The sequence below is a fragment of the Lissotriton helveticus genome, chromosome 11, assembly GCF_964261635.1.
Source record: "Lissotriton helveticus chromosome 11, aLisHel1.1, whole genome shotgun sequence".
In the NCBI taxonomy this organism is placed as follows: Eukaryota; Metazoa; Chordata; class Amphibia; order Caudata; family Salamandridae; genus Lissotriton; species Lissotriton helveticus.
The window spans coordinates 204,410,360-204,698,717 of NC_136072.1; positions in this window are offsets into that span (position 1 = coordinate 204,410,360).

Below are 288,358 nucleotides of genomic sequence, written 5' to 3' on the forward strand. Positions count from 1 at the left end.
ACTCACTCTGGGGTCTCAGAAAGTGTTTCTTCACCCCGGGAAGTGAATTAAGTACCATTTGGAGGCATTTAATGTTCAAACAAAAACGGCTGATTTTTGACAAAAGAGATAACACCCCCCCATTACGTCATGCTTCAGAAAGGTGAAAAATGGTCCGTTTTCAAATGTTTTATTTTTGAACGTCAGTTCACATTTGTAGGTGGATTATCAGTTTTAGAGCTAAAATTAGCATGTTTAAAGTGATTTTCATGCTTCCAGGGGCCCTAAACACAACATTTTTGGAATGGTTAAAAGTGCATGAAAATGGCCAATTTACTCACTCTGAGGTCTCAAAAAGCATTTCTTCACCCCGGGAAGTGAATTAAATACCATTTGGAGGCATTTAATGTTCAAGCAATGACGGCTGATTTTTGACAATAGAGATAACACCCCCCCATTACGTCATGCTTCAGAAAGGTGAAAAATGGTCCGTTTTCAAATGTTTTATTTTTGAACGTCAGTTCACATTTGTAGGTAGATCATCAGTTTTAGAGCTAAAATTAGCATGTTTAAAGTGATTTTCATGCTTCCAGGGGCCCTAAACACAACATTTTTGGAATGGTTAAAAGTGCATGAAAAGGCCAATTTACTCACTCTGAGGTCTCAAAAAGCATTTCTTCACCCCGGGAAGTGAATTAAATACCATTTGGAGGCATTTAATGTTCAAGCAATGACGGCTGATTTTTGACAATAGAGATAACACCCCCCCATTATGTCATGCTTCAGAAAGGTGAAAAATGGTCCGTTTTCAAATGTTTTATTTTTGAACGTCAGTTCACATTTGTAGGTAGATCATCAGTTTTAGAGCTAAAATTAGCATGTTTAAAGTGATTTTCATGCTTCCAGGGGCCCGGGAAGTGAATTAAAAACCATTTGGAGGCATTTAATGTTCATGCAAAAACAGCTGATTTTTTACAAAAGAGATAACACCCCCCCATTATGTCATGCTTCAGAAAGGTGAAAAATGGTCCGTTTTCAAATGTTTTATTTTTGAACGTCAGTTCACATTTGTAGGTAGATCATCAGTTTAAGAGCTAAAATGAGCATGTTTAAAGTGATTTTCATGCTTCCAGGCGCCCGGGAAGTGAATTAAGAACCATTTGGAGGCATTAAAGGTTCATGCAAAAACAGCTGATTTTTGACAAAAGAGATAACACCCCCCCATTACGTCATGCTTCAGAAAGGTGAAAAATGGTCCGTTTTCAAATGTTTTATTTTTGAACATCAGTTCACATTTGTAGGTAGATCATCAGTTTTAGAGCTAAAATTAGCATGTTTAAAGTGATTTTCATGCTTCCAGGGGCCCGGGAAGTGAATTAAAAACCATTTGGAGGCATTTAATGTTCATGCAAAAACAGCTGATTTTTGACAAAAGAGATAACACCCCCTCATTATGTCATGCTTCAGAAAGGTGAAAAATGGTCAGTTTTCAAATGTTTTATTTTTGAACGTCAGTTCACATTTGTAGGTGGATCATCAGTTTTAGAGCTAAAATTAGCATGTTTAAAGTGATTTTCATGCTTCCAGGGGCCCTAAAGACAACATTTGTGGAATGGTTAATAGTGCATGAAATGGCCAATTTACTCACTCTATGGTCTCAAAAAGTGTTTCTTCACCCAGGGAAGTGAATTAAATACCATTTGGAGGCATTTAATGTTCATGCAAAAACAGCTGATTTTTTACAAAAGAGATAACACCCCCCATTACGTCATGCTTCAGAAAGGTGAAAAATGGTCCGTTTTCAAATGTTTTATTTTTGAACGTCAGTTCACATTTGTAGGTGGATCATCAGTTTTAGAGCTAAAATTAGCATGTTTAATGTGATTTTAATGCTTCCAGTGGCCCGGGAAGTGAATTAAAAACCATTTGGAGGCATTTAATGTTCATGCAAAAACAGCTGATTTTTTTACAAAAGAGATAACACCCCCATTACGTCATGCTTCAGAAAGTTGAAAAATGGTCCGTTTTCAAATGTTTTATTTTTGAACGTCAGTTCACATTTGTAGGTGGATCATCAGTTTTAGAGCTAAAATTAGCATGTTTAAAGTGATTTTCATGCTTCCAGGGGCCCGGGAAGTGAATTAAAAACCATTTGGAGGCATTTAATGTTCATGCAAAAACAGCTGATTTTTGACAAAAGAGATAACACCCCCCCATTACGTCATGCTTCAGAAAGGTGAAAAATGGTCCGTTTTCAAATGTTTTATTTTTGAACGTCAGTTCACATTTGTAGGTAGATCATCAGTTTTAGAGCTAAAATTAGCATGTTTAAAGTGATTTTCATGCTTCCAGGGGGCCCTAAACACAACATTTGTGGAATGGTTAAAAGTGCATGAAAATGGCCAATTTACTCACTCTGGGGTCTCAGAAAGTGTTTCTTCACCCCGGGAAGTGAATTAAGTACCATTTGGAGGCATTTAATGTTCAAACAAAAACGGCTGATTTTTGACAAAAGAGATAACACCCCCCCCCATTACGTCATGCTTCAGAAAGGTGAAAAATGGTCCGTTTTCAAATGTTTTATTGTTGAACGTCAGTTCACATTTGTAGGTGGATCATCAGTTTTAGAGCTAAAATTAGCATGTTTAATTTGATTTTCATGCTTCCAGGGGCCCGGGTAGTGAATTAAAAACCATTTGGAGGCATTTAATGTTCATGCAAAAACAGCTGATTTTTGACAAAAGAGATAACACCCCCCATTACGTCATGCTTCAGAAAGGTGAAAAATGGTCCGTTTTCAAATGTTTTATTTTTGAACTTCAATTCACATTTGTAGGTGGATCATCAGCTTTAGAGCTAAAATTAGCATGTTTAAAGTGATTTTCATGCTTCCAGGGGCCCGGGAAGTGAATTAAAAACCATTTGGAGGCATTTAATGTTCATGCAAAAACAGCTGATTTTTGACAAAAGAGATAACACCCCCCATTACGTCATGCTTCAGAAAGGTGAAAAATGGTCCGTTTTCAAATGTTTTATTTTTGAACGTCAGTTCACATTTGTAGGTAGATCATCAGTTTTAGAGCTAAAATTAGCATGTTTAAAGTGATTTTCATGCTTCCAGGGGCCCGGGAAGTGAATTAAAAACCATTTGGAGGCATTTAATGTTCATGCAAAAACAGCTGATTTTTGACAAAAGAGATAACACCCCCCCATTACGTCATGCTTCAGAAAGGTGAAAAATGGTCCGTTTTCAAATGTTTTATTTTTGAACGTCAGTTCACATTTGTAGGTGGATCATCAGTTTTAGAGCTAAAATTAGCATGTTTAAAGTGATTTTCATGCTTCCAAGGGCCCGGGAAGTGAATTAAAAACCATTTGGAGGCATTTAATGTTCATGCAAAAACAGCTGATTTTTGACAAAAGAGATAACACCCCCCATTACGTCATGCTTCAGAAAGGTGAAAAATGGTCCGTTTTCAAATGTTTTATTTTTGAACTTCAGTTCACATTTGTAGGTGGATCATCAGTTTTAGAGCTAAAATTAGCATGTTTAAAGTGATTTTCATGCTTCCAGGGGCCCTAAACACAACATTTTCGGAATGGTTAAAAGTGCATGAAAATGGCCAATTTACTCACTCTGAGGTCTCAAAAAGCATTTCTTCACCCCGGGAAGTGAATTAAATACCATTTGGAGGCATTTAATGTTCAAGCAAAGACGGCTGATTTTTGACAAAAGAGATAACACCCCCCCATTATGTCATGCTTCAGAAAGGTGAAAAATGGTCCGTTTTCAAATGTTTTATTTTTGAACGTCAGTTCACATTTGTAGGTAGATCATCAGTTTAAGAGCTAAAATGAGCATGTTTAAAGTGATTTTCATGCTTCCAGGGGCCCGGGAAGTGAATTAAGAACCATTTGGAGGCATTTAATGTTCATGCAAAAACAGCTGATTTTTGACAAAAGAGATAACACCCCCTCATTATGTCATGCTTCAGAAAGGTGAAAAATGGTCCGTTTTCAAATGTTTTATTTTTGAACGTCAGTTCACATTTGTAGGTGGATCATCAGTTTTAGAGCTAAAATTAGCATGTTTAAAGTGATTTTCATGCTTCCAGGGGCCCTAAAGACAACATTTGTGGAATGGTTAATAGTGCATGAAAATGGCCAATTTACTCACTCTATGGTCTCAAAAAGTGTTTCTTCACCCAGGGAAGTGAATTAAATACCATTTGGAGGCATTTAATGTTCATGCAAAAACAGCTGATTTTTTACAAAAGAGATAACACCCCCCATTACGTCATGCTTCAGAAAGGTGAAAAATGGTCCGTTTTCAAATGTTTTATTTTTGAACGTCAGTTCACATTTGTAGGTGGATCATCAGTTTTAGAGCTAAAATTAGCATGTTTAATGTGATTTTAATGCTTCCAGTGGCCCGGGAAGTGAATTAAAAACCATTTGGAGGCATTTAATGTTCATGCAAAAACAGCTGATTTTTTTACAAAAGAGATAACACCCCCATTACGTCATGCTTCAGAAAGTTGAAAAATGGTCCGTTTTCAAATGTTTTATTTTTGAACGTCAGTTCACATTTGTAGGTGGATCATCAGTTTTAGAGCTAAAATTAGCATGTTTAAAGTGATTTTCATGCTTCCAGGGGCCCGGGAAGTGAATTAAAAACCATTTGGAGGCATTTAATGTTCATGCAAAAACAGCTGATTTTTGACAAAAGAGATAACACCCCCCCATTACGTCATGCTTCAGAAAGGTGAAAAATGGTCCGTTTTCAAATGTTTTATTTTTGAACGTCAGTTCACATTTGTAGGTAGATCATCAGTTTTAGAGCTAAAATTAGCATGTTTAAAGTGATTTTCATGCTTCCAGGGGCCCGGGAAGTGAATTAAAAACCATTTGGAGGCATTTAATGTTCATGCAAAAACAGCTGATTTTTGACAAAAGAGATAACACCCCCTCATTACGTCATGCTTCAGAAAGGTGAAAAATGGTCCGTTTTCAAATGTGTTATTTTTGAACGTCAGTTCACATTTGTAGGTGGATCATCAGTTTTAGAGCTAAAATTAGCATGTTTAAAGTGATTTTCATGCTTCCAGGGGGCCCTAAACACAACATTTGTGGAATGGTTAAAAGTGCATGAAAATGGCCAATTTACTCACTCTGGGGTCTCAGAAAGTGTTTCTTCACCCCGGGAAGTGAATTAAGTACCATTTGGAGGCATTTAATGTTCAAACAAAAACGGCTGATTTTTGACAAAAGAGATAACACCCCCCCCCATTACGTCATGCTTCAGAAAGGTGAAAAATGGTCCGTTTTCAAATGTTTTATTTTTGAACGTCAGTTCACATTTGTAGGTGGATCATCAGTTTTAGAGCTAAAATTAGCATGTTTAATTTGATTTTCATGCTTCCAGGGGCCCGGGTAGTGAATTAAAAACCATTTGGAGGCATTTAATGTTCATGCAAAAACAGCTGATTTTTGACAAAAGAGATAACACCCCCCATTACGTCATGCTTCAGAAAGGTGAAAAATGGTCCGTTTTCAAATGTTTTATTTTTGAACTTCAATTCACATTTGTAGGTGGATCATCAGCTTTAGAGCTAAAATTAGCATGTTTAAAGTGATTTTCATGCTTCCAGGGGCCCGGGAAGTGAATTAAAAACCATTTGGAGGCATTTAATGTTCATGCAAAAACAGCTGATTTTTGACAAAAGAGATAACACCCCCCCATTACGTCATGCTTCAGAAAGGTGAAAAATGGTCCGTTTTCAAATGTTTTATTTTTGAACGTCAGTTCACATTTGTAGGTAGATCATCAGTTTTAGAGCTAAAATTAGCATGTTTAAAGTGATTTTCATGCTTCCAGGGGCCCGGGAAGTGAATTAAAAACCATTTGGAGGCATTTAATGTTCATGCAAAAACAGCTGATTTTTGACAAAAGAGATAACACCCCCCCATTACGTCATGCTTCAGAAAGGTGAAAAATGGTCCGTTTTCAAATGTTTTATTTTTGAACGTCAGTTCACATTTGTAGGTGGATCATCAGTTTTAGAGCTAAAATTAGGATGTTTAAAGTGATTTTCATGCTTCCAAGGGCCCGGGAAGTGAATTAAAAACCATTTGGAGGCATTTAATGTTCATGCAAAAACAGCTGATTTTTGACAAAAGAGATAACACCCCCCATTACGTCATGCTTCAGAAAGGTGAAAAATGGTCCGTTTTCAAATGTTTTATTTTTGAACTTCAGTTCACATTTGTAGGTGGATCATCAGTTTTAGAGCTAAAATTAGCATGTTTAAAGTGATTTTCATGCTTCCAGGGGCCCTAAACACAACATTTTCGGAATGGTTAAAAGTGCATGAAAATGGCCAATTTACTCACTCTGAGGTCTCAAAAAGCATTTCTTCACCCCGGGAAGTGAATTAAATACCATTTGGAGGCATTTAATGTTCAAGCAAAGACGGCTGATTTTTGACAAAAGAGATAACACCCCCCCATTATGTCATGCTTCAGAAAGGTGAAAAATGGTCCGTTTTCAAATGTTTTATTTTTGAACGTCAGTTCACATTTGTAGGTAGATCATCAGTTTAAGAGCTAAAATGAGCATGTTTAAAGTGATTTTCATGCTTCCAGGGGCCCGGGAAGTGAATTAAGAACCATTCGGAGGCATTTAATGTTCATGCAAAAACAGCTGATTTTTGACAAAAGAGATAACACCCCCTCATTATGTCATGCTTCTGAAAGGTGAAAAATGGTCCGTTTTCAAATGTTTTATTTTTGAACGTCAGTTCACATTTGTAGGTGGATCATCAGTTTTAGAGCTAAAATTAGCATGTTTAAAGTGATTTTCATGCTTCCAGGGGCCCTAAAGACAACATTTGTGGAATGGTTAATAGTGCATGAAAATGGCCAATGTACTCACTCTATGGTCTCAAAAAGTGTTTCTTCACCCAGGGAAGTGAATTAAATACCATTTGGAGGCATTTAATGTTCATGCAAAAACAGCTGATTTTTTACAAAAGAGATAACACCCCCCCCCATTACGTCATGCTTCAGAAAGGTGAAAAATGGTCCGTTTTCAAATGTTTTATTTTTGAACGTCAGTTCACATTTGTAGGTGGATCATCAGTTTTAGAGCTAAAATTAGCATGTTTAATGTGATTTTAATGCTTCCAGTGGCCCGGGAAGTGAATTAAAAACCATTTGGAGGCATTTAATGTTCATGCAAAAACAGCTGATTTTTTTACAAAAGAGATAACACCCCCCATTACGTCATGCTTCAGAAAGTTGAAAAATGGTCCGTTTTCAAATGTTTTATTTTTGAACGTCAGTTCACATTTGTAGGTAGATCATCAGTTTTAGAGCTAAAATTAGCATGTTTAAAGTGATTTTCATGCTTCCAGGGGCCCGGGAAGTGAATTAAAAACCATTTGGAGGCATTTAATGTTCATGCAAAAACAGCTGATTTTTGACAAAAGAGATAACACCCCCCCATTACGTCATGCTTCAGAAAGGTGAAAAATGGTCCATTTTCAAATGTTTTATTTTTGAACGTCAGTTCACATTTGTAGGTGGATCATCAGTTTTAGAGCTAAAATTAGCATGTTTAAAGTGATTTTCATGCTTCCAAGGGCCCAGGAAGTGAATTAAAAACCATTTGGAGGCATTTAATGTTCATGCAAAAACAGCTGATTTTTGACAAAAGAGATAACACCCCCCCATTACGTCATGCTTCAGAAAGGTGAAAAATGGTCCGTTTTCAAATGTTTTATTTTTGAACTTCAGTTCACATTTGTAGGTGGATCATCAGTTTTAGAGCTAAAATTAGCATGTTTAAAGTGATTTTCATGCTTCCAGGGGCCCTAAACACAACATTTTCGGAATGGTTAAAAGTGCATGAAAATGGCCAATTTACTCACTCTGAGGTCTCAAAAAGCATTTATTCACCCCGGGAAGTGAATTAAATACCATTTGGAGGCATTTAATGTTCAAGCAAAGACGGCTGATTTTTGACAAAAGAGATTACACCCCCCCATTATGTCATGCTTCAGAAAGGTGAAAAATGGTCCGTTTTCAAATGTTTTATTTTTGAACGTCAGTTCACATTTGTAGGTAGATCATCAGTTTAAGAGCTAAAATGAGCATGTTTAAAGTGATTTTCATGCTTCCAGGCGCCCGGGAAGTGAATTAAGAACCATTTGGAGGCATTAAAGGTTCATGCAAAAACAGCTGATTTTTGACAAAAGAGATAACACCCCCCCATTACGTCATGCTTCAGAAAGGTGAAAAATGGTCCGTTTTCAAATGTTTTATTTTTGAACATCAGTTCACATTTGTAGGTAGATCATCAGTTTTAGAGCTAAAATTAGCATGTTTAAAGTGATTTTCATGCTTCCAGGGGCCCGGGAAGTGAATTAAAAACCATTTGGAGGCATTTAATGTTCATGCAAAAACAGCTGATTTTTGACAAAAGAGATAACACCCCCTCATTATGTCATGCTTCAGAAAGGTGAAAAATGGTCAGTTTTCAAATGTTTTATTTTTGAACGTCAGTTCACATTTGTAGGTGGATCATCAGTTTTAGAGCTAAAATTAGCATGTTTAAAGTGATTTTCATGCTTCCAGGGGCCCTAAAGACAACATTTGTGGAATGGTTAATAGTGCATGAAAATGGCCAATTTACTCACTCTATGGTCTCAAAAAGTGTTTCTTCACCCAGGGAAGTGAATTAAATACCATTTGGAGGCATTTAATGTTCATGCAAAAACAGCTGATTTTTTACAAAAGAGATAACACCCCCCATTACGTCATGCTTCAGAAAGGTGAAAAATGGTCCGTTTTCAAATGTTTTATTTTTGAACGTCAGTTCACATTTGTAGGTGGATCATCAGTTTTAGAGCTAAAATTAGCATGTTTAATGTGATTTTAATGCTTCCAGTGGCCCGGGAAGTGAATTAAAAACCATTTGGAGGCATTTAATGTTCATGCAAAAACAGCTGATTTTTTTACAAAAGAGATAACACCCCCATTACGTCATGCTTCAGAAAGTTGAAAAATGGTCCGTTTTCAAATGTTTTATTTTTGAACGTCAGTTCACATTTGTAGGTGGATCATCAGTTTTAGAGCTAAAATTAGCATGTTTAAAGTGATTTTCATGCTTCCAGGGGCCCGGGAAGTGAATTAAAAACCATTTGGAGGCATTTAATGTTCATGCAAAAACAGCTGATTTTTGACAAAAGAGATAACACCCCCCCATTACGTCATGCTTCAGAAAGGTGAAAAATGGTCCGTTTTCAAATGTTTTATTTTTGAACGTCAGTTCACATTTGTAGGTGGATCATCAGTTTTAGAGCTAAAATTAGCATGTTTAAAGTGATTTTCATGCTTCCAGGGGCCCTAAACACAACATTTTCGGAATGGTTAAAAGTGCATGAAAATGGCCAATTTACTCACTCTGAGGTCTCAAAAAGCATTTATTCACCCCGGGAAGTGAATTAAATACCATTTGGAGGCATTTAATGTTCAAGCAAAGACGGCTGATTTTTGACAAAAGAGATTACACCCCCCCATTATGTCATGCTTCAGAAAGGTGAAAAATGGTCCGTTTTCAAATGTTTTATTTTTGAACGTCAGTTCACATTTGTAGGTAGATCATCAGTTTAAGAGCTAAAATGAGCATGTTTAAAGTGATTTTCATGCTTCCAGGGGCCCGGGAAGTGAATTAAGAACCATTTGGAGGCATTAAAGGTTCATGCAAAAACAGCTGATTTTTGACAAAAGAGATAACACCCCCCCATTACGTCATGCTTCAGAAAGGTGAAAAATGGTCCGTTTTCAAATGTTTTATTTTTGAACATCAGTTCACATTTGTAGGTAGATCATCAGTTTTAGAGCTAAAATTAGCATGTTTAAAGTGATTTTCATGCTTCCAGGGGCCCGGGAAGTGAATTAAAAACCATTTGGAGGCATTTAATGTTCATGCAAAAACAGCTGATTTTTGACAAAAGAGATAACACCCCCTCATTATGTCATGCTTCAGAAAGGTGAAAAATGGTCCGTTTTCAAATGTTTTATTTTTGAACGTCAGTTCACATTTGTAGGTGGATCATCAGTTTTAGAGCTAAAATTAGCATGTTTAAAGTGATTTTCATGCTTCCAGGGGCCCTAAACACAACATTTGTGGAATGGTTAAAAGTGCATGAAAATGGCCAATTTACTCACTCTGGGGTCTCAGAAAGTGTTTCTTCACCCCGGGAAGTGAATTAAGTACCATTTGGAGGCATTTAATGTTCAAACAAAAACGGCTGATTTTTGAGAAAAGAGATAACACCCCCCATTACGTCATGCTTCAGAAAGGTGAAAAATGGTCCGTTTTCAAATGTTTTATTTTTGAACGTCAGTTCACATTTGTAGGTGGATCATCAGTTTTAGAGCTAAAATTAGCATGTTTAATTTGATTTTCATGCTTCCAGGGGCCCGGGTAGTGAATTAAAAACCATTTGGAGGCATTTAATGTTCATGCAAAAACAGCTGATTTTTGACAAAAGAGATAACACCCCCCATTACGTCATGCTTCAGAAAGGTGAAAAATGGTCCGTTTTCAAATGTTTTATTTTTGAACTTCAATTCACATTTGTAGGTGGATCATCAGCTTTAGAGCTAAAATTAGCATGTTTAAAGTGATTTTCATGCTTCCAGGGGCCCGGGAAGTGAATTAAAAACCATTTGGAGGCATTTAATGTTCATGCAAAAACAGCTGATTTTTGACAAAAGAGATAACACCCCCCCATTACGTCATGCTTCAGAAAGGAGAAAAATGGTCCGTTTTCAAATGTTTTATTTTTGAACGTCAGTTCACATTTGTAGGTAGATCATCCGTTTTAGAGCTAAAATTAGCATGTTTAAAGTGATTTTCATGCTTCCAGGGGCCCGGGAAGTGAATTAAAAACAGTTCATGCAAAAACAGCTGATTTTTGACAAAAGAGATAACACCCCCCCATTACGTCATGCTTCAGAAAGGTGAAAAATGGTCCGTTTTCAAATGTTTTATTTTTGAACGTCAGTTCACATTTGTAGGTGGATCATCAGTTTTAGAGCTAAAATTAGCATGTTTAAAGTGATTTTCATGCTTCCAAGGGCCCGGGAAGTGAATTAAAAACCATTTGGAGGCATTTAATGTTCATGCAAAAACAGCTGATTTTTGACAAAAGAGATAACACCCCCCATTACGTCATGCTTCAGAAAGGTGAAAAATGGTCCGTTTTCAAATGTTTTATTTTTGAACTTCAGTTCACATTTGTAGGTGGATCATCAGTTTTAGAGCTAAAATTAGCATGTTTAAAGTGATTTTCATGCTTCCAGGGGCCCTAAACACAACATTTTCGGAATGGTTAAAAGTGCATGAAAATGGCCAATTTACTCACTCTGAGGTCTCAAAAAGCATTTCTTCACCCCGGGAAGTGAATTAAATACCATTTGGAGGCATTTAATGTTCAAGCAAAGACGGCTGATTTTTGACAAAAGAGATAACACCCCCCCATTATGTCATGCTTCAGAAAGGTGAAAAATGGTCCGTTTTCAAATGTTTTATTTTTGAACGTCAGTTCACATTTGTAGGTAGATCATCAGTTTAAGAGCTAAAATGAGCATGTTTAAAGTGATTTTCATGCTTCCAGGGGCCCGGGAAGTGAATTAAGAACCATTCGGAGGCATTTAATGTTCATGCAAAAACAGCTGATTTTTGACAAAAGAGATAACACCCCCTCATTATGTCATGCTTCAGAAAGGTGAAAAATGGTCCGTTTTCAAATGTTTTATTTTTGAACGTCAGTTCACATTTGTAGGTGGATCATCAGTTTTAGAGCTAAAATTAGCATGTTTAAAGTGATTTTCATGCTTCCAGGGGCCCTAAAGACAACATTTGTGGAATGGTTAATAGTGCATGAAAATGGCCAATGTACTCACTCTATGGTCTCAAAAAGTGTTTCTTCACCCAGGGAAGTGAATTAAATACCATTTGGAGGCATTTAATGTTCATGCAAAAACAGCTGATTTTTTACAAAAGAGATAACACCCCCCCATTACGTCATGCTTCAGAAAGGTGAAAAATGGTCCGTTTTCAAATGTTTTATTTTTGAACGTCAGTTCACATTTGTAGGTGGATCATCAGTTTTAGAGCTAAAATTAGCATGTTTAATGTGATTTTAATGCTTCCAGTGGCCCGGGAAGTGAATTAAAAACCATTTGGAGGCATTTAATGTTCATGCAAAAACAGCTGATTTTTTTACAAAAGAGATAACACCCCCCATTACGTCATGCTTCAGAAAGTTGAAAAATGGTCCGTTTTCAAATGTTTTATTTTTGAACGTCAGTTCACATTTGTAGGTAGATCATCAGTTTTAGAGCTAAAATTAGCATGTTTAAAGTGATTTTCATGCTTCCAGGGGCCCGGGAAGTGAATTAAAAACCATTTGGAGGCATTTAATGTTCATGCAAAAACAGCTGATTTTTGACAAAAGAGATAACACCCCCCCATTACGTCATGCTTCAGAAAGGTGAAAAATGGTCCGTTTTCAAATGTTTTATTTTTGAACGTCAGTTCACATTTGTAGGTGGATCATCAGTTTTAGAGCTAAAATTAGCATGTTTAAAGTGATTTTCATGCTTCCAAGGGCCCGGGAAGTGAATTAAAAACCATTTGGAGGCATTTAATGTTCATGCAAAAACAGCTGATTTTTGACAAAAGAGATAACACCCCCCCATTACGTCATGCTTCAGAAAGGTGAAAAATGGTCCGTTTTCAAATGTTTTATTTTTGAACTTCAGTTCACATTTGTAGGTGGATCATCAGTTTTAGAGCTAAAATTAGCATGTTTAAAGTGATTTTCATGCTTCCAGGGGCCCTAAACACAACATTTTCGGAATGGTTAAAAGTGCATGAAAATGGCCAATTTACTCACTCTGAGGTCTCAAAAAGCATTTATTCACCCCGGGAAGTGAATTAAATACCATTTGGAGGCATTTAATGTTCAAGCAAAGACGGCTGATTTTTGACAAAAGAGATTACACCCCCCCATTATGTCATGCTTCAGAAAGGTGAAAAATGGTCCGTTTTCAAATGTTTTATTTTTGAACGTCAGTTCACATTTGTAGGTAGATCATCAGTTTAAGAGCTAAAATGAGCATGTTTAAAGTGATTTTCATGCTTCCAGGGGCCCGGGAAGTGAATTAAGAACCATTTGGAGGCATTAAAGGTTCATGCAAAAACAGCTGATTTTTGACAAAAGAGATAACACCCCCCCATTACGTCATGCTTCAGAAAGGTGAAAAATGGTCCGTTTTCAAATGTTTTATTTTTGAACATCAGTTCACATTTGTAGGTAGATCATCAGTTTTAGAGCTAAAATTAGCATGTTTAAAGTGATTTTCATGCTTCCAGGGGCCCTAAAGACAACATTTGTGGAATGGTTAATAGTGCATGAAAATGGCCAATTTACTCACTCTATGGTCTCAAAAAGTGTTTCTTCACCCAGGGAAGTGAATTAAATACCATTTGGAGGCATTTAATGTTCATGCAAAAACAGCTGATTTTTTACAAAAGAGATAACACCCCCCATTACGTCATGCTTCAGAAAGGTGAAAAATGGTCTGTTTTCAAATGTTTTATTTTTGAACGTCAGTTCACATTTGTAGGTGGATCATCAGTTTTAGAGCTAAAATTAGCATGTTTAATGTGATTTTCATGCTTCCAGTGGCCCGGGAAGTGAATTAAAAACCATTTGGAGGCATTTAATGTTCATGCAAAAACAGCTGATTTTTTACAAAAGAGATAACACCCCCATTACGTCATGCTTCAGAAAGTTGAAAAATGGTCCGTTTTCAAATGTTTTATTTTTGAACGTCAGTTCACATTTGTAGGTGGATCATCAATTTTAGAGCTAAAATTAGCATGTTTAAAGTGATTTTCATGCTTCCAGGGGCCCGGGAAGTGAATTAAAAACCATTTGGAGGCATTTAATGTTCATGCAAAAACAGCTGATTTTTGACAAAAGAGATAACACCCCCCCATTACGTCATGCTTCAGAAAGGTGAAAAATGGTCCGTTTTCAAATGTTTTATTTTTGAACGTCAGTTCACATTTGTAGGTAGATCATCAGTTTTAGAGCTAAAATTAGCATGTTTAAAGTGATTTTCATGCTTCCAGGGGCCCGGGAAGTGAATTAAAAACCATTTGGAGGCATTTAATGTTCATGCAAAAACAGCTGATTTTTGACAAAAGAGATAACACCCCCTCATTACGTCATGCTTCAGAAAGGTGAAAAATGGTCCGTTTTCAAATGTGTTATTTTTGAACGTCAGTTCACATTTGTAGGTGGATCATCAGTTTTAGAGCTAAAATTAGCATGTTTAAAGTGATTTTCATGCTTCCAGGGGGCCCTAAACACAACATTTGTGGAATGGTTAAAAGTGCATGAAAATGGCCAATTTACTCACTCTGGGGTCTCAGAAAGTGTTTCTTCACCCCGGGAAGTGAATTAAGTACCATTTGGAGGCATTTAATGTTCAAACAAAAACGGCTGATTTTTGACAAAAGAGATAACACCCCCCCCATTACGTCATGCTTCAGAAAGGTGAAAAATGGTCCGTTTTCAAATGTTTTATTTTTGAACGTCAGTTCACATTTGTAGGTAGATCATCAGTTTTAGAGCTAAAATTAGCATGTTTAAAGTGATTTTCATGCTTCCAAGGGCCCGGGAAGTGAATTAAAAACCATTTGGAGGCATTTAATGTTCATGCAAAAACAGCAGATTTTTGACAAAAGAGATAACACTCCCCCATTACGTCATGCTTCAGAAAGGTGAAAAATGGTCCGTTTTCAAATGTTTTATTTTTGAACTTCAGTTCACTTTTGTAGGTGGATCATCAGTTTTAGAGCTAAAATTAGCATGTTTAAAGAGATTTTCATGCTTCCAGGGGCCCTAAACACAACATTTTTGGAATGGTTAAAAGTGCATGAAAATGGCCAATTTACTCACTCTGAGGTCTCAAAAAGCATTTCTTCACCCCGGGAAGTGAATTAAATACCATTTGGAGGCATTTAATGTTCAAGCAAAGACGGCTGATTTTTGACAAAAGAGATAACACCTCCCCATTATGTCATGCTTCAGAAAGGTGAAAAATGGTCAGTTTTCAAATGTTTTATTTTTGAACGTCAGTTCACATTTGTAGGTAGATCATCAGTTTTAGAGCTAAAATTAGCATGTTTAAAGTGATTTTCATGCTTCCAGGGGCCCGGGAAGTGAATTAAAAACCATTTAGAGGCATTTAATGTTCATGCAAAAACAGCTGATTTTTGACGAAAGAGATAACACCCCCCCATTACGTCATGCTTCAGAAAGTTGAAAAATGGTCCGTTTTCAAATGTTTTATTTTTGAACGTCAGTTCACATTTGTAGGTGGATCATCAGTTTTAGAGCTAAAATTAGCATGTTTAAAGTGATTTTCATGCTTCCAGGGGGCCCTAAACACAACATTTGTGGAATGGTTAAAAGTGCATGAAAATGGCCAATTTACTCACTCTGGGGTCTCAGAAAGTGTTTCTTCACCCCGGGAAGTGAATTAAGTACCATTTGGAGGCATTTAATGTTCAAACAAAAACGGCTGATTTTTGACAAAAGAGATAACACCCCCCATTACGTCATGCTTCAGAAAGGTGAAAAATGGTCCGTTTTCAAATGTTTTATTTTTGAATGTCAGTTCACATTTGTAGGTGGATCATCAGTTTTAGAGCTAAAATTAGCATGTTTAAAGTGATTTTCATGCTTTCAGGGGCCCGGGAAGTGAATTAAAAACCATTTGGAGGCATTTAATGTTCATGCAAAAACAGCTGATTTTTTACAAAAGAGATAACACCCCCCCCATTACGTCATGCTTCAGAAAGGTGAAAAATGGTCTGTTTTCAAATGTTTTATTTTTGAACGTCAGTTCACATTTGTAGGTAGATCATCAGTTTTAGAGCTAAAATTAGCATGTTTAAAGTGATTTTCATGCTTCCAGGGACCCGGGAAGTGAATTGAAAACCATTTGGGGGCATTTAATGTTCATGCAAAAACAGCTGATTTTTGACAAAAGAGATAACACCCCCATTACGTCATGCTTCAGAAAGGTGAAAAATGGTCCGTTTTCAAATGTTTTATTTTTGAACGTCAGTTCACATTTGTAGGTAGATCATCAGTTTTAGAGCTAAAATTAGCATGTTTAAAGTGATTTTCATGCTTCCAGGGGCCCGACAAGTGAATTAAAAACCATTTGGAGGCATTTAATGTTCATGCAAAAACGGCTGATTTTTGACAAAAGAGATAACACCCCCTCATTACGTCATGCTTCAGAAAGGTGAAAAATGGTCCGTTTTCAAATGTGTTATTTTTGAACGTCAGTTCACATTTGTAGGTGGATCATCAGTTTTAGAGCTAAAATTAGCATGTTTAAAGTGATTTTCATGCTTCCAGGGGGCCCTAAACACAACATTTGTGGAATGGTTAAAAGTGCATGAAAATGGCCAATTTACTCACTCTGGGGTCTCAGAAAGTGTTTCTTCACCCCGGGAAGTGAATTAAGTACCATTTGGAGGCATTTAATGTTCAAACAAAAACGGCTGATTTTTGACAAAAGAGATAACACCCCCCCATTACGTCATGCTTCAGAAAGGTGAAAAATGGTCCGTTTTCAAATGTTTTATTTTTGAACGTCAGTTCACATTTGTAGGTGGATTATCAGTTTTAGAGCTAAAATTAGCATGTTTAAAGTGATTTTCATGCTTCCAGGGGCCCTAAACACAACATTTTTGGAATGGTTAAAAGTGCATGAAAATGGCCAATTTACTCACTCTGAGGTCTCAAAAAGCATTTCTTCACCCCGGGAAGTGAATTAAATACCATTTGGAGGCATTTAATGTTCAAGCAATGACGGCTGATTTTTGACAATAGAGATAACACCCCCCCATTACGTCATGCTTCAGAAAGGTGAAAAATGGTCCGTTTTCAAATGTTTTATTTTTGAACGTCAGTTCACATTTGTAGGTAGATCATCAGTTTTAGAGCTAAAATTAGCATGTTTAAAGTGATTTTCATGCTTCCAGGGGCCCTAAACACAACATTTTTGGAATGGTTAAAAGTGCATGAAAAGGCCAATTTACTCACTCTGAGGTCTCAAAAAGCATTTCTTCACCCCGGGAAGTGAATTAAATACCATTTGGAGGCATTTAATGTTCAAGCAATGACGGCTGATTTTTGACAATAGAGATAACACCCCCCCATTATGTCATGCTTCAGAAAGGTGAAAAATGGTCCGTTTTCAAATGTTTTATTTTTGAACGTCAGTTCACATTTGTAGGTAGATCATCAGTTTTAGAGCTAAAATTAGCATGTTTAAAGTGATTTTCATGCTTCCAGGGGCCCGGGAAGTGAATTAAAAACCATTTGGAGGCATTTAATGTTCATGCAAAAACAGCTGATTTTTTACAAAAGAGATAACACCCCCCCATTATGTCATGCTTCAGAAAGGTGAAAAATGGTCCGTTTTCAAATGTTTTATTTTTGAACGTCAGTTCACATTTGTAGGTAGATCATCAGTTTAAGAGCTAAAATGAGCATGTTTAAAGTGATTTTCATGCTTCCAGGCGCCCGGGAAGTGAATTAAGAACCATTTGGAGGCATTAAAGGTTCATGCAAAAACAGCTGATTTTTGACAAAAGAGATAACACCCCCCCATTACGTCATGCTTCAGAAAGGTGAAAAATGGTCCGTTTTCAAATGTTTTATTTTTGAACATCAGTTCACATTTGTAGGTAGATCATCAGTTTTAGAGCTAAAATTAGCATGTTTAAAGTGATTTTCATGCTTCCAGGGGCCCGGGAAGTGAATTAAAAACCATTTGGAGGCATTTAATGTTCATGCAAAAACAGCTGATTTTTGACAAAAGAGATAACACCCCCTCATTATGTCATGCTTCAGAAAGGTGAAAAATGGTCAGTTTTCAAATGTTTTATTTTTGAACGTCAGTTCACATTTGTAGGTGGATCATCAGTTTTAGAGCTAAAATTAGCATGTTTAAAGTGATTTTCATGCTTCCAGGGGCCCTAAAGACAACATTTGTGGAATGGTTAATAGTGCATGAAAATGGCCAATTTACTCACTCTATGGTCTCAAAAAGTGTTTCTTCACCCAGGGAAGTGAATTAAATACCATTTGGAGGCATTTAATGTTCATGCAAAAACAGCTGATTTTTTACAAAAGAGATAACACCCCCCATTACGTCATGCTTCAGAAAGGTGAAAAATGGTCCGTTTTCAAATGTTTTATTTTTGAACGTCAGTTCACATTTGTAGGTGGATCATCAGTTTTAGAGCTAAAATTAGCATGTTTAATGTGATTTTAATGCTTCCAGTGGCCCGGGAAGTGAATTAAAAACCATTTGGAGGCATTTAATGTTCATGCAAAAACAGCTGATTTTTTTACAAAAGAGATAACACCCCCATTACGTCATGCTTCAGAAAGTTGAAAAATGGTCCGTTTTCAAATGTTTTATTTTTGAACGTCAGTTCACATTTGTAGGTGGATCATCAGTTTTAGAGCTAAAATTAGCATGTTTAAAGTGATTTTCATGCTTCCAGGGGCCCGGGAAGTGAATTAAAAACCATTTGGAGGCATTTAATGTTCATGCAAAAACAGCTGATTTTTGACAAAAGAGATAACACCCCCCCATTACGTCATGCTTCAGAAAGGTGAAAAATGGTCCGTTTTCAAATGTTTTATTTTTGAACGTCAGTTCACATTTGTAGGTAGATCATCAGTTTTAGAGCTAAAATTAGCATGTTTAAAGTGATTTTCATGCTTCCAGGGGCCCGGGAAGTGAATTAAAAACCATTTGGAGGCATTTAATGTTCATGCAAAAACAGCTGATTTTTGACAAAAGAGATAACACCCCCTCATTACGTCATGCTTCAGAAAGGTGAAAAATGGTCCGTTTTCAAATGTGTTATTTTTGAACGTCAGTTCACATTTGTAGGTGGATCATCAGTTTTAGAGCTAAAATTAGCATGTTTAAAGTGATTTTCATGCTTCCAGGGGGCCCTAAACACAACATTTGTGGAATGGTTAAAAGTGCATGAAAATGGCCAATTTACTCACTCTGGGGTCTCAGAAAGTGTTTCTTCACCCCGGGAAGTGAATTAAGTACCATTTGGAGGTATTTAATGTTCAAACAAAAACGGCTGATTTTTGACAAAAGAGATAACACCCCCCCCCATTACGTCATGCTTCAGAAAGGTGAAAAATGGTCCGTTTTCAAATGTTTTATTTTTGAACGTCAGTTCACATTTGTAGGTGGATCATCAGTTTTAGAGCTAAAATTAGCATGTTTAATTTGATTTTCATGCTTCCAGGGGCCCGGGTAGTGAATTAAAAACCATTTGGAGGCATTTAATGTTCATGCAAAAACAGCTGATTTTTGACAAAAGAGATAACACCCCCCATTACGTCATGCTTCAGAAAGGTGAAAAATGGTCCGTTTTCAAATGTTTTATTTTTGAACTTCAATTCACATTTGTAGGTGGATCATCAGCTTTAGAGCTAAAATTAGCATGTTTAAAGTGATTTTCATGCTTCCAGGGGCCCGGGAAGTGAATTAAAAACCATTTGGAGGCATTTAATGTTCATGCAAAAACAGCTGATTTTTGACAAAAGAGATAACACCCCCCCATTACGTCATGCTTCAGAAAGGTGAAAAATGGTCCGTTTTCAAATGTTTTATTTTTGAACGTCAGTTCACATTTGTAGGTAGATCATCAGTTTTAGAGCTAAAATTAGCATGTTTAAAGTGATTTTCATGCTTCCAGGGGCCCGGGAAGTGAATTAAAAACCATTTGGAGGCATTTAATGTTCATGCAAAAACAGCTGATTTTTGACAAAAGAGATAACACCCCCCCATTACGTCATGCTTCAGAAAGGTGAAAAATGGTCCGTTTTCAAATGTTTTATTTTTGAACGTCAGTTCACATTTGTAGGTGGATCATCAGTTTTAGAGCTAAAATTAGCATGTTTAAAGTGATTTTCCTGCTTCCAAGGGCCCGGGAAGTGAATTAAAAACCATTTGGAGGCATTTAATGTTCATGCAAAAACAGCTGATTTTTGACAAAAGAGATAACACCCCCCATTACGTCATGCTTCAGAAAGGTGAAAAATGGTCCGTTTTCAAATGTTTTATTTTTGAACTTCAGTTCACATTTGTAGGTGGATCATCAGTTTTAGAGCTAAAATTAGCATGTTTAAAGTGATTTTCATGCTTCCAGGGGCCCTAAACACAACATTTTCGGAATGGTTAAAAGTGCATGAAAATGGCCAATTTACTCACTCTGAGGTCTCAAAAAGCATTTCTTCACCCCGGGAAGTGAATTAAATACCATTTGGAGGCAATTAATGTTCAAGCAAAGACGGCTGATTTTTGACAAAAGAGATAACACCCCCCCATTATGTCATGCTTCAGAAAGGTGAAAAATGGTCCGTTTTCAAATGTTTTATTTTTGAACGTCAGTTCACATTTGTAGGTAGATCATCAGTTTAAGAGCTAAAATGAGCATGTTTAAAGTGATTTTCATGCTTCCAGGGGCCCGGGAAGTGAATTAAGAACCATTTGGAGGCATTTAATGTTCATGCAAAAACAGCTGATTTTTGACAAAAGAGATAACACCCCCTCATTATGTCATGCTTCAGAAAGGTGAAAAATGGTCCGTTTTCAAATGTTTTATTTTTGAACGTCAGTTCACATTTGTAGGTGGATCATCAGTTTTAGAGCTAAAATTAGCATGTTTAAAGTGATTTTCATGCTTCCAGGGGCCCTAAAGACAACATTTGTGGAATGGTTAATAGTGCATGAAAATGGCCAATTTACTCACTCTATGGTCTCAAAAAGTGTTTCTTCACCCAGGGAAGTGAATTAAATACCATTTGGAGGCATTTAATGTTCATGCAAAAACAGCTGATTTTTTACAAAAGAGATAACACCCCCCATTACGTCATGCTTCAGAAAGGTGAAAAATGGTCCGTTTTCAAATGTTTTATTTTTGAACGTCAGTTCACATTTGTAGGTGGATCATCAGTTTTAGAGCTAAAATTAGCATGTTTAATGTGATTTTAATGCTTCCAGTGGCCCGGGAAGTGAATTAAAAACCATTTGGAGGCATTTAATGTTCATGCAAAAACAGCTGATTTTTTTACAAAAGAGATAACACCCCCATTACGTCATGCTTCAGAAAGTTGAAAAATGGTCCGTTTTCAAATGTTTTATTTTTGAACGTCAGTTCACATTTGTAGGTGGATCATCAGTTTTAGAGCTAAAATTAGCATGTTTAAAGTGATTTTCATGCTTCCAGGGGCCCGGGAAGTGAATTAAAAACCATTTGGAGGCATTTAATGTTCATGCAAAAACAGCTGATTTTTGACAAAAGAGATAACACCCCCCCATTACGTCATGCTTCAGAAAGGTGAAAAATGGTCCGTTTTCAAATGTTTTATTTTTGAACGTCAGTTCACATTTGTAGGTAGATCATCAGTTTTAGAGCTAAAATTAGCATGTTTAAAGTGATTTTCATGCTTCCAGGGGCCCGGGAAGTGAATTAAAAACCATTTGGAGGCATTTAATGTTCATGCAAAAACAGCTGATTTTTGACAAAAGAGATAACACCCCCTCATTACGTCATGCTTCAGAAAGGTGAAAAATGGTCCGTTTTCAAATGTGTTATTTTTGAACGTCAGTTCACATTTGTAGGTGGATCATCAGTTTTAGAGCTAAAATTAGCATGTTTAAAGTGATTTTCATGCTTCCAGGGGGCCCTAAACACAACATTTGTGGAATGGTTAAAAGTGCATGAAAATGGCCAATGTACTCACTCTGGGGTCTCAGAAAGTGTTTCTTCACCCCGGGAAGTGAATTAAGTACCATTTGGAGGCATTTAATGTTCAAACAAAAATGGCTGATTTTTGACAAAAGAGATAACACCCCCCCCCCCATTACGTCATGCTTCAGAAAGGTGAAAAATGGTCCGTTTTCAAATGTTTTATTTTTGAACGTCAGTTCACATTTGTAGGTGGATCATCAGTTTTAGAGCTAAAATTAGCATGTTTAATTTGATTTTCATGCTTCCAGGGGCCCGGGTAGTGAATTAAAAACCATTTGGAGGCATTTAATGTTCATGCAAAAACAGCTGATTTTTGACAAAAGAGATAACACCCCCCATTACGTCATGCTTCAGAAAGGTGAAAAATGGTCCGTTTTCAAATGTTTTATTTTTGAACTTCAATTCACATTTGAAGGTGGATCATCAGCTTTAGAGCTAAAATTAGCATGTTTAAAGTGATTTTCATGCTTCCAGGGGCCCGGGAAGTGAATTAAAAACCATTTGGAGGCATTTAATGTTCATGCAAAAACAGCTGATTTTTGACAAAAGAGATAACACCCCCCCATTACGTCATGCTTCAGAAAGGTGAAAAATGGTCCGTTTTCAAATGTTTTATTTTTGAACGTCAGTTCACATTTGTAGGTAGATCATCAGTTTTAGAGCTAAAATTAGCATGTTTAAAGTGATTTTCATGCTTCCAGGGGCCCGGGAAGTGAATTAAAAACCATTTGGAGGCATTTAATGTTCATGCAAAAACAGCTGATTTTTGACAAAAGAGATAACACCCCCCCATTACGTCATGCTTCAGAAAGGTGAAAAATGGTCCGTTTTCAAATGTTTTATTTTTGAACGTCAGTTCACATTTGTAGGTGGATCATCAGTTTTAGAGCTAAAATTAGCATGTTTAAAGTGATTTTCATGCTTCCAAGGGCCCGGGAAGTGAATTAAAAACCATTTGGAGGCATTTAATGTTCATGCAAAAACAGCTGATTTTTGACAAAAGAGATAACACCCCCCATTACGTCATGCTTCAGAAAGGTGAAAAATGGTCCGTTTTCAAATGTTTTATTTTTGAACTTCAGTTCACATTTGTAGGTGGATCATCAGTTTTAGAGCTAAAATTAGCATGTTTAAAGTGATTTTCATGCTTCCAGGGGCCCTAAACACAACATTTTCGGAATGGTTAAAAGTGCATGAAAATGGCCAATTTACTCACTCTGAGGTCTCAAAAAGCATTTCTTCACCCCGGGAAGTGAATTAAATACCATTTGGAGGCATTTAATGTTCAAGCAAAGACGGCTGATTTTTGACAAAAGAGATAACACCCCCCCATTATGTCATGCTTCAGAAAGGTGAAAAATGGTCCGTTTTCAAATGTTTTATTTTTGAACGTCAGTTCACATTTGTAGGTAGATCATCAGTTTAAGAGCTAAAATGAGCATGTTTAAAGTGATTTTCATGCTTCCAGGGGCCCGGGAAGTGAATTAAGAACCATTTGGAGGCATTTAATGTTCATGCAAAAACAGCTGATTTTTGACAAAAGAGATAACACCCCCTCATTATGTCATGCTTCAGAAAGGTGAAAAATGGTCCATTTTCAAATGTTTTATTTTTGAACGTCAGTTCACATTTGTAGGTGGATCATCAGTTTTAGAGCTAAAATTAGCATGTTTAAAGTGATTTTCATGCTTCCAGGGGCCCTAAAGACAACATTTGTGGAATGGTTAATAGTGCATGAAAATGGCCAATGTACTCACTCTATGGTCTCAAAAAGTGTTTCTTCACCCAGGGAAGTGAATTAAATACCATTTGGAGGCATTTAATGTTCATGCAAAAACAGCTGATTTTTTACAAAAGAGATAACACCCCCCCCATTACGTCATGCTTCAGAAAGGTGAAAAATGGTCCGTTTTCAAATGTTTTATTTTTGAACGTCAGTTCACATTTGTAGGTGGATCATCAGTTTTAGAGCTAAAATTAGCATGTTTAATGTGATTTTAATGCTTCCAGTGGCCCGGGAAGTGAATTAAAAACCATTTGGAGGCATTTAATGTTCATGCAAAAACAGCTGATTTTTTTACAAAAGAGATAACACCCCCCATTACGTCATGCTTCAGAAAGTTGAAAAATGGTCCGTTTTCAAATGTTTTATTTTTGAACGTCAGTTCACATTTGTAGGTAGATCATCAGTTTTAGAGCTAAAATTAGCATGTTTAAAGTGATTTTCATGCTTCCAGGGGCCCGGGAAGTGAATTAAAAACCATTTGGAGGCATTTAATGTTCATGCAAAAACAGCTGATTTTTGACAAAAGAGATAACACCCCCCCATTACGTCATGCTTCAGAAAGGTGAAAAATGGTCCATTTTCAAATGTTTTATTTTTGAACGTCAGTTCACATTTGTAGGTGGATCATCAGTTTTAGAGCTAAAATTAGCATGTTTAAAGTGATTTTCATGCTTCCAAGGGCCCAGGAAGTGAATTAAAAACCATTTGGAGGCATTTAATGTTCATGCAAAAACAGCTGATTTTTGACAAAAGAGATAACACCCCCCCATTACGTCATGCTTCAGAAAGGTGAAAAATGGTCCGTTTTCAAATGTTTTATTTTTGAACTTCAGTTCACATTTGTAGGTGGATCATCAGTTTTAGAGCTAAAATTAGCATGTTTAAAGTGATTTTCATGCTTCCAGGGGCCCGGGAAATCAATTAAAAACCATTTGGAGGCATTTAATGTTCATGCAAAAACGGCTGATTTTTGACAAAAGAGATAACACCCCCCCATTACGTCATGCTTCAGAAAGGTGAAAAATGGTCCGTTTTCAAATGTTTTATTTTTGAACGTCAGTTTACATTTGTAGGTAGATCATCAGTTTTAGAGCTAAAATTAGCATGTTTAAAGTGGTTTTCATGCTTCCGGGGGCCTGGGATGTGAATTAAAAACCATTTGGAGGTATTTAATGTTCATGCAAAAACAGCTGATTTTTGACAAAAGAGATAACACCCCCCCCATTACGTCATGCTTCAGAAAGATGAAAAATGGTCAGTTTTCAAATGTTTTATTTTTGAACGTCAGTTCACATTTGTAGGTGGATCATCAGTTTTAGAGCTAAAATTAGCATGTTTAAAGTAATTTTCATGCTTCCAGGGGCCCTAAACACAACATTTGTGGAATAGTTAAAAGTGCATGAAAATGGCCAATTTACTCACTCTGGGGTCTCAGAAAGTGTTTCTTCACCCCGGGAAGTGAATTAAGTACCATTTGGAGGCATTTAATGTTCAAACAAAAACGGCTGATTTTTGACAAAAGAGATAACACCCCCCCATTACGTCATGCTTCAGAAAGGGGAAAAATGGTCCGTTTTCAAATGTTTTATTTTTGAACGTCAGTTCACATTTGTAGGTGGATCATCAGTTTTAGAGCTAAAATTAGCATGTTTAATTTGATTTTCATGCTTCCAGGGGCCCGGGTAGTGAATTAAAAACCATTTGGAGGCATTTAATGTTCATGCAAAAACAGCTGATTTTTGACAAAAGAGATAACACCCCCCCATTACGTCATGCTTCAGAAAGGTGAAAAATGGTCCGTTTTCAAATGTTTTATTTTTGAACGTCAGTTCACATTTGTAGGTGTATCATCAGTTTTAGAGCTAAAATTATCATGTTTAATTTGATTTTCATGCTTCCAGGGGCCCGGGTAGTGAATTAAAAACCATTTGGAGGCATTTAATGTTCATGCAAAAACAGCTGATTTTTGACAAAAGAGATAACACCCCCATTACGTCATGCTTCAGAAAGGTAAAAAATGGTCCGTTTTCAAATGTTTTCTTTTTGAACTTCAATTCACATTTGTAGGTGGATCATCAGTTTTAGAGCTAAAATTAGCATGTTTAAAGTGATTTTCATGCTTCCAGGGGCCCGGGAAGTGAATTAAAAACCATTTGGAGGCATTTAATGTTCATGCAAAAACGGCTGATATTTGACAAAAGAGATAACACCCCCCCATTAAGTCATGCTTCAGAAAGGTGAAAAATGGTCCGTTTTCAAATGTTTTATTTTTGAACGTCAGTTCACATTTGTATGTAGATCATCAGTTTTAGAGCTAAAATTAGCATGTTTAAAGTGATTTTCATGCTTCCAGGGACCCGGGAAGTGAATTAAAAACCATTTGGGGGCATTTAATGTTCATGCAAAAACAGCTGATTTTTGACAAAAGAGATAACACCCCCCCCCCCATTACGTCATGCTTCAGAAAGGTGAAAAATGGTCCGTTTTCAAATGTTTTATTTTTGAACGTCAGTTTACATTTGTAGGTAGATCATCAGTGTTAGAGCTAAAATTAGCATGTTTAAAGTGATTTTCATGCTTCCAGGGGCCCGGGAAATCAATTAAAAACCATTTGGAGGCATTTAATGTTCATGCAAAAACGGCTGATTTTTGACAAAAGAGATAACACCCCCCCATTACGTCATGCTTCAGAAAGGTGAAAAATGGTCCGTTTTCAAATGTTTTATTTTTGAACGTCAGTTTACATTTGTAGGTAGATCATCAGTTTTAGAGCTAAAATTAGCATGTTTAAAGTGGTTTTCATGCTTCCGGGGGCCTGGGATGTGAATTAAAAACCATTTGGAGGTATTTAATGTTCATGCAAAAACAGCTGATTTTTGACAAAAGAGATAACACCCCCCCCATTACGTCATGCTTCAGAAAGATGAAAAATGGTCAGTTTTCAAATGTTTTATTTTTGAACGTCAGTTCACATTTGTAGGTGGATCATCAGTTTTAGAGCTAAAATTAGCATGTTTAAAGTAATTTTCATGCTTCCAGGGGCCCTAAACACAACATTTGTGGAATAGTTAAAAGTGCATGAAAATGGCCAATTTACTCACTCTGGGGTCTCAGAAAGTGTTTCTTCACCCCGGGAAGTGAATTAAGTACCATTTGGAGGCATTTAATGTTCAAACAAAAACGGCTGATTTTTGACAAAAGAGATAACACCCCCCCATTACGTCATGCTTCAGAACGGTGAAAAATGGTCCGTTTTCAAATGTTTTATTTTTGAACGTCAGTTCACATTTGTAGGTGGATCATCAGTTTTAGAGCTAAAATTAGCATGTTTAATTTGATTTTCATGCTTCCAGGGGCCCGGGTAGTGAATTAAAAACCATTTGGAGGCATTTAATGTTCATGCAAAAACAGCTGATTTTTGACAAAAGAGATAACACCCCCCCATTACGTCATGCTTCAGAAAGGTGAAAAATGGTCCGTTTTCAAATGTTTTATTTTTGAACGTCAGTTCACATTTGTAGGTGTATCATCAGTTTTAGAGCTAAAATTATCATGTTTAATTTGATTTTCATGCTTCCAGGGGCCCGGAAAGTGAATTAAAAACCATTTGGAGGCATTTAATGTTCATGCAAAAACAGCTGATTTTTGACAAAAGAGATAACACCCCCCCATTACGTCATGCTTCACAAAGGTGAAAAATGGTCCGTTTTCAAATGTTTTATATTTGAACGTCAGTTCACATTTGTAGGTGGATCATCAGTTTTAGAGCTAAAATTAGCATGTTTAAAGTGATTTTCATGCTTCCAGGGGCCCTAAACACAACATTTGTGGAATGGTTAAAAGTGCATAAAAATGGCCAATTTACTCACTCTGGGGACTCAAAAAGTGTTTCTTCACCCCGGGAAGTGATTTAAAAACCATTTGGAGGCATTTAATGTTCATGCAAAAACAGCTGATTTTTGACAAAAGAGATAACACCCCCCCCATTACGTCATGCTTCAGAAAGGTGAAAAATGGTCCGTTTTCAAATGTTTTATTTTTGAACTTCAGTTCACATTTGTAGGTGGATCATCAGTTTTAGAGCTAAAATTAGCATGTTTAAAGTGATTTTCATGCTTCCAGGGGCCCTAAACACAACATTTTTGGAATGGTTAAAAGTGCATGAAAATGGCCAATTTACTCACTCTGAGGTCTCAAAAAGCATTTCTTCACCCCGGGAAGTGAATCAAATACCATTTGGAGGCATTTAATGTTCAAGCAAAGACGGCTGATTTTTGACAATAGAGATAACCCCCCCATTATGTCATGCTTCAGAAGGGTAAAAAATGGTCCGTTTTCAAATGTTTTATTTTTGAACGTCAGTTCACATTTGTAGGTAGATCATCAGTTTTAGAGCTAAAATTAGCACGTTTAAAGTGATTTTCATGCTTCCAGGGGCCCGGGAAGTGAATTAAAAACCATTTGGAGGCATTTAATGTTCATGCAAAAACAGCAGATTTTTGACAAAAGAGATAACACCCCCTCATTACGTCATGCTTCAGAAAGGTGAAAAATGGTCAGTTTTCAAATGTTTTATTTTTGAACGTCAGTTCACATTTGTAGGTAGATCATCAGTTTTAGAGCTAAAATTAGCATGTTTAAAGTAATTTTCATGCTTCCAGGGGCCCTAAACACAACATTTGTGGAATAGTTAAAAGTGCATGAAAATGGCCAATTTACTCACTCTGGGGTCTCAGAAAGTGTTTCTTCACCCCGGGAAGTGAATTAAGTACCATTTGGAGGCATTTAATGTTCAAACAAAAACGGCTGATTTTTGACAAAAGAGATAACACCCCCCCATTACGTCATGCTTCAGAAAGGTGAAAAATGGTCCGTTTTCAAATGTTTTATTTTTGAACGTCAGTTCACATTTGTAGGTGGATCATCAGTTTTAGAGCTAAAATTAGCATGTTTAATTTGATTTTCATGCTTCAAGGGGCCCGGGTAGTGAATTAAAAACCATTTGGAGGCATTTAATGTTCATGCAAAAACAGCTGATTTTTGACAAAAGAGATAACACCCCCCCATTACGTCATGCTTCAGAAAGGTGAAAAATGGTCCGTTTTCAAATGTTTTATTTTTGAACGTCAGTTCACATTTGTAGGTGTATCATCAGTTTTAGAGCTAAAATTATCATGTTTAATTTGATTTTCATGCTTCCAGGGGCCCGGGTAGTGAATTAAAAACCATTTGGAGGCATTTAATGTTCATGCAAAAACAGCTGATTTTTGACAAAAGAGATAACACCCCCATTACGTCATGCTTCAGAAAGGTAAAAAATGGTCCGTTTTCAAATGTTTTATTTTTGAACTTCAATTCACATTTGTAGGTGGATCATCAGTTTTAGAGCTAAAATTAGCATGTTTAAAGTGATTTTCATGCTTCCAGGGGCCCGGGAAGTGAATTAAAAACCATTTGGAGGCATTTAATGTTCATGCAAAAACGGCTGATATTTGACAAAAGAGATAACACCCCCCCATTAAGTCATGCTTCAGAAAGGTGAAAAATGGTCCGTTTTCAAATGTTTTATTTTTGAACGTCAGTTCACATTTGTATGTAGATCATCAGTTTTAGAGCTAAAATTAGCATGTTTAAAGTGATTTTCATGCTTCCAGGGACCCGGGAAGTGAATTAAAAACCATTTGGGGGCATTTAATGTTCATGCAAAAACAGCTGATTTTTGACAAAAGAGATAACACCCCCCCCCCATTACGTCATGCTTCAGAAAGGTGAAAAATGGTCCGTTTTCAAATGTTTTATTTTTGAACGTCAGTTTACATTTGTAGGTAGATCATCAGTGTTAGAGCTAAAATTAGCATGTTTAAAGTGATTTTCATGCTTCCAGGGGCCCGGGAAATCAATTAAAAACCATTTGGAGGCATTTAATGTTCATGCAAAAACGGCTGATTTTTGACAAAAGAGATAACACCCCCCCATTACGTCATGCTTCAGAAAGGTGAAAAATGGTCCGTTTTCAAATGTTTTATTTTTGAACGTCAGTTTACATTTGTAGGTAGATCATCAGTTTTAGAGCTAAAATTAGCATGTTTAAAGTGGTTTTCATGCTTCCGGGGGCCTGGGATGTGAATTAAAAACCATTTGGAGGTATTTAATGTTCATGCAAAAACAGCTGATTTTTGACAAAAGAGATAACACCCCCCCCATTACGTCATGCTTCAGAAAGATGAAAAATGGTCAGTTTTCAAATGTTTTATTTTTGAACGTCAGTTCACATTTGTAGGTGGATCATCAGTTTTAGAGCTAAAATTAGCATGTTTAAAGTAATTTTCATGCTTCCAGGGGCCCTAAACACAACATTTGTGGAATAGTTAAAAGTGCATGAAAATGGCCAATTTACTCACTCTGGGGTCTCAGAAAGTGTTTCTTCACCCCGGGAAGTGAATTAAGTACCATTTGGAGGCATTTAATGTTCAAACAAAAACGGCTGATTTTTGACAAAAGAGATAACACCCCCCCATTACGTCATGCTTCAGAATGGTGAAAAATGGTCCGTTTTCAAATGTTTTATTTTTGAACGTCAGTTCACATTTGTAGGTGGATCATCAGTTTTAGAGCTAAAATTAGCATGTTTAATTTGATTTTCATGCTTCCAGGGGCCCGGGTAGTGAATTAAAAACCATTTAGAGGCATTTAATGTTCATGCAAAAACAGCTGATTTTTGACAAAAGAGATAACACCCCCCCATTACGTCATGCTTCAGAAAGGTGAAAAATGGTCCGTTTTCAAATGTTTTATTTTTGAACGTCAGTTCACATTTGTAGGTGTATCATCAGTTTTAGAGCTAAAATTATCATGTTTAATTTGATTTTCATGCTTCCAGGGGCCCGGGTAGTGAATTAAAAACCATTTGGAGGCATTTAATGTTCATGCAAAAACAGCTGATTTTTGACAAAAGAGATAACACCCCCATTACGTCATGCTTCAGAAAGGTAAAAAATGGTCCGTTTTCAAATGTTTTATTTTTGAACTTCAATTCACATTTGTAGGTGGATCATCAGTTTTAGAGCTAAAATTAGCATGTTTAAAGTGATTTTCATGCTTCCAGGGGCCCGGGAAGTGAATTAAAAACCATTTGGAGGCATTTAATGTTCATGCAAAAACAGCTGATATTTGACAAAAGAGATAACACCCCCCCATTAAGTCATGCTTCAGAAAGGTGAAAAATGGTCCGTTTTCAAATGTTTTATTTTTGAACGTCAGTTCACATTTGTATCTAGATCATCAGTTTTAGAGCTAAAATTAGCATGTTTAAAGTGATTTTCATGCTTCCAGGGACCCGGGAAGTGAATTAAAAACCATTTGGGGGCATTTAATGTTCATGCAAAAACAGCAGATTTTTGACAAAAGAGATAACACCCCCCCCCCATTACGTCATGCTTCAGAAAGGTGAAAAATGGTCCGTTTTCAAATGTTTTATTTTTGAACGTCAGTTCACATTTGTAGGTAGATCATCAGTGTTAGAGCTAAAATTAGCATGTTTAAAGTGATTTTCATGCTTCCAGGGGCCCGGGAAATCAATTAAAAACCATTTGGAGGCATTTAATGTTCATGCAAAAACGGCTGATTTTTGACAAAAGAGATAACACCCCCCCATTACGTCATGCTTCAGAAAGGTGAAAAATGGTCAGTTTTCAAATGTTTTATTTTTGAACGTCAGTTCACATTTGTAGGTGGATCATCAGTTTTAGAGCTAAAATTAGCATGTTTAAAGTGATTTTCATGCTTCCAGGGGCCCTAAACACAACATTTGTGGAATGGTTAAAAGTGCATGAAAATGGCCAATTTACTCACTCTGAGGTCTCAAAAAGTGTTTCTTCACCCCGGGAAGTGAATTAAATACCATTTGGAGGCATTTAATGTTCAAGCAAAAACAGCTGATTTTTGACAAAAGAGATAACACCCCCCCCATTATGTCATGCTTCAGAAAGGTGAAAAATGGTCCGTTTTCAAATATTTTATTTTTGAACGTCAGTTCACATTTGTAGGTAGATCATCAGTTTTAGAGCTAAAATTAGCATGTTTAAAGTGATTTTCATGCTTCCAGGGGCCCGGGAAGTGAATTAAAAACCATTTGGAGGCATTTAATGTTCATGCAAAAACAGCTGATTTTTGACAAAAGAGATAACACCCCCCATTACGTCATGCTTCAGAAAGGTGAAAAATGGTCAGTTTTCAAATGTTTTATTTTTGAACGTCAGTTCACATTTGTAGGTGGATCATCAGTTTTAGAGCTAAAATTAGCATGTTTAAAGTGATTTTCTTGCTTTCAGGGGCCCTAAACACAACATTTGTTGAATGGTTAAAAGTGCATGAAAATGGCCAATTTACTCACTCTGGGGTCTCAAAAAGTGTTTCTTCACCCCGGGTAGTGAATTAAATACCATTTGGAAGCATTTAATGTTCATGCAAAAACAGCTGATTTTTGACAAAAGAGATAACACCCCCCATTACGTCATGCTTCACAAAGGTGAAAAATGGTCTGTTTTCAAATGTTTTATATTTGAACGTCAGTTCACATTTGTAGGTGGATCATCAGTTTTAGAGCTAAAATTAGCATGTTTAAAGTGATTTTCATGCTTCCAGGGGCCCTAAACACAACATTTGTGGAATGGTTAAAAGTGCATAAAATGGGCCAATTTACTCACTCTGGGGACTCAAAAAGGGTTTCTTCACCCCGGGAAGTGATTTAAAAACCATTTGGAGGCATTTAATGTTCATGCAAAAACAGCTGATTTTTGACAAAAGAGATAACACCCCCCCCCATTACGTCATGCTTCAGAAAGGTGAAAAATGGTCCGTTTTCAAATGTTTTATTTTTGAACGTCAGTTCACATTTGTAGGTGGATCATCAGTTTTAGAGCTAAAATTAGCATGTTTAATGTGATTTTCATGCTTCAAGGGGCCCGGGAAGTGAATTAAAAACCATTTGGAGGCATTTAATGTTCATGCAAAAACAGCGGATTTTTTACAAGAGATAACAACCCCCATTACGTCATGCTTCAGAAAGGTGAAAAATGGTCCGTTTTCAAATGTTTTATTTTTGAACGTCAGTTCACATTTGTAGGTAGATCATCAGTTTTAGAGCTAAAATTAGCATGTTTAAAGTGATTTTCATGCTTCCAAGGGCCCGGGAAGTGAATTAAAAACCATTTGGAGGCATTTAATGTTCATGCAAAAACAGCTGATTTTTGACAAAAGAGATAACACCCCCCCATTACGTCATGCTTCAGAAAGGTGAAAAATTGTCCGTTTTCAAATGTTTTATTTTTGAACTTCAGTTCACATTTGTAGGTGGATCATCAGTTTTAGAGCTAAAATTAGCATGTTTAAAGTGATTTTCATGCTTCCAGGGGCCCTAAACACAACATTTTTGGAATGGTTAAAAGTGCATGAAAATGGCCAATTTACTCACTCTGAGGTCTCAAAAAGCATTTCTTCACCCCGGGAAGTGAATTAAATACCATTTGGAGGCATTTAATGTTCAAGCAAAGACGGCTGATTTTTGACAATAGAGATAACACCCCCCCATTATGTCATGCTTCAGAAAGGTGAAAAATGGTCCGTTTTCAAATGTTTTATTTTTGAACGTCAGTTCACATTTGTAGGTAGATCATCAGTTTTAGGGCTAAAGTTAGCATGTTTAAAGTGATATTCATGCTTCCAGGGGCCCGGGAAGTGAATTAAAAACCATTTGGAGGCATTTAATGTTCATGCAAAAACAGCTGATTTTTGACAAAAGAGATAACACCCCCATTACGTCATGCTTCACAAAGGAGAAAAATGGTCCGTTTTCAAATGTTTTATTTTTGAACGTCAGTTCACATTTGTAGGTGGATCATCAGTTTTAGAGCTAAAATTAGCATGTTTAAAGTGATTTTCATGCTTCCAGGGGCCCTAAACACAACATTTTTGGAATGGTTAAAAGTGCATGAAAATGGCCAATTTACTCACTCTGAGGTCTCAAAAAGCATTTCTTCACCCCGGGAAGTGAATTAAATACCATTTGGAGGCATTTAATGTTCAAGCAATGACGGCTGATTTTTGACAATAGAGATAACACCCCCCCATTATGTCATGCTTCAGAAAGGTGAAAAATGGTCCGTTTTCAAATGTTTTATTTTTGAACGTCAGTTCACATTTGTAGGTAGATCATCAGTTTTAGAGCTAAAATTAGCATGTTTAAAGTGATTTTCATGCTTCCAGGGGCCCGGGAAGTGAATTAAAAACCATTTGGAGGCATTTAATGTTCATGCAAAAACAGCTGATTTTTTACAAAAGAGATAACACCCCCCCATTACGTCATGCTTCAAAAAGGTGAAAAATGGTCCGTTTTCAAATGTTTTATTTTTGAACGTCAGTTCACATTTGTAGGTAGATCATCAGTTTTAGAGCTAAAATTAGCATGTTTAAAGTGATTTTCATGCTTCCAGGGGCCCAGGAAGTGAATTAAAAACCATTTGGAGGCATTTAATGTTCATGCAAAAACAGCTGATTTTTGACAAAAGAGATAACACCCCCTCATTACGTCATGCTTCAGAAAGGTGAAAAATGGTCCGTTTTCAAATGTTTTATTTTTGAACGTCAGTTCACATTTGTAGGTGGATCATCAGTTTTAGAGCTAAAATTAGCATGTTTAAAGTGATTTTCATGCTTCCAGGGGCCCTAAACACAACATTTGTGGAATGGTTAAAAGTGCATGAAAATGGCCAATTTACTCACTCTGGGGTCTCAGAAAGTGTTTCTTCACCCCGGGAAGTGAATTAAGTACCATTTGGAGGCATTTAATGTTCAAACAAAAACGGCTGATTTTTGAGAAAAGAGATAACACCCCCCCATTACGTCATGCTTCAGAAAGGTGAAAAATGGTCCATTTTCAAATGTTTTATTTTTGAACGTCAGTTCACATTTGTAGGTGGATCATCAGTTTTAGAGCTAAAATTAGCATGTTTAATTTGATTTTCATGCTTCCAGGGGCCCGGGTAGTGAATTAAAAACCATTTGGAGGCATTTAATGTTCATGCAAAAACAGCTGATTTTTGACAAAAGAGATAACACCCCCCATTACGTCATGCTTCAGAAAGGTGAAAAATGGTCCGTTTTCAAATGTTTTATTTTTGAACTTCAATTCACATTTGTAGGTGGATCATCAGCTTTAGAGCTAAAATTAGCATGTTTAAAGTGATTTTCATGCTTCCAGGGGCCCGGGAAGTGAATTAAAAACCATTTGGAGGCATTTAATGTTCATGCAAAAACAGCTGATTTTTGACAAAAGAGATAACACCCCCCCATTACGTCATGCTTCAGAAAGGTGAAAAATGGTCCGTTTTCAAATGTTTTATTTTTGAACGTCAGTTCACATTTGTAGGTAGATCATCCGTTTTAGAGCTAAAATTAGCATGTTTAAAGTGATTTTCATGCTTCCAGGGGCCCGGGAAGTGAATTAAAAACCATTTGGAGGCATTTAATGTTCATGCAAAAACAGCTGATTTTTGACAAAAGAGATAACACCCCCCCATTACGTCATGCTTCAGAAAGGTGAAAAATGGTCCGTTTTCAAATGTTTTATTTTTGAACGTCAGTTCACATTTGTAGGTGGATCATCAGTTTTAGAGCTAAAATTAGCATGTTTAAAGTGATTTTCATGCTTCCAAGGGCCCGGGAAGTGAATTAAAAAACATTTGGAGGCATTTAATGTTCATGCAAAAACAGCTGATTTTTGACAAAAGAGATAACACCCCCCATTACGTCATGCTTCAGAAAGGTGAAAAATGGTCCGTTTTCAAATGTTTTATTTTTGAACTTCAGTTCACATTTGTAGGTGGATCATCAGTTTTAGAGCTAAAATTAGCATGTTTAAAGTGATTTTCATGCTTCCAGGGGCCCTAAACACAACATTTTCGGAATGGTTAAAAGTGCATGAAAATGGCCAATTTACTCACTCTGAGGTCTCAAAAAGCATTTCTTCACCCCGGGAAGTGAATTAAATACCATTTGGAGGCATTTAATGTTCAAGCAAAGACGGCTGATTTTTGACAAAAGAGATAACACCCCCCCATTATGTCATGCTTCAGAAAGGTGAAAAATGGTCCGTTTTCAAATGTTTTATTTTTGAACGTCAGTTCACATTTGTAGGTAGATCATCAGTTTAAGAGCTAAAATGAGCATGTTTAAAGTGATTTTCATGCTTCCAGGGGCCCGGGAAGTGAATTAAGAACCATTCGGAGGCATTTAATGTTCATGCAAAAACAGCTGATTTTTGACAAAAGAGATAACACCCCCTCATTATGTCATGCTTCAGAAAGGTGAAAAATGGTCCGTTTTCAAATGTTTTATTTTTGAACGTCAGTTCACATTTGTAGGTGGATCATCAGTTTTAGAGCTAAAATTAGCATGTTTAAAGTGATTTTCATGCTTCCAGGGGCCCTAAAGACAACATTTGTGGAATGGTTAATAGTGCATGAAAATGGCCAATGTACTCACTCTATGGTCTCAAAAAGTGTTTCTTCACCCAGGGAAGTGAATTAAATACCATTTGGAGGCATTTAATGTTCATGCAAAAACAGCTGATTTTTTACAAAAGAGATAACACCCCCCCATTACGTCATGCTTCAGAAAGGTGAAAAATGGTCCGTTTTCAAATGTTTTATTTTTGAACGTCAGTTCACATTTGTATGTAGATCATCAGTTTTAGAGCTAAAATTAGCATGTTTAAAGTGATTTTCATGCTTCCAGGGACCCGGGAAGTGAATTAAAAACCATTTGGGGGCATTTAATGTTCATGCAAAAACAGCTGATTTTTGACAAAAGAGATAACACCCCCCCCCCATTACGTCATGCTTCAGAAAGGTGAAAAATGGTCCGTTTTCAAATGTTTTATTTTTGAACGTCAGTTTACATTTGTAGGTAGATCATCAGTGTTAGAGCTAAAATTAGCATGTTTAAAGTGATTTTCATGCTTCCAGGGGCCCGGGAAATCAATTAAAAACCATTTGGAGGCATTTAATGTTCATGCAAAAACGGCTGATTTTTGACAAAAGAGATAACACCCCCCCATTACGTCATGCTTCAGAAAGGTGAAAAATGGTCCGTTTTCAAATGTTTTATTTTTGAACGTCAGTTTACATTTGTAGGTAGATCATCAGTTTTAGAGCTAAAATTAGCATGTTTAAAGTGGTTTTCATGCTTCCGGGGGCCTGGGATGTGAATTAAAAACCATTTGGAGGTATTTAATGTTCATGCAAAAACAGCTGATTTTTGACAAAAGAGATAACACCCCCCCCATTACGTCATGCTTCAGAAAGATGAAAAATGGTCAGTTTTCAAATGTTTTATTTTTGAACGTCAGTTCACATTTGTAGGTGGATCATCAGTTTTAGAGCTAAAATTAGCATGTTTAAAGTAATTTTCATGCTTCCAGGGGCCCTAAACACAACATTTGTGGAATAGTTAAAAGTGCATGAAAATGGCCAATTTACTCACTCTGGGGTCTCAGAAAGTGTTTCTTCACCCCGGGAAGTGAATTAAGTACCATTTGGAGGCATTTAATGTTCAAACAAAAACGGCTGATTTTTGACAAAAGAGATAACACCCCCCCATTACGTCATGCTTCAGAATGGTGAAAAATGGTCCGTTTTCAAATGTTTTATTTTTGAACGTCAGTTCACATTTGTAGGTGGATCATCAGTTTTAGAGCTAAAATTAGCATGTTTAATTTGATTTTCATGCTTCCAGGGGCCCGGGTAGTGAATTAAAAACCATTTAGAGGCATTTAATGTTCATGCAAAAACAGCTGATTTTTGACAAAAGAGATAACACCCCCCCATTACGTCATGCTTCAGAAAGGTGAAAAATGGTCCGTTTTCAAATGTTTTATTTTTGAACGTCAGTTCACATTTGTAGGTGTATCATCAGTTTTAGAGCTAAAATTATCATGTTTAATTTGATTTTCATGCTTCCAGGGGCCCGGGTAGTGAATTAAAAACCATTTGGAGGCATTTAATGTTCATGCAAAAACAGCTGATTTTTGACAAAAGAGATAACACCCCCATTACGTCATGCTTCAGAAAGGTAAAAAATGGTCCGTTTTCAAATGTTTTATTTTTGAACTTCAATTCACATTTGTAGGTGGATCATCAGTTTTAGAGCTAAAATTAGCATGTTTAAAGTGATTTTCATGCTTCCAGGGGCCCGGGAAGTGAATTAAAAACCATTTGGAGGCATTTAATGTTCATGCAAAAACAGCTGATATTTGACAAAAGAGATAACACCCCCCCATTAAGTCATGCTTCAGAAAGGTGAAAAATGGTCCGTTTTCAAATGTTTTATTTTTGAACGTCAGTTCACATTTGTATCTAGATCATCAGTTTTAGAGCTAAAATTAGCATGTTTAAAGTGATTTTCATGCTTCCAGGGACCCGGGAAGTGAATTAAAAACCATTTGGGGGCATTTAATGTTCATGCAAAAACAGCAGATTTTTGACAAAAGAGATAACACCCCCCCCCCATTACGTCATGCTTCAGAAAGGTGAAAAATGGTCCGTTTTCAAATGTTTTATTTTTGAACGTCAGTTCACATTTGTAGGTAGATCATCAGTGTTAGAGCTAAAATTAGCATGTTTAAAGTGATTTTCATGCTTCCAGGGGCCCGGGAAATCAATTAAAAACCATTTGGAGGCATTTAATGTTCATGCAAAAACGGCTGATTTTTGACAAAAGAGATAACACCCCCCCATTACGTCATGCTTCAGAAAGGTGAAAAATGGTCAGTTTTCAAATGTTTTATTTTTGAACGTCAGTTCACATTTGTAGGTGGATCATCAGTTTTAGAGCTAAAATTAGCATGTTTAAAGTGATTTTCATGCTTCCAGGGGCCCTAAACACAACATTTGTGGAATGGTTAAAAGTGCATGAAAATGGCCAATTTACTCACTCTGAGGTCTCAAAAAGTGTTTCTTCACCCCGGGAAGTGAATTAAATACCATTTGGAGGCATTTAATGTTCAAGCAAAAACAGCTGATTTTTGACAAAAGAGATAACACCCCCCCCATTATGTCATGCTTCAGAAAGGTGAAAAATGGTCCGTTTTCAAATATTTTATTTTTGAACGTCAGTTCACATTTGTAGGTAGATCATCAGTTTTAGAGCTAAAATTAGCATGTTTAAAGTGATTTTCATGCTTCCAGGGGCCCGGGAAGTGAATTAAAAACCATTTGGAGGCATTTAATGTTCATGCAAAAACAGCTGATTTTTGACAAAAGAGATAACACCCCCCATTACGTCATGCTTCAGAAAGGTGAAAAATGGTCAGTTTTCAAATGTTTTATTTTTGAACGTCAGTTCACATTTGTAGGTGGATCATCAGTTTTAGAGCTAAAATTAGCATGTTTAAAGTGATTTTCTTGCTTTCAGGGGCCCTAAACACAACATTTGTTGAATGGTTAAAAGTGCATGAAAATGGCCAATTTACTCACTCTGGGGTCTCAAAAAGTGTTTCTTCACCCCGGGTAGTGAATTAAATACCATTTGGAAGCATTTAATGTTCATGCAAAAACAGCTGATTTTTGACAAAAGAGATAACACCCCCCATTACGTCATGCTTCACAAAGGTGAAAAATGGTCTGTTTTCAAATGTTTTATATTTGAACGTCAGTTCACATTTGTAGGTGGATCATCAGTTTTAGAGCTAAAATTAGCATGTTTAAAGTGATTTTCATGCTTCCAGGGGCCCTAAACACAACATTTGTGGAATGGTTAAAAGTGCATAAAATGGGCCAATTTACTCACTCTGGGGACTCAAAAAGTGTTTCTTCACCCCGGGAAGTGATTTAAAAACCATTTGGAGGCATTTAATGTTCATGCAAAAACAGCTGATTTTTGACAAAAGAGATAACACCCCCCCCCATTACGTCATGCTTCAGAAAGGTGAAAAATGGTCCGTTTTCAAATGTTTTATTTTTGAACATCAGTTCACATTTGTAGGTGGATCATCAGTTTTAGAGCTAAAATTAGCATGTTTAATGTGATTTTCATGCTTCAAGGGGCCCGGGAAGTGAATTAAAAACCATTTGGAGGCATTTAATGTTCATGCAAAAACAGCGGATTTTTTACAAGAGATAACAACCCCCATTACGTCATGCTTCAGAAAGGTGAAAAATGGTCCGTTTTCAAATGTTTTATTTTTGAACGTCAGTTCACATTTGTAGGTAGATCATCAGTTTTAGAGCTAAAATTAGCATGTTTAAAGTGATTTTCATGCTTCCAAGGGCCCGGGAAGTGAATTAAAAACCATTTGGAGGCATTTAATGTTCATGCAAAAACAGCTGATTTTTGACAAAAGAGATAACACCCCCCCATTACGTCATGCTTCAGAAAGGTGAAAAATTGTCCATTTTCAAATGTTTTATTTTTGAACTTCAGTTCACATTTGTAGGTGGATCATCAGTTTTAGAGCTAAAATTAGCATGTTTAAAGTGATTTTCATGCTTCCAGGGGCCCTAAACACAACATTTTTGGAATGGTTAAAAGTGCATGAAAATGGCCAATTTACTCACTCTGAGGTCTCAAAAAGCATTTCTTCACCCCGGGAAGTGAATTAAATACCATTTGGAGGCATTTAATGTTCAAGCAAAGACGGCTGATTTTTGACAATAGAGATAACACCCCCCCATTATGTCATGCTTCAGAAAGGTGAAAAATGGTCCGTTTTCAAATGTTTTATTTTTGAACGTCAGTTCACATTTGTAGGTAGATCATCAGTTTTAGGGCTAAAGTTAGCATGTTTAAAGTGATATTCATGCTTCCAGGGGCCCGGGAAGTGAATTAAAAACCATTTGGAGGCATTTAATGTTCATGCAAAAACAGCTGATTTTTGACAAAAGAGATAACACCCCCATTACGTCATGCTTCACAAAGGTGAAAAATGGTCCGTTTTCAAATGTTTTATTTTTGAACGTCAGTTCACATTTGTAGGTGGATCATCAGTTTTAGAGCTAAAATTAGCATGTTTAAAGTGATTTTCATGCTTCCAGGGGCCCTAAACACAACATTTTTGGAATGGTTAAAAGTGCATGAATATGGCCAATTTACTCACTCTGAGGTCTCAAAAAGCATTTCTTCACCCCGGGAAGTGAATTAAATACCATTTGGAGGCATTTAATGTTCAAGCAATGACGGCTGATTTTTGACAATAGAGATAACACCCCCCCATTATGTCATGCTTCAGAAAGGTGAAAAATGGTCCGTTTTCAAATGTTTTATTTTTGAACGTCAGTTCACATTTGTAGGTAGATCATCAGTTTTAGAGCTAAAATTAGCATGTTTAAAGTGATTTTCATGCTTCCAGGGGCCCGGGAAGTGAATTAAAAACCATTTGGAGGCATTTAATGTTCATGCAAAAACAGCTGATTTTTTACAAAAGAGATAACACCCCCCCATTACGTCATGCTTCAAAAAGGTGAAAAATGGTCCGTTTTCAAATGTTTTATTTTTGAACGTCAGTTCACATTTGTAGGTAGATCATCAGTTTTAGAGCTAAAATTAGCATGTTTAAAGTGATTTTCATGCTTCCAGGGGCCCAGGAAGTGAATTAAAAACCATTTGGAGGCATTTAATGTTCATGCAAAAACAGCTGATTTTTGACAAAAGAGATAACACCCCCTCATTACGTCATGCTTCAGAAAGGTGAAAAATGGTCCGTTTTCAAATGTTTTATTTTTGAACGTCAGTTCACATTTGTAGGTGGATCATCAGTTTTAGAGCTAAAATTAGCATGTTTAAAGTGATTTTCATGCTTCCAGGGGCCCTAAACACAACATTTGTGGAATGGTTAAAAGTGCATGAAAATGGCCAATTTACTCACTCTGGGGTCTCAGAAAGTGTTTCTTCACCCCGGGAAGTGAATTAAGTACCATTTGGAGGCATTTAATGTTCAAACAAAAACGGCTGATTTTTGAGAAAAGAGATAACACCCCCCCATTACGTCATGCTTCAGAAAGGTGAAAAATGGTCCGTTTTCAAATGTTTTATTTTTGAACGTCAGTTCACATTTGTAGGTGGATCATCAGTTTTAGAGCTAAAATTAGCATGTTTAATTTGATTTTCATGCTTCCAGGGGCCCGGGTAGTGAATTAAAAACCATTTGGAGGCATTTAATGTTCATGCAAAAACAGCTGATTTTTGACAAAAGAGATAACACCCCCCATTACGTCATGCTTCAGAAAGGTGAAAAATGGTCCGTTTTCAAATGTTTTATTTTTGAACTTCAATTCACATTTGTAGGTGGATCATCAGCTTTAGAGCTAAAATTAGCATGTTTAAAGTGATTTTCATGCTTCCAGGGGCCCGGGAAGTGAATTAAAAACCATTTGGAGGCATTTAATGTTCATGCAAAAACAGCTGATTTTTGACAAAAGAGATAACACCCCCCCATTACGTCATGCTTCAGAAAGGTGAAAAATGGTCCGTTTTCAAATGTTTTATTTTTGAACGTCAGTTCACATTTGTAGGTAGATCATCCGTTTTAGAGCTAAAATTAGCATGTTTAAAGTGATTTTCATGCTTCCAGGGGCCCGGGAAGTGAATTAAAAACCATTTGGAGGCATTTAATGTTCATGCAAAAACAGCTGATTTTTGACAAAAGAGATAACACCCCCCCATTACGTCATGCTTCAGAAAGGTGAAAAATGGTCCGTTTTCAAATGTTTTATTTTTGAACGTCAGTTCACATTTGTAGGTGGATCATCAGTTTTAGAGCTAAAATTAGCATGTTTAAAGTGATTTTCATGCTTCCAAGGGCCCGGGAAGTGAATTAAAAAACATTTGGAGGCATTTAATGTTCATGCAAAAACAGCTGATTTTTGACAAAAGAGATAACACCCCCCATTACGTCATGCTTCAGAAAGGTGAAAAATGGTCCGTTTTCAAATGTTTTATTTTTGAACTTCAGTTCACATTTGTAGGTGGATCATCAGTTTTAGAGCTAAAATTAGCATGTTTAAAGTGATTTTCATGCTTCCAGGGGCCCTAAACACAACATTTTCGGAATGGTTAAAAGTGCATGAAAATGGCCAATTTACTCACTCTGAGGTCTCAAAAAGCATTTCTTCACCCCGGGAAGTGAATTAAATACCATTTGGAGGCATTTAATGTTCAAGCAAAGACGGCTGATTTTTGACAAAAGAGATAACACCCCCCCATTATGTCATGCTTCAGAAAGGTGAAAAATGGTCCGTTTTCAAATGTTTTATTTTTGAACGTCAGTTCACATTTGTAGGTAGATCATCAGTTTAAGAGCTAAAATGAGCATGTTTAAAGTGATTTTCATGCTTCCAGGGGCCCGGGAAGTGAATTAAGAACCATTCGGAGGCATTTAATGTTCATGCAAAAACAGCTGATTTTTGACAAAAGAGATAACACCCCCTCATTATGTCATGCTTCAGAAAGGTGAAAAATGGTCCGTTTTCAAATGTTTTATTTTTGAACGTCAGTTCACATTTGTAGGTGGATCATCAGTTTTAGAGCTAAAATTAGCATGTTTAAAGTGATTTTCATGCTTCCAGGGGCCCTAAAGACAACATTTGTGGAATGGTTAATAGTGCATGAAAATGGCCAATGTACTCACTCTATGGTCTCAAAAAGTGTTTCTTCACCCAGGGAAGTGAATTAAATACCATTTGGAGGCATTTAATGTTCATGCAAAAACAGCTGATTTTTTACAAAAGAGATAACACCCCCCCATTACGTCATGCTTCAGAAAGGTGAAAAATGGTCCGTTTTCAAATGTTTTATTTTTGAACGTCAGTTCACATTTGTAGGTGGATCATCAGTTTTAGAGCTAAAATTAGCATGTTTAATGTGATTTTAATGCTTCCAGTGGCCCGGGAAGTGAATTAAAAACCATTTGGAGGCATTTAATGTTCATGCAAAAACAGCTGATTTTTTTACAAAAGAGATAACACCCCCCATTACGTCATGCTTCAGAAAGTTGAAAAATGGTCCGTTTTCAAATGTTTTATTTTTGAACGTCAGTTCACATTTGTAGGTAGATCATCAGTTTTAGAGCTAAAATTAGCATGTTTAAAGTGATTTTCATGCTTCCAGGGGCCAGGGAAGTGAATTAAAAACCATTTGGAGGCATTTAATGTTCATGCAAAAACAGCTGATTTTTGACAAAAGAGATAACACCCCCCCATTACGTCATGCTTCAGAAAGGTGAAAAATGGTCCGTTTTCAAATGTTTTATTTTTGAACGTCAGTTCACATTTGTAGGTGGATCATCAGTTTTAGAGCTAAAATTAGCATGTTTAAAGTGATTTTCATGCTTCCAAGGGCCCGGGAAGTGAATTAAAAACCATTTGGAGGCATTTAATGTTCATGCAAAAACAGCTGATTTTTGACAAAAGAGATAACACCCCCCCCATTACGTCATGCTTCAGAAAGGTGAAAAATGGTCCGTTTTCAAATGTTTTATTTTTGAACTTCAGTTCACATTTGTAGGTGGATCATCAGTTTTAGAGCTAAAATTAGCATGTTTAAAGTGATTTTCATGCTTCCAGGGGCCCTAAACACAACATTTTCGGAATGGTTAAAAGTGCATGAAAATGGCCAATTTACTCACTCTGAGGTCTCAAAAAGCATTTATTCACCCCGGTAAGTGAATTAAATACCATTTGGAGGCATTTAATGTTCAAGCAAAGACGGCTGATTTTTGACAAAAGAGATTACACCCCCCCATTATGTCATGCTTCAGAAAGGTGAAAAATGGTCCGTTTTCAAATGTTTTATTTTTGAACGTCAGTTCACATTTGTAGGTAGATCATCAGTTTAAGAGCTAAAATGAGCATGTTTAAAGTGATTTTCATGCTTCCAGGGGCCCGGGAAGTGAATTAAGAACCATTTGGAGGCATTAAAGGTTCATGCAAAAACAGCTGATTTTTGACAAAAGAGATAACACCCCCCCATTACGTCATGCTTCAGAAAGGTGAAAAATGGTCCGTTTTCAAATGTTTTATTTTTGAACATCAGTTCACATTTGTAGGTAGATCATCAGTTTTAGAGCTAAAATTAGCATGTTTAAAGTGATTTTCATGCTTCCAGGGGCCCGGGAAGTGAATTAAAAACGATTTGGAGGCATTTAATGTTCATGCAAAAACAGCTGATTTTTGACAAAAGAGATAACACCCCCTCATTATGTCATGCTTCAGAAAGGTGAAAAATGGTCCGTTTTCAAATGTTTTATTTTTGAACGTCAGTTCACATTTGTAGGTGGATCATCAGTTTTAGAGCTAAAATTAGCATGTTTAAAGTGATTTTCATGCTTCCAGGGGCCCTAAACACAACATTTGTGGAATGGTTAAAAGTGCATGAAAATGGCCAATTTACTCACTCTGGGGTCTCAGAAAGTGTTTCTTCACCCCGGGAAGTGAATTAAGTACCATTTGGAGGCATTTAATGTTCAAACAAAAACGGCTGATTTTTGAGAAAAGAGATAACACCCCCCCATTACGTCATGCTTCAGAAAGGTGAAAAATGGTCCGTTTTCAAATGTTTTATTTTTGAACGTCAGTTCACATTTGTAGGTGGATCATCAGTTTTAGAGCTAAAATTAGCATGTTTAATTTGATTTTCATGCTTCCAGGGGCCCGGGTAGTGAATTAAAAACCATTTGGAGGCATTTAATGTTCATGCAAAAACAGCTGATTTTTGACAAAAGAGATAACACCCCCCATTACGTCATGCTTCAGAAAGGTGAAAAATGGTCCGTTTTCAAATGTTTTATTTTTGAACTTCAATTCACATTTGTAGGTGGATCATCAGCTTTAGAGCTAAAATTAGCATGTTTAAAGTGATTTTCATGCTTCCAGGGGCCCGGGAAGTGAATTAAAAACCATTTGGAGGCATTTAATGTTCATGCAAAAACAGCTGATTTTTGACAAAAGAGATAACACCCCCCCATTACGTCATGCTTCAGAAAGGAGAAAAATGGTCCGTTTTCAAATGTTTTATTTTTGAACGTCAGTTCACATTTGTAGGTAGATCATCCGTTTTAGAGCTAAAATTAGCATGTTTAAAGTGATTTTCATGCTTCCAGGGGCCCGGGAAGTGAATTAAAAACCATTTGGAGGCATTTAATGTTCATGCAAAAACAGCTGATTTTTGACAAAAGAGATAACACCCCCCCATTACGTCATGCTTCAGAAAGGTGAAAAATGGTCCGTTTTCAAATGTTTTATTTTTGAACGTCAGTTCACATTTGTAGGTGGATCATCAGTTTTAGAGCTAAAATTAGCATGTTTAAAGTGATTTTCATGCTTCCAAGGGCCCGGGAAGTGAATTAAAAACCATTTGGAGGCATTTAATGTTCATGCAAAAACAGCTGATTTTTGACAAAAGAGATAACACCCCCCATTACGTCATGCTTCAGAAAGGTGAAAAATGGTCCGTTTTCAAATGTTTTATTTTTGAACTTCAGTTCACATTTGTAGGTGGATCATCAGTTTTAGAGCTAAAATTAGCATGTTTAAAGTGATTTTCATGCTTCCAGGGGCCCTAAACACAACATTTTCGGAATGGTTAAAAGTGCATGAAAATGGCCAATTTACTCACTCTGAGGTCTCAAAAAGCATTTCTTCACCCCGGGAAGTGAATTAAATACCATTTGGAGGCATTTAATGTTCAAGCAAAGACGGCTGATTTTTGACAAAAGAGATAACACCCCCCCATTATGTCATGCTTCAGAAAGGTGAAAAATGGTCCGTTTTCAAATGTTTTATTTTTGAACGTCAGTTCACATTTGTAGGTAGATCATCAGTTTAAGAGCTAAAATGAGCATGTTTAAAGTGATTTTCATGCTTCCAGGGGCCCGGGAAGTGAATTAAGAACCATTCGGAGGCATTTAATGTTCATGCAAAAACAGCTGATTTTTGACAAAAGAGATAACACCCCCTCATTATGTCATGCTTCAGAAAGGTGAAAAATGGTCCGTTTTCAAATGTTTTATTTTTGAACGTCAGTTCACATTTGTAGGTGGATCATCAGTTTTAGAGCTAAAATTAGCATGTTTAAAGTGATTTTCATGCTTCCAGGGGCCCTAAAGACAACATTTGTGGAATGGTTAATAGTGCATGAAAATGGCCAATGTACTCACTCTATGGTCTCAAAAAGTGTTTCTTCACCCAGGGAAGTGAATTAAATACCATTTGGAGGCATTTAATGTTCATGCAAAAACAGCTGATTTTTTACAAAAGAGATAACACCCCCCCATTACGTCATGCTTCAGAAAGGTGAAAAATGGTCCGTTTTCAAATGTTTTATTTTTGAACGTCAGTTCACATTTGTAGGTGGATCATCAGTTTTAGAGCTAAAATTAGCATGTTTAATGTGATTTTAATGCTTCCAGTGGCCCGGGAAGTGAATTAAAAACCATTTGGAGGCATTTAATGTTCATGCAAAAACAGCTGATTTTTTTACAAAAGAGATAACACCCCCCATTACGTCATGCTTCAGAAAGTTGAAAAATGGTCCGTTTTCAAATGTTTTATTTTTGAACGTCAGTTCACATTTGTAGGTAGATCATCAGTTTTAGAGCTAAAATTAGCATGTTTAAAGTGATTTTCATGCTTCCAAGGGCCCGGGAAGTGAATTAAAAACCATTTGGAGGCATTTAATGTTCATGCAAAAACAGCTGATTTTTGACAAAAGAGATAACACCCCCCCATTACGTCATGCTTCAGAAAGGTGAAAAATGGTCCGTTTTCAAATGTTTTATTTTTGAACTTCAGTTCACATTTGTAGGTGGATCATCAGTTTTAGAGCTAAAATTAGCATGTTTAAAGTGATTTTCATGCTTCCAGGGGCCCTAAACACAACATTTTCGGAATGGTTAAAAGTGCATGAAAATGGCCAATTTACTCACTCTGAGGTCTCAAAAAGCATTTATTCACCCCGGGAAGTGAATTAAATACCATTTGGAGGCATTTAATGTTCAAGCAAAGACGGCTGATTTTTGACAAAAGAGATTACACCCCCCCATTATGTCATGCTTCAGAAAGGTGAAAAATGGTCCGTTTTCAAATGTTTTATTTTTGAACGTCAGTTCACATTTGTAGGTAGATCATCAGTTTAAGAGCTAAAATGAGCATGTTTAAAGTGATTTTCATGCTTCCAGGGGCCCGGGAAGTGAATTAAGAACCATTTGGAGGCATTAAAGGTTCATGCAAAAACAGCTGATTTTTGACAAAAGAGATAACACCCCCCCATTACGTCATGCTTCAGAAAGGTGAAAAATGGTCCGTTTTCAAATGTTTTATTTTTGAACATCAGTTCACATTTGTAGGTAGATCATCAGTTTTAGAGCTAAAATTAGCATGTTTAAAGTGATTTTCATGCTTCCAGGGGCCCGGGAAGTGAATTAAAAATGATTTGGAGGCATTTAATGTTCATGCAAAAACAGCTGATTTTTGACAAAAGAGATAACACCCCCTCATTATGTCATGCTTCAGAAAGGTGAAAAATGGTCCGTTTTCAAATGTTTTATTTTTGAACGTCAGTTCACATTTGTAGGTGGATCATCAGTTTTAGAGCTAAAATTAGCATGTTTAAAGTGATTTTCATGCTTCCAGGGGCCCTAAACACAACATTTGTGGAATGGTTAAAAGTGCATGAAAATGGCCAATTTACTCACTCTGGGGTCTCAGAAAGTGTTTCTTCACCCCGGGAAGTGAATTAAGTACCATTTGGAGGCATTTAATGTTCAAACAAAAACGGCTGATTTTTGAGAAAAGAGATAACACCCCCCCATTACGTCATGCTTCAGAAAGGTGAAAAATGGTCCGTTTTCAAATGTTTTATTTTTGAACGTCAGTTCACATTTGTAGGTGGATCATCAGTTTTAGAGCTAAAATTAGCATGTTTAATTTGATTTTCATGCTTCCAGGGGCCCGGGTAGTGAATTAAAAACCATTTGGAGGCATTTAATGTTCATGCAAAAACAGCTGATTTTTGACAAAAGAGATAACACCCCCCATTACGTCATGCTTCAGAAAGGTGAAAAATGGTCCGTTTTCAAATGTTTTATTTTTGAACTTCAATTCACATTTGTAGGTGGATCATCAGCTTTAGAGCTAAAATTAGCATGTTTAAAGTGATTTTCATGCTTCCAGGGGCCCGGGAAGTGAATTAAAAACCATTTGGAGGCATTTAATGTTCATGCAAAAACAGCTGATTTTTGACAAAAGAGATAACACCCCCCCATTACGTCATGCTTCAGAAAGGAGAAAAATGGTCCGTTTTCAAATGTTTTATTTTTGAACGTCAGTTCACATTTGTAGGTAGATCATCCGTTTTAGAGCTAAAATTAGCATGTTTAAAGTGATTTTCATGCTTCCAGGGGCCCGGGAAGTGAATTAAAAACCATTTGGAGGCATTTAATGTTCATGCAAAAACAGCTGATTTTTGACAAAAGAGATAACACCCCCCCATTACGTCATGCTTCAGAAAGGTGAAAAATGGTCCGTTTTCAAATGTTTTATTTTTGAACGTCAGTTCACATTTGTAGGTGGATCATCAGTTTTAGAGCTAAAATTAGCATGTTTAAAGTGATTTTCATGCTTCCAAGGGCCCGGGAAGTGAATTAAAAACCATTTGGAGGCATTTAATGTTCATGCAAAAACAGCTGATTTTTGACAAAAGAGATAACACCCCCCATTACGTCATGCTTCAGAAAGGTGAAAAATGGTCCGTTTTCAAATGTTTTATTTTTGAACTTCAGTTCACATTTGTAGGTGGATCATCAGTTTTAGAGCTAAAATTAGCATGTTTAAAGTGATTTTCATGCTTCCAGGGGCCCTAAACACAACATTTTCGGAATGGTTAAAAGTGCATGAAAATGGCCAATTTACTCACTCTGAGGTCTCAAAAAGCATTTCTTCACCCCGGGAAGTGAATTAAATACCATTTGGAGGCATTTAATGTTCAAGCAAAGACGGCTGATTTTTGACAAAAGAGATAACACCCCCCCATTATGTCATGCTTCAGAAAGGTGAAAAATGGTCCGTTTTCAAATGTTTTATTTTTGAACGTCAGTTCACATTTGTAGGTAGATCATCAGTTTAAGAGCTAAAATGAGCATGTTTAAAGTGATTTTCATGCTTCCAGGGGCCCGGGAAGTGAATTAAGAACCATTCGGAGGCATTTAATGTTCATGCAAAAACAGCTGATTTTTGACAAAAGAGATAACACCCCCTCATTATGTCATGCTTCAGAAAGGTGAAAAATGGTCCGTTTTCAAATGTTTTATTTTTGAACGTCAGTTCACATTTGTAGGTGGATCATCAGTTTTAGAGCTAAAATTAGCATGTTTAAAGTGATTTTCATGCTTCCAGGGGCCCTAAAGACAACATTTGTGGAATGGTTAATAGTGCATGAAAATGGCCAATGTACTCACTCTATGGTCTCAAAAAGTGTTTCTTCACCCAGGGAAGTGAATTAAATACCATTTGGAGGCATTTAATGTTCATGCAAAAACAGCTGATTTTTTACAAAAGAGATAACACCCCCCCATTACGTCATGCTTCAGAAAGGTGAAAAATGGTCCGTTTTCAAATCTTTTATTTTTGAACGTCAGTTCACATTTGTAGGTGGATCATCAGTTTTAGAGCTAAAATTAGCATGTTTAATGTGATTTTAATGCTTCCAGTGGCCCGGGAAGTGAATTAAAAACCATTTGGAGGCATTTAATGTTCATGCAAAAACAGCTGATTTTTTTACAAAAGAGATAACACCCCCCATTACGTCATGCTTCAGAAAGTTGAAAAATGGTCCGTTTTCAAATGTTTTATTTTTGAACGTCAGTTCACATTTGTAGGTAGATCATCAGTTTTAGAGCTAAAATTAGCATGTTTAAAGTGATTTTCATGCTTCCAGGGGCCCGGGAAGTGAATTAAAAACCATTTGGAGGCATTTAATGTTCATGCAAAAACAGCTGATTTTTGACAAAAGAGATAACACCCCCCCATTACGTCATGCTTCAGAAAGGTGAAAAATGGTCCGTTTTCAAATGTTTTATTTTTGAACGTCAGTTCACATTTGTAGGTGGATCATCAGTTTTAGAGCTAAAATTAGCATGTTTAAAGTGATTTTCATGCTTCCAAGGGCCCGGGAAGTGAATTAAAAACCATTTGGAGGCATTTAATGTTCATGCAAAAACAGCTGATTTTTGACAAAAGAGATAACACCCCCCCATTACGTCATGCTTCAGAAAGGTGAAAAATGGTCCGTTTTCAAATGTTTTATTTTTGAACTTCAGTTCACATTTGTAGGTGGATCATCAGTTTTAGAGCTAAAATTAGCATGTTTAAAGTGATTTTCATGCTTCCAGGGGCCCTAAACACAACATTTTCGGAATGGTTAAAAGTGCATGAAAATGGCCAATTTACTCACTCTGAGGTCTCAAAAAGCATTTATTCACCCCGGGAAGTGAATTAAATACCATTTGGAGGCATTTAATGTTCAAGCAAAGACGGCTGATTTTTGACAAAAGAGATTACACCCCCCCCATTATGTCATGCTTCAGAAAGGTGAAAAATGGTCTGTTTTCAAATGTTTTATTTTTGAACGTCAGTTCACATTTGTAGGTAGATCATCAGTTTAAGAGCTAAAATGAGCATGTTTAAAGTGATTTTCATGCTTCCAGGGGCCCGGGAAGTGAATTAAGAACCATTTGGAGGCATTAAAGGTTCATGCAAAAACAGCTGATTTTTGACAAAAGAGATAACACCCCCCCATTACGTCATGCTTCAGAAAGGTGAAAAATGGTCCGTTTTCAAATGTTTTATTTTTGAACATCAGTTCACATTTGTAGGTAGATCATCAGTTTTAGAGCTAAAATTAGCATGTTTAAAGTGATTTTCATGCTTCCAGGGGCCCTAAAGACAACATTTGTGGAATGGTTAATAGTGCATGAAAATGGCCAATTTACTCACTCTATGGTCTCAAAAAGTGTTTCTTCACCCAGGGAAGTGAATTAAATACCATTTGGAGGCATTTAATGTTCATGCAAAAACAGCTGATTTTTTACAAAAGAGATAACACCCCCCATTACGTCATGCTTCAGAAAGGTGAAAAATGGTCTGTTTTCAAATGTTTTATTTTTGAACGTCAGTTCACATTTGTAGGTGGATCATCAGTTTTAGAGCTAAAATTAGCATGTTTAATGTGATTTTCATGCTTCCAGTGGCCCGGGAAGTGAATTAAAAACCATTTGGAGGCATTTAATGTTCATGCAAAAACAGCTGATTTTTTACAAAAGAGATAACACCCCCATTACGTCATGCTTCAGAAAGTTGAAAAATGGTCCGTTTTCAAATGTTTTATTTTTGAACGTCAGTTCACATTTGTAGGTAGATCATCAGTTTTAGAGCTAAAATTAGCATGTTTAAAGTGATTTTCATGCTTCCAGGGGCCCGGGAAGTGAATTAAAAACCATTTGGAGGCATTTAATGTTCATGCAAAAACAGCTGATTTTTGACAAAAGAGATAACACCCCCTCATTACGTCATGCTTCAGAAAGGTGAAAAATGGTCCGTTTTCAAATGTGTTATTTTTGAACGTCAGTTCACATTTGTAGGTGGATCATCAGTTTTAGAGCTAAAATTAGCATGTTTAAAGTGATTTTCATGCTTCCAGGGGGCCCTAAACACAACATTTGTGGAATGGTTAAAAGTGCATGAAAATGGCCAATTTACTCACTCTGGGGTCTCAGAAAGTGTTTCTTCACCCCGGGAAGTGAATTAAGTACCATTTGGAGGCATTTAATGTTCAAACAAAAACGGCTGATTTTTGACAAAAGAGATAACACCCCCCCCATTACGTCATGCTTCAGAAAGGTGAAAAATGGTCCGTTTTCAAATGTTTTATTTTTGAACGTCAGTTCACATTTGTAGGTAGATCATCAGTTTTAGAGCTAAAATTAGCATGTTTAAAGTGATTTTCATGCTTCCAAGGGCCCAGGAAGTGAATTAAAAACCATTTGGAGGCATTTAATGTTCATGCAAAAACAGCAGATTTTTGACAAAAGAGATAACACTCCCCCATTACGTCATGCTTCAGAAAGGTGAAAAATGGTCCGTTTTCAAATGTTTTATTTTTGAACTTCAGTTCACTTTTGTAGGTGGATCATCAGTTTTAGAGCTAAAATTAGCATGTTTAAAGAGATTTTCATGCTTCCAGGGGCCCTAAACACAACATTTTTGGAATGGTTAAAAGTGCATGAAAATGGCCAATTTACTCACTCTGAGGTCTCAAAAAGCATTTCTTCACCCCGGGAAGTGAATTAAATACCATTTGGAGGCATTTAATGTTCAAGCAAAGACGGCTGATTTTTGACAAAAGAGATAACACCTCCCCATTATGTCATGCTTCAGAAAGGTGAAAAATGGTCAGTTTTCAAATGTTTTATTTTTGAACGTCAGTTCACATTTGTAGGTAGATCATCAGTTTTAGAGCTAAAATTAGCATGTTTAAAGTGATTTTCATGCTTCCAGGGGCCCGGGAAGTGAATTAAAAACCATTTAGAGGCATTTAATGTTCATGCAAAAACAGCTGATTTTTGACGAAAGAGATAACACCCCCCCATTACGTCATGCTTCAGAAAGTTGAAAAATGGTCCGTTTTCAAATGTTTTATTTTTGAACGTCAGTTCACATTTGTAGGTGGATCATCAGTTTTAGAGCTAAAATTAGCATGTTTAAAGTGATTTTCATGCTTCCAGGGGGCCCTAAACACAACATTTGTGGAATGGTTAAAAGTGCATGAAAATGGCCAATTTACTCACTCTGGGGTCTCAGAAAGTGTTTCTTCACCCCGGGAAGTGAATTAAGTACCATTTGGAGGCATTTAATGTTCAAACAAAAACGGCTGATTTTTGACAAAAGAGATAACACCCCCCATTACGTCATGCTTCAGAAAGGTGAAAAATGGTCCGTTTTCAAATGTTTTATTTTTGAATGTCAGTTCACATTTGTAGGTGGATCATCAGTTTTAGAGCTAAAATTAGCATGTTTAAAGTGATTTTCATGCTTTCAGGGGCCCGGGAAGTGAATTAAAAACCATTTGGAGGCATTTAATGTTCATGCAAAAACAGCTGATTTTTTACAAAAGAGATAACACCCCCCCCATTACGTCATGCTTCAGAAAGGTGAAAAATGGTCTGTTTTCAAATGTTTTATTTTTGAACGTCAGTTCACATTTGTAGGTAGATCATCAGTTTTAGAGCTAAAATTAGCATGTTTAAAGTGATTTTCATGCTTCCAGGGACCCGGGAAGTGAATTGAAAACCATTTGGGGGCATTTAATGTTCATGCAAAAACAGCTGATTTTTGACAAAAGAGATAACACCCCCCATTACGTCATGCTTCAGAAAGGTGAAAAATGGTCCGTTTTCAAATGTTTTATTTTTGAACGTCAGTTCACATTTGTAGGTAGATCATCAGTTTTAGAGCTAAAATTAGCATGTTTAAAGTGATTTTCATGCTTCCAGGGGCCCGAGAAGTGAATTAAAAACCATTTGGAGGCATTTAATGTTCATGCAAAAACGGCTGATTTTTGACAAAAGAGATAACACCCCCTCATTACGTCATGCTTCAGAAAGGTGAAAAATGGTCCGTTTTCAAATGTGTTATTTTTGAACGTCAGTTCACATTTGTAGGTGGATCATCAGTTTTAGAGCTAAAATTAGCATGTTTAAAGTGATTTTCATGCTTCCAGGGGGCCCTAAACACAACATTTGTGGAATGGTTAAAAGTGCATGAAAATGGCCAATTTACTCACTCTGGGGTCTCAGAAAGTGTTTCTTCACCCCGGGAAGTGAATTAAGTACCATTTGGAGGCATTTAATGTTCAAACAAAAACGGCTGATTTTTGACAAAAGAGATAACACCCCCCCATTACGTCATGCTTCAGAAAGGTGAAAAATGGTCCGTTTTCAAATGTTTTATTTTTGAACGTCAGTTCACATTTGTAGGTGGATTATCAGTTTTAGAGCTAAAATTAGCATGTTTAAAGTGATTTTCATGCTTCCAGGGGCCCTAAACACAACATTTTTGGAATGGTTAAAAGTGCATGAAAATGGCCAATTTACTCACTCTGAGGTCTCAAAAAGCATTTCTTCACCCCGGGAAGTGAATTAAATACCATTTGGAGGCATTTAATGTTCAAGCAATGACGGCTGATTTTTGACAATAGAGATAACACCCCCCCATTACGTCATGCTTCAGAAAGGTGAAAAATGGTCCGTTTTCAAATGTTTTATTTTTGAACGTCAGTTCACATTTGTAGGTAGATCATCAGTTTTAGAGCTAAAATTAGCATGTTTAAAGTGATTTTCATGCTTCCAGGGGCCCTAAACACAACATTTTTGGAATGGTTAAAAGTGCATGAAAAGGCCAATTTACTCACTCTGAGGTCTCAAAAAGCATTTCTTCACCCCGGGAAGTGAATTAAATACCATTTGGAGGCATTTAATGTTCAAGCAATGACGGCTGATTTTTGACAATAGAGATAACACCCCCCCATTATGTCATGCTTCAGAAAGGTGAAAAATGGTCCGTTTTCAAATGTTTTATTTTTGAACGTCAGTTCACATTTGTAGGTAGATCATCAGTTTTAGAGCTAAAATTAGCATGTTTAAAGTGATTTTCATGCTTCCAGGGGCCCGGGAAGTGAATTAAAAACCATTTGGAGGCATTTAATGTTCATGCAAAAACAGCTGATTTTTTACAAAAGAGATAACACCCCCCCATTATGTCATGCTTCAGAAAGGTGAAAAATGGTCCGTTTTCAAATGTTTTATTTTTGAACGTCAGTTCACATTTGTAGGTAGATCATCAGTTTAAGAGCTAAAATGAGCATGTTTAAAGTGATTTTCATGCTTCCAGGCGCCCGGGAAGTGAATTAAGAACCATTTGGAGGCATTAAAGGTTCATGCAAAAACAGCTGATTTTTGACAAAAGAGATAACACCCCCCCATTACGTCATGCTTCAGAAAGGTGAAAAATGGTCCGTTTTCAAATGTTTTATTTTTGAACATCAGTTCACATTTGTAGGTAGATCATCAGTTTTAGAGCTAAAATTAGCATGTTTAAAGTGATTTTCATGCTTCCAGGGGCCCGGGAAGTGAATTAAAAACCATTTGGAGGCATTTAATGTTCATGCAAAAACAGCTGATTTTTGACAAAAGAGATAACACCCCCTCATTATGTCATGCTTCAGAAAGGTGAAAAATGGTCAGTTTTCAAATGTTTTATTTTTGAACGTCAGTTCACATTTGTAGGTGGATCATCAGTTTTAGAGCTAAAATTAGCATGTTTAAAGTGATTTTCATGCTTCCAGGGGCCCTAAAGACAACATTTGTGGAATGGTTAATAGTGCATGAAATGGCCAATTTACTCACTCTATGGTCTCAAAAAGTGTTTCTTCACCCAGGGAAGTGAATTAAATACCATTTGGAGGCATTTAATGTTCATGCAAAAACAGCTGATTTTTTACAAAAGAGATAACACCCCCCATTACGTCATGCTTCAGAAAGGTGAAAAATGGTCCGTTTTCAAATGTTTTATTTTTGAACGTCAGTTCACATTTGTAGGTGGATCATCAGTTTTAGAGCTAAAATTAGCATGTTTAATGTGATTTTAATGCTTCCAGTGGCCCGGGAAGTGAATTAAAAACCATTTGGAGGCATTTAATGTTCATGCAAAAACAGCTGATTTTTTTACAAAAGAGATAACACCCCCATTACGTCATGCTTCAGAAAGTTGAAAAATGGTCCGTTTTCAAATGTTTTATTTTTGAACGTCAGTTCACATTTGTAGGTGGATCATCAGTTTTAGAGCTAAAATTAGCATGTTTAAAGTGATTTTCATGCTTCCAGGGGCCCGGGAAGTGAATTAAAAACCATTTGGAGGCATTTAATGTTCATGCAAAAACAGCTGATTTTTGACAAAAGAGATAACACCCCCCCATTACGTCATGCTTCAGAAAGGTGAAAAATGGTCCGTTTTCAAATGTTTTATTTTTGAACGTCAGTTCACATTTGTAGGTAGATCATCAGTTTTAGAGCTAAAATTAGCATGTTTAAAGTGATTTTCATGCTTCCAGGGGGCCCTAAACACAACATTTGTGGAATGGTTAAAAGTGCATGAAAATGGCCAATTTACTCACTCTGGGGTCTCAGAAAGTGTTTCTTCACCCCGGGAAGTGAATTAAGTACCATTTGGAGGCATTTAATGTTCAAACAAAAACGGCTGATTTTTGACAAAAGAGATAACACCCCCCCCCATTACGTCATGCTTCAGAAAGGTGAAAAATGGTCCGTTTTCAAATGTTTTATTGTTGAACGTCAGTTCACATTTGTAGGTGGATCATCAGTTTTAGAGCTAAAATTAGCATGTTTAATTTGATTTTCATGCTTCCAGGGGCCCGGGTAGTGAATTAAAAACCATTTGGAGGCATTTAATGTTCATGCAAAAACAGCTGATTTTTGACAAAAGAGATAACACCCCCCATTACGTCATGCTTCAGAAAGGTGAAAAATGGTCCGTTTTCAAATGTTTTATTTTTGAACTTCAATTCACATTTGTAGGTGGATCATCAGCTTTAGAGCTAAAATTAGCATGTTTAAAGTGATTTTCATGCTTCCAGGGGCCCGGGAAGTGAATTAAAAACCATTTGGAGGCATTTAATGTTCATGCAAAAACAGCTGATTTTTGACAAAAGAGATAACACCCCCCATTACGTCATGCTTCAGAAAGGTGAAAAATGGTCCGTTTTCAAATGTTTTATTTTTGAACGTCAGTTCACATTTGTAGGTAGATCATCAGTTTTAGAGCTAAAATTAGCATGTTTAAAGTGATTTTCATGCTTCCAGGGGCCCGGGAAGTGAATTAAAAACCATTTGGAGGCATTTAATGTTCATGCAAAAACAGCTGATTTTTGACAAAAGAGATAACACCCCCCCATTACGTCATGCTTCAGAAAGGTGAAAAATGGTCCGTTTTCAAATGTTTTATTTTTGAACGTCAGTTCACATTTGTAGGTGGATCATCAGTTTTAGAGCTAAAATTAGCATGTTTAAAGTGATTTTCATGCTTCCAAGGGCCCGGGAAGTGAATTAAAAACCATTTGGAGGCATTTAATGTTCATGCAAAAACAGCTGATTTTTGACAAAAGAGATAACACCCCCCATTACGTCATGCTTCAGAAAGGTGAAAAATGGTCCGTTTTCAAATGTTTTATTTTTGAACTTCAGTTCACATTTGTAGGTGGATCATCAGTTTTAGAGCTAAAATTAGCATGTTTAAAGTGATTTTCATGCTTCCAGGGGCCCTAAACACAACATTTTCGGAATGGTTAAAAGTGCATGAAAATGGCCAATTTACTCACTCTGAGGTCTCAAAAAGCATTTCTTCACCCCGGGAAGTGAATTAAATACCATTTGGAGGCATTTAATGTTCAAGCAAAGACGGCTGATTTTTGACAAAAGAGATAACACCCCCCCATTATGTCATGCTTCAGAAAGGTGAAAAATGGTCCGTTTTCAAATGTTTTATTTTTGAACGTCAGTTCACATTTGTAGGTAGATCATCAGTTTAAGAGCTAAAATGAGCATGTTTAAAGTGATTTTCATGCTTCCAGGGGCCCGGGAAGTGAATTAAGAACCATTTGGAGGCATTTAATGTTCATGCAAAAACAGCTGATTTTTGACAAAAGAGATAACACCCCCTCATTATGTCATGCTTCAGAAAGGTGAAAAATGGTCCGTTTTCAAATGTTTTATTTTTGAACGTCAGTTCACATTTGTAGGTGGATCATCAGTTTTAGAGCTAAAATTAGCATGTTTAAAGTGATTTTCATGCTTCCAGGGGCCCTAAAGACAACATTTGTGGAATGGTTAATAGTGCATGAAAATGGCCAATTTACTCACTCTATGGTCTCAAAAAGTGTTTCTTCACCCAGGGAAGTGAATTAAATACCATTTGGAGGCATTTAATGTTCATGCAAAAACAGCTGATTTTTTACAAAAGAGATAACACCCCCCATTACGTCATGCTTCAGAAAGGTGAAAAATGGTCCGTTTTCAAATGTTTTATTTTTGAACGTCAGTTCACATTTGTAGGTGGATCATCAGTTTTAGAGCTAAAATTAGCATGTTTAATGTGATTTTAATGCTTCCAGTGGCCCGGGAAGTGAATTAAAAACCATTTGGAGGCATTTAATGTTCATGCAAAAACAGCTGATTTTTTTACAAAAGAGATAACACCCCCATTACGTCATGCTTCAGAAAGTTGAAAAATGGTCCGTTTTCAAATGTTTTATTTTTGAACGTCAGTTCACATTTGTAGGTGGATCATCAGTTTTAGAGCTAAAATTAGCATGTTTAAAGTGATTTTCATGCTTCCAGGGGCCCGGGAAGTGAATTAAAAACCATTTGGAGGCATTTAATGTTCATGCAAAAACAGCTGATTTTTGACAAAAGAGATAACACCCCCCCATTACGTCATGCTTCAGAAAGGTGAAAAATGGTCCGTTTTCAAATGGTTTATTTTTGAACGTCAGTTCACATTTGTAGGTAGATCATCAGTTTTAGAGCTAAAATTAGCATGTTTAAAGTGATTTTCATGCTTCCAGGGGCCCGGGAAGTGAATTAAAAACCATTTGGAGGCATTTAATGTTCATGCAAAAACAGCTGATTTTTGACAAAAGAGATAACACCCCCTCATTACGTCATGCTTCAGAAAGGTGAAAAATGGTCCGTTTTCAAATGTGTTATTTTTGAACGTCAGTTCACATTTGTAGGTGGATCATCAGTTTTAGAGCTAAAATTAGCATGTTTAAAGTGATTTTCATGCTTCCAGGGGGCCCTAAACACAACATTTTTGGAATGGTTAAAAGTGCATGAAAATGGCCAATTTACTCACTCTGGGGTCTCAGAAAGTGTTTCTTCACCCCGGGAAGTGAATTAAGTACCATTTGGAGGCATTTAATGTTCAAACAAAAACGGCTGATTTTTGACAAAAGAGATAACACCCCCCCCCATTACGTCATGCTTCAGAAAGGTGAAAAATGGTCCGTTTTCAAATGTTTTATTTTTGAACGTCAGTTCACATTTGTAGGTGGATCATCAGTTTTAGAGCTAAAATTAGCATGTTTAATTTGATTTTCATGCTTCCAGGGGCCCGGGTAGTGAATTAAAAACCATTTGGAGGCATTTAATGTTCATGCAAAAACAGCTGATTTTTGACAAAAGAGATAACACCCCCCATTACGTCATGCTTCAGAAAGGTGAAAAATGGTCCGTTTTCAAATGTTTTATTTTTGAACTTCAATTCACATTTGTAGGTGGATCATCAGCTTTAGAGCTAAAATTAGCATGTTTAAAGTGATTTTCATGCTTCCAGGGGCCCGGGAAGTGAATTAAAAACCATTTGGAGGCATTTAATGTTCATGCAAAAACAGCTGATTTTTGACAAAAGAGATAACACCCCCCCATTACGTCATGCTTCAGAAAGGTGAAAAATGGTCCGTTTTCAAATGTTTTATTTTTGAACGTCAGTTCACATTTGTAGGTAGATCATCAGTTTTAGAGCTAAAATTAGCATGTTTAAAGTGATTTTCATGCTTCCAGGGGCCCGGGAAGTGAATTAAAAACCATTTGGAGGCATTTAATGTTCATGCAAAAACAGCTGATTTTTGACAAAAGAGATAACACCCCCCCATTACGTCATGCTTCAGAAAGGTGAAAAATGGTCCGTTTTCAAATGTTTTATTTTTGAACGTCAGTTCACATTTGTAGGTGGATCATCAGTTTTAGAGCTAAAATTAGGATGTTTAAAGTGATTTTCATGCTTCCAAGGGCCCGGGAAGTGAATTAAAAACCATTTGGAGGCATTTAATGTTCATGCAAAAACAGCTGATTTTTGACAAAAGAGATAACACCCCCCATTACGTCATGCTTCAGAAAGGTGAAAAATGGTCCGTTTTCAAATGTTTTATTTTTGAACTTCAGTTCACATTTGTAGGTGGATCATCAGTTTTAGAGCTAAAATTAGCATGTTTAAAGTGATTTTCATGCTTCCAGGGGCCCTAAACACAACATTTTCGGAATGGTTAAAAGTGCATGAAAATGGCCAATTTACTCACTCTGAGGTCTCAAAAAGCATTTCTTCACCCCGGGAAGTGAATTAAATACCATTTGGAGGCATTTAATGTTCAAGCAAAGACGGCTGATTTTTGACAAAAGAGATAACACCCCCCCATTATGTCATGCTTCAGAAAGGTGAAAAATGGTCCGTTTTCAAATGTTTTATTTTTGAACGTCAGTTCACATTTGTAGGTAGATCATCAGTTTAAGAGCTAAAATGAGCATGTTTAAAGTGATTTTCATGCTTCCAGGGGCCCGGGAAGTGAATTAAGAACCATTCGGAGGCATTTAATGTTCATGCAAAAACAGCTGATTTTTGACAAAAGAGATAACACCCCCTCATTATGTCATGCTTCAGAAAGGTGAAAAATGGTCCGTTTTCAAATGTTTTATTTTTGAACGTCAGTTCACATTTGTAGGTGGATCATCAGTTTTAGAGCTAAAATTAGCATGTTTAAAGTGATTTTCATGCTTCCAGGGGCCCTAAAGACAACATTTGTGGAATGGTTAATAGTGCATGAAAATGGCCAATGTACTCACTCTATGGTCTCAAAAAGTGTTTCTTCACCCAGGGAAGTGAATTAAATACCATTTGGAGGCATTTAATGTTCATGCAAAAACAGCTGATTTTTTACAAAAGAGATAACACCCCCCCCCATTACGTCATGCTTCAGAAAGGTGAAAAATGGTCCGTTTTCAAATGTTTTATTTTTGAACGTCAGTTCACATTTGTAGGTGGATCATCAGTTTTAGAGCTAAAATTAGCATGTTTAATGTGATTTTAATGCTTCCAGTGGCCCGGGAAGTGAATTAAAAACCATTTGGAGGCATTTAATGTTCATGCAAAAACAGCTGATTTTTTTACAAAAGAGATAACACCCCCCATTACGTCATGCTTCAGAAAGTTGAAAAATGGTCCGTTTTCAAATGTTTTATTTTTGAACGTCAGTTCACATTTGTAGGTAGATCATCAGTTTTAGAGCTAAAATTAGCATGTTTAAAGTGATTTTCATGCTTCCAGGGGCCCGGGAAGTGAATTAAAAACCATTTGGAGGCATTTAATGTTCATGCAAAAACAGCTGATTTTTGACAAAAGAGATAACACCCCCCCATTACGTCATGCTTCAGAAAGGTGAAAAATGGTCCATTTTCAAATGTTTTATTTTTGAACGTCAGTTCACATTTGTAGGTGGATCATCAGTTTTAGAGCTAAAATTAGCATGTTTAAAGTGATTTTCATGCTTCCAAGGGCCCAGGAAGTGAATTAAAAACCATTTGGAGGCATTTAATGTTCATGCAAAAACAGCTGATTTTTGACAAAAGAGATAACACCCCCCCATTACGTCATGCTTCAGAAAGGTGAAAAATGGTCCGTTTTCAAATGTTTTATTTTTGAACTTCAGTTCACATTTGTAGGTGGATCATCAGTTTTAGAGCTAAAATTAGCATGTTTAAAGTGATTTTCATGCTTCCAGGGGCCCTAAACACAACATTTTCGGAATGGTTAAAAGTGCATGAAAATGGCCAATTTACTCACTCTGAGGTCTCAAAAAGCATTTATTCACCCCGGGAAGTGAATTAAATACCATTTGGAGGCATTTAATGTTCAAGCAAAGACGGCTGATTTTTGACAAAAGAGATTACACCCCCCCATTATGTCATGCTTCAGAAAGGTGAAAAATGGTCCGTTTTCAAATGTTTTATTTTTGAACGTCAGTTCACATTTGTAGGTAGATCATCAGTTTAAGAGCTAAAATGAGCATGTTTAAAGTGATTTTCATGCTTCCAGGCGCCCGGGAAGTGAATTAAGAACCATTTGGAGGCATTAAAGGTTCATGCAAAAACAGCTGATTTTTGACAAAAGAGATAACACCCCCCCATTACGTCATGCTTCAGAAAGGTGAAAAATGGTCCGTTTTCAAATGTTTTATTTTTGAACATCAGTTCACATTTGTAGGTAGATCATCAGTTTTAGAGCTAAAATTAGCATGTTTAAAGTGATTTTCATGCTTCCAGGGGCCCGGGAAGTGAATTAAAAACCATTTGGAGGCATTTAATGTTCATGCAAAAACAGCTGATTTTTGACAAAAGAGATAACACCCCCTCATTATGTCATGCTTCAGAAAGGTGAAAAATGGTCAGTTTTCAAATGTTTTATTTTTGAACGTCAGTTCACATTTGTAGGTGGATCATCAGTTTTAGAGCTAAAATTAGCATGTTTAAAGTGATTTTCATGCTTCCAGGGGCCCTAAAGACAACATTTGTGGAATGGTTAATAGTGCATGAAAATGGCCAATTTACTCACTCTATGGTCTCAAAAAGTGTTTCTTCACCCAGGGAAGTGAATTAAATACCATTTGGAGGCATTTAATGTTCATGCAAAAACAGCTGATTTTTTACAAAAGAGATAACACCCCCCATTACGTCATGCTTCAGAAAGGTGAAAAATGGTCCGTTTTCAAATGTTTTATTTTTGAACGTCAGTTCACATTTGTAGGTGGATCATCAGTTTTAGAGCTAAAATTAGCATGTTTAATGTGATTTTAATGCTTCCAGTGGCCCGGGAAGTGAATTAAAAACCATTTGGAGGCATTTAATGTTCATGCAAAAACAGCTGATTTTTTTACAAAAGAGATAACACCCCCATTACGTCATGCTTCAGAAAGTTGAAAAATGGTCCGTTTTCAAATGTTTTATTTTTGAACGTCAGTTCACATTTGTAGGTGGATCATCAGTTTTAGAGCTAAAATTAGCATGTTTAAAGTGATTTTCATGCTTCCAGGGGCCCGGGAAGTGAATTAAAAACCATTTGGAGGCATTTAATGTTCATGCAAAAACAGCTGATTTTTGACAAAAGAGATAACACCCCCCCATTACGTCATGCTTCAGAAAGGTGAAAAATGGTCCGTTTTCAAATGTTTTATTTTTGAACGTCAGTTCACATTTGTAGGTGGATCATCAGTTTTAGAGCTAAAATTAGCATGTTTAAAGTGATTTTCATGCTTCCAGGGGCCCTAAACACAACATTTTCGGAATGGTTAAAAGTGCATGAAAATGGCCAATTTACTCACTCTGAGGTCTCAAAAAGCATTTATTCACCCCGGGAAGTGAATTAAATACCATTTGGAGGCATTTAATGTTCAAGCAAAGACGGCTGATTTTTGACAAAAGAGATTACACCCCCCCATTATGTCATGCTTCAGAAAGGTGAAAAATGGTCCGTTTTCAAATGTTTTATTTTTGAACGTCAGTTCACATTTGTAGGTAGATCATCAGTTTAAGAGCTAAAATGAGCATGTTTAAAGTGATTTTCATGCTTCCAGGGGCCCGGGAAGTGAATTAAGAACCATTTGGAGGCATTAAAGGTTCATGCAAAAACAGCTGATTTTTGACAAAAGAGATAACACCCCCCCATTACGTCATGCTTCAGAAAGGTGAAAAATGGTCCGTTTTCAAATGTTTTATTTTTGAACATCAGTTCACATTTGTAGGTAGATCATCAGTTTTAGAGCTAAAATTAGCATGTTTAAAGTGATTTTCATGCTTCCAGGGGCCCGGGAAGTGAATTAAAAACCATTTGGAGGCATTTAATGTTCATGCAAAAACAGCTGATTTTTGACAAAAGAGATAACACCCCCTCATTATGTCATGCTTCAGAAAGGTGAAAAATGGTCCGTTTTCAAATGTTTTATTTTTGAACGTCAGTTCACATTTGTAGGTGGATCATCAGTTTTAGAGCTAAAATTAGCATGTTTAAAGTGATTTTCATGCTTCCAGGGGCCCTAAACACAACATTTGTGGAATGGTTAAAAGTGCATGAAAATGGCCAATTTACTCACTCTGGGGTCTCAGAAAGTGTTTCTTCACCCCGGGAAGTGAATTAAGTACCATTTGGAGGCATTTAATGTTCAAACAAAAACGGCTGATTTTTGAGAAAAGAGATAACACCCCCCATTACGTCATGCTTCAGAAAGGTGAAAAATGGTCCGTTTTCAAATGTTTTATTTTTGAACGTCAGTTCACATTTGTAGGTGGATCATCAGTTTTAGAGCTAAAATTAGCATGTTTAATTTGATTTTCATGCTTCCAGGGGCCCGGGTAGTGAATTAAAAACCATTTGGAGGCATTTAATGTTCATGCAAAAACAGCTGATTTTTGACAAAAGAGATAACACCCCCCATTACGTCATGCTTCAGAAAGGTGAAAAATGGTCCGTTTTCAAATGTTTTATTTTTGAACTTCAATTCACATTTGTAGGTGGATCATCAGCTTTAGAGCTAAAATTAGCATGTTTAAAGTGATTTTCATGCTTCCAGGGGCCCGGGAAGTGAATTAAAAACCATTTGGAGGCATTTAATGTTCATGCAAAAACAGCTGATTTTTGACAAAAGAGATAACACCCCCCCATTACGTCATGCTTCAGAAAGGAGAAAAATGGTCCGTTTTCAAATGTTTTATTTTTGAACGTCAGTTCACATTTGTAGGTAGATCATCCGTTTTAGAGCTAAAATTAGCATGTTTAAAGTGATTTTCATGCTTCCAGGGGCCCGGGAAGTGAATTAAAAACAGTTCATGCAAAAACAGCTGATTTTTGACAAAAGAGATAACACCCCCCCATTACGTCATGCTTCAGAAAGGTGAAAAATGGTCCGTTTTCAAATGTTTTATTTTTGAACGTCAGTTCACATTTGTAGGTGGATCATCAGTTTTAGAGCTAAAATTAGCATGTTTAAAGTGATTTTCATGCTTCCAAGGGCCCGGGAAGTGAATTAAAAACCATTTGGAGGCATTTAATGTTCATGCAAAAACAGCTGATTTTTGACAAAAGAGATAACACCCCCCATTACGTCATGCTTCAGAAAGGTGAAAAATGGTCCGTTTTCAAATGTTTTATTTTTGAACTTCAGTTCACATTTGTAGGTGGATCATCAGTTTTAGAGCTAAAATTAGCATGTTTAAAGTGATTTTCATGCTTCCAGGGGCCCTAAACACAACATTTTCGGAATGGTTAAAAGTGCATGAAAATGGCCAATTTACTCACTCTGAGGTCTCAAAAAGCATTTCTTCACCCCGGGAAGTGAATTAAATACCATTTGGAGGCATTTAATGTTCAAGCAAAGACGGCTGATTTTTGACAAAAGAGATAACACCCCCCCATTATGTCATGCTTCAGAAAGGTGAAAAATGGTCCGTTTTCAAATGTTTTATTTTTGAACGTCAGTTCACATTTGTAGGTAGATCATCAGTTTAAGAGCTAAAATGAGCATGTTTAAAGTGATTTTCATGCTTCCAGGGGCCCGGGAAGTGAATTAAGAACCATTCGGAGGCATTTAATGTTCATGCAAAAACAGCTGATTTTTGACAAAAGAGATAACACCCCCTCATTATGTCATGCTTCAGAAAGGTGAAAAATGGTCCGTTTTCAAATGTTTTATTTTTGAACGTCAGTTCACATTTGTAGGTGGATCATCAGTTTTAGAGCTAAAATTAGCATGTTTAAAGTGATTTTCATGCTTCCAGGGGCCCTAAAGACAACATTTGTGGAATGGTTAATAGTGCATGAAAATGGCCAATGTACTCACTCTATGGTCTCAAAAAGTGTTTCTTCACCCAGGGAAGTGAATTAAATACCATTTGGAGGCATTTAATGTTCATGCAAAAACAGCTGATTTTTTACAAAAGAGATAACACCCCCCCATTACGTCATGCTTCAGAAAGGTGAAAAATGGTCCGTTTTCAAATGTTTTATTTTTGAACGTCAGTTCACATTTGTAGGTGGATCATCAGTTTTAGAGCTAAAATTAGCATGTTTAATGTGATTTTAATGCTTCCAGTGGCCCGGGAAGTGAATTAAAAACCATTTGGAGGCATTTAATGTTCATGCAAAAACAGCTGATTTTTTTACAAAAGAGATAACACCCCCCATTACGTCATGCTTCAGAAAGTTGAAAAATGGTCCGTTTTCAAATGTTTTATTTTTGAACGTCAGTTCACATTTGTAGGTAGATCATCAGTTTTAGAGCTAAAATTAGCATGTTTAAAGTGATTTTCATGCTTCCAGGGGCCCGGGAAGTGAATTAAAAACCATTTGGAGGCATTTAATGTTCATGCAAAAACAGCTGATTTTTGACAAAAGAGATAACACCCCCCCATTACGTCATGCTTCAGAAAGGTGAAAAATGGTCCGTTTTCAAATGTTTTATTTTTGAACGTCAGTTCACATTTGTAGGTGGATCATCAGTTTTAGAGCTAAAATTAGCATGTTTAAAGTGATTTTCATGCTTCCAAGGGCCCGGGAAGTGAATTAAAAACCATTTGGAGGCATTTAATGTTCATGCAAAAACAGCTGATTTTTGACAAAAGAGATAACACCCCCCCATTACGTCATGCTTCAGAAAGGTGAAAAATGGTCCGTTTTCAAATGTTTTATTTTTGAACTTCAGTTCACATTTGTAGGTGGATCATCAGTTTTAGAGCTAAAATTAGCATGTTTAAAGTGATTTTCATGCTTCCAGGGGCCCTAAACACAACATTTTCGGAATGGTTAAAAGTGCATGAAAATGGCCAATTTACTCACTCTGAGGTCTCAAAAAGCATTTATTCACCCCGGGAAGTGAATTAAATACCATTTGGAGGCATTTAATGTTCAAGCAAAGACGGCTGATTTTTGACAAAAGAGATTACACCCCCCCATTATGTCATGCTTCAGAAAGGTGAAAAATGGTCCGTTTTCAAATGTTTTATTTTTGAACGTCAGTTCACATTTGTAGGTAGATCATCAGTTTAAGAGCTAAAATGAGCATGTTTAAAGTGATTTTCATGCTTCCAGGGGCCCGGGAAGTGAATTAAGAACCATTTGGAGGCATTAAAGGTTCATGCAAAAACAGCTGATTTTTGACAAAAGAGATAACACCCCCCCATTACGTCATGCTTCAGAAAGGTGAAAAATGGTCCGTTTTCAAATGTTTTATTTTTGAACATCAGTTCACATTTGTAGGTAGATCATCAGTTTTAGAGCTAAAATTAGCATGTTTAAAGTGATTTTCATGCTTCCAGGGGCCCTAAAGACAACATTTGTGGAATGGTTAATAGTGCATGAAAATGGCCAATTTACTCACTCTATGGTCTCAAAAAGTGTTTCTTCACCCAGGGAAGTGAATTAAATACCATTTGGAGGCATTTAATGTTCATGCAAAAACAGCTGATTTTTTACAAAAGAGATAACACCCCCCATTACGTCATGCTTCAGAAAGGTGAAAAATGGTCTGTTTTCAAATGTTTTATTTTTGAACGTCAGTTCACATTTGTAGGTGGATCATCAGTTTTAGAGCTAAAATTAGCATGTTTAATGTGATTTTCATGCTTCCAGTGGCCCGGGAAGTGAATTAAAAACCATTTGGAGGCATTTAATGTTCATGCAAAAACAGCTGATTTTTTACAAAAGAGATAACACCCCCATTACGTCATGCTTCAGAAAGTTGAAAAATGGTCCGTTTTCAAATGTTTTATTTTTGAACGTCAGTTCACATTTGTAGGTGGATCATCAATTTTAGAGCTAAAATTAGCATGTTTAAAGTGATTTTCATGCTTCCAGGGGCCCGGGAAGTGAATTAAAAACCATTTGGAGGCATTTAATGTTCATGCAAAAACAGCTGATTTTTGACAAAAGAGATAACACCCCCCCATTACGTCATGCTTCAGAAAGGTGAAAAATGGTCCGTTTTCAAATGTTTTATTTTTGAACGTCAGTTCACATTTGTAGGTAGATCATCAGTTTTAGAGCTAAAATTAGCATGTTTAAAGTGATTTTCATGCTTCCAGGGGCCCGGGAAGTGAATTAAAAACCATTTGGAGGCATTTAATGTTCATGCAAAAACAGCTGATTTTTGACAAAAGAGATAACACCCCCTCATTACGTCATGCTTCAGAAAGGTGAAAAATGGTCCGTTTTCAAATGTGTTATTTTTGAACGTCAGTTCACATTTGTAGGTGGATCATCAGTTTTAGAGCTAAAATTAGCATGTTTAAAGTGATTTTCATGCTTCCAGGGGGCCCTAAACACAACATTTGTGGAATGGTTAAAAGTGCATGAAAATGGCCAATTTACTCACTCTGGGGTCTCAGAAAGTGTTTCTTCACCCCGGGAAGTGAATTAAGTACCATTTGGAGGCATTTAATGTTCAAACAAAAACGGCTGATTTTTGACAAAAGAGATAACACCCCCCCCATTACGTCATGCTTCAGAAAGGTGAAAAATGGTCCGTTTTCAAATGTTTTATTTTTGAACGTCAGTTCACATTTGTAGGTAGATCATCAGTTTTAGAGCTAAAATTAGCATGTTTAAAGTGATTTTCATGCTTCCAAGGGCCCGGGAAGTGAATTAAAAACCATTTGGAGGCATTTAATGTTCATGCAAAAACAGCAGATTTTTGACAAAAGAGATAACACTCCCCCATTACGTCATGCTTCAGAAAGGTGAAAAATGGTCCGTTTTCAAATGTTTTATTTTTGAACTTCAGTTCACTTTTGTAGGTGGATCATCAGTTTTAGAGCTAAAATTAGCATGTTTAAAGAGATTTTCATGCTTCCAGGGGCCCTAAACACAACATTTTTGGAATGGTTAAAAGTGCATGAAAATGGCCAATTTACTCACTCTGAGGTCTCAAAAAGCATTTCTTCACCCCGGGAAGTGAATTAAATACCATTTGGAGGCATTTAATGTTCAAGCAAAGACGGCTGATTTTTGACAAAAGAGATAACACCTCCCCATTATGTCATGCTTCAGAAAGGTGAAAAATGGTCAGTTTTCAAATGTTTTATTTTTGAACGTCAGTTCACATTTGTAGGTAGATCATCAGTTTTAGAGCTAAAATTAGCATGTTTAAAGTGATTTTCATGCTTCCAGGGGCCCGGGAAGTGAATTAAAAACCATTTAGAGGCATTTAATGTTCATGCAAAAACAGCTGATTTTTGACGAAAGAGATAACACCCCCCCATTACGTCATGCTTCAGAAAGTTGAAAAATGGTCCGTTTTCAAATGTTTTATTTTTGAACGTCAGTTCACATTTGTAGGTGGATCATCAGTTTTAGAGCTAAAATTAGCATGTTTAAAGTGATTTTCATGCTTCCAGGGGGCCCTAAACACAACATTTGTGGAATGGTTAAAAGTGCATGAAAATGGCCAATTTACTCACTCTGGGGTCTCAGAAAGTGTTTCTTCACCCCGGGAAGTGAATTAAGTACCATTTGGAGGCATTTAATGTTCAAACAAAAACGGCTGATTTTTGACAAAAGAGATAACACCCCCCATTACGTCATGCTTCAGAAAGGTGAAAAATGGTCCGTTTTCAAATGTTTTATTTTTGAATGTCAGTTCACATTTGTAGGTGGATCATCAGTTTTAGAGCTAAAATTAGCATGTTTAAAGTGATTTTCATGCTTTCAGGGGCCCGGGAAGTGAATTAAAAACCATTTGGAGGCATTTAATGTTCATGCAAAAACAGCTGATTTTTTACAAAAGAGATAACACCCCCCCCATTACGTCATGCTTCAGAAAGGTGAAAAATGGTCTGTTTTCAAATGTTTTATTTTTGAACGTCAGTTCACATTTGTAGGTAGATCATCAGTTTTAGAGCTAAAATTAGCATGTTTAAAGTGATTTTCATGCTTCCAGGGACCCGGGAAGTGAATTGAAAACCATTTGGGGGCATTTAATGTTCATGCAAAAACAGCTGATTTTTGACAAAAGAGATAACACCCCCCATTACGTCATGCTTCAGAAAGGTGAAAAATGGTCCGTTTTCAAATGTTTTATTTTTGAACGTCAGTTCACATTTGTAGGTAGATCATCAGTTTTAGAGCTAAAATTAGCATGTTTAAAGTGATTTTCATGCTTCCAGGGGCCCGAGAAGTGAATTAAAAACCATTTGGAGGCATTTAATGTTCATGCAAAAACGGCTGATTTTTGACAAAAGAGATAACACCCCCTCATTACGTCATGCTTCAGAAAGGTGAAAAATGGTCCGTTTTCAAATGTGTTATTTTTGAACGTCAGTTCACATTTGTAGGTGGATCATCAGTTTTAGAGCTAAAATTAGCATGTTTAAAGTGATTTTCATGCTTCCAGGGGGCCCTAAACACAACATTTGTGGAATGGTTAAAAGTGCATGAAAATGGCCAATTTACTCACTCTGGGGTCTCAGAAAGTGTTTCTTCACCCCGGGAAGTGAATTAAGTACCATTTGGAGGCATTTAATGTTCAAACAAAAACGGCTGATTTTTGACAAAAGAGATAACACCCCCCCATTACGTCATGCTTCAGAAAGGTGAAAAATGGTCCGTTTTCAAATGTTTTATTTTTGAACGTCAGTTCACATTTGTAGGTGGATTATCAGTTTTAGAGCTAAAATTAGCATGTTTAAAGTGATTTTCATGCTTCCAGGGGCCCTAAACACAACATTTTTGGAATGGTTAAAAGTGCATGAAAATGGCCAATTTACTCACTCTGAGGTCTCAAAAAGCATTTCTTCACCCCGGGAAGTGAATTAAATACCATTTGGAGGCATTTAATGTTCAAGCAATGACGGCTGATTTTTGACAATAGAGATAACACCCCCCCATTACGTCATGCTTCAGAAAGGTGAAAAATGGTCCGTTTTCAAATGTTTTATTTTTGAACGTCAGTTCACATTTGTAGGTAGATCATCAGTTTTAGAGCTAAAATTAGCATGTTTAAAGTGATTTTCATGCTTCCAGGGGCCCTAAACACAACATTTTTGGAATGGTTAAAAGTGCATGAAAAGGCCAATTTACTCACTCTGAGGTCTCAAAAAGCATTTCTTCACCCCGGGAAGTGAATTAAATACCATTTGGAGGCATTTAATGTTCAAGCAATGACGGCTGATTTTTGACAATAGAGATAACACCCCCCCATTATGTCATGCTTCAGAAAGGTGAAAAATGGTCCGTTTTCAAATGTTTTATTTTTGAACGTCAGTTCACATTTGTAGGTAGATCATCAGTTTTAGAGCTAAAATTAGCATGTTTAAAGTGATTTTCATGCTTCCAGGGGCCCGGGAAGTGAATTAAAAACCATTTGGAGGCATTTAATGTTCATGCAAAAACAGCTGATTTTTTACAAAAGAGATAACACCCCCCCATTATGTCATGCTTCAGAAAGGTGAAAAATGGTCCGTTTTCAAATGTTTTATTTTTGAACGTCAGTTCACATTTGTAGGTAGATCATCAGTTTAAGAGCTAAAATGAGCATGTTTAAAGTGATTTTCATGCTTCCAGGCGCCCGGGAAGTGAATTAAGAACCATTTGGAGGCATTAAAGGTTCATGCAAAAACAGCTGATTTTTGACAAAAGAGATAACACCCCCCCATTACGTCATGCTTCAGAAAGGTGAAAAATGGTCCGTTTTCAAATGTTTTATTTTTGAACATCAGTTCACATTTGTAGGTAGATCATCAGTTTTAGAGCTAAAATTAGCATGTTTAAAGTGATTTTCATGCTTCCAGGGGCCCGGGAAGTGAATTAAAAACCATTTGGAGGCATTTAATGTTCATGCAAAAACAGCTGATTTTTGACAAAAGAGATAACACCCCCTCATTATGTCATGCTTCAGAAAGGTGAAAAATGGTCAGTTTTCAAATGTTTTATTTTTGAACGTCAGTTCACATTTGTAGGTGGATCATCAGTTTTAGAGCTAAAATTAGCATGTTTAAAGTGATTTTCATGCTTCCAGGGGCCCTAAAGACAACATTTGTGGAATGGTTAATAGTGCATGAAAATGGCCAATTTACTCACTCTATGGTCTCAAAAAGTGTTTCTTCACCCAGGGAAGTGAATTAAATACCATTTGGAGGCATTTAATGTTCATGCAAAAACAGCTGATTTTTTACAAAAGAGATAACACCCCCCATTACGTCATGCTTCAGAAAGGTGAAAAATGGTCCGTTTTCAAATGTTTTATTTTTGAACGTCAGTTCACATTTGTAGGTGGATCATCAGTTTTAGAGCTAAAATTAGCATGTTTAATGTGATTTTAATGCTTCCAGTGGCCCGGGAAGTGAATTAAAAACCATTTGGAGGCATTTAATGTTCATGCAAAAACAGCTGATTTTTTTACAAAAGAGATAACACCCCCATTACGTCATGCTTCAGAAAGTTGAAAAATGGTCCGTTTTCAAATGTTTTATTTTTGAACGTCAGTTCACATTTGTAGGTGGATCATCAGTTTTAGAGCTAAAATTAGCATGTTTAAAGTGATTTTCATGCTTCCAGGGGCCCGGGAAGTGAATTAAAAACCATTTGGAGGCATTTAATGTTCATGCAAAAACAGCTGATTTTTGACAAAAGAGATAACACCCCCCCATTACGTCATGCTTCAGAAAGGTGAAAAATGGTCCGTTTTCAAATGTTTTATTTTTGAACGTCAGTTCACATTTGTAGGTAGATCATCAGTTTTAGAGCTAAAATTAGCATGTTTAAAGTGATTTTCATGCTTCCAGGGGCCCGGGAAGTGAATTAAAAACCATTTGGAGGCATTTAATGTTCATGCAAAAACAGCTGATTTTTGACAAAAGAGATAACACCCCCTCATTACGTCATGCTTCAGAAAGGTGAAAAATGGTCCGTTTTCAAATGTGTTATTTTTGAACGTCAGTTCACATTTGTAGGTGGATCATCAGTTTTAGAGCTAAAATTAGCATGTTTAAAGTGATTTTCATGCTTCCAGGGGGCCCTAAACACAACATTTGTGGAATGGTTAAAAGTGCATGAAAATGGCCAATTTACTCACTCTGGGGTCTCAGAAAGTGTTTCTTCACCCCGGGAAGTGAATTAAGTACCATTTGGAGGCATTTAATGTTCAAACAAAAACGGCTGATTTTTGACAAAAGAGATAACACCCCCCCCCATTACGTCATGCTTCAGAAAGGTGAAAAATGGTCCGTTTTCAAATGTTTTATTTTTGAACGTCAGTTCACATTTGTAGGTGGATCATCAGTTTTAGAGCTAAAATTAGCATGTTTAATTTGATTTTCATGCTTCCAGGGGCCCGGGTAGTGAATTAAAAACCATTTGGAGGCATTTAATGTTCATGCAAAAACAGCTGATTTTTGACAAAAGAGATAACACCCCCCATTACGTCATGCTTCAGAAAGGTGAAAAATGGTCCGTTTTCAAATGTTTTATTTTTGAACTTCAATTCACATTTGTAGGTGGATCATCAGCTTTAGAGCTAAAATTAGCATGTTTAAAGTGATTTTCATGCTTCCAGGGGCCCGGGAAGTGAATTAAAAACCATTTGGAGGCATTTAATGTTCATGCAAAAACAGCTGATTTTTGACAAAAGAGATAACACCCCCCCATTACGTCATGCTTCAGAAAGGTGAAAAATGGTCCGTTTTCAAATGTTTTATTTTTGAACGTCAGTTCACATTTGTAGGTAGATCATCAGTTTTAGAGCTAAAATTAGCATGTTTAAAGTGATTTTCATGCTTCCAGGGGCCCGGGAAGTGAATTAAAAACCATTTGGAGGCATTTAATGTTCATGCAAAAACAGCTGATTTTTGACAAAAGAGATAACACCCCCCCATTACGTCATGCTTCAGAAAGGTGAAAAATGGTCCGTTTTCAAATGTTTTATTTTTGAACGTCAGTTCACATTTGTAGGTGGATCATCAGTTTTAGAGCTAAAATTAGCATGTTTAAAGTGATTTTCCTGCTTCCAAGGGCCCGGGAAGTGAATTAAAAACCATTTGGAGGCATTTAATGTTCATGCAAAAACAGCTGATTTTTGACAAAAGAGATAACACCCCCCATTACGTCATGCTTCAGAAAGGTGAAAAATGGTCCGTTTTCAAATGTTTTATTTTTGAACTTCAGTTCACATTTGTAGGTGGATCATCAGTTTTAGAGCTAAAATTAACATGTTTAAAGTGATTTTCATGCTTCCAGGGGCCCTAAACACAACATTTTCGGAATGGTTAAAAGTGCATGAAAATGGCCAATTTACTCACTCTGAGGTCTCAAAAAGCATTTCTTCACCCCGGGAAGTGAATTAAATACCATTTGGAGGCAATTAATGTTCAAGCAAAGACGGCTGATTTTTGACAAAAGAGATAACACCCCCCCATTATGTCATGCTTCAGAAAGGTGAAAAATGGTCCGTTTTCAAATGTTTTATTTTTGAACGTCAGTTCACATTTGTAGGTAGATCATCAGTTTAAGAGCTAAAATGAGCATGTTTAAAGTGATTTTCATGCTTCCAGGGGCCCGGGAAGTGAATTAAGAACCATTTGGAGGCATTTAATGTTCATGCAAAAACAGCTGATTTTTGACAAAAGAGATAACACCCCCTCATTATGTCATGCTTCAGAAAGGTGAAAAATGGTCCGTTTTCAAATGTTTTATTTTTGAACGTCAGTTCACATTTGTAGGTGGATCATCAGTTTTAGAGCTAAAATTAGCATGTTTAAAGTGATTTTCATGCTTCCAGGGGCCCTAAAGACAACATTTGTGGAATGGTTAATAGTGCATGAAAATGGCCAATTTACTCACTCTATGGTCTCAAAAAGTGTTTCTTCACCCAGGGAAGTGAATTAAATACCATTTGGAGGCATTTAATGTTCATGCAAAAACAGCTGATTTTTTACAAAAGAGATAACACCCCCCATTACGTCATGCTTCAGAAAGGTGAAAAATGGTCCGTTTTCAAATGTTTTATTTTTGAACGTCAGTTCACATTTGTAGGTGGATCATCAGTTTTAGAGCTAAAATTAGCATGTTTAATGTGATTTTAATGCTTCCAGTGGCCCGGGAAGTGAATTAAAAACCATTTGGAGGCATTTAATGTTCATGCAAAAACAGCTGATTTTTTTACAAAAGAGATAACACCCCCATTACGTCATGCTTCAGAAAGTTGAAAAATGGTCCGTTTTCAAATGTTTTATTTTTGAACGTCAGTTCACATTTGTAGGTGGATCATCAGTTTTAGAGCTAAAATTAGCATGTTTAAAGTGATTTTCATGCTTCCAGGGGCCCGGGAAGTGAATTAAAAACCATTTGGAGGCATTTAATGTTCATGCAAAAACAGCTGATTTTTGACAAAAGAGATAACACCCCCCCATTACGTCATGCTTCAGAAAGGTGAAAAATGGTCCGTTTTCAAATGTTTTATTTTTGAACGTCAGTTCACATTTGTAGGTAGATCATCAGTTTTAGAGCTAAAATTAGCATGTTTAAAGTGATTTTCATGCTTCCAGGGGCCCGGGAAGTGAATTAAAAACCATTTGGAGGCATTTAATGTTCATGCAAAAACAGCTGATTTTTGACAAAAGAGATAACACCCCCTCATTACGTCATGCTTCAGAAAGGTGAAAAATGGTCCGTTTTCAAATGTGTTATTTTTGAACGTCAGTTCACATTTGTAGGTGGATCATCAGTTTTAGAGCTAAAATTAGCATGTTTAAAGTGATTTTCATGCTTCCAGGGGGCCCTAAACACAACATTTGTGGAATGGTTAAAAGTGCATGAAAATGGCCAATTTACTCACTCTGGGGTCTCAGAAAGTGTTTCTTCACCCCGGGAAGTGAATTAAGTACCATTTGGAGGCATTTAATGTTCAAACAAAAACGGCTGATTTTTGACAAAAGAGATAACACCCCCCCCCCATTACGTCATGCTTCAGAAAGGTGAAAAATGGTCCGTTTTCAAATGTTTTATTTTTGAACGTCAGTTCACATTTGTAGGTGGATCATCAGTTTTAGAGCTAAAATTAGCATGTTTAATTTGATTTTCATGCTTCCAGGGGCCCGGGTAGTGAATTAAAAACCATTTGGAGGCATTTAATGTTCATGCAAAAACAGCTGATTTTTGACAAAAGAGATAACACCCCCCATTACGTCATGCTTCAGAAAGGTGAAAAATGGTCCGTTTTCAAATGTTTTATTTTTGAACTTCAATTCACATTTGAAGGTGGATCATCAGCTTTAGAGCTAAAATTAGCATGTTTAAAGTGATTTTCATGCTTCCAGGGGCCCGGGAAGTGAATTAAAAACCATTTGGAGGCATTTAATGTTCATGCAAAAACAGCTGATTTTTGACAAAAGAGATAACACCCCCCCATTACGTCATGCTTCAGAAAGGTGAAAAATGGTCCGTTTTCAAATGTTTTATTTTTGAACGTCAGTTCACATTTGTAGGTAGATCATCAGTTTTAGAGCTAAAATTAGCATGTTTAAAGTGATTTTCATGCTTCCAGGGGCCCGGGAAGTGAATTAAAAACCATTTGGAGGCATTTAATGTTCATGCAAAAACAGCTGATTTTTGACAAAAGAGATAACACCCCCCCATTACGTCATGCTTCAGAAAGGTGAAAAATGGTCCGTTTTCAAATGTTTTATTTTTGAACGTCAGTTCACATTTGTAGGTGGATCATCAGTTTTAGAGCTAAAATTAGCATGTTTAAAGTGATTTTCATGCTTCCAAGGGCCCGGGAAGTGAATTAAAAACCATTTGGAGGCATTTAATGTTCATGCAAAAACAGCTGATTTTTGACAAAAGAGATAACACCCCCCATTACGTCATGCTTCAGAAAGGTGAAAAATGGTCCGTTTTCAAATGTTTTATTTTTGAACTTCAGTTCACATTTGTAGGTGGATCATCAGTTTTAGAGCTAAAATTAGCATGTTTAAAGTGATTTTCATGCTTCCAGGGGCCCTAAACACAACATTTTCGGAATGGTTAAAAGTGCATGAAAATGGCCAATTTACTCACTCTGAGGTCTCAAAAAGCATTTCTTCACCCCGGGAAGTGAATTAAATACCATTTGGAGGCATTTAATGTTCAAGCAAAGACGGCTGATTTTTGACAAAAGAGATAACACCCCCCCATTATGTCATGCTTCAGAAAGGTGAAAAATGGTCCGTTTTCAAATGTTTTATTTTTGAACGTCAGTTCACATTTGTAGGTAGATCATCAGTTTAAGAGCTAAAATGAGCATGTTTAAAGTGATTTTCATGCTTCCAGGGGCCCGGGAAGTGAATTAAGAACCATTTGGAGGCATTTAATGTTCATGCAAAAACAGCTGATTTTTGACAAAAGAGATAACACCCCCTCATTATGTCATGCTTCAGAAAGGTGAAAAATGGTCCATTTTCAAATGTTTTATTTTTGAACGTCAGTTCACATTTGTAGGTGGATCATCAGTTTTAGAGCTAAAATTAGCATGTTTAAAGTGATTTTCATGCTTCCAGGGGCCCTAAAGACAACATTTGTGGAATGGTTAATAGTGCATGAAAATGGCCAATGTACTCACTCTATGGTCTCAAAAAGTGTTTCTTCACCCAGGGAAGTGAATTAAATACCATTTGGAGGCATTTAATGTTCATGCAAAAACAGCTGATTTTTTACAAAAGAGATAACACCCCCCCCATTACGTCATGCTTCAGAAAGGTGAAAAATGGTCCGTTTTCAAATGTTTTATTTTTGAACGTCAGTTCACATTTGTAGGTGGATCATCAGTTTTAGAGCTAAAATTAGCATGTTTAATGTGATTTTAATGCTTCCAGTGGCCCGGGAAGTGAATTAAAAACCATTTGGAGGCATTTAATGTTCATGCAAAAACAGCTGATTTTTTTACAAAAGAGATAACACCCCCCATTACGTCATGCTTCAGAAAGTTGAAAAATGGTCCGTTTTCAAATGTTTTATTTTTGAACGTCAGTTCACATTTGTAGGTAGATCATCAGTTTTAGAGCTAAAATTAGCATGTTTAAAGTGATTTTCATGCTTCCAGGGGCCCGGGAAGTGAATTAAAAACCATTTGGAGGCATTTAATGTTCATGCAAAAACAGCTGATTTTTGACAAAAGAGATAACACCCCCCCATTACGTCATGCTTCAGAAAGGTGAAAAATGGTCCATTTTCAAATGTTTTATTTTTGAACGTCAGTTCACATTTGTAGGTGGATCATCAGTTTTAGAGCTAAAATTAGCATGTTTAAAGTGATTTTCATGCTTCCAAGGGCCCAGGAAGTGAATTAAAAACCATTTGGAGGCATTTAATGTTCATGCAAAAACAGCTGATTTTTGACAAAAGAGATAACACCCCCCATTACGTCATGCTTCAGAAAGGTGAAAAATGGTCCGTTTTCAAATGTTTTATTTTTGAACTTCAGTTCACATTTGTAGGTGGATCATCAGTTTTAGAGCTAAAATTAGCATGTTTAAAGTGATTTTCATGCTTCCAGGGGCCCTAAACACAACATTTTCGGAATGGTTAAAAGTGCATGAAAATTGCCAATTTACTCACTCTGAGGTCTCAAAAAGCATTTCTTCACCCCGGGAAGTGAATTAAATACCATTTGGAGGCATTTAATGTTCAAGCAAAGACGGCTGATTTTTGACAAAAGAGATAACACCCCCCCATTATGTCATGCTTCAGAAAGGTGAAAAATGGTCCGTTTTCAAATGTTTTATTTTTGAACGTCAGTTCACATTTGTAGGTAGATCATCAGTTTAAGAGCTAAAATGAGCATGTTTAAAGTGATTTTCATGCTTCCAGGGGCCCGGGAAGTGAATTAAGAACCATTTGGAGGCATTTAATGTTCATGCAAAAACAGCTGATTTTTGACAAAAGAGATAACACCCCCCCATTACGTCATGCTTCAGAAAGGTGAAAAATGGTCCATTTTCAAATGTTTTATTTTTGAACGTCAGTTCACATTTGTAGGTGGATCATCAGTTTTAGAGCTAAAATTTGCATGTTTAAAGTGATTTTCATGCTTCCAAGGGCCCAGGAAGTGAATTAAAAACCATTTGGAGGCATTTAATGTTCATGCAAAAACAGCTGATTTTTGACAAAAGAGATAACACCCCCCATTACGTCATGCTTCAGAAAGGTGAAAAATGGTCCGTTTTCAAATGTTTTATTTTTGAACTTCAGTTCACATTTGTAGGTGGATCATCAGTTTTAGAGCTAAAATTAGCATGTTTAAAGTGATTTTCATGCTTCCAGGGGCCCTAAACACAACATTTTCGGAATGGTTAAAAGTGCATGAAAATGGCCAATTTACTCACTCTGAGGTCTCAAAAAGCATTTCTTCACCCCGGGAAGTGAATTAAATACCATTTGGAGGCATTTAATGTTCAAGCAAAGACGGCTGATTTTTGACAAAAGAGATAACACCCCCCCATTATGTCATGCTTCAGAAAGGTGAAAAATGGTCAGTTTTCAAATGTTTTATTTTTGAACGTCAGTTCACATTTGTAGGTAGATCATCAGTTTAAGAGCTAAAATGAGCATGTTTAAAGTGATTTTCATGCTTCCAGGGGCCCGGGAAGTGAATTAAGAACCATTTGGAGGCATTTAATGTTCATGCAAAAACAGCTGATTTTTGACAAAAGAGATAACACCCCCTCATTATGTCATGCTTCAGAAAGGTGAAAAATGGTCCGTTTTCAAATGTTTTATTTTTGAACGTCAGTTCACATTTGTAGGTGGATCATCAGTTTTAGAGCTAAAATTAGCATGTTTAAAGTGATTTTCATGCTTCCAGGGGCCCTAAAGACAACATTTGTGGAATGGTTAATAGTGCATGAAAATGGCCAATTTACTCACTCTATGGTCTCAAAAAGTGTTTCTTCACCCAGGGAAGTGAATTAAATACCATTTGGAGGCATTTAATGTTCATGCAAAAACAGCTGATTTTTTACAAAAGAGATAACACCCCCCATTACGTCATGCTTCAGAAAGGTGAAAAATGGTCCGTTTTCAAATGTTTTATTTTTGAACGTCAGTTCACATTTGTAGGTGGATCATCAGTTTTAGAGCTAAAATTAGCATGTTTAATGTGATTTTAATGCTTCCAGTGGCCCGGGAAGTGAATTAAAAACCATTTGGAGGCATTTAATGTTCATGCAAAAACAGCTGATTTTTTTACAAAAGAGATAACACCCCCATTACGTCATGCTTCAGAAAGTTGAAAAATGGTCCGTTTTCAAATGTTTTATTTTTGAACGTCAGTTCACATTTGTAGGTGGATCATCAGTTTTAGAGCTAAAATTAGCATGTTTAAAGTGATTTTCATGCTTCCAGGGGCCCGGGAAGTGAATTAAAAACCATTTGGAGGCATTTAATGTTCATGCAAAAACAGCTGATTTTTGACAAAAGAGATAACACCCCCCCATTATGTCATGCTTCAGAAAGGTGAAAAATGGTCCGTTTTCAAATGTTTTATTTTTGAACGTCAGTTCACATTTGTAGGTAGATCATCAGTTTTAGAGCTAAAATTAGCATGTTTAAAGTGATTTTCATGCTTCCAGGGGCCCGGGAAGTGAATTAAAAACCATTTGGAGGCATTTAATGTTCATGCAAAAACAGCTGATTTTTGACAAAAGAGATAACACCCCCTCATTACGTCATGCTTCAGAAAGGTGAAAAATGGTCCGTTTTCAAATGTGTTATTTTTGAACGTCAGTTCACATTTGTAGGTGGATCATCAGTTTTAGAGCTAAAATTAGCATGTTTAAAGTGATTTTCATGCTTCCAGGGGGCCCTAAACACAACATTTGTGGAATGGTTAAAAGTGCATGAAAATGGCCAATTTACTCACTCTGGGGTCTCAGAAAGTGTTTCTTCACCCCGGGAAGTGAATTAAGTACCATTTGGAGGCATTTAATGTTCAAACAAAAACGGCTGATTTTTGACAAAAGAGATAACACCCCCCCCCCATTACGTCATGCTTCAGAAAGGTGAAAAATGGTCCGTTTTCAAATGTTTTATTTTTGAACGTCAGTTCACATTTGTAGGTGGATCATCAGTTTTAGAGCTAAAATTAGCATGTTTAATTTGATTTTCATGCTTCCAGGGGCCCGGGTAGTGAATTAAAAACCATTTGGAGGCATTTAATGTTCATGCAAAAACAGCTGATTTTTGACAAAAGAGATAACACCCCCCATTACGTCATGCTTCAGAAAGGTGAAAAATGGTCCGTTTTCAAATGTTTTATTTTTGAACTTCAATTCACATTTGTAGGTGGATCATCAGCTTTAGAGCTAAAATTAGCATGTTTAAAGTGATTTTCATGCTTCCAGGGGCCCGGGAAGTGAATTAAAAACCATTTGGAGGCATTTAATGTTCATGCAAAAACAGCTGATTTTTGACAAAAGAGATAACACCCCCCATTACGTCATGCTTCAGAAAGGTGAAAAATGGTCCGTTTTCAAATGTTTTATTTTTGAACGTCAGTTCACATTTGTAGGTAGATCATCAGTTTTAGAGCTAAAATTAGCATGTTTAAAGTGATTTTCATGCTTCCAGGGGCCCGGGAAGTGAATTAAAAACCATTTGGAGGCATTTAATGTTCATGCAAAAACAGCTGATTTTTGACAAAAGAGATAACACCCCCCCATTACGTCATGCTTCAGAAAGGTGAAAAATGGTCCGTTTTCAAATGTTTTATTTTTGAACGTCAGTTCACATTTGTAGGTGGATCATCAGTTTTAGAGCTAAAATTAGCATGTTTAAAGTGATTTTCATGCTTCCAAGGGCCCGGGAAGTGAATTAAAAACCATTTGGAGGCATTTAATGTTCATGCAAAAACAGCTGATTTTTGACAAAAGAGATAACACCCCCCATTACGTCATGCTTCAGAAAGGTGAAAAATGGTCCGTTTTCAAATGTTTTATTTTTGAACTTCAGTTCACATTTGTAGGTGGATCATCAGTTTTAGAGCTAAAATTAGCATGTTTAAAGTGATTTTCATGCTTCCAGGGGCCCTAAACACAACATTTTCGGAATGGTTAAAAGTGCATGAAAATGGCCAATTTACTCACTCTGAGGTCTCAAAAAGCATTTCTTCACCCCGGGAAGTGAATTAAATACCATTTGGAGGCATTTAATGTTCAAGCAAAGACGGCTGATTTTTGACAAAAGAGATAACACCCCCCCATTATGTCATGCTTCAGAAAGGTGAAAAATGGTCCGTTTTCAAATGTTTTATTTTTGAACGTCAGTTCACATTTGTAGGTAGATCATCAGTTTAAGAGCTAAAATGAGCATGTTTAAAGTGATTTTCATGCTTCCAGGGGCCCGGGAAGTGAATTAAGAACCATTCGGAGGCATTTAATGTTCATGCAAAAACAGCTGATTTTTGACAAAAGAGATAACACCCCCTCATTATGTCATGCTTCAGAAAGGTGAAAAATGGTCCGTTTTCAAATGTTTTATTTTTGAACGTCAGTTCACATTTGTAGGTGGATCATCAGTTTTAGAGCTAAAATTAGCATGTTTAAAGTGATTTTCATGCTTCCAGGGGCCCTAAAGACAACATTTGTGGAATGGTTAATAGTGCATGAAAATGGCCAATGTACTCACTCTATGGTCTCAAAAAGTGTTTCTTCACCCAGGGAAGTGAATTAAATACCATTTGGAGGCATTTAATGTTCATGCAAAAACAGCTGATTTTTTACAAAAGAGATAACACCCCCCCCCATTACGTCATGCTTCAGAAAGGTGAAAAATGGTCCGTTTTCAAATGTTTTATTTTTGAACGTCAGTTCACATTTGTAGGTGGATCATCAGTTTTAGAGCTAAAATTAGCATGTTTAATGTGATTTTAATGCTTCCAGTGGCCCGGGAAGTGAATTAAAAACCATTTGGAGGCATTTAATGTTCATGCAAAAACAGCTGATTTTTTTACAAAAGAGATAACACCCCCCATTACGTCATGCTTCAGAAAGTTGAAAAATGGTCCGTTTTCAAATGTTTTATTTTTGAACGTCAGTTCACATTTGTAGGTAGATCATCAGTTTTAGAGCTAAAATTAGCATGTTTAAAGTGATTTTCATGCTTCCAGGGGCCCGGGAAGTGAATTAAAAACCATTTGGAGGCATTTAATGTTCATGCAAAAACAGCTGATTTTTGACAAAAGAGATAACACCCCCCCATTACGTCATGCTTCAGAAAGGTGAAAAATGGTCCATTTTCAAATGTTTTATTTTTGAACGTCAGTTCACATTTGTAGGTGGATCATCAGTTTTAGAGCTAAAATTAGCATGTTTAAAGTGATTTTCATGCTTCCAAGGGCCCAGGAAGTGAATTAAAAACCATTTGGAGGCATTTAATGTTCATGCAAAAACAGCTGATTTTTGACAAAAGAGATAACACCCCCCCCATTACGTCATGCTTCAGAAAGGTGAAAAATGGTCCGTTTTCAAATGTTTTATTTTTGAACTTCAGTTCACATTTGTAGGTGGATCATCAGTTTTAGAGCTAAAATTAGCATGTTTAAAGTGATTTTCATGCTTCCAGGGGCCCTAAACACAACATTTTCGGAATGGTTAAAAGTGCATGAAAATGGCCAATTTACTCACTCTGAGGTCTCAAAAAGCATTTATTCACCCCGGGAAGTGAATTAAATACCATTTGGAGGCATTTAATGTTCAAGCAAAGACGGCTGATTTTTGACAAAAGAGATTACACCCCCCCATTATGTCATGCTTCAGAAAGGTGAAAAATGGTCCGTTTTCAAATGTTTTATTTTTGAACGTCAGTTCACATTTGTAGGTAGATCATCAGTTTAAGAGCTAAAATGAGCATGTTTAAAGTGATTTTCATGCTTCCAGGCGCCCGGGAAGTGAATTAAGAACCATTTGGAGGCATTAAAGGTTCATGCAAAAACAGCTGATTTTTGACAAAAGAGATAACACCCCCCCATTACGTCATGCTTCAGAAAGGTGAAAAATGGTCCGTTTTCAAATGTTTTATTTTTGAACATCAGTTCACATTTGTAGGTAGATCATCAGTTTTAGAGCTAAAATTAGCATGTTTAAAGTGATTTTCATGCTTCCAGGGGCCCGGGAAGTGAATTAAAAACCATTTGGAGGCATTTAATGTTCATGCAAAAACAGCTGATTTTTGACAAAAGAGATAACACCCCCTCATTATGTCATGCTTCAGAAAGGTGAAAAATGGTCAGTTTTCAAATGTTTTATTTTTGAACGTCAGTTCACATTTGTAGGTGGATCATCAGTTTTAGAGCTAAAATTAGCATGTTTAAAGTGATTTTCATGCTTCCAGGGGCCCTAAAGACAACATTTGTGGAATGGTTAATAGTGCATGAAAATGGCCAATTTACTCACTCTATGGTCTCAAAAAGTGTTTCTTCACCCAGGGAAGTGAATTAAATACCATTTGGAGGCATTTAATGTTCATGAAAAAACAGCTGATTTTTTACAAAAGAGATAACACCCCCCATTACGTCATGCTTCAGAAAGGTGAAAAATGGTCCGTTTTCAAATGTTTTATTTTTGAACGTCAGTTCACATTTGTAGGTGGATCATCAGTTTTAGAGCTAAAATTAGCATGTTTAATGTGATTTTAATGCTTCCAGTGGCCCGGGAAGTGAATTAAAAACCATTTGGAGGCATTTAATGTTCATGCAAAAACAGCTGATTTTTTTACAAAAGAGATAACACCCCCATTACGTCATGCTTCAGAAAGTTGAAAAATGGTCCGTTTTCAAATGTTTTATTTTTGAACGTCAGTTCACATTTGTAGGTGGATCATCAGTTTTAGAGCTAAAATTAGCATGTTTAAAGTGATTTTCATGCTTCCAGGGGCCCGGGAAGTGAATTAAAAACCATTTGGAGGCATTTAATGTTCATGCAAAAACAGCTGATTTTTGACAAAAGAGATAACACCCCCCCATTACGTCATGCTTCAGAAAGGTGAAAAATGGTCCGTTTTCAAATGTTTTATTTTTGAACGTCAGTTCACATTTGTAGGTGGATCATCAGTTTTAGAGCTAAAATTAGCATGTTTAAAGTGATTTTCATGCTTCCAGGGGCCCTAAACACAACATTTTCGGAATGGTTAAAAGTGCATGAAAATGGCCAATTTACTCACTCTGAGGTCTCAAAAAGCATTTATTCACCCCGGGAAGTGAATTAAATACCATTTGGAGGCATTTAATGTTCAAGCAAAGACGGCTGATTTTTGACAAAAGAGATTACACCCCCCCATTATGTCATGCTTCAGAAAGGTGAAAAATGGTCCGTTTTCAAATGTTTTATTTTTGAACGTCAGTTCACATTTGTAGGTAGATCATCAGTTTAAGAGCTAAAATGAGCATGTTTAAAGTGATTTTCATGCTTCCAGGGGCCCGGGAAGTGAATTAAGAACCATTTGGAGGCATTAAAGGTTCATGCAAAAACAGCTGATTTTTGACAAAAGAGATAACACCCCCCCATTACGTCATGCTTCAGAAAGGTGAAAAATGGTCCGTTTTCAAATGTTTTATTTTTGAACATCAGTTCACATTTGTAGGTAGATCATCAGTTTTAGAGCTAAAATTAGCATGTTTAAAGTGATTTTCATGCTTCCAGGGGCCCGGGAAGTGAATTAAAAACCATTTGGAGGCATTTAATGTTCATGCAAAAACAGCTGATTTTTGACAAAAGAGATAACACCCCCTCATTATGTCATGCTTCAGAAAGGTGAAAAATGGTCCGTTTTCAAATGTTTTATTTTTGAACGTCAGTTCACATTTGTAGGTGGATCATCAGTTTTAGAGCTAAAATTAGCATGTTTAAAGTGATTTTCATGCTTCCAGGGGCCCTAAACACAACATTTGTGGAATGGTTAAAAGTGCATGAAAATGGCCAATTTACTCACTCTGGGGTCTCAGAAAGTGTTTCTTCACCCCGGGAAGTGAATTAAGTACCATTTGGAGGCATTTAATGTTCAAACAAAAACGGCTGATTTTTGAGAAAAGAGATAACACCCCCCCATTACGTCATGCTTCAGAAAGGTGAAAAATGGTCCGTTTTCAAATGTTTTATTTTTGAACGTCAGTTCACATTTGTAGGTGGATCATCAGTTTTAGAGCTAAAATTAGCATGTTTAATTTGATTTTCATGCTTCCAGGGGCCCGGGTAGTGAATTAAAAACCATTTGGAGGCATTTAATGTTCATGCAAAAACAGCTGATTTTTGACAAAAGAGATAACACCCCCCATTACGTCATGCTTCAGAAAGGTGAAAAATGGTCCGTTTTCAAATGTTTTATTTTTGAACTTCAATTCACATTTGTAGGTGGATCATCAGCTTTAGAGCTAAAATTAGCATGTTTAAAGTGATTTTCATGCTTCCAGGGGCCCGGGAAGTGAATTAAAAACCATTTGGAGGCATTTAATGTTCATGCAAAAACAGCTGATTTTTGACAAAAGAGATAACACCCCCCCATTACGTCATGCTTCAGAAAGGAGAAAAATGGTCCGTTTTCAAATGTTTTATTTTTGAACGTCAGTTCACATTTGTAGGTAGATCATCCGTTTTAGAGCTAAAATTAGCATGTTTAAAGTGATTTTCATGCTTCCAGGGGCCCGGGAAGTGAATTAAAAACAGTTCATGCAAAAACAGCTGATTTTTGACAAAAGAGATAACACCCCCCCATTACGTCATGCTTCAGAAAGGTGAAAAATGGTCCGTTTTCAAATGTTTTATTTTTGAACGTCAGTTCACATTTGTAGGTGGATCATCAGTTTTAGAGCTAAAATTAGCATGTTTAAAGTGATTTTCATGCTTCCAAGGGCCCGGGAAGTGAATTAAAAACCATTTGGAGGCATTTAATGTTCATGCAAAAACAGCTGATTTTTGACAAAAGAGATAACACCCCCCATTACGTCATGCTTCAGAAAGGTGAAAAATGGTCCGTTTTCAAATGTTTTATTTTTGAACTTCAGTTCACATTTGTAGGTGGATCATCAGTTTTAGAGCTAAAATTAGCATGTTTAAAGTGATTTTCATGCTTCCAGGGGCCCTAAACACAACATTTTCGGAATGGTTAAAAGTGCATGAAAATGGCCAATTTACTCACTCTGAGGTCTCAAAAAGCATTTCTTCACCCCGGGAAGTGAATTAAATACCATTTGGAGGCATTTAATGTTCAAGCAAAGACGGCTGATTTTTGACAAAAGAGATAACACCCCCCCATTATGTCATGCTTCAGAAAGGTGAAAAATGGTCCGTTTTCAAATGTTTTATTTTTGAACGTCAGTTCACATTTGTAGGTAGATCATCAGTTTAAGAGCTAAAATGAGCATGTTTAAAGTGATTTTCATGCTTCCAGGGGCCCGGGAAGTGAATTAAGAACCATTCGGAGGCATTTAATGTTCATGCAAAAACAGCTGATTTTTGACAAAAGAGATAACACCCCCTCATTATGTCATGCTTCAGAAAGGTGAAAAATGGTCCGTTTTCAAATGTTTTATTTTTGAACGTCAGTTCACATTTGTAGGTGGATCATCAGTTTTAGAGCTAAAATTAGCATGTTTAAAGTGATTTTCATGCTTCCAGGGGCCCTAAAGACAACATTTGTGGAATGGTTAATAGTGCATGAAAATGGCCAATGTACTCACTCTATGGTCTCAAAAAGTGTTTCTTCACCCAGGGAAGTGAATTAAATACCATTTGGAGGCATTTAATGTTCATGCAAAAACAGCTGATTTTTTACAAAAGAGATAACACCCCCCCATTACGTCATGCTTCAGAAAGGTGAAAAATGGTCCGTTTTCAAATGTTTTATTTTTGAACGTCAGTTCACATTTGTAGGTGGATCATCAGTTTTAGAGCTAAAATTAGCATGTTTAATGTGATTTTAATGCTTCCAGTGGCCCGGGAAGTGAATTAAAAACCATTTGGAGGCATTTAATGTTCATGCAAAAACAGCTGATTTTTTTACAAAAGAGATAACACCCCCCATTACGTCATGCTTCAGAAAGTTGAAAAATGGTCCGTTTTCAAATGTTTTATTTTTGAACGTCAGTTCACATTTGTAGGTAGATCATCAGTTTTAGAGCTAAAATTAGCATGTTTAAAGTGATTTTCATGCTTCCAGGGGCCCGGGAAGTGAATTAAAAACCATTTGGAGGCATTTAATGTTCATGCAAAAACAGCTGATTTTTGACAAAAGAGATAACACCCCCCCATTACGTCATGCTTCAGAAAGGTGAAAAATGGTCCGTTTTCAAATGTTTTATTTTTGAACGTCAGTTCACATTTGTAGGTGGATCATCAGTTTTAGAGCTAAAATTAGCATGTTTAAAGTGATTTTCATGCTTCCAAGGGCCCGGGAAGTGAATTAAAAACCATTTGGAGGCATTTAATGTTCATGCAAAAACAGCTGATTTTTGACAAAAGAGATAACACCCCCCCATTACGTCATGCTTCAGAAAGGTGAAAAATGGTCCGTTTTCAAATGTTTTATTTTTGAACTTCAGTTCACATTTGTAGGTGGATCATCAGTTTTAGAGCTAAAATTAGCATGTTTAAAGTGATTTTCATGCTTCCAGGGGCCCTAAACACAACATTTTCGGAATGGTTAAAAGTGCATGAAAATGGCCAATTTACTCACTCTGAGGTCTCAAAAAGCATTTATTCACCCCGGGAAGTGAATTAAATACCATTTGGAGGCATTTAATGTTCAAGCAAAGACGGCTGATTTTTGACAAAAGAGATTACACCCCCCCATTATGTCATGCTTCAGAAAGGTGAAAAATGGTCCGTTTTCAAATGTTTTATTTTTGAACGTCAGTTCACATTTGTAGGTAGATCATCAGTTTAAGAGCTAAAATGAGCATGTTTAAAGTGATTTTCATGCTTCCAGGGGCCCGGGAAGTGAATTAAGAACCATTTGGAGGCATTAAAGGTTCATGCAAAAACAGCTGATTTTTGACAAAAGAGATAACACCCCCCCATTACGTCATGCTTCAGAAAGGTGAAAAATGGTCCGTTTTCAAATGTTTTATTTTTGAACATCAGTTCACATTTGTAGGTAGATCATCAGTTTTAGAGCTAAAATTAGCATGTTTAAAGTGATTTTCATGCTTCCAGGGGCCCTAAAGACAACATTTGTGGAATGGTTAATAGTGCATGAAAATGGCCAATTTACTCACTCTATGGTCTCAAAAAGTGTTTCTTCACCCAGGGAAGTGAATTAAATACCATTTGGAGGCATTTAATGTTCATGCAAAAACAGCTGATTTTTTACAAAAGAGATAACACCCCCCATTACGTCATGCTTCAGAAAGGTGAAAAATGGTCTGTTTTCAAATGTTTTATTTTTGAACGTCAGTTCACATTTGTAGGTGGATCATCAGTTTTAGAGCTAAAATTAGCATGTTTAATGTGATTTTCATGCTTCCAGTGGCCCGGGAAGTGAATTAAAAACCATTTGGAGGCATTTAATGTTCATGCAAAAACAGCTGATTTTTTACAAAAGAGATAACACCCCCATTACGTCATGCTTCAGAAAGTTGAAAAATGGTCCGTTTTCAAATGTTTTATTTTTGAACGTCAGTTCACATTTGTAGGTGGATCATCAATTTTAGAGCTAAAATTAGCATGTTTAAAGTGATTTTCATGCTTCCAGGGGCCCGGGAAGTGAATTAAAAACCATTTGGAGGCATTTAATGTTCATGCAAAAACAGCTGATTTTTGACAAAAGAGATAACACCCCCCCATTACGTCATGCTTCAGAAAGGTGAAAAATGGTCCGTTTTCAAATGTTTTATTTTTGAACGTCAGTTCACATTTGTAGGTAGATCATCAGTTTTAGAGCTAAAATTAGCATGTTTAAAGTGATTTTCATGCTTCCAGGGGCCCGGGAAGTGAATTAAAAACCATTTGGAGGCATTTAATGTTCATGCAAAAACAGCTGATTTTTGACAAAAGAGATAACACCCCCTCATTACGTCATGCTTCAGAAAGGTGAAAAATGGTCCGTTTTCAAATGTGTTATTTTTGAACGTCAGTTCACATTTGTAGGTGGATCATCAGTTTTAGAGCTAAAATTAGCATGTTTAAAGTGATTTTCATGCTTCCAGGGGGCCCTAAACACAACATTTGTGGAATGGTTAAAAGTGCATGAAAATGGCCAATTTACTCACTCTGGGGTCTCAGAAAGTGTTTCTTCACCCCGGGAAGTGAATTAAGTACCATTTGGAGGCATTTAATGTTCAAACAAAAACGGCTGATTTTTGACAAAAGAGATAACACCCCCCCCATTACGTCATGCTTCAGAAAGGTGAAAAATGGTCCGTTTTCAAATGTTTTATTTTTGAACGTCAGTTCACATTTGTAGGTAGATCATCAGTTTTAGAGCTAAAATTAGCATGTTTAAAGTGATTTTCATGCTTCCAAGGGCCCGGGAAGTGAATTAAAAACCATTTGGAGGCATTTAATGTTCATGCAAAAACAGCAGATTTTTGACAAAAGAGATAACACTCCCCCATTACGTCATGCTTCAGAAAGGTGAAAAATGGTCCGTTTTCAAATGTTTTATTTTTGAACTTCAGTTCACTTTTGTAGGTGGATCATCAGTTTTAGAGCTAAAATTAGCATGTTTAAAGAGATTTTCATGCTTCCAGGGGCCCTAAACACAACATTTTTGGAATGGTTAAAAGTGCATGAAAATGGCCAATTTACTCACTCTGAGGTCTCAAAAAGCATTTCTTCACCCCGGGAAGTGAATTAAATACCATTTGGAGGCATTTAATGTTCAAGCAAAGACGGCTGATTTTTGACAAAAGAGATAACACCTCCCCATTATGTCATGCTTCAGAAAGGTGAAAAATGGTCAGTTTTCAAATGTTTTATTTTTGAACGTCAGTTCACATTTGTAGGTAGATCATCAGTTTTAGAGCTAAAATTAGCATGTTTAAAGTGATTTTCATGCTTCCAGGGGCCCGGGAAGTGAATTAAAAACCATTTAGAGGCATTTAATGTTCATGCAAAAACAGCTGATTTTTGACGAAAGAGATAACACCCCCCCATTACGTCATGCTTCAGAAAGTTGAAAAATGGTCCGTTTTCAAATGTTTTATTTTTGAACGTCAGTTCACATTTGTAGGTGGATCATCAGTTTTAGAGCTAAAATTAGCATGTTTAAAGTGATTTTCATGCTTCCAGGGGGCCCTAAACACAACATTTGTGGAATGGTTAAAAGTGCATGAAAATGGCCAATTTACTCACTCTGGGGTCTCAGAAAGTGTTTCTTCACCCCGGGAAGTGAATTAAGTACCATTTGGAGGCATTTAATGTTCAAACAAAAACGGCTGATTTTTGACAAAAGAGATAACACCCCCCATTACGTCATGCTTCAGAAAGGTGAAAAATGGTCCGTTTTCAAATGTTTTATTTTTGAATGTCAGTTCACATTTGTAGGTGGATCATCAGTTTTAGAGCTAAAATTAGCATGTTTAAAGTGATTTTCATGCTTTCAGGGGCCCGGGAAGTGAATTAAAAACCATTTGGAGGCATTTAATGTTCATGCAAAAACAGCTGATTTTTTACAAAAGAGATAACACCCCCCCCATTACGTCATGCTTCAGAAAGGTGAAAAATGGTCTGTTTTCAAATGTTTTATTTTTGAACGTCAGTTCACATTTGTAGGTAGATCATCAGTTTTAGAGCTAAAATTAGCATGTTTAAAGTGATTTTCATGCTTCCAGGGACCCGGGAAGTGAATTGAAAACCATTTGGGGGCATTTAATGTTCATGCAAAAACAGCTGATTTTTGACAAAAGAGATAACACCCCCCATTACGTCATGCTTCAGAAAGGTGAAAAATGGTCCGTTTTCAAATGTTTTATTTTTGAACGTCAGTTCACATTTGTAGGTAGATCATCAGTTTTAGAGCTAAAATTAGCATGTTTAAAGTGATTTTCATGCTTCCAGGGGCCCGAGAAGTGAATTAAAAACCATTTGGAGGCATTTAATGTTCATGCAAAAACGGCTGATTTTTGACAAAAGAGATAACACCCCCTCATTACGTCATGCTTCAGAAAGGTGAAAAATGGTCCGTTTTCAAATGTGTTATTTTTGAACGTCAGTTCACATTTGTCGGTGGATCATCAGTTTTAGAGCTAAAATTAGCATGTTTAAAATGATTTTCATGCTTCCAGGGGGCCCTAAACACCACATTTGGGGAATGGTATAAAGTGCATGAAAATGGCCAATTTACTCACTCTGGGGTCTCAGAAAGTGTTTCTTCACCCCGGGAAGTGAATTAAGTACCATTTGGAGGCATTTAATGTTCAAACAAAAACGGCTGATTTTTGACAAAAGAGATAACACCCCCCCATTACGTCATGCTTCAGAAAGGTGAAAAATGGTCCGTTTTCAAATGTTTTATTTTTGAACGTCAGTTCACATTTGTAGGTGGATTATCAGTTTTAGAGCTAAAATTAGCATGTTTAAAGTGATTTTCATGCTTCCAGGGGCCCTAAACACAACATTTTTGGAATGGTTAAAAGTGCATGAAAATGGCCAATTTACTCACTCTGAGGTCTCAAAAAGCATTTCTTCACCCCGGGAAGTGAATTAAATACCATTTGGAGGCATTTAATGTTCAAGCAATGACGGCTGATTTTTGACAATAGAGATAACACCCCCCCATTACGTCATGCTTCAGAAAGGTGAAAAATGGTCCGTTTTCAAATGTTTTATTTTTGAACGTCAGTTCACATTTGTAGGTAGATCATCAGTTTTAGAGCTAAAATTAGCATGTTTAAAGTGATTTTCATGCTTCCAGGGGCCCTAAACACAACATTTTTGGAATGGTTAAAAGTGCATGAAAAGGCCAATTTACTCACTCTGAGGTCTCAAAAAGCATTTCTTCACCCCGGGAAGTGAATTAAATACCATTTGGAGGCATTTAATGTTCAAGCAATGACGGCTGATTTTTGACAATAGAGATAACACCCCCCCATTATGTCATGCTTCAGAAAGGTGAAAAATGGTCCGTTTTCAAATGTTTTATTTTTGAACGTCAGTTCACATTTGTAGGTAGATCATCAGTTTTAGAGCTAAAATTAGCATGTTTAAAGTGATTTTCATGCTTCCAGGGGCCCGGGAAGTGAATTAAAAACCATTTGGAGGCATTTAATGTTCATGCAAAAACAGCTGATTTTTTACAAAAGAGATAACACCCCCCCATTATGTCATGCTTCAGAAAGGTGAAAAATGGTCCGTTTTCAAATGTTTTATTTTTGAACGTCAGTTCACATTTGTAGGTAGATCATCAGTTTAAGAGCTAAAATGAGCATGTTTAAAGTGATTTTCATGCTTCCAGGCGCCCGGGAAGTGAATTAAGAACCATTTGGAGGCATTAAAGGTTCATGCAAAAACAGCTGATTTTTGACAAAAGAGATAACACCCCCCCATTACGTCATGCTTCAGAAAGGTGAAAAATGGTCCGTTTTCAAATGTTTTATTTTTGAACATCAGTTCACATTTGTAGGTAGATCATCAGTTTTAGAGCTAAAATTAGCATGTTTAAAGTGATTTTCATGCTTCCAGGGGCCCGGGAAGTGAATTAAAAACCATTTGGAGGCATTTAATGTTCATGCAAAAACAGCTGATTTTTGACAAAAGAGATAACACCCCCTCATTATGTCATGCTTCAGAAAGGTGAAAAATGGTCAGTTTTCAAATGTTTTATTTTTGAACGTCAGTTCACATTTGTAGGTGGATCATCAGTTTTAGAGCTAAAATTAGCATGTTTAAAGTGATTTTCATGCTTCCAGGGGCCCTAAAGACAACATTTGTGGAATGGTTAATAGTGCATGAAAATGGCCAATTTACTCACTCTATGGTCTCAAAAAGTGTTTCTTCACCCAGGGAAGTGAATTAAATACCATTTGGAGGCATTTAATGTTCATGCAAAAACAGCTGATTTTTTACAAAAGAGATAACACCCCCCATTACGTCATGCTTCAGAAAGGTGAAAAATGGTCCGTTTTCAAATGTTTTATTTTTGAACGTCAGTTCACATTTGTAGGTGGATCATCAGTTTTAGAGCTAAAATTAGCATGTTTAATGTGATTTTAATGCTTCCAGTGGCCCGGGAAGTGAATTAAAAACCATTTGGAGGCATTTAATGTTCATGCAAAAACAGCTGATTTTTTTACAAAAGAGATAACACCCCCATTACGTCATGCTTCAGAAAGTTGAAAAATGGTCCGTTTTCAAATGTTTTATTTTTGAACGTCAGTTCACATTTGTAGGTGGATCATCAGTTTTAGAGCTAAAATTAGCATGTTTAAAGTGATTTTCATGCTTCCAGGGGCCCGGGAAGTGAATTAAAAACCATTTGGAGGCATTTAATGTTCATGCAAAAACAGCTGATTTTTGACAAAAGAGATAACACCCCCCCATTACGTCATGCTTCAGAAAGGTGAAAAATGGTCCGTTTTCAAATGTTTTATTTTTGAACGTCAGTTCACATTTGTAGGTAGATCATCAGTTTTAGAGCTAAAATTAGCATGTTTAAAGTGATTTTCATGCTTCCAGGGGCCCGGGAAGTGAATTAAAAACCATTTGGAGGCATTTAATGTTCATGCAAAAACAGCTGATTTTTGACAAAAGAGATAACACCCCCTCATTACGTCATGCTTCAGAAAGGTGAAAAATGGTCCGTTTTCAAATGTGTTATTTTTGAACGTCAGTTCACATTTGTAGGTGGATCATCAGTTTTAGAGCTAAAATTAGCATGTTTAAAGTGATTTTCATGCTTCCAGGGGGCCCTAAACACAACATTTGTGGAATGGTTAAAAGTGCATGAAAATGGCCAATTTACTCACTCTGGGGTCTCAGAAAGTGTTTCTTCACCCCGGGAAGTGAATTAAGTACCATTTGGAGGCATTTAATGTTCAAACAAAAACGGCTGATTTTTGACAAAAGAGATAACACCCCCCCCCATTACGTCATGCTTCAGAAAGGTGAAAAATGGTCCGTTTTCAAATGTTTTATTTTTGAACGTCAGTTCACATTTGTAGGTGGATCATCAGTTTTAGAGCTAAAATTAGCATGTTTAATTTGATTTTCATGCTTCCAGGGGCCCGGGTAGTGAATTAAAAACCATTTGGAGGCATTTAATGTTCATGCAAAAACAGCTGATTTTTGACAAAAGAGATAACACCCCCCATTACGTCATGCTTCAGAAAGGTGAAAAATGGTCCGTTTTCAAATGTTTTATTTTTGAACTTCAATTCACATTTGTAGGTGGATCATCAGCTTTAGAGCTAAAATTAGCATGTTTAAAGTGATTTTCATGCTTCCAGGGGCCCGGGAAGTGAATTAAAAACCATTTGGAGGCATTTAATGTTCATGCAAAAACAGCTGATTTTTGACAAAAGAGATAACACCCCCCCATTACGTCATGCTTCAGAAAGGTGAAAAATGGTCCGTTTTCAAATGTTTTATTTTTGAACGTCAGTTCACATTTGTAGGTAGATCATCAGTTTTAGAGCTAAAATTAGCATGTTTAAAGTGATTTTCATGCTTCCAGGGGCCCGGGAAGTGAATTAAAAACCATTTGGAGGCATTTAATGTTCATGCAAAAACAGCTGATTTTTGACAAAAGAGATAACACCCCCCCATTACGTCATGCTTCAGAAAGGTGAAAAATGGTCCGTTTTCAAATGTTTTATTTTTGAACGTCAGTTCACATTTGTAGGTGGATCATCAGTTTTAGAGCTAAAATTAGCATGTTTAAAGTGATTTTCATGCTTCCAAGGGCCCGGGAAGTGAATTAAAAACCATTTGGAGGCATTTAATGTTCATGCAAAAACAGCTGATTTTTGACAAAAGAGATAACACCCCCCATTACGTCATGCTTCAGAAAGGTGAAAAATGGTCCGTTTTCAAATGTTTTATTTTTGAACTTCAGTTCACATTTGTAGGTGGATCATCAGTTTTAGAGCTAAAATTAGCATGTTTAAAGTGATTTTCATGCTTCCAGGGGCCCTAAACACAACATTTTCGGAATGGTTAAAAGTGCATGAAAATGGCCAATTTACTCACTCTGAGGTCTCAAAAAGCATTTCTTCACCCCGGGAAGTGAATTAAATACCATTTGGAGGCATTTAATGTTCAAGCAAAGACGGCTGATTTTTGACAAAAGCGATAACACCCCCCCATTATGTCATGCTTCAGAAAGGTGAAAAATGGTCCGTTTTCAAATGTTTTATTTTTGAACGTCAGTTCACATTTGTAGGTAGATCATCAGTTTAAGAGCTAAAATGAGCATGTTTAAAGTGATTTTCATGCTTCCAGGGGCCCGGGAAGTGAATTAAGAACCATTTGGAGGCATTTAATGTTCATGCAAAAACAGCTGATTTTTGACAAAAGAGATAACACCCCCTCATTATGTCATGCTTCAGAAAGGTGAAAAATGGTCCGTTTTCAAATGTTTTATTTTTGAACGTCAGTTCACATTTGTAGGTGGATCATCAGTTTTAGAGCTAAAATTAGCATGTTTAAAGTGATTTTCATGCTTCCAGGGGCCCTAAAGACAACATTTGTGGAATGGTTAATAGTGCATGAAAATGGCCAATTTACTCACTCTATGGTCTCAAAAAGTGTTTCTTCACCCAGGGAAGTGAATTAAATACCATTTGGAGGCATTTAATGTTCATGCAAAAACAGCTGATTTTTTACAAAAGAGATAACACCCCCCATTACGTCATGCTTCAGAAAGGTGAAAAATGGTCCGTTTTCAAATGTTTTATTTTTGAACGTCAGTTCACATTTGTAGGTGGATCATCAGTTTTAGAGCTAAAATTAGCATGTTTAATGTGATTTTAATGCTTCCAGTGGCCCGGGAAGTGAATTAAAAACCATTTGGAGGCATTTAATGTTCATGCAAAAACAGCTGATTTTTTTACAAAAGAGATAACACCCCCATTACGTCATGCTTCAGAAAGTTGAAAAATGGTCCGTTTTCAAATGTTTTATTTTTGAACGTCAGTTCACATTTGTAGGTGGATCATCAGTTTTAGAGCTAAAATTAGCATGTTTAAAGTGATTTTCATGCTTCCAGGGGCCCGGGAAGTGAATTAAAAACCATTTGGAGGCATTTAATGTTCATGCAAAAACAGCTGATTTTTGACAAAAGAGATAACACCCCCCCATTACGTCATGCTTCAGAAAGGTGAAAAATGGTCCGTTTTCAAATGTTTTATTTTTGAACGTCAGTTCACATTTGTAGGTAGATCATCAGTTTTAGAGCTAAAATTAGCATGTTTAAAGTGATTTTCATGCTTCCAGGGGCCCGGGAAGTGAATTAAAAACCATTTGGAGGCATTTAATGTTCATGCAAAAACAGCTGATTTTTGACAAAAGAGATAACACCCCCTCATTACGTCATGCTTCAGAAAGGTGAAAAATGGTCCGTTTTCAAATGTGTTATTTTTGAACGTCAGTTCACATTTGTAGGTGGATCATCAGTTTTAGAGCTAAAATTAGCATGTTTAAAGTGATTTTCATGCTTCCAGGGGGCCCTAAACACAACATTTGTGGAATGGTTAAAAGTGCATGAAAATGGCCAATTTACTCACTCTGGGGTCTCAGAAAGTGTTTCTTCACCCCGGGAAGTGAATTAAGTACCATTTGGAGGCATTTAATGTTCAAACAAAAACGGCTGATTTTTGACAAAAGAGATAACACCCCCCCCCCATTACGTCATGCTTCAGAAAGGTGAAAAATGGTCCGTTTTCAAATGTTTTATTTTTGAACGTCAGTTCACATTTGTAGGTGGATCATCAGTTTTAGAGCTAAAATTAGCATGTTTAATTTGATTTTCATGCTTCCAGGGGCCCGGGTAGTGAATTAAAAACCATTTGGAGGCATTTAATGTTCATGCAAAAACAGCTGATTTTTGACAAAAGAGATAACACCCCCCATTACGTCATGCTTCAGAAAGGTGAAAAATGGTCCGTTTTCAAATGTTTTATTTTTGAACTTCAATTCACATTTGTAGGTGGATCATCAGCTTTAGAGCTAAAATTAGCATGTTTAAAGTGATTTTCATGCTTCCAGGGGCCCGGGAAGTGAATTAAAAACCATTTGGAGGCATTTAATGTTCATGCAAAAACAGCTGATTTTTGACAAAAGAGATAACACCCCCCCATTACGTCATGCTTCAGAAAGGTGAAAAATGGTCCGTTTTCAAATGTTTTATTTTTGAACGTCAGTTCACATTTGTAGGTGGATCATCAGTTTTAGAGCTAAAATTAGCATGTTTAAAGTGATTTTCATGCTTCCAAGGGCCCGGGAAGTGAATTAAAAACCATTTGGAGGCATTTAATGTTCATGCAAAAACAGCTGATTTTTGACAAAAGAGATAACACCCCCCATTACGTCATGCTTCAGAAAGGTGAAAAATGGTCCGTTTTCAAATGTTTTATTTTTGAACTTCAGTTCACATTTGTAGGTGGATCATCAGTTTTAGAGCTAAAATTAGCATGTTTAAAGTGATTTTCATGCTTCCAGGGGCCCTAAACACAACATTTTCGGAATGGTTAAAAGTGCATGAAAATGGCCAATTTACTCACTCTGAGGTCTCAAAAAGCATTTCTTCACCCCGGGAAGTGAATTAAATACCATTTGGAGGCATTTAATGTTCAAGCAAAGACGGCTGATTTTTGACAAAAGAGATAACACCCCCCCATTATGTCATGCTTCAGAAAGGTGAAAAATGGTCCGTTTTCAAATGTTTTATTTTTGAACGTCAGTTCACATTTGTAGGTAGATCATCAGTTTAAGAGCTAAAATGAGCATGTTTAAAGTGATTTTCATGCTTCCAGGGGCCCGGGAAGTGAATTAAGAACCATTTGGAGGCATTTAATGTTCATGCAAAAACAGCTGATTTTTGACAAAAGAGATAACACCCCCTCATTATGTCATGCTTCAGAAAGGTGAAAAATGGTCCATTTTCAAATGTTTTATTTTTGAACGTCAGTTCACATTTGTAGGTGGATCATCAGTTTTAGAGCTAAAATTAGCATGTTTAAAGTGATTTTCATGCTTCCAGGGGCCCTAAAGACAACATTTGTGGAATGGTTAATAGTGCATGAAAATGGCCAATGTACTCACTCTATGGTCTCAAAAAGTGTTTCTTCACCCAGGGAAGTGAATTAAATACCATTTGGAGGCATTTAATGTTCATGCAAAAACAGCTGATTTTTTACAAAAGAGATAACACCCCCCCCATTACGTCATGCTTCAGAAAGGTGAAAAATGGTCCGTTTTCAAATGTTTTATTTTTGAACGTCAGTTCACATTTGTAGGTGGATCATCAGTTTTAGAGCTAAAATTAGCATGTTTAATGTGATTTTAATGCTTCCAGTGGCCCGGGAAGTGAATTAAAAACCATTTGGAGGCATTTAATGTTCATGCAAAAACAGCTGATTTTTTTACAAAAGAGATAACACCCCCCATTACGTCATGCTTCAGAAAGTTGAAAAATGGTCCGTTTTCAAATGTTTTATTTTTGAACGTCAGTTCACATTTGTAGGTAGATCATCAGTTTTAGAGCTAAAATTAGCATGTTTAAAGTGATTTTCATGCTTCCAGGGGCCCGGGAAGTGAATTAAAAACCATTTGGAGGCATTTAATGTTCATGCAAAAACAGCTGATTTTTGACAAAAGAGATAACACCCCCCCATTACGTCATGCTTCAGAAAGGTGAAAAATGGTCCATTTTCAAATGTTTTATTTTTGAACGTCAGTTCACATTTGTAGGTGGATCATCAGTTTTAGAGCTAAAATTAGCATGTTTAAAGTGATTTTCATGCTTCCAAGGGCCCAGGAAGTGAATTAAAAACCATTTGGAGGCATTTAATGTTCATGCAAAAACAGCTGATTTTTGACAAAAGAGATAACACCCCCCCATTACGTCATGCTTCAGAAAGGTGAAAAATGGTCCGTTTTCAAATGTTTTATTTTTGAACTTCAGTTCACATTTGTAGGTGGATCATCAGTTTTAGAGCTAAAATTAGCATGTTTAAAGTGATTTTCATGCTTCCAGGGGCCCTAAACACAACATTTTCGGAATGGTTAAAAGTGCATGAAAATGGCCAATTTACTCACTCTGAGGTCTCAAAAAGCATTTATTCACCCCGGGAAGTGAATTAAATACCATTTGGAGGCATTTAATGTTCAAGCAAAGACGGCTGATTTTTGACAAAAGAGATTACACCCCCCCATTATGTCATGCTTCAGAAAGGTGAAAAATGGTCCGTTTTCAAATGTTTTATTTTTGAACGTCAGTTCACATTTGTAGGTAGATCATCAGTTTAAGAGCTAAAATGAGCATGTTTAAAGTGATTTTCATGCTTCCAGGCGCCCGGGAAGTGAATTAAGAACCATTTGGAGGCATTAAAGGTTCATGCAAAAACAGCTGATTTTTGACAAAAGAGATAACACCCCCCCATTACGTCATGCTTCAGAAAGGTGAAAAATGGTCCGTTTTCAAATGTTTTATTTTTGAACATCAGTTCACATTTGTAGGTAGATCATCAGTTTTAGAGCTAAAATTAGCATGTTTAAAGTGATTTTCATGCTTCCAGGGGCCCGGGAAGTGAATTAAAAACCATTTGGAGGCATTTAATGTTCATGCAAAAACAGCTGATTTTTGACAAAAGAGATAACACCCCCTCATTATGTCATGCTTCAGAAAGGTGAAAAATGGTCAGTTTTCAAATGTTTTATTTTTGAACGTCAGTTCACATTTGTAGGTGGATCATCAGTTTTAGAGCTAAAATTAGCATGTTTAAAGTGATTTTCATGCTTCCAGGGGCCCTAAAGACAACATTTGTGGAATGGTTAATAGTGCATGAAAATGGCCAATTTACTCACTCTATGGTCTCAAAAAGTGTTTCTTCACCCAGGGAAGTGAATTAAATACCATTTGGAGGCATTTAATGTTCATGCAAAAACAGCTGATTTTTTACAAAAGAGATAACACCCCCCATTACGTCATGCTTCAGAAAGGTGAAAAATGGTCCGTTTTCAAATGTTTTATTTTTGAACGTCAGTTCACATTTGTAGGTGGATCATCAGTTTTAGAGCTAAAATTAGCATGTTTAATGTGATTTTAATGCTTCCAGTGGCCCGGGAAGTGAATTAAAAACCATTTGGAGGCATTTAATGTTCATGCAAAAACAGCTGATTTTTTTACAAAAGAGATAACACCCCCATTACGTCATGCTTCAGAAAGTTGAAAAATGGTCCGTTTTCAAATGTTTTATTTTTGAACGTCAGTTCACATTTGTAGGTGGATCATCAGTTTTAGAGCTAAAATTAGCATGTTTAAAGTGATTTTCATGCTTCCAGGGGCCCGGGAAGTGAATTAAAAACCATTTGGAGGCATTTAATGTTCATGCAAAAACAGCTGATTTTTGACAAAAGAGATAACACCCCCCCATTACGTCATGCTTCAGAAAGGTGAAAAATGGTCCGTTTTCAAATGTTTTATTTTTGAACGTCAGTTCACATTTGTAGGTAGATCATCAGTTTTAGAGCTAAAATTAGCATGTTTAAAGTGATTTTCATGCTTCCAGGGGCCCGGGAAGTGAATTAAAAACCATTTGGAGGCATTTAATGTTCATGCAAAAACAGCTGATTTTTGACAAAAGAGATAACACCCCCTCATTACGTCATGCTTCAGAAAGGTGAAAAATGGTCCGTTTTCAAATGTGTTATTTTTGAACGTCAGTTCACATTTGTAGGTGGATCATCAGTTTTAGAGCTAAAATTAGCATGTTTAAAGTGATTTTCATGCTTCCAGGGGGCCCTAAACACAACATTTGTGGAATGGTTAAAAGTGCATGAAAATGGCCAATTTACTCACTCTGGGGTCTCAGAAAGTGTTTCTTCACCCCGGGAAGTGAATTAAGTACCATTTGGAGGCATTTAATGTTCAAACAAAAACGGCTGATTTTTGACAAAAGAGATAACACCCCCCCCCCATTACGTCATGCTTCAGAAAGGTGAAAAATGGTCCGTTTTCAAATGTTTTATTTTTGAACGTCAGTTCACATTTGTAGGTAGATCATCAGTTTTAGAGCTAAAATTAGCATGTTTAAAGTGATTTTCATGCTTCCAAGGGCCCGGGAAGTGAATTAAAAACCATTTGGAGGCATTTAATGTTCATGCAAAAACAGCTGATTTTTGACAAAAGAGATAACACTCCCCCATTACGTCATGCTTCAGAAAGGTGAAAAATGGTCCGTTTTCAAATGTTTTATTTTTGAACTTCAGTTCACTTTTGTAGGTGGATCATCAGTTTTAGAGCTAAAATTAGCATGTTTAAAGAGATTTTCATGCTTCCAGGGGCCCTAAACACAACATTTTTGGAATGGTTAAAAGTGCATGAAAATGGCCAATTTACTCACTCTGAGGTCTCAAAAAGCATTTCTTCACCCCGGGAAGTGAATTAAATACCATTTGGAGGCATTTACTGTTCAAGCAAAGACGGCTGATTTTTGACAAAAGAGATAACACCTCCCCATTATGTCATGCTTCAGAAAGGTGAAAAATGGTCAGTTTTCAAATGTTTTATTTTTGAACGTCAGTTCACATTTGTAGGTAGATCATCAGTTTTAGAGCTAAAATTAGCATGTTTAAAGTGATTTTCATGCTTCCAGGGGCCCGGGAAGTGAATTAAAAACCATTTAGAGGCATTTAATGTTCATGCAAAAACAGCTGATTTTTGACGAAAGAGATAACACCCCCCCCATTACGTCATGCTTCAGAAAGTTGAAAAATGGTCCGTTTTCAAATGTTTTATTTTTGAACGTCAGTTCACATTTGTAGGTGGATCATCAGTTTTAGAGCTAAAATTAGCATGTTTAAAGTGATTTTCATGCTTCCAGGGGGCCCTAAACACAACATTTGTGGAATGGTTAAAAGTGCATGAAAATGGCCAATTTACTCACTCTGGGGTCTCAGAAAGTGTTTCTTCACCCCGGGAAGTGAATTAAGTACCATTTGGAGGCATTTAATGTTCAAACAAAAACGGCTGATTTTTGACAAAAGAGATAACACCCCCCATTACGTCATGCTTCAGAAAGGTGAAAAATGGTCCGTTTTCAAATGTTTTATTTTTGAATGTCAGTTCACATTTGTAGGTGGATCATCAGTTTTAGAGCTAAAATTAGCATGTTTAAAGTGATTTTCATGCTTTCAGGGGCCCGGGAAGTGAATTAAAAACCATTTGGAGGCATTTAATGTTCATGCAAAAACAGCTGATTTTTGACAAAAGAGATAACACCCCCCCCATTACGTCATGCTTCAGAAAGGTGAAAAATGGTCTGTTTTCAAATGTTTTATTTTTGAACGTCAGTTCACATTTGTAGGTAGATCATCAGTTTTAGAGCTAAAATTAGCATGTTTAAAGTGATTTTCATGCTTCCAGGGGCCCTAAAGACAACATTTGTGGAATGGTTAATAGTGCATGAAAATGGCCAATGTACTCACTCTATGGTCTCAAAAAGTGTTTCTTCACCCAGGGAAGTGAATTAAATACCATTTGGAGGCATTTAATGTTCATGCAAAAACAGCTGATTTTTTACAAAAGAGATAACACCCCCCCATTACGTCATGCTTCAGAAAGGTGAAAAATGGTCCGTTTTCAAATGTTTTATTTTTGAACGTCAGTTCACATTTGTAGGTGGATCATCAGTTTTAGAGCTAAAATTAGCATGTTTAATGTGATTTTAATGCTTCCAGTGGCCCGGGAAGTGAATTAAAAACCATTTGGAGGCATTTAATGTTCATGCAAAAACAGCTGATTTTTTTACAAAAGAGATAACACCCCCCATTACGTCATGCTTCAGAAAGTTGAAAAATGGTCCGTTTTCAAATGTTTTATTTTTGAACGTCAGTTCACATTTGTAGGTAGATCATCAGTTTTAGAGCTAAAATTAGCATGTTTAAAGTGATTTTCATGCTTCCAGGGGCCCGGGAAGTGAATTAAAAACCATTTGGAGGCATTTAATGTTCATGCAAAAACAGCTGATTTTTGACAAAAGAGATAACACCCCCCCATTACGTCATGCTTCAGAAAGGTGAAAAATGGTCCATTTTCAAATGTTTTATTTTTGAACGTCAGTTCACATTTGTAGGTGGATCATCAGTTTTAGAGCTAAAATTAGCATGTTTAAAGTGATTTTCATGCTTCCAAGGGCCCAGGAAGTGAATTAAAAACCATTTGGAGGCATTTAATGTTCATGCAAAAACAGCTGATTTTTGACAAAAGAGATAACACCCCCCCATTACGTCATGCTTCAGAAAGGTGAAAAATGGTCCGTTTTCAAATGTTTTATTTTTGAACTTCAGTTCACATTTGTAGGTGGATCATCAGTTTTAGAGCTAAAATTAGCATGTTTAAAGTGATTTTCATGCTTCCAGGGGCCCTAAACACAACATTTTCGGAATGGTTAAAAGTGCATGAAAATGGCCAATTTACTCACTCTGAGGTCTCAAAAAGCATTTATTCACCCCGGGAAGTGAATTAAATACCATTTGGAGGCATTTAATGTTCAAGCAAAGACGGCTGATTTTTGACAAAAGAGATTACACCCCCCCATTATGTCATGCTTCAGAAAGGTGAAAAATGGTCCGTTTTCAAATGTTTTATTTTTGAACGTCAGTTCACATTTGTAGGTAGATCATCAGTTTAAGAGCTAAAATGAGCATGTTTAAAGTGATTTTCATGCTTCCAGGCGCCCGGGAAGTGAATTAAGAACCATTTGGAGGCATTAAAGGTTCATGCAAAAACAGCTGATTTTTGACAAAAGAGATAACACCCCCCCATTACGTCATGCTTCAGAAAGGTGAAAAATGGTCCGTTTTCAAATGTTTTATTTTTGAACATCAGTTCACATTTGTAGGTAGATCATCAGTTTTAGAGCTAAAATTAGCATGTTTAAAGTGATTTTCATGCTTCCAGGGGCCCGGGAAGTGAATTTAAAACCATTTGGAGACATTTAATGTTCATGCAAAAACAGCTGATTTTTGACAAAAGAGATAACACCCCCTCATTATGTCATGCTTCAGAAAGGTGAAAAATGGTCAGTTTTCAAATGTTTTATTTTTGAACGTCAGTTCACATTTGTAGGTGGATCATCAGTTTTAGAGCTAAAATTAGCATGTTTAAAGTGATTTTCATGCTTCCAGGGGCCCTAAAGACAACATTTGTGGAATGGTTAATAGTGCATGAAAATGGCCAATTTACTCACTCTATGGTCTCAAAAAGTGTTTCTTCACCCAGGGAAGTGAATTAAATACCATTTGGAGGCATTTAATGTTCATGCAAAAACAGCTGATTTTTTACAAAAGCGATAACACCCCCCATTACGTCATGCTTCAGAAAGGTGAAAAATGGTCCGTTTTCAAATGTTTTATTTTTGAACGTCAGTTCACATTTGTAGGTGGATCATCAGTTTTAGAGCTAAAATTAGCATGTTTAATGTGATTTTAATGCTTCCAGTGGCCCGGGAAGTGAATTAAAAACCATTTGGAGGCATTTAATGTTCATGCAAAAACAGCTGATTTTTTTACAAAAGAGATAACACCCCCATTACGTCATGCTTCAGAAAGTTGAAAAATGGTCCGTTTTCAAATGTTTTATTTTTGAACGTCAGTTCACATTTGTAGGTGGATCATCAGTTTTAGAGCTAAAATTAGCATGTTTAAAGTGATTTTCATGCTTCCAGGGGCCCGGGAAGTGAATTAAAAACCATTTGGAGGCATTTAATGTTCATGCAAAAACAGCTGATTTTTGACAAAAGAGATAACACCCCCCCATTACGTCATGCTTCAGAAAGGTGAAAAATGGTCCGTTTTCAAATGTTTTATTTTTGAACGTCAGTTCACATTTGTAGGTAGATCATCAGTTTTAGAGCTAAAATTAGCATGTTTAAAGTGATTTTCATGCTTCCAGGGGCCCGGGAAGTGAATTAAAAACCATTTGGAGGCATTTAATGTTCATGCAAAAACAGCTGATTTTTGACAAAAGAGATAACACCCCCTCATTACGTCATGCTTCAGAAAGGTGAAAAATGGTCCGTTTTCAAATGTGTTATTTTTGAACGTCAGTTCACATTTGTAGGTGGATCATCAGTTTTAGAGCTAAAATTAGCATGTTTAAAGTGATTTTCATGCTTCCAGGGGGCCCTAAACACAACATTTGTGGAATGGTTAAAAGTGCATGAAAATGGTCAATTTACTCACTCTGGGGTCTCAGAAAGTGTTTCTTCACCCCGGGAAGTGAATTAAGTACCATTTGGAGGCATTTAATGTTCAAACAAAAACGGCTGATTTTTGACAAAAGAGATAACACCCCCCCCATTACGTCATGCTTCAGAAAGGTGAAAAATGGTCCGTTTTCAAATGTTTTACTTTTGAACGTCAGTTCACATTTGTAGGTAGATCATCAGTTTTAGAGCTAAAATTAGCATGTTTAAAGTGATTTTCATGCTTCCAAGGGCCCGGGAAGTGAATTAAAAACCATTTGGAGGCATTTAATGTTCATGCAAAAACAGCTGATTTTTGACAAAAGAGATAACACTCCCCCATTACGTCATGCTTCAGAAAGGTGAAAAATGGTCCGTTTTCAAATGTTTTATTTTTGAACTTCAGTTCACTTTTGTAGGTGGATCATCAGTTTTAGAGCTAAAATTAGCATGTTTAAAGAGATTTTCATGCTTCCAGGGGCCCTAAACACAACATTTTTGGAATGGTTAAAAGTGCATGAAAATGGCCAATTTACTCACTCTGAGGTCTCAAAAAGCATTTCTTCACCCCGGGAAGTGAATTAAATACCATTTGGAGGCATTTAATGTTCAAGCAAAGACGGCTGATTTTTGACAAAAGAGATAACACCTCCCCATTATGTCATGCTTCAGAAAGGTGAAAAATGGTCAGTTTTCAAATGTTTTATTTTTGAACGTCAGTTCACATTTGTAGGTAGATCATCAGTTTTAGAGCTAAAATTAGCATGTTTAAAGTGATTTTCATGCTTCCAGGGGCCCGGGAAGTGAATTAAAAACCATTTAGAGGCATTTAATGTTCATGCAAAAACAGCTGATTTTTGACGAAAGAGATAACACCCCCCCATTACGTCATGCTTCAGAAAGTTGAAAAATGGTCCGTTTTCAAATGTTTTATTTTTGAACGTCAGTTCACATTTGTAGGTGGATCATCAGTTTTAGAGCTAAAATTAGCATGTTTAAAGTGATTTTCATGCTTCCAGGGGGCCCTAAACACAACATTTGTGGAATGGTTAAAAGTGCATGAAAATGGCCAATTTACTCACTCTGGGGTCTCAGAAAGTGTTTCTTCACCCCGGGAAGTGAATTAAGTACCATTTGGAGGCATTTAATGTTCAAACAAAAACGGCTGATTTTTGACAAAAGAGATAACACCCCCCATTACGTCATGCTTCAGAAAGGTGAAAAATGGTCCGTTTTCAAATGTTTTATTTTTGAATGTCAGTTCACATTTGTAGGTGGATCATCAGTTTTAGAGCTAAAATTAGCATGTTTAAAGTGATTTTCATGCTTTCAGGGGCCCGGGAAGTGAATTAAAAACCATTTGGAGGCATTTAATGTTCATGCAAAAACAGCTGATTTTTGACAAAAGAGATAACACCCCCCCCATTACGTCATGCTTCAGAAAGGTGAAAAATGGTCTGTTTTCAAATGTTTTATTTTTGAACGTCAGTTCACATTTGTAGGTAGATCATCAGTTTTAGAGCTAAAATTAGCATGTTTAAAGTGATTTTCATGCTTCCAGGGGCCCGGGAAGTGAATTAAAAACCATTTGGAGGCATTTAATGTTCATGCAAAAACAGCTGATTTTTGACAAAAGAGATAACACCCCCCATTACGTCATGCTTCAGAAAGGTGAAAAATGGTCCGTTTTAAAATGTTTTATTTTTGAACGTCAGTTCACATTTGTAGGTAGATCATCAGTTTTAGAGCTAAAATTAGCATGTTTAAAGTGATTTTCATGCTTCCAGGGGCCCGGGAAGTGAATTAAAAACCATTTGGAGGCATTTAATGTTCATGCAAAAACGGCTGATTTTTGACAAAAGAGATAACACCCCCTCATTACGTCATGCTTCAGAAAGGTGAAAAATGGTCCGTTTTCAAATATGTTATTTTTGAACGTCAGTTCACATTTGTAGGTGGATCATCAGTTTTAGAGCTAAAATTAGCATGTTTAAAGTGATTTTCATGCTTCCAGGGGGCCCTAAACACAACATTTGTGGAATGGTTAAAAGTGCATGAAAATGGCCAATTTACTCACTCTGGGGTCTCAGAAAGTGTTTCTTCACCCCGGGAAGTGAATTAAGTACCATTTGGAGGCATTTAATGTTCAAACAAAAACGGCTGATTTTTGACAAAAGAGATAACACCCCCCCATTACGTCATGCTTCAGAAAGGTGAAAAATGGTCCGTTTTCAAATGTTTTATTTTTGAACGTCAGTTCACATTTGTAGGTAGATCATCAGTTTTAGAGCTAAAATTAGCATGTTTAAAGTGATTTTCATGCTTCCAGGGGCCCTAAACACAACATTTTTGGAATGGTTAAAAGTGCATGAAAATGGCCAATTTACTCACTCTGAGGTCTCAAAAAGCATTTCTTCACCCCGGGAAGTGAATTAAATACCATTTGGAGGCATTTAATGTTCAAGCAATGACGGCTGATTTTTGACAATAGAGATAACACCCCCCCATTATGTCATGCTTCAGAAAGGTGAAAAATGGTCCGTTTTCAAATGTTTTATTTTTTAACGTCAGTTCACATTTGTAGGTAGATCATCAGTTTTAGAGCTAAAATTAGCATGTTTAAAGTGATTTTCATGCTTCCAGGGGCCCGGGAAGTGAATTAAAAACCATTTGGAGGCATTTAATGTTCATGCAAAAACAGCTGATTTTTTACAAAAGAGATAACACCCCCCCATTACGTCATGCTTCAAAAAGGTGAAAAATGGTCCGTTTTCAAATGTTTTATTTTTGAACGTCAGTTCACATTTGTAGGTAGATCATCAGTTTTAGAGCTAAAATTAGCATGTTTAAAGTGATTTTCATGCTTCCAGGGGGCCCTAAACACAACATTTGTGGAATGGTTAAAAGTGCATGAAAATGGCCAATTTACTCACTCTGGGGTCTCAGAAAGTGTTTCTTCACCCCGGGAAGTGAATTAAGTACCATTTGGAGGCATTTAATGTTCAAACAAAAACGGCTGATTTTTGACAAAAGAGATAACACCCCCCCATTACGTCATGCTTCAGAAAGGTGAAAAATGGTCCGTTTTCAAATGTTTTATTTTTGAACGTCAGTTCACATTTGTAGGTAGATCATCAGTTTTAGAGCTAAAATTAGCATGTTTAAAGTGATTTTCATGCTTCCAGGGGCCCTAAACACAACATTTTTGGAATGGTTAAAAGTGCATGAAAATGGCCAATTTACTCACTCTGAGGTCTCAAAATGCATTTCTTCACCCCGGGAAGTGAATTAAATACCATTTGGAGGCATTTAATGTTCAAGCAATGACGGCTGATTTTTGACAATAGAGATAACACCCCCCCATTATGTCATGCTTCAGAAAGGTGAAAAATGGTCCGTTTTCAAATGTTTTATTTTTTAACGTCAGTTCACATTTGTAGGTAGATCATCAGTTTTAGAGCTAAAATTAGCATGTTTAAAGTGATTTTCATGCTTCCAGGGGCCCGGGAAGTGAATTAAAAACCATTTGGAGGCATTTAATGTTCATGCAAAAACAGCTGATTTTTTACAAAAGAGATAACACCCCCCCATTACGTCATGCTTCAAAAAGGTGAAAAATGGTCCGTTTTCAAATGTTTTATTTTTGAACGTCAGTTCACATTTGTAGGTAGATCATCAGTTTTAGAGCTAAAATTAGCATGTTTAAAGTGATTTTCATGCTTCCAGGGGCCCAGGAAGTGAATTAAAAACCATTTGGAGGCATTTAATGTTCATGCAAAATCAGCTGATTTTTGACAAAAGAGATAACACCCCCTCATTACGTCATGCTTCAGAAAGGTGAAAAATGGTCCGTTTTCAAATGTTTTATTTTTGAACGTCAGTTCACATACGTAGGTGGATCATCAGTTTTAGAGCTAAAATTAGCATGTTTAAAGTGATTTTCATGCTTCCAGGGGCCCTAAACACAACATTTGTGGAATGGTTAAAAGTGCATGAAAATGGCCAATTTACTCACTCTGGGGTCTCAGAAAGTGTTTCTTCACCCCGGGAAGTGAATTAAGTACCATTTGGAGGCATTTAATGTTCAAACAAAAACGGCTGATTTTTGAGAAAAGAGATAACACCCCCCCATTACGTCATGCTTCAGAAAGGTGAAAAATGGTTCGTTTTCAAATGTTTTATTTTTGAACGTCAGTTCACATTTGTAGGTGGATCATCAGTTTTAGAGCTAAAATTAGCATGTTTAATTTGATTTTCATGCTTCCAGGGGCCCGGGTAGTGAATTAAAAACCATTTGGAGGCATTTAATGTTCATGCAAAAACAGCTGATTTTTGACAAAAGAGATAACAACCCCCATTACGTCATGCTTCAGAAAGGTGAAAAATGGTCCGTTTTCAAATGTTTTATTTTTGAACTTCAATTCACATTTGTAGGTGGATCATCAGCTTTAGAGCTAAAATTAGCATGTTTAAAGTGATTTTCATGGTTCCAGGGGCCCGGGAAGTGAATTAAAAACCATTTGGAGGCATTTAATGTTCATGCAAAAACAGCTGATTTTTGACAAAAGAGATAACACCCCCCCATTACGTCATGCTTCAGAAAGGTGAAAAATGGTCAGTTTTCAAATGTTTTATTTTTGAACGTCAGTTCACATTTGTAGGTAGATCATCAGTTTTAGAGCTAAAATTAGCATGTTTAAAGTGATTTTCATGCTTCCAGGGGCCCGGGAAGTGAATTAAAAACCATTTGGAGGCATTTAATGTTCATGCAAAAACAGCTGATTTTTGACAAAAGAGATAACACCCCCCCATTACGTCATGCTTCAGAAAGGTGAAAAATGGTCCGTTTTCAAATGTTTTATTTTTGAACGTCAGTTCACATTTGTAGGTGGATCATCAGTTTTAGAGCTAAAATTAGCATGTTTAAAGTGATTTTCATGCTTCCAAGGGCCCGGGAAGTGAATTAAAAACCATTTGGAGGCATTTAATGTTCATGCAAAAACAGCTGATTTTTGACAAAAGAGATAACACCCCCCATTACGTCATGCTTCAGAAAGGTGAAAAATGGTCCGTTTTCAAATGTTTTATTTTTGAACTTCAGTTCACATTTGTAGGTGGATCATCAGTTTTAGAGCTAAAATTAGCATGTTTAAAGTGATTTTCATGCTTCCAGGGGCCCTAAACACAACATTTTCGGAATGGTTAAAAGTGCATGAAAATGGCCAATTTACTCACTCTGAGGTCTCAAAAAGCATTTCTTCACCCCGGGAAGTGAATTAAATACCATTTGGAGGCATTTAATGTTCAAGCAAAGACGGCTGATTTTTGACAAAAGAGATAACACCCCCCCATTATGTCATGCTTCAGAAAGGTGAAAAATGGTCCGTTTTCAAATGTTTTATTTTTGAACGTCAGTTCACATTTGTAGGTAGATCATCAGTTTAAGAGCTAAAATGAGCATGTTTAAAGTGATTTTCATGCTTCCAGGGGCCCGGGAAGTGAATTAAGAACCATTTGGAGGCATTTAATGTTCATGCAAAAACAGCTGATTTTTGACAAAAGAGATAACACCCCCTCATTATGTCATGCTTCAGAAAGGTGAAAAATGGTCCGTTTTCAAATGTTTTATTTTTGAACGTCAGTTCACATTTGTAGGTGGATCATCAGTTTTAGAGCTAAAATTAGCATGTTTAAAGTGATTTTCATGCTTCCAGGGGCCCTAAAGACAACATTTGTGGAATGGTTAATAGTGCATGAAAATGGCCAATGTACTCACTCTATGGTCTCAAAAAGTGTTTCTTCACCCAGGGAAGTGAATTAAATACCATTTGGAGGCATTTAATGTTCATGCAAAAACAGCTGATTTTTTACAAAAGAGATAACACCCCCCCATTACGTCATGCTTCAGAAAGGTGAAAAATGGTCCGTTTTCAAATGTTTTATTTTTGAACGTCAGTTCACATTTGTAGGTGGATCATCAGTTTTAGAGCTAAAATTAGCATGTTTAATGTGATTTTAATGCTTCCAGTGGCCCGGGAAGTGAATTAAAAACCATTTGGAGGCATTTAATGTTCATGCAAAAACAGCTGATTTTTTTACAAAAGAGATAACACCCCCCATTACGTCATGCTTCAGAAAGTTGAAAAATGGTCCGTTTTCAAATGTTTTATTTTTGAACGTCAGTTCACATTTGTAGGTAGATCATCAGTTTTAGAGCTAAAATTAGCATGTTTAAAGTGATTTTCATGCTTCCAGGGGCCCGGGAAGTGAATTAAAAACCATTTGGAGGCATTTAATGTTCATGCAAAAACAGCTGATTTTTGACAAAAGAGATAACACCCCCCCATTACGTCATGCTTCAGAAAGGTGAAAAATGGTCCGTTTTCAAATGTTTTATTTTTGAACTTCAGTTCACATTTGTAGGTGGATCATCAGTTTTAGAGCTAAAATTAGCATGTTTAAAGTGATTTTCATGCTTCCAGGGGCCCTAAACACAACATTTTCGGAATGGTTAAAAGTGCATGAAAATGGCCAATTTACTCACTCTGAGGTCTCAAAAAGCATTTATTCACCCCGGGAAGTGAATTAAATACCATTTGGAGGCATTTAATGTTCAAGCAAAGACGGCTGATTTTTGACAAAAGAGATTACACCCCCCCATTATGTCATGCTTCAGAAAGGTGAAAAATGGTCCGTTTTCAAATGTCTTATTTTTGAACGTCAGTTCACATTTGTAGGTAGATCATCAGTTTAAGAGCTAAAATGAGCATGTTTAAAGTGATTTTCATGCTTCCAGGCGCCCGGGAAGTGAATTAAGAACCATTTGGAGGCATTAAAGGTTCATGCAAAAACAGCTGATTTTTGACAAAAGAGATAACACCCCCCCATTACGTCATGCTTCAGAAAGGTGAAAAATGGTCCGTTTTCAAATGTTTTATTTTTGAACATCAGTTCACATTTGTAGGTAGATCATCAGTTTTAGAGCTAAAATTAGCATGTTTAAAGTGATTTTCATGCTTCCAGGGGCCCGGGAAGTGAATTAAAAACCATTTGGAGGCATTTAATGTTCATGCAAAAACAGCTGATTTTTGACAAAAGAGATAACACCCCCTCATTATGTCATGCTTCAGAAAGGTGAAAAATGGTCCGTTTTCAAATGTTTTATTTTTGAACGTCAGTTCACATTTGTAGGTGGATCATCAGTTTTAGAGCTAAAATTAGCATGTTTAAAGTGATTTTCATGCTTCCAGGGGCCCTAAAGACAACATTTGTGGAATGGTTAATAGTGCATGAAAATGGCCAATTTACTCACTCTATGGTCTCAAAAAGTGTTTCTTCACCCAGGGAAGTGAATTAAATACCATTTGGAGGCATTTAATGTTCATGCAAAAACAGCTGATTTTTTACAAAAGAGATAACACCCCCCATTACGTCATGCTTCAGAAAGGTGAAAAATGGTCCGTTTTCAAATGTTTTATTTTTGAACGTCAGTTCACATTTGTAGGTGGATCATCAGTTTTAGAGCTAAAATTAGCATGTTTAATGTGATTTTAATGCTTCCAGTGGCCCGGGAAGTGAATTAAAAACCATTTGGAGGCATTTAATGTTCATGCAAAAACAGCTGATTTTTTTACAAAAGAGATAACACCCCCATTACGTCATGCTTCAGAAAGTTGAAAAATGGTCCGTTTTCAAATGTTTTATTTTTGAACGTCAGTTCACATTTGTAGGTGGATCATCAGTTTTAGAGCTAAAATTAGCATGTTTAAAGTGATTTTCATGCTTCCAGGGGCCCTTGAAGTGAATTAAAAACCATTTGGAGGCATTTAATGTTCATGCAAAAACAGCTGATTTTTGACAAAAGAGATAACACCCCCCCATTACGTCATGCTTCAGAAAGGTGAAAAATGGTCCGTTTTCAAATGTTTTATTTTTGAACGTCAGTTCACATTTGTAGGTAGATCATCAGTTTTAGAGCTAAAATTAGCATGTTTAAAGTGATTTTCATGCTTCCAGGGGCCCGGGAAGTGAATTAAAAACCATTTGGAGGCATTTAATGTTCATGCAAAAACAGCTGATTTTTGACAAAAGAGATAACACCCCCTCATTACGTCATGCTTCAGAAAGGTGAAAAATGGTCCGTTTTCAAATGTGTTATTTTTGAACGTCAGTTCACATTTGTAGCTGGATCATCAGTTTTAGAGCTAAAATTAGCATGTTTAAAGTGATTTTCATGCTTCCAGGGGGCCCTAAACACAACATTTGTGGAATGGTTAAAAGTGCATGAAAATGGCCAATTTACTCACTCTGGGGTCTCAGAAAGTGTTTCTTCACCCCGGGAAGTGAATTAAGTACCATTTGGAGGCATTTAATGTTCAAACAAAAACGGCTGATTTTTGACAAAAGAGATAACACCCCCCCCCATTACGTCATGCTTCAGAAAGGTGAAAAATGGTCCGTTTTCAAATGTTTTATTTTTGAACGTCAGTTCACATTTGTAGGTAGATCATCAGTTTTAGAGCTAAAATTAGCATGTTTAAAGTGATTTTCATGCTTCCAAGGGCCCGGGAAGTGAATTAAAAACCATTTGGAGGCATTTAATGTTCATGCAAAAACAGCTGATTTTTGACAAAAGAGATAACACTCCCCCATTACGTCATGCTTCAGAAAGGTGAAAAATGGTCCGTTTTCAAATGTTTTATTTTTGAACTTCAGTTCACTTTTGTAGGTGGATCATCAGTTTTAGAGCTAAAATTAGCATGTTTAAAGAGATTTTCATGCTTCCAGGGGCCCTAAACACAACATTTTTGGAATGGTTAAAAGTGCATGAAAATGGCCAATTTACTCACTCTGAGGTCTCAAAAAGCATTTCTTCACCCCGGGAAGGGAATTAAATACCATTTGGAGGCATTTAATGTTCAAGCAAAGACGGCTGATTTTTGACAAAAGAGATAACACCTCCCCATTATGTCATGCTTCAGAAAGGTGAAAAATGGTCAGTTTTCAAATGTTTTATTTTTGAACGTCAGTTCACATTTGTAGGTAGATCATCAGTTTTAGAGCTAAAATTAGCATGTTTAAAGTGATTTTCATGCTTCCAGGGGCCCGGGAAGTGAATTAAAAACCATTTAGAGGCATTTATTGTTCATGCAAAAACAGCTGATTTTTGACGAAAGAGATAACACCCCCCCATTACGTCATGCTTCAGAAAGTTGAAAAATGGTCCGTTTTCAAATGTTTTATTTTTGAACGTCAGTTCACATTTGTAGGTGGATCATCAGTTTTAGAGCTAAAATTAGCATGTTTAAAGTGATTTTCATGCTTCCAGGGGGCCCTAAACACAACATTTGTGGAATGGTTAAAAGTGCATGAAAATGGCCAATTTACTCACTCTGGGGTCTCAGAAAGTGTTTCTTCACCCCGGGAAGTGAATTAAGTACCATTTGGAGGCATTTAATGTTCAAACAAAAACGGCAGATTTTTGACAAAAGAGATAAAACCCCCCATTACGTCATGCTTCAGAAAGGTGAAAAATGGTCCGTTTTCAAATGTTTTATTTTTGAATGTCAGTTCACATTTGTAGGTGGATCATCAGTTTTAGAGCTAAAATTAGCATGTTTAAAGTGATTTTCATGCTTTCAGGGGCCTGGGAAGTGAATTAAAAACCATTTGGAGGCATTTAATGTTCATGCAAAAACAGCTGATTTTTGACAAAAGAGATAACACCCCCCCCATTACGTCATGCTTCAGAAAGGTGAAAAATGGTCTGTTTTCAAATGTTTTATTTTTGAACGTCAGTTCACATTTGTAGGTAGATCATCAGTTTTAGAGCTAAAATTAGCATGTTTAAAGTGATTTTCATGCTTCCAGGGACCCGGGAAGTGAATTGAAAACCATTTGGGGGCATTTAATGTTCATGCAAAAACAGCTGATTTTTGACAAAAGAGATAACACCCCCCATTACGTCATGCTTCAGAAAGGTGAAAAATGGTCCGTTTTCAAATGTTTTATTTTTGAACGTCAGTTCACATTTGTAGGTAGATCATCAGTTTTAGAGCTAAAATTAGCATGTTTAAAGTGATTTTCATGCTTCCAGGGGCCCGGGAAGTGAATTAAAAACCATTTGGAGGCATTTAATGTTCATGCAAAAACGGCTGATTTTTGACAAAAGAGATAACACCCCCTCATTACGTCATGCTTCAGAAAGGTGAAAAATGGTCCGTTTTCAAATGTGTTATTTTTGAACGTCAGTTCACATTTGTAGGTGGATCATCAGTTTTAGAGCTAAAATTAGCATGTTTAAAGTGATTTTCATGCTTCCAGGGGGCCCTAAACACAACATTTGTGGAATGGTTAAAAGTGCATGAAAATGGCCAATTTACTCACTCTGGGGTCTCAGAAAGTGTTTCTTCACCCCGGGAAGTGAATTAAGTACCATTTGGAGGCATTTAATGTTCAAACAAAAACGGCTGATTTTTGACAAAAGAGATAACACCCCCCCATTACGTCATGCTTCAGAAAGGTGAAAAATGGTCCGTTTTCAAATGTTTTATTTTTGAACGTCAGTTCACATTTGTAGGTAGATCATCAGTTTTAGAGCTAAAATTAGCATGTTTAAAGTGATTTTCATGCTTCCAAGGGCCCGGGAAGTGAATTAAGTACCATTTGGAGGCATTTAATGTTCATGCAAAAACAGCTGATTTTTGACAAAAGAGATAACACCCCCCCATTATGTCATGCTTCAGAAAGGTGAAAAATGGTCCGTTTTCAAATGTTTTATTTTTGAACGTCAGTTCACATTTGTAGGTAGATCATCAGTTTTAGAGCTAAAATTAGGACTTTAAGAACAAAAACCCAGACATTTCCAAACTGCCACCAGTATCTAATGTGGCCGTTTCCAATACTTTATCATCACAGTTTCAAAAGTTGGAGAAATTATATGAACGGGAACTGCGCAAATGGTGGGAGGGTACATCACTACAGGGGTACATAGAGGTACAGAGGGTGCCTCGAGGTTTTCGGATCTTTACAGTACCCGCGTATGAGAACCCAGACCCCCAGCTATTGGAAACATGGGCGTCACATATAGCTAACTCCTGCAAGGGCATGCTGGAAATCCTGATCCAATTTGCATGGAGCGACCGTGACAAGGTCGTAAAAGAGATAGAGGAGTTAGAAGAGTTGATTGCACAGAATACCAACAAAGAGGAACAAGAGCAACTAAGAGCAAACATGAAAAAGAGATTACAGAAATATGAAACCAAAATCAAGCTTAGAAAACAAGAAAAATTTGACCGGGATGAGCGGGACTACGCGATGGGGAGAGTTTTGACCTTCCATAAAAAATACGACCAGCCACGTAAGGAAGTGGCCAGAAAAAGCCAAATGCCGAAAGCCGCAATAGAGACAAGGGTTGAGACCTCGGACTCAGATGTCATTATGAGTGAAAGTTCTGGAGATGAAACAACCGGCCCTGCGACAGCGTCCATGGCATTGACAACTAAGACCCCTTTTCAACAGGAGTTCAAAGTCATTCAAGAGAGTTGGCTTCGAGACGGCAAGACCAAGCCCCCAGAAGACACAGACAAACAAGACGGGGGGCTGGAAGGGGAAGAGGCAGAGGGCAAATAAGAACAACCACACGAGTAACCAGGAGCCAAAGGAGAGGCAGGTGGTGAATACTACAGATCAACTAACCATTGTAAATTTGTCCGAGAGAAAATTAACTTCAACAGAGGAGTCCGTTCTGAAACTTGGACTCACCTTCTGTCCGAATAAAAATATGGAATACACACAGACACGCATAGATCTGTATAAGTTTATTCGGAAAGTCAAATTACACAAGTTTTTTAAGACTAAACCGACAACAAAGGAATCAAAACACTTGAGAAGTAAAAAAGACACTGATCTCTTATCTGTAAACGATCTTACAGCCTGCGAAGTTTTACAAAACTTAAGACAAGATGGTGATATAGAAACTAATGCAACAAATAACACCTTAACTCAAAGACTGGACAATATCAATATAGACCAAGAAGCACCTAAGGGCAATTTTAAACTTGCATCAAGATTTTTCCCCCAGACCGTGGTGGACGCTATTGATATTTTTGCAGATGTGGTTGCCAGGGATCTGGCCACTATGAGGACAGAATTCAATCCACAAAGGAAGCACTTTAACATCACCAAGGAACAAAAACTAGCGATCAAGTGCTTGACGGAGGATAAAAAGATTGTTTGTAAGCCCTCCGATAAAGGAGGCAACATAGTCATCATGTCCAGACAACAGTATGTTGCTGAAGCATTACGCCAGCTTAATGACCCGTCATGTTATAGTGTCATTATGAAAAAGGACTATCTGACGAGCATAGATGAATTGCACAAACTGCTCAAAAAGTGGCACGACCGACAGATGATTGATCTTGATGAATATCTCTTTTTAAAAACCATAAATCCTACCTTACCTTGTTTTTACCATTTGCCCAAGGTACATAAGAACATTCATAATCCTCCTGGAAGACCGATTATTTCTTCAATAGGAGGCCTCACAGAGAACCTCTCCAAAATGTTGGACCATTTCCTGTTCGGTTTTGTTCTGTCACTCAAATCATATATCAGAGACTCCACAGACTTTATCAAAAAGGTGGAATCCCTTGTTTGGCAATCTTCATATGTACTAATTACTCTGGATATTACAGGTCTCTATACGTGTATAGAACATGAACAAGGACTCACCGCTGTTGAATTTTTCCTGAACAAAAGAGAACTGAAATTTGCATTGCATAATAAGATGCTATTGGAACTTATAAGATTCTGTCTGTACAATAACATCTTTCTTTTTCAGGATATAATATATCGACAGTGTTCTGGGACGGCGATGGGATCCTGCTTCGCCCCCAGCTATGCGAATTTATTCGTAGGCTGGTGGGAGGAGCAGGTAGCCTGGGCCCCCAGTCATGCCACTTGGAACAACAAGATAGTGGCCTGGAGCAGGTACATTGACGACCTGTTCCTAGTATGGGATGGGTCCTTAGAAGAGGCCAACCAGTACATATCAGTACTAAATGACAATAAATGTAATCTCAAGTTCACAGGGGAAGTTAGCAAAGAAAAGGTTAACTATCTGGATCTCCAAGTGAGCGTGAACAATGGTCACATTAGTACTCAGTTGTATCGTAAACCAACTGCTGGGAACAGCATTTTACATGCTTCCAGCAGCCATTCCCGTAAACTTATCACCAATATTCCATACAGTGAATTTCTACGACTAAAGCGTAATTGTACACAGAATGAAGATTTTGAACATGCTGCTACGGATAGTATAGAGAGATTTCACAATAGGGGTTATAATGAGAATCTGCTCCAAGAAGCTTTGAATAAAGTTAGAAAGATACCTCGGAGCACCCTGTTTGTAGATAAAAAGACTGTCTCTACCAAGGATGATCAATTCCGCATGATTACACCATTTGCTGCGGACTCATATAAACTAAGGTCTATCTTATCCAAACACTGGCATATCCTTAAGTCTGACCCAATTGTGGGTCCTGACATCCCTGCTGCACCTTTAATAACTTTTAGGAGGGCAAGATCGTTACGTGATGAGATGGTCCATAGTTACTTACCACCACAGGAGAAACAATTAGGAACTCTGAAAGATGCAAAAGGCTTCTTCCCCTGCGGGAAATGTAAAGCCTGCTCAGCTAGCAAAAGAACTCTAGCTTATGATGTCACAGGTTGCAAAGGTGGCAAGAAAATAACTAAATTCATGTCTTGCCACACAGACGACGCAGTTTACTGTTTGGTTTGCCCTTGTCCGCTTAGGTACGTGGGTAGTACCATCAATCCTGTGAAATTACGGGTGCTGGAGCATATGCGGGCGATTGCCAATAAAGATTTTACCTACCCAGTAGCCCGGCATTTTGCCATAAAGCATCATAGTGACCGGAATCTGCTAAGATACTTCTGCCTAGATCAAGTTGCTGAAAACCCCAGAGGGGGCAATAGATTGCAGGCATTAAGGCGACTTGAATCCAGATGTATCATAGATCTTGAGACCAGGGCACCCAAGGGGCTTAATATAGGGGAGGAACTTGCTTCCCATTTGGGCTAAAAGAAAAAGAAAAGGATTAATGTTGGTTTTCATGTGCTATATGTAAAACTGTTTCGAAAATTTGATTATGGTAATTTTGATGAATTGACTGAGTTGGAATTTCTGAAGATGTATATGGTAGAAAATACTTTCTTATTTTTTGTTTAGGTGATAACTTGCAAGTTCTGTCATTTCTTTCGTTCTTCTTTTTTCTGGCCTGAGAATGCAGCAACCTAAGATTGGGTTGCAATTGCCGATCCACGGCTAGATCTTTGCCTAGTTGAGCGCTTTTCAAATGTGTGATTTTCACTTCAATTATGCATTGTGTTTTTCAATGCCATTTTCTCAGGCATATGTTTTTGGATAACTTTAGCCGATACACGGCGAGATCTTTACTGAATAACCGCATTATGAATTGGCGGTCGTTTTAGAAATGACTTTAATATGTGGAACTTTTATAACATTTCACCCTGACAATATGTGTAGAATGAACCCATTTAAAGATGGCGTGTACTAGACCTGTGGACGTTTTAGTCCCTTGTTTGTGTTAATGGAATTCACGAACATAGATAATGGTGCCACATATCACGCTCCAATGTTAACACTGACGAAGGGATTTCATTCCCGAAACGCGTCTGAATTGAATAAACCTCTCTGCTGAAAATATCTGCTGCTGCCTCTGAGAGTGCTGGTTTTTCCTGTAACCCGGCTGGGTATGTTTTGGGAAATTGGAGTTTGTATCTATTGACGCGAGCACCATCGCGTTACTAAGCACCCGCCTCTAGAGTAACTCGCATGTTTGGTGCTTTTGGAGCTACGATATATATATATATATATATATATATATATATATATATATATATATATATATATATATATATATATATATATATATATATTCCCACACTCCGCATTCTCTGTATCCACAGAAACGGACACGGACCCAGTTATCCAGATTCTTATTCCTTTATTTGCTATGCCGCCATTACGTTTCTGCTCCCTACGGAGCCTTGATCACATGACACAGGTTACTGATTTCCGGACATTTTTAAAGTGAAAAGTGCCCAAAAATATATATATACTTAACGTGACGTTTTACAGACTAATAGACATAGAAGATTAAAAATGTAGTCCAGTGCTTTGCTACCAATGGTTCAAAAGACATTAACATCCTCACTTTTTTACATTTAGTTATAAGTGATTAATATCAAGGCATTGATAGAATTTGCTTTCTTTGTACAATACTTATTATATAGTAGACCGGTGAGGGAACTGATTCTAATTTATAAGGCCAAATGCTTCTCCACGGCCATATATGGATCAGGAATTTGGGGAATTGAAAATGCATCATCAATCCAACTAACCGAGAACCAGTACCTTAGATACTTGCTGGGGGGCCCCAAAACATCGGCAACTTACCTTGCACATATCGAATTGGGTTTATCATACATCCTAGACGCTATAAAAATCGCGCCCATATTATTATGGCACAAGGTATGGGTTACCCCTGAGACATCTTTAAATCGCAACTTAATCTCTGATTGTCTTACCCTTGACGGAGTTAGCAATATTAAATGGCTAGCCTACGTTGAAACCCTGATGACTGAGATTGGTCACCCAGAGTATTTCACGAGACCATCCAGTATGGAGGTGGTTGCGATAAAGTCTCTAAAAAAAATGTCACTGGACTTTTTGGCCAACAAGAGATGGGGCTCAGAAAAAAACAAAAACTCAGTCATGGATTACCAGCAAATCACTATCAACAAAGGGCCTCAATCATATCTTTTAAGCGATTTAAACTGTTACTCCAGAATGTTATTGACCCGCTTTAGGTTTGGTACCTTTTTTCGCATATTTACTCTTCCAGCCTGTAATAACTGGTCAAGGGAGAAGCTTATTTGTCCATGTGATGATACCTCTGCCCAATCAAATATTCATTGTATACTTTTTTGTAAACTTTATACTGTACCCAGGGGGGCCTTCCTGAAACCAATTCTGAGGGTGTGGGGCCACAGTACTTGCAAAATAGCATTCGTTAGGCTGCAACAGCTAGAAAATGACATTGTTGCACATGCTGTTTCCAATTTTTTTAAATTAGTGATTAAGTTCAGAAACTCAATGTAATGAATCTTCATGTGAACCGGCTGGATTTTAGATTTATTTGAATGAAATAATTTGTATAACTTGCAACTTATGTGTTAGGCACTCTTTTGAATGTATGCTTTTATGATTTTAAATATGAATATCGAATAAAGCTTTTTGAAATTGAAATACTTATTATTATGCACAATTATCAATCTATGCCTGTCTGTCTCCAGTAAAGTGCATAGTGCAAAGAGAAGAAGTGTGTAAAATGTGAATATGCTAAAATACCATATGTACCATGTGTTTTATATGTACAAACTCCTGTTTAGTGCCGTCATATATTTATAAATGTACAATACTTCCAGAGCAAGGGCGTTCAAACGTCTAATATGTGACATCATCAGCAGTGCATTGCGGGCACACAAGTTATAGTTAGCAGAACTAACTATAACGGAGGAATTTCTATGGTTTTGTACGAGTCAAATGGCCAACTAACTATAACACCTGTGAAACCTATGTTTTTTCTGTGACTTTCTAAGGTTTTTTAAATGCTAATTTCTAACTATAACGTCTCTGAAACCTATGGTTTTTTCAGTGAATTTCAAAGGTTTTTTAAATGCTAATTTTTAGGTGTGATATTAATTATACCTATTTTTTTGTACTGATTTTCTACAGGTTTTTTAGCTGTTTATTTATAAATATGTTATTCATTAAATAACATTATATATTTTTCTGAAAATTGCAAAAAAAATGTATAAAATTCAAACTGAAATATTGATTCATTTTTTTGTTTTCATTTTTTATTTTAATATATTTATATTATTTTCTTAAAAAAAAAAGTTCCCAATTTTTTTCGAAGTTGCGCAATCAAAGCGTACACATCATGTTGGGTGTGTGGATTCTAGACGCCATTTTAGAAAAGTCGTGAAGGATCCGCGTACGGTGTGCGAAGGCTGCGTGTTTTTCAGCTACATCATATATATTTAATATTACGTGATGTGCGCGATTGGTATGCGACCAGCCGCGACTCCTGCTCCCACGCATTCACGACACATGCGCATTAGGGATACAAGACGCTTGCACGGTGGTGGGTCCCGCGTGACGTCATATACATGCTGGGGCACGCTGGCTGCGTAACTCCCACAAAAAGAAATATGTTCCAAAATTATATGTATGTGTCTTTAATATACATATTAGGGCAAGAGATTATCTAAGATATTTATAAAAATAATATATTTGTACTTAAAATAAAATATTATTTTTAAATACATTTTTGAGGTGTCGGGTGCGTGCATCGTGAGCGCAGAGAACCAGGTCAGCAGAGCTGCTGTAGAGCCAGAGAAACCAGGTCAGCAGAGCCGCTTAGAGCCAGAGAACCAGGTCAGCAGAGCTGCTCTAGAGCCTAGGAAGCAGGTCAGCAGAGCTGCTCTAGAATCAGAGACCCAGGTCAGCAGAGCTGCTCTAGAGCCAGAGACCCAGGTCAGCAGAGCTGCTCTAGAGGCCGAGAACCAGGTCAACAGAGCTGCTGGAGAGCCAGAGAAACCAGGTCAGCAGAGCTGCTTAAGAGGGAGAGAACCAGGTCAGCAGAACTGCTCTAGAGCCAGAGAACCAGGTCAGCAGAGCTGCTCTAGAGTCATAGAACCAGGTCAGCAGAGCTGCATTTGAGCCAGAGAACCAGGTCAGCAGAGCTGCTCTAGAGCCTAAGAACCAGGTCAGCAGAGCTGATCTAGAGCTAGAGAACCAGGTCAGCCGACCTGCTGTAGAGCCAGAGAAACCAGGTCAGTAGAGCTGCTTTAGAGCGAGAGAACCAGGTCATCAGAGCTGCTTTAGAGCCAAGGGACCAAGTCAGCAGAGCTGCTCTAGAGCCAGAGAACAAGTTCAGCAGAACTGCTTTAGAGCCACAGAACCAGGTCAGCAGAGATGCTTTAGAGCCAGAGAACCAGGTCAGCAGAGCTGCTCTAGAGACTAAGAACTAGGTCAGCAGAGCTGCTCTAGAGCCAGAGAACCAGGTCAGCAGAGCTGCTGTAAAGCCAGAGAAACCAGGTCAGCAGAGCTGATTTAGAAGGAGAGAACCAGGTCAGCAGAGCTGCTTTAAAGCCAGGGAACCTGGCCAGCAAAGCTGCTTTAGAGCCAGAGAACCAGGTCAGCAGAACTGCTTTAGAGCCAGAGAACCAGGTCAGCAGAGCTTCTCTAGAGCCAGAGAACCAAGTCAGCAGAGCTGCTCTAGAGCCAGAGAACCAGGTCAGCAGAGCTGCTTTAGAGCCAGAGAACCAGGTCAGCATAGCTGCTTTAGAGCCAGAGAACCAGGTCAGCAGAGCTGCTCTAGAGCCTAAGAACCAGGCCAGCAGAGCTGCTCTAGAGTCAGAGAGCCAGGTCAGCAGAACTGCTGTAGAGCCAGAGAAACCAGGTCAGTAGAGCTGCTTTAGAGGGAGAGAACCAGGTCAGCAGAGCTGCTCTAGGGGGAGAGAACCAGGTCAGCAAAGCTGCTCTAGAGCCAGAGTACCATGTCAGCAGAACTGCTTTAGAGCCATAGAACCGGGTCAGCAGAGCTGCTTTAGAGCCAGTAGACCAGATCAGCAGAGCTGCTCTGTAGCCTAAGAACTGGGTCTGCTGAGCTGCTCTAGAGCCAGAGAACCAGGTCAGCAGACCTGCTGTAGAGCCAGAGAAACAAGGTCAGCAGAGCTGCTTTAGAGGGAGAGAACCAGGTAAGCAGAGCTGCTTTAGAGCCAGAGAACCAGGTCAGCAGAGCTGCTTTAGCTGACACTGACTGACTGACTGACACTGACTGATTGACGCTGACTGACACTGATTGACTGACACTGACATTGACTGACACTGACTGACACTGATTGACTGACACTGACTGACTGACACTGATTGACTAACACTGACAGACTGACACTGACTGACTGACACTGATTGACTGACACTGACTGAATGACACTGACTGACACTGATTGACTGACACTGACTGACACTGATTGACTGACTCTTACTAACTGACACTGACACTGACTGACTGACACTGACTGACACTGACTGACTACTCTCTACTACTCTACTACTCTCTACTACTCTCTCTCTACTAATCACTCTCTACTACTCACTCTCTACTACTCACTCTCTACTACTCTACTAATCTCTACTACTCACTCTCTACTACTCACTCGTTACTACTTCCTACTACTCACTCTCTACTACTCACTCTCTACTACTCACTCTCTACTACTCTCTCTCCATTACTCTCTACTTTTCACTCTCTACTACTCACTCCCTACTACTCTCTAGTACTCTCTCTCTACTACTCACTCTCTACTACTCTACTACTCACTCTCTACTACTCTACTACTCTCTACTACTCACTCTCTACTATTCTCTACTACTCTCTCACTAGTACTCACTCTCTACAACTCACTCTCTACTATTCACTCTCTACTACTCACTCTTTACTACTCTCTACTACTCACTCGCTACTACTCTCTACTACTCACTCTCTACTACTCTCTACTACTACTCTCTACTACTCACTCTCTACTACTGTCTACGACTAACTACTACTCTCTACTACTCTCTACCACACCCCCTCTACTACTCTACTACTCTCTCTCTACTACTCACTCTCTACTACTCTCTTTACCAATCTCTACTACTCACTCTCTACTATTCACTCTCTACTACTCACTCTCTACTACTCTCTACTACGCACTCTCCACTACTTAATCTCTACTATTCGCTCTCTACTACTCACTCTCTACTACTCTACTGCTCTCTACTACTCTCTCTACTACTCGCTCTCTACTACTAGCTCTCTACTACTCACTCTCTACTACTCTCTATTACTTTCTACCACTAACTCTCTACTACTCTACTACTCACTCTCTACTACTCTCTCTCTACTACTCACTCTACTACTCTCTACTACTCACTCTCTACTACCCTCTCTCTACTACTCACTCTCTACTACTCACTCTCTACTACTCACTCTCTACTACTCTCACCTACTCACTCTTCACTACTCACTCTCTACTACTCTCTACTTCTCACTCTCTACTACTCAATCTACTACTCACCCTCTACTAATCTCTACTACTCACTCTCTACTACACACTCTACTACTTACTCTCTACTACTCTCTACTACTCACTCTACCACTCACTCTCTACTACTCACTCTCTACTACTCCACTACTCTCTACTACTCATTCTCTAATACTCTACTACTCTCTACTTCTCTCTCTACTACTCACTCTCTACTACTCTCTACTACTCACTCTCTGCTGCTTTAGAGCCAGAGAACCAGGTCAGCAGAGCTGCTCTAGAGACTAAGAACCAGGTCAGCAGATCTGCTCTAGAGCCAGAGAACCAGGTCAGCAGTGCTGCTGTAGAGCCAGAGATACAGGTCAGTAGAGCTGCTTTAGAGCGATAGAACCAGGTCAGCAGAGCTGCTTTAGAGGGAGAGAACCAGGTCAGCAGAGCTACTTTAGAGCCAAGGGACCAAGTCAGCAGAGCTGCTCTAGAGCCAGAGAAAAAGTTCAGCAGAACTGCTTTAGAGCCAGAGAACCAGGTCAGCAGAGCTGCTTTAGAGCCAGAGAACCAGGTCAGCAGAGCTGCTCTAGAGACTAAGAACTAGGTCAGCAGAGCTGCTCTCGAGCCAGAGAACCAGGTCAGCAGAGCTGCTGTAAAGCCAGAGAAACGAGGTCAGCAAAGCTGATTTAGAAGGAGAGAACCAGGTCAGCAGAGCTGCTTTAGAGCCAGAGAACCAGGTCAGCAGAGCTGCTTTAGAGCCAGAGAACCAGGTCAGCAGAGCTGCTCTAGCTGACACTGACTGACTGACTGACAGGGACTGATTGACACTGACTGACACTGATTGACTGACACTGACACCGACTGACACTGACTGACACTGATTGACTGACACTGACTGACTGACACTAACTGGCACTGATTGACTGACACTGACTGGCTGACACTGACTGACTGACACTGATTGACTGACACTGACTAAATGACACTGACTGACACTGATTAAATGACACTGACTGACACTGATTGACTGACACTTACTGACTGACTACTCTCTACTACTCTACTACTCACTCTCTACTACTCTCTACTACTTTCTCTCTCTACTACTCACTCTCTACTACTCACTCTCTACTACTCACTCTCTACTACTCACTCTCTACTACTCTACTAATCTCTACTACTCACTCTCTACTACTCACTCTTTACTACTTTCTACTGCTCACTCTCTACTACTCACTCTCTACTACTCACTCTCTACTACTCTCTCTCTATTACTCTCTACTTTTCACTCTCTACTACTCTCTAGTACTTTCTCTCTACTACTCACTCTCTACTACTCACTCTCTACTACTCTCTACGACTCACTACTACTCTCTACTACTCTCTACCACACCCCCTCTACTACTCTACTACTCTCTCTCTACTACTCACTCTCTACTACTCTCTTTACCAATCTCTACTACTCACTCTCTACTATTCATTCTCTACTACTCACTCTCTACTACTCTCTACTACGCACTCTCCACTACTTAATCTCTACTATTCGCTCTCTACTACTCACTCTCTACTACTTTACTGCTCTCTACTACTCTCTCTACTACTCACTCTCTACTACTAGCTCTCTACTACTCACTCTCTACTACTCTCTATTACTTTCTACCACTAACTCTCTACTACTCTACTACTCACTCTCTACTACTCTCTCTCTACTACTCACTCTACTACTCTCTACTACTCACTCTCTACTACTCTCTCTCTACTACTCACTCTCTACTACTCACTCTCTACTACTCACTCTCTACTACTCTCTACTACTCACTCTTCACTACTCACTCTCTACTACTCTCTACTTCTCACTCTCTACTACTCAATCTACTACTCACTCTCTACTAATCTCTACTACTCACTCTCTACTACACACTCTACTACTTACTCTCTACTTCTCTCTACTACTCACTCTACTACTCACTCTCTACTACTCACTCTCTACTACTCCACTACTCTCTACTACTCATTCTCTAATACTCTACTACTCTCTACTTCTCTCTCTACTACTCACTCTCTACTACTCTATACTACTCACTCTCTGCTGCTTTAGAGCCAGAGAACCAGGTCAGCAGAGCTGCTCTAGAGACTAAGAACCAGGTCAGCAGATCTGCTCTAGAGCCAGAGAACCAGGTCAGCAGTGCTGCTGTAGAGCCAGAGAAACAGGTTAGTAGAGCTGCTTTAGAGCGATAGAACCAGGTCAGCAGAGCTGCTTTAGAGGGAGAGAACCAGGTCAGCAGAGCTACTTTAGAGCCAAGGGACCAAGTCAGCAGAGCTGCTCTAGAGCCAGAGAAAAAGTTCAGCAGAACTGCTTTAGAGCCAGAGAACCAGGTCAGCAGAGCTGCTTTAGAGCCAGAGAACCAGGTCAGCAAAGCTGCTCTAGAGACTAAGAACTAGGTCAGCAGAGCTGCTCTCGAGCCAGAGAACCAGGTCAGCAGAGCTGCTGTAGAGCCAGAGAAACCAGGTCAGCAAAGCTGATTTAGAAGGAGAGAACCAGGTCAGCAGAGCTGCTTTAGAGCCAGAGAACCAGGTCAGCAGAGCTGCTTTAGAGCCAGAGAATCAGGTCAGCAGAGCTGCTCTAGCTGACACTGACTGACTGACTGACACGGGCTGATTGACACTGACTGACACTGATTGACTGACACTGACACCGACTGACACTGACTGACACTGATTGACTGACACTGACTGACTGACACTAACTGGCACTGATTGACTGACACTGACTGACTGACACTGACTGACTGACACTGATTGACTGACACTGACTAAATGACACTGACTGACACTGATTAAATGACACTGACTGACACTGATTGACTGACACTTACTGACTGACTACTCTCTACTACTCTACTACTCACTCTCTACTACTCTCTACTACTCTCTCTCTCTACTACTCACTCTCTACTACTCACTCTCTACTACTCACTCTCTACTACTCTACTAATCTCTACTACTCACTCTCTACTACTCACTCTTTACTACTTTCTACTGCTCACTCTCTACTACTCACGCTCTACTACTCACTCTCTACTACTCTCTCTCTATTACTCTCTACTTTTCACTCTCTACTACTCTCTAGTACTTTCTCTCTACTACTCACTCTCTACTACTCACTCTCTACTACTCTCTACGACTCACTACTACTCTCTACTACTCTCTACCACACCCCCTCTACTACTCTACTACTCTCTCTCTACTACTCACTCTCTACTACTCTCTTTACCAATCTCTACTACTCACTCTCTACTATTCACTCTCTACTACTCACTCTCTACTACTCTCTACTACGCACTCTCCACTACTCAATCTCTACTATTCACTCTCTACTACTCACTCTCTACTACTCTACTGCTCTCTACTACTCTCTCTACTACTCGCTCTCTACTACTAGCTCTCTACTACTCACTCTCTACTACTCTCTATTACTTTCTACCACTCACTCTCTACTACTCTACTACTAACTCTGTACTACTCTCTCTCTACTACTCACGCTACTACTCTCTACTACTCATTCTCTACTACTCACTCTCTACTACTCACTCTCTACTACTCACTCTCTACTACTCACTCTCTCCTACTCACTCTACTACTCACTCTCTACTACTCTCTACTACTCACTCTCTACTACACACTCTACTACTCACTCTCTACTACTCTCTCTCTACTACTCACTCTCTACTACTCTCTTTACCAATCTCTACTACTCACTCTCTACTATTCACTCTGTACTACTCACTCTCTACTACTCTCTACTACGCACTCTCCACTACTCAATCTCTACTATTCGCTCTCTACTACTCACTCTCTACTACTCTACTGCTCTCTACTACTCTCTCTACTACTCGCTCTCTACTACTAGCTCTCTACTACTCACTCTCTACTACTCTCTATTACTTTCTACCACTAACTCTCTACTACTCTACTACTCACTCTCTACTACTCTCTCTCTACTACTCACTCTATACTACTCACTCTCTACTACTCTCTACTACTCACTCTTCACTACTCACTCTCTACTAGTCTCTACTTCGCACTCTCTACTATTCAATCTACTACTCACTCTCTACTAATCTCTACTACTCACTCTCTACTACACACTCTACTACTTACTCTCTACTACTCTCTACTACTCACTCTACTACTCACTCTCTACTACTCACTCTCTACTACTCCACTACTCTCTACTACTCATTCTCTAATACTCTACTACTCTCTACTTCTCTCTCTACTACTCACTCTCTACTACTCTCTACTACTCACTCTCTGCTGCTTTAGAGCCAGAGAACCAGGTCAGCAGAGCTGCTCTAGAGACTAAGAACTAGGTGAGCAGAGCTGCTATGGAGCCAGAGAACCAGGTCAGCAGAGCTGCTTTAGAGCCATAGAACCAGGTCAGCAGAGCTGCTTTAGAGCCAGAGAACCAGGTCAGCAGAGCTGCTCTAGCGGCAGAGAACCAGGTCAACAGAGCTGCTTTAGGGGGAGAGAACCAGCTCAGTGGAGCTGCTTTAGAGCCAGAGAACCAGGTCAGCAGAGCTGCTCTAGAGCCAGAGAACCCAGGTCAGCAGAGCTGCTTTAGAGGGAGAGAACCAGGTCAGCAGAGCTGCTTTAGAGCCAGAAAACCAAGTCAGCAGACCTGCTCTAGAGCCATAGAACCAGGTCAGCAGAGCTGCTTTAGAGCCATAGACCAAGGTCAGCAGAGCTGCTCTAGAGGCAGAGAACTAGGTCAGCAGAGCTGATTTAGAGGGAGAGAACCAGGTCAGCAGAGCTGCACTAGAGCCAGAGAATCAGGTCAGCAGAGCTGCTCTAGTGCCATAGAACCAGGTCAGCAGAGCTGCTTTTGAGCCAGAGAACCAGGTCAGCAGAGCTGCTCTAGAGCCTAAGAACAAGGTCAGCAGATCTGCTCTAGAGCCAGAGAACCAGGTCAGCAGTGCTGCTGTAGAGCCAGAGAAACAGGTCAGTAGAGCTGCTTTAGAGCGATAGAACCAGGTCAGCAGAGCTGCTTTAGAGGGAGAGAACCAGGTTAGCAGAGCTACTTTAGAGCCAAGGGACCAAGTCAGCAGAGCTGCTCTAGAGCCAGAGAACACGTTCAGCAGAACTGCTTTAGAGCCAGAGAACCAGGTCAGCAGAGCTGCTTTAGAGCCAGAGAACCAGGTCAGCAGAGCTGCTCTAGAGACTAAGAACTAGGTCAGCAGAGCTGCTCTCGAGCCAGAGAACCAGGTCAGCAGAGCTGCTCTAGAGACTAAGAACTAGGTCAGCAGAGCTGCTCTCGAGCCAGAGAACCAGGTCAGCAGAGCTGCTTTAGAGCCAGAGAACCAGGTCAGCAGAGCTGCTTTAGAGCCAGAGAACCCGGTCAGCAGAGCTGCTCTAGCTGACACTGACTGACTGACTGACACGGACTGATTGACACTGACTGACACTGATTGACTGACACTGACACCGACTGACACTGACTGACACTGATTGACTGACACTGACTGACTGACACTAACTGGCACTGATTGACTGACACTGACTGGCTGACACTGACTGACTGACACTGATTGACTGACACTGACTAAATGACACTGACTGACACTGATTAAATGACACTGACTGACACTGATTGACTGACACTTACTGACTGACTACTCTCTACTACTCTACTACTCACTCTCTACTACTCTCTACTACTCTCTCTCTCTACTACTCACTCTCTACTACTCACTCTCTACTACTCACTCTCTACTACTCACTCTCTACTACTCTACTAATCTCTACTACTCACTCTCTACTACTCACTCTTTACTACTTTCTACTGCTCACTCTCTACTACTCACTCTCTACTACTCTCTCTCTATTGCTCTCTACTTTTCACTCTCTACTACTCTCTAGTACTTTCTCTCTACTACTCACTCTCTACTACTCACTCTCTACTACTCTCTACGAACCACTACTACTCTCTACTACTCTCTACCACACCCCCTCTACTACTCTACTACTCTCTCTCTATTACTCACTCTCTACTACTCTCTTTACCAATCTCTACTACTCACTCTCTACTATTCACTCTCTACTACTCACTCTCTACTACTCTCTACTATGCACTCTCCACTACTTAATCTCTACTATTCGCTCTCTACTACTCACTCTCTACTACTCTACTGCTCTCTACTACTCTCTCTACTACTCACTCTCTCCTACTAGCTCTCTACTACTCACTCTCTACTACTCTCTAATACTTTCTACCACTAACTCTCTACTACTCTACTACTCACTCTCTACTACTCTCTCTCAACTACTCACTCTACTACTCTCTACTACTCACTCTCTACTACTCTCTCTCTACTACTCACTCTCTACTACTCACTCTCTACTACTCACTCTCTACTACTCTCTACTACTCACTCTTCACTACTCACTCTCTACTACTCTCTACTTCTCACTCTCTACTACTCAATCTACTACTCACTCTCTACTAATCTCTACTACTCACTCTCTACTACACACTCTACTACTTACTCTCTACTACTCTCTACTACTCACTCTACTACTCACTCTCTACTACTCACTCTCTACTACTCCACTACTCTCTACTACTCATTCTCTAATACTCTACTACTCTCTACTTCTCTCTCTACTACTCACTCTCTACTACTCTCTACTACTCACTCTCTGCTGCTTTAGAGCCAGAGAACCAGGTCAGCAGAGCTGCTCTAGAGACTAAGAACCAGGTTAGCAGATCTGCTCTAGAGCCAGAGAACCAGGTCAGCAGTGCTGCTGTAGAGCCAGAGAAACAGGTTAGTAGAGCTGCTTTAGAGTGATAGAACCAGGTCAGCAGAGCTGCTTTAGAGGGAGAGAACCAGGTCAGCAGAGCTACTTTAGAGCCAAGGGACCAAGTCAGCAGAGCTGCTCTAGAGCCAGAGAAAAAGTTCAGCAGAACTGCTTTAGAGCCAGAGAACCAGGTCAGCAGAGCTGCTTTAGAGCCAGAGAACCAGGTCAGCAAAGCTGCTCTAGAGACTAAGAACTAGGTCAGCAGAGCTGCTCTCGAGCCAGAGAACCAGGTCAGCAGAGCTGCTGTAGAGCCAGAGAAACCAGGTCAGCAAAGCTGATTTAGAAGGAGAGAACCAGGTCAGCAGAGCTGCTTTAGAGCCAGAGAACCAGGTCAGCAGAGCTGCTTTAGAGCCAGAGAATCAGGTCAGCAGAGCTGCTCTAGCTGACACTGACTGACTGACTGACACGGGCTGATTGACACTGACTGACACTGATTGACTGGCACTGACACCGACTGACACTGACTGACACTGATTGACTGACACTGACTGACTGACACTAACTGGCACTGATTGACTGACACTGACTGACTGACACTGACTGACTGACACTGATTGACTGACACTGACTAAATGACACTGACTGACACTGATTAAATGACACTGACTGACACTGATTGACTGACACTTACTGACTGACTACTCTCTACTACTCTACTACTCACTCTCTACTACTCTCTACTACTCTCTCTCTCTACTACTCACTCTCTACTACTCACTCTCTACTACTCACTCTCTACTACTCTACTAATCTCTACTACTCACTCTCTACTACTCACTCTTTACTACTTTCTACTGCTCACTCTCTACTACTCACTCTCTACTACTCACTCTCTACTACTCTCTCTCTATTACTCTCTACTTTTCACTCTCTACTACTCTCTAGTACTTTCTCTCTACTACTCACTCTCTACTACTCACTCTCTACTACTCTCTACGACTCACTACTACTCTCTACTACTCTCTACCACACCCCCTCTACTACTCTACTACTCTCTCTCTACTACTCACTCTCTACTACTCTCTTTACCAATCTCTACTACTCACTCTCTACTATTCACTCTCTACTACTCACTCTCTACTACTCTCTACTACGCACTCTCCACTACTCAATCTCTACTATTCACTCTCTACTACTCACTCTCTACTACTCTACTGCTCTCTACTACTCTCTCTACTACTCGCTCTCTACTACTAGCTCTCTACTACTCACTCTCTACTACTCTCTATTACTTTCTACCACTCACTCTCTACTACTCTACTACTAACTCTGTACTACTCTCTCTCTACTACTCACGCTACTACTCTCTACTACTCATTCTCTACTACTCACTCTCTACTACTCACTCTCTACTACTCACTCTCTACTACTCACTCTCTCCTACTCACTCTACTACTCACTCTCTACTACTCTCTACTACTCACTCTCTACTACACACTCTACTACTCACTCTCTACTACTCTCTCTCTACTACTCACTCTCTACTACTCTCTTTACCAATCTCTACTACTCACTCTCTACTATTCACTCTGTACTACTCACTCTCTACTACTCTCTACTACGCACTCTCCACTACTCAATCTCTACTATTCGCTCTCTACTACTCACTCTCTACTACTCTACTGCTCTCTACTACTCTCTCTACTACTCGCTCTCTACTACTAGCTCTCTACTACTCACTCTCTACTACTCTCTATTACTTTCTACCACTAACTCTCTACTACTCTACTACTCACTCTCTACTACTCTCTCTCTACTACTCACTCTATACTACTCACTCTCTACTACTCTCTACTACTCACTCTTCACTACTCACTCTCTACTAGTCTCTACTTCGCACTCTCTACTATTCAATCTACTACTCACTCTCTACTAATCTCTACTACTCACTCTCTACTACACACTCTACTACTTACTCTCTACTACTCTCTACTACTCACTCTACTACTCACTCTCTACTACTCACTCTCTACTACTCCACTACTCTCTACTACTCATTCTCTAATACTCTACTACTCTCTACTTCTCTCTCTACTACTCACTCTCTACTACTCTCTACTACTCACTCTCTGCTGCTTTAGAGCCAGAGAACCAGGTCAGCAGAGCTGCTCTAGAGACTAAGAACTAGGTGAGCAGAGCTGCTATGGAGCCAGAGAACCAGGTCAGCAGAGCTGCTTTAGAGCCATAGAACCAGGTCAGCAGAGCTGCTTTAGAGCCAGAGAACGAGGTCAGCAGAGCTGCTCTAGCGGCAGAGAACCAGGTCAACAGAGCTGCTTTAGGGGGAGAGAACCAGCTCAGTGGAGCTGCTTTAGAGCCAGAGAACCAGGTCAGCAGAGCTGCTCTAGAGCCAGAGAACCCAGGTCAGCAGAGCTGCTTTAGAGGGAGAGAACCAGGTCAGCAGAGCTGCTTTAGAGCCAGAAAACCAAGTCAGCAGACCTGCTCTAGAGCCATAGAACCAGTTCAGCAGAGCTGCTTTAGAGCCATAGACCAAGGTCAGCAGAGCTGCTCTAGAGGCAGAGAACTAGGTCAGCAGAGCTGATTTAGAGGGAGAGAACCAGGTCAGCAGAGCTGCACTAGAGCCAGAGAATCAGGTCAGCAGAGCTGCTCTAGAGCCATAGAACCAGGTCAGCAGAGCTGCTTTTGAGCCAGAGAACCAGGTCAGCAGAGCTGCTCTAGAGCCTAAGAACCAGGTCAGCAGATCTGCTCTAGAGCCAGAGAACCAGGTCAGCAGTGCTGCTGTAGAGCCAGAGAAACAGGTCAGTAGAGCTGCTTTAGAGCGATAGAACCAGGTCAGCAGAGCTGCTTTAGAGGGAAAGAACCAGGTTAGCAGAGATACTTTAGAGCCAAGGGACCAAGTCAGCAGAGCTGCTCTAGAGCCAGAGAACACGTTCAGCAGAACTGCTTTAGAGCCAGAGAACCAGGTCAGCAGAGCTGCTTTAGAGCCAGAGAACCAGGTCAGCAGAGCTGCTCTAGAGACTAAGAACTAGGTCAGCAGAGCTGCTCTCGAGCCAGAGAACCAGGTCAGCAGAGCTGCTCTAGAGACTAAGAACTAGGTCAGCAGAGCTGCTCTCGAGCCAGAGAACCAGGTCAGCAGAGCTGCTTTAGAGCCAGAGAACCAGGTCAGCAGATCTGCTCTAGAGCCAGAGAACCAGGTCAGCAGTGCTGCTGTAGAGCCAGAGAAACAGGTCAGTAGAGCTGCTTTAGAGCGATAGAACCAGGTCAGCAGAGCTTCTTTAGAGGGAGAGAACCAGGTTAGCAGAGCTACTTTAGAGCCAAGGGACCAAGTCAGCAGAGCTGCTCTAGAGCCAGAGAACACGTTCAGCAGAACTGCTTTAGAGCCAGAGAACCAGGTCAGCAGAGCTGCTTTAGAGCCAGAGAACCAGGTCAGCAGAGCTGCTCTAGAGACTAAGAACTAGGTCAGCAGAGCTGCTCTCGAGCCAGAGAACCAGGTCAGCAGAGCTGCTCTAGAGACTAAGAACTAGGTCAGCAGAGCTGCTCTCGAGCCAGAGAACCAGGTCAGCAGAGCTGCTTTAGAGCCAGAGAACCAGGTCAGCAGAGCTGCTTTAGAGCCAGAGAACCCGGTCAGCAGAGCTGCTCTAGCTGACACTGACTGACTGACTGACACGGACTGATTGACACTGACTGACACTGATTGACTGACACTGACACCGACTGACACTGACTGACACTGATTGACTGACACTGACTGACTGACACTAACTGGCACTGATTGACTGACACTGACTGGCTGACACTGACTGACTGACACTGATTGACTGACACTGACTAAATGACACTGACTGACACTGATTAAATGACACTGACTGACACTGATTGACTGACACTTACTGACTGACTACTCTCTACTACTCTACTACTCACTCTCTACTACTCTCTACTACTCTCTCTCTCTACTACTCACTCTCTACTACTCACTCTCTACTACTCACTCTCTACTACTCACTCTCTACTACTCTACTAATCTCTACTACTCACTCTCTACTACTCACTCTTTACTACTTTCTACTGCTCACTCTCTACTACTCACTCTCTACTACTCTCTCTCTATTGCTCTCTACTTTTCACTCTCTACTACTCTCTAGTACTTTCTCTCTACTACTCACTCTCTACTACTCACTCTCTACTACTCTCTACGACTCACTACTACTCTCTACTACTCTCTACCACACCCCCTCTACTACACTACTACTCTCTCTCTATTACTCACTCTCTACTACTCTCTTTACCAATCTCTACTACTCACTCTCTACTATTCACTCTCTACTACTCACTCTCTACTACTCTCTACTATGCACTCTCCACTACTTAATCTCTACTATTCGCTCTCTACTACTCACTCTCTACTACTCTACTGCTCTCTACTACTCTCTCTACTACTCACTCTCTACTACTAGCTCTCTACTACTCACTCTCTACTACTCTCTATTACTTTCTACCACTAACTCTCTACTACTCTACTACTCACTCTCTACTACTCTCTCTCAACTACTCACTCTACTACTCTCTACTACTCACTCTCTACTACTCTCTCTCTACTACTCACTCTCTACTACTCACTCTCTACTACTCACTCTCTACTACTCTCTACTACTCACTCTTCACTACTCACTCTCTACTACTCTCTACTTCTCACTCTCTACTACTCAATCTACTACTCACTCTCTACTAATCTCTACTACTCACTCTCTACTACACACTCTACTACTTACTCTCTACTACTCTCTACTACTCACTCTACTACTCACTCTCTACTACTCACTCTCTACTACTCCACTACTCTCTACTACTCATTCTCTAATACTCTACTACTCTCTACTTCTCTCTCTACTACTCACTCTCTACTACTCTCTACTACTCACTCTCTGCTGCTTTAGAGCCAGAGAACCAGGTCAGCAGAGCTGCTCTAGAGACTAAGAACCAGGTCAGCAGATCTGCTCTAGAGCCAGAGAACCAGGTCAGCAGTGCTGCTGTAGAGCCAGAGAAACAGGTTAGTAGAGCTGCTTTAGAGCGATAGAACCAGGTCAGCAGAGCTGCTTTAGAGGGAGAGAACCAGGTCAGCAGAGCTACTTTAGAGCCAAGGGACCAAGTCAGCAGAGCTGCTCTAGAGCCAGAGAAAAAGTTCAGCAGAACTGCTTTAGAGCCAGAGAACCAGGTCAGCAGAGCTGCTTTAGAGCCAGAGAACCAGGTCAGCAAAGCTGCTCTAGAGACTAAGAACTAGGTCAGCAGAGCTGCTCTCGAGCCAGAGAACCAGGTCAGCAGAGCTGCTGTAGAGCCAGAGAAACCAGGTCAGCAAAGCTGATTTAGAAGGAGAGAACCAGGTCAGCAGAGCTGCTTTAGAGCCAGAGAACCAGGTCAGCAGAGCTGCTTTAGAGCCAGAGAATCAGGTCAGCAGAGCTGCTCCAGCTGACACTGACTGACTGCCTGACACGGACTGATTGACACTGACTGACACTGATTGACTGACACTGACAACGACTGACACTGACTGACACTGATTGACTGACACTGACTGACTGACACTAACTGGCACTGATTGACTGACACTGACTGACTGACACTGACTGACTGACACTGATTGACTGACACTGACTAAATGACACTGACTGACACTGATTAAATGACACTGACTGACACTGATTGACTGACACTTACTGACTGACTACTCTCTACTACTCTACTACTCACTCTCTACTACTCTCTACTACTCTCTCTCTCTACTACTCACTCTCTACTACTCACTCTCTACTACTCACTCTCTACTACTCACTCTCTACTACTCTACTAATCTCTACTACTCACTCTCTACTACTCACTCTTTACTACTTTCTACTGCTCACTCTCTACTACTCACTCTCTACTACTCTCTCTCTATTGCTCTCTACTTTTCACTCTCTACTACTCTCTAGTACTTTCTCTCTACTACTCACTCTCTACTACTCACTCTCTACTACTCTCTACGACTCACTACTACTCTCTACTACTCTCTACCACACCCCCTCTACTACTCTACTACTCTCTCTCTATTACTCACTCTCTACTACTCTCTTTACCAATCTCTACTACTCACTCTCTACTATTCACTCTCTACTACTCACTCTCTACTACTCTCTACTATGCACTCTCCACTACTTAATCTCTACTATTCGCTCTCTACTACTCACTCTCTACTACTCTACTGCTCTCTACTACTCTCTCTACTACTCACTCTCTACTACTAGCTCTCTACTACTCACTCTCTACTACTCTCTATTACTTTCTACCACTAACTCTCTACTACTCTACTACTCACTCTCTACTACTCTCTCTCAACTACTCACTCTACTACTCTCTACTACTCACTCTCTACTACTCTCTCTCTACTACTCACTCTCTACTACTCACTCTCTACTACTCACTCTCTACTACTCTCTACTACTCACTCTTCACTACTCACTCTCTACTACTCTCTACTTCTCACTCTCTACTACTCAATCTACTACTCACTCTCTACTAATCTCTACTACTCACTCTCTACTACACACTCTACTACTTACTCTCTACTACTCTCTACTACTCACTCTACTACTCACTCTCTACTACTCACTCTCTACTACTCCACTACTCTCTACTACTCATTCTCTAATACTCTACTACTCTCTACTTCTCTCTCTACTACTCACTCTCTACTACTCTCTACTACTCACTCTCTGCTGCTTTAGAGCCAGAGAACCAGGTCAGCAGAGCTGCTCTAGAGACTAAGAACCAGGTCAGCAGATCTGCTCTAGAGCCAGAGAACCAGGTCAGCAGTGCTGCTGTAGAGCCAGAGAAACAGGTTAGTAGAGCTGCTTTAGAGCGATAGAACCAGGTCAGCAGAGCTGCTTTAGAGGGAGAGAACCAGGTCAGCAGAGCTACTTTAGAGCCAAGGGACCAAGTCAGCAGAGCTGCTCTAGAGCCAGAGAAAAAGTTCAGCAGAACTGCTTTAGAGCCAGAGAACCAGGTCAGCAGAGCTGCTTTAGAGCCAGAGAACCAGGTCAGCAAAGCTGCTCTAGAGACTAAGAACTAGGTCAGCAGAGCTGCTCTCGAGCCAGAGAACCAGGTCAGCAGAGCTGCTGTAGAGCCAGAGAAACCAGGTCAGCAAAGCTGATTTAGAAGGAGAGAACCAGGTCAGCAGAGCTGCTTTAGAGCCAGAGAACCAGGTCAGCAGAGCTGCTTTAGAGCCAGAGAATCAGGTCAGCAGAGCTGCTCTAGCTGACACTGACTGACTGCCTGACACGGACTGATTGACACTGACTGACACTGATTGACTGACACTGACAACGACTGACACTGACTGACACTGATTGACTGACACTGACTGACTGACACTAACTGGCACTGATTGACTGACACTGACTGACTGACACTGACTGACTGACACTGATTGACTGACACTGACTAAATGACACTGACTGACACTGATTAAATGACACTGACTGACACTGATTGACTGACACTTACTGACTGACTACTCTCTACTACTCTACTACTCACTCTCTACTACTCTCTACTACTCTCTCTCTCTACTACTCACTCTCTACTACTCACTCTCTACTACTCACTCTCTACTACTCACTCTCTACTACTCTACTAATCTCTACTACTCACTCTCTACTACTCACTCTTTACTACTTTCTACTGCTCACTCTCTACTACTCACTCTCTACTACTCTCTCTCTATTGCTCTCTACTTTTCACTCTCTACTACTCTCTAGTACTTTCTCTCTACTACTCACTCTCTACTACTCACTCTCTACTACTCTCTACGACTCACTACTACTCTCTACTACTCTCTACCACACCCCCTCTACTACTCTACTACTCTCTCTCTATTACTCACTCTCTACTACTCTCTTTACCAATCTCTACTACTCACTCTCTACTATTCACTCTCTACTACTCACTCTCTACTACTCTCTACTATGCACTCTCCACTACTTAATCTCTACTATTCGCTCTCTACTACTCACTCTCTACTACTCTACTGCTCTCTACTACTCTCTCTACTACTCACTCTCTACTACTAGCTCTCTACTACTCACTCTCTACTACTCTCTATTACTTTCTACCACTAACTCTCTACTACTCTACTACTCACTCTCTACTACTCTCTCTCAACTACTCACTCTACTACTCTCTACTACTCACTCTCTACTACTCTCTCTCTACTACTCACTCTCTACTACTCACTCACTACTACTCACTCTCTACTACTCTCTACTACTCACTCTTCACTACTCACTCTCTACTACTCTCTACTTCTCACTCTCTACTACTCAATCTACTACTCACTCTCTACTAATCTCTACTACTCACTCTCTACTACACACTCTACTACTTACTCTCTACTACTCTCTACTACTCACTCTACTACTCACTCTCTACTACTCACTCTCTACTACTCCACTACTCTCTACTACTCATTCTCTAATACTCTACTACTCTCTACTTCTCTCTCTACTACTCACTCTCTACTACTCTCTACTACTCACTCTCTGCTGCTTTAGAGCCAGAGAACCAGGTCAGCAGAGCTGCTCTAGAGACTAAGAACCAGGTCAGCAGATCTGCTCTAGAGCCAGAGAACCAGGTCAGCAGTGCTGCTGTAGAGCCAGAGAAACAGGTTAGTAGAGCTGCTTTAGAGCGATAGAACCAGGTCAGCAGAGCTGCTTTAGAGGGAGAGAACCAGGTCAGCAGAGCTACTTTAGAGCCAAGGGACCAAGTCAGCAGAGCTGCTCTAGAGCCAGAGAAAAAGTTCAGCAGAGCTGCTTTAGAGCCAGAGAACCAGGTCAGCAAAGCTGCTCTAGAGACTAAGAACTAGGTCAGCAGAGCTGCTCTCGAGCCAGAGAACCAGGTCAGCAGAGCTGCTGTAGAGCCAGAGAAACCAGGTCAGCAAAGCTGATTTAGAAGGAGAGAACCAGGTCAGCAGAGCTGCTTTAGAGCCAGAGAACCAGGTCAGCAGAGCTGCTTTAGAGCCAGAGAATCAGGTCAGCAGAGCTGCTCTAGCTGACACTGACTGACTGCCTGACACGGACTGATTGACACTGACTGACACTGATTGACTGACACTGACAACGACTGACACTGACTGACACTGATTGACTGACACTGACTGACTGACACTAACTGGCACTGATTGACTGACACTGACTGACTGACACTGACTGACTGACACTGATTGACTGACACTGACTAAATGACACTGACTGACACTGATTAAATGACACTGACTGACACTGATTGACTGACACTTACTGACTGACTACTCTCTACTACTCTACTACTCACTCTCTACTACTCTCTACTACTCTCTCTCTCTACTACTCACTCTCTACTACTCACTCTCTACTACTCACTCTCTACTACTCTACTAATCTCTACTACTCACTCTCTACTACTCACTCTTTACTACTTTCTACTGCTCACTCTCTACCACTCACTCTCTACTACTCACTCTCTACTACTCTCTCTCTATTACTCTCTACTTTTCACTCTCTACTACTCTCTAGTACTTTCTCTCTACTACTCACTCTCTACTACTCACTCTCTACTACTCTCTACGACTCACTACTACTCTCTACTACTCTCTACCACACCCCCTCTACTACTCTACTACTCTCTCTCTACTACTCACTCTCTACTACTCTCTTTACCAATCTCTACTACTCACTCTCTACTATTCACTCTCTACTACTCACTCTCTACTACTCTCTACTACGCACTCTCCACTACTCAATCTCTACTATTCACTCTCTACTATTCACTCTCTACTACTCTACTGCTCTCTACTACTCTCTCTACTACTCGCTCTCTATTACTAGCTCTCTACTACTCACTCTCTACTACTCTCTATTACTTTCTACCACTCACTCTCTACTACTCTACTACTAACTCTGTACTACTCTCTCTCTCTACTATTCACGCTACTACTCTCTACTACTCATTCTCTACTACTCACTCTCTACTACTCACTCTCTACTACTCACTCTCTACTACTCACTCTCTCCTACTCACTCTACTACTCACTCTCTACTACTCTCTACTACTCACTCTCTACTACACACTCTACTACTCACTCTCTACTACTCTCTCTCTACTACTCACTCTCTACTACTCTCTTTACCAATCTCTACTACTCACTCTCTACTATTCACTCTGTACTACTCACTCTCTACTACTCTCTACTACGCACTCTCCACTACTCAATCTCTACTATTCGCTCTCTACTACTCACTCTCTACTACTCTACTGCTCTCTACTACTCTCTCTACTACTCGCTCTCTACTACTAGCTCTCTACTACTCACTCTCTACTACTCTCTATTACTTTCTACCACTAACTCTCTACTACTCTACTACTCACTCTCTACTACTCTCTCTCTACTACTCACTCTCTACTACTCACTCTCTACTACTCTCTACTACTCACTCTTCACTACTCACTCTCTACTAGTCTCTACTTCTCACTCTCTACTATTCAATCTACTACTCACTCTCTACTAATCTCTACTACTCACTCTCTACTACACACTCTACTACTTACTCCCTACTACTCTCTACTACTCACTCTACTACTCACTCTCTACTACTCACTCTCTACTACTCCACTACTCTCTACAACTCATTCTCTAATACTCTACTACTCTCTACTTCTCTCTCTACTACTCACTCTCTACTACTCTCTACTACTCACTCTCTGCTGCTTTAGAGCCAGAGAACCAGGTCAGCAGAGCTGCTCTAGAGACTAAGAACTAGGTGAGCAGAGCTGCTATGGAGCCAGAGAACCAGGTCAGCAGAGCTGCTTTAGAGCCATAGAACCAGGTCAGCAGAGCTGCTTTAGAGCGAGAGAACCAGGTCAGCAGAGCTGCTCTAGCGGCAGAGAACCAGGTCAACAGAGCTGCTTTAGGGGGAGAGAACCAGCTCAGTGGAGCTGCTTTAGAGCCAGAGAACCAGGTCAGCAGAGCTGCTCTAGAGCCAGAGAACCCAGGTCAGCAGAGCTGCTTTAGAGGGAGAGAACCAGGTCAGCAGAGCTGCTTTAGAGCCAGAAAACCAGGTCAGCAGACCTGCTCTAGAGCCATAGAACCAGGTCAGCAGAGCTGCTTTAGAGCCATAGACCAAGGTCAGCAGAGCTGCTCTAGAGGCAGAGAACTAGGTCAGCAGAGCTGATTTAGAGGGAGAGAACCAGGTCAGCAGAGCTGCACTAGAGCCAGAGAACCAGGTCAGCAGAGCTGCTCTAGAGCCATAGAACCAGGTCAGCAGAGCTGCTTTTGAGCCAGAGAACCAGGTCAGCAGAGCTGCTCTAGAGCCTAAGAACCAGGTCAGCAGATCTGCCCTAGAGCCAGAGAACCAGGTCAGCAGTGCTGCTGTAGAGCCAGAGAAACAGGTCAGTAGAGCTGCTTTAGAGCGATAGAACCAGGTCAGCAGAGCTGCTTTAGAGGGAGAGAACCAGGTCAGCAGAGCTACTTTAGAGCCAAGGGACCAAGTCAGCAGAGCTGCTCTAGAGCCAGAGAACACGTTCAGCAGAACTGCTTTAGAGCCAGAGAACCAGGTCAGCAGAGCTGCTTTAGAGCCAGAGAACCAGGTCAGCAGAGCTGCTCTAGAGACTAAGAACTAGGTCAGCAGAGCTGCTCTCGAGCCAGAGAACCAGGTCAGCAGAGCTGCTCTAGAGACTAAGAACTAGGTCAGCAGAGCTGCTCTCGAGCCAGAGAACCAGGTCAGCAGAGCTGCTTTAGAGCCAGAGAACCAGGTCAGCAGAGCTGCTTTAGAGCCAGAGAACCCGGTCAGCAGAGCTGCTCTAGCTGACACTGACTGACTGACTGACTGACACGGACTGATTGACACTGACTGACACTGATTGACTGACACTGACACCGACTGACACTGACTGACACTGATTGACTGACACTGACTGACTGACACTAACTGGCACTGATTGACTGACACTGACTGACTGACACTGACTGACTGACACTGATTGACTGACACTGACTAAATGACACTGACTGACACTGATTAAATGACACTGACTGACACTGATTGACTGACAGTTACTGACTGACTACTCTCTACTACTCTACTACTCACTCTCTACTACTCTCTACTACTCTCTCTCTACTACTCACTTTCTACTACTCACTCTCTACTACTCACTCTCTACTACTCACTCTCTACTACTCTACTAATCTCTACTACTCACTCTCTACTACTCACTCTTTACTACTTTCTACTGCTCACTCTCTACTACTCACTCTCTACTACTCACTCTCTACTACTCTCTCTCTATTACTCTCTACTTTTCACTCTCTACTACTCTCTAGTACTTTCTCTCTACTACTCACTCTCTACTACTCACTCTCTACTACTCTCTACGACTCACTACTACTCTCTACTACTCTCTACCACACCCCCTCTACTACTCTACTACTCTCTCTCTCTACTACTCTCTTTACCAATCTCTACTACTCACTCTCTACTATTCACTCTCTACTACTCACTCTCTACTACTCTCTACTACGCACTCTCCACTACTCAATCTCTACTATTTGCTCTCTACTACTCACTCTCTACTACTCTACTGCTCTCTACTACTCTCTCTACTTCTCGCTCTCTACTACTAGCTCTCTACTACTCACTCTCTACTACTCTCTATTACTTTCTACCACTCACTCTCTACTACTCTACTACTCACTCTGTACTACTCTCTCTCTACTACTCACTCTACTACTCTCTACTACTCATTCTCTACTACTCTCTCACTACTACTCACTCTCTACTACTCACTCTCTACTACTCACTCTCTACTACTCTCTACTACTCACTCTTCACTACTCACTCTATACTACTCTCTACTTCTCACTCTCTACTACTCACTCTACTACTCACTCTCTACTACTCTCTACTACTCACTCTTTACCACACACTCTACTACTAACTCTCTACTACTCTCTATTACTCACTCTACTACTCACTCTCTACTACTCACTCTCTACTACTCCACTACTCTCTACTACTCATTCTCTAATACTCTACTACTCTCTACTTCTCTCTCTACTACTCACTCTCTACTACTCTCTACTACTCACTCTCTGCTGCTTTAGAGCCAGAGAACCAGGTCAGCAGAGCTGCTCTAGAGACTAAGAACTAGGTCAGCAGAGCTGCTATGGAGCCAGAGAACCAGGTCAGCAGAGCTGCTTTAGAGCCATAGAACCAGGTCAGCAGAGCTGCTTTAGAGCCAGAGAACCAGGTCGGCAGAGCTGCTCTAGTGGCAGAGAACCAGGTCAACAGAGCTGCTTTAGGGGGAGAGAACCAGCTCAGTGGAGCTGCTTTAGAGCCAGAGAACCAGGTCAGCAGAGCTGCTCTAGAGCCAGAGAACCCAGGTCAGCAGAGCTGCTTTAGAGGGAGAGAACCAGGTCAGCAGAGCTGCTTTAGAGGCAGAAAACCAGGTCAGCAGACCTGCTCTAGAGCCAGAGAACCAGGTCAGCAAAGCTGCTTTAGAGCCATAGACCAAGGTCAGCAGAGCTGCTCTAGAGGCAGAGAACTAGGTCAACAGAGCTGATTTAGAGGGAGAGAACCAGGTCAGCAGAGCTGCACTAGAGCCAGAGAATCAGGTCAGCAGAGCTGCTCTAGAGCCATAGAACCAGGTCAGCAGAGCTGCTTTTGAGCCAGAGAACCAGGTCAGCAGAGCTGCTCTAGAGCCTAAGAACCAGGTCAGCAGATCTGCTCTAGAGCCAGAGAACCAGGTCAGCAGTGCTGCTGTAGAGCCAGAGAAACAGGTCAGTAGAGCTGCTTTAGAGCGATAGAACCAGGTCAGCAGAGCTGCTTTAGAGGGAGAGAACCAGGTCAGCAGAGCTACTTTAGAGCCAAGGGACAAAGTCAGCAGAGCTGGTCTAGACCCAGAGAACAAGTTCAGCAGAACTGCTTTAGAGCCAGAGAACCAGGTCAACAGAGCTGCTTTAGGGGGAGAGAACCAGCTCAGTGGAGCTGCTTTAGAGCCCGAGAACCAGGTCAGCAGAGCTGCTCTAGAGCCAGAGAACCCAGGTCAGCAGAGCTGCTTTAGAGGGATAGAACCAGGTCAGCAGAGCTGCTTTAGAGCCAGAAAACCAGGTCAGCAGACCTGCTCTAGAGCCTAAGAACCAGGTCAGCAGATCTGCTCTAGAGCCAGAGAACCAGGTCAGAAGTGCTGCTGTAGAGCCAGAGAAACAGGTCAGTAGAGCTGCTTTAGAGCGATAGAACCAGGTCAGCAGAGCTGGTTTAGAGGGAGAGAACCAGGTCAGCAGAGCTACTTTAGAGCCAAGGGACAAAGTCAGCAGAGCTGCTCTAGAGCCAGAGAACAAGTTCAGCAGAACTGCTTTAGAGCCAGAGAACCAGGTCAGCAGAGCTGCTTTAGAGCCAGAGAACCAGGTCAGCAGAGCTGCTCTAGAGAATAAGAACTAGGTCAGCAGAGCTGCTCTCGAGCCAGAGAACCAGGTCAGCAGAGCTGCTGTAGAGCCAGAGAAACCAGGTCAGCAAAGCTGATTTAGAAGGAGAGAACCAGATCAGCAGAGCTGCTTTAGAGCCAGAGAACCAGGTCAGCAGAGCTGCTTTAGAGCCAGAGAACCAGGTCAGCAGAGCTGCTCTAGCTGACACTGACTGACTGACTGACACGGACTGATTGACACTGACTGACACTGATTGACTGACACTGACTGACTGACACTAACTGGCACTGATTGACTGACACTGACTGACTGACACTGACTGACTGACACTGATTGACTGACATCGACTGAATGACACTGACTGACACTGATTAAATGACACTGACTGACACTGATTGACTGACACTTACTGACTGACTACTCTCTACTACTCTACTACTCACTCTCTACTACTCTCTACTACTCTCTCTCTCTACTACTCACTCTCTACTACTCACTCTCTACTACTCACTCTCTACTACTCTACTAATCTCTACTACTCACTCTATACTACTCACTCTTTACTACTTTCTACTGCTCACTCTCTACTACTCACTCTCTACTACTCTCTCTCTATTACCCTCTACTTGTCACTCTCTACTACTCTCTAGTACTTTCTCTCTACTACTCACTCTCTACTACTCACTCTCTACTACTCTCTACGACTCACTACTACTCTCTACTACTCTCTACCACACCCCCTCTACTACTCTCTTTACCAATCTCTACTACTCACTCTCTACAATTCACTCTCTACTACTCACTCTCTACTACTCTCTACTACGCACTCTCCACTGCTCAATCTCTACTATTCACTCTCTACTACTCACTCTCTACTATTCTACTGCTCTCTACTACTCTCTCTACTACTCGCTCTCTTACTAGCTCTCTACTACTCACTCTCTACTACTCTCTATTACTTTCTACCACTCACTCTCTACTACTCTACTACTCACTCTGTACTACTCTCTCTCTCTACTACTCACTCTACTACTCTCTACCACTCACTCTCTACTACTCACTCTCTACTACTCTCTCTCTACTACTCACTCTCTACTACTCACTCTCTACTACTCACTCTCTACTACTCACTCTTCACTACTCACTCTATACTACTCTCTACTTCTCACTCTCTACTACTCACTCTACTACTCACTCTCTACTACTCTCTACTACTCTCTCTCTCTACTACTCACTCTCTACTACTCACTCTCTACTACTCACTCTCTACTACTCACTCTCTACTACTCTACTAATCTCTACTACTCACTCTCTACTACTCACTCTTTACTACTTTCTACTGCTCACTCTCTACTACTCACTCTCTACTACTCACTCTCTACTACTCTCTCTCTATTACTCTCTACTTTTCACTCTCTACTACTCTCTAGTACTTTCTCCCTACTACTCACTCTCTACTACTCACTCTCTACTACTCTCTACGACTCACTACTACTCTCTACTACTCTCTGCCACACCCCCTCTACTACTCTACTACTCTCTCTCTACTACTCACTCTCTACTACTCTCTTTACCAATCTCTACTACTCACTCTCTACTACTCACTCTCTACTACTCTCTACTACGCACTCTCCACTACTCAATCTCTACTATTCACTCTCTACTACTCACTCTCTACTACTCTACTGCTCTCTACTACTCTCTCTACTACTCGCTTTCTACTACTAGCTCTCTACTACTCACTCTCTACTACTCTCTATTACTTTCTACCACTAACTCTCTACTACTCTACTACTCACTCTCTACTACTCTCTCTCTACTACTCACTCTACTACTCTCTACTACTCACTCTCTACTACTCTCTCTCTACTACCCACTCTCTACTACTCACTCTCCACTACTCACTCTCTACTACTCTCTACTACTCACTCTTCACTACTCACTCTATACTACTCTCTACTGCTCACTCTCTACTACTCACTCTACTACTCACTCCCTACTACTCTCTACTACTCACTCTCTACTACACACTCTACTACTTACTCTCTACTACTCTCTACTACTCACTCTACTACTCACTCTCTACTACTCTCTCTCTACTACTCACTCTCTACTACTCTCTTTACCAATCTCTACTACTCACTCTCTACTATTCACTCTCTACTACTCACTCTCTACTACTCTCTACTATGCACTCTCCACTACTCAATCTCTACTATTCGCTCTCTACTACTCACTCTCTACTACTCTACTGCTCTCTACTACTCTCTCTACTACTCGCTCTCTACTACTAGCTCTCTACTACTCACTCTCTACTACTCTCTATTACTTTCTACCACTAACTCTCTACTACTCTACTACTCACTCTCTACTACTCTCTCTCTACTACTCACTCTACTACTCTCTACTACTCACTCTCTACTACTCTCTCTCTACTGCTCACTCTCTACTACTCACTCTCTACTACTCACTCTCTACTACTCTCTACTACTCACTCTTCACTACTCACTCTCTACTACTCTCTACTTCTCACTCTCTACTACTCAATCTACTACTCACTCTCTACTAATCTCTACTACTCACTCTCTACTACACACTCTACTACTTACTCTCTACTACTCTCTACTACTCACTCTACTACTCACTCTCTACTACTCACTCTCTACTACTCCACTACTCTCTATTACTCATTCTCTAATACTCTACTACTCTCTACTTCTCTCTCTACTACTCACTCTCTACTACTCTCTACTACTCACTCTCTGCTGCTTTAGAGCCAGAGAACCAGGTCAGCAGAGCTGCTCTAGAGACTAAGAACTAGGTCAGCAGAGCTGCTATGGAGCCAGAGAACCAGGTCAGCAGAGCTGCTTTAGAGCCATAGAACCAGGTCAGCAGAGCTGCTTTAGAGCCAGAGAACCAGGTCAGCAGAGCTGCTCTAGCGGCAGAGAACCAGGTCAACAGAGCTGCTTTAGGGGGAGAGAACCAGCTCAGTGGAGCTGCTTTAGAGCCAGAGAACCAGGTCAGCAGAGCTGCGCTAGAGCCAGAGAACCCAGGTCAGCAGAGCTGCTTTAGAGGGAGAGTACCAGGTCAGCAGAGCTGCTTTAGAGCCAGAAAACCAGGTCAGCAGACCTGCTCTAGAGCCAGCGAACCAGGTCAGCAGAGCTGCTTTAGAGCCATAGACCAAGGTCAGCAGAGCTGCTCTAGAGGCAGAGAACTAGGTCAGCAGAGCTGATTTAGAGCGAGAGAACCAGGTCAGCAGAGCTGCACTAGAGCCAGAGAATCAGGTCAGCAGAGCTGCTCTAGAGCCTAAGAACTAGGTCAGCAGATCTGCTCTAGAGCCAGAGAACCAGGTCAGCAGTGCTGATGTAGAGCCAGAGAAACAGGTCAGTAGAGCAGCTTTAGAGCGATAGAACCAGGTCAGCAGAGCTGCTTTAGAGGGAGAGAACCAGGTCAGCAGAGCTACTTTAGAGCCAAGGGACCAAGTCAGCAGAGCTGCTCTAGAGCCAGAGAACAAGTTCAGCAGAACTGCTTTAGAGCCAGAGAACCAGGTCAGCAGAGCTGCTTTAGAGCCAGAGAACCAGGTCAGCAGAGCTGCTCTAGAGACTAAGAACTAGGTCAGCAAAGCTGCTCTCGAGCCAGAGAACCAGGTCAGCAGAGCTGATGTAGAGCCAGAGAAACCAGGTCAGCAAAGCTGATTTAGAAGGAGAGAACCAGGTCAGCAGAGCTGCTTTGGAGCCAGAGAACCAGGTCAGCAGAGCTGCTTTAGAGCCAGAGAACCCGGTCAGCAGAGCTGCTCTAGCTGACACTGACTGACTGACTGACTGACTGACATGGACTGATTGACACTGACTGACACTGATTGACTGACACTGACTGACTGACACTAACTGGCACTGATTGACTGACACTGACTGACTGACACTGACTGACTGACACTGATTGACTGACACTGACTAAATGACACTGACTGACACTGATTGAATGACACTGACTGACACTGATTGACTGACACTTACTGACTGACTACTCTCTACTACTCTACTACTCACTCTCTACTACTCTCTACTACTCTCTCTCTACTACTCACTCTCTACTACTCACTCTCTAATACTCACTCTCTACTACTCACTCTCTACTACTCTACTAATCTCTACTACTCACTCTCTACTACTCACTCTTTACTACTTTCTACTGCTCACTCTCTACTACTCACTCTCTCCTACACACTCTCTACTACTCTCTCTCTATTACTCTCTACTTTTCACTCTCTACTACTCTCTAGTACTTTCTCTCTACTACTCACTCTCTACTACTCACTCTCTACTACTCTCTACGACTCACTACTACTCTCTACTACTCTCTACCACACCCCCTCTACTACTCTACTACTCTCTCTCTACTACTCACTCTCTACTACTCTCTTTATCAATCTCTACTACTCACTCTCTACTATTCACTCTCTACTACTCACTCTCTACTACTCTCTACTACGCACTCTCCACTACTCAATCTCTACTATTTGCTCTCTACTACTCACTCTCTACTACTCTACTGCTCTCTACTACTCTCTCTACTACTCGCTCTCTACTACTAGCTCTCTACTACTCACTCTCTACTACTCTCTATTACTTTCTACCACTCACTCTCTACTACTCTACTACTCACTCTGTACTACTCTCTCTCCACTACTCACTCTACTACTCTCTACTACTCATTCTCTACTACTCTCTCTCTACTACTCACTCTCTACTACTCACTCTCTACTACTCTCTACTACTCACTCTTCACTACTCACTCTATACTACTCTCTACTTCTCACTCTCTACTACTCACTCTACTACTCACTCTCTACTACTCTCTACTACTCACTCTTTACCACACACTCTACTAATTACTCTCTACTACTCTCTATTACTCACTCTACTACTCACTCTCTACTACTCACTCTCTACTATTCCACTACTCTCTACTACTCATTCTCTAATACTCTACTACTCTCTACTTCTCTCTCTACTACTCACTCTCTACTACTCTCTACTACTCACTCTCTGCTGCTTTAGAGCCAGAGAACCAGGTCAGCAGAGCTGCTCTAGAGACTAAGAACTAGATCAGCAGAGCTGCTATGGAGCCAGAGAACCAGGTCAGCAGAGCTGCTTTAGAGCCATAGAACCAGGTCAGCAGAGCTGCTTTAGAGCCAGAGAACCAGGTCGGCAGAGCTGCTCTAATGGCAGAGAACCAGGTCAACAGAGCTGCTTTAGGGGGAGAGAACCAGCTCAGTGGAGCTGCTTTAGAGCCAGAGAACCAGGTCAGCAGAGCTGCTCTAGAGCCAGAGAACCCAGGTCAGCAGAGCTGCTTTAGAGGGAGAGAACCAGGTCAGCAGAGCTGCTTTAGAGCCAGAAAACCAGGTCAGCAGACCTGCTCTAGAGCCAGAGAACCAGGTCAGCAAAGCTGCTTTAGAGCCATAGACCAAGGTCAGCAGAGCTGCTCTAGAGGCAGAGAACTAGGTCAGCAGAGCTGATTTAGAGGGAGAGAACCAGGTCAGCAGAGCTGCACTAGAGCCAGAGAATCAGGTCAGCAGAGCTGCTCTAGAGCCATAGAACCAGGTCAGCAGAGCTGCTTTAGGGGGAGAGAACCAGCTCAGTGGAGCTGCTTTTGAGCCAGAGAACCAGGTCAGCAGAGCTGCTCTAGAGCCAGAGAACCCAGGTCAGCAGAGCTGCTTTAGAGGGAGAGAACCAGGTCAGCAGAGCTGCTTTAGAGCCAGAAAACCAGGTCAGCAGACCTGCTCTAGAGCCTAAGAACCAGGTCAGCAGATCTGCTCTAGAGCCAGAGAACCAGGTCAGCAGTGCTGCTGTAGAGCCAGAGAAACAGGTCAGTAGAGCTGCTTTAGAGCGATAGAACCAGGTCAGCAGAGCTGCTTTAGAGGGAGAGAACCAGGTCAGCAGAGCTACTTTAGAGCCAAGGTACAAAGTCAGCAGAGCTGCTCTAGAGCCAGAGAACAAGTTCAGCAGAACTGATTTAGAGCCAGAGAACCAGGTCAGCAGAGCTGCTTTAGAGCCAGAGAACCAGGTCAGCAGAGCTGTTCTAGAGAATAAGAACTAGGTCAGCAGAGCTGCTCTCGAGCCAGAGAACCAGGTCAGCAGAGCTGCTGTAGAGCCAGAGAAACCAGGTCAGCAAAGCTGATTTAGAAGGAGAGAACCAGATCAGCAGAGCTGCTTTAGAGCCAGAGAACCAGGTCAGCAGAGCTGCTTTAGAGCCAGAGAACCAGGTCAGCAGAGCTGCTCTAGCTGACACTGACTGACTGACTGACACGGCCTGATTGACACTGACTGACACTAATTGACTGACACTGACACCGACTGACACTGACTGACACTGATTGACTGACACTGACTGGCTGACACTAACTGGCACTGATTGACTGACACTGACTGACTGACACTGACTGACTGACACTGATTGACTGACATCGACTGAATGACACTGACTGACACTGATTAAATGACACTGACTGACACTGATTGACTGACACTTACTGACTGACTACTCTCTACTACTCTACTACTCACTCTCTACTACTCTCTACAAATCTCTCTCTCTCTACTACTCACTCTCTACTACTCTCTCTCTCTACTACTCACTCTCTACTACTCACTCTCTACTACTCACTCTCTACTACTCACTCTCTACTACTCTACTAATCTCTACTACTCACTCTCTACTACTCACTCTTTACTACTTTCTACTGCTCACTCTCTACTACTCACTCTCTACTACTCACTCTCTACTACTCTCTCTCTATTACTCTCTACTTGTCACTCTCTACTACTCTCTAGTACTTTCTCTCTACTACTCACTCTCTACTACTCACTCTCTACTACTCTCTACGACTCACTACTACTCTCTACTACTCTCTACCACACCCCCTCTACTACTCTCTTTACCAATCTCTACTACTCACTCTCTACAATTCACTCTCTACTACTCACTCTCTACTACTCTCTACTACGCACTCTCCACTACTCAATCTCTACTATTAACTCTCTACTACTCACTCTCTACTACTCTACTGCTCTCTACTACTCTCTCTACTACTCGCTCTCTACTACTAACTCTCTACTACTCACTCTCTACTACTCTCTATTACTTTCTACCACTCACTCTCTACTACTCTACTACTCACTCTGTACTACTCTCTCTCTCTACTACTCACTCTACTACTCTCTACTACTCACTCTCTACTACTCTCTCTCTACTACTCACTCTCTACTACTCACTCTCTACTACTCACTCTCTACTACTCTCTACTACTCACTCTTCACTACTCACTCTATACTACTCTCTACTTCTCACTCTCTACTACTCACTCTACTACTCACTCTCTACTACTCTCTACTTCTCACTCTCTACTACACACTCTACTACGTACTCTCTACTACTCTCTACTACTCACTCTACTACTCACTCTCTACTACTCACTCTCTACTACTCCACTACTCTCTACTACTCATTCTCTAATACTCTACTACTCTCTACTTCTCTCTCTACTACTCACTCTCTACTACTCTCTACTACTCACTCTCTGCTGCTTTAGAGCCAGAGAACCAGGTCAGCAGAGCTGCTCTAGAGACTAAGAACTAGGTCAGCAGAGCTGCTATGGAGCCAGAGAACCAGGTCAGCAGAGCTGCTTTAGAGCCATAGAACCAGGTCAGCAGAGCTGCTTTAGAGCCAGAGAACCAGGTCAGCAGAGCTGCTCTAGCGGCAGAGAACCAGGTCAACAGAGCTGCTTTAGGGGGAGAGAACCAGCTCAGTGGAGCTGCTTTAGAGCCAGGGAACCAGGTCAGCAGAGCTGCTCTAGAGCCAGAGAACCCAAGTCAGCAGAGCTGCTTTAGAGGGAGAGAACCAGGTCAGCAGAGCTGCTTTAGAGCCAGAAAACCAGGTCAGCAGACCTGCTCTAGAGCCAGAGAACCAGGTCAGCAGAGCTGCTTTAGAGCCATAGACCAAGGTCAGCAGAGCTGCTCTAGAGCCAGAGAACCAGGTCAGCAGAGCTGCTCTAGCTGACACTGACTGACTGACTGACTGACACGGACTGATTGACACTGACTGACACTGATTGACTGACACTGACACCGACTGACACTGACTGACACTGATTGACTGACACTGACTGACTGACACTAACTGGCACTGATTGACTGACACTGACTGACTGACACTGACTGACTGACACTGATTGACTAACACTGACTGAATGACACTGACTGACACTGATTAAATGACACTGACTGACACTGATTGACTGACATTTACTGACTGACTACTCTCTACTACTCTACTACTCACTCTCTACTACTCTCTACTACTCTCTCTCTCTCTACTACTCACTCTCTACTACTCACTCTCTACTACTCACTCTCTACTACTCACTCTCTACTACTCTACTAATCTCTACTACTCACTCTCTACTACTCACTCTTTACTACTTTCTACTGCTCACTCTCTACTACTCACTCTCTACTACTCTTTCTCTATTACTCTCTACTTGTCACTCTCTACTACTCTCTAGTACTTTCTCTCTACTACTCACTCTCTACTACTCACTCTCTACTACTCTCTACGACCCACTACTACTCTCTACTACTCTCTACCACACCCCCTCTACTACTCTACTACTCTCTCTCTACTACTCACTCTCTACTACTCACTCTCTACTACTCTCTACGACCCACTACTACTCTCTACTACTCTCTACCACACCCCCTCTACTACTCTACTACTCTCTCTCTCTCTACTACTCACTCTCTACTACTCTCTTTACCAATCTCTACTACTCACTCTCTACTATTCACTCTCTACTACTCACTCTCTACTACTCTCTACTACGCACTCTCCACTACTCAATCTCTACTATTCGCTCTCTACTACTCACTCTCTACTACTCGACTGCTCTCTACTACTCTCTCTACTACTCGCTCTCTACTACTAGCTCTCTACTACTCACTCTCTACTACTCCCTATTACTTTCTACCACTCACTCTCTACTACTCTACTACTCACTCTGTACTACTCTCTCTCTCTACTACTCACTCTACTACTCTCTACTACTCACTCTCTACTACTCTCTCTCTACTACTCACTCTCTACTACTCACTCTCTACTACTCACTCTCTACTACTCTCTACTACTCACTCTTCACTACTCACTCTATACTACTCTCTACTTCTCACTCTCTACTACTCACTCTACTACTCACTCTCTACTACTCTCTACTACTCACTCTCTACTACACACTCTACTACGTACTCTCTACTACTCTCTACTACTCACTCTCTACTACTCACTCTCTACTACTCCACTACTCTCTACTACTCATTCTCTAATACTCTACTACTCTCTACTTCTCTCTCTACTACTCACTCTCTACTACTCTCTACTACTCACTCTCTGCTGCTTTAGAGCCAGACAACCAGGTCAGCAGAGCTGCTCTAGAGACTAAGAACTAGGTCAGCAGAGCTGCTATGGAGCCAGAGAACCAGGTCAGCAGAGCTGCTTTAGAGCCATAGAACCAGGTCAGCAGGGCTGCTTTAGAGCCAGAGAACCAGGTCAGCAGAGCTGCTCTAGCGGCAGAGAGCCAGGTCAACAGAGCTGCTTTAGGGGGAGAGAACCAGCTCAATGGAGCTGCTTTAGAGCCAGGGAACCAGGTCAGCAGAGCTGCTCTAGAGCCAGAGAACCCAGGTCAGCAGAGCTGCTTTAGAGGGAGAGAACCAGGTCAGCAGAGCTGCTTTAGAGCCAGAAAACCAGGTCAGCAGACCTGCTCTAGAGCCAGAGAACCAGGTCAGCAGAGCTGCTTTAGAGCCATAGACCAAGGTCAGCAGAGCTGCTCTAGAGGCAGAGACCTAGGTCAGCAGAGCTGATTTAGAGGGAGAGAACCAGGTCAGAAGAGCTGCACTAGAGCCAGAGAATCAGGTCCGCAGAGCTGCTCTAGAGCCATAGAACCAGGTCAGCAGAGCTGCTTTTGAGCCAGAGAACCAGGTCAGCAGAGCTGCTCTAGAGCCTAAGAACCAGGTCAGCAGATCTGCTCTAGTGCCAGAGAACCAGGTCAGCAGTGCTGCTGTAGAGCCAGAGAAACAGGTCAGTAGAGCAGCTGCTTTAGAGCGATAGAACCAGGTCAGGAGATCTGCTTTAGAGGGAGAGAACCAGGTCAGCAGAGCTACTTTAGAGCAAAGGGACCAAGTCAGCAGAGCTGCTTTAGAGCCAGAGAACCAGGTCAGCAGAACTGCTTTAGAGCCAGAGAACCAGGTCAGCAGAGCTGCTTTAGAGTCAGAGAACCAGGTCAGCAGAGCTGCTCTAGAGACTAAGAACTAGGTCAGCAGAGCTGCTCTCGAGCCCGAGAACCAGGTCAGCAGAGCTGCTGTAGAGCCAGAGAAACCAGGTCAGCAAAGCTGATTTAGAAGGAGAGAACCAAGTCAGCAGAGCTGCTTTAGAGCCAGAGAACCAGGTCAGCAGAGCTGCTTTAGAGCCAGAGAACCAGGTCAGCAGAGCTGCTCTAGCTGACACTGACTGACTGACTGACACGGACTGATTGACACTGACTGACACTGATTGACTGACACTGACACCGACTGACACCGACTGACACTGATTGACTGACACTGACTGACTGACACTAACTGGCACTGATTGACTGACACTGACTGACTGACACTGACTGACTGACACTGATTGACTGACACTGACTGAATGACACTGACTGACACTGATTGAATGACACTGACTGACACTGATTGACTGAAACTTACTGACTGACTACTCTCTACTACTCTACTACTCACTCTCTACTACTTTCTATTACTGTCTCTCTACTACTCACTCTCTACTACTCACTCTCTACTACTCACTCTCTATTACTCTACTAATCTCTCCTACTCACTCTCTACTACTCACTCTTTACTACTTTCTACTGCTCTCTCTCCACTACTCACTCTCTACTACTCACTCTCTACTACTCTCTCTCTATTACTCTCTACTTTTCACTCTCTACTACTCTCTAGTACTCTCTCTCTACTACTCACTCTCTACTACTCTACTACGCACTCTCTACTACTCAACTACTCTCTACTACTCACTCTCTACTACTCTCAACTACTCTCTTACTAGTACTCACTCTCTACTACTCACTCTCTACTATTCACTCTCTACTACTCACTCTTTGCTACTCTCTACTACTCACTCGCTACTACTCCCTACTACTCACTCTCTACTACTCTCTACTACTACTCTCTACTACTCACTCTCTACTACTCTCTACTACTCACTACTACTCTCTACTACTCTCTACCACACCCCCTCTACTACTCTACTACTCTCTACTACTCTCTCTCTACTACTCACTCTCTTCTACTCTCTTTACCACTCTCTACTACTCACTCTCTACTATTCACTCTCTACGACTCACTCTCTACTACTCTCTACTACTCACTCTCTACTACTCACTCTCCACTACTCACTCTCTTCTACTCGCTCTCTACTACTCTCTACTACTCACTCTCTACTACTCTCTCCACTTCTCACTCTCTACTACTCACTCTACTACTCTGTCTCTACTACTCTCTACTACTCACTCTCTACTACACACTCTACTACTTGCTCTGCACTACTCCCTACTACTCACTCTACTACTCACTCTCTACTACTCACTCTCTGCTACTCCACTACTCTCTACTACTCATTCTCTAATACTCTACAACTCTCTACTACTCTCTCTACTACTCACTCTCTACTACTCTCTACTACTCACTCTCTACTACTCTCTCTCTCTACTACTCTCTACTACTCACTCACTACTACTCACTCTACTACTCATTCTACTACTTACTCTCTACTACTCACTCTCTACTATTCTCTTCTACTACTCTCTACTACTTCCTTTAATACTCACTCTCTACTACTCTACTACTCACTCTACTACTCTCTACTACTCACTTTCTGCTACTCTCTCTACTACTCTCCACTACTCACTCTCTACTACTCTCTCTCTCTCTACTACTCTCTACTACCCACTCTCTACTACTCACTCTACTACTCATTCTACTACTCACTCTCTACTACTCTCTTCTACTACTCTCTACTACTCACTCTAATATTCACTCTCTACTACTCTACTACTCACTCTCTGCTACTCACTCTACTACTCTCTACTATTCACTCTCTGCTACTCTCTCTACTAATCTCTACTACTCACTCTCTACTCTCTAATACTCACTCTCTACTCTCTACTACTCACTCTCTACTACTCACTCTCTACTACTCACTCTCTACTACTCACTCTCTACTACTCTACTAATCTCTACTACTCACTCTCTACTACTCACTCTTTACTACTTTCTACTGCTCACTCTCTACTACTCACTCTCTACTACTCTTTCTCTATTACTCTCTACTTGTCACTCTCTACTACTCTCTAGTACTTTCTCTCTACTACTCACTCTCTACTACTCACTCTCTACTACTCTCTACGACCCACTACTACTCTCTACTACTCTCTACCACACCCCCTCTACTACTCTACTACTCTCTCTCTACTACTCACTCTCTACTACTCACTCTCTACTACTCTCTACGACCCACTACTACTCTCTACTACTCTCTACCACACCCCCTCTACTACTCTACTACTCTCTCTCTCTCTACTACTCACTCTCTACTACTCTCTTTACCAATCTCTACTACTCACTCTCTACTATTCACTCTCTACTACTCACTCTCTACTACTCTCTACTACGCACTCTCCACTACTCAATCTCTACTATTTGCTCTCTACTACTCACTCTCTACTACTCGACTGCTCTCTACTACTCTCTCTACTACTCGCTCTCTACTACTAGCTCTCTACTACTCACTCTCTACTACTCCCTATTACTTTCTACCACTCACTCTCTACTACTCTACTACTCACTCTGTACTACTCTCTCTCTCTACTACTCACTCTACTACTCTCTACTACTCACTCTCTACTACTCTCTCTCTACTACTCACTCTCTACTACTCACTCTCTACTACTCACTCTCTACTACTCTCTACTACTCACTCTTCACTACTCACTCTATACTACTCTCTACTTCTCACTCTCTACTACTCACTCTACTACTCACTCTCTACTACTCTCTACTACTCACTCTCTACTACACACTCTACTACGTACTCTCTACTACTCTCTACTACTCACTCTCTACTACTCACTCTCTACTACTCCACTACTCTCTACTACTCATTCTCTAATACTCTACTACTCTCTACTTCTCTCTCTACTACTCACTCTCTACTACTCTCTACTACTCACTCTCTGCTGCTTTAGAGCCAGACAACCAGGTCAGCAGAGCTGCTCTAGAGACTAAGAACTAGGTCAGCAGAGCTGCTATGGAGCCAGAGAACCAGGTCAGCAGAGCTGCTTTAGAGCCATAGAACCAGGTCAGCAGGGCTGCTTTAGAGCCAGAGAACCAGGTCAGCAGAGCTGCTCTAGCGGCAGAGAGCCAGGTCAACAGAGCTGCTTTAGGGGGAGAGAACCAGCTCAATGGAGCTGCTTTAGAGCCAGGGAACCAGGTCAGCAGAGCTGCTCTAGAGCCAGAGAACCCAGGTCAGCAGAGCTGCTTTAGAGGGAGAGAACCAGGTCAGCAGAGCTGCTTTAGAGCCAGAAAACCAGGTCAGCAGACCTGCTCTAGAGCCAGAGAACCAGGTCAGCAGAGCTGCTTTAGAGCCATAGACCAAGGTCAGCAGAGCTGCTCTAGAGGCAGAGACCTAGGTCAGCAGAGCTGATTTAGAGGGAGAGAACCAGGTCAGAAGAGCTGCACTAGAGCCAGAGAATCAGGTCCGCAGAGCTGCTCTAGAGCCATAGAACCAGGTCAGCAGAGCTGCTTTTGAGCCAGAGAACCAGGTCAGCAGATCTGCTCTAGTGCCAGAGAACCAGGTCAGCAGTGCTGCTGTAGAGCCAGAGAAACAGGTCAGTAGAGCAGCTGCTTTAGAGCGATAGAACCAGGTCAGGAGAGCTGCTTTAGAGGGAGAGAACCAGGTCAGCAGAGCTACTTTAGAGCAAAGGGACCAAGTCAGCAGAGCTGCTTTAGAGCCAGAGAACCAGGTCAGCAGAACTGCTTTAGAGCCAGAGAACCAGGTCAGCAGAGCTGCTTTAGAGTCAGAGAACCAGGTCAGCAGAGCTGCTCTAGAGACTAAGAACTAGGTCAGCAGAGCTGCTCTCGAGCCCGAGAACCAGGTCAGCAGAGCTGCTGTAGAGCCAGAGAAACCAGGTCAGCAAAGCTGATTTAGAAGGAGAGAACCAAGTCAGCAGAGCTGCTTTAGAGCCAGAGAACCAGGTCAGCAGAGCTGCTTTAGAGCCAGAGAACCAGGTCAGCAGAGCTGCTCTAGCTGACACTGACTGACTGACTGACACGGACTGATTGACACTGACTGACACTGATTGACTGACACTGACACCGACTGACACTGACTGACACTGATTGACTGACACTGACTGACTGACACTAACTGGCACTGATTGACTGACACTGACTGACTGACACTGACTGACTGACACTGATTGACTGACACTGACTGAATGACACTGACTGACACTGATTGAATGACACTGACTGACACTGATTGACTGAAACTTACTGACTGACTACTCTCTACTACTCTACTACTCACTCTCTACTACTTTCTACTACTGTCTCTCTACTACTCACTCTCTACTACTCACTCTCTACTACTCACTCTCTACTACTCACTCTCTATTACTCTATTAATCTCTCCTACTCACTCTCTACTACTCACTCTTTACTACTTTCTACTGCTCTCTCTCTACTACTCACTCTCTACTACTCACTCTCTACTACTCTCTCTCTATTACTCTCTACTTTTCACTCTCTACTACTCTCTAGTACTCTCTCTCTACTACTCACTCTCTACTACTCTACTACGCACTCTCTACTACTCAACTACTCTCTACTACTCACTCTCTACTACTCTCTACTACTCTCTTACTAGTACTCACTCTCTACTACTCACTCTCTACTATTCACTCTCTACTACTCACTCTTTGCTACTCTCTACTACTCACTCGCTACTACTCCCTACTACTCACTCTCTACTACTCTCTACTACTCACTCTCTACTACTCTCTACTACTCACTACTACTCTCTACTACTCTCTACCACACCCCCTCTACTACTCTCTACTACTCTCTCTCTACTACTCACTCTCTTCTACTCTCTTTACCACTCTCTACTACTCACTCTCTACTATTCACTCTCTACGACTCACTCTCTACTACTCTCTACTACTCACTCTCTACTACTCACTCTCCACTACTCACTCTCTTCTACTCGCTCTCTACTACTCTCTGCTACTCACTCTCTACTACTCTCTCCACTTCTCACTCTCTACTACTCACTCTACTACTCTCTCTCTACTACTCTCTACTACTCACTCTCTACTACACACTCTACTACTTGCTCTGCACTACTCTCTACTACTCACTCTACTACTCACTCTCTACTACTCACTCTCTGCTACTCCACTACTCTCTACTACTCATTCTCTAATACTCTACAACTCTCTACTACTCTCTCTACTACTCACTCTCTACTACTCTCTACTACTCACTCTCTACTACTCTCTCTCTCTCTACTACTCTCTACTACTCACTCACTACTACTCACTCTACTACTCATTCTACTACTTACTCTCTACTACTCACTCTCTACTATTCTCTTCTACTACTCTCTACTACTTCCTTTAATACTCACTCTCTACTACTCTACTACTCACTCTACTACTCTCTACTACTCACTTTCTGCTACTCTCTCTACTACTCTCCACTACTCACTCTCTACTACTCTCTCTCTCTCTACTACTCTCTACTACCCACTCTCTACTACTCACTCTACTACTCATTCTACTACTCACTCTCTACTACTCTCTTCTACTACTCTCTACTACTCACTCTAATATTCACTCTCTACTACTCTACTACTCACTCTCTACTACTCACTCTACTACTCTCTACTATTCACTCTCTGCTACTCTCTCTACTAATCTCTACTACTCACTCTCTACTCTCTAATACTCACTCTCTACTCTCTACCTCTCTCTCTACTACTCTCTACCTCTACCTCTCTACCTCTACACCTCTACCTCTACACTTCTACCTCTGCACCTCTACCTCTCTACCTCTACCTCTCTACCTCTTTCTACCTCTCTCTACACGCAAACATATGCACATATATATATGCATGTGCATTTATATATATGTATGTGTGTAGATATATATATACATACATATATAAACATGTATATAAAATGCATATCTATATAAATGCAAATATAAATGCATGCATACATATACATATATGCATACAAATGCATGTTATGTACATGAAAGTTTCAAAAACACTAATACAAGCAAAACTAAAAAGCCACCTAATTACAAACAGAATTGCTTTAACTTAAACGAGGGCGAAACCTATTGCATTTTCAATGCTTGCTTACTTTGGTACCATCAAGAAGGCATTCAGATGAGTCACACATTTGCCATAAATTCGGAATGTTAGCACCCTAGTTGCTCATTAGATCACTGTAGTAAAGATACTGCTCACCAGGGAAGTCAGCTGCTGGTATTCAAAGTGCATGTTTCAGTCTGCATGTCAGAATTTTTTAATGAAATAGAAGAGGATTTGAGAAGTCAAAATGTGCCCTAATTTTTCTTTCTGCAGCACTAATCATAATTTCTGTGGCAAAATGAACCCCCCATTTTGTTCCTTTGCAAATTAAATGTTTTACGTGTTACCACTTTATTCCAATCAAGATGGCTTCAGGTGTGCCATACTTTTGTCATAAGTAAGACTGTTAGCGTTCTAGTTGTTCTTTAGAACACTCTGGGACATTCTGTCATTGGGCTATATTTGGGCTACATCTGGGTGATATTTGACTACATTTGGGCTCTTTTGTCTCTGGTGGCCATCTTGGGAGACGTATTTGTTATGAAGTTTCCTAATTTCCTCATTTACTACAGTCTCCTCAGTAGGAAATACTTTCAGTTTTTTACTTTGATTCCATCAAGGAGGCATTCAGATGTGTCACACATTTGCCGTAAATTCAGAATGTCAGCACTCTAGTTGCTTATTAGATTACTGTAGTAAAGCTACTGCTCACCAGGGAAGTCTGCTGCTGGTATTGAAAGTGCATGTTTCAGTCTGCATGTCAGAATTTCTTAACCGCATGCGCGCTAGCGGTTTTCCCGCTGTGCGCTGACTTTTGCGGAAAACCGCGTTACATGACGAGCTCAGCTCGTCATGAGCGTACGAGAGGCGTAACTCATGCCGAGCTGAGCTCGTCATGAGCGTAGAAGGGGTTAATGAAATAGAAGAGGATTTGAGAAGTCACTCAAAATGTGCCCTAATTTTTTTTTCTGCAGCACTAATCATACTTTCTATGGCAAAATGAACCCCCTCATGTTGTTCCTTTTTAGATTAAATGTTTTAAGACTTACCACTTTATTCCAATCAAGATGGCTTCAGGTGTGCCATACATTTGTCATAAGTAGGGCTGTTAGCGCTGTAGTTGTTCTTTAAAACACTCTGGGAAGCTGCAGTAGAACACAAAGGAATCAACTGACAGTCTCTGTTCTTGTTGGATGCACATGTTTTACTGAGAATGTCAGACTTCATTCTCGCATGACTGAGAAAGATAATGTGAATTTACAGAAAATATGCTCTCAGTTTAGCATATAGATCACCTCCAAACCTCTGTGGGAAAAGCATGAGAAAATAGTTTTCTCTAAAACATGATTCATGATATCCCAGCAGAAGGCTTGTTCACATGGTGAAATCACCTTAGAACACCCCACAATTCCTAAAATTAGTATGGTACTATCAACAAAGGATTTATAATGTAACTAAAGTCTTAAAACCTTCTATTAACTGCAATGCTTTTTAATGAGTTGCTATCATGTATATTGGTCCCAAGATGGCTGCCAACAATTTCTGGTTTGGAGTGTTGACAGACAGTTGACAGCCAATCAGCATGCAGCTCGTGCTCGGAATGCTAGATATATATTTTTTTTTCTTTTGATTTTCTCAGGAACTACTGGAGGGATTTACACCATTTAAGCAAAAGTGTGATCTGCGAATCAGACTCTACCATTTTGCCAAGTTTCTTGTGATTCCGTTCAGCAGTTCCGGCTGTAGCCGTGTCTAATCGTCCTATGGAAAATAACATGGGGAAAACACGTTTTGGGACGCCCCTTTTTTCTCAGCCCCCACTTAACAAATCCCCCCAAAACTTTCAGGGAAGGAGCGGAGCGGGCCATCTTCTTTGAGAAATTCGCGAAGATTCATCCACTGGTGCCAAAGTTATTCCAAATAGAATGTTGTCGATTTCCTATGGAAACTAGGTCCTAACTATAACTACCTACTGGCGAATGCCAGTAGGTAATATATATATATATACTAGCAGCCCGTCCGGACGTTGTCCGGGGATGAAAAGTAAAGTGTGTAATGTTGTTACAGATGAAGTATGTCATTATTGTAAGATTTCGCGGTAAACTACATTTTTAGTTTCATTTAAATGAGGATGTAGAATAAATTGATTTAGCACATTCCCGGTGCGAGAGAGTGCAACATATAACTGGCCATGAGTGAAGCACTCTTCTCGTAAGTCGACGCCTATAACTTTATATGTTTGACCTTGCGATTTGTTAATGGTAGAAGCAAAGGCAATGTTAATCGGGAATTGCAAACGTTTAAATTGAAATGGTAGATCTGTAGGTATCATGGGTATGCATGGAATGTGAGCTAACTGGCCTGCAGCAGGGCCAGATAGAATAGTTGCTTTAATGACATAAGGTAAAAGACTTTTAACTTGTAGTCGGGTTACATTGCATAGATTTGGCGGATGTAGGTTTCGCAATAAGATGATTGGAATGCCAACTTTTATTTGGAGTACATGAGGTGGAAGTCCCGAAGGGTTAAGTGAGTTTAGGAATTCTTGAGGATAATGTACTGCGTCTTCAGTATCTAATACTGTGTCAATGGATTTATATACTTTTGTTTCCCCTGGGATTTGAAGTAGTATGTGTTCATTGATGTGGTTGACACTTGTGTTTCTGGGTGCAACTATAGCTCTTTCACAAATCCATTGGTAGTCTTTGTTAATAATATTGTGAACGTCTGGGTATACATGTTGTATGAGTTCCTGTAAGTTCGAGACAGACGTCCCTAAATTTTCAATATTAATTTTATCATTTGTGTTGTGTAAATCTCCATTACCAACTTGTAGTAGAAGATCAGCAAAGACATTATCTCCACCTCCTAAATGTGTTCTCATGTTAGTGCGTAAGGTAAGAGTTTGTACGGAGTCCCATAGGTGTGATGCTTTTAAGCATGCTTTTAGTATATCAGCACGTGTTCCTCTTGGGACAACAGGAAGAGTCTGACGGAAGTCACCTGCAAAGACAAAAGTGACCCCACCCATGATTGTAGGACAATTTCTAATGTCTTCTGGAGTTCTGTGTACGGCGTCTATATGTGCGCGGTGTGTCATAGTACATTCGTCCCACATAATAAGAGACACTTTTTGAAGCAGGATGCCTAAGGGTCCGTTTTTGCGTACTGAGCAAGTGGATTCATTTTCAGTGGAAACAGTTAAAGGTGGTTTAAACGTGGAGTGTGCTGTTTTACCTCCAGTTAGCAAAGTGGCAGCTATTCCAGAAGATGCAACTGCCAGAGACAATAGTCCTAAAGAGCGTATTTTTGCAAGTATTAGGTTGATTAAGTAGGTTTTCCCAGTCCCTCCTGGTGCGTCTAAGAAGAATATTTTTCCATCTTTTGTTTCCACACTTTCAACAATGGTGTTGTATGCTATTGTTTGATCGGGAACTAAGTTTGGCAAATGGTGTGCAACGTATTGGAGTAGGTTCTCTGTAGAGTTTTCAAAATCAGTATGGTTGTACGGTGTATGTATAGTTCTATTTGTTTGCGGCAGTTTGAAATCTTTTAAAGTTTTTTCACTTAGTACATACACCGAGTCTTCAGTTAGTATGAGACCCTGGTTAAATATGTCATTACTCATTGGTATTGATTCATCATTTGTTTCTTGACGCCTATTGTGTAGTATATCTTCACACAAATCTTCTTTGTATTGGTCCCATAAAGTAAGAGGATCATATGGGTTACAAAACAGCAGAATAGTAACAAACAATTCACGTAGCTTAGATGGGGAATGTGAAAGTGCAGCATCACCTAATGTATGTTTCCAATGTTGGTCGTCTTCAATGAGTCCAAGTTCTTTACACGCTGCTTGATAGGTAGGCATTAGTTGTCCGTTAACCGTTAAAAGAGTGTCAAAGCCTGTAGGTCCGTGAACATGTTGTAAAAGAATGCGTAAGTGGAAACACTCCAATTGGTTTGGGTGAATAGTGTACATTCTACCAAGAGCTGAGTCTTTTTTTACACCAGGGTGTCCTAATACTTGCTGTCCACGTTTTCGCCGTTTAAAACTTGATTTTGACCATGTATAGTATTGTGGTACTTCTTGGTATAGCAATGTTTTTGCAAAATTGTCAGTGGCACACAATTGGAAGAAGGCAGTAAGCTTTGTGTGCGTTGGGTTCTGTGCTACATGTAGAATGTTCTTGTTATTGAAATAGACTCTTTGACCATTTTCAAGATGCACAGCTAGATGTGTGACAGTGGGATGGCGTTCATGAATGTGAAACTCTAGAAAGCGCCACACTGCTTCGGAAGTGCTAATATACCGTCCATTTAGATATGTGTCTATTTCATTGTGTTTGTTTTCAATAGCAGCAGTTGCTTGATCCGAGCCTCTGTTAATATATTTGCAAATATATTTGATAGCTTTAACAGATTGGCAGTATTCAATATTAATGTGAGCATTGAAAGTGCGACAGAGTAGTGGTGAATATGGAACAACCCACTGATTATTGACAGTGACTTCCTGTCCTCTAACCGTCATTGTGACTGTATGTCCACCATGTTCGTTGTTCCTCCTACGATAAATAGGGTGGCCGTTAACCCCAGTTTCTGTCTCATTTATGACAGCGCGTGGGTATTTTTTGGTGCAAATCCCGTTTTTCATACATGGTGAAAGAATGTTGTGTTCACCACAAGGACCATGTATCATGTTTTTCTTGACAATAAGAAATAGTTTTGGATCGTTAATAGGATCAGGCAGCTCTGCGGAGATAATGAGATCATTGTCATCGGCATTAATTTTTGGTTCAAGCCATAATAGTATGTGCACATGAGGTAGTCCTCTCTTTTGCCATTCAATAGTAAATACGTAAGCTTTAGCAGATCCAAAGATACCCTGTTGTGTTAATAGTTTCATTAGTGTTTTAACTTTTAAATTGAAGACCCGTGCAACTATGTCATGTCTATCGCATGGTTTTTGTTTTGGGAACAGTTGATCTTTAATTTCTTGCCAGTCTGGATTGCATGTGAAAGTAATGAATAAGTCTGGTCTGCCGTAGTGCCTGACGTATGTCATAGCATCTTGTGGTTTTTCGTACATGTACCTTGGTGATCCAGTGAAGGTAGCTGGTAAAATAATGTGCTGTCCAATGTCTTGAGCTTGTACGTTGTGATCTTGATTGACAGCATCTTTTAAATTGATGTAGTTGTCTGCGCGTAGTTGTTTTTGATTGTGCCTGATAAAGTCGAGTCTTTCTGTGATCATTTTGGCCATCATATCTACAATGTATTGATTGAAGAGATTGCGGAACCAATGCAAGGTATCGAAAGTTGTATTTCTAACCATAAGAGTATAGGCATAGTACTGCATGCATGTAACTGTTTTGTTTGTTGCAGAGTTTGTTTGTGGTATATTGAGACAATAACCATCTTCACCTGTAGGGAATAGGATGGGGTATTGTAAAGGATCATAGGATCTATGTAATTCAGATACTTTGTGTAATACTCCCTCTCGAGTATGTAATACAATGTCGCGTGGTCCCTTGTCTTCGTTGACTAAAAGAACTGCAACTTCATCGGTAGTTGGTGCATTATATCTTCCTGCATGTGTATTTGGTGGCCGTTTATCAGCGTGTATAATAATGCGCAAATCTTCCACTTGTGAATTTATTTCATAGTTGTACTTTAGTGAACGAATGTATGTGTTATGATGGTGCAATGTGTCTTGTAGTAGTTGTATAAGGTGTGTGTTTAAATTTGGCACCATGTGTGAGCGTGCGTCTATTTGTTGTTGTTCAGATAGGAAATATATTTGTAGGAACTGTGGCGCTTTCCCTTCCATTGGAAGCATACTTCCAATCAAGTGGTATAACTGTCCCTGTATTTTAAACGTTGGCATGAAATTGCCTTCCCTAACTTCATTTGCACCAAAGGATGTCATTTGGAATAGAGTATTGTACCGGCGTGTGTTTGTTAAGAAATGATTTGAAAGTGTGTGAGTGCCATCTAGTAGTTGTCTAATGAGTGGCGGTGGATCTTGAATGTTGTTAATAAGTACTTTTCCTGATGAGCAGCAAAGGCCTTTCGGTTCTGCCTTCCATTTAAGTGCGTAGCAGTTAGTACAGACATTGTCCATGTCTCCAATTTTGACATGTGGACTGTTGGAGTAGTCATGACGTGGGTTGTAGTTGAATGCAGATATGAGAGTGTGTGTGTGTTGTACTGTATGTTCTTCTTGTTGTGATTGCATATTTGGAGTTATTAAAGTTTGCTGTTTTTGTATGTGAGTGGTGTCTTTGTTGGTGTTGTTAGTGTTGTCCACATGTGTGGTATTAGAGGTTGTTGGCTGTGGAGTACTGTTATGATGCTGTTGTGAATGTGTTGTATTTGTTGTTTGTGAAAGATATGAGGTTGATGGTGCATCGATGTTATGTAATGTTTCCTCATTATTTGGCTGTGTCAGTCTTATGCGCTTGTTTGTGTTTGCGCGTTTTTTGTATGTAGTCCGTGAAAAATGTGTTTTCCTCTTCACCATATTGAAATGTATGTGTTTTAAATATTTACAAAAGAGAGAGTAATGTAGTTACGTTGATGTTCACTGTTGCTTTCCCTAATTGTTTTTGCGTAGTAATGTCACAATTGTCACTTTTCCCTCATGTATCTTAACGTCTGCTTTTGTAAATCTGTTCACGTGTAATGTGCTCCTTATGTTTCTTGTAACCTGCACACTTGTCACTGTTTCCTCCTGGCAGTTTTTGCTACCTCATGTATATTTTTTGTTCACAATTGTCACTTTTCCCTCATGTATGTTAACGTCTGCTGTTGTAATCTGTTCACGTGTAATGTGCTCCTTATGTTTATTGTAACCTGCACACTTGTCACGTTTTACTCCTGGCAGTTTTTGGTACCTCATGTATTTTTTGTGGTCACAATTGTCACTTTTCCCTCATGTATTGTAAGGTGTGCTTTTGTAATCTGTTCACATGCAATGTGCTTCTTATGTTTCAATTATCCTTGTACTTGTGTTTTGTAATTTGCACACACCACTTTTCCCTTGTAACACACAGTATGCTACCTTTCACATTTAGTTTGCTGTTGATACTTGCACAAGTGCCACCATTGCCTGAGTAACGTTTATTGTTGGGCCTGAGTATGCCTTTTGTGATGCGCTCTGCCGGCCTCGGGTAAGCTCGGCGCTATATAAAGACGCCTTTGGCTTTAATTGAGAGCATTTGAAGTACGGGTCTGCGCTACATAAACACGGCTTTTTAAAATTGGCGCGCTATGTGAAACACGCATATGCTATTGAAAAACGGGTCAGCGGTATGTTAAAAAATATGCTTTTTAAATAAGGGTCCGCGCTATGTGAGAACGGCTTTGGGGAATGTCCACGCTCTGTAAACACGCATAAATCAATCCTTGCGTTTGCCCGTGATCAAACGGAGCCTTGTTTACTTCCTGCCCCCTTTATGACGTGTTTGCCCAATGGTTACAGAGTACTTATTTATTTTATCCTAAGTCGTGTGTGTGTTTTATTTGCAGTGTTGTCATTGGTGTACATTGTTATTAACCCTGCCCCCTGTGTGATGTCATTATGGAAGGCACTCCCGCTTTTGCCTTTGAGTGTAAATCATTGGAATTTAAATATGGGTTTGCGCTACATGAAGACGGCAATTAAAATATGGGTCAGCGCTACATGAAGACGTCTTTCGGTAATTTGCGCGCTACTTTAAAACGCATAATTTAATCCTTAATAGCGTTTTTGGTGATAGCAAATGTTTGTTTCAAATCATGTCAAATCCGGTGAAAGCGCATTTCCGCTCTCGTTCTGAGTGTATGATTTGTAAATTCGGTGAAAGCGCATTTGCGCTCTAAGGGTGCAATGTAAGGGGCGCTCTATGTGTGCAATGTAAGGAGCGCTCTATGTGTGCAATGTAAGCTTGCCCTCTTTGCAGTAGCCATGTCCCTGTGAACGCCCACATATTTTGTTTGAGACGCCCACGGCCATGTTCTTACACGCGACCACGCCCCCAAGGGACTACTTTTACACTTTTGGCTTTTTTGCTTTTTTAATATATATGGTGTACACATCTATAGCCTAGGTCCTTCTGCTATATCTCCCCTTTCAAATGGTGTATTGGGTGTAGTGATTGGTGCATTACTTTTGTAGTTTACCTGCATTTGTCCCATGTTTGCATGCCGTCTATACCAGGAATGAAAGGTTATGGGTTTAAATCTTCTCAGCTGCCTGCGGGCTCTCTTACTGTGTGGCGAGTAACCCAGGAGCATGATGTTTAAGCGGCAGGTCAGCCGCGAGATGAGCACCACCCTACGAACTTTGGGGGCCACGAGGAACGTTATATACTTACCTCCTGTGGCGCTTCTGAGGTGGATGAGGACGGAGGCGAAGGTGGGGGGCTCATTTAGAGCCTTTGATGCAGCTAAGAGTGCTTCCATCCACAGATTGAAAACTATAACTCCCATAAGGCTGCAGGACACTGTTCCATTTGGAAAGCCCATTAGGGGTGTGTTATTGTAGATTAAAGCAGCGCTTGGGAGTAGCGCGCAACCTTCATTACAAAGCCTCTGATGAAGAAAGGATTTCGAAACGCGTAAGGCGTCATGAAGGAACTGTCTGCATTTGTCCCATATTTGCATGCCGTCTATACCAGGAATTAAAGGTTATGGGTTTAAACCTTCTCAGCTGCCTGCGTGCTCTCTTACTGTGTGGCGAGTAACCCAGGAGCATGATGTTTAAGCGGCAGGCCAGCCGCGAGATGAGCACCACCCTACGAACTTTGGGAGCCACGAGGAACCTTACATACTTACCTCCTGTGGGGCTTCTGAGGTGGATGAGGACGGAGGCCAAGGTGGGGGGGCTCATTCAGAGCCTTTGATGCAGCTAAGAGTGCTTCCATCCACGGATTGAAAACTATAACTCCCATAAGGCTGCAGGACACTGTTCCATTTGGGGAGCCCATTGGGGGCGTGTTATTGTTGATTAAAGCAGCGCTTGGGAGTAGCGCGCAACCTTCATTACAAAGCCTCTGATGAAGAAAGGATTTCGAAACGCGTAAGGCGTCATGAAGGAACTGTCTGCATGTGTCCCATGTTTGCATGCCATCTATACCAGGAATTAAAGGTTATGAGTTTAAATCTTCTCAGCTGCCTGCGTGCTCTCTTACTGTGTGGCGAGTAACCCAGGAGCATGATGTTTAAGCGGCAGGCCAGCCGCGAGATGAGCACCACCCTACAAACTTTGGGGGCCACGAGGAACGTTATATACTTACCTCCTGTGGGCCTTCTGAGGTGGATGAGGACGGAGACAAAGGTGGGGGGGCTCATTCAGAGCCTTTGATGCAGCTAAGAGTGCTTCCATCCACGGATTGAAAACTATAACTCCCATAAGGCTGCAGGACACTGTTCCATTTGGACAGCCCATTGGGGGCGTGTCATTGTTGATTAAAGCAGCGCTTGGGAGTAGCGCGCAACCTTCATTACAAAGCCTCTGATGAAGAAATGATTTCGAAACGCGTAAGGCGTCATGAAGGAACTGTCTGCATTTGTCCAATGTTTGCATGCCGTCTATACCAGGAATTAAAGGTTATGAGTTTAAATCTTCTCAGCTGCCTGCGTGCTCTCTTACTGTGTGGCGAGTAACCCAGGAGCATGATGTTTAAGCGGCAGGCCAGCCGCGAGATGAGCACCACCCTACAAACTTTGGGGGCCACGAGGAACGTTATATACTTACCTCCTGTGGGGCTTCTGAGGTGGATGAGGACCGAGACGAAGGTGGGGGGGCTCATTCAGAGCCTTTAATGCAGCTAAGAGTGCTTCCATCCACGGATTGAAAACTATAACTCCCATAAGGCTGCAGGACACTGTTCCATTTGGACAGCCCATTGGGGGCGTGTCATTGTTGATTAAAGCAGCGCTTGGGAGTAGCGCGCAACCTTCATTACAAAGCCTCTGATGAAGAAAGGATTTCGAAACGCGTAAGGCGTCATGAAGGAACTGTCTGCATTTGTTCCATGTTTGCATGCCGTCTATTCCAGGAATTAAAGGTTATGGGTTTAAACCTTCTCAGCTGCCTGCGTGCTCTCCTACTGTGTGGCGAGTAACCCAGGAGCATGATGTTTAAGCGGCAGGCCAGCCGCGAGATGAGCACCACCCTACGAACTTTGAGGGCCACGAGGAACGTTATATACTTACCACCTGTGGGGCTTCTGAGGTGGATGAGGACGGAGGCGAAGGTGGGGGGGCTCATTCAGAGCCTTTGATGCAGCTAAGAGTGCTTCCATCCACGGATTGAAAACTATAACTCCCATAAGCCTGCAGGACACTGTTCCATTTGGACAGCCCATTGGGGGCATGGCGTGTCATTGTTAATTAAAGCAGCGCTTGGGAGTACCGCGCAACCTTCATTATCATCCTTAAAGATTCCTTCCCTTGCCACACCTTTAGTCTCGAGCCTCTGAAAAAGACTGAAGGACTAGGTTTTTCTATTAAATTGAACGAACACACTTCGTTCTCCGGCGGACTCATCTACCGCCCACCCGGCAATGCATCAGAGTTTCTCGACTCGCTGTACGACTCTCTAGGACATCTCTCCCTTCGATACCCTTTTTTCACCCTCCTTGGTGATTTTAACCTCCATCTTGAATCGAAAATTGATACTCATACCATCAACTTCGTACAAACGCTCGAGATGTTCAATTTTAGGCAACTTGTCACCTCACCCACCCACTCTCTGGGTCATACCCTTGATGGAATCTGCACAAATTCCCCTTCCTTGATCACTCTTCCCCCCTTGCCCCAGATTTGGTCTGATCACTCCCTGATCCCATTCCACATCCTTAGCAAAAACCTACCCCATCGTGACAAAGCTACCTTTCACCCCGTCAATCATATCAATTGGAAAAAGATTCAAGAGAACATCACTCTTAATCCCTCAATGCAAACTCAAGCACCCATCCTCTCCGGCAATGTTGACACTGACGCCGATCTTTTCCAGAACTGGATCCTTCAAGAAATCAAATCCAGAATCCCGCCCTCGCGCCCCCGTATCTCCCGGGGCAAAACTAAAACCAAAACCAATGCCCCCTGGTTCACACCAGAACTTGCAAAAGCGCATCTGCTATGTAAAAAGGCAGAAAGAAAATGGCGGAAGACATACGAGGCTACAAATCGCTCCTCCTATATCGCAACAAGGAAAAACTACCTTTTGGAAATTAAACTGGCTAAAAAAAACTACTATGTCAATGCCATAAAAAACGCCGGCCAAAAACAAAAGGCCCTGTTCACGATTGTCAAATCATTCACGCATCCAAAGGTACTCCAGCCAGTTATCCCCCCTTCCCAGAAATTTTGCGATCAAATTTCTGATTATTTCGAGGAAAAAATTGCCTCGCTCCAAATCAACTTCCCCCCCCCACTACCCCCCCAGTGTCCCCCTCACTGGTTCCCCTAGGCATTACGCTAAGCCGTTTCTCCCCGGTCACCCTTGAGCAGTCGAAAAAAGCCATTCTGGCCTGCAAATCTGGCGCCCCGTCCGATCCCTGTCCCCCCATGATACTTCACCAATTAATTGATGAGGTCAACCCGACCATCAACAACCTAATCAACTCCTCGTTCAGCTCAGGCTCAGTACCCAGCCGCTGGAAAAAAGGGATCGTCAAACCCCTTATGAAGAAAGCAAATAAACCCCTGACTGATCTCACCAATCTCCGCCCAATTTCGCTACTCCCGGCCTTAGGTAAAATTACGGAACATCTAGTCCATTGCGAACTGAAACGTTATCTGGACGATAATAACCTTCTTCACCCCCTACAATCCGGATTCCGCCCAAAACATTCGACAGAAACCGCTCTCATTGAACTGTCTGACACCATAAAAACTCTACAAGATCAGAGAAAAAATTCCATCCTAATCCTTCTCGACCTAACGGCGGCGTTTGACACCGTCTCCCACACCATCCTCATCAATAGACTCGGGGACATCGGGATCTCCGACTCCGCCCTATCCTGGATTACGTCTTTTCTCTCCAACCGTTCACAAACGGTCACTCTGGGCCCATTCCATTCCAAAGACAAACTGGTCTCCTCAGGTGTCCCACAAGGATCTATCCTAAGCCCTCTCCTTTTTAACGTTTACCTTATTCCTCTCCTTAATCTGATAGAATCATTCGGCATACCTGTCACTTCGTATGCCGATGATACTCAACTCATTGTGCCACTGGACAAACTATCTACCAAAGCTGAACTCAACCTGAAACAGTGCCTGACCGAAGTATTTCGTTGGATGGACACGAACCACCTGAAATGCAATTCAAACAAAACAGAGATCCTCCCTATTGGCACAAATATCTCCTTTTGTCCAGCATTATGGTGGCCGGAAAATTCTGTTGCCCCCCCCCAGACTGTGTCATCGGCCAGGAACCTCGGCGTAATCTTTGATTCTGACCTTTCCTTTGATCAGCATGTTAGAACCGTCGCAGGCAAATGCTTCGGAATGATCAGATCCCTGAGAAAGTTCTTCGACTTCCTCCCCATTGATGCCAGAAAGACGGTGACAGTCGCACTCATAATCTCGCGACTAGACTACTGCAACGGTTTGCTTGCAGGAGTCAAAAAAAGCACCCTCCTAAAACTGCAGAGCGTACTTCACACAGCTGCTCGTCTCGTCCTGGGCCTACCCCGCAGATCCTCCATCTCCGCAGCACTTCATTCACTTCACTGGCTCCCCCTTCACAAAAGGATTCTATTCAAAATCCTGATTATAGCCTTTCGTGCCTACAATAAGACTGGCCCTAAATACCTAACCAGGCGCTTTCCCCACTACGTGCCCAGCCGTCACCTTCGTTCAACTGATGACAACCTCATCCTTATTCCGAAACACAATCTGAAAACGAAAGGTGAAAAGACCCTCAGCTTCCTTGCATCTAAAGCCTGGAACAAACTGCCCAAAACCCTCAGACATCAAACCCAGGAAAAATCCTTTAGAAAGCTGCTAAAAACATGGATCTTCAAACTCCCGGACGCTTATTCCAAAGCTTCCATCTAAACCTCCTGGACTGGTTCACTTAGGTTCCCAAGCGCCAAGATGCTCCCTCCGGAGCGAACGTCGCGCTCTAGAAATACCACACAAATATCAAATTACAAAGCCTCTGATGAAGAAAGGATTTCGAAACGCGTAAGGCGTCATGAAGGAACTGTCTGCATTTGTCCCATGTTTGCATGCCATCTATACCAGGAATTAAAGGTTATGGGTTTAAACCTTCTCAGCTGCCTGCGTGCTCTCTTACTGTGTGGCGAGTAACCCAGGAGCATGATGTTTAAGCGGCAGGCCAGCCGCGAGATGAGCACAACCCTACGAACTTTGGGGGCCACGAGGAACTTTATACACTTACCTCCTGTGGGCCTTCTGAGGTGGATGAGGACGGAGGCGAAGGTGGGGGGGCTCATTCAGAGCCTTTAATGCAGCTTAGAGTGCTACCATCCACGGATTGAAAACTATAACTCCCATAAGGCTGCAGGACACTGTTCCATTTGGACAGCCCATTGGGGGCGTGTCATTGTTGATTAAAGCAGCGCTTGGGAGTAGCGCGCAACCTTCATTACAAAGCCTCTGATGAAGAAAGGATTTCGAAATGCGTAAGGCGTCATGAAGGAACTGTCTGCATTTGTCCCATGTTTGCATGCCGTCTATACCAGGAATTAAAGGTTATGGGATTAAACCTTCTCAGCTGCCTGCGTGCTCTCTTACTGTGTGGCGAGTAACCCAGGAGTATGATGTTTAAGCGGCAGGCCAGCTGCGAGATGAGCACCACCTTACAAACTTTGGGGGCCACGAGGAACGTTATATACTTACCTCCTGTGGGCCTTCTGAGGTGGATGAGGACGGAGGCGAAGGTGGAGGGGCTCATTCAGAGCCTTTGATGCAGCTACGAGTGCTTCCATCCACAGATTGAAAACTATAACTCCCTTAAGGCTGCAGGACACTGTTCGATTTGGACAGCCCATTGGGGGCATGTCATTGTTGATTAAAGTAGCGCTTGGGAGTAGCGCGCAACCTTCATTACAAAGCCTCTGATGAAGAAAGGATTTCGAAACGCATAAGGCGTCATGAAGGAACTGTCTGCATTTGTCCCATGTTTGCATGCCATCTATACCAGGAATTAAAGGTTATGAGTTTAAATCTTCTCAGCTGCCTGCGTGCTCTCTTACTGTGTGGCGAGTAACCCAGGAGCATGATGTTTAAGCGGCAGGCCAGCCGCGAGATGAGCACCACCCTACAAACTTTGGGGGCCACGAGGAACGTTATATACTTACCTCCTGTGGGCCTTCTGAGGTGGATGAGGACGGAGGCAAAGGTGGGGGGGCTCATTCAGAGCCTTTGATGCAGCTAAGAGTGCTTCCATCCACGGATTGAAAACTATAACTCCCATAAGGCTGCAGGACACTGTTCCATTTGGACAGCCCATTGGGGGCGTGTCATTGTTGATTAAAGCAGCGCTTGGGAGTAGCGCGCAACCTTCATTACAAAGCCTCTGATGAAGAAATGATTTCGAAAGGCGTAAGGCGTCATGAAGGAACTGTCTGCATTTGTCCAATGTTTGCATGCCGTCTATACCAGGAATTAAAGGTTATGGGTTGAAACCTTCTCAGCTGCCTGCGGGCTCTCTTACTGTGTGGCGAGTAACCCAGGAGCATGATGTTTAAGCGGCAGGCCAGCTGCGAGATGAGCACCACCCTACGAACTTTGGGGGCCACGAGGAACGTTATATACTTACCTCCTGTGGGGCTTCTGAGGTGGATGAGGACGGAGGCGAAGGTGGGGGGGCTCATTCAGAGCCTTTGATGCAGCTAAGAGTGCTTCCATCCACGGATTGAAAACTATAACTCCCATAAGCCTGCAGGACACTGTTCCATTTGGACAGCCCATTGGGGGCATGGCGTGTCATTGTTAATTAAAGCAGCGCTTGGGAGTACCGCGCAACCTTCATTACAAAGCCTCTGATGAAGAAAGGATTTCGAAACGCGTAAGGCGTCATGAAGGAACTGTCTGCATTTGTCCCATGTTTGCATGCCGTCTATACCAGGAATTAAAGGTTATGGGTTTAAACCTTCTCAGCTGCCTGCGTGCTCTCTTACTGTGTGGCGAGTAACCCAGGAGCATGATGTTTAAGCGGCAGGCCAGCCGCGAGATGAGCACAACCCTACGAACTTTGGGGGCCACGAGAAACTTTATACACTTACCTCCTGTGGGCCTTCTGAGGTGGATGAGGACGGAGGCGAAGGTGGGGGGGCTCATTCAGAGCCTTTAATGCAGCTTAGAGTGCTACCATCCACGGATTGAAAACTATAACTCCCATAAGGCTGCAGGACACTGTTCCATTTGGACAGCCCATTGGGGGCGTGTCATTGTTGATTAAAGCAGCGCTTGGGAGTAGCGCGCAACCTTCATTACAAAGCCTCTGATGAAGAAAGGATTTCAAAATGCGTAAGGCGTCATGAAGGAACTGTCTGCATTTGTCCCATGTTTGCATGCCGTCTATACCAGGAATTAAAGGTTATGGGATTAAACCTTCTCAGCTGCCTGCGTGCTCTCTTACTGTGTGGCGAGTAACCCAGGAGTATGATGTTTAAGCCGCAGGCCAGCTGCGAGATGAGCACCACCTTACAAACTTTGGGGGCCACGAGGAACGTTATATACTTACCTCCTGTGGGCCTTCTGAGGTGGATGAGGACGGAGGCGAAGGTGGAGGGGCTCATTCAGAGCCTTTGATGCAGCTACGAGTGCTTCCATCCACAGATTGAAAACTATAACTCCCTTAAGGCTGCAGGACACTGTTCGATTTGGACAGCCCATTGGGGGCATGTCATTGTTGATTAAAGTAGCGCTTGGGAGTAGCGCGCAACCTTCATTACAAAGCCTCTGATGAAGAAAGGATTTCGAAACGCATAAGGCGTCATGAAGGAACTGTCTGCATTTGTCCCATGTTTGCATGCCGTCTATACCAGGAATTAAAGGTTATGGGTTTAAACCTTCTCAGCTGCCTGCGTGCTTTCTTACTGTGTGGCGAGTAACCCAGGAGCATGATGTTTAAGCGGCAGGCCAGCCGCGAGATGAGCACCACCCTACGAACTTTGAGGGCCACGAGGAACGTTATATACTTACTACCTGTGGGGCTTCTGAGGTGGATGAGGATGGAGGCGAAGGTGGGGGGGCTCATTCAGAGCCTTTGATGCAGCTAAGAGTGCTTCCATCCACGGATTGAAAACTATAACTCCCATAATCCTGCAGGACACTGTTCCATTTGGACAGCCCATTGGGGGCATGGCGTGTCATTGTTAATTAAAGCAGCGCTTGGGAGTACCGCGCAACCTTCATTACAAAGCCTCTGATGAAGAAAGGATTTCGAAACGCGTAAGGCGTCATGAAGGAACTGTCTGCATTTGTCCCATGTTTGCATGCCGTCTATACCAGGAATTAAAGGTTATGGGTTTAAACCTTCTCAGCTGCCTGCGTGCTCTCTTACTGTGTGGCGAGTAACCCAGGAGCATGATGTTTAAGCGGCAGGCCAGCCGCGAGATGAGCACAACCCTACGAACTTTGGGGGCAACAAGGAACTTTATACACTTACCTCCTGTGGGCCTTCTGAGGTGGATGAGGACGGAGGCGAAGGTGGGGGGGCTCATTCAGAGCCTTTAATGCAGCTTAGAGTGCTACCATCCACGGATTGAAAACTATAACTCCCATAAGGCTGCAGGACACTGTTCCATTTGGACAGCCCATTGGGGGCATGTCATTGTTGATTAAAGCAGCGCTTGGGAGTAACGCGCAACCTTCATTACAAAGCCTCTGATGAAGAAAGGATTTCGAAATGCGTAAGGCGTCATGAAGGAACTGTCTGCATTTGTCCCATGTTTGCATGCCGTCTATACCAGGAATTAAAGGTTATGGGATTAAACCTTCTCAGCTGCCTGCGTGCTCTCTTACTGTGTGGCGAGTAACCCAGGAGTATGATGTTTAAGCGGCAGGCCAGCTGCGAGATGAGCACCACCTTACAAACTTTGGGGGCCACGAGGAACGTTATATACTTACCTCCTGTGGGCCTTCTGAGGTGGATGAGGACGGAGGCGAAGGTGGAGGGGCTCATTCAGAGCCTTTGATGCAGCTACGAGTGCTTTCATCCACAGATTGAAAACTATAACACCCTTAATGCTGCAGGACACTGTTCCATTTGGACAGCCCATTGGGGGCGTGTCATTGTTGATTAAAGCAGCGCTTGGGAGTAGCGCGCAACCTTCATTACAAAGCCTCTGATGAAGAAAGGATTTCGAAACGCGTAAGGCGTCATGAAGGAACTGTCTGCATTTGTCCCATGTTTGCATGCCGTCTATACCAGGAATGAAAGGTTATGGGTTTAAACCTTCTCAGCTGCCTGCGTGCTTTCTTACTGTTTGGCGAGTAACCCAGGAGCATGATGTTTAAGCGGCAGGCCAGCCGTGAGATGAGCACCACCCTACGAACTTTGGGGGCCATGAGGAACGTAAAATACTTACCTCCTGTGGGGCTTCTGAGGTGGATGAGGACGGAGGCGAAGGTGGGGGGGCTCATTCAGAGCCTTTAATGCAGCTAAGAGTGCTTCCATCCACAGATTGAAAACTATAACTCCCATAAGGCTGCAGGACACTGTTCCATTTGGACAGCCCATTGGGGGCATGTCATTGTTGATTAAAGCAGCGCTTGGGAGTAGCGCGCAACCTTCATTACAAAGCCTCTGATGAAGAAAGGATTTCGAAACGTGTAAGGCGTCATGAAGGAACTGTCTGCATTTGTCCCATGTTTGCATGCCGTCTATACCAGGAATTAAAGGTTATGGGTTTAAACCTTCTCAGCTGCCTGCGTGCTCTCTTACTGTGTGGCGAGTAACCCAGGAGTATGATGTTTAAGCGGCAGGCCAGCTGCGAGATGAACACCACCTTACAAACTTTGGGGGCCACGAGGAACGTTATATACTTACCTCCTGTGGGCCTTCTGAGGTGGATGAGGACGGAGGCGAAGGTGGAGGGGCTCATTCAGAGCCTTTGATGCAGCTACGAGTGCTTCCATCCACAGATTGAAAACTATAACTCCCTTAAGGCTGCAGGACACTGTTCGATTTGGACAGCCCATTGGGGGCATGTCATTGTTGATTAAAGTAGCGCTTGGGAGTAGCGCGCAACCTTCATTACAAAGCCTCTGATGAAGAAAGGATTTCGAAACGCATAAGGCGTCATGAAGGAACTGTCTGCATTTGTCCCATGTTTGCATGCCATCTATACCAGGAATTAAAGGTTATGAGTTTAAATCTTCTCAGCTGCCTGCGTGCTCTCTTACTGTGTGGCGAGTAACCCAGGAGCATGATGTTTAAGCGGCAGGCCAGCCGCGAGATGAGCACCACCCTACAAACTTTGGGGGCCACGAGGAACGTTATATACTTACCTCCTGTGGGCCTTCTGAGGTGGATGAGGACGGAGGCAAAGGTGGGGGGGCTCATTCAGAGCCTTTGATGCAGCTAAGAGTGCTTCCATCCACGGATTGAAAACTATAACTCCCATAAGGCTGCAGGACACTGTTCCATTTGGACAGCCCATTGGGGGCGTGTCATTGTTGATTAAAGCAGCGCTTGGGAGTAGCGCGCAACCTTCATTACAAAGCCTCTGATGAAGAAATGATTTCGAAACGCGTAAGGCGTCATGAAGGAACTGTCTGCATTTGTCCAATGTTTGCATGCCGTCTATACCAGGAATTAAAGGTTATGAGTTTAAATCTTCTCAGCTGCCTGCGTGCTCTCTTACTGTGTGGCGAGTAACCCAGGAGCATGATGTTTAAGCGGCAGGCCAGCCGCGAGATGAGCACCACCCTACAAACTTTGGGGGCCACGAGGAACGTTATATACTTACCTCCTGTGGGCCTTCTGAGGTGGATGAGGACGGAGGCAAAGGTGGGGGGGCTCATTCAGAGCCTTTGATGCAGCTAAGAGTGCTTCCATCCACGGATTGAAAACTATAACTCCCATAAGGCTGCAGGACACTGTTCCATTTGGACAGCCCATTGGGGGCGTGTCATTGTTGATTAAAGCAGGGCTTGGGAGTAGCGCGCAACCTTCATTACAAAGCCTCTGATGAAGAAATGATTTCGAAACGCGTAAGGCGTCATGAAGGAACTGTCTGCATTTGTCCAATGTTTGCATGCCGTCTATACCAGGAATTAAAGGTTATGGGTTGAAACCTTCTCAGCTGCCTGCGGGCTCTCTTACTGTGTGGCGAGTAACCCAGGAGCATGATGTTTAAGCGGCAGGCCAGCTGCGAGATGAGCACCACCCTACGAACTTTGGGGGCCACGAGGAACGTTATATACTTACCTCCTGTGGGGCTTCTGAGGTGGATGAGGACGGAGGCGAAGGTGGGGGGGCTCATTCAGAGCCTTTGATGCAGCTAAGAGTGCTTCCATCCACGGATTGAAAACTATAACTCCCATAAGCCTGCAGGACACTGTTCCATTTGGACAGCCCATTGGGGGCATGGCGTGTCATTGTTAATTAAAGCAGCGCTTGGGAGTACCGCGCAACCTTCATTACAAAGCCTCTGATGAAGAAAGGATTTCGAAACGCGTAAGGCGTCATGAAGGAACTGTCTGCATTTGTCCCATGTTTGCATGCCGTCTATACCAGGAATTAAAGGTTATGGGTTTAAACCTTCTCAGCTGCCTGCGTGCTCTCTTACTGTGTGGCGAGTAACCCAGGAGCATGATGTTTAAGCGGCAGGCCAGCCGCGAGATGAGCACAACCCTACGAACTTTGGGGGCCACGAGAAACTTTATACACTTACCTCCTGTGGGCCTTCTGAGGTGGATGAGGACGGAGGCGAAGGTGGGGGGGCTCATTCAGAGCCTTTAATGCAGCTTAGAGTGCTACCATCCACGGATTGAAAACTATAACTCCCATAAGGCTGCAGGACACTGTTCCATTTGGACAGCCCATTGGGGGCGTGTCATTGTTGATTAAAGCAGCGCTTGGGAGTAGCGCGCAACCTTCATTACAAAGCCTCTGATGAAGAAAGGATTTCGAAATGCGTAAGGCGTCATGAAGGAACTGTCTGCATTTGTCCCATGTTTGCATGCCGTCTATACCAGGAATTAAAGGTTATGGGATTAAACCTTCTCAGCTGCCTGCGTGCTCTCTTACTGTGTGGCGAGTAACCCAGGAGTATGATGTTTAAGCGGCAGGCCAGCTGCGAGATGAGCACCACCTTACAAACTTTGGGGGCCACGAGGAACGTTATATACTTACCTCCTGTGGGCCTTCTGAGGTGGATGAGGACGGAGGCAAAGGTGGAGGGGCTCATTCAGAGCCTTTGATGCAGCTACGAGTGCTTCCATCCACAGATTGAAAACTATAACTCCCTTAAGGCTGCAGGACACTGTTCGATTTGGACAGCCCATTGGGGGCATGTCATTGTTGATTAAAGTAGCGCTTGGGAGTAGCGCGCAACCTTCATTACAAAGCCTCTGATGAAGAAAGGATTTCGAAACGCATAAGGCGTCATGAAGGAACTGTCTGCATTTGTCCCATGTTTGCATGCCGTCTATACCAGGAATTAAAGGTTATGGGTTTAAACCTTCTCAGCTGCCTGCGTGCTTTCTTACTGTGTGGCGAGTAACCCAGGAGCATGATGTTTAAGCGGCAGGCCAGCCGCGAGATGAGCACCACCCTACGAACTTTGGGGGCCATGAGGAACGTAAAATACTTACCTCCTGTGGGGCTTCTGAGGTGGATGAGGACGGAGGCAAAGGTGGGGGGCTCATTCAGAGCCTTTAATGCAGCTAAGAGTGCTTCCATCCACGGATTGAAAACTATAACTCCCATAAGGCTGCAGGACACTGTTCCATTTGGACAGCCCATTGGGGGCGTGTCATTGTTGATTAAAGCAGCGCTTGGGAGTAGCGCGCAACCTTCATTACAAAGCCTCTGATGAAGAAAGGATTTCGAAACGCGTAAGGCGTCATGAAGGAACTGTCTGCATTTGTTCCATGTTTGCATGCCGTCTACACCAGGAATTAAAGGTTATGGGTTTAAACCTTCTCAGCTGCCTGCGTGCTCTCCTACTGTGTGGCGAGTAACCCAGGAGCATGATGTTTAAGCGGCAGGCCAGCCGCGAGATGAGCACCACCCTACGAACTTTGAGGGCCACTAGGAACGTTATATACTTACCACCTGTGGGGCTTCTGAGGTGGATGAAGACGGAGGCGAAGGTGGGGGGGCTCATTCAGAGCCTTTAATGCAGCTTAGAGTGCTACCATCCACGGATTGAAAACTATAACTCCCATAAGGCTGCAGGACACTGTTCCATTTGGACAGCCCATTGGGGGCGTGTCATTGTTGATTAAAGCAGCGCTTGGGAGTAGCACGCAACCTTCATTACAAAGCCTCTGATGAAGAAAGGATTTCGAAATGCGTAAGGCGTCATGAAGGAACTGTCTGCATTTGTCCCATGTTTGCATGCCGTCTATACCAGGAATTAAAGGTTATGGGATTAAACCTTCTCAGCTGCCTGCGTGCTCTCTTACTGTGTGGCGAGTAACCCAGGAGTATGATGTTTAAGCAGCAGGCCAGCTGCGAGATGAGCACCACCTCACAAACTTTGGGGGCCACGAGGAACGTTATATACTTACCTCCTGTGGGCCTTCTGAGGTGGATGAGGACGGAGGCGAAGGTGGAGGGGCTCATTCAGAGCCTTTGATGCAGCTACGAGTGCTTTCATCCACAGATTGAAAACTATAACACCCTTAATGCTGCAGGACACTGTTCCATTTGGACAGCCCATTGGGGGCGTGTCATTGTTGATTAAAGCAGCGCTTGGGAGTAGCGCGCAACCTTCATTACAAAGCCTCTGATGAAGAAAGGATTTCGAAACGCGTAAGGCGTCATGAAGGAACTGTCTGCATTTGTCCCATGTTTGCATGCCGTCTATACCAGGAATTAAAGGTTATGGGTTTAAACCTTCTCAGCTGCCTGCGTGCTTTCTTACTGTTTGGCGAGTAACCCAGGAGCATGATGTTTAAGCGGCAGGCCAGCCGTGAGATGAGCACCACCCTACGAACTTTGGGGGCCATGAGGAACGTAAAATACTTACCTCCTGTGGGGCTTCTGAGGTGGATGAGGACGGAGGCGAAGGTGGGGGGGCTCATTCAGAGCCTTTAATGCAGCTAAGAGTGCTTCCATCCACAGATTGAAAACTATAACTCCCATAAGGCTGCAGGACACTGTTCCATTTGGACAGCCCATTGGGGGCATGTCATTGTTGATTAAAGCAGCGCTTGGGAGTAGCGCGCAACCTTCATTACAAAGCCTCTGATGAAGAAAGGATTTCGAAACGTGTAAGGCGTCATGAAGGAACTGTCTGCATTTGTCCCATGTTTGCATGCCGTCTATACCAGGAATTAAAGGTTATGGGTTTAAACCTTCTCAGCTGCCTGCGTGCTCTCTTACTGTGTGGCGAGTAACCCAGGAGTATGATGTTTAAGCGGCAGGCCAGCTGCGAGATGAACACCACCTTACAAACTTTGGGGGCCACGAGGAACGTTATATACTTACCTCCTGTGGGCCTTCTGAGGTGGATGAGGACGGAGGCAAAGGTGGAGGGGCTCATTCAGAGCCTTTGATGCAGCTACGAGTGCTTCCATCCACAGATTGAAAACTATAACTCCCTTAAGGCTGCAGGACACTGTTCGATTTGGACAGCCCATTGGGGGCATGTCATTGTTGATTAAAGTAGCGCTTGGGAGTAGCGCGCAACCTTCATTACAAAGCCTCTGATGAAGAAAGGATTTCGAAACGCATAAGGCGTCATGAAGGAACTGTCTGCATTTGTCCCATGTTTGCATGCCATCTATACCAGGAATTAAAGGTTATGAGTTTAAATCTTCTCAGCTGCCTGCGTGCTCTCTTACTGTGTGGCGAGTAACCCAGGAGCATGATGTTTAAGCGGCAGGCCAGCCGCGAGATGAGCACCACCCTACAAACTTTGGGGGCCACGAGGAACGTTATATACTTACCTCCTGTGGGCCTTCTGAGGTGGATGAGGACGGAGGCAAAGGTGGGGGGGCTCATTCAGAGCCTTTGATGCAGCTAAGAGTGCTTCCATCCACGGATTGAAAACTATAACTCCCATAAGGCTGCAGGACACTGTTCCATTTGGACAGCCCATTGGGGGCGTGTCATTGTTGATTAAAGCAGCGCTTGGGAGTAGCGCGCAACCTTCATTACAAAGCCTCTGATGAAGAAATGATTTCGAAACGCGTAAGGCGTCATGAAGGAACTGTCTGCATTTGTCCAATGTTTGCATGCCGTCTATACCAGGAATTAAAGGTTATGAGTTTAAATCTTCTCAGCTGCCTGCGTGCTCTCTTACTGTGTGGCGAGTAACCCAGGAGCATGATGTTTAAGCGGCAGGCCAGCCGCGAGATGAGCACCACCCTACAAACTTTGGGGGCCACGAGGAACGTTATATACTTACCTCCTGTGGGCCTTCTGAGGTGGATGAGGACGGAGGCAAAGGTGGGGGGGCTCATTCAGAGCCTTTGATGCAGCTAAGAGTGCTTCCATCCACGGATTGAAAACTATAACTCCCATAAGGCTGCAGGACACTGTTCCATTTGGACAGCCCATTGGGGGCGTGTCATTGTTGATTAAAGCAGCGCTTGGGAGTAGCGCGCAACCTTCATTACAAAGCCTCTGATGAAGAAATGATTTCGAAACGCGTAAGGCGTCATGAAGGAACTGTCTGCATTTGTCCAATGTTTGCATGCCGTCTATACCAGGAATTAAAGGTTATGGGTTGAAACCTTCTCAGCTGCCTGCGGGCTCTCTTACTGTGTGGCGAGTAACCCAGGAGCATGATGTTTAAGCGGCAGGCCAGCTGCGAGATGAGCACCACCCTACGAACTTTGGGGGCCACGAGGAACGTTATATACTTACCTCCTGTGGGGCTTCTGAGGTGGATGAGGACGGAGGCGAAGGTGGGGGGGCTCATTCAGAGCCTTTGATGCAGCTAAGAGTGCTTCCATCCACGGATTGAAAACTATAACTCCCATAAGCCTGCAGGACACTGTTCCATTTGGACAGCCCATTGGGGGCATGGCGTGTCATTGTTAATTAAAGCAGCGCTTGGGAGTACCGCGCAACCTTCATTACAAAGCCTCTGATGAAGAAAGGATTTCGAAACGCGTAAGGCGTCATGAAGGAACTGTCTGCATTTGTCCCATGTTTGCATGCCGTCTATACCAGGAATTAAAGGTTATGGGTTTAAACCTTCTCAGCTGCCTGCGTGCTCTCTTACTGTGTGGCGAGTAACCCAGGAGCATGATGTTTAAGCGGCAGGCCAGCCGCGAGATGAGCACAACCCTACGAACTTTGGGGGCCACGAGAAACTTTATACACTTACCTCCTGTGGGCCTTCTGAGGTGGATGAGGACGGAGGCGAAGGTGGGGGGGCTCATTCAGAGCCTTTAATGCAGCTTAGAGTGCTACCATCCACGGATTGAAAACTATAACTCCCATAAGGCTGCAGGACACTGTTCCATTTGGACAGCCCATTGGGGGCGTGTCATTGTTGATTAAAGCAGCGCTTGGGAGTAGCGCGCAACCTTCATTACAAAGCCTCTGATGGGCAAGATGGCCGCGGCTGGACAGTGCTGAGCGGTCGCACTAACCTCCTCTCCCGTACCGGGATGTAACATCTGGATTCTGCGAATATGAGTCTCTAAGACACGGCGTGAAATCAGCAAGGTCCCTGATGTTGTTTATGAATTGGTCCTTTGCAAACTACTTATCCGACTTTAACGGGGCCGACTCTGACAGCAGCGTGCCGAGGACCGTGAATAGAGCACGGAGGTGGCTCGCTCTTCAAGAGCAGAGGAATATCTGGCAGTGTGTACAAGTGGCAGCAGCAGTAAGAACCCTCTTTAAGGATGTATGCCGTATAGCCTTGCATCTAAAGGCTAAAACAAAAGCAATAACAACAATGCGACCTCTAAAGCCGGAGAAGGGGCAAGGCCAGCGCAAGGACGGCAAGGAAAGCAAGGAGAAAGCTATGGAGAAACCTGAACGAAAAAGCACCCAATGTGAATGGCCCTCCCCGCTCATCAGGTGCAGTCCGAAAAAATACCGCCCTCCCCCCGAGGAAGAAGCAGGAACCGCGGGGAAAGGTAAACACTCCAAGCGGCAAGAGTCAGGGCGGCCGAGGGGTGGATGCGTCTGTGAGCGATACAGACGCGAAGCAATTGGAAAAGGAAATCAGCAAAAATAAACCCAGAGAGCAGCTCCGCCAGTCTACATTAGTTGGAGTCTTCCCTCCTAAGCTTACCGGCTGTGATGAAGAGCGCGCAATCGGCGGTAGTAGCATCCCTGTAACCGGCAGTGTTTCAGAAGCCGACGGGGCCATCCGCGAGGACGCTGAGGGCGCAGGGAGCGTCGGACGTGGAGTTGCTACGCAACCATCAAACCTGGGTTCTGACAGCATGAGCAGGGAAAATTCCATTCTGCTAACGGGGCAGGCAGGCGCACTCGGCAGGAGGAGCTCTGCACCAGAGACAGTGTCGGTGGAGAGCATGCCAGGTAGTGCACCCGGAAAAGCAGTGACCCCAGAAGGAGGGTGGAGGAGAGGCCTAACAGGTAACTCAGACATGTTGGGGGCCATATTGATGATGGAAACCGAGCTGGGTTTGGGCTTGAAATCAGACCTAGGCAAAGATAAAGATAAAGATAAGAGCAGCGCTTTAACTCTGGTGGGGGAGGAAAGCAACACACCCGGCCTTAAAGTCCATTGCGAAGAGAGCTTAAACAAGATTGGGGAAGGGCCTTCAACAGAGGGAGAGTTTTTTTCTCCAGATGAAGGTTCGGAGATGGACCAGAGCGCCGAGGGCAGTTCAGAGGAGCTGTCTAGCTCAGGATCAAGTATGGCTGGCAATGATACGACCAGGAAAAAACTGAAAAGACTGTCAATGTTAAGCAGACGCCACACTGAGACACCATCTGGGGGTTCCAACCGATTAACATGGGATTACTCAGCTACCTCGTTAACATATTCTGAGGAGAATAATAGGAAGGAGATGCCTTCTGAATCTACAGCGCAACCAGCCCCCTTTGACATACTGTTTAGCACTTTAAAACAAATTCAAACAGAAGCGAGGACAGAGAGCCGGAGAGCGAGGCAGGCCTCAAAAAAGATTCAGAACACAATGAGGAAGATGAACAAACTATACGATGAGATTGCAGACAGAGTTACAGAGGTAGAGGAACGTACTGGCAAGCTGGAGGATGATGTTGGGACTTGGCGTACCTTCCAGACGACCCAGGAAAAACTCTCTGAAGACTTCCAGTGGAAGCTGGAGGATTTTGAAAACCGCCAGAGGCGGAATAACGTTAGAATCCTGGGTGTGGCAGAAGGGCTTGAGGGGCAGGATACTCGACGCTTTGTGGTTGGCTTGTTAAAGGGTGCATTTCCTGACTCCGACTGGCAATGGGATAAAGAGATACAAAGGGCACACAGATTTCCCTTTGCACTAAAGAAAGGTTACGGAGGAGAAGGGCAGGGCAATCTACCCCGGGCGATTCTTGTTAATGTAGGTAACTACCTTCTAAGGGAAGAAATCATCGAGAAAGCCAGGCCCGACAAACGGCGCACAGCAGGGGGCATCACCTTCTTTGCCAGGCCCGATTTTTGTCATGCCACAGTGGAGAGAAGGTGGAGGCTAAGGCAAATGATAGCGCCTTTCCAGGCGCAGGGGTCTGAAGCATATCTTCTCTTCCCTGCAAAGCTTAAGGTCGTAACGAAGGGAAGAATTAGATTTTTTCTGTCAGAGATTAAGGCCCAACAGTTCTTAGATGAGCTCAAAACACAAAAGGGAGGGTAACAGAGCAATGGTACTTTGCTGAGTTGATATCCAGTTAGGACTATACTATGGGTTGGTGAGATCCCGGGGGGGAGGAGGGTGCGATGAGCACTACCCAAAGCGACCACACATAGGTCTAATTGACCTATTTGCCAGGAAACAGGGGGGGGGGAGCTGCTGGGATGGGAAGGACAAGGGGGGACAGGAGGGGGGGGTCAAGGGGGGGGAAGAGGGGGGAGAAAAATGTAAAAAAACTGGTTAATCTTTCTGAAATGTTTGAACACTACACACTGTCTTCTTTTTTGCTAGTTGTGAGTACACTTGGTAGGATTCATAGGTTATATGGTCATGTATACCGTATTAAAAATTTGGGGACACTTGGAAAACTGAAAACTTGCAATGAACTGTAGAATTGCGAGTATTAATGTGTGTGGGTTAAATGACTCTAATAAGAGAAACAGGGTAGCGGCGTTGTTAGGGGGGTTGCATCTGGATATAGTTTGCTTACAAGAGACCCATATAGAGGTGGCTCAGGCTTATTTGCTTGGGCAACTAGGGTTCACAGTTTTAGCTAAATCAAAACAGGCTATAAGGAATAGAGGGGTCGCGATACTAGGGAAGATCAGGGATATGGTTGTGAATAAAAAACAGGAAGATGAGTTGGGGCGGTGGGTCATGTTGGATTTGACTTTTAGGGGTGTGAGGTTTACTTTGGTAACTATATACGGCTCAACGCAAGATGACCCGGAGGTGTTTCAATTTGTAGACTCAGAGCTGGTTAATTGGCCTGAACCGATCATACTATGTGGAGACCTGAACATACATGATTTTAGAGACCCTATTCTACAGTCAGGGACTCCTTATTCAGGAAGGAAAAAAAGAACCTATAGGGCATTGTGTGATTTGGTTAGTAACAACTCTTTATTCGACCCTTGGATAGAGCTGCATTCAGCTTTAGATGGTAGCACATTTTATTCTGCCCCTCATAAACGGATGGTTAGGCTGGATTATTTTCTGGTTTCTGGATCCCTCATTAATGCAGTTTCAATAGAAAAATACCCCCGCCTAATTTCAGACCATAACCCTTTGGTTTTAACAATTAAAATAGGGTTGGATAGAAGGGAAAAAAGGGAGTGGACTTTTGAAAGGGCATTACTGCAGGAGGAGGGGTACAAAGAGCGTATGGGATCATGGATCAGAGACTATTGGGACTTCAACAGGGGTACCGCTAGCCCGGGAATGGTTTGGGACGCCTTTAAGGCGGGGGTAAGAGGGGAGACCATGAGCTATGTGGCAGCTGCAAGGACAAAGGAAAAAAACAAGATCGCGGAATGGAACATGAAACTCCTTAATGTAGAGAGGGAGTTGGGCGAGGCAATATACCAGCAACTCCCCTTAGAGCCAGTGTTATTGAAGACGGTGTCACTAAAGGCAGAGGCCTCTGAACATATGTTATCCAAGGCGGTGGGGGAGTATCTGGCCCGAAAAGAGGGGATATATGAATTCAGCGAAAAGGTAGGGCACTTGTTGGCTGTTCGCACCAGGCAGCGAGCAGCAGCAGCTGATATTCTTGAGATGATAGATCAATTTGGAAATCGAGTGGTAGGAGCAGATGGGATACAGAAAGTCTTCAGGCAGTTCTATGCAACATTATATACGGAAAACATAAAGGGGAACTCGCATGAGATAGAGGGGTATCTGAGAGGGGTGGCTCCAGAGGGTATCTCTCCAGAAAGGAAGGAGGAGTTAGAGCAACCATTCAAGAAAGAGGAGCTTATAGAAGCATTAAAACTTCTTCCTTCCGGAAAGGCTGCAGGTCCCGACCAGCTACCGGTGGAATTTTACAAAGTTTTCTCTGAAGTGTTGGCTAAGGATATGTTTGATGTGATGATCAAGGCACAGCTAGGGGAATCAATCCCCGACTCCTGGGGGGGGGCCGATATAGTGGTGATTCCCAAAAAAGGGAAACCGCTAAGTCAGCCAGGATCATACCGCCCAATAACGCTAATGAATGCGGACTCAAAAATCTATTCCAAAATTCTGGCTAGAAGGTTGGCAGGAGTTATTGAGGAACTAGTCGTTCATTCCCAACATGGGTTCATACCAGGCAAGGACACCACACAACACACAAGGCAGGTCTTAACTTTTTTTGACGCAGCTAGTACCCCAGGAGACCCTATGGCTGCGATCTTCTTAGACGCCGAGAAGGCTTTCGATAGAGTCTCCTGGGAGTATTTGTGGGAAGTATTGAGATGGAATGGCATTGGCAACACATATATCAAAGCAATGCAGGCATTGTACAAGAACCCTACGGCTAGAATTAGGGTGTGTAGGGGATTTTCAGAGGGAATCAGGATTGAAAGAGGCACGAGACAGGGCTGCCCGTCGTCTCCCTTACTGTTTGCACTGTATTTGGATCCTTTTCTGCGCCGGCTTGAATTGAATGATGGAATTGCTAGGATGAGCTTGAATGGGTCGGAAGCGAAGATCTTGGCGTATGCGGATGACGTGGCCATCCTAACCCCATATCCAGATGAGGCAATGGTGGAAGTAGAAAGGGAGGCCGAGTCTTTTGGGAAAGTTTCTGGGTATAGCTTAAACAAAACCAAGACCCAAATAGTGAGCAATCGGTATGTGCAAAATGAGCAAAACAACGTAGATTTAAGAAAGGTTAATTCAGCAGTTTACTTGGGGGTAGAGGTATCTGCGAATTTGGAAGTAGCAGTACAGAATAATGTGGTTCCCCTGCTAGCGAAGGCAAAATCAGACCTAGAACGACTTAACAACCTTCACCTGTCCTTGCTGGGATGTACGAATGTGATTAAAATGTTGATACTCCCAAGATTTTTGTATTTTTTTAGGGCAATCCCACTATTCTTTGAAGCAAAGTGGTTTACAGCATTAGAGAGGATTCTTAATAAATTTATTTGGGCCCATGGGAAAACGCGTAGGGCTTATCGGTATATGACACTTCCGAGGGAAAGAGGGGGATGGGGCGCACCTGACTTCAAGCTGTATTATTGGGCTGCGACCATTCAATATATGCAAGGCTTAATAGGGGGGGGAGATGATTCAAGGGTAAGAGAGGGGTCTACTAGAATCTATAAGGCTGTATTAGGGGAAGAGGCTGAAAATTGCTTTCTGGCTTGTGTGGAATACGGGTGCTATAAAAGAACTAGATATAAGACGGTTGAGGCAGGAGTGAAGATATGGACGGCATATATGAAGAAAGTGGGGCTAGGAAGATTCAACCGCTATACAAGACTGTTTAAAAATAGGTCATTCCCAGATGAGGTGTTCGGAGATAGAGTAATGGAAAGCTGGATGAAAAAGGGGGTAACAAGCATTGGAGATCTGTGGGGGATCCAGGGTTTGGCCACCTTTTCGGAGATATGTACTAAGTTTGGTTTAAATAATAAGGATTTCTTTAAGTATTTACAGATTAGGAGCTTCTTAGGGAATAAGCAAGGAGGTCCGGCTGGCTATAATAAAGTAGAGATAATGGAAAAAATAAGACTAGGGGGGGACTGTTCTATAAGAAGTCTATATGCTAGCTTCGTGTCCGGTATGCAGGACGATTTGGATAAACACAGTGAAAAATGGGCAGAAAAGCTGGAAGGAGAATTAGGGTGGTTCCAGGATTCTTTGGAGCTAGGATGTTCAGTGTTGTGTTCGGCGTCTTTACAGTCGCAGCACTATAAAACTATATACTCCCTATACTACACGCCAGCAAGGATAGCGAAATGGGGAGGAACAGAGGGTATAACCTGTCCGCGTTGTAACTCAGGAGAGGCGGATATAATACATATGTTTGCATTATGCCCACAATTACACACACTGCTACGAAATCTTGAACATTTCATGGAGGCTTCACTTAAGATCAAGTTGGAACTTAAGCCAGTCCACATACTTTTAGGAATAGTACCAGAAGAAGGTGAACATCATGAGTTTGTTTTTTTGGCTATGGCAGTATATAGATTGTGTATTGCTAGGGCATGGCTAGACCCTAACCCCCCGACTCTACAAGTTTGGTTGGCTAATTTACTGTCCTCATACAATCTGGAAAAGCCAATTTATGCAAGGAAAGGTAGGAGGGGGAGGGAAAGAGGGATGCGGATTTGGAAACCAATAGCAGATTCGCGGTCGGGGATAGGTTAGGATATATCTCAAGAAAATCATACATTATGTTGGACAGTGTTTGAAAAGATGATTAAGTCTGAAATGTGTTTTTTTTTTTTTTTTTGTTAAACCGGATGTTTTAAGTCACTGAGTGTACATTTATACATGGTGTGTTGTAACCTAATTGTTTTTTCTTTCTGAATAAAAAAAAAAAAAAAAAAAAAAAAACAAAGCCTCTGATGAAGAAAGGATTTCGAAATGCGTAAGGCGTCATGAAGGAACTGTCTGCATTTGTCCCATGTTTGCATGCCGTCTATACCAGGAATTAAAGGTTATGGGATTAAACCTTCTCAGCTGCCTGCGTGCTCTCTTACTGTGTGGCGAGTAACCCAGGAGTATGATGTTTAAGCGGCAGGCCAGCTGCGAGATGAGCACCACCTTACAAACTTTGGGGGCCACGAGGAACGTTATATACTTACCTCCTGTGGGCCTTCTGAGGTGGATGAGGACGGAGGCGAAGGTGGAGGGGCTCATTCAGAGCCTTTGATGCAGCTACGAGTGCTTCCATCCACAGATTGAAAACTATAACTCCCTTAAGGCTGCAGGACACTGTTCGATTTGGACAGCCCATTGGGGGCATGTCATTGTTGATTAAAGTAGCGCTTGGGAGTAGCGCGCAACCTTCATTACAAAGCCTCTGATGAAGAAAGGATTTCGAAACGCATAAGGGGTCATGAAGGAACTGTCTGCATTTGTCCCATGTTTGCATGCCGTCTATACCAGGAATTAAAGGTTATGGGTTTAAACCTTCTCAGCTGCCTGCGTGCTTTCTTACTGTGTGGCGAGTAACCCAGGAGCATGATGTTTAAGCGGCAGGCCAGCCGCGAGATGAGCACCACCCTACGAACTTTGGGGGCCATGAGGAACGTAAAATACTTACCTCCTGTGGGGCTTCTGAGGTGGATGAGGACGGAGGCAAAGGTGGGGGGCTCATTCAGAGCCTTTAATGCAGCTAAGAGTGCTTCCATCCACGGATTGAAAACTATAACTCCCATAAGGCTGCAGGACACTGTTCCATTTGGACAGCCCATTGGGGGCGTGTCATTGTTGATTAAAGCAGCGCTTGGGAGTAGCGCGCAACCTTCATTACAAAGCCTCTGATGAAGAAAGGATTTCGAAACGCGTAAGGCGTCATGAAGGAACTGTCTGCATTTGTTCCATGTTTGCATGCCGTCTACACCAGGAATTAAAGGTTATGGGTTTAAACCTTCTCAGCTGCCTGCGTGCTCTCCTACTGTGTGGCGAGTAACCCAGGAGCATGATGTTTAAGCGGCAGGCCAGCCGCGAGATGAGCACCACCCTACGAACTTTGAGGGCCACTAGGAACGTTATATACTTACCACCTGTGGGGCTTCTGAGGTGGATGAGGACGGAGGCGAAGGTGGGGGGGCTCATTCAGAGCCTTTAATGCAGCTAAGAGTGCTTCCATCCACGGATTGAAAACTATAACTCCCATAAGGCTGCAGGACACTGTTCCATTTGGACAGCCCATTGGGGGCGTGTCATTGTTGATTAAAGCAGCGCTTGGGAGTAGCGCGCAACCTTCATTACAAAGCCTCTGATGAAGAAAGGATTTCGAAACGCGTAAGGCGTCATGAAGGAACTGTCTGCATTTGTTCCATGTTTGCATGCCGTCTACACCAGGAATTAAAGGTTATGGGTTTAAACCTTCTCAGCTGCCTGCGTGCTCTCCTACTGTGTGGCGAGTAACCCAGGAGCATGATGTTTAAGCGGCAGGCCAGCCGCGAGATGAGCACCACCCTACGAACTTTGAGGGCCACTAGGAACGTTATATACTTACCACCTGTGGGGCTTCTGAGGTGGATGAGGACGGAGGCGAAGGTGGGGGGGCTCATTCAGAGCCTTTAATGCAGCTTAGAGTGCTACCATCCACGGATTGAAAACTATAACTCCCATAAGGCTGCAGGACACTGTTCCATTTGGACAGCCCATTGGGGGCGTGTCATTGTTGATTAAAGCAGCGCTTGGGAGTAGCGCGCAACCTTCATTACAAAGCCTCTGATGAAGAAAGGATTTCGAAATGCGTAAGGCGTCATGAAGGAACTGTCTGCATTTGTCCCATGTTTGCATGCCGTCTATACCAGGAATTAAAGGTTATGGGATTAAACCTTCTCAGCTGCCTGCGTGCTCTCTTACTGTGTGGCGAGTAACCCAGGAGTATGATGTTTAAGCGGCAGGCCAGCTGCGAGATGAGCACCACCTTACAAACTTTGGGGGCCACGAGGAACGTTATATACTTACCTCCTGTGGGCCTTCTGAGGTGGATGAGGACGGAGGCGAAGGTGGAGGGGCTCATTCAGAGCCTTTGATGCAGCTACGAGTGCTTCCATCCACAGATTGAAAACTATAACTCCCTTAAGGCTGCAGGACACTGTTCGATTTGGACAGCCCATTGGGGGCATGTCATTGTTGATTAAAGTAGCGCTTGGGAGTAGCGCGCAACCTTCATTACAAAGCCTCTGATGAAGAAAGGATTTCGAAACGCATAAGGGGTCATGAAGGAACTGTCTGCATTTGTCCCATGTTTGCATGCCGTCTATACCAGGAATTAAAGGTTATGGGTTTAAACCTTCTCAGCTGCCTGCGTGCTTTCTTACTGTGTGGCGAGTAACCCAGGAGCATGATGTTTAAGCGGCAGGCCAGCCGCGAGATGAGCACCACCCTACGAACTTTGGGGGCCATGAGGAACGTAAAATACTTACCTCCTGTGGGGCTTCTGAGGTGGATGAGGACGGAGGCAAAGGTGGGGGGCTCATTCAGAGCCTTTAATGCAGCTAAGAGTGCTTCCATCCACGGATTGAAAACTATAACTCCCATAAGGCTGCAGGACACTGTTCCATTTGGACAGCCCATTGGGGGCGTGTCATTGTTGATTAAAGCAGCGCTTGGGAGTAGCGCGCAACCTTCATTACAAAGCCTCTGATGAAGAAATGATTTCGAAACGCGTAAGGCGTCATGAAGGAACTGTCTGCATTTGTCCAATGTTTGCATGCCGTCTATACCAGGAATTAAAGGTTATGGGTTGAAACCTTCTCAGCTGCCTGCGTGCTCTCCTACTGTGTGGCGAGTAACCCAGGAGCATGATGTTTAAGCGGCAGGCCAGCCGCGAGATGAGCACCACCCTACGAACTTTGAGGGCCACTAGGAACGTTATATACTTACCACCTGTGGGGCTTCTGAGGTGGATGAGGACGGAGGCGAAGGTGGGGGGGCTCATTCAGAGCCTTTAATGCAGCTTAGAGTGCTACCATCCACGGATTGAAAACTATAACTCCCATAAGGCTGCAGGACACTGTTCCATTTGGACAGCCCATTGGGGGCGTGTCATTGTTGATTAAAGCAGCGCTTGGGAGTAGCGCGCAACCTTCATTACAAAGCCTCTGATGAAGAAAGGATTTCGAAATGCGTAAGGCGTCATGAAGGAACTGTCTGCATTTGTCCCATGTTTGCATGCCGTCTATACCAGGAATTAAAGGTTATGGGATTAAACCTTCTCAGCTGCCTGCGTGCTCTCTTACTGTGTGGCGAGTAACCCAGGAGTATGATGTTTAAGCAGCAGGCCAGCTGCGAGATGAGCACCACCTCACAAACTTTGGGGGCCACGAGGAACGTTATATACTTACCTCCTGTGGGCCTTCTGAGGTGGATGAGGACGGAGGCGAAGGTGGAGGGGCTCATTCAGAGCCTTTGATGCAGCTACGAGTGCTTCCATCCACAGATTGAAAACTATAACTCCCTTAAGGCTGCAGGACACTGTTCGATTTGGACAGCCCATTGGGGGCATGTCATTGTTGATTAAAGTAGCGCTTGGGAGTAGCGCGCAACCTTCATTACAAAGCCTCTGATGAAGAAAGGATTTCGAAACGCATAAGGCGTCATGAAGGAACTGTCTGCATTTGTCCCATGTTTGCATGCCGTCTATACCAGGAATTAAAGGTTATGGGTTTAAACCTTCTCAGCTGCCTGCGTGCTTTCTTACTGTGTGGCGAGTAACCCAGGAGCATGATGTTTAAGAGGCAGGCCAGCCGCGAGATGAGCACCACCCTACGAACTTTGGGGGCCATGAGGAACGTAAAATACTTACCTCCTGTGGGGCTTCTGAGGTGGATGAGGACGGAGGCAAAGGTGGGGGGGCTCATTCAGAGCCTTTAATGCAGCTAAGAGTGCTTCCATCCACGGATTGAAAACTATAACTCCCATAAGGCTGCAGGACACTGTTCCATTTGGACAGCCCATTGGGGGCGTGTCATTGTTGATTAAAGCAGCGCTTGGGAGTAGCGCGCAACCTTCATTACAAAGCCTCTGATGAAGAAAGGATTTCGAAACGCGTAAGGCGTCATGAAGGAACTGTCTGCATTTGTTCCATGTTTGCATGCCGTCTACACCAGGAATTAAAGGTTATGGGTTTAAACCTTCTCAGCTGCCTGCGTGCTCTCCTACTGTGTGGCGAGTAACCCAGGAGCATGATGTTTAAGCGGCAGGCCAGCCGCGAGATGAGCACCACCCTACGAACTTTGAGGGCCACGAGGAACGTTATATACTTACTACCTGTGGGGCTTCTGAGGTGGATGAGGATGGAGGCGAAGGTGGGGGGGCTCATTCAGAGCCTTTGATGCAGCTAAGAGTGCTTCCATCCACGGATTGAAAACTATAACTCCCATAATCCTGCAGGACACTGTTCCATTTGGACAGCCCATTGGGGGCATGGCGTGTCATTGTTAATTAAAGCAGCGCTTGGGAGTACCGCGCAACCTTCATTACAAAGCCTCTGATGAAGAAAGGATTTCGAAACGCGTAAGGCGTCATGAAGGAACTGTCTGCATTTGTCCCATGTTTGCATGCCGTCTATACCAGGAATTAAAGGTTATGGGTTTAAACCTTCTCAGCTGCCTGCGTGCTCTCTTACTGTGTGGCGAGTAACCCAGGAGCATGATGTTTAAGCGGCAGGCCAGCCGCGAGATGAGCACAACCCTACGAACTTTGGGGGCCACAAGGAACTTTATACACTTACCTCCTGTGGGCCTTCTGAGGTGGATGAGGACGGAGGCGAAGGTGGGGGGGCTCATTCAGAGCCTTTAATGCAGCTTAGAGTGCTACCATCCACGGATTGAAAACTATAACTCCCATAAGGCTGCAGGACACTGTTCCATTTGGACAGCCCATTGGGGGCGTGTCATTGTTGATTAAAGCAGCGCTTGGGAGTAACGCGCAACCTTCATTACAAAGCCTCTGATGAAGAAAGGATTTCGAAATGCGTAAGGCGTCATGAAGGAACTGTCTGCATTTGTCCCATGTTTGCATGCCGTCTATACCAGGAATTAAAGGTTATGGGATTAAACCTTCTCAGCTGCCTGCGTGCTCTCTTACTGTGTGGCGAGTAACCCAGGAGTATGATGTTTAAGCGGCAGGCCAGCTGCGAGATGAGCACCACCTTACAAACTTTGGGGGCCACGAGGAACGTTATATACTTACCTCCTGTGGGCCTTCTGAGGTGGATGAGGACGGAGGCGAAGGTGGAGGGGCTCATTCAGAGCCTTTGATGCAGCTACGAGTGCTTTCATCCACAGATTGAAAACTATAACACCCTTAATGCTGCAGGACACTGTTCCATTTGGACAGCCCATTGGGGGCATGTCATTGTTGATTAAAGTAGCGCTTGGGAGTAGCGCGCAACCTTCATTACAAAGCCTCTGATGAAGAAAGGATTTCGAAACGCGTAAGGCGTCATGAAGGAACTGTCTGCATTTGTCCCATGTTTGCATGCCGCCTATACCAGGAATTAAAGGTTATGGGTTTAAACCTTCTCAGCTGCCTGCGTGCTTTCTTACTGTTTGGCGAGTAACCCAGGAGCATGATGTTTAAGCGGCAGGCCAGCCGTGAGATGAGCACCACCCTACGAACTTTGGGGGCCATGAGGAACGTAAAATACTTACCTCCTGTGGGGCTTCTGAGGTGGATGAGGACGGAGGCGAAGGTGGGGGGGCTCATTCAGAGCCTTTAATGCAGCTAAGAGTGCTTCCATCCACAGATTGAAAACTATAACTCCCATAAGGCTGCAGGACACTGTTCCATTTGGACAGCCCATTGGGGGCATGTCATTGTTGATTAAAGCAGCGCTTGGGAGTAGCGCGCAACCTTCTTTACAAAGCCTCTGATGAAGAAAGGATTTCGAAACGTGTAAGGCGTCATGAAGGAACTGTCTGCATTTGTCCCATGTTTGCATGCCGTCTATACCAGGAATTAAAGGTTATGGGTTTAAACCTTCTCAGCTGCCTGCGTGCTCTCTTACTGTGTGGCGAGTAACCCAGGAGTATGATGTTTAAACGGCAGGCCAGCTGCGAGATGAACACCACCTTACAAACTTTGGGGGCCACGAGGAACGTTATATACTTACCTCCTGTGGGCCTTCTGAGGTGGATGAGGACGGAGGCGAAGGTGGAGGGGCTCATTCAGAGCCTTTGATGCAGCTACGAGTGCTTCCATCCACAGATTGAAAACTATAACTCCCTTAAGGCTGCAGGACACTGTTCGATTTGGACAGCCCATTGGGGGCATGTCATTGTTGATTAAAGTAGCGCTTGGGAGTAGCGCGCAACCTTCATTACAAAGCCTCTAATGAAGAAAGGATTTTGAAACGCATAAGGCGTCATGAAGGAACTGTCTGCATTTGTCCCATGTTTGCATGCCATCTATACCAGGAATTAAAGGTTATGAGTTTAAATCTTCTCAGCTGCCTGCGTGCTCTCTTACTGTGTGGCGAGTAACCCAGGAGCATGATGTTTAAGCGGCAGGCCAGCCGCGAGATGAGCACCACCCTACAAACTTTGGGGGCCACGAGGAACGTTATATACTTACCTCCTGTGGGCCTTCTGAGGTGGATGAGGACGGAGGCAAAGGTGGGGGGGCTCATTCAGAGCCTTTGATGCAGCTAAGAGTGCTTCCATCCACGGATTGAAAACTATAACTCCCATAAGGCTGCAGGACACTGTTCCATTTGGACAGCCCATTGGGGGCGTGTCATTGTTGATTAAAGCAGCGCTTGGGAGTAGCGCGCAACCTTCATTACAAAGCCTCTGATGAAGAAATGATTTCGAAACGCGTAAGGCGTCATGAAGGAACTGTCTGCATTTGTCCAATGTTTGCATGCCGTCTATACCAGGAATTAAAGGTTATGAGTTTAAATCTTCTCAGCTGCCTGCGTGCTCTCTTACTGTGTGGCGAGTAACCCAGGAGCATGATGTTTAAGCGGCAGGCCAGCCGCGAGATGAGCACCACCCTACAAACTTTGGGGGCCACGAGGAACGTTATATACTTACCTCCTGTGGGCCTTCTGAGGTGGATGAGGACGGAGGCAAAGGTGGGGGGGCTCATTCAGAGCCTTTGATGCAGCTAAGAGTGCTTCCATCCACGGATTGAAAACTATAACTCCCATAAGGCTGCAGGACACTGTTCCATTTGGACAGCCCATTGGGGGCGTGTCATTGTTGATTAAAGCAGTGCTTGGGAGTAGCGCGCAACCTTCATTACAAAGCCTCTGATGAAGAAATGATTTCGAAACGCGTAAGGCGTCATGAAGGAACTGTCTGCATTTGTCCAATGTTTGCATGCCGTCTATACCAGGAATTAAAGGTTATGGGTTGAAACCTTCTCAGCTGCCTGCGTGCTCTCTTACTGTGTGGCGAGTAACCCAGGAGCATGATGTTTAAGCGGCAGGCCAGCCGCGAGATGAGCACCACCCTACGAACTTTGGGGGCCACGAGGAACGTTATATACTTACCTCCTGTGGGGCTTCTGAGGTGGATGAGGACGGAGGAGAAGGTGGGGGGGCTCATTCAGAGCCTTTGATGCAGCTAAGAGTGCTTCCATCCACGGATTGAAAACTATAACTCCCATAAGCCTGCAGGACACTGTTCCATTTGGACAGCCCATTGGGGGCATGGCGTGTCATTGTTAATTAAAGCAGCGCTTGGGAGTACCGCGCAACCTTCATTACAAAGCCTCTGATGAAGAAAGGATTTCGAAACGCGTAAGGCGTCATGAAGGAACTGTCTGCATTTGTCCCGTGTTTGCATGCCGTCTATACCAGGAATTAAAGGTTATGGGTTTAAACCTTCTCAGCTGCCTGCGTGCTCTCTTACTGTGTGGCGAGTAACCCAGGAGCATGATGTTTAAGCGGCAGGCCAGCCGCGAGATGAGCACAACCCTACGAACTTTGGGGGCCACGAGAAACTTTATACACTTACCTCCTGTGGGCCTTCTGAGGTGGATGAGGACGGAGGCGAAGGTGGGGGGGCTCATTCAGAGCCTTTAATGCAGCTTAGAGTGCTACCATGCACGGATTGAAAACTATAACTCCCATAAGGCTGCAGGACACTGTTCCATTTGGACAGCCCATTGGGGGCGTGTCATTGTTGATTAAAGCAGCGCTTGGGAGTAGCGCGCAACCTTCATTACAAAGCCTCTGATGAAGAAAGGATTTCGAAATGCGTAAGGCGTCATGAAGGAACTGTCTGCATTTGTCCCATGTTTGCATGCCGTCTATACCAGGAATTAAAGGTTATGGGATTAAACCTTCTCAGCTGCCTGCGTGCTCTCTTACTGTGTGGCGAGTAACCCAGGAGTATGATGTTTAAGCGGCAGGCCAGCTGCGAGATGAGCACCACCTTACAAACTTTGGGGGCCACGAGGAACGTTATATACTTACCTCCTGTGGGCCTTCTGAGGTGGATGAGGACGGAGGCGAAGGTGGAGGGGCTCATTCAGAGCCTTTGATGCAGCTACGAGTGCTTCCATCCACAGATTGAAAACTATAACTCCCTTAAGGCTGCAGGACACTGTTCGATTTGGACAGCCCATTGGGGGCATGTCATTGTTGATTAAAGTAGCGCTTGGGAGTAGCGCGCAACCTTCATTACAAAGCCTCTGATGAAGAAAGGATTTCGAAACGCATAAGGCGTCATGAAGGAACTGTCTGCATTTGTCCCATGTTTGCATGCCGTCTATACCAGGAATTAAAGGTTATGGGTTTAAACCTTCTCAGCTGCCTGCGTGCTTTCTTACTGTGTGGCGAGTAACCCAGGAGCATGATGTTTAAGCGGCAGGCCAGCCGCGAGATGAGCACCACCCTACGAACTTTGGGGGCCATGAGGAACGTAAAATACTTACCTCCTGTGGGGCTTCTGAGGTGGATGAGGACGGAGGCAAAGGTGGGGGGGCTCATTCAGAGCCTTTAATGCAGCTAAGAGTGCTTCCATCCACGGATTGAAAACTATAACTCCCATAAGGCTGCAGGACACTGTTCCATTTGGACAGCCCATTGGGGGCGTGTCATTGTTGATTAAAGCAGCGCTTGGGAGTAGCGCGCAACCTTCATTACAAAGCCTCTGATGAAGAAAGGATTTCGAAACGCGTAAGGCGTCATGAAGGAACTGTCTGCATTTGTTCCATGTTTGCATGCCGTCTACACCAGGAATTAAAGGTTATGGGTTTAAACCTTCTCAGCTGCCTGCGTGCTCTCCTACTGTGTGGCGAGTAACCCAGGAGCATGATGTTTAAGCGGCAGGCCAGCCGCGAGATGAGCACCACCCTACGAACTTTGAGGGCCACTAGGAACGTTATATACTTACCACCTGTGGGGCTTCTGAGGTGGATGAGGACGGAGGCGAAGGTGGGGGGGCTCATTCAGAGCCTTTAATGCAGCTTAGAGTGCTACCATCCACGGATTGAAAACTATAACTCCCATAAGGCTGCAGGACACTGTTCCATTTGGACAGCCCATTGGGGGCGTGTCATTGTTGATTAAAGCAGCGCTTGGGAGTAGCGCGCAACCTTCATTACAAAGCCTCTGATGAAGAAAGGATTTCGAAATGCGTAAGGCGTCATGAAGGAACTGTCTGCATTTGTCCCATGTTTGCATGCCGTCTATACCAGGAATTAAAGGTTATGGGATTAAACCTTCTCAGCTGCCTGCGTGCTCTCTTACTGTGTGGCGAGTAACCCAGGAGTATGATGTTTAAGCGGCAGGCCAGCTGCGAGATGAGCACCACCTCACAAACTTTGGGGGCCACGAGGAACGTTATATACTTACCTCCTGTGGGCCTTCTGAGGTGGATGAGGACGGAGGCGAAGGTGGAGGGGCTCATTCAGAGCCTTTGATGCAGCTACGAGTGCTTTCATCCACAGATTGAAAACTATAACACCCTTAAGGCTGCAGGACACTGTTCCATTTGGACAGCCCATTGGGGGCATGTCATTGTTGATTAAAGTAGCGCTTGGGAGTAGCGCGCAACCTTCATTACAAAGCCTCTGATGAAGAAAGGATTTCGAAACGCGTAAGGCGTCATGAAGGAACTGTCTGCATTTGTCCCATGTTTGCATGCCGTCTATACCAGGAATTAAAGGTTATGGGTTTAAACCTTCTCAGCTGCCTGCGTGCTTTCTTACTGTGTGGCGAGTAACCCAGGAGCATGATGTTTAAGCGGCAGGCCAGCCGCGAGATGAGCACCACCCTACGAACTTTGGGGGCCATGAGGAACGTAAAATACTTACCTCCTGTGGGGCTTCTGAGGTGGATGAGGACGGAGGCGAAGGTGGGGGGGCTCATTCAGAGCCTTTAATGCAGCTAAGAGTGCTTCCATCCACAGATTGAAAACTATAACTCCCATAAGGCTGCAGGACACTGTTCCATTTGGACAGCCCATTGGGGGCATGTCATTGTTGATTAAAGCAGCGCTTGGGAGTAGCGCGCAACCTTAATTACAAAGCCTCTGATGAAGAAAGGATTTCGAAACGTGTAAGGCGTCATGAAGGAACTGTCTGCATTTGTCCCATGTTTGCATGCCGTCTATACGAGGAATTAAAGGTTATGGGTTTAAACCTTCTCAGCTGCCTGTGTGCTCTCTTACTGTGTGGCGAGTAACCCAGGAGCATGATGTTTAAGCGGCAGGCCAGCCGCGAGATGTGCACCACCCTACGAACTTTGGGGGCCACGAGGAACGTTATATACTTACCTCCTGTGGGGCTTCTGAGGTGGATGAGGATGGAGGCGAAGGTGGGGGGGCTCATTCAGGGCCTTTGATGCAGCTAAGAGTGCTTCCATCCACGGATTGAAAACTATAACTCCCATAAGGCTGCAGGACACTGTTCCATTTGGACAGCCCATTGGGGGCGTGTCATTGTTGATTAAAGCAGCGCTTGGGAGTAGTGCGCAACCTTCATTACAAAGCCTCTGATGAAGAAAGGATTTCGAAACGCGTAAGGCGTCATGAAGGAACTGTCTGCATTTGTCCCATGTTTGCATGCCGTCTATACCAGGAATTAAAGGTTATGGGTTTAAACCTTCTCAGCTGCCTGCGTGCTCTCTTACTGTGTGGCGAGTAACCCAGGAGCATGATGTTTAAGCGGCAGGCCTGCCGCGAGATGAGCACCACCCTACGAACTTTGGGGGCCACGAGGACCGTTATATACTTACCTCCTGTGGGGCTTCTGAGGTGGATGAGGACAGAGGCGAAGGTAGTGGTGCTCATTCAGAGCCTTTGATGCAGCTAAGAGTGTTCCATCCACGGATTGAAAACTATAACTCCCATAAGGCTGCAGGACACTGTTCCATTTGGACAGCCCATTGGGGGCGTGTCATTGTTGATTAAAGCAGCGCTTGGGAGTAGAACGCAACCTTCATTACAAAGCCTCTGATGAAGAAAGGATTTCAAAACGCGTAAGGCGTCATGAAGGAACTGTCTGCATTTGTCCCATGTTTGCATGCCGTCTATACCAGGAATGAAAGGTTATGGGTTTAAACATTCTCAGCTGCCTGCGTGCTCTCTTACTGTGTGGCGAGTAACCCAGGAGCATGATATATATATAGATAGATATATATATATATATTTTTTCAATACAATATTGGCGCGGAACACTTCTTGGTGGTTTATAGATGATTTATTTCAATTCGCAACAGCTCCTACGCGTTTCGAACCGTAGTCCTTGTTCATGGCAGTGTTCTAGTAGAACACTGCTCTACGGTTCGAAACGCGTAGTGATGTCATGAGTGATCTCACTGACCATGTCATGAGTGATGTAATATGTGACTTCATCAGCAGTGCATTGCGGGCGCGCAAGTTATAGTTAGCTGAGCTAACTATAACGGAGGAATTTCAAAGGTTTTGTATGAGAGAAATGATTAGCTATTTATAACGTGTGAAACCTATGGTTTTTTCAATGAATTTCTAAGCTTTTTTAAATGCTAATTCCTAACTATAACGTGTGTGAAACCTATGGTTTTTTCAATGAATTTGCAAGGTTTTTTAAATGCTAATTCCTAACTATAACGTGTGTGAAACCTATGGTTTTTTTCAATGAATTTGCAAGGTTTTTTAAATGCTAATTCCTAACTATAATGTGTGTGAAATCTATGGTTTTTTCAGTGAATTTCAAAGGATTTGTAAATGATAATTTATAAATGTATTAATTATTACGTCTTTCTTTTTATACTAATTTCTTATATTTTTAATATAAATATTTATATTTATTTTTATTTTTTAGAATATATTTCATATTCTTATTATAAAATAATTACAAAACTAAATTGCAAAGGAATTTTTGGATTAATAATTGCTTGACGTCGGTTGCAAGTATAACACAGCTCCACCAATGCTCTTGGGGCCCTATGCTCACAATGCTGTCAATCCTTACACCTGCTTCAAGCATGTGCAAGGTTTTGACGCAGCATAAGCTCAAAAGTGACTGAATGAAATGTTATACATTTCACTCAGTCACTTTTAGGAGCCGTTGCTGCACCCCCTTCTGCACAAGAAAGCCTCTTCTGGCGCGGCGCTTTACAATGTAACACACCCTCCATATGCGTCACATTGTTAGTAGCACACACCATGGCACATCTTTTGCACCACCGCTGTGTGACAAAAGTGACGCAATGGCTGTGTAAAAGAGGCACAAGGGGATTGTAAATCCGACTTTAACACATACAAATTCACCCAGGCAGTTTCATCATAGGCGCAAATTGAAGCATAGACTTGTAACATATTCATGTACATATGTTACATTCAAGTGCTTCGGACATACTACAGTATACTATAGATAAATACCTTATAGATTTATGCTGTAGCACTTCCTTATAGTTCTGCACTTTCACATTCTCCATACACTAGTAAGATATCCATTCATTCATTTATGAACTACACATTAATTCTGACAAACTTTTACACACTAACATAGAAATATAGTTCTTTCTTTGACCAGTGAAGGTAGTTCTAAAAAGAACTGTTTTTTTTTGTTTTTTTGTGTTTTCTCAACAAATTCCAAGCGGAACAAAAGAATGAAAAAAAAAAACTAATGTCGAGGACCGCAATGATCCTGCATCCTGCATTTCATCAGGTCTATAGACTGTTCCCCATAACACAAAAGTTTATCGCAATAAATGCATAGAATTTTAACTTTAGCAAAGTCAGAATCAATATGTGGGTGTGGACTGCTTGCTGAAAATGCTGTTGCCGCAGTTGATGTGTTTGGTGTAGCAGCAGGTGGATTCTTGTGCAACCTCCGTCTTGCAGCTCGAGCAAAGTTCTTGGGGTGCAAGTTCTTCACGTGTCGCACCATATTTGCTGTGCCAAAGGAGTATTTTTTAGGTGGATCACCCCTTGAAAGTGTTGTTTGGCAAATTTCACAGGTTACTTTTGGAGCATTAACATTTTTTGTCCTTCTGGAAAAGTAAAAAACTTCCAAATTCGAGCTTCTTTCCTCTTCTTTGGACGTTCTTCAGGAATGAAATCTCCCTCTGAAGAACTGCTGGAAGATGACTCCATTGCACTTATTATTGTGATCTTCCTTCTATTTGAGAAGATTCTCAGAAGAAATGCTTCTTCTTAGAAACTCAAAGTCTAATAATTATAATGGGACGGAAATTTCGACAGTCGCAATAGGAAAAGTTATGAACCAATCAAATCTCTACTTTTAAAGTCACATGCCTTTGCGTATGCTTATGATGCGCTTACGCAGCTATTTCGATACCAGAACGCATGATGTTCTACCACGATTTGTGTAATTGTTTTTAAAAGTAATATATGATTATTACAAGTATTAATAAAAATTCATAGTTTTCCCAAATGTCTGCCCTTAGTATGTACATTAAATACAAAAATAAATGTTTTTAACCAAGAAGAAACATTACCCCCTTTCGCGTACAGAACGCCGTACATGACGTCACATGGAAGCTTTAATGCGACGCGTAACGTCAAAGCATATTCGTACCGTATGTGCGGGTACATGCTGAGTATGATAAGCAGTACAAACTATGGTGCAATCACCCTCTCAGTGACAAATCAGAGCTCAGGGTGCGCGAAGGAGAATGATTAGAAGTGTTCACTCATTGCAGATCCGATTCTGGGCCTGCCTCTGTGTACATTATAACACCGTCCCCATCTCTCTCGGTTGTTAATTGTTAGTGCACACACTCATACTTGCACATGCGCGGTGCACGCCCGCCCACACTACCCACATGCCACCATCTAGCATGCTTGCTATCACTAAGCCTGGAAACCAATACATTACCCAATGGGATGACCCCCAGGGCCGTCATTCTTGCAGACCGCGAAAACGCTACCAATGACGGCCCTGGGCTTGGTTTGGTCAGCCCCCGCGGTTCCAATATAATGCGGGAACTGAAGTGAGCACGCTCTCTTTTGCCTGCCTGTGCTGCGGTGACAGACAGACTGTCGAAAACACCCCAGACTCAGCGAAACCGCAGCCTTTGAAGACACGACAAAAGACGACAGAAGCAAAAGTAAGAGAAGACGTCACAACATCAGCCTCCACTGTAAATTGTATATGCATACTGGGTTTTTTTTATCCTTCATATGGCTTTCCTACCCCTCAATGGTTTTAAATTGTGCTTTCATAATTGAAATATTTCTTTATAAGTCACAAGGTCCCATACTCCTCTAATTTTAAAAATTGTGCGTGCATAATTTTCTGTGTCCTATTTCTGTACTACGCCACTTGCTTAGGCCTCTATTATTATTAATTGTGCGTCCATGGTAGTATTTTTTTTTCTGCGTCACGAGGCCATCCCAGGCCTGTATTAAGTTACTGATCTTCCTTTGTTTGCTGAAGCTGCAACAGTCTAACTACGGAATATTAGGAACCCACATTAAAATTCACTTTTGATAGTAGTTACGCATCTCAGTTTACGATGTCTAATCAAAATATCCTTTGTTTCCTTCACCAAACATCGTTCAGAAGCAACCACGGACTATCGAGCAACAGCAATGGATTTGTTTCCAATGTATTGAATATACTTTGACGTATAGAAGCAGAGTTCAAGTCGAGTGGTGAACTCCGGTGGCCGCACTGTTTATACAAGGTAAGCACAGCAGCCTAGATCTACAAAGCCTTCATAGCAATGCATTAGAAATAAGTCGGCATAACGGGCATCAGTAACGCAGTAGGCACTTCCATATAGAAACCACTTGAACGTGGCACTATAACAACTGAAGAGAGGGCCATATTATCAAGCCTTGGCTACAAAATTATCGCCACCTTATCGGCAGCAAAGTACCGCTAAAGTGGCGATAATGGGTTTGATAATATGCTCTATGCAATTCCAATCGAAGCTCACGTTAGATGTGAAGGACATCTAACATGAGCTTCGATTGGAATTCCATACAGCATATTATCAAACCCATTATCGCCACTTTAGCGACACTTTCCTACCGATCAAGTGGCGATAATTTTGTCGCCTAGGCTTGATATTATGGCCCAGAGTGTGTAGTGTACAGCAGCTTCTCTGTAAAATCTATAATTACCTCCAAGCAGTGAAAACAGATGGGTTACAACAGTCTGACAATCAGATCCATAACCTTATTACACCACTTTTGAGTCACTTTTAACGTGGGTAAAGTGATGCAAGGAGCTAGTAAATCTACGTCAACTTTTCAAGAAAAAATCTCAACTCCAGACTCTGCGACACAGTTTTAATGTTGTTTTCTCTCTCTTTATCTCTCTCACTCTCTGTGACAACATTTCTCTTTCTTTCTTAAACTTATAGAAACTGCTGTCTGCTTGGTCGTGTAGAAGAATTGTTCAAAAGAAGTTGTGAACTCTTCTTTCTAATGTGTTTGGCCGCAAGGTTTATACAACGGTAAGCACAGAGGCCTAGATCTACAAATTCTTCATAGCAATGCAGTAGAAATAACTCGGCATAACGGGCGTCAGTAACACAGTAGGCACTTCCAAATAGACACCACTTGAACACGGCACTTTAACAAGTGAAATGTACCAGGTACACTGCATTCGTAAAACTGTAGTGTAACCGTTATTTGAGAAAGGAGAGAGGGCCATATTATCAAGCCTTGGCAACAAAATTATCGCCACTTTATCGGCAGCAAAGTGCCGCTAAACTGGCGATAATGGGTTTGATAATATGCTCTATGGAATTCAAATCGAAGCTCATGTTAGATGTGAAGGACATCTAACATGAGCTTCGATTGGAATTCCATAGAGCATATTATCAAACCCATTATCGCCACTTTAGCATCACTTTCCTTCCGATAAAGTGGCGATAATTTTGTTGCCCAGGCTTGATATTATGGCCCAGAGTGCTTAGTGTACAGCAGCTTCTCTGTAAAATCTATAATTACCTCCGAGCAGTGACAACAGATAGGTTACAACAGTCTACCAAACAGATCCACAACCTTATTACGCCACTTTTGAGTCACTTTTAACATGGGTAAAGTGATGCAAGGAGCTAGTAAATCTACGTCTGACTTTTCAAGAAAAAATCTCAACTCCAGACTCTGCGACACAGTTTTAATGTTGTTTTCTCTCTCTTTCTCTCTCTCACTCTCTGTGACATCATTTCTCTTTCTCTCTTAAACGTAGACACTGCTGTCTGCTTGGACGTGTAGAAGAATTGTTGAAAACAAGTTGTGACACCAACTGCCTGAAATGTTTAGCTGCAAGGTTTATATAACGGTAAGCACAAAGGCCTAGATCTACAAAGCCTTCATAGCAAGGCATTAGAAATAAGTCGGCATAACGGGCGTCAGTAACGCAATAGGCACTTCCATATAGATACCACTTGAACGCGGCACTATAACAGAACTGGAATGTACAAGTCACACTGCACACGTAAAACCATAGAGTTACCAAAACTTGTAGGGGCATATTATCAAGAACGGCGATAAAATTATCGCTGTTTCAGCGGTAGGAAACTGCCGCTAAAGCTGCGATAATTGGCTTGATAATATGCCCTTGTGAATTCCCATAGTAGCCCAGGTTAACACCAGAACCTGGGCTGCTATGGGAATTCACAAGAGCATATTATCAAGCCCATTATCGCCGCTTTAGCTGCAGTTTCCTACTGCTAAAACGGCGTTAATTTTATCGCCGTTCTTGATAATATGCCCCGTAATGCTTCAGCTCATTTACTCACATCTACATAATTCTAAACTCTAATTTTCTTTTTTCTCTTGCAGATTACCAATCGGACACCTTTTGGGATCCATTTCACAATTTGTTTATAACATTGTTCGTTAAAGGTATTTTTCTAGTTCTAATATAGTTATAATTGAGTTTCGTTTATATTTATTGTTTAATAAAAGGTAATACAAAAACTACATACTTCTTTTATTTTGTGGGGGAGGGGTATGACGGTCCACAATAAAAATGATATTGAAATACTATAGTAAGATATTCAAGACTAGGATTGAAAACTACTGAGTTCTAACTAACAGATATAATAAAAACAAAGGTGAAAAACTACTAAAATGGCGGTGGGCGGAGTACGTAATCAACGTTTGGCGCCTCGGCACTACCTTTCAAATAAATATTGAAAAAATATGATTATTAATACTGTACAAAAGTACAGCAGCGGATGACACACAAGAACCGGGAAAAGAAAGCGACAGATTTACTACCTGAAATAAAGAAAGGTTTGCTTGTTGAACTTGAAGAAAAAGAAAACGTGGGCTTCGAAACGACGCTGCGCATGCGTAGAGAGTACAACTGCTACACAAAAGAAAGGAAAGCTTTACATACTATCATAAAAATGAAGGAGCATATTTCAACAAAAGGCGATACATTATCGCCGCTTTTATGGACAGGAAACTGCTGATAAAGCGGCGATAATGTGCTTGATAATAGGCCCTTGTAACTTCCCATAGCAGCCCAGGTTCTGGTGTTAACCTCGGCTGCTATGGTTATTCACAAGGGCATTTTATCAAGCCCATTATCGCCGCTTTATCGGCAGTTTTCTGCCGATAAAAGCGACGATAATGTATCGCCTTTTGTTGATAATGTGGCCCATTGCTCTTTTTTTGACCAGTAAACTTAGGTGCATATTATCAAGGACCGGTGTTAAAATTATCGCAGTTTTATTGTTAGGAAACTCCAGATAAAACGGCGACAATGAGCTTGATAATACAGCCTTGTTATTTCCCATAGAAGCCCATGTTAACACCAGAACATAGACTTCTATGGGAATTAACAAGGACGTATTATCAAGCCCACCCTCCCAACATTAAAAAAAAAAACATAGGCCCTTGTAAATTCCCATAGCAGCCCAGGTTCTGATGTTAACCTGGGCTGCTATGGTTATTCACAAGGGCATATTATCAAGCCCATTATCGCCTCTTTCACAAGGATGATGTCATCAGCGATGCCATCAGTGATGTCATTTGAGATGTCATGAGTGATGTCATGAGTGATGTCACTGACCATGTCATGAGTGATGTAATATGTTACGTCATCAGCAGTGGATTGCGAGCGCACGAGTTATAGTTAGCTGAACTAACTATAACGGGGGAATTTTAATGGTTTTGTATGAGTGAAATGTCCAGCTAACTATAACATATGTGAAACCTATGGTTTTTTCAGTGAATTTCTAAGGTTTTTTTAAATACTAATTCTTAACTATAACGTGGCTGAAACCTATGGTTTTTTCAGTGAATTTCTAGGGTTTTTTAAATGCTAATTCCTAACTATAACGTGTGTGAAACCTATGGTTTTTTCAGTGAATTTGCAAGGTATTTTAAATGCTAATTCCTAACTATAACGTGCCTAAAACCTATGTTTTTTTCAGTGAATTTCATAGGTTGTCAATGTTTATATCTATTAATTGTTACATTTATTTTTTTTGATACAAGTTTAGTACATTTTTTTATAATATTTATTGTTAGCTATTTTATTTCTTATATTACATTACATATTTTTAATGCAAAGTAAAAAAACAAAATGTGAAAATGATTTTTTATTATTTAAATTTTTTTTCAATATATTAAATTAATTTCTATACATTTTTTTTGCTTTTTTTGTGGTAAACGTATGGTACACGTACTGTCCTCGCATTATCCTTCGCACCTGTAATCGTACTCTACACGTACCAGTCCATACGTTGCGAATACGTTTTGATGTTACGCGTAGCTTCAGCGCTTCCGCGTGCCTTTCTACGGAGTACACTACGCATACCCCGCGATGTTTTTTTAATGGTTAAAAAGATACATTTATGTATTTAATATAAATGTTAAGGCAAGACATCTGAGGTTATCATAAAAATAGTATGCATTTAGTTTTAATAAGTGTATATTACTTTTAAAAGCAATTACGCAAAGCGCAGGGTACATCTTACGTACTCGTATCGAAAGCGCACCCAACCTGACTTCAAAACAAGAGATTTGATTAGTTCATAATACTTCCTATTCTAACTGTTGAAGGACCCCACCCATTTTAATCATTCTTCTTTCTCCTTCACTGAAGAACCATCTGTTTTGAGAAGTTCCTGTGTTTTCCAAAACATCTTTAATATGGCTGCAGAGCAGAATGAAAGTTTATCTGAACACTCTTCAGAAGAAGAATTTGTGCAGGAAGACCCAGCACCAAAGAGGAAGGAGGCATTAATCTGGATTTTTTTACCTTTCCAGAAGGAGAAAAGAAAGTGAATGCTACCAAGGTCACTTGTAAGGTGTGTGGGACCATGCTTTCTAAAGGTAATCCGAATAAAAAATATTCATTCGGAACCACCAGCATGGTGAGACATGTGAAGACTGTTCATCTCCACAATTATGCGAGAGCTACATGCAACAGGCAGCGGGAAAACCCTCCACTAGCTGTAGCCAGCACTTCGACAGCACCATCGAGTCCACATCCGGACATCCGTCCCGATTTGAAGACCTTATTATTCTTTGCAAATTTTGTAAAGAGACATTATGCTATGGCAAACAGTCCATTGATTTGATTTGCAGGCACAAACAAGAGCACGGTTGCTCCCGCCGGTTTTTTGATTTTGTTTATTTGTTCTAGTCACACACTGTTTTCTTTACACAATTTCATTTGTTTCCTTTCAAAAAAAAAATTTAAACTGTTAAAAAAATCCCCAAAAAATACTAAACTACAAAAAAGACAAAAAAATGTTCTTTTAAGAACTAACTTCACTGCTCAAAAAAGAGCTATATTAATATGATAGTTTGTAAAAGTTTTTTGAATGAACGTGTAGTGCATAAATGAATGAAAGAATACATTAGTAGTGTATGGTGAATGTGAAAGTGCAGAACTATAAGGAAGTGCTACATCATAACTCTATAAGGTGTTTACTTACAGTATACTGTAGTACTACTGAAGCACATAAATATAACATATGTACATAAATATGTTACAAGTCTATGCTTCCCTCTGCACTTCTGGTGAAACTGCCTGGATGAATTTGTAAGTGTTAGTCTTTTAACCCCTTCGACGCTCATGACGAGCCCAGCTCGTCATGGAGTTTCCATTGATTTCAATGGAAATTACATGGAAGATCATCAGGTACCCTTAGCATCCAAGTGGTTAATGCAGTGAATGAATTAGCACACACTGCTGAATGAGTCACTACAATAGTGCAACAGCAGTGACAGAGTTTTTAGTGGAAGTTGAAGGATACAGACTGGGGAATTGAAGGTATAAAAGACAAGTGTGCAGGTAGATAAAAGACTGCATGCATACTGTTTAAGGGTTTGAAGCAGTCCATGTCTTAATGCCTACTTTGCTGCATAAGTACTGGCTACTGACTGAATCAATAGAATATTGTAAAGAGAATGTCTGAGTGAATCCATAAGTGCTTGGGTTTTAGTACATTGAATGGATAAGTACATAGTGATCAATGCTTTATTATTATTAAACAATACAATTATTCTTCAGACATCTCATATTTTAACACAGCTTCTAAATCTGGTACTTCTTCGAGATCATACTGCTGGTTTGCCATTTCAGAGTTTATATCTTCCAGTAACTCTACGTGATCCAGTGCTTCCACAAAATCAGCAACATTGCATTCATTTTCAAAATCACATGTGATATCTGCAGTACTGATGTCCTCTAATTCAGTCTCGCTGCCTGTTAAAGGTAGATTTTGTACTTCAATTAAACTGTTGCTCATTTTCAATGTGTCTTCGGTCATATTCTCCTCTTTATCCATAACACATCTGTTATGTTCTAGGGCCTTGCACAAAAACATAAACACTTCACTTTAACAGTTTTCTTAGTACATAATACAAAAGTAGGTGTATCAACTATTTTGGCCCCAAAAAATAGTCTGTAAATACCATTGTCTAATAACATTCCAACAGTAGAGTTTTAGTACTTCATAAGGTTATATAAATATAATTGCTTATAAACATATCCTGTAATTGAGTTTTCGTAAAATTCGAAACCAGTCACTGCTTATGACTATTGAAAATGACTCAGGTTCTTATACTAAAATGCAGTACTAAAAAATTTAGAATATGTCTATTCACCTTACCCCTTCCAAACTAGTACATGTGTTTTAGTAAAATGCAAATGATACTGTTGCTTGTCTAGAACAACACTGTAAATCTGTGTGTATTTAGGTACCATTCTCACACTAGTTTTTGAATAATTCATGTGTTTTCACACACATCAATCCTAAAAGACCTATCCAGTACTCAACTTTTAACATATTTAGAAATTAGTCATTGGTTATATAAGTCAAAATACTCACAGCAACAGCTATAGAACGCCCCTTCAACACAAAGTATTGTGTATAATGAGGATATATTTACATAGAGAAGAAAAGCTACACACAGTAACTTATCTTGTCCTTCTAAATATGAAAGAGTATTTGAAAACACACTCTGTGACGTATTTTATGTTGAGCAATTTGGTCCCTTTTAATCCTGAAAGTCCCTGGTCTCTACTAGCCAAGCATGTCTTTCTATTCAATACCATACAGGTGTGTTGCAGAGACCTGTTCTTAAGCCATGTCCCATTTTATACACTATGACATCTAAGCCTACCACTATCTCACTGTAAGTAATACCTTGCTTAATCTTCCCAATGCCCCAAGCGCCAGCACACGAGGGTAGCTTTACAATTTCCAAATGCTAGCATTTGTTTTAATTAAGAAGCATAGTAATAACAAATAATAATCCGTTTTTTTTCTTCTATTGTAAACGATATTTTTTTATGTCTTCTATTTGGATGTTTTTAATCATGTGAATGCAAAAAAGCACAGTTTACTGAGTAACACTTTTTAAACTCTCCAACGTATGTAGATAATAATGACCTTATACGTGTTACTATGGAAATCGAAACCTTTACAGCTTCACAGTTCGTAACTTTTCCCAACACGTGCAGAAGCAAAACAGTTAAAAAGTCAGCACGTGTAAACTGTAAAACGTGACATCTACATAGGCGGAGCAAATCTTCCTTCCATAGACTATTAACCCCTTGTATGCTCATGACGAACTCAGCTCGTCATTGCATACACCTCTCGGGTGCTCATGACGAGCTGAGCTCGTCATGGCCCGTGGAACGCTCAGGTGCTGGGAGAATTCCCCTGCTGTGCTGAGCGTTCCACGGGAGCCAATGCAACTGTGACGAGCTCAGCTCGTCATGAGCACCCGAGAGGTGTATGCCATGACGAGCTGAGCTCGTCATGAGCTTGCGGGCGCTGTGCGCGCCCCCCTCGCCCCCAGCACAGCAGGGGAATAACACAAGCAGCGAAGGGGTTAAAGAACCAAAAGCTATATAAACCACACCTACTGTGTAATTAATTTTGATTTCGCGAGTTATTTCTGAGTCGCCAATCTGTGATGCAGGTTCCCTTTTCTAGCATCGGATTCTTCTTTTGCGGCAAGAAATATATTCCGGAGTTGTAAGTTGTTTCAATATGGCATAGGCATAGTACTTAGTTATAATTTGTGGCTATTTGTCAATATTTAAACATTTATATCTAGAAAAAAAATGTATTGCATGTTTTTCGCTTTTTCTCTGTAACGTCAGTAGCTTGTTTTCAGAAACAGATAGATTACAACAAACATTACTCCTTTTCTGGCTCCTTTCAGCTTATATATTGTGACTTTCTATATTATAATGTTGACACTGTACTTCGCTTGAGAGGTGTTGGTGACCCGTCGGCGCAAACCCTAAACATTTACAATCAACGTCACCATCTGCCAGTTGAATCAGAATCAGAATTTACTTTATTTGGTTTCAATTAGGAGAAAACCATTAAAGTATATACATGTCATATAAATACATTTATCACAAATGATTCACAAATATTTAAAAACACAGTAGGTTACCAAAATAGCTTAACATTCAAAATTCATGTTAAAAGAATATACAACAAGAAGGTTAAAGTGTATCAGTCTTCGGTTATAGGTTACTTCTATGACGAATACAAAATTTAAAAAACGTAGCAACATTTAAAGCTAAAAAATCAGAGTCCAAGAGTTGGAGAACAGTGAAAGCGGGGCGGCATTGGCTTAATCCTAGGCTTTTTAGGATTGGAGCTAACCAACGCTTTCTAGGTTCTTTATAAAATTTACAAAAAAGGGTCAAGTGTATAAGAGATTGGGGCGAGACACCATCACAGGGACAAAGGGATAGCAGCTTTGACCAGTCATTTACAGTTGGAAATGTGACTAATTGATGGAAAATTTTAAATCTAAACCGGGTCAACAAAAATCTGTCGTAGCTGCTTAATTTCCAGATTTAGTAAGGCTGAATAACCGGGGAGGATTGGATCAGCAGAGAGTGCTGTGCCAAGATTTTATTAGCTTCAGAGGCCAATCAAAAATCTGCTAAATGGCATAAGCACTCAGTTTTTACCATCTTCCTTGAGAGCTCCCCCATCTCCCATCTTCCAGTTGTTACTGTGTCTTCCCCTAGAGATCATATACCGTTAATATGTATATTATAACATTAACAGTTATGCTGATCTCAGTGGAGTTCATGATACGTCGGCACAAAGAGTAAAGATATATAAGCAACATCACTGCCTTTTGATTTTTAGTCTGTTCTCCCCTTGTGATCATATACTGTGAAAATATATATATATATATATATATATATATATATATATATATATATATATATATATATATATATATAATATATATATATATATATATATATATATATATATATATTTTCGAAAGGGCTGACAGCTAACATCCGCGCTGCAGTCACACAAGAAGACTCGCACTCCAGGGTCTGTGTTTTTAAAGATGTTTAATGGCGACGCGTTTCGACCAAACGGTCTTCTTCCAAATATATATATAATAGTTCTCCCAGTCATGATCTCAGAGGAGTTTATGACCCGTTGCCACGAAGATCAAACTTTTTTACCTCCCGGAGAAAAGAAGTTCAGTAAATAATTACTGCTCGAAACCATTTCATTATGGATGTTTTGATAGATAGATAACTTTATTTTCCTTTTATTTTTTCTGTAACAATGGTATCAATCATTTTATTGTAATAGATTGTCCTATTGTTACAGAAGAGGAATAGGAGATTTTTCAGCGCCATCTGTAATACATATCTGTATAGATTGTTTTCCAAGAAACATATTTTACGAAATTGCACAATAAAAAATATAGCTATCATGCATACTTTGTTACTTTAAATATTTGATAAACCCTTCATTTCTGAATGTTATTTTCTAATTTCTATTCTTATTTGCGGTTCCTATTCACCTTCTCCCTAAAGAGTATTTAGGACCAGTACTGTATTTTATAAGAGTACCATACTATAAATTCTTTAGTGAGTATGTGATTTGTTAGCGGAACAGTGTGCAACATCTAAGCACTACGACAGAACATTCCTGAATTCTACAGAATACAAATTTGAAAAATAATAATACATACATTTCTATGTAATATGCAGTCACTTGTATTTAACTATTTTTTACTTGTTCTCTTGACCTCAGATAATGTAGTGAGGGAGTGTTTGCTGTAGCACTCCTATTCTACTTTATCTAAAAGTAACTGATGCCCTCTTACATTATCAACAATAAGGGGAAACACTTTCACAAACTGAAGCAGAAAAAAGGAGGGTATGGCCACGCGTAACTGATATTTTATGAAATTCCATTTTTAATTCTCACCCCTTTCATATATACAGTGACAGTTTCTGAAGAAAGTTTATTTGTATTTGCTTAATAAAAACTGTTTCAAGCCTAGATTGAATTTTTTGCTGCGCAACCACACCTCCCTATCAGAAAAGTAAACACCACATTATAAGTAAATAGTACTCCTCAGAAGTATGTCAACCGCAAACTTGATTAAAAAAAACAGCGCAAGACACCGTCATTTTTCCGCCGTGATTTATACACCACACGGCAATTATATGAATGACCCTTGAAACATATAAAAACTGTTTTCCCCTCATAATCCCTCTTCACCACCTTAACAACCAGAGTTAATAGTGTTCCTAACCTGCCCTCTACTACTTTATTTTCCCATAGTCCTTTGGAAGTGCGTCACAAAATCATTGACAACAGTCAACTGTTCCCAACCAATAAGGAGCAAACTTGTGCTCGGAACTCTTTAGCCAATAAAATGTCCATGTTGTTCCGCAGAGGAGGAGGGAATGACTGCCAAAAACTCTACTTTTAATACTTCACAGCCAATGAACATTAAGCTTCGTAAGGTCCCGCTTGGAACACGTTACCCTAATACTCCGCGAACAGGAAGGAATCGCTAACAACACTTTCACTTTCAACAGTTTACAGCCAATAAACATTAAGCTTAGGAAAGTCTTCCTCACAACACGTCAGTCAATCAGATGTCCCTCCTACTCTGCAGAGCGGAAATGAATGGCTGCCAACACTTCCACTTTCAATAGTTCGCAACCAACCAACAGAAAGCTCAGGAAAGTCCTCCATACAACATGAAAGCCAATTACATGTCCTTGCAACTCTCCGGAGAACAAGTGAATTACCAAAAATACTTCTACTTTCAATAGTTCTCTCCCAAATGAACATTAAGATTGTTGTTAGAACACGTTAGCCAATTAAGGGCCAGATGTAGGTAGCCAGATACCGGTCGGTAATGGCCGAAATTCGGTAATTTCGGCCGTTACCAACCGGTATTTGGAAATTGAGATGTAGGAGGCAAAAACTTTCCGATTCGGTAAATATGAGTCGTTAATCTACCGATTCGGTATGTACTAAATCCCTATTTACCGAGTTCTCATTTACCGAATCGGTAAATAAGAAATGGTAAAAAACGTCCATCGAGATGTAGGAAACCCCAAAAATACCGAATTCCATGAAATTCGGTATTTAAGAGTCGGTATTTACCATGGATTGAAAGCAGGTGGTAACCAGATGCAGGCTATAAAAGAAGGTCCCAAAATGCAACAGTACAACCAGAATGGCGGCATTCTACGTCATAGCAAGGCGGCTACGGCTACAGGCAGCAGGAGAGAGGGTATGGAGAAGGGAGGAGCAGGTCTACAGGTAGAGGATAACGCTCTTCCAACTGACTGAGCCAGAGATACTGCAGAGGTACAGGCTACACCCCAGAACCATCCTGGACTTGATTGGGGACCTCCACCCACAACTGGATCACCCAACACCAAGGGCGCACGCCATCCCACCCCATGTGCAGGTGCTGTGTAGCCTACACCTGCTTGCCTCTGGGAGCTACCAGAGTGTGATAGCGGCAGCGGGTGGTGTGTCCCAGAGCTGCCTGTCCCATTTTTTCAGGATGTTCCTTGAGGCCATGATGCAGAGAATGCATCATTACATCTGGTTCCCTGACACACCTGCGGAACTTGCCAAGACCAAAACTGATTTGTATCAACAGGCACACTTCCCTCACATGATGGGCTGCATAGATGGCACCCACATTCCACTCTGTCCACCTGTAGCCACTGAACACATATACAGGAACCGTAAGTCAACGCACTCCATCAATGAGCAGGTGATATGCAATGCTGGCAACATCATTACAGACATTGTGGCTAAATTCCCTGGGAATATTCCAGAACAGTGGGATATACACACGCCTTGCTGCTGGAGAGTTTGGGGATGGATACCTGCTAGGTAAATAACTGTGACACACCCTGATAGTCATAGCAGATGAATGTATCATGAGTATGTAACTAATGGACATCTCATTACAACCTAGGCGATAGTGCATATGTCCTGCGGTCCTTTGTGCTCACACCCTACCTCAATCCAACTACCAGGAGTGAGAGGCGTTATAATGTGGCTCACAGGTCTACTCACAACGTAGTGGAGCGCACATTTGGACTCCTCAAGAGCAGGTTCCGCTGCCTCCACAAGAGTGGAGGTGCACGTCAGTATACTCCCATTCTGTGCTGCAAGATGATAGTGACCTGTGCCATGTTGCACAATCTTGCCACCAAGGAAGGCACAGAGGTGGAGCTCACACATCACGAGGATATTGATGATGACCAAGAACAGGCAGAGCCCCATGCAACAGGAGCAGCAGCAACAGATGGGAGATTGAGACGGGCAGGGATCACACGTCGATATTGCTAAGGAAGTAAGGAGACACAGACAGGTGTAGTATGTGAAGTATGTAGTTTAATTGTCACTACTGCATGTAAAAGATTCAACACCATGGTCCTACAATGTTTATGTCCATGACTGGGTGGTCGCAGTTCTCCTCACTGTGACCTGTCCTGAGGGTTGAGGGCATTTTTAACGTTTGCGCCCACGCACTACAGTGCGGGATGTACGAGGCTGGGTCTCAACACTTTTGGTGGTGCCTTGGTCAGAAATTTGGCGCCTGCCGCTCCTACGCATCTCGGTGACAGGAGTGCTGGAGCCACTCCTGCTGGTGGACCCTTCAGTTTCATCGACACCTGTGTCTCCAGCAGTGCCTGCCTGGTTTGTGAGCATCTGCTCGATGGCAGAGGTGACTCTCCCCACCCCCTTGACAATACTGTGCAGCAGTGCACAATTGCATCCTGCATGGCGACAGAACGCCGGCACAGCAGTGAGGTTGCTGTGGCAAAGCGGTTCAGGGCTTTTGACTGCTGCCACATACACTGGCGCTCCCTGCGCCGCTCAGAGAGGTCTCTATCCAATTTGTCACAGAGAGCACTCATGTACTGTGTGATGTCTGTCATCCCCTTTGCAATTGACTGCATGGTCTCAGCCATGTTGCCAATTCCATGGTCAATGTTAGATATTTTGCAATTGATACTGCGCACCTGCCTGTGCACTGCCAACATTGCCTTCGCCTGCAGGCGCTGCACCTTTACCATGGTCGCTTCTAGTCCACAAAAGACCCCCTCTCCTTCCTGGCCTTCATCTCTCTACCGTGCCCTTCGGCCAAGGACACTGGCCCGCACAGCGCCTGCAGTACTCTGCTGCTTAGCCTTGTCAGCCACAGGTGGATTACTTTGCATTTAACCCTCCTCATCCTCCTCATCTGAGGTTTGCAGGATCCTCAGAGGGGGCACAGCAAGCCTCCTTGCCCTTTCCTGCACAGATGACTGTGTTGTTGGTGTTGGGGAAAGTGCTTCTGGCTCCAACTCTTGTGTCCAAAACAACAGAGGTGACTGAGGGTGTGGTGTTGTGGGGCGCTCAGGTGTTGTGGCTTCCTGCGCTGTGGTGTTGTCTTTCTCAACAGTGCTGTGACCTGCTCTTCTTTCTTCTTTTCCCTCCTCTCAGTTGTTGGTGCCCTCTCCTCCCTTTCTGGTGCTGTACTGCATGAGGCCTCGCCTGTGGACAGATATGGACATTGGGTCAGTGGTGTCGTTCACCTGTGTGTCATGATTAAATTACATTTCTATCACACAATTGCCTAGTCTACATCAGCTTCTCAAAGTTGTGTGTGGCATGCCTTGCTGAATTCTCTGGTGACTGCATTGAATGTATGTACCTATGACTACGTCTCCCATGATGCATGCTGGACATCAGTGAAACCTGTTCTGGAGTGTTATGCTTACACACACAGTGGGGAAGGGGGATAGGGAAATGGGTGGGGATTACTGTCCATGCATCTTACCTTGCTTCTTTGCAGCTCTGGCAGAGCTATCAACATCACCAATTCCATGGATGCTTTCTGGCTCCAGGGTGGATTCCACCAGCTCCTCGGGGTCTGTTAGTCTTGGTGCTCTGTTTTTTCCTCCACCAGTGGCTCCAGCTTCCTTTCTTTGTGCAGCAAGTTTTTTCTTTGTGATGATACGCAGATCGTAAAATCTTTTCTTGAGGTCATCAATCTCCCTGCGCCTCACCCCAATGGCATTGACCTTTGTCTGGATGTGAAGCCATGTATTACGTTTCACAGACTCTGCAACATGCAGAGACTGTTTACTGAAAATTTGGGTGTGGTTCTTGACCACCTCTTCAACAAGCACCTGCAGTTCTGCTGGGCTGAATTTTATTTTCCTCCTGCGCTCTGCTGCATTCTCTGCCCATCCTGGGACTCCATTCTGGTGATCAGGTATGTCCAGGGAAGCCTGCTCTTCTCTGTTTCCTCCTGCTCTGCAAAAAGTTCAGTTGCTCTGCACCTGCATGGGTGTGGCCACTCCCAGGTACTGGGGAGGGGTGATTGCATCTGATCGGTTGGATCCTCTGTAGCTTTGTTGTGGGGTGTGGTAGGTGTTCCTGATTGGTTCACAGGCTCGCATGGGTTCTTTTTCAAATTTCCGATTCGGAATGAATGGGTATTATCGAATCGGTATTTACCAATTCGGAATATACCGATGCAGTAAATACCGATTTCATTTTCCGAGTGATACCGAATCGGTAATATTTACCAATTTGTTACCTACATCCCGTTTTCCGAATTTTAAATACCGATTCGGTATGAGTTGGTATTTAAGAGTCGGTATTCAGGATTTACCTACATCTGGCCCTAAATGTTAAATTTGTATCACGCACACATACAGAACACTCCGTCCTACATATTAATAACTTGCCTATAACAAAGTGACTATATCTGTAACAAAAGTGAACACTGCCTAATAAATAAACATTATTCCACATTATATTAAAGAAAAGACGCAATAAACCGCATTGTTGTTTTCCCAATATAATTTCCACAGCCTACTGCACCCCCCTTCCAACATGAGTGAAGCTCCGGGACTGTGAGGGCCCCAGCGAACCCCTGCTATTATTTTTATTATATTTTCCACTGACTTCTACGACTAACGGTTCCTATGGAAAAAATGTAAAACTCCACCAAGTAACTATTTCTATTAGCAACATAGTGTGGTGAACTTCTAACCTCTGTGCTCACTAAGCTGTTCCATGAACTGTTACTATGGTAACAGGCAGAAAGCCATTTGGTGGTAGAGTTGAAAGGTACTAGCTGTACAAAAATCGTTATATTTACCCTCAATCCTCTACAAGACAGAAAGGAAAGCAAAGTAAAACAAAACACTGTGTTCCAGATTTACAACCCCCTTGTGCCACTTTCGTGTCCAAGGCCCCCACCCCTACAAAATGCTTTAATAAACAAAATGAGTTTAAATAAAGCATTTTAGAAATTATACGAAAGTTAAAAAGTATAGAAAGAGGCACGTTTACATAAATACGTGACGCACTAAAATAGTGCAAATGAGAACACCTGTCAACTGAAAAACGTGACTTAAAAGTGGGAGGAGTGAGGAAGTGTTAGTCGTAGCACTTCTATTCTACTTTATCTGAAAGCAAAAAAAGTCCAAACATTAAAAAAAAAAGGATGGGGCAACAATTATATAATGTAAACTTAAGAAATGACTGCTTATGATAAAATAAAAGAAATGTGGTCCAACGGGTGATACCAATAAATGAAAAATATAAATTTGCATTTCACCCATATGATAACTATAAAAGACTCAATAAAAATATTTTGAAAACTTATGTATATTTTTAAATACCTTTACAGTCAACAAACTCGTAAGCAGACTACACACTTGAAGTTAAAAAAAACCTACAACAACTAGTTTTTAAAACGCATTGTAAAATAAAGTGTGTCACAAAATGTGCTACATACATGGTGAGTGTATCGTAACATCAAGACTTCTTCCAGAATAACTTCACACTTCACTGCCAGACCCCATTTAATGATTATCCAGGCTCTCAAGCCTAAACGCGTCACAAATCATTTCTCATCACTTTCTCTTCTTTTCTAGTGTATTGTGTGAGGCAGACTGCGTGTCCCTATGCCTAGAGCCCTCGAAGGCACTGGAGACTGCCATGCCCCAGGGCCAGCTCCTGCAGTGTCCCGGAGCCGCGTGGCCCCCCTCCCAACATTTAAAAGCCCCAGGGGGGGTGGTAAATTATTCCAGGCTGAATACGTTAGTACAGCCCACTCTGCTTACGCTACCAGGAAAACAAAACAACACTACATGGCCCAAATTTCCATTATAGTGATTTCTTAGTTCCAGGTCTAGTTGTCGGATCAGCACACACACTCTCTCATGGCTGGTATACAACCACACCACACCCATCCAGCACATACGTCACTACACATGTGACCATACCTATAAAAAAGACAGGGCGCACGTGCTGTACGCCATTTTAGAGTTGCTCCCATCGCAAGCGATGTGATGGCCCGTCCTGGTGGTTCGCACTCTTCATGTAGGCCCAAACTACCGAACAAAGGGGCCCACTACCACGTGCATGGCCTCTTCGGTCACTAAGTTAGTAGTACCCGAAGCACTGAGCGAGTGAAGAACCTGCGATGATAATGATGGGAGCACGAGTATTTCGTTAGCCATAGAGATATCAAGACAGGGCACCATATGTGAGACTTCTTAGTGGCAGAGCGGGACTGCGTGATGTAGAAGGTGTCTTATCCACGAAAAGGTGAGCAGTGAGGCCTGGGTGCGTATCGGAGGGAGTCGAAGGGCTGTAGCAGACTGGATACAAAAAAGCGACGCAGCGATTAAGAAAAACGCAGTCCTCTATAGTGTATCAAATAACATGTATATATTTTTTTTCCGATAGAGAACCAAAAACAGGGCGTGGACGCCGCGCTCACCGAGACTCTAGGAGCAGACACCCTATCAAAGGTGCTGTTTTACGTTAATTCTCTACTTCAAATTGGGTCACTACAGGACCCTTGGCGGGCGAAGCATCCTATAGCTCACGAAATTTTGGAGTTCCCCTACGTGGGAGCACGATTATATACAGCGCTGTTTGCATATTAGTTTTTGGACCTGGACCATATATTGTTAATAAGATACAACTCAAGACGACGATTCAGAAGGCTCAATTTAATCAGTTTTTAAGGTTACTACCCTATGATGTTTCAGACTTTTGCGTTGAGCCATATTCACTACGACTAACAAGTCCAGCTTCCAAATCCTATAACTACTTGCCCTGACGAAGTTCCCAAAAGGCAAAAAGAGGAACGAAACGCGTTGGCTGTGCCTATGCTTCATGAAAACATATTTTTTGAATAAAGAAGAATTTAAATATATACTACTGCTGATATTGACTTCATTTGGGTGCACCTTCCATTCTGTTTTTGGTTCTCTATTCCTTTCTCACATCCCACGGCAGCGGATGTTGGAAGTGATTGCACCATCTCAAATTTAGAAACTAAACGATCCGTAGTGCTTGACCCGGTCTGCTGCCTTGGTCTTTCTGTTTTATTTTTTTTCCGATAGCAGGAATGTTTTTATAATCGCTCAAACGTCCGGAATATAAACTATACAAATAGTTCTTATAAATATGAGAAGGAACGTGTGTGAAAGGGCGATGTTATCCAACTCCACATTAAGATAGTAACAATTACCAATCATAACATCTTTCTTTTCCTATCTTTTAGATGTAGAGCTTCAGGGTGCATTATGTCCTAGCACGTGGTGAAAAACATACTGGTGACAGAAAGCTGAGCTGCGAATATTCTTTGCAGTCACTCTGTCACTTCCTCTCTCCTTTGATAAAGAAATTACACACAATGTTAACTTCCTTTTTATCTTACAGGTTGTGTTTCACAAATTGGAGCCCCCCCAACACTTCTAAAACTCAATGTTTGAGGATTCTGTAATGATGTGTGGCCATCGTAAGAACTTCTGAGAAAGCTGCTTCGACACGTAGTGCACCCTCTTTTAATCACGCATATGGCACAAGGTGAGCAAAGAAGCTTTTTTCCGAAACGACAAGTCATCAGTCAAAGGAGAAAGTAGGACTATACTATTACTAACTCTTTATACTATCTTTCAGATCACTAAATTGGAGGGTGCACTATGAACTACCACGTGCTTGGACACAACGGAGGCAAAAGGTGAGCTACGAGTATTATCTCGAGTATTAACTGTTCCATCTATAACTTTCTCTCTCCCACATTTTAATGTTGTTTTTTCTCTCTTTCTCTTTCACACTTTCTCTGACATCGTTCCTCTTTCTCTTTTAAAGTTATGGTCGCTGCTGTCGACTCTGCCGTGCACAACCTTACCTAAGTACAAGTAGTGAACTCTGTCGGCCACAGTGAAGCCTGCTTCGACACGTAGTGCACCCTCATTGACTTTGGCACTAGGTGAGCAAAGAAGCTTGTTTCCGAAACAATAACAAGTTATCTGTGAAAGGAGAGAGTGGGTAGTGTCCAGCACATTCACTACGTAGAAATATACAATTACCTCCGAGCAGTGAGAATAGATAGGTTACAACAGTCTGACGAACAGATCTACAAGCTTCTTGCGCCACTTTTGTGTAACTTTTAACATGGGAAAAGTAGCGCAAGGAGCTTGTAAATCTGCCTCTGACTTCTCAAGAAAAACACTCACCTCCAGACTCTGCGAGTCAATGAGATGTAACAGTCTAGGTACGCAGGGGCAGGTCTACAAGAAAGTACCGCAGAGTGGCACCGTAAGCCCTTTGGCTGCACCACGCTACAGCACTTTCAGAGCATACGAATGCGACATATTTACAAGAATATGTTGCATTCCTGTGCTCTCCCCTCCGCTGGCGCACAAACAGTTGCCATGCGCCGGCGCAGGCACCCTTGCACCATGGTGCAACGATGCCTGTGCCAAGGGGAGATTGTTTTTGTGCCGCAAGAGGCACCATCCTGCACAAAAACAATCACTAAAGGCATTTTTCCTCTTTCAATGCGTGCGTAGAATGCAGCACGCCTTGAAAGAGGAACAAAAACGAGGAGAAATGAAAGCATTTGTCCTTGTTGCACCTTGCTACGCCACCTCCAGGGTGACGTAGCATTCAGATGCATCTCCAGATTTACGATTTCTCGTAAATCTGGACAATGTGTCTTGTTCCATGGGTGTTGTGTGGGAACACCCACATCAACATCCATGAAACGCCCCTTCACCGCAAAGTGCTGCGTGTGAAGGGGCCATATTTACAAGGAGTGGAAAAGTCACGCAGGGTGGCTTTTCCTCTTGTAAATATAGAAGAGTCCCCTGCGCCACCAGTACGTCACAAAAAGTTATGTACTGGTGGCACGGGGAGCTTGTGAATCTGCCCTGCAATATCGAGAACTCACCGCTATGCAGTGGGAGTGTATGCAATATACTACTTTGGAAGAAAAACACCTCCTTACAGTGGAAGTTAAAAAAATACATTATCCGAGTATGCAAATAAATAAAGCGAAAATATACGTGTGCAGTTGTAAGTACTATGCTAATACTAACTATATATACTATCTTTCAGATCACTAGAGGGTGCACTATCAACCAGCACGTGCTTGGATGCACAACGGAGGTAAAAGGTGAGCTACGAATATTTTCTCCAGTATTAACAGCTCCATACATAACTTTTTAATGTCGTTTTTTCTCTCTTTCTCTTTCACATCATTTTTCTTCCTCTTTTAAACTTATGGACGCTGCTGTCTACTCTGACGTGTAGAACCAAAGCTAAGTTGAAGTTGTGAATTCTGCTGGCCACAGTGTTTACACAAGGTAAGCAGGGCGGCCTAGATATACAATACCTCTGATTAAATGCATTAGAAATAAAAGAGCTTATTTACAAGCCCCTTGCGCCACTTTTGCGTCACTTTCAACATGAAAAAAGTAACACAAAAGTGGCGCAAGACTCTTGTAAATAAGCCCTAAAGAATATTGTCCTGCATCATGACTTGATCTCTCACCTAATTCTGTCTAATCTCTGAATCATTTTAAAGACCTGTTGATCTGTAATTTAAATCTGACGCAGTAGGCACTTCCATACAGACACCGCATCAACGCGGACCTATAACACAAGTGAAATGTACCAGGCACACTGCACACGTAAAATCCTAGTGTTACCTTGACTTGTAATGTTTGACCTCATTTAGTCACATCGATCTAATTTTAAACACTATTTTCTTTTTTGTTTTGCAGATTACCTATCATACATCTATTGGAGTCCACATCACATTTTGTTTATTATATTGTTTTATTAAAGTTATGTTTCTAGTTCTTTATTGTATTGTTATCTTTGAGTTACATTTCCAGTTTGTTATTGTTGTTTTAATAAAAGTTAATTTAAACAAATATATACATCTTTTTTTGGGGGGGATAGCGGTCCCCAATAGAAATGATATTTATAATTTGAAGTATAATTCTGAGACTAACTCTTTACCAGATCTGTACCAGAGTCTATAGCTACAACTAACGGTACCAATCCAAAACTTTAAAAGTACAACGTCATTAGCAACATAGTGTGGTGAACTTCTAACCTCTGTGCTCACGTAAGTGTTCCATGAACTGTTACTATGGTAACAGGCAGAAAGCTGTTTGGGGGTAGGGTTGAAAGGTACTGGCTGTACAAAAACCATTATATTTACCCTGGATCCTCTAAAAGACAGAAAGGAAAGCAAAGTAAAACAAAACACTACACCAGATTTACAACCCCCTTGCTCCACTTTCGCGTCCAAGGCCCCCGCCCTCTTAAAAGTGTGTGGGCCTCAATGACGCCCCTCAAACCCCGGGAACAACCTCCCCCCCAGAGATTTCTGTATTGTATGAGGAGGACTGCGTGGCTCTCCACCTGGTGCCCTCGAGAGCCCTGGAGACCGCCAAGCCCAGAGCCAGTTCCTGCAGTATCCCGGGGTGCCTACCCCTGGAACACTGCTGTTTGCTATGCGAGGGCGGAAGTCTCCCGGCTCCCACCCTCCCATAACAAACTTAGGGGCCCATTAGAATGGCGGGCGGACTTTGTCCGCCTGCCATCCCATCGTGGGAAGGGACCGCCCGTCATAAGGGCGGGGGTCCGGTGGGGGGAATTAGGATGCGCCCGCCACAGTGGTGGGCGCATGCTGTATTTTTAACATTGCAGCGGACGGTACTGAATGCACCACCCGCCGCAATGTCAAAAATACATGTTGTGCATTTCAAAGCACAACATGAGAGACACTGTGTGGTGCCTGCCAAGTTGTCCTTTGAAATGCAGGGGGTACCATAGGTACCCCCCATGTGCACCCCCCACCCCCCCGGAGTCCTTGGGGGCCTGCAACGGGCCCCCAAAGTAGACTCTGCATGCCTTTCCGTGGTGGCATTGCCGCCACGGAAAGGCATTGAAAAATGCCCATCGTAATATGGCTGGCGGTGTCTGATAGACACCAGCACCATATAAACCCGTTTTCTGCGCCTGTCGCAAGGTCACCGGGCGGAAAAGCGGCGGACGGTCTTTCCGCCGTGGACCCCCCAGCCATACTAATATGGCGGGGGTCATTCAGACACGATGGTGGGCGGATCGCCCCCGCCAGGCCGGCGCTGGCTACCGCCGACCTGGCGGGGGCGATCCGCCCACCATCCTAATGGGCCTCTTAGTTTGAATTTTGAAAGGCAGAGCAGTGAAATCTGTTCTCACTTTCAAACAACTAACATGCTGCTCCCCCTGAGAAAAAGCAATCTGCTTTCCTATTTGGAAGAGAGAGCAGTTTAACCTGCTCTCTCTTCCTAATAGGAAAGCAGTTTCCAATGACAGGGTGTGAGCCGCGAGGCTCCCACCCTGACATTGCAAACTGCAGTGTCCCGGGGCACTGCAGGAGCCGGCCCTGGGGGGTGTCAGTCCCCAGGTCCATCTTGGGCTCCAGGAGGGGGCCACGTGGCCCCCCTCCAACACTTTCAAGAAGCCCCGGGGGTGGCGGATCTCAGAGCCCCCCTCAATTCATATTTTAAAGCCCTGGGGGTGTCGCTCCCCGGGACTGGGGGAGGCCTCAGACCCCCCTCAATTAATATCTTAAAGCCTCGGGAGGTGGCAGTTCCCAGGGCTGGGGGGGGCCTCAAAGCCCCCCTCAATTAATATTTTAAAGCCCCGTAAGGGGGCGCTCCCGGGGGCTGAAGGGATCTCAGAGTCCCCCTCAATTAATGTTTTAAAGCCCCAGGGAGTGGAGGTCCCCGGGGCTGGGGGGACCTAAGAGCCCCCCACACATATACATTTACATTTACTGCAGGGGCCATGAGCCCCCATCATACATATATTTTTTTTAAAGTCCCGGGGGTAGAGGTCCCAGGGACTGGGGTGCCCCTCGGGACCCAGCATTATAATAAACTGCATTGCCCACGGTATTCACCCCCCCCCCCCTCGGGGGCTAATTAGCACTAAAGCGGGCTTCAGATTTTCTTTTTTTTTCCACGCCATATGCGTATCCTACATGCATGCCGCGATTTAAAAATAAATGTTGGCCTTGGGGGTCCTTGTGGGACCCCCTGAGCAGGCCTACGGGGTCAGGGTGTGTCTACCCTGCCCCCTTTGCGTCTTTTGCGCACTTCTTTTTCTGTTTTCTTGTGCCTCGGTTCAACCAAGACACAAGATGGCTGCCAACACTTCCTGGTTTGGAGTGTTGACAAACAGTTGACAGCCAATTAGCATGCAGCTCGTGCTCGTAATGGTACGCGTTTAATCCTCAGACGGTACATCGTCTATAGATATATCTATGATTTCACTTTTGATTTTCTCAGGAACTACTGCATGGATTTACACCATTTAACAAAAAGCATCATCTGCGAACGAAACTCTACCTCTCTGCCAAATTTGGTGTAATTCCGTTCAGCAGTTCGGGCTGTAGCCCGTCTTAAAGGTCGCTATGGAAAATTGCATGGGGAAAACATGTCTTGGGACCTCCCTTTTTTCTCAGCCCCCGCTTCACGAATCACCCCCAAACCTTCAGGGAAGGAGCGGACCGGAGCAAACCATCTTCTTGGAGAATTCCGTGAAGATTCATTGACCGGCGCCAAAGTTATTCCAAATACAATGTTGCAGATTTCCTATGGAAACTAGGTCCTAACTATAACTACCTACTACTACTAACATATATATATATATATGTGCAGTCTGATGTACGAATAAATTACCTGCAAATCCATGCGAGGTGTCCGTGAGAATTCTTCCTGAGTGAGGAGCTACTACGTGTATTATTGTACGGGGCTGCCGGTGCCCTGATCACGGACCGCCCTGTGAGACGGCCTCTTTCATTACCGGAACTGCTGTTTTTCATTTACGTTGAAATTGAAGCTGACCGCGCTAAGCCTGTGTCATCGGCATCCGAAGGAGTGGAAGTGTTCGTAACTCCTTTATTGGACCGCTGTATGTGAACGAACGAGCCAGCGGTATTGCCGAGTAGACGCCGAGATTGTTTGCCGAAGCACGGAACCAGTGGAGAAGACCTGTGTGAGTACTGGGACCGCTGCGGGGGTGGCGCTTTTCTTTTGGGAAGCGTAGGACCGCGGCGTGCCACTGTTATTCCCAGGTCCGGGTACACTGGTTTTTAGTATCGGCTTGGCTTTAACGCGAGGGGAGCCACTGGTGCATTCTGGACTACGTAGTTCTGAAGGTGGCATTGCATGGTATCTGCAGGGATTATACTCAACAATGGCTGCAGCTTTGGAAGCTAAGAGAAAAACGGCAGCAGATAAATAATTTTTTACACAGATGGGTGCAATTACGGAAAATACTAATGTGGAAAGCACCAACAGGAACATCTCGGAAGAGATTAAAATACAAGAACTGTTTGCGAAATTAGAGAAACTTCACCGTAAAGAACTTGCAAAATGGTGGGAAGCTGAATCCCTTCAACGTTATATTGAGGCATCGCGAGTGCCACGTGGGCTGAGAATTTTTACGATCCCCACGTACGAGGATCCTGACCCCGAAATGCTGGACGACTGGTCCAAAAATTCCAACGCATGTTTGCTAACAATGATGAAAATATTGGTGAAATATGCTTTAAAGGACAGAAAGAAATTACTGCTGGCCATTGATGAAGTGATAAATGATTTAGAGAAATTGACAACCAAGGAGGTGATTGAAGACTTCATGGTAACTTTAACAAAACGTCTGGAAATCCTTGAAACAGAGATTACGGCTAAAAGGCAAAGGAAATTTATGAGAGATTATAATGACTATGAGTCAGGACGTACTTTAACATTTCATAAAAAATACGACCATCTCTTTGATAAAAATGGAGGAGGATTAAAGAATTTACTTTCCAAGGATGGAAGTTTTATAGTCTCTGAAAGTGATGTCTCAGATAGTAATGTCTCTGATTCCTCTGTGAAATCTACTCCAGTAATTCCCAAACAAAAGAAAATGCCAAATTTTTTAGATCAATTCCAAATGATCTATCAGGGAAGGACAGAACAGCAGGTCCAGCAACAAGGCCAGAACTACCAGAGGGGAGGCGGACGAGGAGGCAGAGGCAAAAACAGAGGAACAAACAAGCCAAAACAAGATGCAAGAAAAGAAACAGCAACCCCAGTGGGAATGGTAACAAGGGGCAAGAAAGCTCAAGTATGACTGTGATGAATCTCTCCAAACGTGATCTGTCGGCGGAGGAGATTGGACTACTGGGACTAGGTTTGTCTTTTTGTCCCACCTCTAATTTTAATTTCCCCCAAACACGTATTGATTTGTTTTACTTTTCTCGTAAATTGAAACTCAAAAAATGGTTTGATACTAAACACCAATCAAATGTGGCAAAGGAAAGTGAGGTACATAGCAATTTGAATATGAATGACGTTGAATTGTTTAATATATTGACCTCGCAAAATGATCTGATGGATGAGGGTGTTGTTGATTTGGCCCAATATGATCTGAGTGGAGACAACAACCCATGTAGTGGATTTAAACCCAAATCAGTATTTTTACCTTTGGTAGAATGTGATGCGATTGATGTATTTGAAAGAGGTGTACTTAAGGATTTAAAAAAGATGAGGTACTGCAGAATAGCTAAAGGTGACAAAAACCTCACGCAACGACAATGTGAGGCCTTGAAAAATCTAAAATCAGATACATCTATTGTTATACGCTCTTCTGACAAGGGAGGGAACGTGGTGGTTCTTGACAAAGAGGCTTATCTGAATGAAGGGCTTAGACAATTGTCGGATGTTACTTGTTATGCAAAATTAGAAAGATCATGTATTGTGCAATCCAACAAAATCTATGGAGAAATGCTTAGTGAATGGCAAGAACAGGGACTACTTGAGTGGGAAGAGTTGAACTATCTGAAATGCCCTCACCCTCGTATTCCCATCTTGTACTTGTTGCCCAAAGTACACAAGGACCCCATGAACCCACCAGGGAGACCGATTGTGTCATCCATTGGTTCTCTATTAGAAATGTCATCTAGGTTCATTGACCACTATCTAAGACCTTATGTTGTTAGTCTGCCCCCCTATCTCAAGGACACTACCCACTTTCTTACGATCATCGAAGGTATTCATTGGGAACCAGGTTACATCATGATTACCCTGGACGTATGCAGTTTGTATACATGTATAAGACACGATTTGGGCTTAAAAGCTGTTGAACACTTCCTTAAGAGACGCTCCGTTGCCTTTTTGTCCCATTCCAACATGATCTTGACCATGATGAAATTTTGTCTAGAGAACAATTTTTTTCTTTTCAATGATGTTGTCTACCACCAATCACAGGGCACAGCTATGGGCACCTGCTTCGCCCCCAGCTACGCCAATTTGGTAATGGGCTGGTGGGAGGAGCAGGTGGCCGCCCATGTGGAAGAGTACGATCGCTGTGTCCTGTGGTTGCGTTTCATAGACGACATCTTTTTGATTTGGAATGGGGACATGGAATCTGCCCAAAGGTTTGTGAAACGCTTAAATGATAATGATTATAATCTACGTTTCACTGAACATATGAGTGAAAGAAAAATTGAATTTTTGGATGTGTTAGTGGAGATTATCGATAACACCATGCAGACAAAATTGTTTCGTAAGAGCACTGCGGGAAACAACATTTTAAATGCTGCCAGCTCCCATCCGAGACAGCTAGTATATAGCATCCCATATGGAGAGCTATTACGGGCAAGACGCAACTGCAGCTCAGAGGAGAATTACCAATCAGAAAAATAAATCATGATAGGTCGATTCCAGGAAAGAGGCTACAGTGATAAAACCATCACGGAGGCCTGTAACAAGGTAGATGCTGTGACCCGTACTAAACTGCTCTATCCCAACGCTGAGGTCCCAAAGAAAAACACTCTACGTTTTATAACAAGGTACTCAGGGCAAGCGTCACAAGTGCGCAGGGTACTTCAGAAATATTGGCATGTTTTACTAACTGACAACAACCTGGAGAAACATCTGAATACCAAACCTCAGATCACATTTCAAAAGTGTAACTCACTCAGAGATGAGTTAAGTCCCAGCTTAGTCACTACAACAGGGAAGGCCAACAAAAGTGCTCAAGGGGGCTTTACTAGGTGCAGAAAATGCAAGGCCTGTAGCAATAGTGTAGACTGCAGGGTGTTATCTATTGCAGGCACAAAAAGAGAGCTCACCATCAAAAAGAAGTTGAGTTGTAACACCATGTATTGTGTGTATGCCTTGCTATGTCCTTGTAACAAGGCATACATTGGGAGTACGATCCACTGTGCCAAAAAACGGGTCCTAGAACACATAAGGGCCATTCGGCACAATAACAGACAGTACCCTGTCGCTAGACACTTCTATGAACACCATTATCAAGATGAGAAATTACTGAGAATGGTGGTCATTGATGATGTCCCCAACAGCATACGCGGAGGGAATCGTAAACTTGCTTTGTGCAAACTTGAGTCTAAATACATCATAGACCTAGAAACGATGATCCCGCAGGGACTTAATTCCAGTGAAGAGTTAGCCATACATTTGCATTAACCCAAGACTTGCATGATATGAATTATGACCTAAGATGCAAGTATGAAATATCAATCATCTCTTCTATAGAGACTCCTGTGTGGTACCCTATATGTATATGAGTGTACATATTTATCCGTTGTATATAGTATCTGCTGTCGTGAAAGTTTTAATAATTCTTTATTGTATCTGGTGATACAATTAGTTGATTTTATCATTTTGTTTTAATTTCAGGTTGTGGCACATTTTTTTGTGTGGGCTGTCTTCGCCTTTGGACCTTATATGATACTTGATTATGTATAAATTACAAATCGGGAATAACCTGTGATTCGTTATGCCCACTGGGGCGGGACCTGATTGGATTCAACTCGACATCCCGGATATAGCAGAAAATAACTGATCCATGATATGCCATTCCATGTGTAGTGCAAACATGCACTTATCATTTAGTTATCATGTATTCACTTTGTATTCACATAATGGTACTGTTAGCGCATTGGGCTGAATTAGCCCACTTGGGCGAGATGTTTATTGAATGGATATCATGAATCACACATTCAAAACTGTTGATAATGGTATAACAACTGAGTTGATTCTCCAAAGACTAAATAACAGGAACCCCAGGCACAGACGTTGTAAATCATAAACCAAAATCAATGTATCTACGAATATATGAATGTATTGATGACGTTGACTAGGTTAAAATGGCGGCACAGCCACACACTAGTTGTTTTACTTTTAGAAGTGGATTTAATCACGGTGTTTAAGTCCTTTGTTTATTTCTAGTAACAAAAAAAGTGTATTTAATGTGCAATTTGTAAATGCTTCTTAGCGTTACCAAGACGAAAGTCGAAACGCGTTAGCTGTGCAGTCTGATGTACGAATAAATTACCTGCAAATCCATGCGAGGTGTCCGTGAGAATTCTTCCTGAGTGAGGAGGTACTACGTGTATTATTGTACGGGGCTGCCGGTGCCCTGATCACGGAGCGCCCTATGAGACGGCTTCTTTCTTTACAGGAACTGCTGTTTTTCATATATATATATGAACAGTGAGCAAGGGCGGCCACGCCCGAAACGCGTCTGTTCGACGTTCTCTGTTATGCACCCCTGCACTTTATGATTGAATAAAACAACGATTACCTAAAGACTGGCCTTGGAACGTTATTTCGTGTCTGTGCACTGGAGAAAGTGCTTTGGAGGTTTCGTTGCACCGCAACCGGTTGGAGTGATATATATATATATATATATATATATATTTGAATGAAGATTCTTCCCCAACGAAAAGAAATAGTGACCCATGCAGAGGATTCAAAGCTGCACTTTATTAAAGAGATGTCCTCAGCGAATGCATTTCGGCATGTGTGCCTTCGTCAGCCCCACCTTCTCATCTGCTTGATCTGCTGTGGCGTAGGCAAACCTGCCTCGATGTTGTTTAAGTCCAAATTGCTCCACCCCCTGATGATTTCAAGCTCCCACGTGCAGTCCTATAGACATATATATATATATATTACATCAACAAGGTATCCCACCTGTAGGGATGAACTTGAAAAAACAGGCAAACTCTGCCTTAAAAACATAAAATTGCACCATATTTTGCTCTCCAGTGAGCTGCAAGCACTGGCGCCCGGTTCGCTTGTTGTGTTTTGTCTTGTTGTGTTTTCTGTTTTAACCTGCTAGGCGCAACTCAGACAGTCTGTATGCAACATCCCACTTCCATTGTTTTTGTGGTAGTTCGACCCTCTCGACCGGGACTGGCCGAAATTAATTACACCAACAAGGTATCCCACCTGTAAGGATGAACTTGAAAAAACAGGCGAACTCTGCCTATTGAAGCAGTGTTACTTTAATTCTTGAAGAACCGGACATCACAGCGCTCCTAAATTACACAGCCCTATGCGTTTCAGAGCTCCGGCTCCTTGCTCACGGGCTCCACATAATGTTTGCAGGCAGATAGGTGTGGCAAAAGAAAGAGTCCATTCAACAGTTCCATGTAGCTTCCTTCTGGTAGGTTATGCCCTCTGGTGGGTTGATTAATTGATTGAAGATTTCTGGGACTCGTAGTTTTGCCACATCGTAATTCATTTTCCTTCAGTGGATTCTGCCTTAAAAACATAAAATTGCACCATATTTTGCTCTCCAGTGAGCTGCAAGCACTGGCGCCCGGTTCGCTTGTTGTGTTTCCTGTTTTAACCTGCTAGGCGCAACTCAGACAGTCTGTATGCAGCAGCCCACTTCCATTGTTTTTGTGATAGTTCGACCCTCTCGACCGGGACTGGCCGAAATTAATTACACCAACAAGGTATCCCACCTGTAAGGATGAACTTGAAAAAACAGGCGAACTCTGCCTACTGAAGCAGTGTTACTTTAATTCTTGAAGAACCGGACATCACAGCGCTCCTAAATTACACAGCCCTACGCGTTTCAGAGCTCCTGCTCCTTGCTCACGGGCTCCAGGTAATGTTTGCAGGCAGATAGGTGTGGCAAAAGAAAGAGTCCGTTCAACAGTTCCATTTAACTTCCTTCTGGTAGGTTACGCCCTCTGGTGGGTTGATTAATTGATTGAAGATTTCTGGGACTCGTAGTTTTGCCACATCGTAATTCATTTTCCTTCAGTGGATTCTGCCTTAAAAACATAAAATTGCACCATATTTTGCTCTCCAGTGAGCTGCAAGCACTGGCGCCCGGTTCGCTTGTTGTGTTTCCTGTTTTAACCTGCTAGGCGCAACTCAGACAGTCTGTATGCAGCAGCCCACTTCCATTGTTTTTGTGGTAGTTCGACCCTCTCGACCGGGACTGGCCAAAATTAATTACACCAACAAGGTATCCCACCTGTAAGGATGAACTTGAAAAAACAGGCGAACTCTGCCTATTGAAGCAGTGATACTTTAATTCTTGAAGAACCGGACATCACAGCGCTCCTAAATTACACAGCGCTATGCGTTTCAGAGCTCCGGCTCCTTGCTCACGGGCTCCACATAATGTTTGCAGGCAGATAGGTGTGGCAAAAGAAAGAGTCCATTCAACAGTTCCATGTAGCTTCCTTCTGGTAGGTTACGCCCTCTGGTGGGTTGATTAATTGATTGAAGATTTCTGGGACTCGTAGTTTTGCCACATCGTAATTCATTTTCCTTCAGTGGATTCTGCCTTAAAAACATAAAATTGCACCATATTTTGCTCTCCAGTGAGCTGCAAGCACTGGCGCCCGGTTCGCTTGTTGTGTTTCCTGTTTTAACCTGCTAGGCGCAACTCAGACAGTCTGTATGCAGCAGCCCACTTCCATTGTTTTTGTGGTAGTTCGACCCTCTCGACCGGGACTGGCCGAAATTAATTACACCAACAAGGTATCCCACCTGTAAGGATGAACTTGAAAAAACAGGCGAACTCTGCCTATTGAAGCAGTGTTACTTTAATTCTTGAAGAACCGGACATCACAGCGCTCCTAAATTACACAGCCCTATGCGTTTCAGAGCTCCTTCTCCTTGCTCACGGGCTTCAGGTAATGTTTGCAGGCAGATAGGTGTGGCAAAAGAAAGAGTCCGTTCAACAGTTCCATTTAACTTCCTTCTGGTAGGTTACGCCCTCTGGTGGGTTGATTAATTGATTGAAGATTTCTGGGACTCGTAGTTTTGCCACATCGTAATTCATTTTCCTTCAGTGGATTCTGCCTTAAAAACATAAAATTGCACCATATTTTGCTCTCCAGTGAGCTGCAAGCACTGGCGCCCGCTTCGCTTGTTGTGTTTCCTGTTTTAACCTGCTAGGCGCAACTCAGACAGTCTGTATGCAGCAGCCCACTTCCATTGTTTTTGTGGTAGTTCGACCCTCTCGACCGGGACTGGCCGAAATTAATTACAGCAACAAGGTATCCCACCTGTAAGGATGAACTTGAAAAAACAGGCGAACTCTGCCTATTGAAGCAGTGTTACTTTAATTCTTGAAGAACCGGACATCACAGCGCTCCTAAATTACACAGCCCTACGCGTTTCAGAGCTCCTGCTCCTTGCTCACGGCCTCCAGGTAATGTTTGCAGGCAGATAGGTGTGGCAAAAGAAAGAGTCCGTTCAACAGTTCCATTTAACTTCCTTCTGGTAGGTTACGCCCTCTGGTGGGTTGATTAATTGATTGAAGATTTCTGGGACTCGTAGTTTTGCCACATCGTAATTCATTTTCCTTCAGTGGATTCTGCCTTAAAAACATAAAATTGCACCATATTTTGCTCTCCAGTGAGCTGCAAGCACTAGCGACCGGTTCGCTTGTTGTGTTTCCTGTTTTAACCTGCTAGGCGCAACTCAGACAGTCTGTATGCAGCAGCCCACTTCCATTGTTTTTGTGGTAGTTCGACCCTCTCGACCGGGACTGGCCGAAATTAATTACACCAACAAGGTATCCCACCTGTAAGTATGAACTTGAAAAAACAGGCGAACTCTGCCTATTCAAGCAGTGTTACTTTAATTCTTGAAGAACCGGACATCACAGCGCTCCTAAATTACACAGCCCTACGCGTTTCAGAGCTCCTGCTCCTTGCTCACGGCCTCCAGGTAATGTTTGCAGGCAGATAGGTGTGGCAAAAGAAAGAGTCCGTTCAACAGTTCCATTTAACTTCCTTCTGGTAGGTTACGCCCTCTGGTGGGTTGATTAATTGATTGAAGATTTCTGGGACTCGTAGTTTTGCCACATCGTAATTAATTTTCCTTCAGTGGATTCTGCCTTAAAAACATAAAATTGCACCATATTTTGCTCTCCAGTGAGCTGCAAGCACTGGCGCCCGGTTCGCTTGTTGTGTTTCCTGTTTTAACCTGCTAGGCGCAACTCAGACAGTCTGTATGCAGCAGCCCACTTCCATTGTTTTTGTGGTAGTTCGACCCTCTCGACCGGGACTGGCCGAAATTAATTACACCAACAAGGTATCCCACCTGTAAGGATGAACTTGAAAAAACAGGCGAACTTTGCCTATTGAAGCAGTGTTACTTTAATTCTTGAAGAACCAGACATCACAGCTCTCCTAAATTACACAGCCCTATGCGTTTCAGAGCTCCGGCTCCTTGCTCACGGGCTCCAGGTAATGTTTGCAGGCAGATAGGTGTGGCAAAAGGAAGAGTCCATTCAACAGTTCCATTTAACTTCCTTCTGGTAGGTTACGCCCTCTGGTGGGTTGATTTATTGATTGAAGATTTCTGGGACTCGTAGTTTTGCCACATCGTAATTCATTTTCCTTCCATGGATTCTGCCTTAAAAACATAAAATTGCACCATATTTTGCTCTCCAGTGAGCTGCAAGCACTGGCGCCCGGTTCGCTTGTTGTGTTTCCTGTTTTAACCTGCTAGGCGCAACTCAGACAGTCTGTATGCAGCAGCCCACTTCCATTGTTTTTGTGGTAGTTCGACCCTCTCGACCAGGACTGGCCGAAATTAATTACACCAACAAGGTATCCCACCTGTAAGGATGAACTTGAAAAAACAGGCGAACTCTGCCTATTGAAGCAGTGTTACTTTAATTCTTGAAGAACCGGACATCACAGCGCTCCTAAATTACACAGCCCTACGTGTTTCAGAGCTCCTGCTCCTTGCTCACGGGCTCCAGGTAATGTTTGCAGGCAGATAGGTGTGGCAAAAGAAAGACTCCATTCAACAGTTCCATTTAACTTCCTTCTGGTAGGTTACGCCCTCTGGTGGGTTGATTAATTGATTGCAGATTTCTGGGACTCGTAGTTTTGCCACATCGTAATTCATTTTCCTTCAGTGGATTCTGCCTTAAAAACATAAAATTGCACCATATTTTGCTCTCCAGTGAGCTGCAAGCACTGGCGCCCGGTTCGCTTGTTGTGTTTCCTGTTTTAACCTGCTAGGCGCAACTCAGACAGTCTGTATGCAGCAGCCCACTTTCATTGTTTTTGTGGTAGTTCGACCGTCTCGACCGGGACTGGCCGAAATTAATTACACCAACAAGGTATCCCACCTGTAAGGATGAACTTGAAAAAACAGGCGAACTCTGCCTATTGAAGCAGTGTTACTTTAATTCTTGAAGAACCGGACATCACAGCGCTCCTAAATTACACAGCCCTACGCGTTTCAGAGCTCCTGCTCCTTGCTCACGGGCTCCAGGTAATGTTTGCAGGCAGATAGGTGTGGCAAAAGAAAGAGTCCATTCAACAGTTCCATGTAGCTTCCTTCTGGTAGGTTACGCCCTCTGGTGGGTTGATTAATTGATTGAAGATTTCTGGGACTCGTAGTTTTGCCACATCGTAATTCATTTTCCTTCAGTGGATTCTGCCTTAAAAACATAAAATTGCACCATATTTTGCTCTCCAGTGAGCTGCAAGCACTGGCGCCCGGTTCGCTTGTTGTGTTTCCTGTTTTAACCTGCTAGGCGCAACTCAGACAGTCTGTATGCAGCAGCCCACTTCCATTGTTTTTGTGGTAGTTCGACCCTCTCAACCGGGACTGGCCGAAATTAATTACACCAACAAGGTATCCCACCTGTAAGGATGAACTTGAAAAAACAGGCAAACTCTGCTTATTGAAGCAGTGTTACTTTAATTCTTGAAGAACCGGACATCACAGCGCTCCTAAATTACACAGCCCTACGCGTTTCAGAGCTCCTGCTCCTTGCTCACGGGCTCCAGGTAATGTTTGCAGGCAGATAGATTGTGGCAAAAGAAAGAGTCCATTCAACAGTTCCATTTAACTTCCTTCTGGTAGGTTACGCCCTCTGGTGGGTTGATTAATTGATTGAAGATTTCTGGGACTCGTAGTTTTGCCACATCGTAATTCATTTTCTTTCAGTGGATTCTGCCTTAAAAACATAAAATTGCACCATATTTTGCTCTCCAGTGAGCTGCAAGCACTGGCGCCTGGTTCGCTTGTTGTGTTTCCTGTTTTAACCTGCTAGGCGCAACTCAGACAGTCTGTATGCAGCAGCCCACTTCCATTGTTTTTGTGGCAGTTCGACCCTCTCGACCGGGACTGGCCGAAATTAATTACACCAACAAGGTATCCCACCTGTAAGGATGAACTTGAAAAAACAGGCGAACTCTGCCTATTCAAGCAGTGTTACTTTAATTCTTGAAGAACCGGACATCACAGCGCTCCTAAATTACACAGCCCTACGCGTTTCAGAGCTCCTGCTCCTTGCTCACGGGCTCCAGGTAATGTTTGCAGGCAGATAGGTGTGGCAAAAGAAAGAGTCAATTCAACAGTTCCATTTAACTTCCTTCTGGTAGGTTACGCCCTCTGGTGGGTTGATTAATTGATTGAAGATATCTGGGACTCGTAGTTTTGCCACATCGTAATTCATTTTCCTTCAGTGGATTCTGCCTTAAAAACATAAAATTGCACCATATTTTGCTCACCAGTGAGCTGCAAGCACTGGCGCCCGGTTCGCTTGTTGTGTTTCCTGTTTTAACCTGCTAGGCGCAACTCAGACAGTCTGTATGCAGCAGCCCGCTTCCATTGTTTTTGTGGTAGTTCGACCCTCTCGACCGGGACTGGCCGAAATTAATTACACCAACAAGGTATCCCACCTGTAAGGATGAACTTGAAAAAACAGGCGAACTCTGCCTATTGAAGCAGTGTTACTTTAATTCTTGAAGAACCGGATATCACAGCGCTCAGTAGCATTCCTTTTACGAACGTTATTCAATCCATTAATGTTTAAAGAAATAAATTTCACCATATTATTTCATGTTCGAGATGTTGGGCGTGACCCTCAACTAATACACTAGTGTGCAAATTTGCAAAAATAGATTCAACAGCAACAACAGTGATGTCACTGAGCATGTAATGAGTGATGTAATATGTGACGTCCTCAACAGTGCATTGCGAGGGCGCAAGTTATAGTTATGTCTACTAACTATAACGGCCAAATTTCTAGGGTTTTATATGAGTGAAATCTCCAACTAAGTATAACGTCCCTGAAACCTATGGTTTTTTCAGTGAATTTCCAAGGTTTTTTTAAATGCTAATTTCAAACTATGCCTACAAAGGTAGGACATGAAGAAAGAGGAAGAAAAGCGCAAAAAGAAGCAAGACAAATACAGAAAGAGGCAATAGAAGTCCAGAAAGGCGAAGAAAAGTACAGGAAGAAGAGATGTGCAGAAAGAACCAACAGAGGAGTAGAAAGTCCTCCTGTGCCCCCAAATTGTTGCTGATGGGTACTGGAGGTAACTGATTCTGACTAACTAGGACTAGAGCCAGTTCTATGCTAAAAGACACTCAGAATACAGTGAAAACACCTACATACACTAGGGAACACTATGCGTTTGGCCCCCCGTGATTAGCATGACCTCCTCTGTGTATGCCATGAGTTAATGCCTGGGTCATTGCATGAGTACATGAGTAGTGACTAAATGATTAGAGTACTGCAAGGAGAGTGCATGGTGAATTTATAAGTGCTTGGGTTTTGCTGCAGTGATTGGATAAGGAAATAGGATTGGCTGGGTCATTTGAGGACTGCAAAGATAATACCAGGGAGATTACTGGACTGCATTGGTAGTCCTCAAGGTATTGCAGAGTGCATGTAGGGTCTGTATATGTGAACAGGTTCTCCGCTTGCATGGGGATATCATCTTTAGGGATCGTAGTGGTAAGTTGAAGGAGATTTGATGTGGGGTCCAAGTCGGTGTGTGGACTGGCCGTTGTGTGTTGTGTTCGGATGGGTGGAATGAGTATTGAAGGTGTTAGTGTGTCCAGGGTATGTTGTGTTCGGATGGGTGGAATGAGTATTGAAGGTGTTAGTGTGTCCGGGGATCTATGTAATCTAAATTAGATACTAGTACTACCAGGGGAATTGAAGGAGCGAATGAGAAGTGTGTAGGTGGTTAGAGGACTGCATGGGTAGTACACAGGGATTGTAGAAGTGCATGTGTTAGTGCCTGGATCATTGCAAGACTACATGGGTAGTCACTGGATGATTAGAGTACTGCAAGGAGGGTGCATGGTGAATTTATAAGTGCTTGGGTTGTGGTGCAGTGATTGGATAAGGACATGGGACTGGCTGGGTGATTGGAGGACTGCATAGGTAGTACCAGTAAGATTAATGGACTGCATAGGTAGTCCTCAATGGATTACAGCAGTGCATGTATTAGTGACTGGGTCATTGCATGAGTACATGGGTACTGAGTGGATAATTAGAGTACTGCAAGGAGAGTGCCTGAGTGAATTTATACGTGCTTGGGTATTGGCAGAGTGTTTGGATTGGTACATGGTAGTGGCTGTGTGACTGGATGAGTGCACAGTGAGTGACAGTGTGATTGCGGGACTGCATGGGTACTACCTGGGGAATAGAAGGAGCAAATGAGAAGTGTGTAAGTGGGTACAGGACTGTGTGGGTAGGGCATATGGGATTATAACAGTGATCAGTTAGTGCCTGGATCATTGCATGAGAACCTAGCTACTGACTGAATGATTTGAATGCTGCAAGGAGAGGCCTGAGTGAGTTTATACGTGCTTGGGTATTGGCAGAGTGTTTGGATTAGTACATAGTAGTGGCTGGGTGACTGGAAGACTGCATGGGGAGTGACAGGGTGATTGCTGGACTGCATGGGTATTTATTTATTTATTTATACGGTTTTATATAGCGCAAACGTGACCCACAAGGGTATCAGAGCGCTTTACAGTCTATAGTTATAAAGACATAATAAATGAGGTAGTATACACGCTTTTGATATTTGTCATTACTTACAAAAAGAGGTAAAAAGTATAAGATAACATTGGTATAAGATAACATAGGTGACTAATGGACGAGATATGATGATCCCAGAGGGCAACAGAACATTACAATTTATACAGTTATTGTCAGGAATACGCTCCACAGGATCCGGTTGTTGCTCATAGGGGTCCACCTCCTAATGTTACCAACACCCTGATATGAATATACAGGGAGTTCGAACCATTAAGCGAGGGAAAAGAGGGAAGGGGAAGGAACTGCTGGGACAAGGGTTCTGAAAGACATAAACATAAGACACTATTATGCAAAGCCTGTAACAACAACTACTCTCATCAATTCTCGCTAAATGAAGAGTTACTGTAGTCTCCCTAAAACATACCTTCAACATAGAACCAGCACACACTCAGCAGTTCAGGGATAAATTATAATAACTTGATGAACTGAATAGACGATGCACAGCTTGTGTTTGACAAATCGTTGTTTTATGTTGTCTTATAATTTCAAAAGGTTGGGTGCTACAAACAGGTGGTATGTCCGTCCGACACACTTTTAACGTGAACGCCGTAAATGTGTCACCATGGGATTTGATGACATCCCTGTGTTCTGTGCACACCCTTTGGTGCTTGAAAAAACAAGCTTCCGTGAAGGTTGATTATAGAAGTTTATTCACATTTGTTTCAATAACTTCATAATGTTTTTCAGTATGTGTTATTTGAATCCATTCAATTGATTACACATTTCTAGAGGTGGCTCCAATGCATTTCGGGTGCCGAACCCTTCATCGGGGAGCTCCTGTGGGTAACATAAAGGAGGATATGGCTCAGGGAATGTGCAAAAAGCTGTGATGAAAAACGTGGCATGCGGGAAGGGTTGGTGAGGAAAGTGGTCGACACATCGTGGAAGTGAATTCAACGTTCGAATGTGTGAGTTACATCGTGCTCTAGGTGCCGGCGTACAGGTGATGGGCTCAAAAATTAAAAAGACGGAGTGCTCGAGGCTGTGATTAATGTGCCTAAATGCGGTCAGAGAGCGTAGTGTGAAAGACTCACGTATATCCTATGATGCTTGGTGCCTGTGGGGGAAAAATGGTCACTAAGTGTTACACTCGGTAAACCAACTTCATTGGGGGCTTGCGCCTAACGCGCCTATTAAGCTCCGTCATATGGATGTCCATTACGACACTTACTTGGGTATTGGTGGTGTAACGATCTCGAACGGCGTCTGGGATGATCTTCTCCACTCCCGGGAAACCAGGAAGTGAGGGATAGCGTGGTTTGAGGGGATGGAAATAAAGAACGGACTGTGGCGGCGGCCATCTTATGTGAGTGAAATATCAGACGGCTTGTGAAGGAGGGGAGTGTAAACGAACCGGTGCCGGTGCGTGAATATTGGCATAGAAGGTTGTATAAATGAACAGAACTAAATACATACCGAAATGGTAATAATAGTAATGTGATGAAAAATGAAAAATAAAAAATAAATAAAAAATAAAAACAAACATCACATGAAAACTAAACAGTTGCACTATAGAAATGTCTGCAAGAGACAAACACCGTGTTGGTGAATTTACAGATAACATGCAAATTCCAAACGATCATTCAGTCCCATTGGCTTCATGGACTGAAGTTTAAAAATCCATGCCATCTCTCTTCTCAAAAGTTCTTTGTTGTTGTCTTTTCCTTCAACTTTTTCTACAACCTCCAGTATCAAGAATTTTAGTTGGGAGACGTTGTGTCGAAATTCAGTGAAATGTACTGCCACATTAGATTTCTGATTCTGTGTTCGGATGTTAGATTTGTGCTCGTTAATACGAGTCTTGATTTTCCTTTCCGTTTTTCCAATGTATGTCATGCCACATGGGCATTTGATCAGGTATATGACGTTCTGTGTGTCACATGTTGCGGTGACTTTCAAATTGATTTTGTGGCCCTTCATTGGGTGATTTATGGAGGTGCCTTTGATGATGCAGTTGCAGTTCCCACAGTTCATGCAAGGTTGGGTACCTTTGTATTTCTTTTTGATTACGGGTTGAGGTCTGTTCAATATCTCTCTAATGTTCGCATTGCGCGTGTATGCGAAGATGGGAGATTCTTTGAAGGAGGTTCCAAAATCAATTTCAGCTGCCAGAATCGGCCAGTGTTTCAAAATGATTCTCTTGTAAGCTGTGCTCTGGGTGGAAAATTTAGATACCAGGACTAGTCTGTCTCCCTGTTTTTTTTTTTTTTTTTTTTTAAGAACTTCTTCTCTAGTCGCTGTTAAGGCTCTGGTTTTTGCCTTTTGTATTGTGTCCTCAGGGTAACCTCTTTCTTGAAACCTTCTACCCATCTCATCCAAACATTCTTCAACCATAGATGGATTAGAGACAATTCTTTTGATGCGTAGCATCTGAGATGTAGGTAAGTGTTGTTTTAACGAACCTTGATGGAAACTGGTATACAAAAGTGTGTTGTTTCTGTCTGTGGGCTTGCGAAATAGATCTGTTTCAATGTCAGTGTCAGTGATGGTTAGCCTCACATCCAGGAAGGTTATTGTCTTGTGGTTAATTTCCCACGTGAATTGGATCCTGTCGTTTACAGAATTCAATGCCATGATTGATTGTGTGAGGGTTTCCTCCGAATTATTCCAGATGATAAAAACATCGTCTATGTACCTGGCGTACAGAATCAAGTTTTCAGTCCAACAAGAGTTGTTGTAAATATTCTCCTCTTCGAAGAGTTTCATGTAGATGTTGGCATAGGTCGGCGCGGCACAATTGCCCATTGCGGTCCCGGATAGTTGCAGGTACCAATTGTCTTTGTGGCGAAAGTAGCTGTGGTAAAGCGTATAAATCATCAATTCCATTAGGAATGTTTGCATCTCTTTCTCTATGTCACTTTCAAGGATGGCCTTTTCTATGGCGTCAATTCCTCCTTGGTGAGGAATTGAGGTGTAGAGGGATCGAACATCCGCAGTGCATAAGACTACTTGTTGATTGGGGTGAAGTGTTACTTACGAAAGTTTAGTCAAAAAATCCGTCGTGTCTTGGACGTAACTCTTCATGTTCTTCATGTTCTTCACAATAGGTTGCAGATGTCGGTCTATAAATTTGCCCACTGGCTCATGGAGAGATCCTCTCATCGAAACGATGGGTCTACATGGTGGGTTCAACAACTCTTTGTGGATCTTTGGGATCAGGTTGATCGTCGGGCTTTTTGGGAACAGGACTGTCAGGTATTTCTTTGTTCTGTCGTCAATGATGGCTTTCTCATGAGCTTTGTTGACAATTAGTAATAGTCTCGCTTTGAATTCATTGGTAGGGTTGTTCGGAAGTTTCATGTATGTCTGTTGATCTTGGATGTGTTCCTCCATTTCTTTTTTTTTTTAATTTCTTTTATTAATATAAAGGTGGTGCAATCAGTGAGAATGATACATACACTTGTCACATTTATATTTACATACCATCAAGCTAGAATCATAAGCGGTAGCAATCTCGTTATTACACAATCTTAAGTTGCCTGTCTAAACCCTGCGTATGCAGTTTCGTACATCAAATATATATTACCAATAGTGTTTAACATGTCAAGTAGCAGTGCCACGATGCCCAACCTGTGAAACTGTCTTGTAGCTTTTAATAAACATTCCCCCCCATAACCCAACTTGGTGTCATCACTACTAATTAGGTTGCATACTTCTCCTCACCCAACCATGCTTCTTTGCCCCTGTGTCTGTACTTATTGCCATCACCTCATCACTCTGGCACAATTAGTACTGAAAAGCATAACCCCCAGTCTCATCCATCACTCCTCCTCCTCCTCAGAATCTAGGTCATCACCTTCCGGTAAGGGCTCACAAATTTCCCCCCTGTAAACATTCCAGTCTGTCCACACCTTGTTCCATTTCCTGGGGGCAGCTCGAAGGACATACACAGCCCTTTCCGTGACCATTAGGATGTCCATGTGTTCAGCCCATCTGTCCACAGTGGGCACATCCGGAGCCCCCCATTTCTGTGCAATATCACGTTTCGCTACTGTCATGGCAAGTGTGGCCCAGATGATACCATATCTGTTCAGGTCATTTGGGTCCCAAATGTTCAGAAGGCATTTACGCGGGTCTGGCATAGTGGAAACCTTAAGTGTCTGGGATATGGCGCGCATTACCCGTGTCCAGAATCCCCGTATTTTTGGGCAGTCCCAGAGTGTGTGGAACAGTGTTCCCTCCTCCCCGCAACCTCTCAAGCAGAAGGGAGTGGGCGCTCTGTGTATTTTGTGGAGTAGTGTCCTGGTGTAGTAGATGCGATGTAAGATTTTTAGTTGCACCAGTCTAAATTTGGCCGAAATGCCTATTTCCTTTGGAGATGCCAAGGCCTCATTCCATTCCGATACATCCATCATACCTATCTCCCCCTCCCATCGTTCCTTAAGTTTTGTCGTGGGGTCTTTTAAGTTGTTGATTAGTTTTTTGTAAGTGAGGGACGTGGCGCTCTGCTGTATATACTCCGTTAAGAGCCTGTCCTCAAGCGGCGAGGATTCCGGCAGAACAGTGCCCTGCGGGACCGCTTGTAGCAGTGCGTGTCTAATTTGGACATAACGAAACGTTTCAGTGGGTCTGAGGTTATATTGCTGTTGAAGTTGCGAGAATGGTATCACTGTGTCACTGTCCCAAAGGTCCCCCACCGTGGAGATACCTATTAGGTCCCATTGTGTGAATCCCTTGCATGTTCTAAGGTTTCCCAGTGACTTCGTGTCCCACAGTGGCGTCATTTTGGTAATCCTGCCTGCCCAGCCCAATCGTGCCTGTGCTGTATGCCAAAGGGTTACGGTGTGTCGTGTCGGGCCGTGCAGATGCTTAAGCCGCGGTTTATTATACAGTACCGACAGCATGGAGTCTGTTCCTAATTGCGCCCAGTCAGCCCTGTACGCTGGGTCGTTTCTCGGGGCGTGAACCCATTGGTTAATTATTTTAAGCTGAGCCGCCCAGTAATACATCTGAATGTTGGGAAGCGCGATTCCCCCCTCATACCAGCTTTTTACCAATTTGTCATATGCTATTCGCGTTGTACCATTGCCCCAGAGGAGATTGGAGACCAACGCCGCAATCTGTGTGAAGTATCGCGGAGGGACAAGATGCGGGGTGTTTTCCAGTACATACAGAAATCTGGGGAGTGCCATCATCTTGAATAAGGCTGCGCGCCCCAAGAGGGTGAGGGGCAGGGTCGCCCAGTGCTTAACATCAGCTCGCAGGCGGTCCAGAGGTGGTTTTAGGTTGTTAGTGAAGAAATCTGTTTCAGAAAGCACAATGATAATGCCCAGGTATCTGAAGGAGGTCACCGGCTCCGCTAGAGGGCAATCGACCGGCAGTTGTGGCGCCGGACCCTTCAACGTGTAGATTATCGATTTTGACCAGTTAAGGGTATAGCCCGAAGTCGCCCCATGCGTGTTGCAAATGTCCAGAAGGGCTGGGATGCCGTTATCAGGGTCGACCATGTAAATGAGCATATCGTCAGCATATAGGGAGACCTTGTCTTCCCATCCCTCCTCCCACTGAATGCCTCTAAACAAGGGCGTGCGTCTGATCAGGATAGCTAAAGGTACGAGCACTAATGCGAAAAGCAGGGGCGATAGAGGGCATCCCTGTCTGGTACCTCTGCTCAACGGGAACGTCGGTGAGATGTGGCCATTAGACACCACTTGCGCCACTGGATTAGTATAAAGTAGCCGCACCCAGGAGATATATTTCGACCCAAAGCCCATACGTGCGAGCACCTCGAAGAGGTACTCCCATTCCACTAGGTCGAAAGCCATTTTCGCATCTAGGGAAAGGATCACCGCCCTCTCGGTGAGAAGGTGTGATCTCGCCATCACCCCATGAACTCTCCTGAGGTTCAGTGCCGTGCTCCTATGGGGCAGAAAGCCTGATTGGTCGGGGTGGATCAGGGTACTTAGGTGTGGCATCAGGCGGTTGGCCAGAAGTTTAGCCAGTACTTTGGCTTCCACATTTAATAACGATATCGGGCGATATGAGGTACTGTCTTCTGGGGGTTTACCTGGTTTAGGTATAGCTACGATCGTGGCCGTACGCTGATCCAGTGGCAGTTCAGCCCGTTCCCTACTGTCCAGATACATGTCCAGAAAGGGACCACTAAGTTCTGAGGCCATCGATTTATACCATTCCACCGGAAGCCCATTAGGTCCCAGTGCTTTGCCCGATTGTAGTGAATGTATCGCTAATTGGATTTCCTCTTCTGAAGGGTCCGCCTCTAACTCTTGCGCAGCCTCCGGCGGTATGCCGGGGAGGACAATGTCCGCCAGCGATGCCGCCGCCATTTGAGCAGTGATGACATGCTCTGGTGTATATATGGTGTGAAAATGACGTGCCAAAGCGTGCACTATGTCCTCTGGGTGTGTTATTACTCGGCCGTCAGTATTAATGAGTCTCTGAATGCCTCTCGCGCCTCCCTCCCTCCTATCTAACCACGCCAGCATTTTCCCCGCCTTGTCGCCCACCTCATAGATTCTATGTTTAGTGTTTGCTATATAGCCCTTCTCGGTCGTTCTCAGGTGGGACTGGTACTGCTGCTGTCGTAACTTTAGCGCGTGTGTCTTAGCCGGGGAAGGGTCCGCCATGTGCGCCGTGTTGGCATCGTGGAGTGCCAATTCCAGTTCTGTGAGCTCCTTCCGGGAATCACGCTTGTGTCCCGTAATGGCCGCAATCGCCGCCCCCCGCAGGACGGCCTTGTAGGCCTGCCACAGAATCGACGGGGAGGTCACCGAGCCACTATTCTCTGCAAAGTATTGTGCCGTCGTTAGTTTCAATTTCCGTCTTAATTTAGGGACCTTCAAATAATTCGGATAAATGGGGTAGATCCTTGCGCATTTCTGTTCTCCAGTAGTAAGGGTGAGAGTGACTGGCGAGTGGTCAGATATGCCCCTGGGTAGAATGTCGATCGTGTCAACCGTGCCCAATCCCCCCCCCAAGAACAGAAAGTAGTCAATGCGAGATAGGCTATTGTGGACTGCGGAGTAAAAGGTGTACTGGGTCGCTGCGGGGTGCAAATGTCGCCATATATCTACAATGCCCAACGCATCTAAAAAGTCAGGAAGAGGTGAAGGTCTTCTTGAGCGGGCCCTAGTGGGAAAGGCGTCTAACGCAGAGTCTATGATGGCATTCAGGTCCCCCCCAATGATTGTGTCACCCTCAGGGAGGTCCAGCAGGAATTTACCCAGTGCAGGTAATGTCACGGAGTGTAGTGCCGGGGGAATGTATACCGATACCACATTAAGCGGCCTACCCTCCCATTGGCCATGTATCGCCGCAAAGCATCCCTGGTCGTCTGTTGCATGGCGCGTGAGTAGAAAGGGTGATGATTTTTTCAGTAGTATCCCCGTCCCCCTGGACCCTGAAGTGAAATCTGCATGTGTCGCCATCTTGTATCCGCGCCGATCAAGCGCTTTGCACGCCGTACCCGTAAGGTGCGTTTCCTGGAGCAGAACCACATCTGGGCTCTGCCGTTTAATAGCCTGCAGTACCAGGCCCCTCTTTATTTTGTCACCCAACCCCCTGACGTTCCATGTGAGCATGCGCAGAGGGGGCACCCTCACCTTTACTGTGGCATTCCCAGCGGGTGGAGTCTGAAGTAAGTTAGCCATGAGACCGTTTTGAGAATGGCGTCAGCAATGTGTCGGTGACTGGCATGATGAGAACGAGGAGCATGCCATGGCTTAGGGTGGCTTCAGAACGTGTGATGTGAGCGACGTGGTTAAGGAGCATGCCGCTATCTAGGGTGGAGGTATGACATGTGAAGTGAGTGATGACCAGAACCAAAATCGTGTATAATAAGAACAAGAACAAGAACAACTTAAGTTCCCTTCCCCCCCACCTCCCTGCTCCCCTGCACCACGGACAGTTCCCCGCCCGCATCCCCAACTTGGCAGAGTGCTTAATCCCGTCCCCAACTATCTTACTTGCACGTGGGGTAGGTGAGTCCCCTACAGGCACCGGCCAATGCCTACCGTACTCAGCTCCGCCAACTCCAGAGGTCAACATGTCTCAAAGTCGTGAACGGGTCGGCAATGTTCTATTCAAATTTCGGCCGGCTGTCCCGAATCAAATGGGTCTCTTTCCAAATCCGATCCCAGTCCTGCATCATCATCCCCGCGGGAAGGATTCACGGGTCTCTGCTCCGCCGGTCCGCCGCTGTGGTGGTCCTGTCGGTCTCTCCGTGGGCGCCGGGGGTGTCCCACCTGTCGCCATCCGTCAAGCCAGTCTCGTGCCACCTCCGGGTTGTCAAAGAACCACGCCTTTCCATCGGCCACAATCCGCAATTTGGCGGGGAACAGCATCGAGTATTGCAGGCCTTTATCTCGCAGGGCCTTTTTGATCTCTGTGAAGGACTTCCGGCGCCTGGCCACCTCTGCCGTGTAATCCGGAAAGAAAGCCAGAGTCGAGTTTTGGATTTTTACAGGCGGTGAACATCTCGCCGCCTGTAGGATTGCGTCTCTGTCCCTAAAATTAAAAAGTCTGGCCAGTACAGGTCTTGGTGTGGCTCCAGGCTTGGGCGTCCCGCCAGGCACTCGGTGTGCCCTTTCGACTGAAAAAAAGTTAGATAGGCCTTTCGGTTGCAGTCCATTTTGGATGAGGTCCTCGACGTACAAGTCCATTGCACCCTTCCCCTCTGTTTCCGGCAGGCCAAGGATGCGTATGTTATTCCTCCTGGAGCGTCCTTCTTGGTCGTCGAGCTTCTCCTGTAGTTGTTTATTGACTTTTTCCATTCGCTCCATTGCTGCTTGCAAGTCCGAAGTGTCTTCCACCAGCGCTTTCGTTACCACCTCGACCTGGGACACCCTTTCTGACATTTTCTGGAGGTCAGCCCGCAACAGGGTAACTTCTGAGGAGATGGATCCCACTGTCGTCTGCACCGCTGTGAGGGTTTTCATTACATCTTCCAAAGTCACTTTTTTGGCCCCCTCCGCGTCCGGAGTAGAGCCCGCGGAGTGTCGCCCACCCGTCTGGGGGTGTCCGTGCTGCGAGTAGGCAAATTTATCCAGTTTGGCCTGTGTCGAGGTGCTCCTGGTCCCCTTACCCGCCATGGCGTGGAGTGTCTGGATAGCGGGGGGGTCCGTGGTCAGTTCGAGCCGGTGTCAGGATCCCAGGCCGCTCCACACAATGTCTTCAGCTAGAGGTCGGACTGCAGAGAATGCGCCCAGTAGAATGTCCTTCACAGCACACCCGGTTCAGCCACTCCTCACAACCCTGGTCAGAGAGCACCTCGCCAGTTCGGTACCAGGCTTGGCCCCCTTACTCGGTCAGAAGAAAGTGCTTGTGCTGAGTGTCCATTTGGCGCAGGGCCAAGCAGCTTTGAAAGTGCAACTGTTTCGGAGGCGGCGATCCCCAGGGAAGGCGCCCCCCGTCGAGCGGTGGCAAGCCTCTCACCACAGAGCAGGTTGATGTGCCCCAACAGCTACTTCACGGCGTCTTCAACGCGGAAGCGTCGCACGCTTTCGAGGCGCTAGTCCCTCCTGGTCGCCTTCACTGCGGGTAATTGTGTCAGGAGCCAGGGGCTTAGAGCATTGTTCCTTCCCCTCCAACCAACTGCGGGGTGACGAATATGGGCGCCCCCACACAGAGATGTCACGGCCCCCCGTGCGAGCCGTCCGGCCTCAGGATAAATGTGCCGGCTGCGCACTCAAGATGGCGGCCGCCGGCGGTGCAGGGTCGCGGACCTCGTACTCCTCAAATCTCCCCTCCAGGCCGCTTATCCTGGCAGTGCAGGGTGTCGCTTCCTCCCAGGGGCCGCCAGGTGTGTTGCGCAGGGCCGGAGTGACCCTCGCCGAAGTTCTACGAGGAGGGGGGGGGGGAGGGCGGGGGCGTCTCACCTCGCCGAGGCCGGAGAGGGCGCACTTCCGCCGGGACCCCTCCTGCACGCAAGGCCGGTGCTTCCAGGTAGGCGCAGGCCACAAGTCGGGAGTGTTGATCGGAGCAGTTCCCGGTCTCCGATTTGCACCGGGATTGGACCGGGCTGTGCCGCACAGGTTCTGGAGTCGGCGCCGCTACTTCGGGCAGGCGATTCAACGGATAATTGGACGGATTTCACTTAGGGGCCGCTATGCCGTGGGGAGCTCCCGGATCAGGCTGCCACCATGCTCGGCAGTCGGCCTCGCCCCCCGTTCCTCCATTTTTTGATTGTACATGCTGGTGTTCATTACTACCAGTGCGCCTCCTTTATCTGCCTTTACACACTTGATACGTTCATTCCTAGCGATTCTAAGTAGGGTGTCAAAATCCTTTTGTGTCATGTTGCTGCGTGGTGACTTGTTAAAATTTAATTTTGCTACGTCCTGTTTTACTAGCGTTTCAAAAAGATCAAATTATAATAATACACTGGCCAGTTCTCCAGCCAAAGAACAATGAAAAGGCTCAGTCTTAAACAAGGATATTGTTTCTTAATGTTCCATTGAACCATAGCGTTTTTGCATTGAGAAACTGAAAGCAGCTAAAACGCTTCCGACTTCAAGTTAATGTTCCTGGAATATTACTTCATATTTCAGTATGTACAATGTACGTGCAATCCAAACACAGAATGAATAGTTCTACACCCTGTAGAACGTAGTGGCCACCACAGTTCTCTGTTGTAACTAGTAATACCAGGATCTCCACGACCACATGGTGGCAAGTGGTCACCTAACCACCTTGCTCCGCTGGCATCCGAGATTTCGTTACTTCTTGGAACGGCAACGCGTGGTAAACGTACACACCGCGTTCCGCTCGTACCACCAATGTGAGACACAGTGATACGGCAGCATGTAGCTCTCACCACAATGCTCCGCACCTTCTCCCTTTATGCCCCAGATGAATATGAACGGTAACTGCGTGGTCACCGACACACAGCGTTTTGTTGTCTAAATACAAAAGCGCCGCCGCGCTGAACAGATGATACGAACTGGGGAGAACAACAGAGAAATCCAGATCTACATGGTAACCCGTGGTCGGCCGACACACTGCGTTCCGTGTACGAAGATGGCGCAGCCGCACCCAAATAACTCACCCTCCGCTCAGCCAAGTAAGATCAACCACTGGGATAGTTGGAAAAGCTCCGGGAGAACCGCGAACAGAGAGTCTAGCTCCCGTGACTCCGGGTGGAAGATCAGGAATCCACAGAATAACGCGCATTCGCCATTGCGCGTGATGTAAATAAGTACCTCCCATTACAGAGGATCATGGGAGTTGTAGTCCATAAGCGCTAGGCAGGCGCCGCGAGTCCCGAATCCTGACAGTATGCCCCCCTTCTCAGCGCCTCCTAGGACCAGGCTTGGCCGGGAACCTCGCATGGAAGCGACGCACTGCAGCAGGAGCATGGACATTGTTGCACGGCTCCCAAGAGTCGTCCTCAGCCGTATACCCCTTCCAGGCCACCAGGTACCACAGAACTCCACGCCTCCGCTTGGAGTCACATATACAACGTACTTCATATTCCTCCCCGCCATCAACCAGAACCGGAGGGGTGGCTCTCCGCATACAAGACAAGGCAGGCTTCAGGAGACTAACATGAAAAACGGGATGGATCCGAAGACTATCTGGCAACTTCAATTTGAAAGCCAGAGGGTTTATTTTCTTGATGATAACATAGGGACCAATGAAGCGAGGATGAAACGCACTTCGCAACTTGAACTGGATGTTCCGGGTTGAGAGCCATACCTTATCCCCAACCTGATAGTCAGGACCCTCACGCCGATGCACATCAGCCCATCGTTCTTAGGCAGCTTTGGCTTTGATCAAATGCTTGATAAGTTGCTTGTGCACAGAATGCAGTCTCTTCATCCTGCCGTAAACTGAGGGTTGGTCAGACACGCTCTCAGGGATTCGCACCGGAAGTATGTTAGCATCAATTCCGTAGGTTGCATAGAAGGGAGATACCCCCGCAGAACAGTGCCAGGCATTATTGTAAGCTAATTCTGCCATCCACAGCAAAGAAACCCAGGAGTCCTGCGCTGCTTCCGCGTAACAGCAAAGGTATTTCTTCAGAGTCTGATTCAGCCTCTCCATTTGTCCGTCCGTTTGGGGATGGAAGCTGGTGGACAACGATGACTTAATCTGTAATGCGGAGCACCAATGCTTCCAGAATCTAGCGATAAACTGGGGGCCTCTGTCAGACACTATTACCTCCGGCACTCCGAGAGAAGCAATTGTGCCGTCTGACCTGCAGTAGGAAGGTTGATACACGGTATGAAATGCCCCAGTTTAGTTAGGCTGTCGATTACCACTAGGATGGCGGAATTGCCTTGATCAGGTGGCAATCCAGTCACAAAGTCTAGGCTTAGGGTTTGCCAAGGTTTACGAGGAGTTGGCATGGTTATCAACTTTCCTCTCCTCATTCCACTGTCATTCTTGGAACGTGCACAAACATCACATTGAGACACCCACAGAACTACATCCTTCCTCAGAGATACCCACCAGAAGTGTCTCTGTTCCAGATGTATTGTCTTAAGCGCACCCTGATGTCCAGCCAGCGGTGATACATGACACCACCTGAATGCCTCTTTCCGTAAGGCAACGGATGGCACAAACAATCGATTATTCACAAAAGGCAACCCCTGTTTTATGGTTCGTGTACAGTCTTTGGTAGCCCAGGTATCCCAGAGAGGTAGAGATCTAGTGTTCTTTATCTTCGTTAGGAAGGTCTCTGCACTTATGACACAAACCACCTTTGAAGGTTCGATGATGGGTTCCATAACAGAAGCTGTTGAGGAGATCCCCTCCTCTTGTCTGGACAGGGCATCAGCCTTCCTGTTCTCACACCCAGGTCTGAAAGTTATAACAAAATTATACTCGGCAAAGAACAACATCCACCTCATCTGACGTTGGGTGAGATGTCTAGCTGTCTTCATATACTGAAGATTGCGGTGATCCGAATACACCGTAATCGGGCATGCAGTTCCCCAAAGGTATTGCCTCCATTCCTGGGAAGCCCTCTTTACTGCCAACAGTTCTTTTTCAGAGATGGTATAGTTCTTTTCAGCGGGGTTTAGCTTTCTGGACAGGTATGCCACCGGGTGCAGTTGCCCGGTCTCAGTGTCTCGTTGAGATAAAATGGCCCCAATCGTTTCATCCGATGCATCGGCCTCAACGATAAAAGGCAACTCAGGTTGAGGGTGGGCTAAAACAGGAGCAGACGTGAATGCCTCCTTCAAAGAATCAAAGGCGTTGCTAGCTTCTTGCGACCACAGAAAATCCGCTCCCTTTCGGAGCAAACGAGTCAAAGGCACTGCCAACTGTGAAAAACGCACAATAAAACGTCTGTAATAAATGGTAAAGCCCAAAAAACTCTGTACGTCTTTCACAGACTTTGGTGTAGGCCACTCCTGAACTGCTGACACCTTTCGATCAGACATTCGCAGCCCTTCTGGATGAAGCATCACCCCCAGGAACTCAACAACTGATACCCCGAACTCGCACTTGCTGAGCTTACAGTATAGCTTATATTCCCTCAGCTTTTGGAGCACTAGAATGACCTGAGCTGTGTGTGTGTGTCTACCTCATCTGAATAAATCAGAATATCGTCAATGTACACCACTACACAGACATCAATGTACTCTCTCAACACATCATTCAAAAAGAACTGAAATGCGGCAGGGGCATTACATAGCCCGAATGGCATTACCAGGTATTCATATAAGCCATATCGGGTCTTAAAAGCGGTCTTCCATTCGTACCCTGCCCTTACACGTACCAAATGGTAAGCCCCTCGCAGGTCCAGTCTAGTGTAGATCTTGGCACTACGAACCGGATCCAGTAATGCTGTTATGAGGGGCAATGGATATCGGTTTCGAATGGTGATCTTATTTAACCTTTGTTAATCCACGCACGCTCTCAACTCACCATTGGCCTTAGAAATGAAAAACAAAGAAGAAGCTGAGGGTGAGCGGGATGGTCGAATGAAGCCCATGTTTACATAGTGGTCTAAGTATTCTTTCAGGTGCTTTGTCACGGGTACAGATAAGGCATACACCCTACAGGTAGGGACTACGCCCCCCTCCACCAAATCGATACGACAATCGTATTCTCGATGCAGAGAAAGCTGTTCCACCATAGCCTCACTAAAAACGTCATTGTAGTCCTGATAGTAATGGGGTAGAACCACCACCTTCTCAGCTGCTGTAGCGATACACTATGAACTCAGCAAGGCTATCACTTGTGTGTTTGTCTTAAGAGTGATATGTTCCTTACATCGAGGATCCAGGAATTGTAAGGTCTTTTTCCTCCAATGTACAGAGGGATTGTGGTGGCTCAACCAGGGCATTCCCAAGATTACTTCATACTGGGGTGCTTCTATGATATTCAGACTTATTTCTTCTCTATGAACACCCCCGCTTACTGATACTGATAGGAGTAGACTTTCTGTCTGTTCGGTTATGAGACCTGATTTTAGTGGTTTACCATCCACCGCCCATACCTCTTCAGGACTGTCTCTAAGCACTCTATGGAGAGCCAAAGTGGATACCAACCCGCTGTCCACGAAGTTACCGGTGGCTCGTGAATCAATCATTACCATCACTTGATGTACTTGATCCACTGTTTCTAGGGTTACTGGGAGCACTATGTGGGATTCATGATCCTGTATGTTCGTGGCGGAAAGGGAAGGGATTTTCCAGTTACCGTCTTCTCTGCACACCTGGGGTGTGTCTTCGGTGGTAACAGAAGACACAGCCGCTCTCTTGTTCCTAGCCCAGTTCCCTGAGTTCTTCGGTTTCATGGTACATTCCTTCACGTAATGTCCCTTCTTCCCACAGTACATGCACAAACCTAAGGCCCTGCGGCTCTCTCGTTCCGCCCTAGATAGTGGCGCTCTAACAGCTCCTATTTCCATAGGCTCACTGCCTGCATCGGCGGAGATACCTGTCTTACGTGGAAGGTGTTCCTGTCTAAAATAGCCCCTCTCTGCCTTACGTCTATCTCCCCCTCTCTCTGTTAGCCTCCCATCTAACCTCAGGGAAAGGTTTATCATATCAGAACAAGTGAGGGGTTGAGGATCTATTTGTGCTATTATATCTTTCAAGCCCTCACGCAGTCCCTGATAGTACAGGGAGATTCTCTTCTCCTCGGGCCATGCCGTTTCCGCTACCAACCTGTTAAAAGTTGTAAGGTAAGACACCAAATCTTGTCTCCCCTGTTTCAACTCTAACAATTCTCGGTCTGCTCTGAAGGTGGTGGCCCTTCTATTAAAAACCTTCTCGAATTCAGCACGAAATGCCGTCCAATTGGATAAAATGGGATCGTCATTACGTACCAGCGGTACCGCCCAGTTGGCAGCATCACCACTCAAATATGATATAGCAAAAGCCACTCTAGAATGGTTGGAAGGAAAAGACGAGGGTTTGCAGGAAAAATGCATCATGACTTGAGTCAAAAATACCTGGGTTTTTGACGGGTGTCCTGAATACCTTTCGGGATTTGCCAAAGGAATGGGAGGGGGTACAGTGACCTGTATTTGGGGGGCTGTAGTTGACGCATCAAAGGGATTTCTAGACAGCTTATCCACCTTCTCCCTCAAGGCTGCTGTTTCTGCCTTGGAGGAAATCAGTTCTTGCTGTACTAGTACCAAAACCTGAAGGACATCATCCATTGTAGCCATGGTTCCCTAACCCACCGGATCGGGTGGAGCACTATTCTTGGGAGCATTATTCTGTCAGGAATACGCTCCACAGGATCCGGTTGTTGTTCATAGGTGTCCACCTCCTAATGTTACCAACACCCTGATATGAATATACAGGGAGTTCGAATCATTAAGCGAGGGAAAAAAGGGAAGGGGAAGGAACTGCTGGGACAAGGGTTCTGAAAGACATAAACATAAGACACTATTATGCAAAGCCTGTAACAACAACTACTCTCATCAATTCTCGCTAAATGAAGAGTTACTGTAGTCTCCCTAAAACATACCTTCAACATAGAACCAGCACACACTCAGCAGTTCAGGGATAAATTATAATAAGTGATAAGTAGCATTTAGTCGAAACCTCAGAAGAGGAATGAATGAATGTGTGTGAGCTAATAGCGAAATCGTTCAATGGGCACCCTAAATTTGTTAGCAGTGTTCCCATCAGAGTTCCATCCTGTACCGCCCTACATCATTTGGGAATGTAGCTGGTAGCACACAGGGAGTGACCCAATGCACGATTTGGCACAACGTTGCCCTGTTGGAATTCGATAACCCAATGTAGTTAATTATATGGTAGGTATCAGGAGGTAACTAATAAGCAGTGCTAAATAGTGTAATAAACAAAATACATCAGAAAAAAGTGGTGTAGCTAAAAAAGGGGTAAAGGAAGGAAAAAATATTTAATGGAAACCTTCCGTTCCCGCTATTTAAAAACAGTGAAAAAGGTAGTGTCAACAAATAACTACCTTGACAGTTGTAATGGTCATGGTCGACATGTTTCTGCAGTTTTACCTTGGGCCCATAGGTCACCTACTGCTTCATCAGGACCTTCAATGCTAACGGAGCCCCATCTGGGCACCTCCCACAGACAGCCCAGATGGACGTCTGGAGTACCGACGGAGAGAGCGGGGCTCGGTTATACCTGCGCTAATGCCGGGTGAGGTGGGGCGACATTCTCCTGAAATTTGGATATTGGTGTGTGTGCTGTATTGTGAAATCCGGTGGTCTTCTAACCAGGAGAACTTAAGGTGATATTTATTTTTCACTCCCCTTTTTTAGTTCATGCACTATACTAAGCAGTAGCATTGAAGGTCCTGATGAAGCAGTAGGTGTACGAAGGGCGGCGCGGGTCTCGGGAGCCCTCTGCTCACACGACCATCTTGGATGCCCGCGAACCTCCTCCCTGCGGTCAAGCATTTTTAGTATGTCATCAAATATGTGTGTGAGTGCAGGTTCTGTGCTGTGACCTTGATGGAAACAGATTGGTGATTGTCTAGGAGGCTGTAGTTCTCAATATGGTTGCATAATTGTATTTGTACACATTTCTCCAGCAGTTTCGCCAAAGTGGGAATGTTGGATATAGGGCGGTAATTGTTGAGATCTGATGGGATGGTGTCGGATTTCTTTAGTATAGGCGTAACCTGCCCTATTTTAAGACAGTCTGGTATGGAGCCTTGTTTCAGAGAGGCGTTTACAATTTATGCGTATAATGGTAGGATGGATGTTTTTAGCATTTTGAATAGGGCAGGAAGAAGGGGGTCAAAGAAGTGATTGGAGGGATTGATTGCCAGAAGAGTGTTATAGATTTTATGTTCAGAGATTGGCGCAAAGGTGTTCCAGGAGGCATTGTTTTTTTGTGACTTCCCCTGGAGAACTGAAAAGGAACTTGAATTGTGGATGACCATTGGCATCCTGGGCCACAGGTGGTGGGAGGGTCTTCTTAGATTGCATTTCGAGCTTGGTGACCTTTACCTTTTCACAAAAGAAGTTGGCAAGCTCATCGCAAGAAGATGTAGCCAGGTTGTTTAGATCCATAGAATTAGCCGTGTTGCGAGCTTGTTGCTTGACGATTTTGAAGAGTTTGTTGGGACGATTGATTGCTTGGTTCAGCTGGGTTCTGAAAAAGTCTGCCTTGGCCTTTAGAATCATCCTGTTGTATGAGTTCCTTAACGTTCTACGGTGATGTTGGTGAATGTCGGTGGGTGCTGCTTTCCATAATCGTTCAGCAGCTCTTAGCTTGTGTCGCTCTGAGTTCAGGCAGTCCTTGAACCATGGTTTAGAAATGTTGGCGGAAACAGTTTTTCTCGGAGGGGTGCTGTAGAATCCAAGATTTCAAGCATCGTGGAATTGTAAAAGGTTGTGAGGTCATGGACATCCTCCATGCCCGTTGTGGGGGTCAGGGCAGAGTTGAAGTGGTTTACGAGGGTGATGGGGTTGATATTCTGTAGGTTCCTTTTCCATTGATTCGTTTTTGATGGTTGACTCCTTTTTGGAATTACCTCAATATTGATGGAGTAGAAGATACTGTGATGGTCAGTCCAGTTTCAAGGGGTGATGGATTCTAATGAGATGATGTTTGAATTTGCTATTATGAGGTCCAGTGTCTCTCCCTTGTTGTGCGTTGGACTGTCACCAAATTGGGATAAGTTCTGGTCTGCCAGAAACGCTTGAAGACATCCTACACCATGCTCTTTTGCATTGTTCCAGTGGAGATTAAAGTCACCCAGGAAAATTTGTGGTACTTGTGAGTTGACGTTGGAAGAAATTACTTCCATTAACTCGTCAATGAAAGTCAAATTATCCCTCGGGGTGGTAGAATAAGTGAAGCTTGCAGGCGAGACGCTTATCGTCAGAGATATTGGTACAGAGATATTTGCAGGAGGTTTGAGCGATGGAGTCTGCTTGCTTGACTGAGATTATGTTACCCACCTGCGGGCACCATGCTTCTGTCTAGGCGGATTAAGTTGTGACTAGGAGGAACCAATAGATCAAGGATGGGAGAGGAGGAGCTATTTAACCATGTTTTGGTGAGGACGATAATGTCTAAATCATTCTCTAGGATGAGGTTGAATATGTCGGGTGCATGTTTGCTAGCTGAGTTGCAATTAATAAGAGCACATTTCATCTTGTTAATAGAATGGGTTAGGGTAATCTGCTCTAAATTGATATTTGTGAGATTATCCCTATTTACGGATCTGTTTTTGTGGGTAGGTCCTCTGAAGGGGTTGGTTTGAATGGATTGGATAGTGCCACATTGTGACGTACTGTTATCTGTTGTTAAGGCATAAGATATGACAAGGTCATCTATGTCTCTGTCGGATATATCAACATTTGCCCTTCTAGGCCAAGAGGGGGAAGATAAGGTAGTCTGAATATTATTGTCGGGTATAAAGTCTTGGGGATGTGACTACTAATTTGTGGACTGATTTGGTTACTCCGGCTAGTTTTCTCATGCTGTGAATTCTTGGGAAAGTATCTACTAGTTTGAAGACTGATTTGGTTCACGGTGGCATTGGTGTCTCTGTGTACGTTTAGAAGTTCATTGGTGATGGTTGATAGGTTATGAATCTCTGCCTTGATATGGGCTAATCCTAGGCTAACTTATTGAATCGTGCAAACCAAATGGAGTTGGGAAGATTACAAGTATGGGTAGGTGTATGTTCATTTATGGAGGGCAATCTGCATGTGTAGGGTCTGTATATGTGAACAGGTTCTCCGGTTGCATGGGGATATCATCTTGAGGGATCGGAGTGGTAAGTTGAAGGAGATTTGATGTGGGGTCCAAGTCGGTGTGTGGACTGGCCGTTTTGTGTTGTGTTCGGATGGGTGGAATGAGTATTGAAGGTGTTAGTGTGTCCGGGGTGTGTTGTGTTAGGATGGGTGGAATGAGTATTGAAGGTATTAGTGTGTCCGGGGGATCTATGTAATCTAAATTAGATACTAGTTATGTTATGTTATGTTATGTTATGTTATGTTAAAAATTACTTATTAAGCGCACGTACGCCCGTGGGCTTCATGGCGCTATCGGAGAGGAACATAACACTAATAATTACTCTGAGCGTGAGCCTGTATAGGAACCAATATTTTAACAGTAAGCCTGTTTTAAAAGCCAGGTCTTCAAAGAACGTCTAAGAATAAGAAGATCAGGGCTCTGTCTAATAGGCAGGGGAAGGGAATTCCAAAAGGTAGCTGCAAGGTGATCAAAGCAGCTACCCCCCAACTGTTTTTTCTTAAAAGAGGGTACAGTCAGTAGGCTTTTGTGCGCAGAGCGAAGGTTTAAAGAAGGATTATACCTGGAAACAAGATTCCTAATGAATTTTGGTCCAGTGTCCTGCAAGGCTTTAAAAATAATGCATCCAGTTTTGAACTCAGTTCTTTGTTTTACAGGTAGCCAGTGTAATCTTTCCAAGCTGGGTCTGATGGACTGCCATTTGGACTGTTTACAGATCAGCCTGGCTGCTTGGTTTTGGACAAGCTGAAGTCTTTTCAACTGGCCAACTGGGAGTCCCAGATAAAGGCTGTTGGAAAAGTCCAGTCGGGAAAGAACAAGAGCAATGACTACCTAAAGAGGAGCAGATTGTGTGAGGAACTGGGCTATTTTTTTTATTTTTTTAAGTTGAAAAAAACTAGCGGAGACTACTGTTCCAACTTGTCCCTTCAAAGATAGATCTGCGCTCAACGTGACCCCCAGACTTTTTACAGAGAGGGATTTTGTGGGTGGGGCTCCCATGTCAGATGGCCAGAAACATGGGCCCCAACTCAATTCACTTTTCCCAGGCAAGATCAGCTCTGTCTTGCCTGGGTTAAGTTTTAGATGGTTGAGATTCATCCATCTCTGTATGTGTGTCATCGTGTTTTGAAATTCTGTCACGGAGTCAGCAGTGTTGAGTGGAAAGACAAGCTGGAGATCATCCGCGTAGTTGTAGATGGTAACTTTGGAGTTCTGCAAAGAATAAAGTAATGGGCGAAGGTAGAGATTAAATAATAAAGGTGATAATGAGGAACCTTGAGGGACCCCACATGTGATTGGAGTTTAAGGAGCTGTAAAATTGCCAAGTCTTACTGACTGCGAACGCCCTGTTATAAAAGAAGTGATCCAGTTTAGGGCAGAACCTCTCAAACCGGCTTGTTCGACACGGTTGACAAGGATGGTATAGTCAACCGTGTCGAACGCGGCCGAAAGGTCAAGGAGTACAAGGGCCTGATGTATGCCTCTGTCAGCATTTGATCTTAAAGTATTCTGGACAGCCAGAATCACGGCCTCCGTTGAATGACAGGGGCGGAAACCAGCCTGATTTGGTTCCAAGTAATCAGATTTTTCAATGAACTTGGACAGGCAAGAGGAGACATAGGCTTCCAGAATCTTAGATGCGTAAGGTAAGAGGGATATGGGCCTATAATTAATCGGATCGAGTGGGTCTGCACCAGGTTTTTTTAAGAGTGGGATGAGCAGGGCATTCTTAAAACTACTAGGGACCTTGCCTTGTGTGAGTGATTCGTTCAGTAATGAAAGTACTACTTGGGGAATGGCTAGTCCTACCTCTCTAAATATAAGTGGGGGACAGATATCGTCGGGTGAGCCAGATTTAACACGTACTAATAGGTCAGACAAAGTTTTTGTGTCAATCAGAGGAAATGAGTCTAATGTAGTAGTGTTATGGTAGCTGTCGTCCAAAGGGGCAGGGATAGAGAGATTGAGTATGCTCTTTTTATGGTGGTAATTTTATCAGTGAAAAAGAGGTTTAAAGTGTCACAAAGGTCTTGTGAAGGAGTGACTGAAGGGGTTGTTCTATCACTGTTACACAAATTATTCACTATGTTGAAGATATCTTTGGATTGATTCTGTGAGTTTAAATGTTTTTCTGAGAAATAGGTCGTTTTCTGTTTTAAAATGGTTTATTGGTAGTTCTTCCGGGCCAAGCAATAAGTTGCTTTGTCCTGTGGAAGATAGTTAGACCTCCATGTCCTTTCTTTTTGGCGGACTTCGAGTTTCAAAGTCTTCAGTTGCGAGGTGAACCATTTATGTGCATCGTGGGGACGTGAGCGAGAAAAATTCACGCAAGGTGCGTGAATGTCCGCTGCCGTTTGAATCCAGTGAGAGAAAGACTCCTCCATGACCTCAATGTCTTTAATCAGTGAGGGCGGGGTAATGGCCAAGGTATCAAGAAAAGCCGGTATGTCAATACCCGTCCATTTCCTAGTTTTCCCTCCAGACTGGGATGACTGTTTCGTGCTCAACTCAACGGTGATTGTAAAATGAATAAAAAAGTGATCAGACCAAACACAAGGCTTAATAAGAGGTGCAGTTAGTGAAGTATTATAAGACCATATTTGATCTAGACTGTGACCCTTCTCATGGGTAGGAGAGTGAATGTGTTGAATTAGATTGAGGTCAGAGAGTAGGTCTTTCATTTCAGCTGCCTGTGGGTCTGCTTCAATGTCGTCAAACCAAAGGTTGAAATCCCCGATTAAAACGACTTTGGAGTAATTTGTTACGAGAGTAGCCAGTTGTTCGGCCAGTTGTAATGGAAAGCTGGGCATTGGTTGAGGTGGCCGATAGAGCAAGACCGCTAATATTGCTCCACTGTCTGTGTCAGTCTTTAAAACAAAGTTCTCTGTGGAGATCAAAGCCAGAGAGGGGAGTATAGTGAACTTGTGTGTTTTATGAATAATGACAGCCACTCCTCCACCCTTTTTTTCCGCAGATCTATTAACATTGAGTATATAGTAATCCGCTGGAAGGGAGGCTAGGATATCTGGCAGTGAATCCTGGGTAAGCCAGGTTTCAGATAGAAACACTATGTCAGGTTTCTCCGATGTTAATAATAAAAATATATCCACTTGGTGTTTGGCCATGGAGCGTGTATTAAGGTATATACAGCGAAGTTTGACCTGAGGGGTTTGGGGTAACTGACTGGCGATAGGTGTAAGCTGAGTAGAAGTGGGAATGTAAGCTGTGTAATCAGTTTTTTGGGAGAGACCGTATAATGAGGTACGATTTAATACATGCAGGGGTAGGATGGGGCAGAGATGGTCTGGGGGTCTCAGAGTGAGCAATTCATCCGAGGTATAACGATGTTTTTGAGCATAGGGGTTGGCCCCTGGCCCCGGCCGGCCGCGGACGGGCGCAGACGGGCTTGCCTTAGGCGCGCCTTTGGCGCGCCATCGGCGCGCCCGCTGCGCTCCCGGATGCACATATCGTTTTATCCCTTCCTCCCCAGAAGAGCTAGACCGCTAGCTCCGGTTTGGCCCTATCCAAGCTGGCGCCTCGCCCTCCACACAAGTGGCACAGTCAGCCGTGGTGGAACGGGGCGAGGTACAGTGGTATGCAAGCTTTTAAAATAATAGAGTGCCCAAAATAGTAAGTAAGTAGTGATTTAAAAGTTATTTTTAAAATTGTCGAGGCGGCATCAGCATCGTATTCATGCACGCGCTGCCTAAAGCTACCTAAAGCTTTACAGAGGTAATGCGCGCTATGTAGCGCTGAGTGTTGCAGTTCGTTCTCCAAGCGGACCCCAGGAGCTGCCACCAACCTGAGAGTCCTCGGAGAATGCTGCGCTTCCACTCGCTTTATCCCTTCCTCCCCAGAAGAGCTAGACCGCTTGCTCCGGTCTGGCCCTATCCAAGATGGCGCCTCGCCCTCCACACAAGCGGCACAGTCAGCCGTGGTGGAACGGGGCGAAGTACAGTGGTATGCAAGCTTTTAAAATAATAGAGTGCCCAAAATAGTAAGTAAGTAGTGATTTAAAAGTTATTTTTAAAATTGTCGAAGCGGCATCAGCATCGTATTCATGCACGCGCTGCCTAAAGCTACCTAAAGCTTTACAGAGGTAATGCGCGCTATGTAGCGCTGAGTGTTGCAGTTCGTTCTCCAAGCGGACCCCAGGAGCTGCCACCAACCTGAGAGTCCTCGGAGAATGCTGCGCTTCCACTCGCTTTATCCCTTCCTCCCCAGAAGAGCTAGACAGCTAGCTCCGGTCTGGCCCTATCCAAGATGGCGCCCCGCCCTCCACACAAGCGTCACAGTCAGCCGTGGTGGAACGGGGCGAGGTACAGTGGTATGCAAGCTTTTAAAATAATAGAGTGCCCAAAATAGTAAGTAAGTAGTGATTTAAAAGTTATTTTTAAAATTGTCGAGGCGGCATCAGCATCGTATTCATGCACGCGCTGCCTAAAGCTACCTAAAGCTTTACAGAGGTAATGCGCGCTATGTAGCGCTGAGTGTTGCAGTTTGTTCTCCAAGCGGACCCCAGGAGCTGCCACCAACCTGAGAGTCCTCGGAGAATGCTGCGCTTCCACTCGCTTTATCCCTTCCTCCCCAGAAGAGCTAGACCGCTAGCTCCGGTCTGGCCCTATCCAAGATGGCGCCTCACCCTCCACACAAGCGGCACAGTCAGCCGTGGTGGAACGGGGCGAGGTACAGTGGTATGCAAGCTTTTAAAATAATATAGTGCCCAAAATAGTAAGTAAGTAGTGATTTAAAAGTTATTTTTAAAATTGTCGAGGCGGCATCAGCATCGTATTCATGCACGCGCTGCCTAAAGCTACCTAAGCTTTACAGAGGTAATGCACGCTATGTAGCGCTGAGTGTTGCAGTTCGTTCTCCAAGTGGACCCCAGGAGCTGCCACCAACCTGAGAGTCCTCAGGGGAATTGAAGGAGCGAATGAGAAGTGTGTAGGTGGTTAGAGGACTGCATGGGTAGTACACAGGGATTGTAGAAGTGCATGTGTTAGTTCCTGGATCATTGCATGACTACATGGGTAGTGACTGGATGATTAGAGTACTGCAAGGAGAGTGCATGGTGAATTTATAAGTGCTTGGGTTTTGGTGCAGTGATTGGATAAGGACATGGGACTGGCTGGGTGATTGGAGTACTGCATAGGTAGTACCAGGGAGATTACTGGACTGCATAGGTAGTCCTCAATGGATTACAGCAGTGCATGTATTAGTGACTGGGTCATTGCAGGAGTACATGGGTACTGACTGAATGATTAGAGTGCTGCAAGGACGGTGCATGGTGATTTTATAACTGCTTGGGTTTTGGCAGAGTGATTGGATAAGTACATAGTGCTGGCTGGGTGATTGGAGGAGTGCATGGGTAGTGACAGAGGAATTTCTGGAGTGCATGGGTACTACCTGGGTAATAGGAGGAGTCAATACGTAATGTGTAGGTGGTTAGACGTCTGCATGGGAAGTCCTTAGGGGAATGTGGCAGTGCATGTGTTAGTGCCTGGGCCATTCCATGAGTACATGGGTACTGAATGGAAGATTAGAGTACTGTAAGTAGAGTGCATGGTGAATTTATAAGTGCTTGGATTTTGGTGGAGTGATTGGATAAGTACATGGTGCTGGTTGGGTGATTGAAGGAGTGCATGGGTACGGACAGGGCGATGGCTGGACTGCATGGGTAGTGCTCAGTGTATTGTAGCAGGTCATGAGTTAGTGCATGGGTCATTGCATGAGTGCATGGGTACTGACTGGATGATTAGAGTACTGCAAGGAGAGTGCATGGTGAATTTATAAGTGCTTGGGTTTTGGCGGAGTGATTGGATAAGTACACACATGTCACATTAGTCCCCCACACCCCCTTCACCACTGTGCAAACTCACCCCCTGGCAAGTTTTAAGTTGGGGGATTAATTCCCCTTGAACCCTGAGGGTCCCTGGGGGGCAACTAACCCACCAGGTACCTCCAGTAAGCACCACAGAGCTGTGTTGCAGAGAGGTGGGTGAGGTGGGTAAAGGCTACGCCCCTTTTACACCTCTCTGCAACGCAGCTCTGTGGTGCTTACTGGAGGTACCATGTGGAGGTACCTGGTGGGCTAGTTGGACCCAAGGGACCCTCAGTATTAAAGGGGACTTAATCCCCCAACTTACAATGACCCAGAGGGCCTGTTTGCACAGTGGTGAAGGGAGGGGGTGAGGCCTGATGTTACAAGTGTGCAAACACACCCCGTGGAGCATTTTAAGTTGGGGGATTAACACACCTGACCCCTCTCCCTAACCCCAACCAATGTCCAGTAAATTAAATAAACATCCGTCCACATCGAAGTTGAAGAAAAAAGGTAATCCCCAAGTATCCCAAACCCCCAACATCCCACCCACCAAAAAAAAAGATTAGAAAAGGGGCAAGGGTCGAAGACTGAGATCTAGCGGCGGGGATGCCTGCTAGTTTGTTTCAGGACCTCCACCAGCTTGGCCTCTAGGCCTGCCATTTGGTGGAGCATGCAGCACTGAAAGTTCCTGCAGGAACAACAGGGGTGGGCAGCAGTATATGATGATGAAGTTGATGGACAGCGAGTGGCTGCCAGAAAACAGCGCCATCCAACTGGAAGCACAGGGGGCTGGCTGGGTCCCGGGGCATTGGAGGAAGAAGCTGTAGCTGCCACCTCCTCCTCCTCCTCTGCCAGGGCAACCAGCTGGCGATATTCATCCTGGATGGCCTCCAGCTTCATTTGCCGGGCCCTGGCTGCTGACTCCTGCCTGGTGGGTTGGGAAGGAGTAGCTATATCAAGAAAGAATAAAACGACAATTGTAACCAATATTCTTAGCAAAACAGTACACAAAATTACACACATAAAAACTATAGTGGCACAGTGGCACTAGCAGTTGTGGTATCCTCCTCACTTCCTCTTCCCCTAAGATTTGGAAGTGATGATTAGACTTTCAGGCAATATGGAATAGAGTAGAAGTATTCTTCTTCTTTCTCTTGTTTAGCACAATTAATCTTGTAGGCATGCCAGCTCAGTCAGCTTGTGCCCTAGAAAGACATACTCATGTTGCAGACTCATGTTACTTTACTACTGTCTGCATGTGGGGCAGCTGTACTACACAATTATATATTTTTCCATTATGGCCATACTCTGTTAAATCAATGGCAATTGCTCAGACAATTTCACTTTCACCCTGACTACTGCAATAAGGCACATAATGATGATGACATGCTTATGAATTAGGATACACGACTGCAAAACATCATGCCACTCACATAATGATGATGATGATAACATACTGAGTGATTTGTAAGTACTAGTAGTTACCATGCAGTCGATAGGCCACCCATGGCTGACACAGACAAAAATGACATGGGTAGGAACTGGAGCGGAACTAGGCCTCAGAGTCAGAGGGAGGCGATTAATGATGGGTGGGTAGGGTACATAATAGTCATGCACAATATATATGTTGTGCTTGCAAACTACTGTGAGTCAAGGGAGTATCCAATCTGAAATCAAGTACAACATCAAACCTTTGAATCAAAAACCTTGCAAAACAACAGTCCTTGTTCTCCCCAGGGCTTTTTTCATATATCAGTGCAATCCTCTTCTAGCATTATTATTTTATTCTTTACCCATGGCTTTGTTACTCTGACATGGTTTTCTTTTCTTTTACATTCTCTTCATCCAGTCTGACTCTGTTTTCACCTTCTATCTATGATACCATCCAGGCATCCATCCATTGAAACATGGCTATCATAAATCGGCTTTCCCGACAACATACGTTTGTCATAGATATAACCAACCACCACCCATGCATTCTTCCTTACCTTAGAGTTTGACCCCTCGCCCATGGAGTTTCACCCACTCAGGCAGGCATCCTTTCTGCTTTCTCTTTCATCGTTCAGCCATCCTTCAACTACCCATGCATCTTATCATCTTCATCCATCACCTATACGTATCCCAGGCCCCTTCCTTCAGTCACGCATCCTTCTCTGCCAGTCATACATGTTGTCTAACTCTTTGTCTTCATCATAAAGCTGTCTCTGCTGAGTTGAAGATAGAATAGAATAGGCCATTAGTTACTCAAACCCTGCCGCTAATGCTAATGTTAAATCAAGGTTGTCTTCTTCAACTGTTCAGTGTTCACAACAACTTAGTCTCAGCAGAAGTACAGTATACTACTTAGTGTACCCCCTTGCAGCGAGTGTATTCAGTCAGTCAGTCAGTCAAAAAGCTTTATTATCAGTTAAAAACCATAAAAGCACATATATACAGAATTTAGAATAAAAACAGGCCATTAGACAACAATGTAATACATTCAAAATGATGGACACAGTCCTAAAATAGTTTAAAATACAATATTAAAAACATGAAAAAGTCCTAAACAGATAAAAATGGAGCAGTAGATGGACAAATAAGTCAATCCCTGGGCCTATTAGTTTATCGGCACCTTCTGGATTACAGTGGTTAAGCTAGCGCAGTTCAGGTAGTTTGACATTTTTTAATTTTAGCGCTTCTTGCGCACCACATAGACAGAAGGTATCTAGCGGTTGCAAACACAATCAATGGGGTGGTATTATATTTTAATATTCTAAAAACCTCCCTGTAATCCCTGAGACTCCTGGACTTGCATAATTGGACGATCCATTTTGCTCTTGCCTTAGAGTAGAAGGGACAGAAGAGCAGAACGTGCAGATCCGTCTCTTCACTACCTTCACACCCGGGGCAAGAGCTCGATACGTGGGGAGCGTTTGACCACTTATTTGTTTCGGCCCTCACTGGGAGTGTTCCATGTCTGAATTGGACATATAATTTCTTTGCCAGTAAGGGCTGGATGTCGTCCAGGAATTTCTCAAAGTGATAATTATCCTTAACCTCCAAGAAAGTGTTGGTCAACCTACCCAAAGATGGATTTGATAATGTGAGATCTTTTCGGTGTTTCTTAAGTGCAATGCCCAGCAACCTCTTATTAATAAAGGGACAGGTTTCCTCAGGAGAGGACCACAAATCACCCCTACCCAGTGCGTAGCAGAGCTGTTTAACATGTTTTAACCAGGGAATTTTTCCCACACCCCTTATGGTCAACAGGTCCCTTAGGTCCTCCCTATAGCTTAGGAGCTCTGGAGTAGACTAGAGTCGCCTCCAGTACAGCAGGGGGGCGATTTAAAATAACCTCCTGTATGGGGAGCAGGCCTAAGTCTAGCCGTAAAGGGGTCAGAGGTGTGCTCTGGGGAAGTCTCAATAGGCGCCTGATGAAACTGTTCTTGGTGACAGGCAGAGAGGCGGCGCAGACATGTCCCCAGAGATCTGCTCCATAGAGCGCCCCCCCCTCTCACCTGTGCTTTGTAGATTTCCACTGGCGGACCCAGAGATTTAAATGAGCACTCATTATAAACCTTCAGAATGCTGCCAGAGGATTGGGCCAACTTCAGATTTGCCTTGGCCATATGCGACCTCCAATCCATCCTGTCATTTAGAGTTACCCCTAAATAGTCGAGGGTGGATACTCTCTCCAGCACCGAGCCATCCATATGGGGGTGGGGACAGTTGGATGATTTTGCGTTGTAGACCATATACTTGGTTTTGGAGAGGTTAATCTCCAAATTTCTAGATCTACAGAAAGAGCAAAACGCCTCCAGTGTTCGCTGTATACCCATGGAGGATTTTGATAGCAGAAGGGTATCATCAGCGAACATTAGGGCTGGTATCTTACGGCCTGCTAGACTAGGCAAGTCTAGATCCCTCGCTCCCATTAGATGTTCAAGCAGTTCATTGAGGAATAGGGAGAAGAGCGTTGGGGCCAGCACGCACCCCTACCTCACGCCCTTTTCCACCGGAAAGGGAGTCGAAATCTGCCCATTCCTCCCGTACCTCTCCCTTGCGTAGGTGCCTTGGTGCATACGTTTAAACAGTTGGCACAGATATACCGGAGCACCCATCTCTAGTAGTATCGCCCAAGGCTTATCCCTCTGGACCAAGTCAAATGCAGATCGAAGATCCACAAAGATCAGGTACAGATTACCTGCCCCCATAGTCACCCTCTTCCAGTAGACCAACTGGAGTCTAAACAATTGGTCGATGGTAGAGACCTTAGCGCGAAAGCCCGCTTGGAGGGAGGTTAGGATGTGATGTTCGTCCATCCAGCTCTGCAACCTCGACGGTAAAAGGCGGGCAAAGAAATTCTGAAAGACATCGATAAGACTAATAGGGCGGTAGTTGGCCGGTCCAGTGGGGAAGCCTTTTTATGGATGGGGATAATCTCTTCGCCCAGCCAGGTTGGGGGGATCTCCATGCCATGTAGGATGGCATTAAAGTATAGCCAAATGTAGGGAGCCCATACCGTCTGCTCACTCAAGAATAGATCTCCAGGGATCCTGTCTAGCCCCGGAGCTTTCCCCAAGGACAAGCTTCTAAGGGCAGCCTGGATTTCAAGCATAGTGCAAGGTGGACAATCAGGACCCCTTGCCTCCGATAGTACTGGAGCAGGAGTACTCTCCATTAATGGAGCAAGATCAGCTAGGGATGCGGAGTCATTGAAGGAATAGAGAGGCTTCAAGTGGGCTAACCAAACCTCTTCGCTCAGGTTAGGAGTTATGGCGGAAGACCCTCTGCCGAGCCTGATCTAACCAGGTTCCAGAAAGCCCTCTACTCGCGTCCAGGGCTTCTTTTATGCTTTCCCATCTCGTAGCCTCCCATACCGACCTAGACTCCGCAATAATTCTTTTATAGGTGTGTCTAGCCATTCTAATACTCAATAGGGACCCGGTTTTGACTTCCTTTACGAGAGCGCGTTTAGCCTCCCTACAATTTTTGTTAAACCAATGGGCCTGTTTTTTTGGCCGTATCCTCTTATTGTCTGTAGTGTAGAAATAATCGGCCAAAGTAGAAAAGAGCTTAGAGTGGATATGCTCTAGCTCCCGGAAGTAGGTCAGATCATAGTTGTCAACCTGGAGATCAAAAGCCTCTGCTAGAGATCCGGCAGCGAGTTGGTATAGCTCAGCTACTTTGTTAGGTGCTAGCGCAAACTTGGCTCACCTGATACGTCTGCCACCCCGCCACTATAACTAGGTTCGGATCAGTGGAAGTCTCCAGTACACCCAATTCATGTTGATGTCCCAATGTGAAATTTAGTTCAAGTGACAAGAGATTGTGGTCACTATCTACCCTCTCGATTACAGTAAACGCCCTCAATTGGGCCCAGAATTCCACGTTAACCAAAATATAATCTATGGTTGTAATTTTTCCCACTCTATTATAAGTGCTCGTGCCTGGTACATCGGGAGTAAGTCTACCGTTACAGGCTCTGAGGGAATGAGTTACTACAAACTTATTAATCTGGAGTACCAAAGGTGTTATGCGCTTTGCCAGGTACATGGAGCACTCCTGCATATGCCATACGGAGTCCTCATCTAAGGTTACAGAGGGGATCCCAGCCAGGGGTTCGAAATGACATTTAAAATCGCCCTGATGATTCTGTGTATCGGTGAGGGAAATGAAGAGAGGAGTTCCTTGAGGGCCTCTAGCATAGATACTCCCAACTAGTGGGGCGTAGGTCGTAAATAGATGTTAAACACCACCAACGTCGAACCATCCAAGTAATTAAGTGCAGTACGGTGGATATCCGGTGAGTGGGAATCTATTACCTTAACTGAGCACCCCAGATGTGTAGCTACCCAGATACACAGACCCCCCGAAGGTCTTCCCCTGGATCCCTGCACAGCCGGTTTAAAGAATGCTGCAAAGCCCACCCTTGGAGGGGCAGTCAGCAGCCAGGTCTCTTGGAACAGGCACATGTCGTACCTGTCCATCAGCTCACCCCATTCTGGATTGGATAGCTTAGGGCCTAACCCTGCTACGTTCCAAGACCCAATTAATGATCTACGGGGCTCGGTCCTGGGAGAGCTGGCTATGGTAGATGGTAACTTCCGCCCTAGCACTGGAGCGGTTAGCGCTCTAGTCGCTGGATTTCCAGGGCTATTTAGCCCTCGTGTCACCTCGAGCGGCAGCGTTCGCGCGCAGGGTAGCCGAAGATACGCCAAAGAGTAGCCAAAGAGTAGCCCGTCTGCGCCCGTCCGCGACAGGACGGGGCAAGGGGCCATGGACTCTGTCCAGGTCAGTACAAATCCTACTGTAGTAAATCGTATTAGTTACTCGGTTCAGGAATTACTGGCCCTCCAATCAGTGCCTCTTCTGGGCTGCGCCTGGGACTCCTGGCCTTGTCTGGAAGGACCTATTGCGTGCATATACCGCCGGTTTCAGGCCTCCCACCTATCTACTTCCATTGGGTGCCACAGAGGGGAAACTCATTTGCCGACTGGCTGGAAGAGCTTTCTCTGTAACACCCGATCCCTACCAAAACATCATATCGAAATCTGGGGTCTAATTTCTTCCGCACAGCCTGAAATATGCTTTCTGACCGAGACTTGGCTAAAACCTCATACGGTCCCTGCCACTACCCTGGGTATTCCTGCAGGATACAAAATATTAAGGCTGGACCGACCGGTCAAAACCGGTGGCGGTATTGCTATTATTTATAAAGAGGGACTGAACGTCTCTATATTGGAACAAAAGAGTAACCCCTCAATGGAAATTCTGATCTTTAGATCAATTCTTCGTCCAAAACCCGCTGGAAGGGGGCCTTGGTTTATCATCCTCCAGGGCCGAGTGCTGGTTTTGCACTCTCTCTAATCGATCTATTGGCCCCTCACTTTAGAGCTGGAGATGATTTCTTTCTTCTTGGAGACTTTAACATACATGGAGATCTTCCCCACAATCCTGAGACCTCATCTCTATTATCGGACCTCTCTCTGTTAGGACTCATAAAGCAAAATAACGGCCCTACACATCTAGCAGGTCATACATTGGACTTGATCTTTTCCAATTGCTCTAAGATTACATGTCGACCCTCGACTCAGGTGAATTGGTCAGACCATTTTATAATCAAATTTTCCCTTCTAGGTCTGATTAAACCTAATAAACGGCTCCCCCCCCTTCGTTTTGGCGCAGACAATGGCATAAAGTGACATTAGATGCACATCAGAAGGTACTGATTGTGCCCCTTATCACAGCCTCTGACAATATTGAGTCAGCCCTATCTAAGTTTAATACTGCTATCTTTGCTGCGGTTGACTCTCTCGCCCCCATGAAACTGTGTAAACAGCGTTCCGCCTCTCGTCAGGAGGCGTGGTACACTGATCAACTAAGATCGGAGAAACAGGCTTGCAGAAAACTAGAAAAAGCCTGGAGAAAAACGCACTCTGAGGAAAACAGAAAATGTTATTTTGATGCTCTGTTCATGTATCATAAAAATATTAGATTGGCTCGGAAAAACCACCTCGCCTCTCAGTTGGCGGAAGCTGGCAATTCTTCCAAGGCACTATATCGGATTCTGCAAGCCTTCACTAAACCCATAGCCTGTGAAAGTGCTGACCTTTCCTCACAATCACTGTGGCTTGACATCTCTATCTTTTTTTAAAATAAAAAAGATCTGATCTATGACAAAATCATCAAGGTCACAAACCCTAAGGGTACCTCCCCTATAACCCCCCCATCACCCTCCGACTCGCAACACTATAACGCTCACTGCCTTCCCTGGAGTCAGTCAGAGCGATATCTATATATTGATGGGTCAAATTAAAACAGGATCTCCTTTAGACCTTCTGCCTGCCAAAACTGTTACTTCTCTGGGTAACCTACTTTGTCCTATGATCCAGACTCTGATGAATCTCTCTCTCGATGAGGGCCAGGTACCACAGGAATGGAAGAAAGCTCTTGTAAATCCTATTCGGTAGAACTCTGCTCTCCCATGGACAGACTTATCCAACCTCCGCCCCATATCCCTTTTACCTTACCTGAGCAAGATGATGGAGAAGCATATTAACACCCATCTGTCGAATTTCATCGAGCTGTCGGGAGGCTTAGATCACTCCCAATCCGAATTCAGACCCAACTATAGCACAGAATCGGCGCTCCTTTCTGTGACTGATACCATCAGAATGTCACAGGATAAAGGGAGCTCTATGATTCTGGTGCTGTTGGACCTGTCCGCAGCCTTCGACACGATATCGCATGAAATCTTGCTCAGTCGTCTGCAGGAGGTTGGGGTTGGGGGTCTGGCTCTGTCCTGGTTGAAGAGTTTCCTATCTGGTCGCTCACAAAGTGTCAGCCTGGGTTCCTTTCGTTCAACACCTATGGAACTCATCAAGGGGGTGCCACAGGGCTCGTGCTTGAGCCCCACTCTTTTTAATGTGTATGTGGCCCCCTTAGCTAACATTATGAGAACATATGGATTTATCCCGGTGTCGTACGCTGACGACACTCAGCTGCTATTTCCATTCCAGACTTTAACTCTTGCAGTCAAGCACATCTTTGCTGAGGGCATGAGGGCGGTGTCCCGATGGATGACCTCGAATTTCCTGCAATGCAATGTAGGGAAGACCGAGGTCATGCTATTTGGGGAGGCTTCATTACTGTGGTCTACCACTGTCCCTAGTCTTAAGCAGACAGTGAAGAACCTAGGTGTTCAGCTGGACCAAGGATTGTCTCTAAAGGAACACGTCAATCAAACAACTGGGACCTGCTTTCAGGTAATTGGACTCCTGAGACGCGTGTTTCCTTTTCTGCCAGACACCTCCAGAAAAACCCTTGTCCAGGCTCTGGTACTCAGTCGCCTGAATTACTGTAATGGGCTCCTTATATCAGCGAATGACAACTTGCTAAGCAGGCTACAGGTGGCTCAGAACACCGCGGCAAGGTTAGTTCTCAATGCCCCGCCCAGAACTCCCTCCCGTCCCCTTTTGGAAAAACTTTATTGGTTACCAATTCGACAACGGGTTAAATTCAAAACCTGTTGTATCATTCACAAAAGCATTTTTAGTTCAGGCCCCTTGTATTTGGCTGAGAAGTTTATCCCTTATAAACCTGTACGTACCCTCCGCTCTAGCAACCAATTTCTGCTACAGGCTCTGCCCATTAAAAAGGCGAGACTGGGAGGCAGAGCCCTCTCGTTTTTAGGCCCCAGTCTCTGGAACAAACTACCATTTAACCTGAGGCAATGCACCAACTATCTGACTTTTAGGAAACTGCTTAAGACTTTCCTGTTTTAAATACTCTACCCCCTTTTTCCCGCGCAATCTTGAGAGGTACTGTTCTTTAAGCCTGTTGAGTGAACCAAGCACAGAGATACTCCTTCGGGAGTCGAGTCAAGTGCTATACAAGCTTTGAAATAAATAAAATAAATAAATAACACATTAGAAGGGGGAGATCCAATATGGGTATCCGGCTCTATTCCACCTCCTAAAAGGCTAGTGTTTAGGTTTAGGCTTCATGGGATTGATATCATACCATCCTCCTCTGTCCTAATAACCATGTGGGGTGAACCACCCTCAACTTTCTCGCCCTCTTCCACGGAACTTCTGGCTACATTGGGGACCATTTCATTGGACCCCAGTGGGTGAGTTAATCAATCCACATTGTTCAGGGGACAAAAACTATTGGCTACTGATATGTTATATTCTAATTCCTGTCCTCCACGATGGTGATAAATTGATGCAGGACCGCCCAATACTGGATCTCGTGGATAGCAATACCCCAAATGGAAGGTATTAATTGAGCCCGGATTGCAGGGACCTCCCCATTCAAGGATGTGATTGACCACGCCGGGATCCCTGAAATTAACAATCACACAGTCCCCTCGAATATCTTTGGGTCTAGACCCCAGCCAACTAACTCTTCTAGCAAAAAGAATTTCCCCCTGGCCTGAACTCATCAAGGGTCTGTGTCTGTTCAGCCAGAAGATGATTTTGTTCTTCAGCTCGGGGAATGTTTCTCCTCGCTCACCTGCCAACAAAGGGACTCCTGTTAGAACCACCACATACAGGGAAGCCTCAGGTGGTAACTGGAGGCAGGGAGGAGGTTGGTGGATTCCTATGCTAGAGGATTTCATAGCAGGGTTATGAAGCACCAAACCCGAAGCTGGCAGCTGCTTCCTAGGGGCTTTTGGGGTATAAGGTTGAACTCGGGGAATCAGGCTAGCTGTATCTAGATGCACCCTGGGTTGAATAGCAGGACCAGAGGCGATGGTGACAGGGGTACATTTAGGCATGGTCGGTGCAGCCACACCCTGTGCCGAGATGTCTAAACGTGGGCCTTCATTTAGACTATGGCCTTGAGTAGCCTGCTTGGTATTGCCTAGGGCCGCTTTTGGAGTGTTTTTCGCATTTAAGGTAGATTTCTGTTCTCCTCCTCCAGCTTTGTTGTTTATCAATGATACCACCTTATCAATTCTACACATCAAGGTTTTAAAGTGAGAATTGATAAGTTGTTCCATTTGGGCTTGGAGGTCAAATAGTAAATGAGTGGCCCAGACCGGGGGTGCAAAAGTAGAAGAAAGGGGGCTAGGCTCTGGCTGTGGGGGATCAGGAGTAGGTATAGTGTATTAATCATTCTCAATAAGTAAGGAATATGACTTACCACCACCTGCCCTTGCTGCTGGCTCACCCCCTGCAGCTGCTGTAGTGTAGTTCCTATATTCCCAATAGGCTCTGCGCATTGGAATAATGTATCCTATATATTAGACGTAGGACTGAGGTCAACTAGGTCTCTATCGAATATACTAAACTTAATTGTGTGTGTGCCAGCTAACTCAGTGGTTACTAGAAATTTTCTCGAATACACAAGAAGAGATTAGTTTCTGACATCCGCATAAACATGACAACTTTGTTTCCCAAGAATAAGAATATATCTCTCAGAGTTGCGGAAACAGTAAATAAGTATTTCACTCAGTCAATCATGCATGCTTCGTTTCTACAGAGTTGTAGAGAAATAGTGAGATGGCCGTTTTCAATAAAAGGGTTTATTGAAGAGTCTTCTTTCTCATGCAAGAGAGGTGAACTGCTACAATCGTTATGCAGACGGCAAAGTATAATGCGTACAGTGTAAACAGTAATATGAAATAATACTGTAAGAGCATTGTATGGTTTCTAAGCTATATAAAAATACATACATAAATAACATTGACTAAAATACTCAACTTGTGCTTCTAAAATACGCCTACCTAACCTAAGTCTAGTACGCGGGAAGAAGTAAGTATTGTGTAGCATAGGTTTAGTTTTTGCCAAGAATCTACCAAAGGTTTCTCTAGGTTCAAATCAGCTCCATACCTTGGTTAGAATGAAGGAGGTCTGGTATCTCTGTCTCGGTACTCGATTTCCCAACACCCCGCAAGGGGAGCCGGAAACACTGGAGCTGGATTCTCGGCAGGAGAAAGGCAGCTTCCTGATCAGTGCGTCAGCTGGAGAGTCGGCTTCCTTCTGCACTTGCTGTAGCGAGCTGCGTCGGGCAAGTAGGTCTTCGAACTGCTCCGGTCACCATATCTTGCTAGAGCAAGTGTAGGTATATTTATACCTTGAAGGTGTTTAGGAATGCCATAGTTTGACATAAAGTTGGGCATATGAACGTCAGGAAAGAACCCCTAGGGAATAGTTGTTCTTTGTAAAGTAACTGAGATCTTGGACAAATCAATATTCAGGCAAAGGGAAGTTCCCTAACTGCTTAAGCTGGTTTTCCAAGAAATCGTTGTGACGTGTGGCACGGGTGGAAGTAGCCATGCCTGTAATTGGGTAGCATGGGCTATGCCTAAATAAAGGCTTGATTTCTATGCCTATATAAGGGCAATATGAATTGTACCTATATAAGAGCATGAATCGGGAAAATTCACTCAGAGCTTAAAACGTCACACAACACCTACTCCACTTTCTTATGTACGTCATTACTAAGTTCTAAACACATAAAAACATATCTAAACATGATGTGTTAAAAACCCCTCCAAAATACATAAAAATGCATTGTTACTGGTTGTACACGAAAAGCATTTCTGATGTACGCATTTAAAGCAATGTTTCATTCAAAGCATATAGATGACATTTGAAATTGCTATCCGAATGAATCACGAAAAATACATCTATGAAATGGCTCCTAATTACAGAAGAAAAAGTCGAGACCATTCCATGGCAGATTATATAAACTGTTTGAGTGTGGACAAGGTCAAATATTGTCTCTTGGAAGTTTTCAAAAAATCAGGGAAGACTGTCCATGAATAGAATACCTCTTTCTGATGATATTCATGTGCCTACATCACAAAAGCTACCCTATCACCTCTTGCTGATAGGCCATTTCTTTTTTATAATGATGGCTTTCCTTGAAGTTTCTGGAATACTTATAGCATCATCGTTGGCCTCTTGGAAACCTGTAAAGTTTAAAACTTGTCGCCTGTAGCTCCACTGGCCTCGGGATTATCTTCGTCTGCCATTTTGTTGACTGATAGTTTGCAAAGCAAGCTTCAAGGAAACAAAGATAAGGTGCACAATATTTTGGAACACTGTATCCTTCAACGTTGAAATAACCAAAAACTAATGCATATGATTTTCGTCCTACTCAGTTATGGTGGATATTATCCCTTTACCCACTCCAGAAGTCTATTGGAGTATTACGGAAAAAGGGGTCTCTGAGAAAAGCACGACTGAGTTACTTTAGTATCTAGCGTTAAATGAGTGCCTTACCAAACTTTGGGCGCCATGTAGTGTAGTTCCTATATTCCCAATAGGCTCTGCGCATTGGAATAATATATCCTATAGATTAGACGTAGGACTGAGGTCAACTAGGTCTCTATCGAATATACTAAACTTAATTGTGTGTGTGCCAGCTAACTCAGAGGTTACTAGAAACTTTCTCGAATACACAAGAAGGGATTAGTTTCTGACAACCACATAAACATGACAACTTTGTTTCCCAAGAATAAGAATATATCTCTCAGAGTCGCGGAAACAATAGATAAGTATTTCACGCAGTCAATCGTGCATGCTTCGTTTCTACAGACTTGCAGAGAAATAGTGAGAAGGGTGTTTTCAATAAAAGGGTTTATTGAACAGTCTTCTTTCTCAAGCAAGAGAGGTGAACTGCTACAATCATTATGCAGACTGCAAAGTATAATGCGTTCAAAGTAAACAGTAATATGAAATAATACTGTAAGAGCATTGTATGGTTTCTAAGCCATATAAAAATACGTACATAAATAACATTGACTAAAATACTCAACTGGTGCTTCTAAAAAAAGCCTATCCCAATGTACCAAATCTAAGTCTAGTACGCCGGAAGAAGTAAGTATTGTGTAGCATAGGTTTAGTTTTTGCCAAGCATCTACCAAAGGTTTCTCTAGGTTCTAATCAGCTCCATACCTTGGTTAGAATGAAGGAGGTCTGGTATCTCTGTCTCGTGACTCGATTTCACAACACCCCACAAGGGGAGCCGGAAACACTGGAGCTGGATTCTCGGCAGGAGAAAGGCAGCCTCCTGATCATTGCGTCAGCTGGAGAGTCGGCTTCCTTCTGCACTTGCTGTAGCGAGCTGCTTCAGGCAAGAACGGTCTTCGAACTGCTCCGAACCACCATATCTTGCTAGAGCAAGTGTAGGTAGGTATATTTATACCTTGAAGCCTCATGTTGAATAACCAGTTTTTAAAGCCTCACAGTGACCAAAATTGCAATTTTTACAGACTTTTCCTCCTACTCACAAGCTTCTATTTTGACCAATACCGGGCAGGAAAATAACTCTAAACACACTTATTTTGGTTCGAAAAGTGATAATTCACATGCAATAGTCATTTACAGTCAAAGGATTAAACATAAAAAAAAAAAAAAAAATTCTGACCATCTGGAGAAAGTTCGACAGGTCCGGGGTCATCTTTTTTATCAGAAAATTGAATTTTGGGAATGTAGAAAAAATTATTCAAAATGTCATTTGGATTGTGCCTCATGTTGAATCACCACTTTTTAAAGCTTCACAGTGACCAAAATTGCCATTTTTACAGACTTTTCCTCCTACTCAGAAGCTTCTATATCAACCAATTTCGGGCAGGAAAATAACCAGAAACACGATTATTTTATTTCTAAAAGTGATAATTCACATGCAAAAGTCATTTACAGTTAAAAGATTAAAAATTTAAAAAATGACCATTTCTGACCATCTGGAGAAAGTTCGACAGGTCCGGGGTCATCATTTCTCATCAGAATATTGATTTTTTTGGACTGTAAAAAAATATATTCAAAATGTCAATTGGATTGTGCCTCATGTTGAATAACCACTTTTGAAAGCCTCATAGAGCCCAAAATTGCCATTTTTACAGACTTTTCCTCCTACTCAGAAGCTTCTATTTCAAACAATTTTGGGCAGGAAAATGACTCTAAACGCACTTATTTTAGTTCCAAAAGCAATACTTCACATGCAATAGTCATTTCCAGTCAAAAGATTAAACATTACAAATGACAATTTCTGACCATCTGGAGAAAGTTCGACAGGTTCGGGGTCATCGTTTTTCATCAGAAATTGAGTTTTTTTGACTATAGAACAAATTATTCAAAATGTCATATGGATTAATCCTCAAGTTGAAAAACCACTTTTTAAAGCCTCACAGTGACCAAAAACTTGCCATTTTTACAGACTTTTCCTCCTACTCAGAAGCTTCTGAGGAATAGGAATTCAATTAGGCCTTAGACGGGGGACATAGATTGTAGTTTCTTATTCAGTATTTAGCGTGACACAGCTAATTAACATGTTATGTATGTTTCTATGATACCAGATACCATTTTAGTTACACTCTGTCATCTTTTATGAAACTCATACTCCAACCCCTCCTTGTAAATAGGCTAGCTTCGCCCAGCAGGACCAACGCCATTTTAGTTAGACAGACAACCTGTAATACGGTTTCCTAAATCTCCATGGCTCTGCATTTTCACGTCTCCCCGTTCTCATGAGAGATAGTTTCACATGTAGCAAGCAGCTGCTTCTGCTTTCAGGCCCGTCAATGTTGTAGGAGGGGGGCCGGCCAGATAAGCACATTCTTGCAAGCGCTGTACGGACTCTCACCGAAACTGACAGAAGGGAGTCGACCAGTGTGACCTTGCTATACTGAGCTCAGATAGAAGCTTTGTGTGCCATATATGGGCATGCCTCTTGCCACCTCCTGTACCAACTTGTACTTTTCCATCTTAGGTAACGGTTGCAAATTGTGATAGTATATATGTGTTGACCTGACAATGTGCCAGCAGTCTC